Source organism: Ambystoma mexicanum, chromosome 11, assembly GCF_040938575.1.
Source record: "Ambystoma mexicanum isolate Mex_15411 chromosome 11, UKY_AmexF1_1, whole genome shotgun sequence".
In the NCBI taxonomy this organism is placed as follows: domain Eukaryota; kingdom Metazoa; phylum Chordata; class Amphibia; order Caudata; family Ambystomatidae; genus Ambystoma; species Ambystoma mexicanum.
This window is the reverse complement of record NC_090934.1, coordinates 7,123,701-7,412,058: the sequence shown is the minus strand read 5'-3', so window position 1 is coordinate 7,412,058 and position 288,358 is coordinate 7,123,701. Positions and strand designations below refer to the sequence as shown.

The 288,358-nt window shown below is 48.0% G+C and overlaps 1 protein-coding gene across 1 annotated transcript; it reads right to left on the bottom strand.

Annotated features, from left to right (window-relative positions):
* Positions 1-96,959: 96,959 nt before the first annotated feature.
* GALE (UDP-galactose-4-epimerase) lies at positions 96,960-261,443 on the bottom strand. The gene is made up of 11 exons (XM_069622385.1): positions 261,225-261,443; positions 224,340-224,462; positions 223,502-223,617; positions 177,524-177,637; positions 162,603-162,779; positions 160,458-160,571; positions 146,508-146,574; positions 121,266-121,351; positions 121,031-121,108; positions 120,398-120,512; positions 96,960-98,905 (listed from the first exon to the last, which is right to left on the bottom strand). The coding sequence occupies exons 2-11, from the start codon at positions 224,458-224,460 to the stop codon at positions 98,841-98,843; spliced, it is 1,053 nt and encodes a 350-aa protein (XP_069478486.1). The 5' UTR covers positions 224,461-224,462; positions 261,225-261,443; the 3' UTR covers positions 96,960-98,840.
* Positions 261,444-288,358: the final 26,915 nt, after the last annotated feature.

Sequence of the window (288,358 nt, the reverse complement as noted above, 5' to 3'; positions counted from 1 at the left end):
TTCATGTGACTGATTTACACAATGCCAGTCGTTGTAAGGCATTTCCCATGTTTGATAAAAGTTCTGTACATTGTATGCTACATGAACTAATGTGCTCCCTATGGCTTTAATAGAGGACACTGTGTACATTTGATCCTATCACTTCTAATAACTTGTTGGATTTGACAAATTAAAAATTCAAGAGTTAACTCTATAATTCAGGCTCTGATTTATATGTACATTTTCTACTGAAGTTTCTAAATGTCATGTCTGTTAACTAATGAGGTATTGCCATTTACCTTTTAATACTAAATGTTTGAATGCAACCAGGTACTCCAGTACCCAGAAATTCGCCTACACAGTGCTAAAACTATTAGTTACTTACCTTAATAGAGGGATTTTCTTCCCTGAAGAGTGCATTTGGGCCTGCTCTGTAGCAATACACAGCTCTGGTTCTGCCTGAAGGAAACGTCAGCCAAACTTGATCATCAATACATCAACTTCACCATTGAAAACACTGTCATCCCGGTCTTGCCAGCAGTAAAGACATTAGGAGTCTACTTAGACTCCATACAGTCTATGACATGCCAGGTCAGTGCTATTGCCTCTGCTGCTGCTCATACCACAAAACTAATAACTGCAGTAAAACCCTTCCTATCCATCCAGAATTGCCTATCTATTGCCAGAGTGACCATAGGGGCTAAACTCGATTACTGCAACGTTCTTCTAGAAGGCACATCGGCTAACAACCTAAACAGACTCCAAATGATACATAATAATGCTCATGGAGCAGCACTAAGCATCCCTAAAAGAGACGATATTGCCCAGCCCAGGAGAGCCGCTCACTGGCTCCCCATGAAGGCACGCATAACCTTCAAGACCCTCACTATCACACATAAATCCTTAACACTCACAGCGCCGCCCGACCTCTCGGAGACTATCTTCAGAGCCACCTCCGCATGCCCAATAAGAACCATCCACACCAACCAACTGCGCATTCCACTCATTAAGAGCTTGGGCAGGCGGCATTGGTTTCCCCTACTTAGCACCCAAACTTTGGAATGCTCGACCTTAACTCCCTCAGTGCAGAAACCTCCCTCTCAGCCTTCCTGAAAGTGTTAAAAACCAGTCTCTTCAACTAACTCCCCTTTCCCACCCACCCACTCTTCTCCCCCGTCCTTGTTGTTATCATCTTTGTTTCTGCCTTTCTGTATTCTAGCATGTTTTTTTCTCTTCTTTTTCTGTATTGTTGTAACTAAGTTTTATTCTGTAACGAGCGCCATGATGCCTCAGGGCTGACGTGCGCTCTACAAATGTTATCAAATAATAATAATAATGGCACCTTTTTTGAAGCATATTGGTTTGTGGATTGGACGCAGAGCACTTGCTCCTCGGCCAGCAATGCAGCTGGACCAGCATTGATGTGTTTGTGACATGGGAGGGGTGCTTACTATGTAAGCAGCCCCCCAGCCTCCAATGCATGGGGCTGCAGGTTTGGGCCTCCCTGGGGCAGATGGGTGCCAATCTGCCCCTCGGAAAGGGCCCAAATAAAAAAAAAATGAAAACATGGGTGGATTTTGGAGGCCTGCGGAGGGGGGCACTAGGCCACAAGGAGAATTCATAATGAAAGGGGGTGGCCTTCTTCCCCCCACCCCAAGTGAATGGGGGGCACCTTATGTAGCCCCTAGGAAGGGGTATCTGTCCCCTGGGAGGACTACATGAGATGCCCCCCCATCCATTTGGAGTGTGGGGGCGGAAGAGTGCCACCATAAAAGTGTGGACAGGCCCCCCAAAGGATGGGGCTGCAGGTTTGCCCCACCCCGGGGGCAGATGGGTGCCCATCTGCCCCCAGGGAAGTGCCAAAAAAAATGTAAACATGGCTGGATTTGAGGGTGTGGATGGGCCACCAGGAGATAATTTATAATTAAAGAGGGGTGGCACTCTTCCCCCACCCCACGTGGATAGGGGCACCTCGTGTAGCCCTCCCTGGGGGCAGATTTCTGCCCCTAGGAAGGGGTATCTGCCCCCTGGGAGGACTACATGAGATGGCCCCCCCATCCATTTGGGGGTGGGGTGGGGAGGAGAGGGCCACCAGAAAAGTTGGGACAGGCCCGCCAATGGATGGTGCAGTAGATTTTGGGCACCCTGGGGGCATTTTGGCACACTAATGTGCCCATCTGCCCCTAGGTAAGTGGCAAAATGAAAAAAATAAAAGATCACGAAATAGCTGTGCCTGTAGGGGGGTCACCCTAAACCGCCAGTCATGTATGTCCACCCCACCGAAAATGGAGGGGGGCATCTCATGTTGGGGGGAGGTATTGAGGTGGCCTAGGACACCCTTGCAGGGGCAGGCTACGAATTGCCCCCCAGACCAGCTGAACAGTGCTGTTCCCCTGGGAAGGCAGTTTGCTACTAAGCCATCTGTACAATGTTTACTTTGTGGTGGGGGTTTCCATACGCCCATTGGTTTTATTCCCATTTCCTATCAGTGTGCAGTTCACCCTTCTGTGGTGGTAGATGACTGGGATGTGCCATGTATCTGGTTGAAGGTATCGAAAGGTTTGCACATAGCAGCCTGAAAGTTTGGATGTGTTATTGGTGGGCTGAGTACAGATTGTAATTCTTTTTTGTTTCCTTTGCAGTTGTGGCTAGTCAAAAGCTTTCTGTGACTTATGGAAGTAGTACGCAATGTGCTTTTGTCATTATGTATTGCAATGTGGGTTGGATGGTTACCGTGGTGGGAGGGACTGTGGCTGGAGTGTCAGTGGTATGGGTGGGAACGGGTAGCAGGGAGGTAATGAGGGCAATGATGGGTGTGGTCTGAACAGAGGATGTTGGCTTCTTTATATGAAACAAACTTTAGTAAGCATAATCACTACCACTTTCTGAAATGTGTTTGCGCTGCTAATGCAGAGGTTCATTTCTTCTGAGCATGCAATGTGCACTTGGTATGGAGCTCTTTCATTTTATTATAATGGTCACCATTTGTGTTGTCCAAGTCCAGCAGTGGTCCCAGTGAGCCCCACCAGGGTCCCCATCCTTTCTCAGGCAGCACAGCTGTAATGCAGGCCACCCAGAGGTCCAGGGAAGTCGGGGTGATGTCCCTGCCCTGGGCGCCTGTCTCCCATGTGGGTCTTTCGTCCCCCAAGTTCAGCAGTGGTTGCAGGCTGCCCCGGCAGGATCTCCATTCTTTCCTGGAGGGGAAAGCTGTAGCGCTTGCCAGGTAGGTGATGCTTCGTTTGAAATTTCACTTTCATACCTACTTCCTGAAAATGAGCCAGCAAGAACTGGACTTGTTCTAATCCCAACAATTTCTACTATAGATTGTGTTTGAATTATTTCAGTTTTTGTCATTTGAAAATCAGAAAAGGGCCTCATCATCGACAAGAGTAGATGCGTTTGACTTTTCTACAAAACCTGGCATGTCATATGGACTGCAAGATGAGCAACCAGACCAGTCCGAATCAGAGGGGCAGCATGATTTTCATGGGTTACCATCTTCACAGTCCTGTTGCCCTCCAGTGTCATGCATAAGGGCTGAGGGTGCTGTGTTTCAATGCTGCAATTCATCCTCGAAACCAAAACCGGATTCATCTTGCTTTCCTTTACACACATGTCCATTCCTTATGCTGTTCTGGGTTCCAGGTAAGATAGAAGAAACTGCACAATATTCAGTAGGGCTACAAACCAAGGAACTCTGAGATGTAGCAGAATCTAAATTAACAGCTTGTCTGAAACTTGTATCACTTGTTTCAAAATCCTTTTGTCTTATATTGCTGACTTGTGCAGCGGATGCACCTACTTTTGTTACTTGAGTTTCCAAACAATGGTCATTGTTGCCAATTGTGAGACCACTTCGACTCATTTCTTTACCAGAATCGGTTGCAAATTACCTCTGTGAGGCAGGCATTTCTTTTTGAGACCAAAGAAGCATGCATCCGGTTTGCCAATTGAGGAACTAGGAGACGGCTCACAATTGTAAGTTACAACGTGAGTTGCAATCATGCAGTTGTCACTTCTTCCCTCTTCATCTGTGTTAACTACCGGTGGTTTCAAGAGTCTATCTTATAAACGACTCTCTGGTATGCCAAGTCTAACCGTATCCAGATCGTCTTTGGAAATAGTTGTTTCATTTTCATATTTCCTTTCGTAAGGCATTTTTTCATTCGGGATGACTATGGATCCACTCAAATCTTCGGTTGCTATCAGAGTCTCGTCTGTTTTGGTAGGGGTCAAACAAACAGAACTGGGGAAACCTAAAGAAATGACAGCTAGATTTCCATTTCAGCTTTTATCTTTGCAATGGTCCTCATTACTCTCGATGTCCATATAAATGGATGCATTTTCATTTCCAACCAAATCTTTCATGTTGACTTCTGTACTGTCTGTGTCAATGCCTAACAGATCTGTAACTGTATCAGAAACAACATTCTTATTGGTTTCATTAAGTGTCTTGGCATCATGCTTTATTTCTTTATATGTAGAAGAAACAGCCATGTACTTCACATTGTCTTGAGTTCTGCACTGGTTGAAATCTGATGTCTTGTAGCAGCTAATGTCACTGGTCAACAATGGGTGTAAGTCATCTATTAACTGGGATTCTGCAGAGGAACCCTCTTCTAACATCTGGACATTCATCTCCCTTTCATTCTTTTCAGAAATGTTCTCTAATTCAGCTTTTATCTCACATACACGGTGGTGACCATCTTCTGCGAGCCCGTGTGTGAACTCACTTTGCTCACTTACAGACCTACTCTCATGGTTGTGCTCTAAATATTCATTAGGTATTGCTTTTCCAGTCTGTGGGACTTATGTTGTATACCGTGCAGCTGCTCCACAAAACAACCTGTCATTTCTGAACTTTGAAAAATAAGTTGCAAAATTGCTGACCATTGTCCATGTAAACTCCCTCCTTTGCAGAGGTAGAAGATGTGGCCAGATTGAAAGGATGACACTTTGCTGATTATGTTCCTACCACAACCATGAAAACACAACCTTACAGAAAATGTAAGGTGTGTACAAAACAAGGAATGAGGAGGATTACTTGGGTGTATTTATTTATTTATTTATTCACATTTGTTGAGCGCACAGCAGACCGGAGACATCGTGGCACTAGTTACAGTGTTGCTTCTACTTAGTTGCATACTGTTCATGTCAGTACGTTTACATTGGTCGAGATCTAATTTTTATTACAGATATGCAAGAGCAGCCGGAGCACCTGAGAACGGGCTTAGTTGAATAGGGCAGTTTTGAGTTTTTTTCGGAAGGAGAAGAGAGATGCATCAGCTCTGAGGTCAGTAGGTAGGGAATTCCAGAGTTTAGGTGCGAGGAAGGGGAAGCCTATGCCCCCTGCTTTAGTTCTGTTGATGCGAGGTATTGCTAGTTGATTCGTGTATTGTGCTCTTCTTGGTCTCGTGGATTGATATCTACCTATCGTATCAGATAAATAAGAGGGAGCTGTGAGGTTGATGCATTTATGGGTGGTTGTGAGAATTTTGAAAGAGATACGGTCTTTGACTGGGAGCCAGTGAGCTGCCTTTCTGGCTTGTGTGATGTGTTCTCTTTTTGGTATGCGAAGAGCTGCTCTGAGAGCATTGTTTTGGGTTGTTTGGAGCCTAGATATGTTTTTATGGGAGTTGCCGGCTAGGAGCGCATTACAATAGTCTAGTTTGGCTACTATAGTTGCTCGGGCGATGGAGAGGCAGTTATCCTTGGTTAGGAATGGTTTTATTGCATTAATGAGTTTAGTACTCAATGCTGAGGCCGAGACTCTGGCGCTGACTTGTTTGTCCACGGATAGCGTGGCGTCTTTGTGAACCCCCAGAGTTTTGACTGAGGATAGGACTGGGATGATACAATTGTCTATGTTGAAATTAATGTACAGTGGATTGAGGTTGGAGAGGGTGGATTTCTGTCCTAGAATGAGGATTTCGGTCTTGTCCCCATTCAAGCAGAGGCCGTTGGTAGCCATCCATGCTTGTATGGTAGAGTAGATTTGCTGTAGGGTAGAGGCGTCTGGGTGGTAATTCCCTGTCAGGGGGAGGAGAACCTGGGTGTCGTCGGCGTAGTTTGTGTAGGTGATCCCCAGCGCGTCTAGTTTATCAAATAGTGGCTTGGTAAAAAGATTATAGAGCGTGGGGGCAGTACATGAGCCTTGTGGTACACCACAGTGGATGATGGAGGGTGCTGCATGTGCTGTGTTAGAGAACACTTTCATCGGTCTTCCCTCTAAGAATGATGTTTCCCAGGATGCTGCGTCATTTGAGAAGTGTGCAGCGTGTGTCAGGTGACTGGTAAGAGTAGTGTAGTCTACCAGATCAAACGCAGCTGAGTGGTCAAGGAGAAGGAGGAGGGCGGGTTTACCTTTATCTAGGATGTTGGTAATTTCGTTTTTTAAGTCTAGAAGGGCGGTTTCAGTTCCGTGTCCCTTGCGGAACCCCGATTGTCTTTTACCTAGGATTGCGTTCGATTCAAGGTAAAGTTGAATCTGTTTGTTGGCGGCCTTGTCAAGTAGTTTCAGGAGGAATAGGACTGTGGTAATGGGTTGGTAGTTGTTAGGGTTAGCAGGGTCTAGTGTCGTTTTTTTTAAGAGAGGGCGTACCCAGGCCTCTTTAAGGCTGTCTGGGACTATGCCCGTTTTGAAGGATGCATTGATGAAGGCAGTGAGAAGAGGGGCGAGTGGTTCTGCGCAGTCTTTGATGATTTTAGGGGGGCATACATCACCCTTGCATTGTGAAGGTTTGAGGTGTCTGAGGATGTCGGTGACCTCCGCTTCAGAGATTTCGGTAAATGCAAATTTGGGCACGTTTCTTACTTTTACATTAGGTTTTATCTGTGCATGTGCACTTTGCTTTGGTAAGGTATTGAAGTGGTGGGATATTTTGTTTTGGAGGAGGTTTATTTTTGTAAGCATGGCTGATTGAATGCCTGTACGCCATGCCTCGTCTTTGACGATCTCATCAGGGCATGTAGGTGGTACGGTTAGTTCTTTGAATATATTGAAAAGTTCTTTGGAGTGGGAGTTGGCATTGGAGATGCGATGGTTGTAGGCTTCAGATTTAGCAAGGAAGATTGCGTCTTTGTATTTTTTTGCTATAGATTTGAAGTTAGCTTTTGTGGTATCGCAGGGGTTTAGCTGCCAATTTTTGAGCACTAAACATTTGTCTTTGAGAAAGTCTGGAGTTCCTCTGTGAACCAAGAATTGGAGTGGAAGGGTTTATTTTCTTTTTTGTTTTCCAATGGGGCAACGGTGTTGACAGCCCTTGTGATGGTGTCTTTGAATATTTCTGCAAGGATGTTAGGGTCAGCGGAGAACGGAGGCGCTAGGCATGGCAGATTGAGGAGCGCACTGATGTTGTCAGCTGTGAGTTGTTTGCCACTTCTGGCTAGAGTCGCCGGTGCTTAAGTAGGCACTTTAGCGCTTAGTGAGACAGGGATGTCAAATAGGAAAAGGTTGTGGTCTGTCCATGGGAGGCTAGTATTGGAGGTGATGGCTGTGTTACAGTTGTGGTCTATAATCCAATCTAGGGTGCGTCCTGAGCATGCAAAGTGATCTTTTGAGAGAAGCCTAGGTCTTGGAGGTCTTTGGCTAGAGAGATAGCAGTTTTGTCCTTAGGGCCGTTGAATCCTAGGTTAAGGTCACCTATAAGTAGTGATTTTATAAGAGGTGATTGACTTGACCTATGAAATTGGTGGTTGGGCCGGGAGGACGGTGTACGGTATGAATATTTATTGTGCTATTTGGAGAGAGTGCTAATTTGACTGATAGGATGTCAATATTTTCTTCCTCTTAGTGGGCTACGGTTCTGATAGAGAGTGTTTCTTTGTGAATAATGGCTACCCCCCTCCTGTTCTGGCTATCTTATCTTGTCTAAGGATGGCATACCCTTGTGGTAGGGCTAGTGAGATGGCTGGGCTGGAAGCTTCGTTGAGCCAGGTCTCTGTGATCGCGAGTAAGTCTAGATTTTACTAGACTTATACTGTCCTCAATGCCCTTCCAAGCCAGCCCTCTGCTTACAGCCTTGAAATCGACTAATTTCCGGGAATGCACATCATTCCTTGAAAGGGACCCATAGGCTCTGAATTCGTGCATGCCTTACAAAGGAACGGCACTCCTGCTCCCTTGCACTGGAGGTGTACCTTCAATAAAAATGCAACAGCATTTCAACTGACTTCACGAGCATTGCCAGTCCTGCTCTCTCCACTTGAGGCCTGCCTTGGAAAGGCACACCACTCCCGTACCTTTCACTTGAGGCCTGCCTTCGAAAGAAACGACAGTCTAGCTCCCTCAGCTCGAGGCGTGATTTGCAAAGGTAAGTGATTCAGAATCCTTCCACCTGAGGCTTGCCTTGCAAAGAAACGCCAGTCGCGCTCTCACTGCTCGAGGGGTGCATTGGAGAAGACTGGAACACCATTCTGGTTACCTCCACTGAGAGGGTGTCTTTTGAAATTAGTACACACCACTTTGGCTCCCTCCCTTGAGGTCCAAGTGTCATGAAAATGGTACTTGGACACCATCTATATGGCGGTGGTGTATTGTGTATCTCGTACCACCCTGACTTTTTTATTGTTTTAACTGAACTAATGTCATGTTTGGTGTGACTGAAATGTCTTCTGTAGGAATGACTTGGATAGAATTGGTGTGCAAGTGAAGTAAAGCTACGGTAGTACATGCAGATGTGATTTCTGTGAACGTGCTTTCCCAGCACTGCAGAAATGATTAGCATGTTAGTGGATGTGTGTTTAGTGTGGGTAAGGCAGGAACGCAACCTAGGGACAATACTACTTCTTGTTTGAATATCAGCATAGCTCAGGTCAGCCTGTGAGCAAGTCCGAAGGCTGCAGCGCCTCCTTACTTCCATCTTTTCTCCACCTCTCATATATATAACAATAAGGAGGGCGCCATTACTGTCCAAAAGGCTGACCCTTTTTCCTTGAGTAAAGGTTGCAAATATGAATGTTTCAACATTACCAGCGAATGCAGGCACACTTGCTATGGGCGTACTTGAAGTTGGTGTGAAAGACAGCGCCTGTAGGCCAACGTAGCCAAGTGAGCCTATGTCCACTTGCTATCAGTGTGCAGATACGGTTGGAGCCACTTGACATTTGAATGCAGACACAGTTGATATGCAAGTACTGGAAAATGGTGTGAAAGATATTGCCTGGAGACACGGTTGCAATGTGTGCAGATGTCCACTTGCTGTGAGTGTGCAGATACGGTTGGAGCCACATGACATTTGAATGCAGACACAGTTGATATGCAAGTACTGGAAAATGGTGTGAAAGATATTGCCTGGAGACATGGTTGCATTGTGAGCAGATGTCCACATGGTATAAGTGTGCAGATAGTTGGTCTCACGCAAGTGACTTGGTAGAGGTGCAACTGCTGAAATGGATGCCTACTGACTGCAGATAAGAAAGGGGTACGAATGGCCAGTGATCCGGTGGGTGCCTTGACGTGGCTTCACTGCTCACAAGGACTTTCCTCCTTGTGCTAAATCCAACACTGCCTATCAGGAAACAGGAGGACAGTGGGTGCTACACAGTGATTCTTGTATTCCCCGAGCACTTAATGTACGAATGATTTACCCTTCTCACCCAGGTGACGACACCCACGCACACGAGGTCTGCCTCTCATTGGGACACCTGTGGGAAGGTAGGCCAGGTGTTGTTGGCGACGTGTTTTGGTCGGTTGGTGGTGGGAAATGTCTGAAAAATAGTTTTTTCCCCCAAATTTCGGACTTTGCTGAGACTTGTGGGTAATACATTCTGGGGTGATTCGCGCAAGGCAGACCTCTATGGATTCCCACAGGTGTCCTCTTTTCGGAAATGCATGGGGTTCCCGGTTATCCTTGGTGGCTGCAACACCCCAGGCCCAAATCTTTAGGTTGGCTCCCCAGTTACCAGTGTTTCAGCCTTTTCCCTTTGTGCCCTGGTAGGTGCACCCACACATGTGAGGTACCGTTTTCATCAAGACACTTGTTGGAACACGGGAAGGTATGACATTTGTTGTGTTTGCGTGGTTTTATAACATTTCGACCCATTGCTGCTGCACTTTGTCACACAACCCTTTCATTTCCCAAATGTGACCTACATTTAGTCACTGCTTTAGGCACTAATCACTTTTGTAACCTACACAAGTCAGCTACCCTGCAAAAGGTCTTCATGTGCTCTTTCAAAAAATGTGTGCTTGTCCTTCCTCACCACATTTGTTTTTCTTACTTACACATGCTAAGTACGTCGGTTTAGGCCGTAAGCACAACAATCCTGTGTACCATGGCTCCGTTTTTTGGCTTGTGGTATTGCTTGTTTTGTGAACCATTACAAAAATTACGAAACATTTGTGATTCCTAACTGGAAGAGTCGGGAAGGAATGTAGCAGAACATTGTTTTTCTCAAAATTCACAGAAGCCATTGGCTTCCCGGCCCAAACATGGCCACCACATACTTTTTTTCTCACTTTTTTCCCCAAACTATGGAATTTTTCCCTACATAGCTGTTGCCTGACCTGCGCAAATCACCCCTTCCTAAACTTGGAATTTTGTCTACCTTTCAGAAATGTATGCCTGTCTTCCCGTTCAGCTTTCTGTTCCATTCCGTCCACTCATGTCCTATTGGGAAAAAAAGGCCAAAATCGCCTACCTCTCACAAAACGGCTGGTAACCATATCAAAATATGTTTTTTTTAGTTTCCACTAAACCTGTTCTTGAAAGCCTGGAAAATTGGGAATTCAGCATAGCAAACCATTTGTTCCTAGCACTTACAAGGAAGGAAACCACAGGCTTCTTTGTACACCATTTTATTGTCATTTTCTGGAGAGAGAAAAACAAAATGTTCTCCCTTTTTGGTTATTTTCTCTCACATCCCTACAGCAAGCTAGGATTCCTTGAGGGCGTTATGACCGCCTATATGTGTGGGAAAGAAAGGGGCAAATGTGCCCGAGATATCTCATGTAACACAAAAGTTACAAGGGATTGAATGGCGACATACCAAAATCACCAAAAAAGGCCTTGGTACTGGGGGAGGGGGGCAAAACCCATGGCAGTTAAGGGGTTAAAAAGCAGCAATTAATTGTAACATTAATACCAAGTTCGGATTCATTTCAAAAGGTGAACAATAAAGCAGGTGAGTAATTCATTCATATGTTTCACATGTTCCAGCACCCAGAGGTGACGCCAGTTGAGGTCAGTATGACATGTATATTGGTATCACCTTTGCAGTATTGAGTTGTTTAAGGAAGGAGGGGTTAGGGTTAGATCGGAACAGACTGATAGGTTATAAGAACAGTTATAATATCCCAAAGGGATGCAGGGAGTCTATTTGCCCAGCATTAAATTGTTCAACATTTAAAAACTGTGATGGAACAAGCACTGCCAAAGCCAATAGGTTCAGAGGGGAGGCCTTTAGGGAGCCAGGACAGCCAAAGTCAAAGTTCTGATGTTCTTGTTAGAAAAATGTTCTTAAATAGTCAGTGTTCAAAAGAGAAATCACAGCAACTCAAGAGCAGTCACCTTTAGAAAGTACAAGCTGAAAGGCCAGTGCAGGTAAGTTGAGGTCAACTTAGTGTAGGGTTAAATTGCACTCCTAAAGATAGGAAGCACCCCAAATGGCAAACGGATAGTATACCCCAAACCCCACAGTACCTTGAAACCAAAGAAAGTGTTCCAGCTGGATGTCGTCATGATGCAATGCAGTAGACCCTTGTTCCCGTTCCTTAGTCGTAGTGACGAAAGGGAGGACGTCTGGAGGGCTCCTGCAGCAGCACTAGAGAGAGGGACTTGGCAGCAATGGATTTCCGTTGATTCTGCAGCTCTTTGTGGTTTTGGCGTCTCTTTCTCATGCCAATGAAGAACAAAAAGCTCTGGTTAGGATTTCCTTGATCCCTCAGTCCTGGACTCTGGTGAGGGGACTCTGGATGCGGATTTCTTGCTTCTGTGGGGTCCTCTGGATGCCCACGAAGATTTGGACAGATTCACCCTTCAGAAGACAATGCACTCAAACATAGTCGACGCACCATTGTGTTTTGGGCTTCTGCAGTCTTGGAAAGTCTCAGCAAGTCGGGGTTTGCGCCAAAATAGTTTGTCTTGAGGCTAGTTGGCCCCACCATCCTCGATTCGAAAACGAGGTCAGCACAACTGCAGGGCTTCACTAGGCACTTTGCGGTCCAGGAGTGTGCTGCTCTCTTCTCTCGTCTTCTGCTTCGGATATTGTCCTCCAGTGGTTCTCTCCCAGTCCCAAAAATCTCCCTTTTTATGCAAGTTCCCATTCATTCACAGCCCTAGGCTGTCAATCACACAGCAGGGTGGCTGTCCTCCAGGACAGCCTGCTGGCCAATAGGAACTGTTTTCACTTAGGCACACCTAGAGACAGAGGACAGGGACGTTTCAGGACCCTCCCTCACTTCCTGCCTTTCCAGACACACTGGAGCCTGGGCGGGTTTCACAGCTGAAGCCCGCCAAGGGCAAAACACACAAAGGTACTCAAACCTAATGAAAACAGAGTAAAAGATTAGAAGAAACTAACAAGAAATGGCGAAAAAAGAAGACGGGGCCATTTTGAGACAATGGCTTCCCTTGGGTGCAGCACTGCAGCAGAGGTAGCAGGTTGCAGATGCAGGTCACTAGGAAGTAAAAAAGAAACCACTGCCACCAGACATTCAAGTGAGTCAGTGTAACAAAATGGGATATGAGGAATGGTTAAATTAGTTGCTATGTTACCCCCCAGCACTCCACATAGGGTGGTGTGTGCTGTATCCATTAAGTAAAGGTAAGTAAGACAGGAGTCATCTTACTATTCCTGGGAACAGTAGTTCACCCAGGAAACTGTAGTTAAACATTAGAAGTCCAAGGGACTTCTCAGTGGCACTGCACACAAGGTGATGTGTGTCACAATGCAAAAGCAGATGACTATGGAGTTTATAAGACCCCATAAAACTGCACAGATGTGAAAATTCTCACTAACACTTCTTCCAACCCCCCCCCCCCCAGACTAAGGGACAGGAAAATGTACTACACACCTGGATGAATCTCTTGTTCCAGTTGCTCATACTTTCTGGAGAGACAATCTGCATTTTGGTGATTGCATCCTGACCTATGCTCAATGGTGAAATCAAACCCTTGAATGCCGATAGACCATCTAAGTAATTTCAGATTTTCCCCCTTCATTTGCATTAAGCATCTCAAGGGTTGGTAGTCTGTTTGAATAAAGAAAGTAGTATGGCCTAAACGTCTCCAAAGACAACACAATGGCAAAACACTCACGCTCTATAGTTGCCCACCTTATTTCACAGTCTTTTAGTTTCACACTGATGAAGCAACTAGGGTGTTCTCTGCCTTGCTCATCCAGTTGACTTAAGACGGCACCTATCCCTGTATTAGAACCATCTGTTTGTACTATACAGGCTTGGATGTAATCAGGAGCTCTTAACACTGGAGCTTTGCAGAGGGCCTGCTTCAGCCCCTGGAATGCCTTGGCACACTCCTCAGTCCATCTGACTTTTTTTTGGATGTTTTGGAAAGGAGATGGTATTCAGGGAAGAAGTTATCCTCTCAATGCAATTTCTGTAGTACTCAGTGAACCTAGAAAGGCTCTCACTTGGGTTTCTACCATTGGGGGTGGTCCAGTCCTGTACAGCTTGTACTTTACTAGTCAAGGGCCTAATCTCACCACCTCCTACCTCATGTCTAAGATATACCACCTTGCTCTGGCCAACTTGACATTTACTTGCCTTTATAGTCAAATGGGCCTGCTCAAGAGCCTACAAACATATCCAAGGTGATAAAGATGGTCTTCCCCAAGTATGGCTGAACACCCCAATGTCATCCAAGTATGCCATGCAGAAGTCTTCTAACACCTTCAGAACCTAGTTCACCATCCTTTGAAATGTAACAGGTGCATTTTTTCATCCAAAAAGCATAACCCTAAACTGGTATAAGCTTCCTGGGGTGGAAAATGCAGTTTTCTCATTGACATGGTCTGTCAGTGCTATTTGGCAATAGCCTGAGGTCAAGTCAAATGTACTGAGGAACTTGGCAGCTCCAGGTTTAACCACCAGCTTATGAGTCCTTGGTAAAGGTTGTGCATCAGTCTTTGTGACTGCATTTAGAGCCCTATAGTCCACACAGAATCGCAACTCCTTGGTTCCTGATTTTGGCAGTAGTACAACTGGACTAGCCCATGAATTGGTAGATGGCTCTATAACATCAAGGTCAAGCATCTCGTTAACTTCCTCCTTGATATGAGTTCTGACATGATCAGACACTCTGTAGCCCCTGCTTTTGACTTGGACTGTCACCAGTGAGTATATCGTGCTGGCCCCAAGGGGTCAAGCCTGGTACCAGAGAAGACAGGGAGGCAAACTGACTTAAGAGAGCTTTGTACTCCTCCTGTTGCTGCAGAGTCAGATTTGAAGTGGGTTTAACTCCTTCAATCTTCTCATCTGAAGGGGTTCCCCCTGGAGGAGATCAGGGAGAGGCTCATTCTCCTCTTCTTGATCAGAAGCTGGAAGCAAAGCTCCCAGTGTTCTGGTCTAGAGACATAGGCCGCCTTCGGATGGTTAGTGTGAAAGACCATAGGGGCCTCCTAGTGGTTGCCCAGGTCCACTACATAATTCACCTCTCCAAGTTTGTCAACAACCTTTAAGGGTCCTTTCCATTTGTCCTGTAGGGCCCTCTGCCTTGTAGGAACCATAACCAATACTAACTGGTCTGGAGTAAACTCCACCATGTTCGCCTTCTGATCATGCCAATGTTTGACCAGAGCCTGACTAGCTTTCAGTTTTTCTGTTGCTTCTGTCATCAAAGTACCTTCCCTCTCCTGAGGCTTAGCACATAGTAACACAGACTCGCTTTAGGGATGGAGGACTCTCTAAACACTTTTAAATCGGGGCCAACAGGCCTCTGACTGGATGACCATAGAGACGCTCAAAGGGGCTGAACCCCACTCCAGCTTGAGGCCCCTCTCTGTAAGCAAATAAAAGGCATGGCAGTAGAAGGTCCCCCTTTCTTCTCAGGGGTTCTTCTAAGGCACCTATCGTTCTCTTCATTGTTCTGTCAAACCTCTCTACCAACCCATTTGTTTGAGGGTGGTAGGCAGTTGAGAACTAGGAAGTTACTCCACAGTTCATCCACATGGTCTGCATATAGTGGGACATACAATTAGATTAAAAATACAAAGGAGTGCCTTAGCCACTGCTCAAGCAGTAACAGTTCTCATAGGTATGCCTCAGGGTATCTGGTAGCATGGTCTACCACAACCAATATAAATCGATTTCCTGAGGGAGTCGGTGCATCCTGGGGACCAACAATGTAAATCCCCACCCTCTCAAAAGGAACTCCCACCACTGGGAGGGGCACTAAAGGTGCTACATTCTTGGATCCACTTTTACCAGAGGTCTGGCATGTGTGGCAGATTCTACAATGTTTGTCAACATATGCACACATCCTGGGCCAGTGAAAGTACAGAGAAAGCCTCTTTGGTCTTCTTGGAGGTCAGGTGAGCAGCCAGAGGTATCTCATGTGCTCGTCATAGTTTGGATCTCAACTCCTGGGGTACTACCAGTTGCCTGAAGTCCCATGGAGCAGATTCTGTAGGCTCACTATAGAGGTGTCCGTCCTCCCAGTAGAGTCTATGCTTCCGTGGCTCTTGCCCTTTCAGCTGGGAAGCTGTCTGTTGCCTCAGAACTTCTAGAGAGGTACACTCTCTCTCTGTCCTCTTCTGAAATCTGCCATAGAGGGCCCACCGTCTGTAAGCAAATTCTGTAGCTCGGGATGGTCTCTAGGATCCAGATCTTCCAAGCAGTGAAGGATCTTCTCCAGTTCTGTTTCACCAATAGCTGGGTTTTCAGGAGTTGGTGCGTCCACCCACTCAGTCTCAGCTGGGGATGGGATCACTGCGGTGACCTGGGACTGTCCTCTCGGAGAAGTCCTAGTCTTCAGAGCAGGTTTGGGTTTGAGACCCTTCTTTCCAGAGACTCTGGATTTCTCCTAGGTCTCTTCTTTCTAGAAGTGGAAGGTTGGCCTGCCTACTGGTTTGAGGTGCTGGATTTCTCCCTGACCTCAAACTGAGTTTCTCTCAAGGTTGCCTCTGGCCAATCATGTCAGCTCCCATTTCATTTTGCTGGGAGTACTGGAGACTCCTCCAAATGGTTTCAAGTCATTACCCAACAGAACAGGTACTTCGGATTGCACACTCACAGCAATTCATACAGTCATGTTATTGCACTGGATGAGGGCTGGCAAAATAGGAACCATTTGGATAGGGCCTCCAGCAAGTTTAGTAGGATCTTTGGGTGCCTTAGCTACATCCTCAGGTTTGAAGAAACTCATCAACCACTGTAATGCTGGCCCAAGTGTGTCTGATGACAGGAGTCTCCTGGCCATCCTCAAGTGTACTGTCTTTATAATATTCTTTTGTGTTGTAAGGTATTGTGTAGTACACATCTATATTCTGTTGTTCCCACAGACCCAAGGACACTAATGAAACACTGGCTTGAACTCCAATGGGGTCATCGGCTAGTAAGTGAAAGTGAGCACCTGTCAATGGAGCGTCCACCTCAGGAGTGAAGTCTAAGGAGACAGTGTGGATCCCTGCAGGTTTACCCTTACATCTGGAATTCCCTTTCACATGGTCACTCTACCCACAAACCACACATTTAACATTTACCAAAGCTTTTCTGGAATGGGGTTTCTGGTAACGTCCCTCTGGTTTGGCTCCAGAGATTTCACTAGCCCTATAAGGTTTCCCATGAAATGCACCCTTATGGTTTTTGTGGCCCTCACTAGGTGGTGAAGGATTAGACTTTTCTTTACTATCTTTCTTGTGCTTTTCCCCCCCTCATCCTTTTTCTGTGTTGCCCCAGAATCCTTATGAGTGGCACTGTTGGCTACCCATAAGTCAGCAGCTTGAGCTAGTCTCTTGGGATCAAGTTTCTTAGAGTGAGCCAGGTGCTGTCGCTGCTCAGGAGACCAGGCATCACAAATATCTAGTAAAAACAACTTCCTCATTCCTTCAAAGGAATTTACTTTGTAACCCATAACCGAACCATCTAAGTTTTTCAGGAATTCACAAACCCAGGTAGCCCAAGAGGCACCATCTTTCTTTTTATTGTCTCTAAAAAATGTAAGGTATTGAGAAGGAGTCTTCCCAAATCTGGCAATAAGAGTCTATTTGACTAGTTCATAATCTTTTCTGTCATCAACACTCAATTCCATAATAGCGTCACAACCATTCTAAGGGAGCCAAGACCTGATCCATGCAACTAAATCATTCCCACAAATATTCTGCAAACCATAAGTGAATTCAAATGTACTCCACCAATCCAACACATCACATCGTGTTCAGGATCATACATACAGCATCTTGTGGTAATCGAGGTCTCTTGGGACTAGTGGATGAGAGGACCCTGTGAAGGAAACAGAATCAAGGGACATCTTTTTCACCTCATGCTGCATTTCCCTCTCTCTTCAGATTGTACTGCAAGTTTCTTGAATTCTAGTTTCAGTCTCGTTCTTTCAAGAGATAGATATTCTGGTCTTAGATTGTGACCCACAGGGATTGTGATAGAAGTCTGTTGAATTATAGGGGCAGGCCGAAGAGGGGAGGGCTCACTCCTCCTCACCTTCCGACCATTTGACCGATTGCAGCTAAGCTCTAAACTATCGGTTTCATCAATTTGTTCCATATCAATTCTGGGAGTAGGAGTTATGGGCTTACTCCCAGGGTTTTGGTGATTTAACAATTTTACAATCAACTCACTCTATCTACCCTTCAAACTCAGTCTGCTTGTCCTACATAAATCTTTCAACTGTTCAATTGTAAGTGCAATAAGAGACTGTTCATTAAAATGATCAGTTTCTGGCCTTAATTTCTGTTACAAGTTTCCTTTTCCTTTTTGGTGGAGCTAGACTTGTCCATGGTTTATTTGGGCACAAGTAAAACCAATAGGCCCTGTATCCAATCTACACCAATCCCACCGCTGCCACCAGTGTTAGGTAAGAATGAGTGCTGTCCAACTGGTGTGGGACTACACAAGACGCATCTCTTGGTAGTAGGTAACCCACCTCTTAATATAGGCCAGTACGACACAAGTTGGTAGTGTGACAGAGCAGCCAGGCTTATCTCAAGAGGGGTCCATGTGAGCTGTAGAGCTGTACAATGAAATCAGTAAATACAGGTATCCAAGTAAACACTTACACGATTAAAGTTTTAATAAATTCATTATTTATTTAAACACAAAGCTATTTAAAGCATTCTTTAAAAAGCAGCAATTAGTTGTAACCTTAATTCCAAATTGGGATTCGGTTCAAAGTGAACAATAAAAGCAGGTGAGTAATTCATTCAAATGTTCCACATGTTGCAGCACCTAGAGGTGAAGTCAGTGGAGGTCAGTATGACATGTATATTGGGATCAACTTTGCAGTATTCAGTTATTTAAAGAAGGAAAGGTTAGGGTTAGATCAGAACAGACTGATATGTTATAAGAACAGATAGATTGTCCCAAAGGGCTGCAGGCAGTCTATTATCCCAGCATTAAAGTGTTAAACCTTTAAAACCTGTGAGGAACAAACACTGCAAAATCCAATAGGTTCAGAGGGGAGGCCTTTAGGGAGCCACGACAGCCAAAGTCAATGGGCAATGTCAAAGTTCTGATACTTTATTAGAAAAATATTCTTAAATAGTCAGTGTTCAAAAGAGAAATCACAGCAACTCAAGAGGAGTCCACTTTGGAAAGCACAAGCTGTAAGGCCAATGCAGGTAAATTGCGGTCAACTTAGTGTAGGGTGAAATAGCACTCCCAAAGATAGGAAGCACCCAAATGGCAAACGGATAGTATCCCCCCAAGTGCCACAGTACCTTTTTGAAATGAAGACGTTGTTCCAGCCGGATACCTTCTGGAAGCAATGCTGCAGACCCTTGTTCCTCGTCCTTGGTCAGGGTGATGAAAGAAAGATGTCTGGAGGGCTCCTGCAGCCGCACTCGAGAGAGGGACTCGGCAGCAATGGATTTCCGTCGATTTGGCGGCTATTTGTGGTTTTGATGCCTTTTTCTCAGCACCAAAGAGGAATGAAAAGCTGTGTGTCTAGATGTGTCTTGATCCCTTGTTCCTGGACTCCGGTGAGTGGACTCTGGACGTGGATCTCTTACTTCTGTAAGGTCCTCTGGATGCCCACGAAGATTTGTCTGGATTCGGACTTTGGAAGACAATCCACTCACAGATTGTCAACGTACCCTGGGTATTGGGCTTCTGCAGCCTTGGAAAGTCGCCGTAAGTCAGCGGTTGCGGCAAAATAGTTTGGCATGAGGCTAGCTGGTCTCACCAGCCTAAGGGAGGAAGTCGTCATGCAAGGGTCTTCCCTGTCGATTCGAAAACATGGCCAGCACAGCTGCAGGGCTTCACCGGGCACTTCGCAGTCCAAGAGGGTGCTGATGGCTTCTTCTCTTGTCTTCTACTTCAAATGTTGTCCTCCAGTGGTAGACTCTCCTCCTAGTCTCAAAAACCTTGCTTTCTATGCAAGTTCCGATTCATTCACAGCCCTAGGCTGTCAATCACACAGGACAGCCAGCTGGCCAATAGCAACTGTTTTCATTCAGGCACACCTAGAGACAAAGGACAGGGAAGTGTCCGGACCCTCCCTCACTTCCTGCCTTTCCAGACTCACTGGAGCCTGGGCAGGCTTCAGGGCTGACGCCCGCCAAAGGCACAACACACAAACTACTCAAATCTGATGCACACAGAGTAAAAGCCCAGAAGAAACTAACTAACAAGAAATGGCGAAAAAAGAAGATGGGCTTATTTTGAGAATATGGTCACTCTTGGGTGCAGCACTGCACCTGAGTATCTGCAGATACATGTCACTAGGTAATAAAAAAAGAAACCACTGCCACCAGCCATTCAAGCGAGTTAGTGTAACAAAATGTTACATGAGGAATGTGTTAAAGCAGTTACTATGTAACCCCCCAGCACTCCACGTAGGGTGGTGTGTGCTGGATCCATTAAGTAAAGGTAAGTAACTGTGGAATTTATGGACAGACACCCGAATCAACTATCATCCCTTAGCGATGCCTCACAGCCAGGGGCCTCTAGCCAAAAAGCCTTGTCTTGAGCCACAGACTAGCACCCCTGCTCTAGGCACCCCGGCCTCGACCTACCAAGACCTCTCTCGGGACATGTACTATGACGAGCCCTCAGGGTCACAAGACCCAGGGTCTCAAGATGACCTTTATAGTCTGTACCGATTCTATGATGACTATGACGATATCTACGTAATCCAATCGCCAGACCACCAGGACCTGCCGGTAGCAGATTCTCCCGTTGATAACAAACTGCAATAAAATGAACTGCTACTAAAGGCTGCACAACACTTTAACATCGACACTGAGGAAGCACAAGTCAACAAAGAATTTGGTGAAGACATTTTGGGAGACAAAAGGTCTGCCACACAGTTTATTCTGCTCCAGGAGTCTGTACAAAGACGCATCCAGCCCTCCCTACTTGCACCTAGTCTCACAAGCGCGGTCAACCCCAGAATAGAAAGACTATTCAGGCCGGCTCCCACTGACCCTCTGTATATTAAGGGTCAGTTTAAACCTGATTCATTAGTGGTCACCACTACCAGAAAGAGGGCATGCACTCCCATGTCGTCGGCCGAGGCCCCGCCAAAGAAATCAAGAAAATCTATACTTTCGGGTGAAAAGGCGCCTGTTCAGCGGCATACCAAAGCAGAATCCCCAACCACACTACGCTTCTAGCTAGATAGGGCTGCCACAAATGAGATGACCTGGAAGGCCAAATCGAAGCGGTCCCGGAACGCCTGAAGTCTCAATTGTTAAATACTATTGCATAGGGCAAGCAGATTTCAAACTGCATCCTGACAAATGACCTTGATGCAGCAGATAATGCAGGACGCATCATAGCAGAGGGCACGCTCATCAAGCGCCACGCCAGGCTCAGACAATCAGGGTTTAAGTTAGAAACTCGTGCCTCCCTCCTAAACAAACTGGTGGAGCCCAACGTACTGGTCAGGAAGGCCTTCGAAGACTCCCTTAAGAATGCTAAGGAGGAATATGGCCCACTTAAATCCATTGGCCAGTTAACAAACACGCCCTATGTTAAATGGGGCTCCTCAAACTATAAAAGATTTCGGGTCAGGGTGCTCAATGTTCCTCAGGCTATATTCAGGGCGGACAATCCTCATTATAGGGCCCATCCCAAGGACACACTTCCTCTTCCAGTTTTCAAAGAGTCAATAAAAGGGCCAGAGAAAGAGGCAGAACCTCACATGGGAGAGGCTTCACCCCTCCCAAACAATGACGCACCGCTCCAGGTCCCCTCCAATGGCACTCCAGTATGAGGCCGAATTTCACACTTCATCCACATATGGGAGGGTATGAAGTCCAACAAGTGGGTGTTGTCCTCCGTGGCAGGTGGATATTGTATCGAGCTGTTACAAAAACCACCCTACCGGCTAACCAAGCCAGAGGAAAATGTCAACAGAAGAAAAACACATAATGATGGAAGAAGTAAAGGCTCTGCTGGAGAAGGACTCCATAGAGATCATCCCAGCAAATCAGGTAAACGAGGGTATTTATTCAAAGTGCTTCCTTATGCCAAAGAAAGACCTTTCCATGCGCCATGTACTAGATCTGCCCCCTTTGAACAAATAAGTCAAACCTCAAACGTTTTGCATGACCACGCTCCAAGAAATAAGGCCACTCCAAAAATGAGGGGAATACATGGCAACATTGGAAATGAAAGGTGCATACTTTCATATTTCAATGCTCCCTGTGCACAGAAAGTTCTGTTTCAAGATAGCGGGAGTTGACTACCAGTTCATGGTACGCTCCTTCAGCATCGCCTCAGCACCAAGAGTATTCAAAAAGGTACTCACAGTAGTGGCAGCACACCTACGCAGTAAGTCCATTCCAGAACACCCTTATCTGGACGACTGGCTAATTACTGGGGAATCTCCTCAAATTTGCAGACGAAATACTCAAGACAATAGAGCTTCTTTTCAGTCTGGGCTTCTCCATCAACGAAAAGCAATCAAGTCGAGTCCCCAGCCAAATAAAACAATGTCTAGGGGCTAATCTAAAAACAAAGGAGGAGCTGGCTTCCCCCTCAAAAGAGAGAGTACAAAACATGCTGTTACAAGTACCTCACTACAAGGTGGGTTGCCAGATAACTGTATGCAAAGCAATGCACTTGCTCAGGATGATGGCCTCATGTATTCACTTGGTTCTCACGCGCGCCTGCGCATGCACCCAATGCAGGAATGGTTAGCAAAACAATTGTCTCAGGCAAGCATCAGTGGAACGATATAGCGATCTAGTGGTTGTTTCTCTAACCCTGGTACAGACTCTTCGCTGGTGGTCCAGGGACAACCTGCTAAAAGGAAAACCAATCCGCGGTCCACCAGCACAAGCGATCCTGACTACAGACGTCTCACTCGCTGGATGGAGGGGGGGGGGGCTCACTTCTTCCACCACATAGCCCACGGCCAGTGGACATGCGCCACAGCCCAAAGACATATCGACTTCCTGGAACTATTGGCAGTCCTCAAGGCTCTTCAAGCCTTTCAGCAGCATCTTACAGGTCAAACAGTGCAAGTCATCACAGACAGCACCACTGCCATGTTTTACCTGAACAAACCGTAAGGCACACACTCTCAAAGTCTGTCCAAGCTATCACAAAAAATATGGAAGTGGGCCCTCAAGCACATGCTCCTAACATCCCAACATGTTCCAGGTGAACTCAATGCTCTGGCTGACACTCTAAGCAGATAGATTGCGCCTTGAAACACTTGTGTATAGGTGCGTTATAAATGCCATATCATATCAGACTATCAGAAGAACACGAGTGGAAACTCGACAGAGATATCCTAGACAGAATATTCTCACAATGGGGTCAACCCTGTTAGACTTGTTTGCCACAAGCCTAAACGCATAATGCCCAGACTTCGGGTCCAGGTTTCCCCAACCAGGGTCCAAGGGGAATGCCCCATGGATGAACTGGTCAGGGAAATTTGCTTACGCCCCCTCCACCCCCGACACCACTCCTGAGCAAAATAGTGCACAAGATTCACCAGGAACAAGTTACCCTTATCCTGTTTACTCCTATGTGGGCGAGACAACCTTGGTTTCTACATCTGCTCAAACTGGTGATGTGCGACCCTATCAAGCTCTTGTGCCCCTACAACATGTTGACACAATACAAAGGGGCATCCCTCCACCCTTGCCCACAATCTATGAACTTGGCAGCCTGGCTTCTGAAGTCATAGAATTTGGCCACTTGAATCTTCCACAAAGGTGTATGGATACGATGAATTGTATTTATATCGCGTCCATACACAAGTGTTTCAGGGCACGACGAGGCAAGGGAGGGGTGCAAAGATCTTACTAGGCCCCGTGACATTGAGAACGGGCAAGTGTAGAGGAGAGGGAAGGGGGAAAAGTGCAGGGGGCAGGGAGGAGTGGGAAGTGCTGAACACGAGATCAAAACAATGGGTAGTGCGGCCAGAAGGAGGAAAGTGCTAGAATTACAATGGGTGTCAATAGTGCGGGTAAGAGGACTGTAGGGTTGCAGATACAGACCCAAGTGCAGATGGTTGCCAGGAGGCAGTGTGGGTATGCAGCTGGGTGGGCAGGGATCTAGGACTGAATTCACAGGGTGGCCAGGTGCCCAGTGCAGAAACAGAAGAGATCAGCAGGGGGGGAAGAGAAGGCAGATGCAAAGAGAAAGGTCTTGAGGTGCTTCCGGAACCGAAGATGGTTCTCAAGTTTCAGAGAGGCAGGGAGGCTGTTCCAGAGGGAGGCCCCAGCCGCAGAGAGAGATCTACCGCAAACTCGTTGTTTGGAAAAAAGACTGACCCTGTGGGAGTTGGAGGCGGAAGAGCGAAGAGCTCGAGAAGGGAGATATTTAGGATGAGAGAGTTGAAGGTATTGAAGCCCCAGGCCTCAGAAGGCCTTGTGGACAATGCAGAGGGTTTTGAACTTAATACTTGCAGCCATTGGGAGCTATTGAAGGGATTTCAAGGCTGGAGTGATACGATCCCTTCCCTGGGCTTGAGGCCAAGGACAAGTCTTGCAGTCCTGTTCTGGATGAGTTGCAGAGGGTGAAGAGTGGTAGCAGGTACATTTAAGAAGAGACTGTTATAGCAGTCCAGCCTAGAGAGAACCAGAGCTCTAGAGACCGTGAGCTTCTGGGGGAAGGAGAGGAAAGGAAGAATACCCCTGAAAAGGTGCAGTTGGAAGTTTGACTTCTTAAAGACGTCAGAGATGTGTGGAGAAAAGGAAAGCGTGGAGTTGAAGATAACCCCAAGGTTCTTAGCCTCACAGGTGGGAGCAGGAAGAGGGCCAAGGGAGGCCAGCCACAGAGTGACAGGAAAGGAAGGTGCAGGAGTGCCGATGAGGAGGATCTCTGTTTTACTGGCATTAATGCGAGGTCGTTGGCGGCACACCACTCCTGGATTGCGGACAGTCAGAGATGAGAGAGGGAGAAGAGGAGCCTGAAAACGAGTTGAGTGTCCTCTGCATAGCACTGAAAGTTGGAGCAGAGAGCAGTAATGTGGTGAGCAAGGCGTGCCAGGTATTGGTTGAAGAGCTAGGCAGAGAGGTTAGACCCCTGGGGGACACCACAAGTAGAGAGTGAGATAGAGGAAAGGAAGGACCCAAGTTGGACCTGGGAGGGTTGATCAGAGAGGAAAGATGTCAGCCAGGCCAGGGCCTGGTCAGTGATAACCCCGGTTATCCTAAAAGAGGCATGAAAACCCAACATCAGACACTGCAATTTCAATAAGTGGAAGAGATTTGTGATCTGGTGCACGTCACAAACACTAAACTGTGAGCACAGAAATGAGAATTCTCCCTAATTCCCTTCAACCTTAGAGAGCCCCAGCCCTTTTGCTGGACTTTAGAACATTTTAATTTTAACCCTGAAGTGTGTGAGCTCTTTTTCTCACTCCCTCATGTGTTATGGCCTGATTTGGATTATGCGTTTCCTTTATTTTTTAGAGTTTGACAAACTTCATTGGCATCTACTTTGTGTAGGTGACGCACAGGACCTTCAGGGCAGTGTCACAGAGAAAGCCTTTAGATTTCTCATTAGGTTTAAATACCTTTTCTTGGGTAAACTACTGTTCCCAAGAATAGAAAATTGAACTTGACTTTACTTTACTTTTCTCTTTGTAGGTCCAGCTCACACCATCTTATGTGGGGTTGCTGGGGGGTTACTTAGTAGCCCCTTATCCTACCTACTCATGTAACATTTGTTTTGTTCCTCTCACTACTTTAAATGGCAAGTGCCAGTGGTTTAATTGTCCTACCATTGTGCATTTTTACCGAAGGCTGAATCCTCAGCTGCAGTATAGCACCCATGGGTGACCATTTTGTCAAAATGACCGTCTTCTTTTTTCACCAATTTCTGTTTGTGATGTCTTTCTTTGGTTTTACTCTGCACGCCAAGCCAGTTTTGAGCCCTTTGTTAGTTTTGCCTTTGGCGGGCTTCAGTACTGAAACCTGCCTCTGGCTCCAGTGTGCCTGGAAGGGCAGGAAGTGAGGGAGGTTCCCCAAACTCCCCTGTCCTTTGTTTTTAGGAATGCCTGAATGCACCGAGTCCTGAGATTGGCTGGCTGTCCTTTCAGAGCAGCCATCCTTCTGTTTGAGTGACAGCTAGACTGTGCATGAATGGGAGAAACCTGCTTAAAAGGCGAGGGTTTTGGGACTGGAGGTTGAGTCGACCACTGGGAAGAACAACCTGACAAAACCGTGAACGAAGCTTGCTGTATCCTCCTGGACCTTTGAATTGCCCGGTGAAGCCCTGCTGCTGTGCTGAAACTCCTTTTTCTGATCAACAAGAGAAGCTCGGAAGGGACGGCTTCTTCCCTTGGGTTAGTGGAACGAACTCCAGTGGACCATCTGCCCCAACTGGCTGTACTTCGTTGCTGCTGCAGCAACCAAGTGCCAGGGGTTCAGAAATCTGTAGTAGAGTGCAATGTCTGTGATCCGGCCAGAAGCTTCAGGAGTCTCCCGCAGACCGACCAGAGCTCGAGTCCCCTCACCAGAGTGCAGGACTCGAGGAGTGAATGGAGCCCAACCAGTGTCCAAGATCTGTGGTGGTGCGGTTTCCCGAGCGCTGAAACCACGAAGTGCTGCTGATCTGAAAAGAGCCTGTAGCTGCTGCCGACCTCTGAATTGCTTCCACAGGAGTTGCTGTCACGGAAGTCCTCCAGACGTCCTCCGTCTTGTCCACACGACTGAGGCCCAGGAACCCAGGATCTGCATCACTGCAACCAGACAGAAGCCAGTTGGACCACTCTTCTAATCAAAGGTACTGTTTGTCTGACTTGGGGTACTTGCCTCAGTGTCTTTAGCTTTGCTCTTCACAGTTGAGACTTGCAGTAGCTACCTTGCTATAGTTGATTTCAGCTCTACCCTTCACGAGTGTAACAGCTTGTGACCCTACAGTGGTTTTTCTTCAACAAACTATCTAACTTTATGCAAGACTTTGCTATCTAATAAGTTCCTCGGCTCCATAGACTGTGCTCTAATTGACTTTGGCTGTCCTTGCTCCCTGTAGACTCTTCTAGTCCATTTGACTTTGATACTTACTGTCCCTCATAGGTGATAACTTGGTTTTTAACTATTATTGATGGGAAAGGTTTTTATCTAGAATTCATTGGAAGATTTAAGTGCTCACATGCTCTGAGAACCTGCGTTAACCTTTTTCCTTCCCTTACCCTTCCTTTCTATGAACCTCAGAATCTACAAAGTGTACTAGTGATATATAAGTGCCATTTCAAATGGATTGTGTTCTCCAACGTACTCCTCACCTTTGAAATGCAATGGCCAGCTTCGGATGCTTCAAAAATAATCGGCACAGGGCGCCCTGCGTCTATGGCTTCAAGTCGATGTCCCTCGAAGGCCTAAGTAGCATGCATGGCGCCCGTTGGCCTCAGTTCCATTTTTCCACAAACATGTTTGCTTTGACTGTCTGTGGTGCCTGGGTGAGTACCACGAGACGGATACTTGTTCCAAATGTCAACCCATGAAGGGGAAGGCCTTGCAGAAACAAAAGGGGAAATTGCAGGTAGGCAAGGTATCTAATCCCTGTAAATCCCGAACAGCTGGGGCTTCAACAGATGAGTCGAGGGCGACTCTTCTCGTTGTAAGAAGTCCAAGCGCTCACAGTCCCGTAGTGGTTCCCCCACTCTTCGTCCTCATCAAAGCAGTCGAAGCTAAGGCACCACCAGTCGTCTTCGTCAGTCAGTACCCCCACGAGAGTGACATTCCCGTCCAAGTCCTCGACACTGGCGGAGTGGGAAGCTTTCCGGATGGAGATGCTTAAGATCTTTGAGAGACAGGGCAAGGCTCCGTCCGCGCCTTCTGTGGAAGCCGGCAAGGAGCAGTCTCGACCCGATACTCGCGTGCCCTTGAGCCCGGGTACTCGGCATGATCCCCATCGAGAGCCCTCAAGGCCTCGGGATAAGGGATCGAAGGAGCACTCGAAGCAGAGGGAGAGGTCACAGTCTCTGACTTCAAGGCCTTCGAAGCCCTCAAGGCCATCAATCCCGTTGTTGGTGCCAGTTGCATCTTCGATGCCTGTCAGGCCGTCAGCACCGTTGTCAGTGTCGACCCCGAACACGCCAAAGACGTCAACACCAGTGCCTGGTTTCCCGGCTCAGCCCCTGGAACCTGTTGACCCTCCAAGGAAGGTTTTGGCTAATTCCAAGTGGATGCCTTTGACGCATTCAAAGCCTCTGGGCTCTTTGCCAGATAAAACCTTACTCCTATGTCCCATCCCCATTCCTCCATACTTTTGGGACATTCCGTCCAGAGGGACGGGACCGGAGCACTTTTGTAAAAAAGCATCAAATTGAAAAATGTGTCGTCCTCCTTTTACGCGGGGTACTGCACATGGCCGTAAGCCTGCCCTCCTGAGCTCCACCCCATGCATCGCCCTTCAGTCCTTTCCTCTGAGCGGTCGGGGCTGGATGCACTTGCATCACCGGAAAGACATTTTTCTTCTTTCCGTTGTCCTTCTCTCCTGCTGCGGTTCTGCGGTAGCGTAGTCATCAGTCTATGCCGGATCGTTTGGGATTTGTCTCTTGTTCCTCTGGCGTACTTCGCTTCGCTAAGACGGATCCACATTCTCTCTGTTTGGAGTGTCTGGGACCGGATCGCCGTTGGGACTCGGGACTGGGTCGCCTTTGGAACTTGTGTTTCTACTGCGACTCCCTTTCGGTCCAGCACTTCAACATCGTCTTCGTCGGTGGGAGGAGGTCTTCCAGCACGTTCCTCCACTGCATTTTCAACTCTTCAGCAAAAGAGACGCCCGGTAAGTTCCTTACTTTTTAGGGCACCCTGGCCGGGGGACTCCTTCCCGGGGTCCTCCAGGTCCGGTAGGGGCTTCAACAGTTCTGCTACCAGGGTTTCCCCTGAGGTGCCTCGCAGCCCTAATAGGCGTACTGGGGGTTTTCTCCAAGGGTTCCCACAAGGGGCCTGCCGACACCAGACTACGATCCGAGGTTTACCAGTCAGGTGCTAGTAGTCATCCCAGTCTTGCTGAAGCTTTGGGTACCAGAGTTCACTCCGAGGTCTCCTTGTCTGGAACTTCCCATACAGACACCGGGGTGCGCCCTGAGGCCTCTGTTGAGGCTTTTCTGTACCGAACCATGGTTTGAGACCCCTCTCGGGGGAGCTGTACGTACTGGACGCTGTTCCGAGGTTCCTCTCTTTGAGGCTAGGGTGTGTACTGACAGAACTGAGAGACCTGCTAGGGTGTTGTCTGTGAGGTGGAGTCCTCAAAATTCCTGCGCTCGCGGCGATACCGGTTCTGTCGAGGGTCAAAGAGAGGTCTCTGACCGTGACTCCTCTGTTACCGGCTTTGCCGAGGTTCCTCTCTTGGAGGCTAATTCAAGGGGCCCCTTCAGGATGTCCTGTAAACATCTGAGGCCCCACAGTAACGGCTCTGCCGAGGATCCTTGTGTCAAGGCTAAAGTTTCGATCAAGTCCCCTGACCAACCTGCGGAGATACCTGCCTCATCCACACATGTGACACAGTTCTCTTCGGGTGTGGACAAAATGGTGGACCTTCCCTCGTGGTCTGCGGTGGCCATTTTGGATTCATCCCTTACACCCACGCTATCGACGACGGGTGCTGGCAACCTTCTTTTTGGTGAACAACCATTTCCGCGGGTCTGTGTGAATCCGTTCCGCCCTTCTTATGACTTCCGTGCTTGGATGCCACTACCGCATAAGGTTTCGCTTCCTGGCAGCCTTCCTAATTAGGTTAGTGGGGGTATGCCCCTTATGGGTGGCCTCTGCCCACCCAAGTGTCTAAATCTTCATCAGAGGACGCCTTTTCGGGAAGTTTCAGAGACCTATGCACTCTGACCCCATGAGGGAGTACTTTAAGGGCTTTTTCTTGTAGCTCTGTCAACCAGGGTTTCCCGTGAGGTGCCCCAAGGGCCTAACAGGTGTACCGGAGATTCCTCCGAGGGTTCTGACAGACCTGGTACTACCGGACATTGTTCCGGGGTTCACCATCACAGTGCTAAAGTTAAGCCCAGTTCGGCTGGGTGCTGGGATACCAGGGTTCACCATGAGGTCTCCGTTTCTGGAGCTTTCCCCACTGTAACCAGGTTGAAACCGGAGGTTCCTTTTGTGGAGGCTAAAGTCTGTGCTGAGTCCCGACTCGAGGCACTTTTTAAAAGGAGCTTTACGTACCAGGTTGAAACCTGAGGTTCCTCTTGTGGAGGCTAAAGTCTATATGAACAGATCCGAGAGGCCTTCTTAGAGGGTCTGGTCGGTGAGGTATTATCCTCAACCGTCCCATGCTCAGGGCCATGGTGGTACCGGTTCTGTCAAGGGGGGAAGAGGGGGGTCACGGTCCGCATTCCCTCCGGTACCGGCTTGTCCGAGGTTCCTCCGTTGGAGGCTAATTTTGAGACGGGTTTGAAGATGTCAACTAACATCCGAGACCACACAGTACCGGCTCTGTCGAGGATCCTTGTAAAGCTAACGTGTTACTTAAGTCCCCTGATGCTCCTGAGGAGGCAGTTGCCTCAGCTATGCATGTGACGCGGTTCTCTTCAGGTGGGGACAAAATGGTGGCCAAACCTGCGTGGCCTACGGTGGCCATTTTGGATACCTCCCTTATACCTACGTTCACAACATCTGGTGCTGGGAGCATTCCTTTCGGCAATAGTAACCCATTGCGCCCTTCTTTTGACCGGCATGCGTGGGCTCAGCTGCCTCATACTGTCTCGCTCCCTCCTGCTTTTACTCCACTGATCTATGTGGACCCGGCCGGTGGTGCACCCTCCTGGCAACCATCCTCCTTGTGTTTGGGGGGTAGGTCCCTGACAAGCAGTTTCTTCCTCTTCGACACCTAAGCCCTCGGGCTGAGGATGAGTTTTTGGGAAGTTTCAGATGCTCATGCACTCTGACCCTATGAGGATGTATTTCAAGCGTCTTTTCACTCCTGTTCCACCTCGGCTCTGGCTGCTCCGATTGTTTTCTTTTAAAACCTGAGGCGATAGGCGTGGAGGACCAGTCTTCTGTTCCCGCCTCTTTGGGATGAGCTTTAAGCGGATCAGGATGGCGAGGAGTAGCCCCGCTCGGTGAAAGCATTCCATGACTGGGAGGGGCTTGTCAAGCTCTGTTACCAGGGTTTTCCCTGAGATGCCTCAAAGGCCCTAACAGGTGCACCAGAGTGTTCTCTGAGGGTCCCTCAGAGGATCTGCCAAAACCGGACATGGTTGGAGGTTCACCATTTGGGTGCTAAGGTTCAGCTCAGTTTGTCTGTGGCTCTGGATACCGGGGTTTGCCCTGAGGTCTCCATTTCTGGAGCTTTCCACAATGATACCGGGGTACGCCCTGAGGTCTCAGTCTCTGGTGCTTGTCACACCGAGCCACGGCTCAAGGCCCCCGCTTGAGGGAGCTGTATATCCCGAGTTAAAACCCTAGGTTCCTCTAAATACAGTACCGACGGAGTCATGGGATCCTCTAAGGGTCCTGTCGGCAGGGTACATTCCTCAACCGTCCCACGCTCAGGGTTGTTGTGGTACCGATTCTGTCGAGGGGGCAAAGAAGGTGATCAGCAACAGGACTTCCTGTACCGGCTCTGCCGAGATTCCTCCATTGGAAGCTAATTCTGGGTCAGTTCCTAGGATGTCCACTAATCATCCTAGATCTGCCAGCACCGACTCGGCCGAGGATCCTTGTTTCAAGCCTAAGTGTTCCTTAAGTCTCCTGACTCCCCTGAGGGGACAGTTACCTCATTTTCTCCTATAACGCAGTTCTCTTCAGGTGTTGACTAAATTGAGGCCCAACCTCCTTGGTCCACGGCAGCCATTTTGGATAACTCCTTTACACCAACTTTCATGAGGACTGGTGCTGGGAGCGTTCCTTTTGGGGCTGAGCAGCTTTCCACGCTATGTGGACAACAAAGACCTGTTTGTTGGTCCTGGCGACAGCTTCAGCTAAGGCCCCTTGTACACAGAGGTCAGGGTCCCAGACTCCGTCCTTCTCTGGGATCAGGGGGTGTCAGGGCCGCCTTGGTAGGCTTAAGCGGCAGCGGCAGTTGGTTTTTCTCTCGGCCATCAGCCTCCTCTATAGGGACAGGTAATCTCCCTGCCGACAAATCACCAAATGATAATTTTTGTCAGTCACACTACACTTCGGTGGGAGGATGAATTTCGTCTCATCTGGAGACGTGGCAAACCATCATTGAAGACTGGTGGGGTTTGTCCATTGTTTAGGCAGGTTTTGCTTGCCTTTTCCTCCTACCCCACCCTTCAAACCTCTCTTCCAACAGATCGGGATGCCCTCCCTCAGAGCAGGGGTACAGAAATGTCTATACCTCAGAGCGCTGGAACCTGTTCGCCTCATGGAGCAAGGGAGGGGCTAGTACTGCTGTCCTTTCACAGTGCTCATCCAGGCTGGCCTGCATGCTATTTTCGATCTTTCCGAGAGAAAATCAAGTTGATCATGCCCTGCCATAGTCCTCTCTTCCGACTGATGATTAGCTCAGTGTGGTGGTTTTCCCAGGATGCATAAATGCACATTCTGACACGGAGGCCGCATAGGAAATATCTGCGGTTCTCCGTGGGAGCACAGCACTTCAGATTGTGGTACTCCTTTTGTTCTCGGCTCAGCGAGATGCACCGGAAACTCCTCCGACGGGCCCCGCAGCAGTCTTCCAATACCAGATCTTCTTCCAAGGTTCCCCATTTGGGGTTAAGGCTGGCCCCAGTTCTGCTGTGGCTTTGGATACCAAAGTTCGCTCTGAGGCTTCTCCATCTGGAGCTAACTGTACCGAGTCTTGGCTCGAGGCCCCTCTCGAGGTGGCTATAAGACCAGGGTTAAACCTGAGGTTCCCTGCTTGGGGCTAAATCGGTCACCAACAGAATTGAGTCCCTCATCGAGGGTCCCAGCTGTAAGGTCTATACCTAAGCCTTTTCCGTGCGTGGCCGTGGTGATACCAGTTCTGTTGAGGGGTGAAAGAAGGTGGTCACGCACCACTGACCTTCCAGTACAGGCTCTGCCGAGGATCCTCCACTAAAGGCTGGTTCGGGGGAAGCCCCTGACGTGTTGAGTAAACACCCTAGATCTGCCAGTACCGGCTCTGCCGAGGTTGCTTGTTTCAAAGCTAGGATGGCATGCAGGGCCCCTGACTCCCCTGGGGAGACTATTGCTCCACTTGCTCCTGTGACACAGTTCGCCCTTGGTGTGTGATAATGGCGGCCCAACCTCTGTGGGCCACGGTGGCCATTTTGAATACCTCCCCTAAAGCAAGGTTTTACATCACCAAGCAGGGCGACACACTCTCCTCTCCTTGTGGATCTTGCCATACAAATTTGGGCTGGGCCATCTGGTATATTGTTTGGCTCCAGGCTCCACACATCCTGGGTCACCTCAATGTGACCGCAGATTGATTCAGTCGCCAGTCGGCTTCGGTTATGAGATCAATATCATCTCCTACTTTTTCCAGCAATGGGGCACGCCAGAGGTGGTCCTCTTTGCAGCTTGTGAGTCAACATGAAAGCTTGTGCTTTCCCCTCATTGCCTCCTATCTATTGGTCACTCTGTAAGCACATCGAACCGTTGCCAAAGCAGCTATGTGGGCTTGCCCATCAGCTTTTGGTAAGCATTACTGCTTAGACCTGAGCTCCAGTGCCGTCGCTCAATACGGCCAGGCTGTTCTTAAAACCTTTTTCAGTAAGGAGGTTCCATCCACCCGTATTTCCTCTGAGGAGTGCTTGGTAATCACCCAAAAGTATGGAGGAAAGGGGACGGGACGTAGGAGTATATCAAAGTTACTCACTGTAGTGACTATTTTACTCCTAGTCCATAGTCCCCTTTCCTCCATACGCCCGCCGTCCCCTCTAATAAGTATCCTCTATTGCTTAAAAGGTCTCAGACCTGGCGATATAAATGAACTGAAGGGCAATGCGCGGGGCATAGCTCAGGAGGTCGGGATTACGGCGTAAAAAGAGAACGACACATTTTTCAATTTGATGCTTTTTTTTACAAAAATGCTCCGGTCTCGTCCCACTGGACGGAATGTCCCAAAAAGTATGGAGGAAAGGGGACTATGGACTAGGAGTAAGATAGTCACTACGGTGAGTAACTTTGTTATTGTCCCTCTTGCTAAAAAATGTTTTTTTAGGAACCTCACTTCTATTTTTGAGGAGGAGGCACATTCAGAGGAGAAGGAAGAGGTCCCCTTTGGGCTCCAGTATTGGACACCTAATGTGCCCGAGTGCCTCATTTTGGAAGAAAGCAGGATGCAAGACCTGTGTGACACCTTGCGTAACGCAAGTGGGATCGATACATCTCCTGAGTCGGAGTTTGGCAGGCCTGAACCTGGGGAGCATGCTGACTCTTCCTATAGGCACCTTATGTCTAAGGTGGTGGAGTACTTGGGCCGGTCCAGACATCTAGCCCCTTATGATCTTACTGATATTTTGGACCAGGGTCCACCTACGGATCCTGTGCTACTGTTCCATGTGGCTCTTCAGGAAAGGATGGCCAGGAATTGGAAGACCCTGGAGACTAATCTGGCAGTGGACAAATCTTTGACAAGAAAATACTGCCCCTCCAGTAGCGACCCCAGCTATCTGTCACAACACCCCACTCCCGAGAGTCTGGTGGTCCAGGCAGCTGCTACCTCCAGGCAGGCCACGTACCCTACCAACTATCCTGTTAGGGACGATAAGCACATAGATGGATGGGCACGGAATGTATTTTCGATGGGGAGTATGGCGTTGAAATCGGCCAACTCCACCTGTGCGCTTGCAAAATTTTCATACACTCTGTGGGAGTGCATCTCCATGGTGGTGGAGCATATTCCAGAAGGGGAAGAGAGGGATGGCTTCTTGGCTATTGTTAAGAATGGCAAGGAGGCCATGTGCGAGTCCTTCCAGTCTGGATTGGGTTCTGCAGATAGTATCAGCAGATCCATGGCCACGAGCACCGTGATACACAGATTTGTGTGGTTGCGGAAGTATGGGTTTGCACCCGGTGTGCAGGCTCATCACATCTTCTCAACATGCTATTTGACGGGTCTCACCTTTTTGGCAGAAAGGCTGATGAGAGCCTTGAGAAGCTGCAGACCTCTAAGGTGCCCACCAAATCTTTAGGTGCCGCCGTTAGGTAGCCTCAGCATTTTCGTGCTAGTGGACAACCATGGAGGGGTAGATCCTTTCGTTATTACCCCTCATTTGGAAAGGCGAGAGGAATGGGCAGTTAAAGGGGCCAACGTAAGTTCCCTCGTGGTACAGGAGGTAGAGGTGCCAAGTCAGCTCCAGCAGCAGCCTCTGTGCCAGCGGCCTCTGCAACAGCTGCTTCAAAACCACTCTGAAGGCTTCAGTCACAGTTCACCAGTGGGGGGCAGGCTGTCTCAGCATCTCGAAAAATGGCGAGCCATTACTTCATATGCGTGGGCTCTTGAAACAATAGCCCACGGCTACTGTCTTCCCTTTATCAAGAAGCCTCAGGTCAATTCACTGGGGAAATCCTCTTTGAGGATTCCGGATCCGTTCCTTGTGCAGGAAATTTTAACCTTGCTAGAGAAAGGCGCCATACAACCAGTGCCTGTAGCGGAGAGGAACAAGGGTTGGTATTCCCCATATTTCTTTATTCCCAAACCGACGGGGCACTGAGACCCATCTTGAATTTAAGTTCCTCAGGAAAGACAAATTCAAGGTGGTCACTCTTTCTCAGGTCCTTCAAGCCCTCCAACTTCAGGATTGGTTGGTGTCATTGGACCTTCAGGATGCTTATTTTCATGTGCCAATCCATCACCAGCCCAGGAAATACCTGAGGTTTGCCGTTGGTGGCCACACTCAGTTTTGAGTCCTACCATTCGGTTTGACCTCCGCCCGAGGGTCTTCACCAAGCTGATGGTGGTGGTGGCAGCACATCTCAGGAGAGGGGAGATTCAAGTCTACCCCTACCTGGACGATTGGCTGATCAGGGCACGTTCTCCCGAACAAGCCCTAGACCATTTCAACGTTATCTGCCACTCTCTTCACAGTCTGGGCTTCTCCCTCACTTTCGAGAAGTCCCATATGACGCCTTGCCAACTGCTCCTGTACATCGGGGTTGTTCTAGACATTTCCGTCGGAAAGTGCTCGCTGCCCAAGGTAAGGGCTCAAGACATTCTCCAGATGGTGACAAAATTCCAAAATGCCCGGATTCTTCCAGCCTTCGAGTTCTTGAGGTTGCTCGGCCTCATGGCATCCTGCATTTTCCTGGTGCCAGAGGCTCGCTTAAGGATGAGATCCCTTCAATGTGCTCTACGGTCACAATGGTCCCAGTTCTCAGGACAGATGATGGACCGCCTCCACATTCCGATCAGAGTCTCCCAGGATCTGCTGTGGTGGTCCTGCAAGGACAATGTTCTGAAGGGTGAACACTTTTGGCAACCATGGCCAGAGATCACTGTAGTGATGAACGCCTCACTCACGGGGTCGGGAGCTCACGCCAATGATTTGACTGTCAGCGGTTGTTGGTCTCCATCAGAGTCCAAACTACACATCCATTGTTTGGAGCTGAGGGCAATCAGACTAGCGCTGAAGGCCTTTCTGCCCCCTGTACAGCGAAAGAATGTCCTGATAATGATGGACAGTACAGTGACCATGCACTACCTCAACAAGAGGGGAGGGATAGGGTCACTACCACTGTGCAGAGAGGCAATGCAGCTCTGGTACTGGGCTATTCAAGAAAGAATCTCCCTGTCTGCGGTTCACCTGGCCGGGGAGGAGAACACAGCGGCTGATGCTTTGAGCAGGCAGAGCACAGTCTTCCACGAGCGGGAACTAGCTCAGTAAGTCCTTCAAGAGATCGTTGCCCTTTGGGGAACCCCTCAAGTGGATCTTTTTTTAAATTTTATTTTTTATTTATTTGTATTTGGTTATACAAATAACTTTTACAAAATGTTTCTATTTCCATCCACGACATTAAAAGAAATATCAAAGCACAATCTTGCTTCTCTAGTCCATTTCACATAACTAATCTAAAAAGGGGCAAGAGAAAAGAAGAATCTGAATTTTTACATTTGCATTCACTATAAAAAGTGTAATCCGGGGTGATACATTCCATTAAAACAATATCCAGAAGAAGGGAAAGCAAACAAAAGAAAAAGAAAGAAGAAGGAGAAGGGGAAGAAGGAGAGAGAGGACCTATGCAAACCATATTAACTAACAAACACAAGGATGCGTGGTTCCATCTCATTTACAACTTCACTTAGGATATAATTTTCATGAAAAAGGGATTTTCAAGGGGAGACCTTTGACCTCTTCTTGCTCATCACAATATAATGGTTTTCAAAGACTTTTACCACTGCCGTTGTCAGAGAACTCGAGTGTCCAGAAATGAGTCCATCCCAAAACGATTCAGCAATGTGATCCTCTCTGCCGACTCAAAGGCCCTCATTACGACCCAGGCGCTAAGTGGTTAACGGCGCCGTTAACCACTTAGCACCTTACTACAAGGTCCCTTTGGGGTACCCGACCTGAACGGCTGGTCTGGACCAGCCGTTAAAGTAGGGACCCGCAAAGGGACCTAGCAGGCAATTACGGTACCACAATTTGCGGTACCGTAATTGCCGCCTTCCCCATTCAGCCCTATCGGGCCATGGTGAAATGGGGACATACCGCCCCGCCAACCTTGGAATGGGGCGGTATTTCCCCATTTCACCATGGCGGACTCGTTACAACACCGGCACCAACCATGGTGCTAATAGCGCCCTGGTTTAGCGCCGGTGTTGTAATGAGGGCCCAAATCTCGCAAAGAAGGAAAGTCTTACAGGCCAGGTCCCCTCACATTCCATCAGTAGGTGTTTCAGGGTTTGGTTGGAGGGAATTTTTGCAGATGTTACATAGGACAATGGAGTTCTCCACTTTACCCCTTACTGACAGAATCCCCCCTGTATGTGCTATTTTGAGTCTTATTCTGAGAAAGTTCATCCTGATCCTCCAGTCCGGAAATTTCAAAAGGGTATTGGACTATGACCCCTTGTTTTTTTTTCTGCTTTTAAGGAAAGGTTTTCAGGGGTTTGGGAGCGCATTTTATCGATTGTGGTTATGCAGTCTGTTTCATCTAAGTTCTTTTTTGCCTTCAGAGGGTAGTGTATCAATGTCTCCAGATCTGTTCCTGCCTTTTCCAGACCCTCCATTGACCTTTCTTCAAGAATAGACCGTTTTGCTTCTAGATGGGCCTTGATATCAAAATACAAGGTATCCTCCTGTGCAGTAATGATTAAGCGTAGGAGGGAGTGGATCTGTTCGCGACCGGTGTCAACCGGAAGTGGGAGCTGTACTGCTCAAGGGAATTTCCTCCGAGAGGAGCTCTAGGAGACGCGTTTCTGGTGGATTGGGAATTCCCGTTACTGTACGCGTTTTCTCCAGTCCCCGTCATTCCTTAAGTAATCAAGAGGTTCGGGAAACGCATGATCCTCATTGCACTGGATTGGGCCAGGAGAACGTTGTACACAGACCTTCTGGATTTGTCCATCTGTCCTCCGATACATCTTCCGCTAAGGGAGAATCTTCTTCTCTTGCGAGAGGAGGTTTGGGTTCTCCAATCAGAGGTCAACACTCTCAACCTTTACGCTTGGTTTCCGAAATTTTGAGGTGCAAGGATTGGGACCTTCCGGATGACGTGACGGAGGTGTTGCTTTCGGCTAGAAGGCCAGGAATGAAGTCTCTGTACCGTTGACATTTGAATAGGTTTTTTGACTGGTACAGAGACCAGAATGTTGATCCTTTTCAGTGTACAACACCGGATGTTCTATCCTTTCTGCTTTCTTTAGCACATAAACGTTTACAGGTTGGTACCATAAATGGGTATCTGGCAGCGCTGTCCATGTTTAAGTGCTCTTCAGAGGAGTGTTCCTATTTTAAGATCCCTCTGGTCACTCCATTTCGAAAGGGGCTCACAAATGTGTTCCCCACCTTCTACATTTCAGGGACGGTATGGGACCTCAATCTGGTTTTAAAACTCCCGATGGGTGCTTCTTTTGAACCATTGCACTCATGTCCTTTGAGGTTGTTGACCTTGAAGACAATCCTGTTGGTTGCTCTTACATCTGCGAGAACAGTGAGCGAATTGCAAGCGCCATCTTCCAAGCCACCCTTTACTATCTTCCACAAGGACAGTGTTGTGTTGAGGGTAAAGCCCTCCTTTTTGCCTAAGGTTGTTGCGGAGTTTCACCTACGGCAGAAAATTGTGCTACCAACATTCTATCCTCCTGCACATCCTAGTAAGGACGAGGAAAGGCTACATTGGTTGGATCCTAGGAGAGCATTAAACTTTTATGTTTCCAGGATGTCCAAATTGAGATTGGACGATCAACTCTTTGTTGGGTATACAGGACACAGGCTTGGCCAGGCTGTTTCAAAACAGCTCTTGTCTAGGTGGATCATCCTAGCTATTTCAGAATGCTACAGACTTGCAGGAAAGGACCCTCCCGAGGGTTCATGTGCTCATTCCACCAGAAGCATGGCCACTTCGTCTGCCCTGCAGAGAGGTGTCCCTATTAAGAACATCATTGATGCTGCGACGTGGTCATCCATACACACGTTTACCAGGCATTACTCTCTGGATACTTCCCACGCTCAGGATGTCGCTTTTGGCAAGACAGTCCTTTATTCTGCCCTTTGAAAATTCTGCATGTCTAAATTCTTACCCTCCTCCTATCATGGATACTGCTTTGGGAGTCTGTCAAAGATGAGGAATACGTTGGAGGACACAATCCGTTCGAAGAACAAGTTACTTACCCCTGGTAACGTTCTTTTGACTGGATGTTCTTCCAACATATTCCTCATCGCCCTCCCAACCTACCCCTCTTTTGAATTTCCCATGCTATTACAGTTTTCGTTCCAGCAAGGCAGAGTACTGTCCTACCCATGCTTAAGGGCACTGCGGATACACGAAGAGAGGGGAAAAACAGAACTGAGGCCAACGGGCGCCGTGCGTGCTACTTATGACATCGGATGAGGTCACCCTCGACAGAGGCCTTCAAGGGACATCGACGCAGCCTCTGCCGAAAATCTTTTTCCGAAGCTAGACATTACATGTCAAAGATGAGCAATACGTTATAGGAACATCCAGTCGAAAGAACGTTACCAGGGGTAAGTCACTTGTTCTACTGTCATAGTTAGTGAAGTCGCCTCCGGGTGTAGGAAGAGTGTAAGAAGCATCTCTAAAGAGTATCTTCTAGCTTTGTGTTGATTCTGGAAAAGTATTTTAAAGTATATTTGATTGTTATGCATATTGCACCTTTTAAAGAATGCTTATTTAAAAACTACTGTTAAATAATAATTTATTCCAAAACCCTTGAGTGTAAGTGTTACTTGGCTACTTGTATTGGTGGATTTCATTACTAAAGCTCACATTTACCCCTCTTGAGATAGGCCTGGCTGCTCAGTCACAACACCAACTTGTGTAGTACAGGCCTATACCAAAAGGTGGGTTACCTAATACCAAGAGGACAAGTGTTGTGTAGTCTCCCTCAGGGTTACTACAACAATTCTTGCCTAACATAAACCCAACAGAATGTTCCTCAGCTAACGTTCTACACTACATGCTTTACCTCCTAGACTCCGCCTTAGCATTCAACTCCATCAAAGAGCATTTGGCAGCCCTATCAGCTTACACCACTTCACAGAACAAGGTGCCCTGGTGGAAAGTTCCTGTCATTAAGGCATTCATGGAAGGGGTAAAGAGGCTATATTTCCCAATTTCCGACCCTCCTCTGGGTTGAGATCTCAATGTTGTGCTCCCCAAGCTCATGGCTCCACCCTTTGAGCCTATGCACGAGGCCAGCCTAAAACATCTGATTTACAAAACTGCATTCCTACTATCGCCTCTATAAAACGAGTCAGTGAGCTACAGGCTTTGCCCGTACAAGACCCTTTTTTCATTATACACAAGTTGTCCACAGAACACATCCGAAAGTTATCACCCAAGTTCATTCCAAAGTTCGATGTTAACCAATCCATAGAACTCCCCACCTTCTTTCAAAATCCATCAAAGTCAGCAGAAAGAAGCCACCATACGCTTGATGTACGGAGGGCCGTCCTGTACTATGTGAACAAAACTAAACCTCTAAGCAAAACAGACCAACTCTTTGTTTCCATAGCACCTGGAAGAGAAGGTGATCACATTTCAAAGAATGCCAGCTCTGCTGTTCCCTATCCAAGAAAGTCTTACCTTTCAGCCCCAGGGCTCACTCTACCAGGGGTACAGGAACTACCTTAGCTTTCATTGCAAACATCCCTCCCTCTAGATGCCATTTGCAAAGCTGCTGCATGGAGTTCTATCCATACGTTCGCACAGTATTATTCAATTGATACACTCTAAAGCAGATTCACAGGTGGGACAAGCGGTCCTAAAACATCTCTTTGACGCTATACCTTCTCAATTCCCACCTCCTTCTCCAGATAATGCTCGCTAATCTATGCAGAGCATGCAGATCCACAAGCTCCAGAAGGGCTACATTAATCAGAGATTGATTAATACAGGTTGGTAATCAGAGATTGTATTTCTGGTGCTTGTATCTGCTTAGATTCACATGCGCCCACCCTTCCTCCCCTTCTGAAGTAGGAGGCACATAGATGTTTTATGGTTTACCACTGTTTCTGCTTTATCACATCTGTACTCACGCTACACTTCATACAACCTCATGTCAGAAACAAACAATCTGAGGGACCTTGACGCGTGAAAGACCATGGATACAGTACACGTCACACTAGGGGCGGTTTTACTAACACACGCTGTTGATGTCTGTTTGAGTTTCGAAAACAAATCTTGTAATACTCTGTAAGTACCACTAGATGTTGTACTATGCAGAGCATGTAAATCTAAACAGATATAAGCACCAGAAATATTATTATAGTGAGTAATGTATTCCATATATACACAAGGATAATTAGACAATCATTAAACAGCAGAAAACTAATAGTAACATTAATATCAAAGTTAGGATTCAGTTCAACAAGAGCAATAAAGGAGGTGAGTAAACTTTTCTTATGCTAAACATATTCCACACACTGAGTGACATCGTTTGAAGTCAGTATTAGCACTTATTTGTGGTCACCATTAAAATATTGAGTTTCAAGGAGGGAAAAGTTAGTCAGATCAGAACATACTTTGTAAGCGGTAAAACAGATTCTCACAGAGGGATGTAGGCAGTCTTTTATCCCAGCTATAAGTGTTCAACAATTAAGACCTATAAGGGACCAAGCACTGCCAAAGGCAATAGTTTCAGAAGAGGAGCCTTAAGGGAGCTAGGACAGCCAAAGTCAATGGGCCAGTACAAAGTTCTGATGCACTCTTCTTAGAACAATGTTTTAAAATATTCAGTAGAAAATCACAGAAGCTCAAAGGGAGCCATCTTGAAGAAGCACAAGCTGGGAGGAGAGTGGAGGTGAGTTGAGGTCAACTCAAAAGGGTTTTAAATAGTACTCCCCAAGCAAGGAAGCACCACAAATGGCCAAAGTTAGATGTACCCCAAAGCCCCACAGTACCTGAGAATTGACGAATTGGTTCCAGCTGGATACCTTCCTGCTGCAGTGTAGCAGACCCTTGTTCCTGGTCCTTGGTCATGGTGACGAAAGGGAGGACGTTGGGTGGGCTACTACGGCAGCGCTCGAGCGAGGGACTCTGCAGCAATGGATTCTCCTGCGCATTTTTCTCAGTGCCAAAGACGAACGAACAGCTTCAGTTGGAAGTTACTTGATCCCTCGGTCCTGGATTCTGGTTAGAGGACTCTGGATGACGATTTCCTGCTTCTGTAGGGTCCTCTTGATGACCACAAAGTTTTGCCTGGATTCGCACTTCCGAAGGCAATGCACTTGATGGTCTGGGGTCCCCGGGCATTGGAATTCTGCAGTCTTGGAAAGTCACAGCAAGTCGGGGTTGTGCCAAAATAAAGCTTGCCTCAAGGCTACTTGGTTCCACCAGCCCGAGGGAGGAAGTCGGCCTTTGCAGGTCTTCCCAGTCGAAACATAAACGGTGTCAGCACAGCTGCAGGGCTATACCGGGCACTTTGTGGTCCAGGAGAGTGTGTCTGGCATCTCTTCACATCTTCTTTGGATGTTGTCCTCCAGTGGTCGATTCAGCCTCTAGTCCCAAAAACCTTGCCTTTTAAGCAAGTTCTCATTCATTCACAGCCCTAGGGCTGTCAATCACCCAGCGGGGTGGCTGTCCTCCAGGACAGCCAGGCGGCCAATCAGAACTGGCTTCACTCAGGCACAACTGGAGACAAAGGAAAGGAAGTTTCAGGACCCTCCCACACTTCCTGCCTTTCCAGACACACTGTAGCCTGGGCAGGCGTCAGGGCTAAAGCCCACCAAAGGCAAACTGCACAAAGGACTCAAATCCAATTCAAACAGAGTAAAAGCCCAGAAAGAACTAACTGATAAGAAATGGCAAAAAAAGATGACCAGGCCATTTTGGGAAAATTGTCACCCTTGGGTGCTGTACTACAGCTGAGAAATCAGCTTGCAGATACATGGCACAAAGGTTGTAAAAAAAGAAACCACTGCCACCAACCATTCACATTAGTTAGTGTAACAAAAGTTACATGAGAAGTGGGAAAAGGAGTTCCTATGTAACCCCTCTCCCCCTCCAGCACTCCACATAGTGTGGTGGGTCCTTGACCCAGAAAAGAAAAAGTAAGACAAAAGTCATCTTACTATTCTTGGGGACAGTAGTTCGCCCAAGAAAATGTATTTAAAGATTAAGAGAAGTCCAAGGGACTTCTTAGTGGCACTGCACAAAAGGTGCTATGTGTCATCATTTAAACAGACTCCATTAAACAGTGAGAAACCAAAACTCCTAGTCAGAAAAACACATGAGCGAGTGGGGGAAAAAGTCACACTCACTAAGGAGTTAAAATTTAAAAAGCCATGAGTCCAGCAAAACAGCTGGGGGTCTGTCTCTAAGGTTAATGGGAATTAGCACAGAAATCAAAATTCTCCTGAACAACTATCCTAACCACTAGACCAGTAACAGGGTGTATAGATTCTCTCTCTAGCTATCCCTGTTAAATAGGTGACACATACCCTCGTGCCAGGGATTGCTTCCCACTCTACTAGGGACAGTTTTGTTCTTCTGGAGGTCTTACATTAGTAATAGTCTGCATTTGGATGTAAACCAAAGCAATATAAAGGTACCACCCCCTTTTGTGATTTACTTGCCCATAGGGTGACCCATCTGCTGAATGAGTTATTTAGCATTTTACCTTTTCTTTTGGGCCAAAGTTCCTTCAAACAGCATGAGCTGTAAGGTTCTGGTACATAGATTTCACCGTTTTTATGAATGTTCAGGTTTTTCGGCTGTTCGAGGGCTGTAGCAGCTCTGGAATGGCTGACCTTAATTATCTTACCTTTGCAGAAGAGCTTGTGGAAGGCATTCTAGCAAACCCTTCCATTTTAGGTAACACAGAGGCAATAAACATACATACATGGAAATGAATGAAACGAATTGGAGATTTTGAAAAAGAAGCTGATACATACTGAACTACATGGGGCCCATATGACCGAATGCCTGCGGTCACATACAGCACCTAGTGGGATGATCATACACATTGAACCACACATTCTCCTTGATCAGATACAATTCTGCGTAGACTTGCATTAAATAGCAAATAAAAGTACCAAAGATTGGCTGATCCTGATTATCAACACAGCTAAATGTGTATCGGAGAAAATAATGTGGGAAAATCCAGTGAAAAAGTTCAAACTAATGGCTAGCTCTATTTTAGAATGTTATTGTACAAAATTCAAAGATATGAAGTCACCATGAAAGAATGTAAAGAGTTTAACTTAAACAAAAAGATTTCCAAACTAAAAAAGGATATTACAGCTTTTAGCCTTGAAAGAATATACTCTTACACTACTACCGCATATTATTAAGAGACTCAGAGGCGTGCACCTAGGGTTCAAAAACAAATGTAAATGTTCTGACAAACAACAACAAAGCCCGCCCCAGACCCGAGGATTGGAATTGCTCCAATACCAGGTCAAAAGACTAGGGCAGAGTAAAACCATCCAACTCACGGGCGGAGCCACTAGAGTCTGAACATGCAGTTCAGTTTTAAGATGAGACCAACGCACAAGCCACAGCATCTTATTACGTGAATTGGGGGTTGGCAGGGGGGCGGTGGGGCAGAACAACTCATCCCTTACAGTAGGGGACGATATGCCCCACATACACACTAGTGATCAACGTGTCGATATCCATCTAGGTGAAGTTGAATCTGGAGTGTTCCAAAGACAGCTTACATTTGTCCCTGCTGCAGAATACAATGCATTTCAAACTTTATTGAACTGACCCAGCTGATTTGTAAAGCACATCTCAAACTGTTTTTTGGGCAAATAGAAGATCCAATACCAAGTGACATGACTGGATTCCATAATCAAATCACAATTTTATCTTCCCCCTGCCAAACTTTTCCCCTGAATCAATCACTTTTAATAAGGCCCTCTTTAAGAAACTTGAAGAAAAGAAAACATATACCTTAAAGAATTACAAAGCAATAAGAACATTGCCATAAAACCAGCTGATAAAGGAAGGGCCATCGTAGTACCCTTCTTAATGATCATGCTAGTTACAAAAGATTGGGTGCAGACCCCACTGAAAGTCTACAAACGATGAACAAGATGATTGTAGAAGAGGGCCTTTTAGTCATAAGGAGGCAGTGTTTCCTATGCTGGATTTCCCTAGAACACCTGTTCTTTATGTGCTACCAAACCTTCATAAATGCTTGACACCTTTGCTGGGACATCCAGTAGTCTCTGGGGTTGGCTCAGTCCTTGAACCTCTTTCTCAATATGTAGCTTTTGTCATTAAGGACCGGATACCTACCATGCAGTCATACATAAGGTTCCACCGCTATGCTGAATTTATTGAAACGTAATTCTTTCACCAAATATTGACAGATATTGGTCACGTCACTCTGTACCAAGATCTCCAACAAGAAACATTATTAGTAATTCCAATCTTTTTGCATGAACAATAACAGCACACATTTCAGGCACAGCAATGGGGGCTACTTTTGCTCCTATCTTTGCCAATTTGTATGTGGCAGAATTTGAGGAGACATACATCTAAGCAGAAACTAACCCCTAACGAATGAAGCTGAAGATGTGGAAAAGATATATTGATGACTTATTTGATATTTTCAATGGTAATCAAGAGTATGTTAACAGACTGGATACATGGCTCAATCAACCAAACCCTTTCTGAGATTCACACATGATTCCTACAGGAATAAGATAGATTTTGTAGACCTTGAGATTAGAGCACAAGGGGACGGTCTCTGTATGTCAGTATTTGAATAATGTACTGACTGGAATATGATATGATATTTTATTTGTATCGCGCTCGTACACAAGTGTTTCAGAGCGCGACTAGGCAAGGGAGGGGATCAAGGGAGAACACAGCACAACATAAAGACGATCTTACTAGGCCCAGTGACATTGAGAACGCGCAAGTGCATGGAAGGGGGAGAGTGGAAAGTGCAGAAGCCGAGGAGCGCAGATAAATAAAATAAATAGAAAATAAATAAATAGAAATTTGAGGCAAACTGTGGTAGTGCAGCCAGCAAGTGGCAAGTGCTGTGTTTAAGGCAGAAGACTGGGTAAATCTGAGTAAGTGCAGAAAAAGAAGAAAAATGGGGGGGGGGAGCTGTATGGCTACAGATACAGTCCCCAGTGCAAGGGGTGGCCAGGAGGCAGTGCAGGAAGGTGGCAGGGTGAGCAGGTACCTGGGCCCAGGGGACAGAGGGTGGCCAGGTGCACAGTGCCAAGAGAGCAAATCAGCAGGGGAGAAAAGGCAGAAGCAAAGAGGAAGGTTTTGAGGTGCTTCCGGAACCGGAGATGGTTCTCCTCAAGGTTTAGAGTGGCAGGGAGGCTGTTCCAGAGGGAGGCCCCAGCCGAAGATAGAGATCTACCCCCAGCTCGTTTCTTTGAAAAACGACTGACCCTGAGGGAGTTAGAGGTAGAGGAGCGAAGAGCTTGAGAGGGGAGGTATTTGCTGAGGGATAGCTGAAGGTATTTTGGACCCAGGCCCCAGAAAGCCTTGTGGACAATGCAGAGGGTTTTGAATTTAATCCTTGCATCCACTGGGAGCCAATGGAGAGATTTCAAAGCTGGAGGGATACGATCCCAGGGCTTGAGGCCAAGGACAAGTCTCGCAGTCCTGTTCTGGATAGGTTGTAGAGGCAGGTAGATTTAGAAAGAGGCCGTTACATTAGTCCAAGCTAGAGAGAACCAGAGCTTGGGATACCGTGAGCTTCTGGGGGAAGGAGAGGAAAGGCAGAATACCTCTGAGGAGGTGCAGTCGGAAGTTTGACTTTTTAGAGACATCAGAGATATGGGCCGAGAAGGAAAGTGTGGAGTCAAAGATGACACCAGGGTTCTTAGCCTCGCAGGTAGGGGTAGGAGGAGGGTCAAGGGAGGCCGGCCAGAGAGTGAGGGAAAAGGATGGAGATGGTGTGCCAATGAGGAGGATCTCCGTCTTGCTGGCATTCAGACAAAGATCATTGGCGGCACACCAATTTTGAATGGCAGTTAGGCAGTCAGAGATGAGAGAGGGAGAGGAGGTGACCGAGGGCAGCTGGAAAATTAGTTGAGTGTCATCAGCGTAGCACTGGAAATTTGAGCAGAAAATGGCAATGCAGTGAGCGAGAGTTGCCAGGTATTGGTTGAAAAGCCAGGGTGAGAGGTTAGACCCATGGGGAACCCCACAGAGGAAGATAGATGATAGGAAAGACCCCAGTTGGACCTGGGAGGGTCGATCAGAGAGGAAAGAGGTCAGCCAGGCCAGAGCCTGATCAGTGATACCCAGATTATCACGGAGACGGTTGAGCAGGGTGGTGTGGTTGACCGTGTCGAAGGCAGAAGAGAGATCAAGAAGGATGAGGACAGAGGGAATGTTAGAATCAAGGTTGGAGAGCAGGTCTTCACGGATATTGAGGAGAGCAGTTTCCGTGCTTCTGGCCTAGTCTTTTGATGTTTGACAGCTCCCACCCTAAAACAGTATGCAACAATATCTGAGATACAGACGTAATGGCTCAGACGCCCGTAAATTTAGACGACAACCTTACCAATTGGCTTGCTGCAAGAGGTTACCAAAGGAAAATCTTACAACAAGCATCCAAGAGAGCATTGAATATACCCACAGATATTGCACTTGCACAAAGCAATTCCAGCCTGCAGATGACCACAACACAATTACTGCTATTTTGAACTATTCACCCCATTCAATTGAATTAAGAAGGAGATCAAAAAGCTATGGCTTATTTTAAAGGTAGGTGAATTAAAACTGGTACCACTATTTCAGGATCATCTGGTCAATGCATATGAGACCACAGACGCTAATGGTACACTAGCTGCAATTCATCACTTAGCGTACACGCCTCATGTGGAGCTTGTTTGATATGCCACCAGACATATCAAAGCAAAACAATTGATATAGGGCTGACCTACCCTTAGTATAAAGCCAGCACGAAGCAGGACCCAACAGATTCAAAGTTCAAACATATATTTCAACAAAGGTAGCAGGCGGACCTCTCTAGAAAGAACATGGCACGATAACCTGTTCTGAGATGAGAGTTTGCAGCACACGCTTTTTGCTCATTGTAACTTTCACAGATGGGAAATATCAGTTTTTGTGCCGCCCACATGGGCAGTCCAGCACCGAAATGCTATGGCAATTCCTCTCTGAACAAGAGTACCAACAGCAACCCCATACATGTGTTTCAGCCTTGTTGGGCCTCATCAGTGAGGTGAAGCTGTGCCTCTCTGAGCACAGTGAGCAGGGAGTCCACGTCTGGTTGCCCCCAGGTAACTCAGGGTGACCAACCCCAAGTTCCTTGCAAATATTTCAACAATGGTAGCAGGCGCTCGTCTCTAGAAAGAACATGGCATATATGGTTTATTAACTCAAATCTCAGGATGGTTGAAGGCCTAACTTGCCCTATACTAAGGTGGGATCTTTCTACCAAAAGAAACTAAGGAAAGTCTGAGCCAGGAAGTTCAACTTAAAAGTGTCTGAAACGTACACTTGCCCTCACAACTAAAGCTAAAGAATGTGTAGCAATGCCAATAACATAAGAAATAGTGTTACAAATAAAGTTCTAAGCTTCTTACAGCTCCTGGCATACTTTTCAGCTCCCCTTCCCCAAGTTCAAGACAGTTCCACAATGTCTTGAGGTTCCCTTCCCCAAGTTCAAGACAATACAGTTCGAAAAAGGGTCTTGAGGTTCCCATCCTCAAGGCAGCACCTAAGTTCATAAAGTCTCGGGGTTCCCTTCCCCCAGACTTTAGCTTGCCAACTTGTATTTAATCTCAGTCTGTCAATATTCAAAAACCGTTCCAGACCAATTTTATACTTCTTCTGTTTTCTTAACAGTTCATTCAGATTGCTTTTTTCCAACCTCTTTGGATTTCACAAACAGGGTTTCCTTGGTCTAAGCACAGTTGTCGGACCACACGGTCCACCCATTACAGGTCACTCAACCAGGAACCTTAGGCTCTCCAGCCCACAACGGTTCTTCTGCATCTTTACCTGTGGGATAGTTCACACTCACTTGGCTTTTCCTTTGCCAGACTCTTGACTCTTCCACAATGTGTTTTCACATACAATATGCAGTATATGTCTTTCACTCAAATGGATCTCTTCATAGCTTTGCCAAAAGCCTTAATTTAGTTTGGTATTCAATAACTTTCTCGCATCGCAATTCTATTTCATGTTACAAAAATTGATTTTCAGGCTTCAAACAGTCATATTTGGATTGAATGAAGAAATTCAATGGCATTGTCTGGCTAACAGATATGTTATTTCCTCCATGCATGTCTGGCCAGCAACTCAGTGGCCGAAGTGTACGAAAAGAAGTAGTATAACTATGTACCTTGCTGGCCTCTTCCCCCATCCACCCCCTACACACCCCATCACCCTGCACCCTCCAACACGCAATCCAAACCCCTAAACAAACACACCTGCTGTTTAAGGGAATGTTCAGTGCAGTGCACTGAAGTGCACGTTTAAACTTCTTCCTACACTTTTATTTCAAAATTAAACCATTCAGGAATGGTTTCTTTTTAAAATGAAAGTATAAGAAACGTAAAGCTTTAAAAAAAAAAATGTTTAAAGTAGAGGAGCATTGCTCCTGACCGCTCCCGACCAGTTTGACCCCTGCACGAACTTCTTGGCTACTTTGTTTGAACTGTAGCTCTTTTTTGTTCAGACTTTAATTTGCACGGTTAACCACAGTACTGGTGCTCTATATAAACTGTAAAACACTCAGTGTCTTGATTTACCATGGTGGGATCATTATTGGCCTCTCAATACCAACCACATTCAAGATGGCGTACTTATTGAGGTTTTCTTCTACGGTTCATCGAGGATGATTGAATAAACCTATGAGGGCACTCGTGATCAAAACTTGTACAAAAAGAATACATACAATCATCGCCCTCATTTCAAGAATTGAGTAGGCAAACAGCCTCTACCTCAGAATGCCAAACACCCACTGAAGAAACTGCAACATATCCAAAATGCAGTGGCCAGACTCCTCCTCAAACTATCACGAAGAGACCACATCACCCCAGCCCTAAAAATGTTACACTGGCTTCCAGTTAAACAACTAATCACGTTCATAACAATGTGCATAACACACAGAGCAGTCCACGCCCAAGGACCAGAATTCCTACAAAAGAAAGTAACGATTTACCAACCAACCAGAACACTTGGATCATGCAACGATAACCGCCTTGAACCAAAACCATACACACAGAAAAAGCTAGGGGGATCCTCCTTCTCTCACCTGGCAGGAAAAACCTGGAACACCATGTTAGGCAAGATTGTATGTAGTAACCCTGTGGGAGACTGCACCAGCATTGTCCTCTTGGCAATAGATGCCCAACTATTGGTATAGGTCTGCACTACACAAGCTGGTAGAGTGACTGAGCAGCCAGACTTATCTCAAGAGGGGTCATTGTGAGCTGTAGAGATGTAACATAGAGGTTCACAAATACAAGTAGTCAAATAACACTTATACTCAAGGGTTTCTAGTAAAATCATTATTTAACAATCAGTTTTAAAATAAGCCTTCTTTAGAAAGGGCAATTGGCAACAATTAAATACACTTCCTCAGATTTAAGTTTAAGCAAGTAGATACCCTTTTGGGATGTCACACACACTTCCTACACCCCAAGGTGACTTCAATAGCTAGGACACCGTGGACATTGATATATCACTTTTAACACTTAAATACAATACCGAGGGGTGCAAAGGAAAAGGTCAGCAAATGAAAAATGTTAACAAGCTCTCTGAAGAGGTAAGTACTTTACAATCCCCCAATGAAGTATAGGTTAACCCTTTCCCAGCAATACAAGTAACTTATGTACCACCTATGGGGGACAGATAAACACAAAGACAATGTGTCAGAAGAGTCTACAGGGAGCCAGGAAAGCCAATGTCAGTTGAGCAAAGTCTAGGGGAGCTGAGCCACGTCTGGTAGATAGCACAAAAGCCTTTCACAATGTTATATAGGGCGTCTGTAGAAAAGAATCACTGCAGGGCCACAAGCTGTGAGGCTTGTGAAAGCAAAGCTGCAAGCAACTCTGCAGAAAAAAGCAGCTACTGTAAGTCTTCAGTGAGACAGACAAGCGACAGACCAAAAAGGGAAGTACCCCTTTACTCAATACAGTACTTTAGGATGGGAGAAGAGGATTCAGCTGGCTTCTGTTCCTGTTGCAATCCTGCAGTTCCTGGGTTTCTAGGCCTCAGTCGTGGAGACAAGAGGGAGGACGTCTGGAGGACTCCTGCACTGCAGTTAGAAGGTCGGCAGCAAAGGGCTCTTTCCAAATGGGCGGCACTTTGCGGTTTCAGCTACCGGTCAATAGTACCACTATGGTTCTTGGACACCTTGTGGGCTGCCCTTGCTTCTGGGAACCATCACTCTGTGGAGGTGGCTCAGGTTTGGGCTGTCCTGCTGTCCTGCTGGCCTGCTTCAGGAGGGTCATCAGGATCTTCCTGGAGCTCGGGTCCGGCTTGAAGACGATGCACTCGATTCTGGTGTTCCCGACCCCTGGCACTCGTTTTAAGCAGCAGCAATGAAGTACAGCCAGCAGCGAGAGGGTTTCCAGGCAAGTTTGTCTTGAGGTCGATTGGTCCCACCATCCCAAAGGGAGTAGTCATCTGTTCCGGGCTTCTCTAGTCTATATGAAATTTAGAGCTTCAACACTGCATCAGGGCTTCACCGGGCAAACTAATGGTCCAAGAGGGTGCAGCAAACTTCTCTTCCAGTTTCTTTCTTCGGTTCCTTTGTCCAGTGGTCGACTCTGCCTTCTGTTCAAGAGACCTCTCCTTTTATGCACATTTCTCCCATTCAGTCGCATCCTAGCTGTCACTCACACAGCACTGTGGCTTTCCTTCAAGGACAGCCAGCCAGCCAATCACCTTTGGGTGCATTCAAGTAACCACGAAGTCTAAGCACAAGGAGTTTCAGGAAACTCCCTCGCTTCCTGCCCTGCTAGACACGCTGGAGCCAGAGGCGGGTTTCAGCACGGAAGCTCGCCAAAGACAAAATTAACAAAGGGACCAAACCTGGTTTGGCGCACAGAGTAAAACCCAAGAAATACCCCACAAGCAAGAAATGGCGAAAAAAGAAGACTGCGTTCAGTATTGCACACATAGGTGCAGTACTGCAGCTGAGGATTCAGCCTGCGGTAAAAACGCACAATGGTAGAAAAATTAAACCACTGCCACCAGCCATTAATTGTAGTGAGGGTAACATAAAAAATGTAACAAGAGAAAGTAGGAAAGGGGGATACTAAGTAACCCCCCCCCAGTACTTCCACATAAGATGGGTTGTACTGGACATACATAGGAAAAACAGGTAAGTAAAGTCAATTTCACTTTACTACTCTTGGGAACAGTAGTTTACCCAAGAGAAGGTATTTAAACCTTAAGAGAAATCCAAAGGACTTCCCTGTGCCACTGCACTGAAGGTGCTGTGTGTCACAATACAAAAGGTGATGCCTCTGGAGTTTGTCAGACTCCAAAACCCAAAAAGAACACAGGGTCTAAATAAAATCAAAATACATGAGTGAGGAAAAGGTCACACTCAATCTAGTATAAAAATCAAAAGTCCCAAAGTCCAGCAAAAGGTTGAAGGGAATTAGCGCATAAATGAGAATTCTCCTTAACACACCCACCCGAAAGACGTCTGAAATACAAAGGACCACCTACAATTCAGGAAACTACTCAAAACCTGGCTCTTCGCCACAGAACCAAAATTAATCCGGTACCTCTAAAGCCAAGCCCTTTCACCAGGCTAAATCCAAGGGACGGGACTGCCGCAAGAGACAACGGATTAAACACTAACACCCAACAGGAAAGGGAGTGCTTAGAAGTCATAGGGAGGGCACCACCCCCTAGAAACAAAGGGAGACAATGCTAGACAGAGCACTCTCATGACCAAAAAACAGCTGATAACCGGAGCAATCTCCAACCTAGGTGGGGGGGGGGGGGAGTACCTCCCCTCCTGTCCCTCCCACGGAGCACTAGATAGCCTCAGACATAAGCCGCCGCCTCACGCAGATCCGGTTGAATGAACCACAGGAGAATGCTCCAACAGACAGCAAGACCATAGAAAGAAACACAAGACAGATGCCCGAAAGCATGAGATAACCCCACTAACCCAACCGCTAAAACCTCAACTCTTGGCACACGCCTCTCAATCACTAAACAAACACAACCACCCTCCTGCAGCCCCAACTGCAAGAACTTCACTGCAACAACAAAACAAATCACATATAGTATCCCACTACAGAACATGGAAGCCCACGGATCCAGAAAAAACTCCCAGGCACAGCGAATGGTACTAACCGAAATGAAGCTGTCAACCGAACACCTCTAATCTCGCTCTACCTTCATCCCGCTACACCCACCAACCAATCCTACCCTCTTAACTTTCATATCTGCCAGAGAGGCAGGGGACGGCTCCGGTGTTGATAGAGCACGGTATAAATATCCTTTAACATAACATAAAACATAAAATTGAGCCCAATTGTGCCAGATAACCTGACTGTACCAGACAGCCTGATTGTGCCAACATTTCACATTTAGCCTGATTGTGCCATATAGCGGGATTTCACATTTAGCCGGATTGTGCCAGATCAGATGGCAGTATTACACATTTAGTCTGATTGCGCCAGATAGCAGCATTTCGCATTTAACCTGTTTGTGCCAGATAGACTTGATTATGCCAGATCTCTCACATCAAAATAACTATTAGTGAGCAAAATGTCTCAACTAGGTAGACTATACTATGTGCTAGTTAGTCCACATAAAATTGCAGATATGAGCCAGCATCACAATTAGACAGAATTTTGAAGATTAGCATTACGTCATATCTAGACAGAACTGCAATACTAGCTTGCGTCATATCTAGACCAGATTGTGAAGACCAGCTTGCGTCATATCAAGAAAGAACTGTAATACTAGCATGCATCATTTCTAGACAGAATTGTGAAGATTAACTAGCATATCTAGACAAAACTATACCATCTTGCATCAAACCTAGACAGAATTGTGAATGTCAGCTTGCGTCATATCCAGACAGAATTGTGGAGATTAGCTTGCGTTATATCTTGACAGAGCTGTAATACTAGCTTGCATCAAACCAAGACAGAATCATAATGCCAGCTTGATTCACATCAAGACAGCATTATGAATGTCATCTTGCACCACACCTAGACAAGATTGTAAAGATTAGCTTGAGTCACATCTAGACAGAATTGTGATGATTATTATTGTGTCATATCTAGACAGAATTGTAACACTAGCTGGCGTAACATCCAGACAGAATTGCAAAAATTAGCATTGCATTACATCTTGACATACATGTAATAATAGCTTACGCCACATCCAAATAGAATTGTAAAGATTAGCTTGTATCCCATCTAGACAGAATTGTGAATGTCAGCTTGCATCAAGTAGATAGAATTGTAAAGATTAGCATTGCACCACATTCAGACAGGATTGTGAAGATTAGCATGCGTCGCCTTAAATAGTGATGCCACTAACCAACTGCACGAAACATTCTGCCCTCTGCATACAACTCTCACACTCTACACAAACACAGCCACACCTCCAAAGCACTACAAAACGCACACACTTCACTACATCGCAACAACAAAACATACCACACATAGCCTTGCATAACACATGATGACTACCAACCAAAAAACACACCCACGCTCAGCGTACTGTGTTAACCGAACTGAGGTTGCCAACAGCACATCACAGCTCTCTTGCTCTTTTCCTGCTCAACCTTACTAACCCTTCCCACCCTCTTCCCTTCTCAGATCCGCCAGGGGACGACTATGGTGGTGATAGTGTTTAGTATAACTTAACATAACATTAGTGGATGTCGTTGGTCGGTATTGGCCAAGAGGAATGCAAAACATACGTCAGTACGTAATGACAAAGTATGACAGCAAGACGCATCAATACACATCCATCATGGCGGATGTTGTTCAGATCGTTGTGCCTGCTCCTTCAGAACTATCAAGGACAGCATTGCCTCCATTGCGCTATCCATGGCTGATTTCTGTAATCACTCCTTTGCTACTGGCTCCTTCCTGCTACCCCTCAAGCACTCCCTTGTGCATCCTCTCCTCAAAAAGCCCTCTGCCAACCCCTCTTGCCCTGATAACTACCGCCATATCTCCATTACCCCCTTCCTGGGCAAACTCCTGCAGAAGCTGGTCATCTCCCAACTGATCCACCGCACTGAATCTGTTGTCACCATGACCACCAGTCTGGCTCAGAGCAGTCAGAGGCATGGAAACTGCTCTACTGAACACCCATGAAGACTTGCTCTCAATTCCAACTCTCCACCCGTTCTTATCTTTCTGGATCATTCCTCTGCCTTCGACACGGTCAATCATGCCACCCTGACAAATCGGCTCTGTGACACCCTTGGCATCACGGGGCTGGCACTGGACTGGTTGACTTCTTTCTTCTCTGACCGACCTTCCCAGGTTCGACTAGGCCCTTTTGTCTCCCCTATCGCACTCCACCCGTGTCATCCCTGAAGGCTATGTCCTCTCGCTGTGGCTCTTCAATATCTACCTTGCCCCCCTGATCTCCTTCTCACTTCCAGTGTTATGCAGACGACATGCTTCCCTGCTTCAGGTTTCCCTCCACTGCCTCCTCTACATCTTCTCTCATCCCTGACGGTCTGCCTGCTATTCAGGCATGGTGTGCTGCCAATGATCTCTGCCTTAATGCCAGTAAGACTCAGAGGCATACACTGCGTAGGGCCTGAGGGGCAAGGCCCACCCAGCAGTGCTCTGTGGGCATTTACAGATGTTAATGTCACTGCCTTGGGCCCAACTACATTAGCTTCTGTCCCCACGTGTTAGACAATCCTGGCTACGCCTCTGGTAAGACTGAGATCCTTCTCATTGGAACCCCTGCTCCCTCCTCCTCTCTGGCAGCCCTCTTTGGGTCCCCTCCCCTTACCCTCCCTTTTAAAACCTTGGTGCCATCTTTGACTCCTCTCCTCACATCACAGACTTTGCCAAGAAGGCCCACTATCAGTTGCACCTCCTCAGAGGCATTCTCCCTTTCCTCAGCTTGCCCCACAAACTCAATGTCTCCAGAGCTCTGGTCCTCGCTAGGCGGGACTGCTGCAACAGCCTCTTCCTCAATCGTCATCCATCTACCCTTTGCCCCCTCCAACTAATCCAGAATAGGACTGCAAGACTTATGCTTGCCCTCAAGCCCAGGGACTGCATATCTCCAGCCCTTAAATATCCCCTGGCTCCTGGTTGCCACTAGGATCAAGTTCAAAACCATCTGCATCACCCACAGCGCTTTCTGGGTCCTCGGATCCTGCTACATCCAGCTGTCTCTCCCTAAATACCTCCCTGCTACAGCCCTTTGGTCTTCTAGCTCCAACTCTCTACAGATCAGATGCTTCTTTAAGCAGAGAGTGTGGGGTCGATCTCTCTCCTCCGCAGGAGCCTCCCTCTGGAATGGTCTCTTTGCCCCTCTAAGGCTTGAGCCGGATGTCCTTAAGTTCCAGAAGCTCCTCAAGACCCTCATTTTCTTTTCTTCCTTCCCGCTCCCCTGCTAACACCCCCGTCTGGCACATTGACTGGCTGCCTGTTTCCGTCTGAGTTCTGCAGGCACCAGGCCATCCCGCCCAGTCTCCCCTCTTCCTCACACTTAGCATGTGGACCCCCATCCCATGTATTCCCTGGCATTTCCCCACCTGGCCTCCCCTTAGCACTCAACCAGCCCCTGTTGCCCTCTTCCCCAAACCCCCCTTTCTCTTGCACGCTCTCCTTTTTTTCCCCTGATCTTCCCTGCCCACTGTAGCACTTTACATTTGCGCTGATTGAAAGTCTTCACCCCCCCCTGCACTTCTTGTTACTGCACTTGCACGATCCAAATTTCACAAGGCCTAATAAGACCATTATTGTTATATTTCTGCCTTGTCCCCCATGCCCTTTTTGCCTTGTGGCGCTTTGAAACACCATTTGTTGTATAGGCGCCTTCTACATATCCAATCAAATTAAAATACATTAACATAGCAACATTCCATTTGGTCCTGATGAATGCAAGTCAAATGACTCTTGCAGAAACTGGTTGACCAGATTATTATGGGATATCTTGCCTAAATATATCGCTGATACCCAGCTGTGATTCAAATATTGTTGGTACAGTTTTCGTCATATTGGTGGAATCTAGTTTTAGCCACATATGGAGATGTGGGTCGAATACATGTTCACAAAATCCCAACCTTAATGTGGCTACATATGGATTAATTTTAACGATACACCCCAAAGTATGGTCAGTTTTGGGTAGTATATATTTTTATTATTTTGGTATAATGTCAGTCTACCATAACCACTAGCCCAGTGGAGGATGTATAGATTCTCTTGCTATCCTTGTTAGATAGGCTGCACATCACCTCCTGCCAGCGACTGCTTCCCAGCTACCACATCCAGTCGAATACCCAGAATAACACTTCTAACATTAATGGACTATTGACTACCACCTAGTACACGATTCAGTTGCCATTCTTGTCCTCATGAAGGCCGCCAGCAGTATTAAGCCCGATTTTTATGGCTAACGAGAACCGGCTGAAACACGTGTCGACAGAGAGTGGATGAAATGGACACATTATGCTATTGGTTCTATGTGGTTGTCAATAGTCCTTTGATGTTAGAAGTGTGTTATTCTGGGTATTCGACTGGATGTGGTATTGTAACCTGGAGGTTGTCTCTGGAAAAAGTAATGGATGTGTATGATTTGTTGGATATGCATGTATTCAGTAGAATGAATAGAGGTGACTGTGGATATTAAGTGCAGTTTTGTACATTCATGAATTATTAATTGTATTGGTTTTTAAAAATGAATAAAAAAAAGATATGGTTATGAAAGAAAAGGTGTGTAGACATTAATTTAGACATGTCTATTTCTGTCTGGTACTATTCGTCTTGATCAATGTTGTGTTTATATATGTTATGAGAGCCTGGAAGATCAAGATCAGATCAGGGACCCTTGTTTATTATAAACAATAGTATTGGCATACAATATATTGTAGGAGTTTGTGTTTATAATTCAGAGGCACTTCCATCGTGTAAAAGCTGTGACAAATTGCAGGTATTCGTCCCTTCTCCCCAAGGAGGAGCCCCTCCCCCACCTGTGAGGCTAGGGAGGTGAGCCCGCTCCAAAATATCCTCCCCAGGGGTCAAGGCAAGTGCGACTTCACCGGAAGAGACACCCCCTTTGGAGACAAGAACTCCCGTTCCTGTGAGGAACTTCCTAAGCCATTCCCAATGGTGGCCTACATGAGACTATCAGAGGTGAATAAAATCCATAGACTTGGTTGAAGACAAAATGTTAATGTTAAAGGGCATTAGTACCGCAAACTATCACCACTGGAGTGGTCCCCTGGCGCTCTGGTGGATCTGATAGTGTGGAGGGAGGTGGTTAGTAGACTATAGCGGCAATAGGTAAAGTGAGAGTTGTGTTGTCCTGTTGACGGCTTCAGTTCGGTTTGCACCGTTCGCTGAGCTTAGGTGCGATTTTCAGGTTGGTACAATTCTCATGTGCTGTTGTGCATGGCAATGTGTTGTTTGTTGTTGCAGTGTGGTGAAGTGCGTGCAGATTGCTGTGCAGAGATGTGGTTGTGTGTGTTTGCGTTAGAGAAGTGTGTGCGCAAAATAGAGGTTTTAGAGTTGGATTAGTGGGGATTTTCTTACCTCATTGCTTTGGACTTCTGTGCTCATCATCTCTGTCCGTCCTGTGTGCCAGATTTTATGTGGTCCTTTAATTAACAGGCACTGTGTAGGTAAGGTGGTGGCTTTCATCTGTAGATTTCTAGCTGTTTGTGGGTATGAGGGGTTGTGACGTCCTCCCCCTGCTCCAAGGTTAGAGATGATTAAGTTAGTTTATTTTTGGTCCCTCCTTGGGTTTCTTGTGCAGGGCCCCTACTACCGGGACCGGGTGCCCTGAGGCCTCTTGCGTGGCTGGGGGTCCTGTTTCCAGGCTATTGACTAGAGTGGGGTATTACAGGGAGTAGTTCTTTCTTCGACTTTCTCCCTGGCTTGTTCTTTCAATCTACGTTTGTTGAGGCGTTCTCTGTTCCCAGTAGAGTCTTTGTTTTCCTAGTCGTTCCCTTCTGATTCTGATGTGAAGAGCCAAGTTTTAAGTAGTTTTCTGAATTTCAGGTGATCCTTTGTATTGCGTATGTTTTTTGGGAGGCAATTCCAAGTTTTTGCTGCCAGGTGGGAGAATGACAACCCTCTGAATTTTCTTGTATTGTATGGTTTTGGTTCTGTGCGAATGTCGTTGCTTGATTTGAGTGGTCTTGCCAGAAGGCAGATGGTTATTTTCTTTTGTAGGAATTCTGCTCCTTGGCTGTGGATTGCTTTGTGCATTATGCACATTGTTTTGCACCTTATTTGTTGTTTGATGGGTAGCCAATGTAGCATTTTTAGCACTGGCGTGATGTGTTCCCTTCGTGGTAGTCTGAGCAGGAGTCTGGCTACTGCGTGTTGGATAAGTTGTAATTTCTTTAGTATGCATTCCGGCACTCCAAGGTATAGGCTGTTGACGTACCCTATTCTGGACATGAGGGAGATGATGGCAAGTGTTTTATGGGTGAAGGAAAGGAACGGTAGGATCCTTTTTACCGTGTGCAGGAGGAATAATCCTTTCTTGATTATTGCGTTTACTTGTGGCGCTAGTGCTAGTTTGTTGTCCATCTGGACTCCAAGAGTTTTTACTGTTGTCGGCGGTGTCAGTGCTGTTCCTAGTTCTTTTGGCCATGGGATGTATTGGTTGTTTTCCCCGTTTTTGGGTATAACCATTATTTCTGTTTTGCCTGGGTTGAGTTTGAGGCTGTTTGTGTTCATCCAACCGTAGAGTTTTGTAGACAGTCTTCCAGCGGTGTTTGTTTGTTTATTAATTTGTATTGCGCACCAGACCAGAAGGTATCAGGGCACAGAGGTTACAAGATGATTCAAGGCTTAGTTACAGGCAAAAGTACAAATATACATACAAATAATACAATGTTTTCTTCATGTGTGTCCTGTATTTTGTAGATGATTTGTGTGTCATCAACGTAATTGTAGCATGTGAAGCTGTGTCTTTTAATGCACTTGATTAGTGGAATCAGATAAATGTTGAAGAGCAGAAAAGCAGTGTAGATGAGGACGATCCTTGTGATACTCCACAGGTGGTTTCCCTTGGAGTAGATTTAAATGGTTTAATCCAGACAGTGATTCCCATTTCTTCCAGTCCCTTAATGAGGATGTCATGGTTGACTGTGTCGAATGCTTCTTAGAGGTCCAGAAGTATCAGAGCTGAGCTTGCGTCGGAGTCTGCATTTGTCTTTAGGTCATCCCAGATTGAGAGGAGTGCCGTTTCTGTTCCTCTCATAGGTCTGAAGCCGACTTGTGTCTTCTCCAGCAGTTGGTGTTTTTCTATTTGTTCTTGTGTTATTCTATAGACGTATGTTTCAAGTAGTTTTGCTGGGTAGGGGATATTTGAGATGCATCTGTAGTTGGAGAGGTCTTTCACGTTGCCTGATGTGTCCTTGAGTAGTTCGATGTATGCGGATTTGAAAGATTGCAGTGGTTTCCTGTTGAGAGTGATAGGTTGAGGTTTCTGTAGTATGCCAGAGGGGTGCATTATGTGAGGATTGATTTGTATATGTCTGGAGAGTAGGGTTCCATGGGGGAGCCTGTTTTGTTGCTATTTCATATCAGCTTGACTAATGTCTCTGCTGATATTTGGGGGAAACTTTGGAGTTTGTTCTGACGATCCTCTGTCGGAGGGTGGGTTGTGTATGTTTTGGCTGACCGGTCTGCTTTGTATGATTTGGTGGATGGCACTGATTTGGTTTCTGAAGTGGTCTGCAAGGTCATTGCATAGTGTGTTGTTGCAGCTAAGGGGGTTTCTCATTTCATTTATGATATTAAACAGTTCTTTTTGAGTGTTTGTGGCTTTGGTGATTCGGTTGTCGTAGTATTTCTTTTTTGCCTTATGGATTTCCTTTTTGTATGAACGGATTTGTTGTTGAAAATGGTGATTTTTGTTTATTATTATTTCTTTTTTTTTTCTTGCCTGGTCGTATCTTTTCCTTCATTCTAGTTCTGGCTTCTTCATTTTCCTTTTCATGGCGCTGAGGAGCAGAGTAAACCATTTTGCGTTGCTCTCTTGCATGATGGAGTGTAAGGTTTTTCCTTGGAGATAGTCGATTGTTCCGCTGATCCATTTATGAAGTACTTCTGTTTTCCTGTCGAGATCAACTTCGTTCAGGTTCGTGGTTGGTAGTTTTGTGATTTTGAGTTGTTCTACTAAGTTGTTAGCTTTGATGGTTCTCCAGTTTCTTTTAATGATTGTTGGCAGTTTGTTGGGTTGATTGGCTGCTTTCATTGGTAGCATGATCATATATGGAATGATGAGGTGAGGTGTGTGTTGCTCCTTAGACCAACTGATGTAGTTTCATTGTCTTCAGTTGTTTGGCTAGTGATTTGTGCGAGTTAGCAGTTTCTTCTTCAAACCAAATGTTGAAGTCCCAAGGATTATCAGGTGTTCCTTCTCAATGGCTAGGTCAGTGATGGCTTTTGTGAAGGTGTCCACGAAAGTCTCATTGTGTGTCAGCGGTCTGTAACCCAGAACGAATATCAGGTTTGTTTTGGGGTTTGCGGTCAGGTGTGAAGGATTAGGGATTCACAGTTTTTGATGTTTAGTGGTTCATCGGTTTTAATTTGTAGTTAGGTGTTCCTTGTCTGCTATTGCAAGTCCTCCTCTTCAGTCTTTCCTGTTTGCCAATAAGCACTTGAAGTTGTCAGGGAGGCAGTTGTGTAGTGTGATTTTGTAGTTGTCAACTAACCATGTTTCTGTTATGAAAAGGATGCAGATACCTCTGTTGCATACTAGGTTGTAAATCTCTGTGGCATTTTTGGACATTGAGCGTGCGTTGATTAGGCTTCAGTGGATCCTTTCGATGTGGTTTGGTCTATTTTCTTAATATTGGTTTTGTCGTGCAGTTATTCTGTTGGTCTGCTTCCATGTTACTGTCAGGATGTGATGGGTGTTGCGTGGGGTCTGCTTCGTTGTTGAAGTTGTCTGTTAAATTAATTATTGGGTTGCTGATTTCTTCTGTGTTTTGTTGTGGTTGGCGGTGCTGTCCTCATGTTTTCATGATATACAGAGTGAGGGCTTTGGTTTCGTTCTTTTCCCTTCTTGGAGTTTCTTTCCTTTTTTGGCATGGTTCCAGTATGTTCTTGGCACACCGAACCATGTCAGTGGCATTGAGGTGTTGTGGTGTGTGGTCAGTTTCAATGTACGGTTTTAGATATAGGGACTTTTCTCTTGTCATGATGTTTGTTATGTTGGCTGCCGTGTGTGTAGGAGTGTGTTCTGGGTTTGTTGCAGTTTCTACTGGAAGAGAGTGTGCTTCAATTCGGTTTGTTCCTTGTTCCATTTTTCTTTGTCGTCCTGTTCTGTGTCATGGCATGTTGTGGTCCTTAGTGGTAAATTGGTTTGGAGTTTGGGTCACGGGGGAAGTCGCCTTCCTGTGGGACCTCGCAGGGTTTGGTTTGTGTCGATTCCTATCTTCTTGCGTTGTGATTATAGGTATAATGGTGTACTCTCGGTGGCCATGCGACTTTGTATGTGGGTTATAATCTAGATGTGGTGGTGGTGAGGGGCTGCTATTTGGGGATTGACTAAGGTGTTTTTATTCTGTAGTAGGAATGAGTTTGGAAGTTATAGAGGGGTTCCAGGCTTGATATGATTCTAGGGGTGTGGGTGTTCCGCTGGGGGTCTCAGGGCGGCTGTCCAAGTTGTGGGTTAGCGTCTTGGTTCTCTTTCCTGTGGATGAAGGGTCTAAACTGGGTCTTGTCAGATTCTAAGCGTTGCAGAGAGAGCAATGAAGTTATTGATTGGTCGGTTGGGGGTGGGAGAGACGGCCTGAACAGGGATTCAGGTTAATTTGGGGCAATGGCACAGCTATAGTCAATTGTTTTCACTGGGTTTCTGACTGGAAGTTTCCTGGTTAGTGGAGAAAAGGCCTAGGTTTCACAACATGGCAGACAGGACAACCTAGAATCGAGTTTCCTGGATAGTGGGAAAAAGGACTAGGTTTCACAATACAGTAGTCAGTGAAATGAGATTGGATTTAGAATCACTTTCCAGAAGGATGTCTTGCGTGTTTGCAGGGAGATATTGGTGTTATTATTGCAAATGTGGGTGGTTTAGATGGAGGATGCCTTAGCTGTTAGTACTAGTGTTGTGCCTACCTTTTTAGTTGATGCCTTGTTCACGGCTGCCTGCTTCCTCCTCTGACACGTGCAGACCCTGTTAGGAGCCGCCTCTACAAGAGCCGTCCCCTGCATCGGGTTCTCCGCTGCAGGGGCCGCAACGGGCAGAGGTGTGCCCTATCACAATGAGTCTTGTAGGGGTTCTGGGCCAGTCTCAGGTGGGAGTGGGATTACGCCTTGGCAACTGCTGATTTGGGTAATGGGGGGAATGGGGAAGCACAGTGGGCTGTGGCTTGGAGAGGATTCAAATGGAGCGTGCCTCAGCAACAGGGGGTACTAGGTGCCAAAACGCCACTCACCTGTTCCTGGAGTTTGAAGTGGTGAGGAGGGACATCCACACAATCAGTAGAGGTGAAGTCTGGACTTTGAATTGGGGTTAATATATGTGAAGGAGAGGTAGTGGCCTAGTGTGGCAGTTGGGAAGGTTTGCTTGTGGACAGTGTTGGTTGTTGTTTAAATTGTTAGTTGGCGGCTGCCTACTTCCCCCTCTGACACCTGCAGACACGATCTGGAGCTGCTTCTGTGGGAGCTGCCCTTTGCCTCTGGGCCCTTAGCTAAGGGCTGCCCAGGGCATAGGCTGCCCTAGTGAGGTGCCTGAAATGGGTCAGGGGGGCCGGTCAGGTGGTAATGAGTGGGCTTAGGACCTCAGCTGCACAGGTGTACTTTAACCGGAGCTAGATTCCAGTTTTTCGCACAGACCAATCGGTGGGTGGAGGGTGGTATGGGAGAGAGGGGAGATGGCGAGAAAGGGGGAGCGGGAAAGACAACAAGCGCTTAGTACGCAGTGAGTCTCTGGGCAAAGCTGACACAAATTACTACCAGCAACCAAGACAAAAGAAACAAAAAATAAAACTAATTTTGTTTCAAACCAAACGAAAATGGGGTTGCTCAGGCATGATGATGGTGCTCACCTGACTCCGATTCCTCAAAACGAAAACATACTCTTACAAGCAAGAGATGATCTGTCTCTTTAAAGGCAAACCTCCATTTAACTGAGACAAGGAGCCTACAAAGAGAGCACATGCCGAGATGAGGTGAAGCAGAGAGACGCATAATCAAGCAGGGGAAGCCCCTTGATGGCATTGCACCTGAGAGAGGCAGAGCGAAGGAGAGCGCAGAGCCTGCAACTTTCAGAACCGCTCTGAGAGCAAGAGCGAAACGCTGGAAGCCCAGCAATGGTATGGAGAGAGAAACCGAGAAGAAGGGAACCTGGATTCCGGTGGTGGAGTGACCATGACTTGGTAGTGGGCAGGATGCCTATCCAATGATGCTGAAATCGGGAAACCGTCCGCTTACCTGCAGTCTTACTGGTTTGCACAGATAAGGAGGAATGCATACGCATGGAGTGTAGTAGCATGGATGCGTAAAACCTGACGAGGCGGAGCGAAAGATTGCCCTGGAGCCCACAATAAGCAGGCCAGCTCTGAATGTCAGGAGATGCTGGAAGCCCAGACTGTGCGAGAAGGGAGAAACAGGGGCGATGGGAGCCCAAACCTTGGTGTTAGCGTGACCACAAGGAGTTTGTGGTGGGTAGACTACCCATCCAACTACGCCCACACCACCAAGCATAAACCACAGCAAAAGGTCTGGTTATCCATGGAGGTACCGAGACCCAGTAAAGGAGAGAATTGCAAGAATAGTATGGTGGCAAAAACAAACCGGCCATGCAGAGGAACAAAAGAGAAGGTGGTAATGGGTGGGCCTAAGACAATATGGGCCCCAGAGAAGTTCCCCTGGAACAGTGAAGGTAACAGCAAGAACAGGAAGACTGGTAGGCCAAAAGGGACTTGTTATGTAATCAGAGATACTCGTCCCAGTATACGTGATGAAAACATGAAACGAAAGCTAATGAACTTGAACTGTATGAATGTCAGAAAGAGAATCACAGAAGACACAGAGGAAAACCAATAGTGCTTGGGGATCACTACAGTGGGAAGAGGGAAAACTCTCCCATTATTCAGCAAGGAAAGAGTGGAATATAACAGAGAAAACATTGTGAATTGAAAGACAGAGAAACCCCTAAGATAAATAATCGACAAAAGAGTCCAGGCTGGAAAGAGCTGAACTATAATTGTCCAGAGAGCAAGAGCCACACTGGGAAATACTTTCCAAAGTTACACAAAGCCCATTAACCCAGATCCAAAGGTTCAACTAAGGTTACAGCAAGACATTGTGAGGCCACCAGGGGGCGCATGGTTATCTGTTGCGTGAACATGTTCCTCTGTCTTCCAGAACCCGGAAAAGCGAGTGAGCCCCCACGTATGCCCCCCCCCCCCGGCAACAGAACCGCAGTGACCATTACAGGCAGACCCCAAAGGAGCATATCTGACTCCAAAAACAAACTGAATTGGTCAAACAGAACCAGAGATGCACTCCCTGAACACCACAGGAGAAAACGAAAGTGCTGCCTTGGTTGGACGGCCTTTCAGAGATCTTGGCCTGATGCGTTGGGGCACCGGAGGATACGCCTGGAGGACCCTGTGATCTCCGGGAGCCCAGACAATTCCCCCCCCTGCTCCATAAGAGAACTGGAGAGCTGATGTTGGTGGGCCTTGCTCCCCCCATACATCTAGAGGGTGGGGCAGATCGGAGCCATGAAGAAGCCGGCCCGCCAGATCCTGGGCTGTTGGGTCCCCGCAGTGCTGCAGTGCATGTAGTGGAGCTGGTGTGCCCCTCATGCTCTAGGCCTAGCTAGTGGAGTGAAGGGAACGTTCTCAAAGGGGTTGCCCTGATACGTGGAGTACCTAGTTCAGAGAGAGAAGAGTGGAGGATCACCAGGGGGACACTGGTAGGAGGGAACAGGGGATTCCTGAAGCCCAGAGAGGCCCAGTCCTGGAAAGTGAGCGATTCTACAGTTCCCCCTTTCATTGCACGTTTGGGGGACACTCTTGGCTGACAAGCGGCAGAGTGAAGAACTGGTCCTGTTTGGATCTCCATAGAACTTGGACCAAGACTAACAGGGTGACTTTCACTCAGAGGAGGAGAGTCTTTGACTGGGAGCTGTTCCTCTTGGACGCTTCACAACGGCCCAGTGTTGTATGGAGGGTACATTAAAATTGGCAGAAGTTGCATTCAGGGGGGCCTGACTCCGTAGCCAATAACACAGAGAAGGAAATGTCACCTGGAGGAGAAGACTCGATGGCAACCAAGGACGTTGCCTCGCTCCTTGAAGAGATCCAGGGCATGATGACAGACATTGGTGGCAAAGTTGATAAGATCAACACCAGACTGGATAAAATGTAGGAGAGACTGCAGAAAGTGGAATACAACCAATCCTCTTTAGAGACTCCAATCGATGTGAGGAGAGGGGGTGGAATAGAGAGGAGAGAAGTGGACATTGTCCTGAAGCTGGATGACTTTGAAAATCGCAAAAGGAGAAATAACCTCAGACTCTTTGGGATACCGGAGAATGAAGGTGAGTCCGAAAGGGACCTTAGAAGAGCTATACACAAAGTCACAAAACTCCTCCGATGATGCTGTCAACGAAGTGAAATTGAACAAGTCCATAGGGCCGGTGGCTCAGCCAGAGGCCTGAGGTCAGTCCTTGCGTTTTTCCACAACTATCCAGACAAGCTCAAGATTTTGGAGAAGGCTAGGACCAAGGGTCCGGTGATGTTGGGTACCTATGGGATGTGGCTCAGGGATTCACCTGGTTAGTTGGTCCGACCATGACATGGTATCAGTCGAGATTGGGTGGAGCGGTCTGTGCCCGAGGAACTCTAAATGGAGGTGCAGCAAATCCCTCTGGAAAGACCCTATGCTGGGTAAGAGATGGAGAATGGGATCACAGAATGTTTTGTTACTAATGACACAGGGAAGGTGCGAACAGGAAATGTCTGGGACGTTACAAAGGTCACTTGGAGAGGAATGTTGATCAAAGAAGGGGCCTGCAAAAAGAGACAACGCAGACTAATCGAGAATAGACTGTGGACTAAAATAGGAGCCCTGCAAAGGCTAGCAGTGTTGTCCAATAGCAAAAGGGAGGATCACATTCAAGAGGCGAGAGGCTTGAGTGAAGAGCTGAAGCTGGGATGAAGGTAAGGTAGTCCGTAACTTACAGTTTTTGAAACAGAAAAGGGAGATACAGCGGACGCTCTTCTTGCCACAAGGCTAGATGGACAATGGGTGGAGAGATGGGTCTCGGAAACAGAGGGACGTGACTACGGATGTTTCAGTAGAAGGGATCCAGGATGCATTTGCTTCATTTTATGAGGTGATATATAGGAGTGAAGGGGAAGCTGACGCAGGAGTGATTGAGAATTAATTGGAAGAGATGCACCTCCTATTGTTAATGACAGACTAGTCCGGGGCCTTCGACACTCCAATCACCGGGGAGGAGATAAAAAATGCAATAGGCTGTCTCCAATTGGGCAAAGCACCAGGTGAAGATGGTTTCACCTCTGGGTTTTACAAAACATTCCTGTCCGTCCTCCTCCCCTTCTTGATAAAATTGTTTAATGACATTATGGAAACAGGCAGAGCCCCGGGCTCATTTGTCCAGGCACTCATCACAGCAATACCAAAGGAGGGTAGGGACCCTGGGCTGTGTGGCTTTTACCACCCAATCTCTCTTCTGAACATAGACGCTAAGAGATACGCTAGGGTGCTGGCGGCCAGGTTGGCGTACACTGATCAAGGTGATAGGGGGCAGACACAATGTGGATATCCTAGCATTTATTTATTTATTTGAATTTGTAGAGAGCGCATCAGCCCAGAGGCATCGTGGCGCTTGTTACAGACAGTTTTCTTAGTTACAGATGATTTAAAAAACAAATGCAGTTTACAGTACAGGCAGGTGAGAAAGCAAAGGCAATGAAAGATTAGATAATGAGAGAGGTTTTGAGGTTTTTTTCAGAACGCAAGGAGCGAGCTTTCTGCTCTGATGTCAGTGGGTAATGCGTTCCATAATGTGGTTGCAATGTGGGGGAAGCCTAGCCCGCCAGCTTTAGACCTGTTGATGCGTGGGGTGTGAAGTTGGTTTGTGTAGTGTGTCCTGGTAGGTCATGTGGACGTAGTTTTAGATATCATCTCTGACAGGTAGGATGGTGCCGTGAGTGTGAGGCATTGGTGGGCGAGGGTGAGGCTTTTGAAAGTGATGCACTCTTTAACCGGGAGACCTTGAGCTGCTTGTCTGGCCTGGGACATATGTTCCCTTTTGGGGATGCTTAATGCTGCTCGTAGCGTGTTGTTCTGAGTGACTTGGAGTCGGTAGAAGTTTATTTCAGATGTACCCGCTAGAAGGGCGTTGCAATAGTATAGTTTAGCACCAATGGTTGCTCTAGCTATTGATAAGACAGTTGGGCTTGGATAGATATGGTTTTATGGCATTTATAAGCTTAGTGGTGTGCGAATCTATGTAGACCCCGAAGGTCTTCACAGATGTCGAGACAGGGATAATCGTATTATCAATGGTGAAGTTGGAGTAGAGCTTGTCGAATTTGGCTAATGTAGCTTTTTGACTTAATATGATAATTTCGGTCTTCTCCCCGTTGAGGCAAAGGCCATTAGTCGCCATCCATGCCTGGATAGTGGAGTATATTCAGTGAAGCGCTTTGGTGTCTTCGTTATACTGTCCGATGAGGTAGGAGTACCTGAGTATTATCAGCGTAGTTAGTATAGGCGATACCAAGTGCGTCAAGCTTGTCGAAGAGGGGCTTCGTGAACAGGTTGTACAATGTAGGTGCTGTGCAAGAGCCCTCTGGGACTCCGCAGTGGATGGTGGTGGGGGCTGCATTGGCTATGTTAGAGAATACCTTCATTGCCCTGCCTTCCAGGAAGGAGGTGATCCAGCGAGCTGCTCCTTTGAAGAAGTTAGCCGAATGGGTAAGGTGAGAGGCGAGAGTCTTGTGGTCCACTAAATCGAAAGCAGCTGAGAGGCCTAGGAGTAACAGTGGGGCTGGCTTTCCATTATCCATGATTTGGGTGATCTGGTTGTTTAGATCCACTAGGGCTGTTTCCGTGCCATGTCCTTTGCGGAAGCCAGATTGCCTGGATCCGAGGATGGAATGAGCTTCAAGGAAGTGTTGGATCTGGCTATGTGCGGCTTTATCCAAAATCTTAAGGAGGAAAGGCACCGTGGTTATGGGTCGGCAGTTATTGGGCTGTAAGGGGTCTAGAGTGTTTTTTTTTTGTTTTTTTTTTTAGAAGGGGGCGATCCCGGGCCTCTTACCTCTTTTAGGCTTGCAGGGATAGTACATGTTCTGAAGGAGGCATTGATGAAGGCTGTCAGAAGCGGTGCGAGAAGGTCGGCACATTTCTTGATGATTTTAGGAGGACGTATGTCCCCTTTGCACATGGAAGGTTTTAGGTTTTTGAGGAGGTTGATAACTTCTGTTTCAGTGATGTCACTGAAGGAGAAGAGGGGTTTGATGGAGTTGGTTGGAGAGGGAGTGGCGGCTGTTTGTTTGGGCCCAGGGTGATGAGATAGGGTTTTGCAGTGGTCCAGGATTTCTTTTTTAAGGAGTTCAATGTTATTTAGCATGGCAGATTCAATACTGTCACACTAGGCTTCGTCTTTGTTGATATCGTCTGGGGTGTTAGGAGGAGAGATGAGTTCATTGAAGATGGCAAAGATTTCCTTAGACTGCGAGTTGGCATTTGAAATGCGGACGTTAAAGGAGTTAGCTTTGGCTTCGGCAACGGCTGCTTTGTATTGGCGGGAGATTAAGTTGAAACTGTTTTTAGCAGTGTCGCTGGGGTTGGTTTGCCAGTTTTTTTGTGCCTCCCTTTTGCTGGAGCGAAGGGACTGCAGTTCTTCTGTAAACCAGGAGTTGGTGTGCAGGGACTTTTTTGATTTTTAACTTTCAAGTGGCGCTATTGGTTGATGGCTTTAGTGAGCGTATCTTTGTATATGTCTGCTACGGTGTTAGGATCATTGGAGAAAGGGGGGCTAGTGCAGGGATATTCAAGTATGGGTGGAGGTTCTCCTTGGTGAGTTTCTTGGAGCTTCTCACCTTCGCTGCAGGTGTAGGGGTAAGGGTTTTGGAGTTAGCGGCGATGGGAAGGGGGGAATTCAATACAGTTGTGGTCGGTCCATGGCAAAGCTGTAATGGAGGTGATGGAAGTGAGACTATTATGGCCTGCAACCCAGTCCAGAGTGCGGTCTTTGGAGCGCGTGGGGCTCGAGACTTTTTGTGTAAAACTTAGGTCATGGAGTTCCTTGGTGATGGAAGCAGCAGCTTTGTCTTTGGAGTCATTGAACTCTAGGTTAAAGTCTCCAAGTAGTAAGGTCTTGGTGGAGCTTTTTATGCTGTCACTGAGTAGATGGATCAAGTGTCCCTGAAAGTCTGAGGGGAGACCTGGGGGGCGGTATAGCACGTGAATGTTGATAGTGCTGTTGGGGGACAGCGTGAGCTTACAGACAGAATGTCTGAGTTGCTGGCCGGTGGGTGACTGATAAGTCTGAGAGGGAGGGTATCTTTCGAAATGAGGGCTACTCTGCCTCATAGGCGAGCTGTCTGTCTTGTCTGAGGATTGTAAAGCCTGGTGGGAGAGAAAGGGCGACAGCAGGGAATGCTTCATGTAACCAAGTTTCTGTGATGGCTAGTAGGTCGAGGTTGAGATTGTTTAGGAGATTGTGTATTTCTAAGGCATGGGCTGGGGGGGAGCGAACATTAAGGAGGGCACATTTAATAAGTGGTGCAAGTGTGGTTTTGGTGTCTATAGTAATGGGTATAGTGGCTGAGTCTGGAGTGGGGGTGTAGCTAGGATGAGAGGCCTATTTGGATGTGGGGGTGTAGGTTTAGGTACGATAAGGCATTTAGGGTGTAGGGAAGTGTACCTGTGGATGGACCGGGATCATAATCGTAGATTTCTGGATGCTGTGAGTGTAGAAAGACAGCTGCGTTCCAAAGGTTGAGTTCGGGCTCTGAGTCTGTTGAGTCTACCAGCTATAATGGGGCAGCGCAGTAGCCATGAAGTGGCTGCATGCGGGTGGTAAGGCTGTTGTGTGATGGTGAAGGTGGACATAGTGGCGTGTGGAGAGGGTGCTGAGGTGGTGTAATGAGGTGGTGGTGGCGCGCGGGTAGATTTGGTATTGGTTGTGATAGGAAAGAATGAGGAGAGAGTGAGAAAGAGAGCAAGCACAGTGGTCGTAATGGGGTGCCTGGGTCAATAGTGTGGACTAACAATGCGCTAGGTAGCACCATATAGTGGCGTCTAGATGGGCAGCAATCAATTTTCATATAGCAATCAGGGCTCTAGGCAACAAATATCACAGGCAGTAATAATGCATGGGTAAGGCGATGGTGACATATACAGGCGTGTAGATGGGCAACAAACAATTAGCAATCAATGAGCTGGGGTGCAGTTAACAGCTGCTATAACCATGATTAGCTGCTATAGGAATACTGTAGCATTGGTTGGGGTGGCAAGCTGAACGCAATGATCTTCCCAACAGGCAATTTGTCAGAATGAGCAACGCATAATATGTCTTTGTGAGAGTCTTAGTGGCACAAATGCGCGAGGTCTCAAATCAATGTGATGCCACTGACAGATAACAGTGTCAGTAGTGTGCGAGTCTGTGGCAGACAGAGTTGATCAGATGTCTCTGGGCAGAATACTATGTGGGGATCTGAACTTCAGAAGAAGTGTCTGTGGGAACCAGTAGCATTTTTAAAATATAAGGGTACTCATGGAGCGGCGGAAAGAGGCAGTGGTACAGTGCGACTGTCCGCGATCCGTCGCAGGCTTGCGCAGACAGGCCATTTTGTTGGCCCTTCGGTATGGGACTGCTAGGCAGAAACCTGTGCAGTTCCCTTAGGGACCACTGCAAAAGATTTAAGACTACAGATGTTGGCAGTAAACCCACTTGGTATCAGTCTGTACCACCCAGATTTACCTGGTAGCTGTGGCTGAGCAGTCAGACTTCCCTGAAGAAGAGTTAGACAGTATGTAAAGTATACACAATAGGCACCCCGATACAATAATATAAGCAAACACTGGCCAGAGCTTTGGTATCAAAGTATATAATTATTTATTTAAAAACACACAGTTTGAAACACTCCAGCACTCTTGTTGTAAAATATTCTAAACACAGTTATTGTAATATATACACCCCTTTTTCCTTATCAGATAACTCACAGTAAAACACCACTTATTTTCATACAGATAAGTTTGTGAGAAAGGGAGGGAAAAAGACAGAATATGGAAAGGTACACCACTCTAAGATTCAGGAACACTGTTAGCAAGGCAGAAGAGCAAAAAGTCACTGGTGAGCCAAAGTCCAAAGGCTGGGCCCACTCTTAGACAGAGCAGAGCACACATGCGCCCAAGATCACACAGTTACACTAGGCTTTGAAAGTCTTGCAGAGGGTTCAAAAAGAGTTGAGAGGCTTAGGAAAGTTTAGCCAGGGTGTCCCAGGCTAACCCAGGTTCGAAAGCCGGGGGCTAAATCTACCCCGTACAGTCGATAGCAAGGGAAGCCAGACGGGACACGGTACCTTAAGTGGGAAGGATCCTCCAGCGGTGGCAGTTGTTCCTGGTAGTGGGTGCAAGTTGCGTTGTCGTCCAGGGGAAGAGAAGATCTCGACTTGGAGGAAAGATGAAGGTCGTTGCCCTACCAGGGAAGAAACCAGCCGCAGAGTTTTCCGGTTAAAGATGGTTCCTTTGTTTCGCGGTCGTGGTAAAACGTGGTATCCCGGTTGCCGGGGTGCTTGGCATAGGCAAGGCGGCCACGAGGTACGTCGGGAAGGCGAAAAGACGGTGAAACTGGTTATCCCCACCAGTCAAAAGGAAGAAGACTCTCCAGCGGGAGATCTCCTCTGTCGTTGGGAAAAGTGGTGAGGCGGTCCAGCAGGGCTCCACCGGTGGTGGTGTCGTGGCAGGTCGGCTCAGCTTCTCCCTCATCAGATTCTTAGGTCCTGTCGCGACTTCTGAAGTTCCAGTCCCCAAAGCCCTGCTTTTATGCAGAAAACCCCCATTCACTCAGCCTAGCTGTCACTCAAACATGCTAAGTGGTGAGCCGGCCGGCTCACCACTTGGGCCAATCAGGGCGGAGTGCGACTTGAGTTGCCTAGGCAACTCAGTCCAGGGTGCCTAAATCCCTCTCCACCCCTCCTAAGTACCCCAGACAGAGTGGAATCACTTTGGAGGGCTTCTGTGGAGAAGCCCGCCAAAAAGTGGAACAAAGGGCTCGACTTGGGTTGGAGTCACAGAAGAGAACACAAACGCCATTTTAGAATCAAGTTTTGGCAAAAAATACCAACCGGAGAATTAATATTAATTAAATAAACCGACGGTATGTTCGAGGCTACCGTAAATAATGAAATAAAGATAGTAGCCTAAAACAATGGGAAATCCCATAGGAAAATATTCGCGGTTGAATATAAAAAGTAGTATCCACTGCCACCAGCCAAAACTCGATCAGGGGGAACGGAGACGTGCCCCCTCGACTAACAGACCCTGGGGCAATCGAATTTCCCCAGCCAGTACGTCCACAATATGATGGTTTGTACTGGTTCTGTTCAGAATTTAAGACTAGTTTACATGCCCTGGGAGACAGTAGTCAGTCTCAGGGTATGGAGTCTATACTGGGGGGTAATTATGACACCCCTGTGTCACTACACTGAGGGTGCTGTGTGACACACATCACAAAAACACATGAAGCCCTATGGAGTAAAACACCACATAGCCCATTAAACACATCTAGATTCAAAGAAACACACTCAAATCATGTCCAAGAGTGAGGGTAAAAGAGTCTCACTCTTGGCAGGAGAAAAAAAATAAACCCCAAAAATCCAGCAAAGCTGCTGGGGGACTCACTAGGTTAGGAAATTCAGCCTAAGCAGAGAATTCTCCCTAACAGGGACTTCCTGCTCACGGCTTCTGGTCTGGGCCGTGTGATGAAATGCTGGTGAGCAGCCAATCAGCGGCTGAGATCAGGGAGGCTGGGCAAGGCAAAGGGGGCGTTAGTCCCAAGCGACTAACGTGGCGGCCATTCCCGCGTTGATTTCAATGGCGGGCTATGCGATCCTCGGGTCGAATGGTGTCTGGCACCGTGCCCGGGCTGGTCGGAGCTCCGGGGTTGCTGAGAGGCCCTTGATCAGTCGATTTAGCGTTAGTGGCAGCAGTTGTCAGACGAGGGGCTGCGTAGGAGCATCGCTGCTGGCGAGGGTTTCTTACCCTTGTTAGGTGCTGGTCCGAGCAGGGAGTAGGGCTCCAGCCCTGGACTCGACGCAGGTGATCATAGATGATCATTTGATTGAGGCTCAAGGTTGACTAGGTGATCCCACTCTTCACTGTTGTTGCAGAAAAATCCTTTGATCGGGTAGTGTGGGGCTTCCTAGAGGCAGTGCTTACTAAAGTGGGGTTAGGCAGGAGTTTTTGTGGGGTATAAAGTCAATCTCCTCATCCCCTAGGGCATGCGTGGCAGTGAACAGAGTATACCCGCGTTGGTTTGGGCAGAGGGACGAGACAGGGATGGCCTCTTTCTCCGGCTCTTTGCTCTTTCTTTGGATCCCTGGCCCACAGGTTGAGAGTGCTGCCGGGTTGAAGGATTTGTGATGCGTGGGAAAGAAGACAAAATTGGACTATATGTGGATGACATGTTCCTGCATATAGTAAACCCACTGACATCCGTACTGGCGCTGGTTAGCTTGAGGGAACAATATGGTCAAATGGCAGGGTTTAAAATTAGCACAGGCAGGTCAATCCTTTTTGGCTTGGACTGGAACAGGGATGACGATATGGGTCGCTTCTTACCTCTAGGAATTAAAATGAACTTGGGAACACTACGCTACCTGGGCATTAACGTCACAAGAGACCTTAGGGGATTATATGAGGCAAACTTCCCCCCTTTGATGGCCGTATTAGACAAGGAACTGGAGAAGTGGGACACGTTAACGATATCCTGGTTGGTGCATCTGAATTCCCTGAAGATCGTGGTTCTCCCTAAGATCTTACACTTATTTTAGATGCTACCCATTCAGATTTCCGATTACTATTTTAAAGAAACAAGGGGGATCCCCCCCCCCCTACGATTTCTGTGGCAGGGGAAGAAGCCCCGGGTTTCAAAAGAGTTCCTGAGCCTCCCCAAAGCACATGGGGGTGTGGATCTGCCGGACATGCCCTGTACTAAAAGGCCACCCAGCTTTGAATTTTGATTAAGCAACTTGGAGCTCATGGAGGTGAACAATGGATGGGATTGGACAACCAGCATCTTCCACCGGCCACCATAGGAGAATGATTATGGGTTCCTAGGGAAAAGTTACCACGTAGGATACGGGAGCACCCCATCCGGGGAACCATTTAGTCCATTTGGCGGCAGGGAGCGGGATCGAGTCACGTAACAATGTGGCCTTCACCACTGGGACACCTTTGCGCACTAGGGGTTAGGGATGCAATTCCGACCACAGCGAGGTTCCACACCTGGTTTAAAGAGGGACTAGAGAGTGTTGGACAGATGTGGGGAGATGGTAGGTTTATTACAATGACGGAATTAGAAGAGGCCTTGGGCATAGGTTTATTCTCCATTTTCCCATTCCTACAATTGAAGGGGTTACCAACGAGCGAGGCATGGAGAGGAAAACTACAGAGGGAACTTACATCCTTCGAGAAGCTCTTAGATACCGTATCTGACTCCAAGGTGTTCATTGGGGCACTATACAGGGCTTTGGTTGAGACAAGAATGGACTGTACAGACAGGCTGAGAGAGAGGTGGGAGGAAGACCGAGGAATGGAGCTTGACCCTTTAAACATGGCAGAGTTATGCAAGGGGGCCTTCCAGTCGTCGATTTCATGTCTGTTCAAATTGCACGCCATTAAGCTTTGCACAGATGCCAGCATGACCCGGTTAGGCTCTCCAGAATGTATCAAAGTGTGAGCTTGATGTGCTGGCATAAATGTGGATCAAGGGCAGACTATTGGCACATGCAGTGGGGATGTAATGTAGTACAGGTTTACTGGGACAATGTTTTAAGCTGGATTAGAGACCTGGACCGGATTACGAGGGTGAAGACCCCAATGCTGGTTTTGTTTGACTTGCAGGAATCTGAAGGGGAATATATCGGGCTTCCAAAAATGGTCCACGGTTTCTACAGGCGGGCATCTTGCATGAGGGTTCGGCAATTGCTGCAGCAGGTTTTGTACCATGGCTGCTTTGTGACCTTGACTCCAGGCTTCTATCACATTTGGGGCTATTAGAGTCGTCAGAGTCAATAGAGTAAGTCGATAAATCACAAAGGTCCACAGAGCCTTCATCATCTTCTGTTTGTTGTACATCGGAGTCTAGGCGTGCCGCTTGTTAGGATTTTGTTTACGATTTGAAGAGTCTTTTTCACCTTTTCAATCGATCTTGAGATCGAGCACATTTGGCATAACTGGCTTACCCGACTGTTGGCCATGTGGCTTGCGCTCAAATAGGCCAAGCTTTTTAGGTGTTGACAGGTTTCTAACAAATTGCTTCACATTTGTAGAAGTCTTTTTTTGTAGATTTTTGACTGGTTTGCCTGGACCAGCTGCATCTTTTTTTTTTGGTTCAACTTGGCTGGCACCGAACTAAGTGAAGGCATATTCTTCGTTGGCCCCTAGAAGATGCCAAAAGTCAACTTCTTTCCATTAGCCGCTGGGTCTATTGGGACTATTGACTTACTTGACTTCTCTGGCACCTGTAATTGTTCGTTTACAGACTTGTTTTCCATAGCAATACAATCACAGGTTTTTTCAGCTGTTGACAGAGGTGGAGCTGAAAGGCCGATATTTAGAATGGCAGTGTTTGCGGGGACTATATCAATTGTCTTACTTGCACCTATTATAGGAGTGTTTTTGTGCTGGGAATCAGTTGATGATGATAGCACTGGTTCGGACACTAACTGAGCTTTTTGAAGGTGCACTGTTCTTTGTGCCAACGGCATCCCCAATTCGTTGGCCTAAATTCCATTTGCGACTCACATGTTTGTTGTGTCTTAGCCATTTCATGCATTCTAGAGTTGCAGACATAAGAGTGGAATTGTCAACCTGTGCTCTCGTTGCAAGATCACCAAGACGATATTGCCATTGTGAAGAGATGGCAGCTTCTCTTTCAAGTCTTTGTTGGAGGGCAACGTTTATTTGGTCCTTATTTTCCACTTTTGCAATTAGATTGCTGAGTTGCATGCCTTGATCTTTTAAGGAATCATTTAAGCTTTCATACAACTTTACAAAAGGGATGAGAGCTAAAGATATGGCTGCTAGTACATTGTTATGGATTTGAATCCCTGCAGCCAGAGAGAGATTTGTTTTGTTGATTTGGTCCTGTGCCAACTTTGAAGGTGATAGATGAAACGGCGAATCTTGTAAATGTGCTTCAACAGGGATCTGTGGCATACTGTGTTGCGGAGTAGCCTCAATCTCATTTGCTGACCTACTTTTTTGCTTATTCAACAGAATGGTTTGGTGGTTTGTCTCTTGAAGAAGGTTGGCTCATCTTTGGAGTGCTGCACTTGTCCGAGATCTGTGGATGAGTCATTGGTGAGGCCATAGAGTCACAATTGGCCAAAGGGTCAGCTGTTTTTAATGCACGAGTGGCTGAAGTTATGGATTTGTCAATAGACGTATTGACAAAACTATTTATTAGTTTTTCCTTGAATGCTTGGAAATCGGCAGTTAGTCTCTTAGTGAGGCGTGCCTCGCGTCCGGCGAGGTCAAGAACTCTTGGTTTAATAGCTGATGGTGTGTTCAACTTTTTTCCTGACTTTGGCAATTGCAACTGCTGTGAATCTTTGCTCGTTTGGTATTGAACTGTGCATGTATGGTTAAATGGAATGCTGCTGATTCCAGGATTTGTGCCTGGAGAGGGGCATTGTATGATTGCCCTGTCTGGTCTCCCTTTTGTGACTTCAAAGCTGTCAGTAAATGTTGCAGACGTAGCGTGCTGCTGTACAGTTGTTTTTTTCCTGGCACCCAGCCATAGATCAGGGTTGGGCACCACGTCTGACAGAGGACCTTTTTTTGTTGGCACGGAGTGATCTAGGCGATGCAAATTATATGATTTATTTGTGTCAAAAAGAGGATCAATTGCTATATTAGGGGGCACAAATACGAATTTAGACGAGCTAGAATCGTCTAGTGACACTTGAATTTGCAGTAACTCAGCATCAGTCACATCAAAAGGTGACTGAAATGATGATGTGTTCATCTTGATCTTTTCCACCAGGCGCTGCAGGTGAGCTGATCCATCGGAGGACCCTCCTGGGCCTCTGTTTGGACTAATTTCGGGCCTGGTTTGGGCCCCCTGCCCCTGCCTGCATCCCTCTTTCCCCACTGCTTCCCAGCTTGGCCTCCTCCTTCCTCCCGCCCCTCAGCCCATCCCCGGTCCCTTATTGGCCGATTTCAAAGAGCCATCCGAGGCTCGTATCGAGCCTGCTCACCGCTGCTGCCTTTTCCACCAGGCGCTGCAGGTGAGCTGATCCTTCGGAGGACCCTCCTGGGCCTCTGTTTGGACTAATTTCGGGCCTGGTTTGGGCCCCCTGCCCCTGCCTGCATCCCTCTTTCCCCACTGCTTCCCAGCTTGGCCTCCTCCTTCCTCCCGCCCCTCAGCCCATCCCCGGTCCCTTATTGGCTGATTTCAAAGAGCCATCCGAGGCTCGTATCGAGCCTGCTCACCGCTGCTGCCTTTTCCACCAGGCGCTGCAGGTGAGCTGATCCATCGGAGGACCCTCCTGGGACTCTGTTTGGACTAATTTCGGGCCTGGTTTGGGCCCCCTGCCCCTGCCTGCATCCCTCTTTCCCCACTGCTTCCCAGCTTGGCCTCCTCCTTCCTCCCGCCCCTCAGCCCATCCCCGGTCCCTTATTGGCTGATTTCAAAGAGCCATCCGAGGCTCGTATCGAGCCTGCTCACCGCTGCTGCCTTTTCCACCAGGCGCTGCAGGTGAGCTGATCCATCGGAGGACCCTCCTGGGCCTCTGTTTGGACTAATTTCGGGCCTGGTTTGGGCCCCCTGCCCCTGCCTGCATCCCTCTTTCCCCACTGCTTCCCAGCTTGGCCTCCTCCTTCCTCCCGCCCCTCAGCCCATCCCCGGTCCCTTATTGGCTGATTTCAAAGAGCCATCCGAGGCTCGTATCGAGCCTGCTCACCGCGGCCCTCGCGGGCTAAGAGTCAGCATTGCAGGCTTCCCCTGCTCAGTTCCGCCTCCCCCTCCATCCTCCGGGCCCTGATTGGTCCACCTCCCCTTTATCCTCGACTTTCCCAGGGCAGCCCTCTGCCCGGCAGCCCCTGCGGCGAAGGGCCGCAAGGCCAAGGGCGGCTCCAACAGAGGCGGCTCCAGGAAGTGTCAGCAGGTGTCCGCAGGGGAAGCCAAGGAAGCCACCAGACACCATCAAAACCGTAAGTGTTGGCTTGGGTGAAGGGTAGAGCAATTACTCTACTCCAGAAAGCTCCTGCCACTCTAACCTACATTTCAATGGCCTGCAGTATAATGTCAACCAGTGATTGTTGGCATACGCCACACCTAGATGGAATCTCTAATAACCTCTCTGTGAAAGTTGAAATTAGAAGTGTTCCCACTCTCATTTAGAAGTGTTCCAATTGCATTCTAGAAGTGTACCCATTGTCATTCAGAAGTATACCCAACCGCATTTAGAAGTGTACCCAATTGCATTTAGAAGCGTACCAAATTGCAGTTAGAAGTATACCCAATTGCTTAGAAGCACCAATTAGTTACTTGACTAGTTGAACGTAGAAGTGTGCCTAAAAGCGTGAGTCACCGATCCTAGAACTACAATCAGAAAACCCTCCTAAATCAACCCAAAGCTCACACCAACCATGAGCGCACCAACTCCACCAGTGCCCGTCAGAAACTACTCCCGTGGACCTCCTCCACTCTCCGATCTGCCCTCCTTCCCGCCCCCCGCCCTCCCAAGACAACCCACCCTCCTCCGCAATCCCTGCCAGCACCCTCTCTAAACACCAAGCCAGGGGGGCGCGATGGCGTGCCACCCACCCCATGACCACTCATCTCCTGAACCACACCGCCACTCACCCCAATACCTCTCATCCCCTGAACCACACCGCCGACCCGCCTGCACTGCCCATGCCCGCTCCCCTCACTACCACGCCCCACCCTGTAATCACCCACCCCCCGCCTTGCCATCTTACCCCTGCCACCTCCCCCCGCCCGACTGCACCCTTTCCCCTCCCTAAAAACTGCGCGCCTAGCCCTAGCGAGAACCGAAGCTGCCTCCCTCTCCCCCTCTGACCTCATGGAGTTGTGAATATTGGCCTGCGTCGCATCTAGATGGAATAATGCTAACCATACCACGAGTGAACCACAAAGACTAGCCTGCGCCAAATTTAGACAGAAATGTGACTGTTAGCATGTGCCACACCTAGATGGATTCTCGGGCCTGGCCTGCGCCAAATCTAGACAGAAATATGATCGTTACAATATGCCACACTTAGATAGATTCTCAAGTTTTATGAATCTTAGCATGTCCACACTTAGATAGAATTATGAATGTTAGCATGCCCACTCTTAGATGGAATTGTGAATACTGGCATGTCCAAACCTAGATAGAATTGTGAATGTTAGCATGTCCACTCTTAGAAAGAATTGTGAGTGTTAGCATGTCCGCGCGTAGATGGAGTTGTGAATGTTAGCATGTCCACACCTAGATAGAATTGTGAATGTTAGCATGTCCACGCTTAGATGGAGTTGTGAATGTTAGCATGTCCACTCTTAGATAGAATTGTGAATGTTAGCATGTCCACACTTGGATGGAATTGTGAATGTTGGCATGTCCACTCTTGGATAGAATTGTGAATGTTAGCATGTCCACACTTAGATGGAGTTGTGAATATTGGCCTACGTCGCATCTAGATGGAATTATGAATGTTAACATGTGAAAGATGCATTAAGAAAGTGTGCCCTATAGCCTCTCCATGAATTTAGAAATGTGCCCAATAGCCTCTCTGGTAAACTGAATTTAGAAGTGTACCCAAGATCCTCTGTGACCGTTGCATTTGGAAGTGTGCCCGGTAGACACTCTGGAAAGGTGCATCTAGAAGTGTGCTCAATAACCTAGCTGTGATTTTGGTAGGGTTCCCAATAGACACTCTGTGAAAGTTGCGTTAGAAGTATGTCCAATATCCCCTTAGTGAAATTTAGAAGTGTACCCATAGCCCCTCTGAGAGTTGCATTTAGAAGTGTGCCCAATAGTCTCTCTAGGAAATCGAATTTAGAAGTGTTCCCAACAGCCTCTCTGAAAATTGACTTAATAGTACGCCCAGTAGACTCTCCGTAGAAAATGGAATTTAGAAATGCGCCCAATGGCATCGCTGTGAAGGTTGCATTTAGAAGTGTAACCAATACCCTCTGTGAAAGTTGATTATAGAAGTGTATCCAATAGACGCTCTGTAAAGTTGAATTTAGAAGTGTTCCCAACAGACGCTCTATAAAGTCGAATTTAGATGTGTTCCCAATAGCATCTGTGAAAGTTGACTATAGAAATGTATCCTATAGACACTCTGGAAAGTTGCATTTAGAAGTGTGCCCAATAGCCTCTAGTAAACTGAATCTAGAAGTGTGCCCGGTGGCCTCTCTGTGGAAAACTGTATTTGGAAGTGCGCCCAGTACCCTCTCTGGGAAAGTTGCATTTAGAAGTGTGCTCACTGAAAGAGCATATAACCGATCATACCACACCACCATGCTTACTCTCTCCTTACATCACCATTCAACTAGAACACAGAGATACTATGACACCATTCGGTATAACTGTTCTCATACCAAAATTCCGCCGCTTACTCCACATCATTCTATGTAATCACTGCTGGTTCCACACCCCCAGCCAGGCGTTTTCCTCAGGCCTAACGCAGCCACATCCGTTCCGGATAAATCCTGCCAGAACGAACACATTCTCCTGATCTCTCAACCACCACACCTACCGCTAAGAAGCAGCTACTACACGAGTCCCGCACGAGCTGCACACATACCCGGTGCTCACACGCACCTTTTGACTCTCCCTACTCTCTCTACTGATCTGAACTTCGGTTCCCAAGGGCGTTCAACCTACAAGCGCCTTCAGACCATACCAATGGTATATAAGGCGCTATATAAGTGCAAAATAACAATAACAATAAACATTTGCCTCTGAATCCACTACAGTTGGTGGTTTGTGAGACTGTGCGCGTTTACTTTCACAGTTTTTACAGTTTGCATAGCTATCTGGTGCACATGTGCGTTGTGGCACTTGTGCCTTGAACCGAATGATTTGTTACAGCATCGGTTAACACGACGGGTAACATAGCATGTAACAATGATTCGGCAGGTCACGTGCACATAGACGATGAAAGATTATGTTCCAAACCTGACAAAGCCCTTTCTCGTTCTATGGTACTCTTTGCCAGAGACGCTAGCGCCGGCACACTACGCGACACAGGGAGTAATTGTTCAGTTGTAATGTTATGAGGTAAAGAGGTGATTGATTCAGCGCTTACCTCTATTCTCCCTCCTGGAAGCGCCATTGATACTGCCGGTTCAGGGTTAGGAGACGCTGCATGGAATGAAGTGCCTTGCCACTCGAGCTGGGTTCGCTGTTTGAGGCGCGTCTGTTACCCCATCGTGCAGCTACTGCTGCGTCCACTGAGATGTCTGAGAATAGGCAGCCAAAAAGTTTAGCCGTGGGACCGTAGGTCTAAAATGGACTTGAGTAGACAGGGACTCTCCTCGGGACTCCGCGCAGCGCTCTGCGCATGCGTATACCTTTTAAGGTGGAGTCAACCGCAGGTAGAGCTCAGTTAAAGGAACAGGCACACAACGTAGCTGCAGCTCCTCACTCGTGTAAGACTGGAGTAGACTGGGACTCTCCTCGGGACTCCGCAGTTTTGAAACTATGAATGTATTATCCAACAACTAGTGGAATTCTCACATCCACATTTTACGACGGTACATAGATGATATATTTGGGATGTGGATTGGTTCAAAAGACCAACTCATGGATTTCGTTACATTCCTCAATGACATTGAAGAGAGCGTGCATTTTACCATTCGCATCCCCGATCCCGAGATCCATTTTTGAGTTGTCAAACCAAGATATGCATATGACAAACAACGGTTTATAATCAGCATTTATTTTAAGCTAACAGATTAAAACTGTAGAGAGGTACTAGACCCCTGCCCCCTAAAACTGTATACAGATAACATAATAGGCTAATCAATGGCTCCAGTATTGCAAAAAATCTGAATTATAGTGCTTTTTGAAGATAAAGAGTGCATACAAGGGAACATATATTTTTGGGGTCAGAATGACTCAGGAAGTGATGTGCGCCTCGGGTATTACCCGCACATCATGAATATGTAAAAATATATCCTGGGAACTGGATAGAAAATGAGTTATGCTCAAAAGTGCATAACTCACAGACTGAGATAGATTCTAAAACGGATGCCAAAATACAAAATGGCTTCGGGATGAGGTGTGAAAAGAGCTGAATCATTCTGAGGGTGAACAATTCTTTGGTCAGCAGTTAACTGTAAGATAAAGTACGCCGGGGATGGTATATTTAGAAATGTTGGCAGAAAAAGCAAACATGATTGATATAAACTCAGATAAGTGCATGGGAAAGCTACCAATTAGACAGAACATCTGCTTACTTAGCAACAAATCAGAGGAGCTCATGAATTTTTTCACAGTATAAGCTGTCAAGTAAATTTGGCAGAACCTCGAAGTAAATAAACGGTGTTAGTTGGCAGGCGTTAAAGGATGTGTAATGGTGTCCAGCTGGGCCTAAAGCAAGCTTATCAGTTTGTGTGTCGGTTAGCTGGTGCTTGCTAACATGAGCTAATGTGGGCTTTGTGAGTGACAAATAACAAATAAGCCAACCAATCAAAGACAAGGAGGGCTTATATTAAAGCAATATGTTTTTGAAAAAAGCCTATAGAATCAAGCTGACTGAGGCAGCTCAGTGTGCCTTCCAGTGTGTCTTCTGAACTTGTATTAAAGATGACTGTGAACCGGTACCCAGGCGTCCATTCCTCCTTTAGCCTGTCTCCAGTGTCAGAGTCCACAGATGTCAAGGCTGATGAAGTAGAGGGTCCCCCTTTACAAAACAGTTAACTCAGAACTGATAGCTTTCAACTTCCAAGAGTTATTCAACATCTACCCTTCTCACAATTCATGAGATATAAAAGGATCCTATCAGATGACAATGTTTTGTCTGAGCAGTTACAAAATATTTCCAAAGAATTTTCAGATCGGGGTTATAAAAATACCATAATTGCATCTGCTTTCCAGAAAATTATCCAAAGTGGGAGATCCACACTACTAGAACCACAAATCAACACCCCAGACTTAATTTACATCTCCACCTACTCCCATCAATGTGCATCTTTAAGGAAATCAATAATGCAGCATTAGAAGATCATTGCGAGAGATCAGGCCATACATCCTCTATTTCCTGAAGCTATGTCTTACAGAGGTAGTGGCACTTACGCCAAAATGTAGTTATCACTGTGCGCAATAATCAGGAGGGTCAAACAATTCTTGTCCTGAAAAAGATGGGCACATTTCCATGCCTGAAATGTATGAGTCAAAAGATATATCTATGACACTTTGCCACCTGTGACTCTGTGGGAGTGATCTAGGGCATCAAATGCCCCATGTGGTAAATGGTATGTAGGCAAGACTAGCCGTTTGAAAAATCTCAGCTCCCCCGTAGAGAGGCATTACATAGAGAGTAACCACAACACAGCGCAGCTACAATTCTAGATCCTGGAAGTAGTCTGTAAACTTAAATGGGGTGGTCGTTATGACAGATTACTGTCACAACATGAAGCCTTTTGGATAGACTATTTGGACACGATTATGTCTGGGGTACTCAATGCTCACAATGAGTTTAATCATTTTCTGTGAAAGATATAATTTCACACTGTTCCTTTATTTACCAGTAGAACAGGGGGACTATTGGAATTAATTGGGTCATGTACTATTTGTGTCGTTCATGTATAAGATCGAGAAACAATGAGGCCAGAGATATTTGGTCCACATCCTACGCAAGAGGATGGAGAACTAGGCAAGCTAAATGCGTTATGACAGATAAACACATTCTGTTCTGCTCTCAATTGTCCAATGTCCATATGACATGGGCATAATAAGGATGTCAGCACTTTTTCAACCTTCTATGGAAGTATTCACTTCTATATGTTCAACTGGCAAACAAATTCACTTTCTGTGTTTCAACTCTGTGTGAATTAAGTATAACTTGAAAGTAGCAGTCTAGTTTTAAAATGGAAACAACTTCCGTAAACGCTGTGCAACATGAGGAGCGACTCTAACGTAATGACGTTAGAAAGCACATGACTGGAAGAACGTGATTGCTTGAACTGTTGATAAGGTGTAACATGTATGATACATTATAAAAGGTTTTTTAATTTATAGAGATGACGGATGGACGCCGATTAGATTGTGGGCAGGTAAGGAATGCGAAGGGATTAAGTCCTTAATTCTTACATGTTGGACCCCCGCTTTTTACTGTTTCCATGCCAACGTTAAGCTGATTAGTAAAGATACTCTCCTTTAGGACCCTTATTGTATTTGTTATTTATATTGCACCTTTTAACATAATTATATTCTCAATGCGCAGGTAGTTGGAACGACCTCTATTGGACCGAAGTCCAGAGTGTTTGGAGTCATGAAGTAACATTAGAATGCATGTGTGCATGTGTGCATTTGCGGTAAGGCATGTGGATGGGTGCTGAGAGGAGTCAGGAGATGGCATGAATACTAGAGACTCAATGTTTTCATCGTGCCCGAATTTGTCATAGGTCTTCATTGCATTCTGATGTCAGGTGTTGAGGCGTAATTTGGTGTAAGTAAGCAGAGAATTATGTGAACAGACCGACCACATTTTGTCATAGTGCTTACTGTATTCGGATGTGTGCGGGTAGCCATTTTATTTATCACATTTGTGTCCACTGGAATGGTGCGTTACACGCACCTAGCAGATTTGGTGGCGATTTATTGTTTGTGCATCTAATTAGGTATTTTCTTTTTCTGTCGATTCTTGCGGCTGCGATCAAACGGTTAGCGACAGTCTAGGCTTCAACTATTTGCAACAAGAGGAGCACGGGTTGTACTTCCAGGTTCTTCTAGGCAGATAGTGTGGCGAGTCTACCTAGATATTGTTCGCTTACTGAACCTTTCCAGTTGTTACCTTTACCATGGCAGCCCGCCCTATAGTTCATACAGGTGCAATACCTGCCCATCTCCACTGCGCTTCCGGGCCTAGTTCTTGATTGCCCTCCTCGAGTAATGCACGAGAGACCCTTTGCTTTACTTTATTTGTAATGCACGGCCATGAACACTTAGGCATTAGGGCAGAGACAAAGACAACACAGACAAAAAAACAGCAAGAGGAGACAGCTGAGAGGAGGGGATAAGCCTAGAGACCGGATCAATAGAAGGGCAGCGTCTTCAGTTCTTTCTTGAAGATCGCTAGAGAAGTCTGTCCTCAAAGTGCCAGTGGCAGCAAAATCCATGACTTGGGAGCAGCAATGAAGAAGGCTCCATTCTGTACCTTCTTCAATCTGCATCTAGGCAGAAAAAAAAGTTCTGGTTGCTGGACCTGAGGTTTCTGCAGTTAGCCTTCTCCATAATATGTTCTTGCAGGTAGACACAATCCCCAGTGTCAACAAGACAAAGAAACAAGTATGTCAAGAAGTGCTTTGGACAAAAAGTATGAAAATCAACAAATAGAACACATCTGCACTGAGAAGCAAGGTCACACTGCACGCTACATTAACATCTGCGATGATGCTCAGGAAAACACAGTGGTTAACGCACCAAATCCTGGAAGAAAAAACATTGGTGGCGACCAAAAGTTCAGTGAAGAAGGAACAACAAGGAACTTGTACTTATATAAGGCTAAACTGGTAAGCAAACCCTCAACAGTCAGCCGGGTTGTTGATCAACCGCCAACTGACGACCACTGCGTCAAATGCTGAATGAATCATTTGGAATCCAATAGCTAGCTCTCAAATAACGTCTGTAAGCCTGGCAAATGAGAGCCTAACAACTAGCCAGAGGGTAGACAAATTACCGTCTGAGGCATCAAACCTGAACACTGTAGGAGGGAGCAATGGCACTCCCATGGCATGGGAAACAAAGGGGGCAATTACATCTCAAAATTGCCAAGAAACCTATGCCACCTTTGACCAAACAAACGCAAAAGCTGTAAAACAGAAAGGCAACAAAATTACACAAGAAAGAAAATCTAACAAACAAACAAAATAAACTTGCATGTCAATAATTCGAGAACATTTCTACGTAATATATAAAATCATTAAATGTGACCATACAAACAGCAATGCCTCAAAGTAAAAAAAAATAAAAATAAATAAAATAAAAAACACACCTAAAATAACAACTATACTAAGTGGCACTGCTGAAATACAAGGAAGTTTAAAGAAAACTGACTTGGAAAACACTCATTCTCAAACAGTAAAAGATGATGAACTAACAAAGGAGATGCTAAACATGTCAACATATGAAACCGAAGAAGAAATTGAAGACGATGGCAAACTGGAATCAGTGGAAGAGATATGCCTAGACTCAGAGGATGAAACAGAACAGGAAGAATTGGAAATTGAAGAAAAAAAAAAAACAATGGCAAACTAAAAACAAGGATCTGCGAAATTGTACTCAATACAAGTCCAAGTGCGACACCTCAGGAGGAGAGAAAAAATGAAATCTTGCATTGCAAATTCATGACTATCACAGAGAAACGAGAGCAGATTATAGCTAAAAACCTAATAAAAGATCTGCTAACAATACAAGGGTGTGTTGTGACTCATAGTGGACCCGTCACAATGTCCAAGAACAGAAGCAGCGTGGAACCTACCGAGTGCTCATATGGAGTACAGGCGGAAAACTCCACGAGCCAAACAGAGGATACAGAATGAGGGGGGAGGAAACAAGAAATGCCCCTCATGAGCGAGTAACAACCAAAAAAGAACCAAAGAGGAAGAATTCCACAGCCTGTTATTGGAACATATCCTATCCATTAATGATGGGAACAGAAAAAACATCTTGGTTACTTCACCACATACCAAGTTTGATGACAATTGTATCTGAGGACATAAAAACAGTTGAATTCACAGAAGAAAGCATGACCGAGTGCGGCTGCATATTCAATCGCAGATGATCTGCAATATGCTAATAAATGCTGCGCCTCTCCTCAACTCCCGGGGATTTGATTTACTACGTGTTGAGTGAGGGAAATTAATCTGAGGTGAAACATGCTACCACCTTCACTGAAATGAAAGACCCCTCATAAACGGAGGTCAAGGATTGACATTCAGTCTAGATCACCAAGCCACCCCGCACAGATGCAAAAGGATGGACGTTCAAAATTATTGCCAGGTGTGCTCACGCCGCTCATCGACATACTCCCCCCCCCCTAACCAAGAATGATCAAATAAAAATCCCTTTTTCAGGTCTACATCAAGAGGGGAACACAAAAAAATAAGTGTCCAACACGGAAGATGATGACTGGTTGTGGATAGCTGATGCTTTAGGAGGCTATAAACAAAGCTAACGTTCACACCAGATTACAACCTCATTAATTGAACTAAGAACATGGAACACCAGGCGATTTAGTCATTTATTTAACAACATTGCAGGCGAGCTGACAAATCCAGACATCATTTGCCTTCAAGAAAATTGGCTAGCTGAGATACCCCTTGTGGAAGGCTATGAGATAAGCATAAACCCAGCAGTCAAAGGTATAAGAGGTCGTCCGATGGCTGGGCCGATAACCCTGATTAAGAAATCAAGTGCTTTCGGATTACGAAAATGAAAAATCATTCACCTTATTTACAAGTGACACAAAACATTGCAACCAATAAGTGACATGGGAAACCAGATACACATTATAAACATGAAATCCTAGAAATAATTGACAACATCATGGCCATAGAATTGTGCCAACATTTGATTCTTTGTAGAGATTTCAACCTTGAATGTATTCATTTAGATGGAATAAATAAACTGAAGGCAAAGGGGGCCAAAACAAAAATCCAGTTTGTGAAACAATGGCTACAGGAAATGGAGGCTAGAGATCTGGCATTAATGAATGGAAATACCACAGGAGATGTTCCAGCGCAAGCAACGTGGAGCAGAAATTGTCAAAAATCAGTATTGGACTACATATTTGTCTCCGAACAAATTAACAGAAAAACTAATTCATTGTTTGAAAGTCATAAAAATGTCCCAGAGTGACCATAACATGGTCAAAGTTACACTAGAAATCGCATCAAAGAAGAAGGATGTGATATGGGACACAGTGATCTTGGTGGAGCCAAATAGAACAAGAATACAAATAGACACAAACCAAGTGATCGCCATTACAAATGACCTTCAAATTTTGAGAAACATCCCTGCTCATAAAACGCAAGAATAGGACTCCCTGTTAGAAAAATACACGGTTAACAATGGGCACTCACAAAAAATGACTTCACATGACGCCACGCGTTTGATCTAGAGAAAACTTCTGAAAAGAAATTCGACTTCTAGTGCAGAACTGCGGTGTATTAATAGCCATTGAGGGAAAAAAGAAGGCAAAACAAATATAAAACTGGGTAATCGCACATAAGGGTGCGATGGGACAAAGTCGCAGAACGAATGATGAGATTGCTCACTCAAAAAACCTCCAAACACTTCTGGAGGACAATTAATGACCTTGAGGCACTGCAAAAAGCCATTATGTATAATATGGTGTCCTAAAAACAATGGATATCACATTACACAAAGCTGTACAAGAAGCAGGGGGTTTAAAGATCCGGCTCTGGCATCCACGCAACAATGGGATATCGTGATAAAACTTCAGGACATACCAAAAAAATATATCATGGAAATCAGCTTATCGCGAGCCCCCGGTCCAGACAGGCTAATCAACAAAATCCTCAAAGAAAATCCTGAGGAATGGACTGGTTTTTGTATTGTATTATTCACGAATATACTGAAACAACGGGCAATTCCAACCTCATTGAAGAGTGCAATTGTTGTCCCTATTTTAAAAAAAGAACAGAACCTAAACATTATCGACCAATTGCCTTCCTAAATGTGGTTGGAAACATTTTTGCCACCAAGATTAATCGGCATTGGCACAATGGGCGAGACTAACAACAGCATACGATCAAAGGCAAACTGGTTTAGTAAAAGGCGTTGGTTGTGGACTAAATCTCTTCCTGAGCAATGCTGTGAAAATGGAGGCAATCGGACAAGGAGGCAAAAATCTACCTCGCATTTATTGACCTTGCTCACGCATTTGACAGAGTGAGCCGAGAACTCTTATGGTCAAAAGTGAAACAAAGAAATTTCCCCGAAAGCTTGATCTTAGCAAACAAAGGCTTATACTCAAACACTGAGATAAGAATCAGACTAGATCAGCAAAGAATTCTATCTTCACTCATTAGAACTTACAGAGGGGTGAAGCAAGGATGCCCACTAGCCTCATTCCTGGTCAGCATGTTCATAGCTGACATAGGCGACACCTTGGGAAGCGTACATGCATTTTCACCCAAAATCAACGTATCCCATGTAGGGTGGATCCTATATGCAGACCTTGTTTTGCTAGTAGTCACTACCATTGGCCTACAACGTAAACTGATTGCCCTGGAGAAGTACGTGGAAGAAAAAGAAAACGGGTTAAGAGTAAACCCAGAAAAATCAGAAATCTTAATTCTACAAAACCTTATAGGAAAGAATCCTTGCGCACCAAAACATCAGCCATGGAAGCTAGGAGATCAAACTGTGAAATGTGTCAAACGGAATACCTGGGTATGGTCGTAAACATTTCTTAACACAACACCCATGGGGCGTCATTGATGTTACTAAGCCTAAGTGCAAGCAACTGGCGGCCCAAGGTGCCTTGCTAAACAAGAAATATGGCAAATTATCCCTCAAACCAGTGGTAGAATTTTAAAAAGCAAAAGCGGTGCCGGTGCTAACGTACGGAGCAGAATGTGCCTTGGGATGTCCAGCTTCTTGGTGGCCCTCGTTGGAAGAGTGTTACGCTCACCTGGTATCCACAGGGACGCCACCCAGCCAGGTCACTCGCTGGTATGCTTCTCAGCTTTGCCCTGATGTGGACGGCGGGGATGGTTCTGCCTTGTGGTAGAATTAGGCGTGCTCTCCGTCCTGCCTTCTTTGCAGGGGCGCGTTGTCTTTCATGGGCGAGTGCGGTCCAGTTACTTCACTGACGCCGGGCCGTTTGATATTGTTCAGGTAGGTCTTATTGCTGCTCTTTAGTTTGGCTGCTATCATGCATGCCTTTCTTTGTTTAAAATGTCTTTTTTTTCTCCCTTAGGTATGCGGAGCTTCAGCGCGGCGAACTGGCTTGGTTGAGCCCCGCTGGTAAATGATGGCGCATTAAGAGCGCTATGATGCGGTAAGTAAGAGCTATGCGCAGCGCTGCAAAGTCTTGCCTTTGCTAACCTGTGTTTTCCTTCCTTGTAGGTCGCAGTGTTCTTCAGCGTGAGTGGAATGTCCGGAGTGGTGCCAGCCGAGAGGCGACCAGCCAGGTAAGCCTTTTGAGCAGTTCGTAATTTGTAAATGTCTCTACTGCTTTCTTTAATGTTGCCTCTATCTTCCCCTTGCAGGTCGTTCTGTCCGGGAGGCGTGCAGATTCGAGGAAGTAGCTGCGAGTGTTTAAAGATGAAGACTGCAGGTAAGATTCTGCTGCTAATGATGTTCCTTTTGTCTCCTTGCAGGTTCTGCTTCTCCGAGGTTCGAGGGAATAGCTGGACACAGTGAGCGCCACGTTGCAAGCTGCAAAGTAACGCAAAGCATGTTGTCTTGCTCGGGTGTGGTTTAAATAGCCCCAACAAAATAGTCCAGGTAAAGTAGTCCCTAGGCTACCACACCCAAAACACTAGACCGCATAGCTTGGTTCTTAGGAACCAAGCTATGTGGATGCCTCCATGTTGGCTGACAATACAATAAAGTAGTTCCCAAGCACATTGTTTTTCATGATGTATGAGCCTGGCGCCATAGGCTCCAGGTTTGGCTCCATGAGGGCTTTTGAAGAGGATGCCAGGCTCTAGAGGCCAGAGTCCTGACTCCACCTGGCCAATGGGTTTGCCAGAGGGGGTTTTGGGCGAGGGTCGTGACAAAGAGCTTTTGGAGCAAAGTCTTGTGGCTGCCCAAAGGAACACCAACTGCTTGTATTAGATACGAGTTGGGACTTAATCTCAATTAACACGAAAGTCATATGGAACACTCTTGCTCTCTATCGTAAAATGAGCTCTGCAGACCCACTCCCAGTTTGAGATACCATCACAAAGAAAGAACACACCAAAAGGATCAGTCTTATCACGATGGTTCGAGCAATGTGAACACATCTTAAAACAACTAAACACAGACAATGACACCCTACAAATAAATCCTAATGCAGTGAAAAAGAAACTGTGGATCCAAGATTGGATTGACACCATCGAACGATGCTGCCTACACAGAGCAATGTACAACGTTGCTGCAGAAAGTAGAAAGTAAAACGTGTTACCGACCTACTTGGAAACATTTCCATCAAAACATCACAGAACGTTGTACATGAAATTTCGGCTAAACCTATTTAACACGAAAGAGAGGACTACAAAGTGTAAGGCAAATATCGAAGATGACGAAAGATGTAGATTCTCTAAAAAGACAAACGAATCTCTAAAACATCTGACATTGCTCTGCCCTGATGGAGGTCCTTGAGAACACACCTAGGTGAACTAATAACAAAACGTTCATCCTGGTGTGTGGAATGACTGGTGGTGCCGGTTCATGGTGGGCAATGACCAAACAAAAGTGACTTTTGCTCTAACATTTTTCTTAGACATTGTCCAAAAAATGCCAGTGAACTGAAGTCCAAGATGATTGATTGTGACAAATAACGATGAAATCAGTAAATTAATCAGAGACCTTTGGTCGAAATGTATTTTAAAAAGGTTTGTAACAAACTCTTAGAAATAAAAAAAATAATCCCCAATCTGCATTTAAAGGTGATGACCAGAGGTCTAAACCTAACACGTGCCTCAACTGGGAGCCAATGCAGGGATCGCCTGGCCTCCGAGACGTGGTCGCGGCAGGACAGGCCCACGACCGCTCTAACAGCTCCGTTTTGTACAACTTGGAGTCTATTTATGTCTGCTTTACAGGCTCTGAGAAGAACACTGCTACAGTAGTCAATCTTCGCCCCTAGTATTGTTCTTGCGATCGAGTCTGAGTTAGCTTGGGAAATATACGGTCTGAGGGGAGCCAGTAATTTAACATAGTAAACGACTGCTGAGACCCTGCTCCCCACGTGTGTTTTCATATTTAACAGCTGGCCCAGAATTACGACAAAGATTTTTACTTTAGGTTGCGGCGCTACGGTCTCCTCCCCCAATCGAAAGCTCTTGTAAACTGGGTCCAATTTTGCCAATATCGCTGATGTACCCACAATCATGAGCTCGGTTTTCCCTCTATTTAGGGCTAGGTTGTTACACATCATCCAATTCTTTATAATGGTGAAGACTCTATTGAGTTCATATTCATCCCTAGAGTGGAAGCCAGCTAGAGGGATGGCACACTGGGCGTCATTGGCATAGTTGGAGAACAGGACCCCTTCCTGTTCCAGATGTGCAAAGAAGGGGCCCATGAAGAGGTTATAAATGCAAGGGGAAGTGCTCGCTCCCTGCGGCACCCCATACTGCACCGGAATGGGGGAGGCCACTACCTCCTCAATGCATACCCTGTTTAACCTGTTTGCCATAAAGGAGCTGATCCATTGCACTTCAGGAGAGAAGTTGGCCACTTCTGCCATTCTGGCTACAAGAATAGAATGGTCAACCAAATCAAATGCGTCTGACTGGTCAAGAGAAATTGGGAGGTAAGACCTTTGTCAATGCGTCCCAATAGCCTGGACTTCAGCTCCAATAAGAATGTCTCGGTACCAAACCCTTGTCTAAATCTGGACTGGTAAGGGTCCAGAATAGGAAACTGATTGATGTGCTTCGATATCTGGATATACGCAACACAATCTAGAATTTTTTTAGAAGGAAGAAGGGTATGTTCGTTATAGGCCTATAATTTACTGGGTTATCCAGTACCAGGCCTAGTTTTTTCAAGATGGGAGTAATCTAGGCCTGCTTTAGGTCATCCGGAAAAATGGCCGAAAGTAAAGAGTAGTTGATAAATTTACATACAGCCTCCAGGAGAACTGGGGGGCATAACTTGATGATTAGGGAAGAGTAGGGGTCATCCTTACATTTATTTGCTTTAAGTTGCACAACCACCTTCTTCAGTTCATCCACTAGAATCGGGGTGAAGTTTAACACAGGGAAGGATTTCTTACAAAGGGTTAAACCCGCAAGTGCCAGTATTTAGTGCAAGAAGGTCTTTTTGTGAGTGTAATGCCATCTCTAATGTCAGTAAGTTTTTGGTGCATATCATTTTGGATTTGCGGACACCAATTAGAGTCCTTTATTAATGAGAGGGCCTGAGGCTGGGGAGGTCTCTTGTTCTTTGAAGATTTTGAAAAGTTATTTCGCCAACCTGGCCCTCTGCCGCGAGACATGGCCATGGCTCAATTCCTCACATGACAATTCCATGCAGTGCCTCCCATCTGAATGATTGCCATGGTGGTGATTAGATCACAACCACTTTGAAATTCGTGTTTTCCGGTACATGCCAGGTGCAGTGACTAATTCATTCTGCGCCATTTGATATATAAAGGGCTGTGTTTCAGCTAGTGGTGCTTGTGGGAAAGCAGGGTCATGATTGGTGTATGATAGTATTTGTGGTGTTGGGGTGGTCAGGAAGGGTCCCAAGGAGGAAGAGGGGGTTCACGTTGTGCATGCCTGTTAGAATGGATTTCTGAACTCTGTCAGGCCACCCCACAGTCTCTCGCTTACTACAGTCGGGCCACCCCACAGTGTCTCTCCCATACTACAGTCGGGCCGCCCCACAGTCTCTCCCTTACTACAGTCGGGCCACCCCACAGTCTCTCGCTTACTACAGTCGGGCCACCCCACAGTCTCTCGCTTACTACAGTCGGGCCACCCCACAGTCTCTCGCTTACTACAGTCGGGCCACCCCACAGTCTCTCCCATACTACAGTCGGGCCGCCCCACAGTCTCTCCCTTACTACTGTCGGGCCACCCCACAGTCTCTCGCTTACTACAGTCGGGCCACCCCACAGTCTCTCCCTTACTACAGTCGGGCCACCCCACAGTGTCTCTCCCTTACTACAGTCGGGCCACCCCACAGTGTCTCTCCCTTACTACAGTCGGGCTGCCCCACAGTCTCTCCCTTACTACAGTCGGGCTGCCCAAAAGTCTCTCAGTTTCTTCTCACTTCATCCAGACCTAGTACCTGTCTCTTCGCTTCTGCTCAGCAGTCTTACTTTACTGTGGGTCAGGGTACTCGCTCCTTCCCATTCCTTTGGTAATGGGATGGTAGCTTCCATACATTTCCTTCTTCTCAGTTCTGCATGTTGCAGCTGTATACCCTGTGACATATCCTGTCTGAGTATTTGGTGCTCTGTGCTCGCTGGGACAGCAGGAGTGGCAGCTCATCCTGCCTGCATGGAATCCACATGGCCAGGGATTAACTCCACTCCGCAAACTGTCCAGGACATTAGTCCCTTTCCAGTGTTTGAGGTTCCAGCAGTCTCAAACAGGAAAGTCAAATAGAACATCTTGGAGGGCGTGGCCGACACCAGAGGTTCCCACGCCATCCATCCTCTGGGAGAGGAATTAGGCAGTGCCCATCCCAGTAGCCTGTGGTTCAACCCCCACATAGCCGAGGATGAGGAGTATCTAACTCAACAGACAAAGGCTTATCAAAACGATAGCCCAATTAGTGCATAAAAGCCATCAGCGCAGGCACTCTTGCAGCCACCCCTTTACTCCTAATCAGGGGAGTGGCTGCCATATTGTGGTGGAATTGGACACTGCAGGCTGCTGGACCCATGCAAAGTTGTTACTGCACATAGTTGGGTTTCCAGGACTGGCCTCTTTGTAGTCAATGAATATCTGTCTTTGCATTCCAGGGGGGCGCAGGATGTCAAAAGTTCACCAATACCACTTAACTTGAGGGTCAGTGTTATCTGGAGAATGTGATCTGTGGTATAAAGCACGACATTATTTGAATGGTATCAAAACAGTTATGGACCAGGAGCGACAGGGGTGGTCGTTTTTAAGAATAAACGAAGCAGGGGATGGAGTGAAGGGATTCAGAGCGGGCTGTGGGTTGGTAAGAAGGCTTTCTCTTTAAAAGAGATGTACTGAGTTCAAAAGACCAAATTTCTAAACCAAAGTAAAATCATTAGCACAGAATTTGTTTGAAGCAATAAAAAAAATACAAATAGAAAGATCCATTGGATGAATGTTACCTTTCTTTATACAGTTACCGTTCGTGATCAATTAGTTGTTTATCTTTGCATTAAAGTGGGGGTCGTCTTTGGCTGCGCTGTTACTGCAAAGATGTTTCATTAACAGGCTGCAGCTAAGAACCACTGTGTCGCCCCCTGGTGCAAACAGACAGCCCTAACGCACACACTAACCCAATCTGTCTCCACTCTTCAGCTAGAAGAACCCCCCAACACCCTCCCCCAAAAGAACCCAACACTTCCGGACGGGCCTCGGAAGGCAGAGTACACATTGCAGACACAGAAGACGGAAAATAATTTATTTGTAACATCCATTCATGATGCAATTTCATCTAAATACAAGTTTGTATAAAAAGGGATGAAAAAAGACAAGATCACATGATACCTCATAAAAGTTCAACCGTCCGTAAACATTCAATTATTCAGAAAAAAGCTTATAAAAATAGAACCGATGACAAAAAAAACATACAAATTATTGTGATATTTTTCCCAAGCCCACCCGAAAGAAAAGCCATGATGAAAAGAGGAACACTTGCCGAGCCAACATCACAGAAAGAAGTTGCATAGTTCATCACACATGGATAACGAGGAGTGTGCTGGTCATGTATGGCACTACACAACAGAGATGCTGCAAAGTTCCCACCACACATGGGGCGCGGGGCGGGGAAGGGAAGGAAAGTTAGAGAGGAGTGGGGGTGGAGTAAAAGGAGAGATTGTTTTTACACCCATTCAATGGATGCAAACACATTTTGACCACTGCCGCCGAGTTGGGAGGGGTGGGGTGTGGCATGCAGTCGATGGAGGAAGGAGGATGTAAGCTGTGGAGGTTTTAGGGGGAGCTGCCAGTGGACACAGAGTTTGCAATGAGGAGCACGTTTGGTCTGCTGAGCTCCAAAGAAGTGTGCATTGTAGACAATATTGACTGGCGAGGTAAGAGCATCATGCAAGAGCCCATGTGCAGTCAAGGTGCCCTGCATGCGCACCACACACACAACATGTAAAGCCGGGACTGGACAGCTACACAAAATAATGACACATTGATGAATGTAAATAAATGAGCTAAATGTTGACATTAATATTCAGTCTGGGAGGGGGGGGGGGCGGTTGTGCATAAGGCAACTGGTCACAGAGGGAATGAATCGCTGGGTTGAATGCTTGGGTGACGCTGTAGAAAAGCCATGTCTGGTAGGTGGAGGGCGGTGGTGGCGGCGGCGCCAGGAAAGCGAAATCCAGCCTATTGCAGAAAAGGGGGTCATCTAGGAGCACTGCTCTCAATCCCATGATTCTGGCCAGAGAGCAACGGTGGGTCAAAGCCATCTTCATAAACACCGGAGAGGAGCAGTCAGAGAGTTGCGCGCATTTACCCAGGAATCTGAAGACTCCTAAGTGGGAAAGGGGGAGAATCCCCAGAGCCTCTCCACCAAGCAAAGGCCTCAAGGTTATCACTCTGAAGCATGGACAGGCCTGGAGACCCAAGGCAGGAAAGTGAGTAGGTTGGAGACTTGCAATGCCAAGGGCCAAGAGACTAGACTTTGCTGCGGCGCAAATCCCTCCACCCGAGATCAGGTCTGGATGACTGGAACCCCCCCTTTGGGCTTCTGAGGAGACCTCCGGCATCAAGTTCTCTGCAGACACTGAGGGAGAACATTTAGTAGACTAAGCCATGCAATAATGGCACTGTCCTGCACATGTACCAGTAAGACACCAATTACTTCACGCTACCTTTTCATGACTTAAGTTACATAGGAATGTTTTAGAAACAAGATGACGTCATTTGAATATCAACTGTCATGTTCTCTAAGCAGAAAGCGCACGCTCTTTGTTTGCTCAAATGCACCATAATTAGGCAAAAGCAGCTGGATAATGTGGAGGGGAGGTGGTCCCTTTTTGTTTCCCAAGGCACGGCTTAGGAACTGATCGACTACCCGTACCACCACTCTCTGCAAGTCCTGTCTACCCTGGTGCAGACAATACCTTACAGGAAGAATCGGCCAACAGTTGATGTTAGGACTGGCCTACAGTTGATGTTAGGACTGGCCTAAACTACAGGCTCCCAAGCCCATGCCAGAGAGCCCGCGGAGCACCGAATTGACAGAGAATAGTGTCTGAATGGCTGGCAAAAGTTAGGCCTAGGGGCACTTTCCAGCCTCAGTCACCCAACCCGCGCTAGATGGCGGCCGTCTTGCTGAATCCTGTAGGGTTCTGGGATTGCCATCTCCACAAGTCTTCACCTGAAATGAAATAAAAATTTTTTTAAAAAACACAAATGTTTATCCTTAACCTCTGAACAATTAAGTGTCACCCCCTTATGCAATACATTTGTAAAGTTGAAAACTCCAAATGAATTCCCATTTATTGCAACCTAGAAAAAGAGAAATTGGAAAGACATACTAAAACATTGGCAAGTTTGCCCAGTACAATGTTAACCCTGAGAGCTTGCAGGCCTCCAACAATCTACTGCTGCACTTCAAGCTTCCCCGAAATGATCTTAACATGTCCTAAGCTTGGTATAGATGTCACTGGGGTAATTGCACGTGTATAGAACTGAGCTCCAACTTGGTAGTTACAAGCGTTAGCGTCTCGAACAGGGGTCTGCAACACCTGCCTCCCCAGGTGTTTTGCAAAACTTTAATGGATCTATTTGAAGAACAGGGATGTCTATTTCACTCAGAAATGAGTTCCAATAGAAATGGCGGAAGCATTCCCACGAGTGGCGCCTGTACAATAACACAAAGATGAGAACAAGCAGCCCCTGCACAATAACACAAAGATGAGAACAAGCGACGCCTGCACAATAACACAAAGATGAGAACAGGCAGCACCTGCACAATAACACAAAGATGAGAACAAGCGGCGTCTGCACAATAACACAAAGATGAGAACAGGCAGCACCTGCACAATAACACAAGGATGAGAACAAGCGGCGCCTGTGCGACAAAACAAAGATGAGAACAAGCATCGCCTGTACAATAACACAAAGATAAGAACAAGCGACTCCTGCACAATAACAAAGATGAGAACAAGCAACGCCTGCACAATAACACAAAGATGAGAACAGGCAGCACCTGTACAATAACACAAAGATGAGAACAAGAGGCGCCGGCACAATAACACAAAGATGAGTACAAGCAGCTCCTGCACAATAACACAAAGATAAGAACGAGCAGCGCCTGAACGACAAAACAAAGATGAGAAAAAGCAGCGCCTGTACAATAACACAAAGGTGAGAACAAGCGACGCCTGTACAACACAAAGATGAGAACGAGCGGTGCCTTAACAATAACAGAAAGATGAGAACAAGCAGTGCCTGTACAATAACACAAAGATGAGAACAAGCGACGCCTGCACAATAACACAAAGATGAGAACGAGCAGCGCCTGTACGACAACACAAAGATGAGAACGAGCGGCGCCTTAACAATAACACAAAGATGAGAATAAGGGGCGCCTGTATTACAACACAAAGATGAGAACAAGCGGCGCCTTAACAATAACACAAAGATGAGAACAAGTGGTGCCTGTACAATAACACAAAGATGAAAACAAGCAACGCCTGCACAACACAAAGATGAGAACAAGCAACGCCTGCACAATAACACAAAGATGAGAACAAGCGGCGCATGCACAATAACACAAAGATGAGAACGAGCGGCGCCTGTTCAATAACACAAAGATGAGAACAAGCGGCGCCTGCACAATAACACAAAGATGAGAACAAGCAGCGCCTGCACAATAACACAAAGATGAGAACGAGCGGCGCCTGTTCAATAACACAAAGATGAGAACGAGCGGCACCTGCACAATAACACAAAGATGAGACCAAGCGGCCCCTGCACAATAACACAAAGATGAGAACGAGCGGCGCCTGCACAATAACACAAAGATGAGAACGAGCAGCGCCTGTACGAGAAAACAAAGATGAGAACAAGTAGCGCCTGTACAATAACACAAAGATGAAAACAAGCAGCGCCTGTACAATAACACAAAGATGAGAACAAGCAGCGCCTGTACAATAACGCAAAGATGAGACCAAGCGGCCCCTGCACAATAACACAAAGATGAGAACGAGCGGCGCCTGTACAATAACACAAAGATGAGAACAAGCAGCGCCTGCACAATAACACAAAGATGAGAACAAGCAGCGCCTGCACAATAACAAAGATGAGAACGAGCGGTGCCTCTACGAGAAAACAAAGATGAGCACGAGTGGCGCCTGTACGACAACACAAAGATGAGAACAAGCAGCCCCTGCACAATAACACAAAGATGAGACCAGCAGCGCCTGTACAATAACACAAAAAGGAGAACGAGTGGCACCTATACAACTACACAAAGATGAGAACAAGCAGCGCCTGCACAAAAACACAAAGATAAGAACATGCGGCCCATGCACAATAACAAAGATGAGAACGAGCGGCGCCTGTACAATAACAAAGATGAGAACAAGCGGTGCCTGCACAATAACACAAAGATGAGAACGAGCGGCGCCTGCACAATAACACAAAGAAGAGAACAAGCAGCCCCTGCACAATAACACAAAGATGAGAATGAGCGGCGCCTGCACAATAACACAAAGATGAGAACGAGCGGCGCCTGTACAATAACAAAGATGAGAACAAGCGGTGCCTGCACAATAACACAAAGATGAGAACGAGCGGCGCCTGCACAATAACACAAAGAAGAGAACAAGCAGCCCCTGCACAATAACACAAAGATGAGAACGAGCGGCGCCTGCACAATAACACAAAGAAGAGAACAAGCGGCCCCTGCACAATAACACAAAGATGAGAACGAGCAGCGTCTGTACAACAACACAAAGATGAGAATGAGCGGCACCTGTACGACGACACAAAGATGAGAACAAGCAACGCCTGCACAATAACAAAGATGAGAACAAGCGGCACCTGCACAATAACACAAATATGAGAACAAGAGACGCCTGCATAATAACAAAGATGAGAACAATAACACAAAGATGAGAACAAGCGGCACCTGAACAATAACACAAAGATGAGAACAAGCGGCGCCTGCACAATAACAAAGATGAGAACAATAACACAAAGATGAGAACAAGCAGCACCTGAACAATAAAACAAAGATAACAAGCGGCGCCTGCACAATAACAGATGAGAAAAAGCAGTGTCTGTACAACACAAAGATGAGAACAAGCGGCACCTGTACGACAACACAAAGATGAGAACGCGCAGCGCCTGAACAATAACACAAAGATGAGAACGAGCGCCGCCTGTATGACAAAACAAACATGAGAACAAGCAGCGCCTGTACAATAACACAAAGATGAGAACAAACAACGCCTGTACAACACAAAGATGAGAACGAGCGGCACCTGTATGACAACACAAAGATGAGAACGAGCGGCGCTTGAACAATAACACAAAGATGAGAACAAGCAGCGCCTGCACAATAACACAAAGATGAGAACAAGAGGCGCCTGCACAATAACACAAAGATGAGAACGAGCGGTGCCTGTACGACAAAACAAAGATGAGAACAAGCAGCGCCTGTACGACAACACAAAGATGAGAACGAGGGGCACCTGTACAATGACACAAAGATGAGAACAAGCAACGCCTGCACAATAACAATGAGAACAATAACACAAAGATGAGAACAAGCGACGCCTGCACAATAACAAAGATGAGAACAATAACACAAAGATGAGAACAAGCGGCACCTTAACAATAACACAAAGATGAGAACAAGCGGCGCCTGCACAATAACACAAAGATGAGAACAAGCGGTGCCTGCACAATAACACAAAGATGAGAACAAGCGGCACCTGCACAATAACACAAAGATGAGAACAAGCAGCGTCTGTACAACAACACAAAGATGAGAACAAGAGGTGAACCAGTTCATGTTTTATGAGGGTGTAAAAAAAAAAGTAGGAAATATTCCAGGGACAAAACCCCCAAAAAGATTAAAAGCCAGTTGGCTTCCATTAGCCCCACAGCAATGGTAGTGGGATTATTCTGCAAAAGCAGAAGATGTCAATTGTCCAAATGATCAAATTAGCACAAAAAAAAGAAAAAATACAACACTGCAGGTACTTCTTTTGACACTGCCCCTGCAGTCTGTTACAGTTCATTAGTCCACTTTTAATAGAAAGAGAATGTTAGAAGCATTCTTCTCATCTTTGTGCACATTCGCTCTTACTCATCCTCTACACGTGGTGCTGCTCAATGTCACTCATCCGGCGGTATAATGCTAATCTGTTTAAACAAATGAAAGATTCCCACTCTGCATAATCACTCATTTTGCATGAAGAATGGATTAGTGATACCATAGGTTGACAAACCTGCTATTGTAGCATTGAATGCAAAACTAACTTTTCCTTTAATTCAAATGATTTGTAATGTGGTCTTTAATTTATTTATCCTGAATAGAAAGTATAAGTTTTGCTCCCATGACTAATAACATCTTATTGAAATTTATGTTAAAATGCACATTCTGAGATGCAGGAAAGGTTCGAATACTCGTACCAAGATCCAGATGTAGATGTCAGTAGAGATTCCAAATGACAAGAATTACCTTCGCTAATTTGGAAAATATTCCAATGAATATAGTGGGCTCTGTCCTGCTAGTGTCTGCTTGTACACCGAAAAGCACGCGTTGGTAGAATCCAATAAGATTTCTATTTAATGCAAGGTCTATGTCGCCAACGCTCTACGCGATGACATTAAGACGAATACAGTCAATGATCCGACTGCTAGTACTGCCATAGTTAAAGGGGACATTCTTTATGGAGTATTGCACTTGTGAAGTTATCATATTATTTTCTACACGTTGCTATCAATGCAGTGATAAGAAATTGTGCCAATCAAAACATTTTAATTAGCAGTTAATTATCTAATGTAATTTCAATTAACAGTTTAATGAATATCACACATCTGGATATTCCATCCTGGTAGATTCATTGATTTGATATTTTATTTATAACGTGCTCGTATGCAAGCGTTTCAGAGTGCGAAAATCTGTTGTGATGTCTAGTTTTTGTGACATAAGTGATGTTTATTTTGTTAAAAGCATGAGATTAATATTCTCAAATAAATGAACAGTTCTTATCCCAAAAAGTTTTATTTTGCTGGAGGTCGCATCTCTAAGGTAATGAAAGGTTTGTAAAATGAAATGGGCTGTAATCAGAGTTCACCACCCATGCTCTGTGTGGTGAAGGTAATGTGCTCCCCAACCGGTGAGTGATGTGTCTGTTGTGACAATTGCTTGCACTGCAGGGTTGTGAAAAGGTTTTCCCTCTAACAGATTTTCCTTTGTCCACCAGTGTAGCTCTTGAACTAGGGTTAGGGTTAGTGAAACAACCACTAGATGGTCCCACTGACCGCTTGCCTGAGACCACTGTTTCGCTAACCACTCTTGCATAGTGCACATGCACAGCCATGCGTGGTGAACCAGGTAAATACATGAAGCCATCATCCCGAGCAAGCGCATTGCTTTGCGTACGGTCACCTGGCGACCGGCTGGATACTGAGGTATTTGCAGCAGTATGTTTTGCACTCTTTCCTTTGATGGAAAGACTAGACCCTCTTCTGCCTTTACGACAGCTCCTAAGAACTGTTTGCTTTAGCTGGGAAAGAGACTTGATTTTTTCTCGTTGATTGAGAATCCCAATTGTAACAGGAGATTGACTGTTCTCTCTATATTTTGCTTGCAGATTTGGGGGGGGTATTCCCAGCTTATCAGCCAGTCGTTCAGATATGGGTACACTGGGATTGAATCTCTGCGTAGGTGCGCTACCACTACCGCTAGTACCTAGTTTGTTTGTTTTATTATTTATAATGCGCAGATATACCCAGGGGTATCAGGGCACAGCATTTACAAGAATATGCGAAGCTTGGTTACAAAGTGAAGAATGTACATGATGGCAGAAGGGAGTATATACAAGGCAGAGCAGGAGAGAAGGCAAAATATACAGTATATACAAAGTTCTCCACTTGGTGACACAGTGTGCAAATAGCAAGAGGGTAGCCTTGGCACTTGGCTATCTTAGTGGTCCTTCAGTTTCAGCCATGAAACTACCTTGGAACGGAAGTTCAGGTAGGGCATGTCTACTCTCAGGTTAGGGGGAAAGGAGTTCCATAGTTTGGCTGCTTGAACCGGGAAACTGTTACCTCCTATGGTGGCGAGTTTGAAGTTTGGGACAGAGAGGCAGTCTTTGTGTGCAGTTCTAGAGGGTCTCAAGGAGGCTTGTCTGTGGAATATGTTAATCAAGTAGATCGGGGCAGCATTGTTGAGAGATTTGTGGGTGATTGAGGCTGTTTTTAGGAGAATTAGGTCTCTAGTAGGGAGCCAGTTGTTCAGTTGGCTAAGTCCTGAGATGTGCTCTCTTCTGGGGATGCCTAGGCTGCTCTCAGGGCATTGTGCTGGAGGGTTTGTAACTTGCTGGTAGTAGCCTTGGAGGTTCCCAGGTAAAGGGTGTAACAGTAGTCAAGGCAGGATAGTATGAGGGCTCTAGTGAGTGTAAGGCAGCTGGTGTCTGACAGAAATGGTTTGGCTGAGCTGATTAATTTGCACGTGTATGCCGATGATGATGCCAGGGAACTCGGTTTTCTTTTGAAGGAAAGGTTAGAATCCAGGTAGAATCCCAATGTTTTGACCTCCTGTCCAACTTTGATATTGTTCCCATCTATTGTGAAGGAGTTGTAGGCTGGACTAAGTTTCTTTAAACTGGATGTAGTGCCCAAGATGATAAGCTCCGTTTTCTCATCATTCAGGCATAGTCCATGTGTGGCCATCCATGCCTGGATGATGATGTACACTCTATTCACCAAATCCTTCCCATAATCTCCAGAAAGCGGAAGGAGGATCTGGGTATCATCTGCATAGTTAGTGTAGGTGATACCGAGATTATCCAAATCATCGAAAAGGGGCTTGGTGAATATGTTGTACAGTGTGGGGGAGACACAGGAGCCCTGTGGGACACCACAGGTGATGGGAATAGGGTCTGCTGCAGCAGTGGGAGAGAAGACACTCATAGTTCTTCCGTTAAGGAATGAGGTGATACAGGTAATGGCCTTGGGAGAGAAGTGTGCTGCTGTGTGGAGGTGTGAGCATAGGACAGAGTGGTCAACCAAGTCGTAAGCTGCAGATAGGTTAAGGAGGAGGAGCAGAGCAACTTGCCCTTACTCCCCGAGTGTATCAATCTGGGCTTTCAGGTCGATAAGTGCAGTTTCGGTCCCATGTTGAGGGCGGAACCCAGATTGTCTAGATCCTAAGAGGTGGTGTTCCTTCAGGTGCTTCTGTATTTGTACATAGGCGACCTTGTCTAGGATTTTTAGTAGGAAAGGAACAGTCGTTATGGGTCGGTAATTAGTGGGTATGGCGGGGTCAAGAGTAGGTTTTTTAAGTAATGGAAGTACCCAGGATTGTTTTAGGTTGGTGGGGATGGATCCAGTGGTAAAGGAGGCATTGATCAGTTTAGTGACGAAGGGTGAAAGGTCACGGGCAGCATCTTTGATGAGCTGTGCTGGGCACAAGTCTCCCTGGCAGTTGGAAGGTTTCAAAGACAAGATCATTTTTTCCACGTCAAGAATATTGACTTTGGAGAACTTGAAGCGGGTAGGATCTGTGGTTGTGCACTTATCCAGGCTTTTGGATGGGAGCGTGTCTTTTAGGGCAGCTTTTTTGCTAGAGATTTTACTTTGAAGTGTCACAATCTTGTTTGCCAAGGCATTATGAATTTCTGAGCACCAGTTTTTATCTTTGGTGCATGTATCAGGGGGTAGTATGGGGGTTTCAACTTCTTTAAGTACAGAGAAGAGTTCTTTCATATTAGATTTAGCTTGGGGTATGCGAGTGTCAAAGGAGGTTCGTTTAGCCATGTAGATTTCTTTTTTGTAAAGTGCGGCTATTTTGGAAAGTTTGAGTTTGTTTGCGACTGAAGGGGATTTTTTCCAGGTGGCCTCGCAGTTTCTCTTTCGCTGCCTTAAGTTTTTTAGCAATGGTGTGTACCATTTGTTGAGGTGCGTTTTCGGTTTACTAGGTCTGAGTTTAAGTGGGGCGATGACGTGCAACGAGGTAGCCATGGCCTTGTTGTATTCTTCAACACGGATCTCTGGATCCAAGTTGTCAGAGAGTGTGTTGAGTATGGGGAGTAAATTCGGGATGAGTCTTTCTGGTGTGATGTTCGTCTTGTTTCTGGTGAGAGTAGGTGGGGCTATGGTGATGGGTGGAGGTGGGGGCCTATCGGTAGATAACAAGAACGATACCATGTGGTGATCGGTCCAGACTAGTGGTGAGATATTTGTGATATTCGCTAGGCAGTTGTGGTCGGCCACCCAATCAAGTATTCTACCTTTCAAGTGAGTGGGTGCCAAGCTTCTTTGTACAAAGCCTAGTTCAGCAAGAGTGGTGACTATAGTGCTAGCTGTTTGGTCTGCCGGGTCATAAAAGCCCATGTTAAAGTCCCCCAAGGTGAGAACTTGAGAAGAGCTTTTGAGGTTGCTGGATAGAATGGCATTGAGGTCTTCATCGAAGGTGCCGATGGGGCCTGGTGGACGGTAAATCAAATGGATAGTGAGGGTTTGGTTGTTATTGAGTGGAACTTTGACTGATAGTGTTTCGCAGGACTGGACATTGGTGGGAGTTGCTATCATCATGGGTACGCTACATTTGTGTATAATGGCGACCCCCCCCTCCTCTGGAGTTGGGACGATCTTGCCTTAGGATGGAATAGTTATCTGGGACTACTAGCATGAGCATAGGGCCTGCTGCAGGGTGTAGCCAGGTCTCAGTAATTGCGAGGAAATCAAGATCGTCTTTAAGGATAAGGTCTGCGATTTCTGTGACATGAGCTACTAATGATCTGGCATTAATCAAGGCTCCCTTGATTTTAGTGGTGGTGGCTAAGTTTTTGGTAGTAGTAGTGTGACCTTTGTCCTGTGTTAATTCGAGAGTACCCTGACTGTGGAGGTTGTGCCGGGATCTGGGAATGATGTTATGGGGTGGATTAGAGGTTTTAGTGTAGGATCTAGATTGAGGCGGCTGCTCTTGGTGAATACCCTTGGAACGGAGGCTATGCCGAAGGGTAGTACCTTGAATTGGTTCGCTATCTTGAAGCGCAGGAATCATTTGTGCGCTTGGAACATTGAAATATGAAAGTATGCATCTTTCATGTCCAAGGTTGTCATTTAGTCTCCCCGTTTCAGCAGAGGGATTACTTCCTGTTGCGTTGTCATACAGAATTTTACTGGCTTGACATAGGTATTCGCAGGGTGCTGGTCTAGGACACCGCGCATTGTTAGGTCTTTTTTTCAGCACAAGGAAGTACGTTGAATAAATACCAGTTTACCTGGTTTGCCGGGACAAGTTCTATGGCGTCCTTTAGCAGCAGTACACCTTGACCTTCTCTAGCAGTATGCGTTGTTCTTCCTGTGAAGTCAGACTTTGTCTTGGCGGGTGGTTGGCTGGTGTTTGAATCAGCTCGATGCAATACCTCCCGCCACGGTGGAAAGTAACCACTTGTCCGACGTAATCCCCTCCCATGCGTGGGAAAAGTGTGAAATACGACCTCCTACTGGAGTGGCATGGAAGGGAACCTGTAGCGGGTGGTCATTGCTTAGGAGGGGTTGAGCCCCCCTCTTGCGGAGGAGGATCTGCCCCGACTTCTAGACCTTATTTGGCCTCTTTGAAAACCCTGCTGGGAGGACTGCCCTTGTGAAGAACCCCAGGACGAACTTTGCCCCACCCACCCTGGTTGTAGTTGGAGGACCGCTGGGAGTTCTGTCCTCTAAACCGGCACGAGTTAGAGCCTCCTCTCTGCCCAAAGAGTTTGTTAGTGAGATGCACCAGGGATTTGAGGGTACCATATTCCTCCATTGCGCTTTTAAGTGCATCCTCAACTACTTTTCCAGATAAAGCGTTGGGTTCAATGGGCATGTTTAGGAGGGTAGCCTGGAAGTGGAAAGTGTGGTGCAGCAGAGAAAAGAAATATAAATACTATAGATAATAGAAAATGGAGGCAATAAACAGTGGTAGTGCAGCCAGCAAGTGGCAAGTGCTGGGTCTACGGCAGTAGACTGGGTAGGTCTAAATAAGTGCAGAAAAGATGTAATGTATAAGGGGTGGGAGGGGGCTGGTTTGAACATCTTTTCAATGTGCGGGTTGATCGCCCGTGTCAGATTGGGGGATTAGACCTCTGAACCGATTGAAGTAAGGGGATAAACTGGTTTGCATATTTATCCCCAAGGATGTCCTCCACAGAGTCGTCATCGGCCTGGGCTTCTTGTGTATATATTTTGAAGCGCTCTGCAGCCTTTAGGAGCAGACCACTATATTGCAGTTGGCGGTCTACAGGGGAGTCACCCGCCGGTGGGTCGGTGTGGTCTGGGGGATTGGATGATGTGTACACCATCGTCTTCATCATCACAATATTGATCCAATTTTCCTGTGTCCCCTTGGTCCTCTGGGTCTTTATACGAGCCAGGGTCCTGTGAGTATTGGGTGTTATAATAATAAGTGTTCTGACCTAGTGTTAGGCAAGATTTGGAGCAGTACCCTTTAGGTGCACTACAACAACCCTGACCTCCTGGCAATAGGAACCCAACATGAAAGTTTGTCAGACACAACCAAAAGAACCAGAGTACAACATCACATTAAAACACATGAGAGAGTGGGGAAAAGGGTATCTCTCTCTCCAGGTTAAAAAAAATCAAGTCCTCAAAATCCAGCAAAGTTGCTGGGGGTCTCTAAGGTAGAGGGAATTAGCACATTTCTGAGAATTATCCCTAACGGTTTAAATATCTTCTATTGGATAAACTACCGTTTCCAAGAGCAGTGAAGTGAAATTGACTTTACTTACCTTTTGTAACTTTCTAGACCCAGCGCACCCTATCCTACCATCGGGTGCTGAAGGGGTTATTCAGTATCTCCTGTGTCTAGTTTCTCATGTAACATTTTTATGTTACTCTTTCCAGAATTTATGGCTCGTGGCAGTGGTTTACTTTTCACTACCATTGTGTGATTTTACCATGGGCTGCAATTGCAGCCTTCGTAAAGCACCCATGGGTGCCCATTTTGTCAAAATGGCCCGGTCGTCTTTTTTCACCATTTCTTGCTGGAAAGGTCCTTCTTGAGATTTACTCTGTGCGCCAAACCACGTTTGGTCCCTTTGTTCGTTTTTGTCTTTGGCGGGATTCACAAGTGCAGCCCGCCTCTGGTTCCAGCGTGTCTGGCAGGGGCAGGAAGTGAGGGAGGTGCCCGAAGCTCCCTGTGCTTAATCCCCTTGGTTACAGGAATGCACCCACAGGTCATTGGCTGGCTGTCCGGCAAAGACCGCCCCACTGCTGTGCGATTGACAGCTAGGCCGCAATGAAAGGGAGAAACCTGCATAAAAGGCGAGGTTTTTTGGCTTGGAAGGCAGAGTTGAATCCGAAGAACAACTTGTGCTAACTTTATAAATCCGTCACGTTCTATCCGACGCAAGGATTCCCAATTCTGGACTTTCGACCATTAGAACTGGGAGTCCATTTGTACGCATATGCAGTATGAATCTACGGAGGTTAGGATTGGGGCAAAGAAGCAAATAATTCTGTGGTTTGTGGAACACCTCGGCTACAGGTCTATAAAGCTTCAACGTGGCCATATGATCATGGCTATTGGCCCAATACCATTTTTCCACCTTCTGAACAAGTTGCTTCTTTAGTTCTAAATAACCTAGTTCCCAATCAGGGCACCAATCCATCTGTTCAAAGGTCTCACGTAGCAGTAGTGAGTAGCCATCAGTCCCATCCTTGGCATATGATTGACCCAATAATTTAAGTAAAGGGCATTTGGATGTGCTCATTGCTCCAATATATGATAGACCTCTTTATTTAAGTGCCATTGCAGGTAAGGACATCTATCCCAATGCCAAATCGGATTAGTTCAACTGGCACACTCGGATCCATCCCCAACATCCTATGCCAAAATGTACCCTCTATTGCTTTAAGCAACGCAAGTTCCCACATCAACAGTGTCTCCAAGCCGTAGATCATTACCGTACAGAAGCACTATTTGTATAATGTTAGGATACCCACTAGGCTAAAACCAGATGTTTCCAACACAAATTTGTAAATGAGGGACGTTAGGATGAATGCCTTCCTCCTTTTTCTACTATTGTTTCTGTACCGTTACCTTTGACGTTCAATACCAGGCCCATATATTTGTGCACCTACAACGCATTCCACGTTAGTCAATTCCTTTGAACTAAAGTGCACCATCTTGGTCTTCCCCAAACTGGCCACTAGGTTATTTTCTTGCACATATTTAGACACGCCCCGAACAAAGACCACTACGTTGTCTGCGTACATAGGAGAGCAACCTTTAGTGGTTAAGAGTTTGGGGAACAGTTATTAATTTCGCTAGGTTTTCTAGGCAGGTCAGACAGATAGATGCTGAATAGTCGTGCCAACACACACCGTTTTCACTCCCTTATTTATAGCGATTGAACCTGTGGTGGAACCCCTACAATGTTCTGTTATTGTTTATTTATACAGCACTTATACACAGGTGGAGTGCTTCAAAGCACTTCAAGGTGGGAATAGAATACAGTGATCGTTCTTAGGCCTTCAAGTTTCCGAACGATCTAACGGAAAAACTAGCATACTGGACCCGACGGCATTTCTCCTAGTGCAAGTGCATTTGTGTTACAGTTTCGACCAAGCTAGTGAGGGGGGACAGAAAAAAGGTGCGGGGTCTGGACAGAACAGACAAACTTACTAGTCCTAGTACATTTAGTTAATGCATGGAGTACAGAGAGGTGCAAGGAAGAGGGGGGCAACAAATGCGTCCAGTCCAACAGGGCCCTGGGTTAAGTGCAGAGAAGCTGCCTCACTGAGAGCGTAGGCAGAAAGTGCAGTAGTGCTGAGCCTAGTGCAGTGACCTGGAGGAAAGAGCAAAGACTGGCCAGTGGGCCTGGCACCTGTAAGGCTCTGGAGGTGAACCAGGCAACCAGTCATCAAAACTGAGCAGAGTTAGGGAGGAGAATGAGGATGGGGAAAAGAACGGAGATTAGCAGGGTAGAGGGAGAGAGAAGAAGGAGGTAGAGAAGAGGAAAGTCTTGAGGAGTTTCCGGAACTTAAGCTGCTCCGGTCCAAGACGGAGAGAGGCAGGGAGGCTGTCCCAGAGGGAGGCACCTGCAGAGGATAAAGATCATGAAAGCAGCTCACACGCAGAGAGTTGGAGGAGGATGAGTGGAGGACTCTAGAGGGAGAGTATTTAGGAAGAGAGCGTTGTAGAATGTGCGGGTCCTGGCCTCAGAAAGCCTTGTGGACTATGCAGAGGGTCTTGAACTTGATCTCTGCAGCCACGGAGAGTCAGTGGAGGTATTTCAGCACCTGAGAGATGCGGTCCCTAGACTTGAGCCCAAGGATAAGTCTCATGGTTCTGTGCTTGATGAGTTGAAGAGGACAGAGGGTAGAAGTAGAAAGGTTGAGAAAGAGGCTGTTGCAACAGTCCAGCCAAGAGAGAACCAGGGCTCTCGAGGTGGTGAGGCTCTGGGGGAAAGTGAGAAGAGGTAGAATACCTCCGAGGAGGTGCAGTTGGTAGTGGGACTTTTTGGAGTGGAGTCGAAGATGACTCAAAGATTTTTTTGCCTCATTGGTAGATGAGGGCGCAGGGCCAGGGGGGCTGGCCAGTGGGAAAGCAAGAGAAGGGGTCTTACTGGCGTTCAGGCAGAGAACGTTAGCAGTACACCAAGACTGAATTGCGGATAGACAGTTGGGGATGAGCGAAGAGGAGGAGGCTCAGTGTAGCCTGAAAGAGGTGCGAGTCATTCGCATAACAATGAAAGTTAGAGGTAAAGATAGAGATGCTCTGGGCCACGGGGCCATGTACATATTGTAGAACCAGGGGGACAAGTATCATTCTAGGGGACACCACAAGTCGAGAGAGTGAAAGAGGAGAGATAGTTCCACCTGGGTGGGGCGATCAGAAACAAAGGAGGCGAGCCACGCCAGGGCCGGATCTGTGATACCCAGGGTATCAAAGCCGGGTGATCAGGATGGTGTGGTTTACCGTATCGAAAGCAGAAGAGAGGTCAAGAAGAATGAGGACAGAGGGAGAGTTAGAGTCAAGATTTGAGAGCAGGTCTTCACAGGTGTTCCGAAGAGCAGTTTACGTGTCGCTGGATGCTCTAAAGCCAGATGGATAGTCATGAAGACAACCAACAGATTCAGTGTGGAGGGTAAGTTGGACAATAGCCAATTACAATCCAGTCCAACCCTGACACTTGTATTCGCATGCAGACACCCAACTGCATTCAGTATCGGCCCTGGGCAACCCCATAATTCCATTTTGTCCCAGAGTTTCCTCCGGTCTACAGTGACGAATGCTGCATGGAAATCTATCAGAGTAGTGTACAAGCCAGGACTACCTTTTTCCTAGCCCAGGTTACGAGTTTATCCATTAACCTTAGATTGTGATTTACCTCTGAAAACTGTTTGAAAACAATCCACAATCTGATTAGAGTCCACCCATTTTTGGTACTCATCTTACACAAAGTTGGCAAACAGTTTACCGGTGACATCGAGTAGTGAAAGTAATCTATAGTTCGCTGGATCTGTTACAATTACAATTTTAAAAATCGGGTTGTGCAATGCTTTTCTCCCAGAGGCCGGTATCATGCCATTTGCTGACACCTTGTTAAAAAATAGCACTAGGATAGAGGCCCAATGCTCAGGATATTTCTTTAATACCGCGTTGGCGAGACCGTTTTGACCAGGGGCTCTGGAATGTTTTAATTTTTACATCTTTCTCTCAATATCATCCTTTTCAGTTACAATATTAAAACCTGTGTGTTCATATTCCGACGGCTCCTTATATTCTACCGGGTTCACAAACTTCTTCATTAAGTGCTCATTCCACTGGGTAGAGCTAATGGGGTTTACTACTAAACTAGCTTCATTCATGCTTTTTTTATTTAATAAATTCCACATTTTCTTGTAGTTCCTCGCATCAGCTGTTGCCACTGAGCTTTCTTGTGCGATAAATGCCACCTTCTCGTCCACCTCTGATACTTGTCTTTAGATTGCCTTACCTCGAGGATTGATCTTATGGCACTGATATTTTTACACATTTCCCTCTTGGCATTTGGAACATCTTTATCTGAACTCGTGCAAGTGCCTTTTTGTATTGCCTTCACTCATCGCTCCAATTCATCCACTGACAGACTACAAAAATGGTCTAAGTTAATCGACCTGGGGTTCATAAGATATTTATGTACTTTCCTTAAATTACCATCTGAACAACTTACTCTGTTCCCCCTGCTATTTGTATTAAGATTGCAAACTCATCTTGTTTTGTGGTACCACATTCAGTGTGCTATGATCACTATAATTGTTATTAGATATTTTCAAACTTTTTACCAGTGACAACAGATTCTGATTCACAAAAAGGTTGTCACGGGTAGCTCTTTTCCTGTTTGCATGCCATGTGTACTGGCCTGGACAGCCGCCTTTCACTCTAACATTCAGCATCACAAATTCCCAAGTACCTAAATAATCTCCCCAGAGTCTTCCCTGATAATTAGCTGTACCGTCTGCCATTGTGCAGTTTGTGTTCACATTTTCCGTTTCATTACAGCCCTTGTGGCTAACACATCAAGCATTCAAGTCACCACCAATTATGACAAGGCCATTACTATATATAGGTTTTTCTATCAGTTAGTAGCTTATCAATGTATTCAAATATAGATTCCGTTCGGGGCCCCCCAGGCGGGTCAGATGTTCACCACCACTAACGGGCCCTTGTGCTGTGAACGCACACTGTTGTCATTCAGGTGGCTCAGCACTCGGCCACAGACCAGCTGTGTAGCCATTGTATTGTCCAGGTGGTAGCTTTCATACACAGATGTACAGCATGTACATAGACCAGTTACTCTGGAGGTATTTACAGTGACGCACAGGACTGGATAGGGATGGGTAATAACATTACATACAAAGGAGCAGAGACCCACCGGCCATCCCATCAACCCAGCTCAGGCCCCCAACTGACACGCTTCGAACATTCACTCACAGATCCACTCAACATTCTCCTGACCTGCATGCATACATCAACATTCTGATAGCAAACACTCCAGGCCAGTGACAGCACAAGACATACAATACAACATCTCCCTTTCATACCAAATCACAAGCACAATACCGGGGTATTGAATTATCACTCACAGCATCCGACTCTACATCCATGATGTTACAGTCACAGACCTATAGATGGCTTTGAATGCCTATAACTTAGCTCCTACTTGCTCTACCTCTCACCCCTATCCTAGCAGATTTCTGGTAGACCTGATAACCGTCTACATATAATCGCGTTGTTAACCAACATTCCTGAAGGATGAAAATATCCTATTTTCGTAATGTGCCCAGAGATCCTAATTTGTCAAGAAGGCGAGAGATGCCGCGAGTATTCCATGATAACAGACTCACATTTCACTTCTGTGGTTCACCTTTAGAGGTGAGAGTTTCAAGTAGTGATTTCAAAATTCGCTGAATGCCGTTCTGCGTTACATCACTGGCTTTGCCCCCCCGCCTCTGCACAATTGCTAAGGTACCCCTTTCTTCTTGCATCTTCACTTATAATAGAAACCTCCGTTACATCCAATTCATATTCCGAATTCACATAATTTTGCACTGCGATATTTATCATTTTTGACGTTTCAACAACTGCACAGTGGTTACGAGTTACACTCTTGTTGGTACATTTGAGAGGTTCCACAAACCCAAAAGCAGACGATTCCAGTGCTCATAATGGTGGTGTCATTCGGAGTCATTTCAATCGGTCAGATCTATTTATTCGGGTCTTTTTGTGCAGTACATTTTATAGTGAACACTCTCGACAGTGGTGGTGCTGCCCCGACAGTTTTTCTTTTTGATCAGCAACCGCCTTCCTATCACTCACTATACGTAATTCACTGTGTACCCAGCCACGTGCATCATTTCAGAGCCCAAAGTGAGCTCGAGCAGGTTATCGTTTGCCAATGTGTCAGTTGACAAGGTCTCATTTTGTCCCCTTTGGCTTCCTTCCACCGTTTTCACGTCGTCTACCTTTGCATGGATCAGCCAGTTCGTTAATAGTCCAGGCTAATCATTTCTGGCACAGCGTTCCCTATTTGCCTTTATTCCTGGCCCTTTTGGAGGGTTTTCTACCAACTGCCTCTGTAGTGTCCTCGCAACACACCACCTGTTCCTTTGTCGTTTTTTCCAGTTGCCTCTTTCTGTGCTCTTGTTGCATCTTAATTAGCCTCCTTTGTTTTCTCGTTAAGTAGATACCCGAGGACTCTGATAAGATGGGATATATTTTATTTATATCGCACGACCAGACAAAGGGAGGGGGAACAGGGGAGAGCAAAATAGCGATCTTATTAGGCCCAGTGACACTAAAAACGCACAAGTACATGGGAAAGGGAAAAGAGGGAATGTGCATGGAAGGGAGGAGAAGTGGAAAGTGCGGAACAGAGGAGAGAACAGAATAAATAATATGTGAAATAAATAAAGGGGATACACAGTGGTGGTGCAGCCAGCAAGTGGCAAGTGCTAGGTTAAGCGGATACTGTAAATTTGATAAGTTTAGAAGAAAAGTGGGTGGGAGCTGTATGGGTACAGATACAGACCCTGGTGCAAAAAGTGGGCCGGAGCAGGGCAGGAGGGTGGCAGGATGGGCCGGTACCTGGGCCCGAAGGACAGGGGGTGGCCAGGTGCACGGTGCCAGAGAGATAGAAAACAGATCAGCAGGAGAGAAGAGGGCAAAGGCAGAAGCGAAGAGGAAGGTCTTAAGGTGCTTCCGGAACCAGAGATGGTCTCAAATTTTATGGTGGCAGGAAGGCTGTTCCAAAGGGAGGCCCCAGCCGAAGACAGATCTACCCCCAGCTTGTTTCTTTGAAAAATGATTGACTCTGAGTGAGTTGGAAGTAGATGAACGAAGGGCTCGAGAGGGGAGGTATTTACGGAGGGATAGTTGAAGGAATTTTGGACCCAGGCCCCAGAAAGCCTTGTGGACAATATAGGGGCGAATGATGCACTCGCATTTGCCTCCTTGGCAATACTGTTCGTTACTTGATGAACCATATCGCCTTCCTGGTCTCTGATTGACAAAATTGCATTCATTGCAACGTCTACCTCCTCTTTCATTTGTTCCCCCCCTCCCACAGGGGACCTTTCTTCCATAACACTCTCCAAGATCTTACCGCAAAGTTTCAATAGGATTTCATTGCAAACTGTCTGGAGGCTAATGATGCCTGGAATTCACCACTCCTTGTTTCCTTGTCCGTACTAGTTCTAGAACGATTGATCGAATTTTCCACGTACATATTAGGAGATGCTGAGAGTTGAAATGCTTCCACTACAACTTTTGGGCCTTCACAATGATTTGCCTAAGCTGTTCCAACCAAATTAATGTGAGCCCCTGTCGCTTTTGAACATACTGCTATTTCTGAACCTCTCAGGAGGATTGCTCAGGGGCAACGCGCTCGCACTGGAAGCACAGGTTCAATCCCCGGGTACGCTCTTAGAAACCTCTAGGTATTAAGCACGTTATAAATAACCAATTATAACCACCAATGAGCTCTTGAAGCGAATCACATAGCTTAAGTAGGGAGTGGTCTATTGGTGGCAAGGTAAAGGTATTCTCCTCCTCCATATTGTTTTCAGGTCTGGATGAGCCAACCTCTCCAACCCCCAAACCCCCTTCCCCCCCTCCCCCAGTTTTGTTCTGCTTCATTTTCCAGCGGTGGAAAGAAAGCCGTAATGGTCCCGTTAGGCAAGCTAGTGGCCGGTTCATGTATTCCCGATGCAGAAGGTGCTTCCACTGCACTTTGCTGTATTTTTAGCAATCAGGCCCTTGTTCTTACTGTATGGAGGTTTATGTCTCAAATTATATCAGTTGGGTTTTGCACAAGCCTTTCCAGGCATTCTGCAGCCCACAGACGTTCCCAGATATGGGGAATTTAGAAGGCTAATCCAGCCCAAAAAACAGCCTTCTCTGCTTCTCAAAAGACACAGGGATGGAACTTCTACCCGTATTTTCCAATAGGACTTCATTAAAATCTGGCGGTTCAAAGGCCAGCACTACTTCTTACACACCCTTGTGTGTCACTTATGCCCGTGGCTTTTCTTAACAAGTCTCAGAGAGGTAATGGGTCAAAGTGCTCAATGCTTCCACCCGGAGGCAACAACTCAGTTCCTCTTGTTGGATCTCGTGTGGCTGCAGCTCACTACTGGTAAATACCGTCACCAGGGCAATGTACAATCTTAGCCCCTGCCGCCTCAACAGGAAGCCTCCACAGTCCCCAGGACTAAAAGCACTCTCTCCCGCCTTCTCTAACGGCAGCTCTGATAGCTCTAATTCACGGGGACTCTGTAGCCTACTGCACTAAGGCAAAAACACGTTTTCCCACTGGCGCTGCAGGAGCTGCACACCATTGCCACTAGCGACAGCAAAGTAAGGTGTCCCACTAGCAAGGCACCCTAAAAAAACAGCCAGGTGTAGTTTGCACTCACCGTCTGCCCTGCCCTGCCCACCTGTGCCGAGCTTTTCACGCCCACTTCATCACTATGGCATTCATTTAGGGAGCTATTCACTAGGGTCGAAACCTCAGCACCACAACTCCGGGTCGCCGTGTCATTGAGTCCTGGCCCACATGCGCCTCTTGCAGGTTTGCTTCGCTCTGGCTCCTGTCTCAGGCTTAGGTTATAAGAGGACCTTAAGTCCAGGATGAGTCAAGCCGCACTGCACAATGTACGCTACACCGCACGGTTCAAGTAGCAGCCGCTTCCGCCTCGCATCCTATTCTGCCCATCAGAAATATTGTATGTGTGACCTGTTACATTCCATGTATTTTTTAGTATACAAGTGTGGCGTATTCTTTTGTGGCGACTGTTGGGAAATGTACCTCTATGTTAGCCTTCATACCTCACAAAATTGAGGACAACAGAGGGTTGTGTAAAAATCTCCATAACAGCAGTTTATCCCGTTTCACCCTTCTATGTCCTGTTCCCTTCCCCTCACTTCGACAAGGATGGGACAGGGCACACGCCGGAGGGGTGGGGGGGGGAGAGGCTGGGCACACACAGGTGCCTGATGGGGCAGGGTAGTTTCTTGCCCTTTGAGAGACTGTGCTGGCCAGAGAACCAGCAGACTATTCTAGACCACCTTCCAATCCTAAACTAATTTTATTTTGTCCAAAAAAGATTGCTGGACAAAATAAGACCAGAAATGGCACCAAATGGTTTTGGGTCCTTGCAAGCCATCAGCCAGTTGCTGTCATTTTAGAATGTCCGGAATACTTCTTTCTAGGCTGGCAGAGGGGTCATGTGAACTGTAAGGCAGCCACCACGTGCTTATGTTGTATGACGGGGGATGAGGCACAGCAGCAGTAAAGAAACCTCTACTCCTGATCGCAAGGAGGGGTGGGAGGAAGGATGGTTGGGGTTTCCTTTCAGGCTCTGGTCGCTGGCTGAACTCTAGGCCTCGAGCCCACCACAGTCCAGCAATATAGGGGCACCTTCCTGGCCCAGAGCATCCACTTTCTGGTGCTCCTTTTGTCTGGATCGCTGTCTTCGCACTTGTTCTGTTCTCCCTCGTCTCCGTTGTGGCCCCTCCTCAGTGTTACTTTGAGCTTTTTCTTCCACTCACTCTATCCTTACCCCTCTCCACCTTCCCATCACCAGCTGTCTTTCACTTCTTGGTCTTTTGATGGTCTCCGCCTCAGGTCCTCGTAGGCCACTCTCCTTGGGTGCTCCGCTTCCTCGGGCGGTTGGCATCACTTCTCTACTTCCTCTTCTTTGGCCTCCTCCTCCCGGTCTCTATCCCCACTTGCGCCCTCTTAGCCCCTTTGAGGTACCTTTCCTTCTCCCCATGTTCCTTCGCCTCCCTCCCCATGTACTCCTCCACCTGTCTCAATGCCATTCTCTTTTCACTCCTTCTCCAATCCCCTCACTCTCTCTTCTTCCACACCAATCCCGCCCTCTCCCTCCCCTCTGGTTCACCTCTGTGTTCACAACTTGTCTCCCAACTCCCACAGCGCCTGTCTTACTAGCTCTCCTTTAATTTCCCTGCAGGGCAGGCGACTGTCCCAGTGAGTGGAATGCACAGGAGCCATGTACCTGATGGGAACAGGCTTGGTAAGTGATCTGCGCTGTTTTAACTTAAAGATCTCCACATGAGTTAGATTGTGCAGCAGAGGACTCCATTACTGGGTCTAGGTAATGGCCAACCCCCATCTTGGAATCAGCCGGCGCTGTCCACTCAGCCGACTGACTACATGACTGGTTTGATGTGGCATGCAGTGCCCTCCATCTCCTGTGCTATGGTTCTGGGACTTCGCTGGACAACCAAAAGCGGCGCCTCCTGTTTGCCATGGGTGGAGTTCTGCGAGAGGCTTGCGAGTCATGCTTGTGCAACCGGCCCTCAGTACCACTGTCATGCAGACTGCACAGGCCCGCAAGCAGAAGCCACTGCATTCGTCAAGTTTCTCCTCTTGGGATACCAAACTCATTTCTTAGGCCACAATTGGTTTCTTCGTATTCAAGATACTGGATATATGAAGGGGGAGGGGGTGGGTTGGCAATTGGATAACCCCAGTGGAATTGCCTGTAGATCGCCTCAGGGGCCCACCATGTGGAACGTGGGGTGTTGACTGGCCCCCAGCATCTCCCTCAGCTTATCACATGATGCAGACAAAGGTTTTTCACAGGATGGGCAGTTCATACTTACACATCCTGTCCAATCCAAACTCAGCTTTCCAGCCCAGCTCAGTCGCAGCCAGAGTTGGGTCGGCGAAGCAAGATGCAATGTCCCCTTCTCTCCTTGGAGCAATTTTATACCGGATCTGAAATAACAAACCGTTTCACAGGTCAAGAGATAAACTAGACCATCTGGAGCTGCGACAGTGTGCGGGAGGGTAGCCATGACCTCGGGAGATATGAATATAGAAGTTGCAACAGAAGGATGTGGCAGGGCAAGTGAATAGGAGGAGTGTGCCAATGATGTTGGAGCCATCGCACGGATACAACCATCACACAAAGGACACTGACCCCAGTCATATGACATGGACAGTGCACAAAGGATGCTAGGCCCAGTCATGTAAACAGGAAAGGAACATAAATGATGAAAGACCCAGAGTCATGAGTAGGAGCCCTGTGCGGAAGAGTGCAGTTACAAGAAGTCACATGGGCGAGTGCTGTGGGGCCGCAGGGACACCATGAAATAGAAGGCCGGGGAGATGTGGGCAGCACTAAGGTGGAACCCTTCCCCTTTCCCCCAGGCTGATGGTGGCAGCAAAGCACCCATCTAGACCTAAGTGTGATCTGTATTAAGTGCGTATTCAAAGCACATTCACATCTTTACCTCTTTCCCCGAGGCCTTCTCCATCGCCTTCACCATCTGCAGCACAGAGTATCCCGTGCCAGTGCCGAGGTTATAGATCTGTAACAAGAGAAGCATTGAATGTGAGATCAGCGTGGGTGCCAGGACGCTGCAGGGAGTGGCGGGCATTAGATGGTCCTGCAAAGGAGGGTTGTAGCGATTGAATATTTAAGAACCGAGATGAACACCAAAAACCAAACCCATCCTCACAACTCACTTTGCAGCCACAGTTTTCCTCCAACTTCTTCAGCGCAGCGATGTGACCTTTCGCCAAGTCCACAATGTGGATATAATCTCGGACCCCTGGAGAAAGAGTGCAAGTGTTCAGAAAACATGCTGAGCACCCAAAGAGCTATGAACAAAAGCTGCCTGCGGGGCAGATGCGGGCACACAAACGCTTTCTTTTACAGCTGCATCAGGGTTTATAACAGAAAGGATTCCACAGGCGGGATCTGGTGGCCCTACACTCCTACCGAAAAGTGAAAAATAAAATCAGAGTCTGGCACCACTCAAAGAGCAATTGCTTTGATCATGTCCAGAAAATATAACAGTCAATGCCCACAAACAGAGTTTAAAACAGAGAACACCTTTCCTTCTCAGGAGAGGCAGTCCAGCGCCTATCACAGGAAGTACAGCAAAGCGATGTCGGTATATCCAGAAGTCAGGTGTTCACCTACTAACAGTCTCTCGGGCAAATCTGCTGCAATGGTTCATCAGCTCTACACTTCAGTCAATTTCCACCTGCGCTTTGCTCACAGAGGTTTACATCGACTGGATGCTCACTTTCAGAAGCTTTACAAGTCTTTAAATCAAAGAGACCAACCACTGATGTACTAGGCGATCAGGTGACAAGAGCATGGCATCCCTTTTGAACTTCCTAGGGGCGTCCAGCAAGAGGCATTCCAGTGGAGGGCGGAACAATGAAGGGTGGAGACTAACTATTGACCAGTCTCTTTGACTTTCTCCCCGTTGCTCCTGCGAGTACCCGAAGCTTTCCAATTACTGTACTGTCTCTGCATACTGTGCTACTCACCTATATTGCATTCACTCCTGCTGTGCTTCCATCTAAATCCTCCCTATGCTTTCTCCAATAACGCTACGATGTCCTCCTTTCCACACCCTATAATAAAACTTGCAACATGAAAATCCCACTACTCCATTGCTCCTCCACCACCTTCCAACAAACAAAGCCGACGAGCTAACCAAATCTCCTCTAACATCTATCCACCTCGCCTCTCTTCCTCCGAGACCTCACCGACTGCACATTGCACTCTGGAATGCTGAGTCTGTATGCAACATAACTTCCTTTATCACCAACTACTTTCACTCCAGCTCTTCTCCCCTAGACCTTGTTGCCATTATTGAAACCTGGATTTCTCCAGCAAACACTGCTACTCTGGCGGCCCTACACGACTCCAAAATATCCTTCATTCACTCTCTTCGACCGACTGGCAGAAGTGGAGGCGTTCGATACCTACTCTCTTCCTGCCTCAACGCCTCACAAATCTCCAATGCCACATCCTCTCCTACCTCTTTTGAAATCACCATTGTTAGGGAGAATTCCGAGGAATGTGCCAATTCCCTCTACCTTAGAGACCCCCCCAGCACCTTTGCTGCATTTTGAGGACTTGAATTTTTAACCTGGAGAGAGTGAGACCATTTTTCCCCACTCTCTCGTGTAATTTTGCTATGACTTGAGCACTGTGTTTCTTTTGGTTTTGGAGTCTGACAAACTCCATAGGCATCATCTTTTTACATTGGGTCACACAGCATCTTCAGTGCAGGGGCACAGGGAAGTCTTTCAGATTTCCCAAAGGTTTAAATACCTTCTCTGGGATAAACTACTGTTTCCCAGAGCAGTGAAGTGAAATTTACTTTACTCACATTGTAACTTTCTAGACCCAGCACACACTATCTTACAACAGGGTACTGGAAGGATTACTTAGTATCCCCTTTGTCTAGCTTCTCATGTAACATTTTTATGTTACCCTTTCCTCGATGACTGGCTGGTGGCAGTGGTTTACTTTCAACTACCGTGGTGTGCTTTTTGTCAAAATGGCCCGTCTTCTTTTTTCCCCATTTCTTTGTGGAAAGGACCTTCTTGAGTTTTACTCTGCGCGCCAAACCAGGTTAGGTCCCTTTGTTCGTTTTGTCTTTGGCGGGATTCACGAGTGAAGCCCACCTCTGGCTCCAGTATGTCTGGCGGGGGCAGGAAGTGAAACTCCCTGTGCTTAATCCCCTTGGCTACAGGAATGCAACCAAAGGCGATTGGCCGGCTGGCTGTCCGGCAAGGACAGCCACCTTGCTGTTTGCCTGGCAGCTAGGCTGGAATGAATGGGTGAAACCTGCATAAAAGGTGAGGCTTTTTGGCTTGGAAGGCAGAGTCGACCACTGGACGAAGGAATCTGAAGAACTTGGAAGAGATGCCTGCTGCAACTCCTGGACCGTTGGTCTGCCCAGTGAAGCCCAGCTGCTGTGCTGAATCTCCGAATTAATCTCGACTAGAGAAGCGCTGCAACTCCAAAGTAAGCACGTCAGCACATCCTCTCGAAGCTGGTTGTATTTCCACTGCAGTTGCTGCTAGAACCGAAAAGCCAGGGAGAGGTACAGCAGATTGTGTGTGTTGCTTTTAAGTTGACCAAGAGCTCCAGGAAGATCCTGCGGACTCCAAGGAAGCAGGACTGACCGAGCCTGAGCCACCTCAACAGAGTGCTGGACCCCAGATGCAAGGAAAACCCATCTCAACAGCCAAGAGACCGCAGTGGTGCCATTTGCTGAGGCGCAAGGAGCTGAAACCGTAAAGTGGCACTTAATAGAAGTTTGTCGTTTTCTGTCGCCAACCGTCACGTTGCAGGAGTCCTCCAGACATCCTACAGATGTCCTCCCTCTTGTCCCCATGACTGAAGCCAAAGAACACGGGATCTGCAGAGCTGCACAGGAACAGAAGCCAGCTGGAACCATTTCTTCTAACCAAAGGTACTGTACAGTGTTGTGTAACCTCACTTGTTCTCTTGCTAACAGCTTCTTTACCTCACAAGCCTAATCAGCTTGTGGCCCTACTTTGATTTCTTCTTTTTTTACAAAGACCTCTAAACCACTGTGCAGGACTTTTACGTACCTGAAAGAATTGCTTCAGCTCACCTAGACATTTGCCCAATTGACTTTGGCCTGGACTGGCTCCCTGAATGAGTCTTCTTCCCTCTGTGCGTTTTGTCTTCCTTGCGGGAAGGGGTTAACTTACTTTGCATTGGGGGTTACCAAAAGTACTTACCTGCTTCAGAATATTTGTGAGATCTCTTGTTTTATTCTACTAACCCTTTTCTTTAACATACTCCCGAATATTGCCCTAAATGCAACAGTGATATATTAATGCCCACAGTGTCCTAACTATTGAAGTCCCCTGAGGGTGTAGGAAGTGTCTGTGTGCCGTCCCCAATGGGAACTTGCTGATTTAGAGAAACTAAGATTGTGTATTTTGGAGTGTATTTGTCCGTTGCTATTATATTGCCCCTTCTGAAGAAGGCTTATTCAAACTGACTGTTAAATAAATTAATAATTGTGTAATCAATAAACCTTGTGTGTAAGAGTTTATTTGAATACTTGGCACTGTTAATCTCTGTGTAACTCCCCTACAGCTCACATTGACCCCTCTTGAGATAAGCCTGGCTGCTCATCACGTTACCAACCTGTGTAGTACAGACTTATACCAAAGGTTGGGTTCCTATTGCCAGGAGGTCAGGGTTGTTCTAGTGCACCTAAAGGGTACTGCATACAATCTTGCCTAACAACCATCTCTACTATTGCGCTGCCTCACTCGGTTCACATCATCTCCATCTATCGCCCTCCTGGTCCCACTGGACCATCCTTTGATGAAATCGGGCAACTTCTTCATTCTCTTTCCACTAAACATCACCTCGTTCTTTTAGGTGACTTTAACCATCCCTCCCCAACCATTTCTCAGAAATCTAAAATTCAGTCTTTTCTTAGTGACCACTCTCTCCTCTCTATCCATAACCTACCTACCTACCCACACAGGGGGTAACTCTTTGGATCTCCTATTACTCTCCACCTCTCTTTCACCCACCAATACTATGGTTGCACCATTCATATCTGATCACTCAATTGCTTCCACCACCATCTTCTTTCCACCCTCTGACCTTTCCTCGCCACTTGCTTCACCTATTACTAAAAGGAGATTTAAAGCTTCTGCCATTCCCTCTTTGTCTGACCTACAGTTCATACTCTCCTCCTCCTTCACATCAGATGCCTCTTCCTTCTCCAGCATTCAATCCCTACCACTGCTTACTTTCACCTGTGAAGGGATCACGAAGCAGACACAGACAACAGAGTCAAGTTTTATCTTCAAAGTTTTATTTATCTCAAAATGCAGGGTGGAGTAAGGCCTAACTTGCCCTACACTAAGGTGGGATTGCCCTACCAGAAGAAAACTAAGGATGGTTAGTTGGCCTCTCATTCCAGCTCCTCGCGGGACTATGACCGCGTAGAGCGTCGGAGGCGGGCGTTCTAGGTGGTGCGGCTTGATGCTTGCTGGCCGTTTGTGACCTTTGATGTATTGTAAGGTCCTTTTCTCTAGTTCATATGGCTGGAGGCGCAGCGAACAGAGCGCATAGAACAAGGGGAGATTGCCGTTGTCGCTACTTATTCGCTCCTCGGATGACAGCTATCAAGGGCAGGAAGGTGTTGGAGCCCTCTGGAAACCATTTGTAGCCCTTTATGTCTGTGGGAGCCAGCGCTGTGTTTTTGTTGGGCTTACTGTGATTGTTTTCAGTGGCTCGCTGTATTCCTGGCAACCTCTGTTGCTCCTATAGTTACAGCAATACGGTGCTCCCTCTTGTCCACATCTAATAATTTTTTAGAACAATGCCAGTCACAAGGCAAAGTTCTGGGACTAATTTAGTCAATGATGCGGATCTGCTAACTGGGGAGGCACCTGGCACATTGCCTCATCTTAACCCCCCCTGTTTCTTTGGGCAGGGTGAAACCCTCCTTACAGCTTGCATCGCCGCCCCTTTGTGGGAGCGGTAGCCGGCTGTCTGAAGTAATGGCACTAAATGCTAAAAGAAGACAAAGACTTCAACAACGCTATTAAGGGAGATGATGCCAAAGGAGATGCTGATTCAGCTGGGCTTTCTTGCTCTACATACATGCAGCAAATGAACATGGTGACACCTTCCCATGTGAGGGTCATCAGTGACTTTTCAGATGCTAAGGGAACTGATAGTTCTGCAAGTTATGCGCCTGTGCCGGTACCAATAACTCCATCCCTGCTGGGAAAAACAGGGACAGTGGAAATTACCTCTGAAGGTCCTGCACAGGTGAATGGCGACCTAAATACTTCAGGAAATTGGTTGCTTTTTAAGGAGCATATTCTACGGGATCTTGATGCATGTTTAAGTGTTCAAGAATTTCATGCTTGGTGGGTTGTTTCTATGGCCTTCAGAATTCCTATGGTACACCTGCCATGCATTGATAAATCCTGTAAATTTGAGCCCACTGGAGAAAATAAGTCCTGCCAAACCCACTACACCCAGAATGGGGTTCATCAAGGATGCCAAACAAGCTCGGAAGAGTCTCCTTATAAAGGAACGAATCCTCAGGAACTTGTAGTCCAGTCTGTTGGTGAAACTCCTCCTGGCGGTATCTCTATACCCACCAAATCTGTTACCTTATCTCATTCTCCACCTTTAAAGGATATTGACTTAAAAAAGTCCTGTATGACAAGAATGGCTGACCCTATTTTAAAGGAGCTTCACCATGGATCCTAGAACATTCCTACCAAGGTTGACAAACCCAGGGAATACGAGTCCAGGGAGGCGCTTAAAAACAAAATCCTAGCCTGGCTTAATCTACGAGTGGGCTGTATCTGTGTTAGAACCCAAGATCGAAGAGTCCTTCAGAGGATACAGATTGATAACGGGTGCTCCCTAGATAATACAGACAGCATTGTTATTGGATGTGGATTAAGTAACTTGTCCTTGTTTCTGAACAAAAACACAAACTTGCAGAACATGTCCTCACATACCAAGCTAAGAATTGATCTCTTATGAAGCAGTTTGTATTTTTTTCCTTACTTGCTGCTTTTCATTGACTGATTATGTTATAACTTCTTCTATGTCATGTTTTTCTGTATTATTCATCTTTTGGTTTGTCAGCGCACTAAGGACTACGGGTGTGCTGGGTGTGTTACGCTATATAAGAAATAAACTAAACTATAGTCTGTGTCAGGTAGTACAACGCAACTGTCGGTCTGTGTCCAAAACCTACACTTGCCCTCACATCTACCTGTACACAATGTGCTGGGGAGGAGCTAGCGCTTTGGCTAGCGCCTTCCTGCATCCCTCAAGCGCTTAACAATTAGGCAAGACTTATCTAAGCACTATAGCACTGAGATAGCTTTAGTCATGCAAATATAATCACATACAGGCGTGGTCAGCCACTAAATGAAAATAGTATTAAATGTAAGGTGCAAACAACCATTGGTTTGTTTGTACTCTTCGGGCTTGAACGATCTGATGACAGATGGAGTGTTCCCTCACCACTAGTGCACTTCCTCCTCTTAGCTGCAAGAGCCTGCAGGGCTAGACATTGGAAGAGGGAACATCTCCTCACGGTGCAAGAGTGGTCTGCCACCGCTAAAGACCTATCTCATGGAGAAAATATTGGTAGCAATCTACAGTGGTAGCTCCTAAGGGGAAGCTGAATGGCTGCAGTTTCATAACCTGTTCCAGCAAGGCAAGGGGGCGGGGGTGATAGGTGAGTTCACGGGGGATGCCAACCCGGCCGGACGTTGTAAAAGGTGAAAAGTGAAAGCGGAGCGCTCGACACCCTGAGGGGAAAAAGACTATATTGCTACATCCCACTCTGCCTCAGACTTACCAGAGTATACGGCCTCACCTCGTAACCGCCTAAAAAAAGAACACTTGCTTGTAATGTGGAGGGAAGGGGGAAGGGGAACAAGAGTTTGCATTGTTAACGTTATTGTTGGAGGGTTTCTCCCTCATAACGTTTAACTCATTTACAGTATGGCCTTGTCAAAACCGAATAAAAAGAAATTTACCAAAAAAAAGAAATACGATTACAGTAAGTAATGTATCCTTTCTGAGACTTGTGGAATCTGCTTAGATTACATGCTATGCATAGATTAGCGAGCAGTGTTATGAGAAGGTGGTGGGTCGTGAGAAGGAGCGTCGGCAAACAGATGTTTTAGCACCGCTTGTCCCTCCTATGTATCTGCTTTGGAATGAGTGTCAATGCAGTAGTGCTGAGTAAAAGTGTGTACTGAGCTCCATGTAGCTGCTTTGCAAATGGCGTCCAGCGGGACGTTTGCAATAAAAGCCAGAGTAGCTCCTGTACCCCTTGTGGTGTGAAAGGTAGTGTCTTGCTTGATAGAGAGTAGCAGAGCTGTATGCATCCGACTATCCATCTGGAGACAGTGTTTTTGGAAATGCGGTCTCCTACCCTGCCTGAGGCCATGGAGACAAACAGTTGGTCTGTTTTCCTTATCGGTCTGGTCTTGTCTACATAGTAAAGACTGCGCTCCTACATCCAGTGTATGGAGTTCCTTCTCAGCTGAGCTTGTTGGGTTTTGAAAGAAAGCTGGTAGTTCAATGGCCTGATTGACATGGAACTTGGAAATTAACTTAGGTGAAAACCTAGGGTGTGTTCTTAAAACCAACTTGTCTTTGCGGATCATAAAGACAGGGTCTTGCACTGACAAGGCTTGCAGGTCACCGACTCTCCTCATGGAGGTGATGGCCACCAGTAAAGCTGTCTTATATGTGAGGTGTTTAAGGCTGGACTTATGCATAGGCTCGAAGGGGGGTCATATGAGCTTTGCAAGAACCACATTGAGGTCCGACCCCGGAGGCGGGTTAGAAATAGGAGGGTGGAGCCGCTTCACTCCCACCATGAATGCCTTAATGACAGGGATTTTCCACCACAACACCTTACTCTGAGAGGTGGTGTATGCGGATCGAGTCGCTAGGTGAACTTTAATGAAGGTGAATACTAGCCCTGAGCCTAGTAAGGGAAGCATGTAATGATGAATGTGGGCTGGAGTACATTCTATTGGGTTTATTTGTTAGGACTGGCACCAAATTACAAATCTTCTCCATTTGTTAAAATAACAGTGTCTAGTGTTTGGCTAACGTGCCTCTTTGAGCATTTCCATACACCTTTAAGGTAGATTTAGATGTCCAAACTCTGACTTCATGAGCCAAGCTCATAGACTGAGGTTGAGGGTGTACTGTCGTCCCCCGGTGTTGGGTGAGCATGTTGAACGGGCACGGTAGTTTGATCGGGACGCACATCGCCAGTTGGCGCAGATGTGGATACCAAGGTGGTCTTGTCCAAATAGGAGCAACCAGATTAATGTCACCTGTTCTTTGTGAAACTTGTTCACCACCTTGCTCATTATTGGCGTTGGGGGGGGGTGGGGAGCCTGGGCAAATTTCCCTGACTGACCAACTCATCCACAGGATGTTCCCCTTGGAGTCGTGTTGGGGAAACCTGACGCATTGTTTGTTTTCTCTTGTTGCGAACAAGTCTAGCGAGAGGTAGATCCACTGAGTGAAAATGTAATCTACAATTTTTCTGTTGAGCTGCCACTCATGCTCTTCTGGTGGTGGATCTCTGCTTAGTGAGACTGCTCGAGTATTGAGTTCCCCTGGACCATGTTGAGATGTTAGGAACATGCCCCGCTTGAGTGCCCACTTCCATATTTTCTGTGCTAGCCTGGACAGATTTGGAGAATGTGGCCCCCGACTTGTTTATATAGAACATTGAAGTGGTGCTGTCTGTGAGAATTTGTATCGATTGATTTGCCAGTTGTGCTTCGAAAGCTTAGAGAGCTTTGAGCACTGCTAGAAGTTCCAGCAGGTTGATGTGGTTCTGTGCAGTGAGTCCACAGACCATGTGCTGTGAGATGAAGGTGATGGGCCCTCCACCCGGTGAGAGATTCATCTGTTGTAACAACCGCTTACACCGCCAGGTCGTGGAAGGGTTTTCCCTTCAACAGATTCTCCTTTGTCCACCAGCGTAGAGTTTGTACTAGTGTTGGTGAAACGACCACTAGATCGCCCCATTGACCCCTTACCTGAGACCACCGTTTCACTAACCACTCTTGCATTGGATGCACGAGCAGCCGTGCGTGTGGGACCAGGTAAACGCAAGATGCCACTATTCCGAGCAACCGCATTGCTTTGCGTACTGTTATCTGGCGACCGGCTAGATACTGAGGTATTTGCAGCAGTATGTTTTGCACTCTTTCCTTTGATGGAAAGACTAGACCTTCTGTTTTTATGACAGCTCCTAAGAAATGTTTGGTCTTGTTTGGTACAAGGCTTGGCTTGTTCTCGTTGATCGAGAAACCCAATTGGAAAAGTAGATTGATCATTCTTTGGGTATTTTGCTTGCAAATCTGGGGGGGTTTCCCCTGTGATCAGCCAGTCGTCCAGGTGAGGGTACACTGGGATTGACTCCCTGCGTAGGTGCACCGCCACCACCACCGCCGCCAGTACCTTGGTGAATACCCTTGGAGCGGATGCTATGCCGAAGGGTAGCACCTTGAATCGGTAGTGCTGGTTTGCTATCTTGAAACGCAATAATCTTCTGTGCGCTGGGAACATTGAAATATGAAAGTATGCATCTGTCATATCCAAGATTGCCAATTAGTCCCCCCGCTTTAGCAGTGGGATTACTTCCTGTAGCGTTGTCATGCAGAATTTCTGTGGCTTGACATAGGTTTTTGCAGGGCGCAAGTCTAGGAAAGGGTGCATTGTTAGATCTTTTTTTTTTTCGGCACAAGGAAGTACATTGAATAAATACCCTTGTTTACCTAGTTTGCCAGGACGACTTCTACGGCGTCCTTTAATAGCAGCGCTGCCACCTCTTCCAGTAGGAAGCGCTGTTAATCTTTGGAGGTGGTTCTTTGTTTCAGGCGATGGTTGGCGGGTTGCTGTAGCAGTTGTATGCAATAACCGCCCACCACGGTTGAAAGCGGCCACTTGTCTGAGGTGGTTCTCTCCCATATGTGGGTAAAGTGTGATGTGCGTCCTACTGGAGTGGCATGGGAAGGAACCTGTGGCATGGTCATTGTTTTGGTGGGTTCAGCCACCTCTGGAAGAGGAGGACCTACCCCTGCCACAAGATCTTTTCTGGCCTCTCTGAAAACCTTGCGAGGACTGACCCTGTGGTGAGCCCCAGGACGAGCTCTGACCCTGGTTGCACCCTGACCCACGCTGGCAAATTTTGCCCACTAATGCAGTGATAATTATAACCCCCCCACCCCTTTGACCGGAGGGTTTATTAGTTAGTTGGCCCAGACACTTTAGGGTGTCATACTCTTTTTTGGGGCAAATGACGGCGTCTTCCACTGCCTTGCCGAATAAGACATTTGGTTCTATTGGCATGTGGCTTGGGCCTCGAGTTTAAACCCAGAATGGTGTAGCCAAGCGTGGCGTTTAATAAGTGTGCCCTCGGTTATTACCCTCCCTGAATTATCAGCTACATCTAGATTATTCTTGCGAATTCAGTTTCTAACAGTTTTCCCTTCTGCAATGGGGTGAGGGAGTTGTGATTTGAGGGGTTTTGGGGCTGAAGCTAACTGTTCAGCCAATTCGGCACATTTATGGCAGTTAAAGCTAGCGGGTAAGGTGGAGTCATTGGCAATGCTCGACTGGTAGGCTGCCCAGGGGGCGACTTTTCTGCCTAAAGTATGCATCTTTTTACTTTCTTTGTCTGGGAGGTGCTTCTGAAGAGGCTAGAGGTGTTCCTGCTCTCTTCCTGGTGGTAGTAACCACCAATGAATCCGGTTTTAATTGACCCCTATGTCAAGGAAGTCTGAGGGGGCTGGTCAGAAGACCTTTTCAATGTGCGGGTTTACTGTACGTGCTAACTTAGGGGTTACTAAGGAGGGTTGAATTCGGCTCTGTACAGACTGGAGGATTGGCATGAATTGGCTAGCAGACTATCTCCCAAGATGTCTTCAACAAAGTCCTCGTCTACCTGAGTCTCCCGAGTATTAATCTTGAAATGTTCTGCTGCTTTAAGGAGCATATCATTATGTTGAATCTGATTGTCGGCCGGTGAGTCTTCTACTGGTGGGTCTGCATGATCCAGTGACTGTATGACGTAGATGTCTTCATGAGTCGTCGTCATAAAACTGGTCTACTTCCCCTATGTCCCCAGTGCCCTGGAGGTCATGAGTGGAGTCGTAGTACGAAAGCTGCCCGGGGTCCTGCTGAGGGGAGGGGGCTTGTATGATGTCTATACAGGCTCTTTTGGCAGGGGTTGTGCAAGTGCAGTCCCCCTAGCTGGTTGAGTGCCCTGAAGGTTTACTAAAACCTCTGGGTGGTTGTCGAAGAAATTGGCTAATGATGACATACGGCTCATGACCCGATCAATCTCTTCAGCAGACCATTGGGCTAAACTCAGGACAGCAGAAGGGGCAGGAGTTGGCTCAGGTGTAGGGTGGTGGTTTTTTGACGTCCAACTCTTTACTAAAGTGTCCGTGAGGTGTTTTCTGATGAGCTCCGATATTTTCGAGCTGCAAGAAAATGTTGCAGGGGCCTTTGACACGTCTTTCGACTGGCGTTTATCGGCGATGTATTCTTGGGGGTTTTAGATACAGTGCCAGGGACGGACCTGTCAATTTCGGGGGGCTGTCTAGACGCGAGCGCGCTGGCCCAGAGGACAGGGGACTGTCGGACCTCCTCCTTGACGCCGCGTGAGGCCTTCCGGTCGGCGTTGAAGTTGACTTGTGGCCGTGGGTTGACAGCTTCGGCCTGCACTGCGTGGTGTGCCCACCGCTTGGTTTTACGGTCCTTGAGTTTTGGGCTTGAAGAGCTTGCAACATTTGCAGTGGCCTTCGTTATGGTCCCGTGGGAAACAGATTGCACACCCGGTGCAAGTCTTTCCAGGGACATTTTCGGTTGCAAGATGGACAAAATTTAAATGGTGTATTCACCATTGTGTATGGGGATGGCAGCCTGGCGAATAAAGTGAGTAGGGGACAAACTATGCATTCTCTTAGGGAAAACTAAGAAATGAACCACCCCCCACTCTCCCTACTGTGAGCGCCGAGGCCCAGAGCGGCCTTCTGATGAGTTTATCGAGCGAGTTGAATCAGCCGTCGATGAAGGTAGTAGTCCTTGAAGCTGTTGTCAAAGGTCTTGTATGGGAACGGCTAAGAAAGGACAGTAAAATAAACTAGATTTCATTGTATTTTGTAAATAATGGCGATAGCAAGAAGGAACTCCGCTTTAAGCGACCGACAACAATGGCGGAAAAAAACAATCTGAAGGACCTCGACACGTGATGCACCATGGGTACACTAAGACGTCACACTAGGTATAGAATTACGGACACGCCCTGTCGACGTCCCTTTGAGTTTCTAAAACAACTGTAATACTCTACAGCTTCCACTAGATGTCAGCCTATGCAGAGCATGTGATCCAAGCAGATTCCACAAGCTTCAGAAATACATATATATAAATCCTTTGCTCAACACCTAAACATTACTCCATTCTATCGAGTCCACAGCAGAGGCAGGTCATTCATGAAGCAGGCAGTGTGGCACACGACCTGGGAAATAGAAGACCACAGGTCACAAAAGCTGCTTCTATCATCCCATCCCTGCAGGACTCCTGGGGTACAAGCGATTGCATCACTTCCTGTGAAGAGGATTTCCAAAATCAACCATGGGAGGGTTGGGGGATTTTCACTGGCCAACCTTATGGTGAACAGGATGGACAGTGAAGTCAAGCCAAACCCAGTCTTCGATTCGGGAGGGGTGGGAGTGGTGAAGGGCAACAGTGAGATACACAGAAAAAGGCACACAAATATATCATGATTTATTGGGCCGTTAAAATATACACTAAGGCCAAGCAATGAAACCTCCAGGTAAGTATTTTCACACAACTTTTACAAAACACATATATCCATTCAGTCGTGTGAAAAGATAGAAAAGCATTTCATTCAAAACCAGTGCAAGGTAAGAGATCAGATTCAGAAAATACAGCAGAAACACTTCTGGAACAATTCTATTGTTGCTCTTAATATTTAGTAAGTCCAGCCCTGAGACGGACTGGGGCCTGGTGACTTAAGTCATCAGTTCCAAAAGACATACTTTTCAGGTAGGTTTACGAGTGGATTTGGACGATGCCAGTGATTGTGATACAGAGTTCCAAAGGTTAAGCAAAGTTCATGTGAGTAGCTACCTCAATCCCACTATAGTAGGGGAGGCCCAGGAGTGAAGCTTTGACTAAACCAAAGCTGATCTAAGTCAGGAAAGAGCCAGATAGGGACAGGACGTTACACCCATAAAACCCTATGTGGAGGAAAGGGTTGGAGTGGAACGAACAGGCATGTTAACCTACCCCTTCCCACCCTTACTTCGATGTCTCTAGAGACCACTTTGCTTGATCCGGTCGAAGGAGGCCCAGGCACCGTGGTTGCATCAGTCTCTTTCGGATGCTCACGGTACTAGTTTTATAGTTCCAGGCACTGTCTAGATGAACACCCTGATGGCAAGAGGAATAACAGGGTTCAGAATTAAGATGAAATTAACAGGAGCTAAAATAAGATACTGGGCGTCAGGCATTACTCAGTTGCAGGAGCTACCGCTGGGGAACCAGCGCACTCGCAATTCTCACTTCCACATAAGATGCAAACGTACGTTTTTGCCCCTTTTATAGGATTCATTATAATGGTGTGCTAGATGTGCCCCAATTCTTCTTCATAGCATTCTCAAATACTCAAAGTTAATGTCCCAGCTCCCCTCTCTTTCGAACCCTGGAAGAAACGCTGCATAGCAGGTTTCTCAAGAGACCTCCAGGGAGCGAATAAGATAGGTTGCAAAAGAAGTCACCACGATCTGGCAGCGACAGGAGTTCCTCTGTTGTCGAACAAAGGAGCGGGCCCTGCATGTCCTTTGTTGGGACTAGAAAACTGAAAATACAGTGGCAAGCGTTGTGAAGCACGAGTTGAAGATCCTTCAAGTTCCAATGATGCCCTCGGAATGGCAGAAGCGAGGTAGCCCAGGAGGGAGCTGGTCAGTCCAATGGGCGGTCCAGGGACACTTCTGAAGGCTCAGCAGGAGCGGGTCCTCGAGCAGGGGTTGCGACTAGTTTCCTCCTTTGGTCCAGGGGCAGAAGTACCGATGAAGGCCTTCTTAAGATCAGGATAGAGGAGCAGAGCTTCACAGGGACTTGGCTAGAAGCTGGTCAGCTGCAACAGTCGTCCTCGGATTGTCAGCAGGCTGTACTTCCTAGTAGGGGTCTTGGCTCCATGGATGATTTGTTAAATGGCTCTAGGAGTCCTCCTTTTATCCAAGATTTGGACTGGAATCAAGCCAAGGTCCATGGATGGTAGGGAACTGCCCCATTCAAAATGGCAGTGGCTATCCAGTCATAGATAGCCAATGGTCATACAATCTGACCAGCAAAAGACAACCAGGTGCAGAGAAGTGAAGCATAAGCCTTTACTCCGCCCCTAAGAGAGTGTGGTCAGAGCTCCAAACTAAGCAAAGAGAAAGGGTGTCCCGTAGAACTCTGTTACGCAAGATTGTATGCAGTACCCTTTGGGTGCACTACAACAACCCTGACCTCCTAGCAATAGGAACCCAACCTTGGCTATACTACACAGGTTGGTAGCGTGTTGAGCAGCCAGGCTTATCTCAAGAGGGGTCAATGTGAGCAGTAGGGGAGTAACAGAGATTCACAGTGACAAGTATTCAAATAAACTCTTACACACAAGGTTTCTTGAATAAACAATTATTAATTTATTTAACAGTCAGTTTGAGTAAGTCAGTTTGAGTAAGCCTTCTTTCAGAAGGGGCAATATAATAGTAACACACAAATACACTCCAAAATACATACTCTTAGTTTCTCTAAATCAGCAAGTACCCATTTGGGATGGCACACAGACACTTCCTACACCCTCAGGTGACAAACTGCTAGGACACTGTGGACATTAATAAATCACTGTTGCATTTAGAGTATGTAAAAAAAAGGGTTATTAGAATAAAACAAGAGATCTCACAAATATTCTGAAGCAGGTAAGTACTTTTGGTAACCGCCAATGCAAAGTAAGTTAACCCCTTCCTGCAAGGAAGACAAAACACACCAGTCGGAGGGAAGAAGTAATTCAGGGAGCCAGGCCACAGTCAATTTGACAGAAATCTAGGTGAGCTGAAGCAATTCTTGTAGGTAGGTAAAAGCCTTGCACAATGTTTTAGAGGTCTTTGTAGAAAAGAAGAAATCAAAGTAGGGCCACAAGCTGGTTAGGCTTGTGAGGTAAAGAAGCTGTTAGCAAGTCTACAGAAGCAACCAAGACAAGCCTCCACTGAGAAAAAGTGAGGCTACACAACACAAGGTAAGTTAACTTAGACTGTGCAGTACCTTTGGTTAGAAGAAATGGTTCCAGCTGGCTTCTGTTCCTGTGCAGCTATGCAGATCCCGTGTTCCTGGGCCTCAGTCGTGGGGACAGGAGGGAGGACTTCTAGAGGACTCCTGCACTGCAACGGGACAGTCAGCGACGGAAAAGGACCAACTTCTATTCAGTGGCACTTTGGGGTTTCAGCTTCTCACGTCTCAGGAAATAGCACCACCGCTGACTCTTGACTGTTGAGATGGGGTTTCCTTGCATCTGGGGTCCAGCACTCTGTTGAGGGGGCTCAGGCGCGGTCAGTCCTGCTTCCTGGGAGTCCGGAGGATCTTCCTGGAGCTCTTGGCCAACTTAAAAGCAAAGCACACGATCTGGTGTTCCTCGCCCTGGCTCTTCGGTTCCAGCAGCAACTGCAGTGGAAATACAACCAGCTTCGAGAGGATGTCCAGACGGGCTTACTTTGGAGTTGATTGGTCCCACCAACTCAAGCGGAGAATTCGTCCTTGCAGGGCTTCTCTAGTCGAGACGAATTTGGAGCTTCAGCACAGCAGCAGGGCTTCACCGGGCAACGGTCCAGGAGTTGCAGCCGGTGTCTCTTTCAAGTTCTTCTTTCGGATTCCTTCGTCCAAGCCAAAAAGCCCTGCCTTTTATGCAGGTTTCTCTCATTCATTCCGCCTAGCTGCCAGTCAAACAGCAAGGTGGCTGTCCTTGCCGGACAGCCAGCCGGCCCATCACCTTTGGGTGCATTCCTGTAACCAAGGGGATTAAGCACAGGGAGTTTCGGGCACCTCCCTCACTTCCTGCTCCCGCCAGACATACTGGGGCCAGAGGCAGGCTTCACTCTTGAATCTTGCCAAAGACAAAATGAACAAGGGACCAAACCTGGTTTGTTGCGCAGAGTAAATCTCAAGAAGGACCTTTCCACAAAGAAATGTCGAAAAAAGAAGACCCGGGCCATTTTGACAAAAATTGCACCCTTGGGTGTTTTACTGCAGATGTGAATGCAGTCTGCGGTAAAGGCACAAGGGTAGTTAAAAGTAAACCACTGCCACCACCCATTCAGTGATAGGCATCATCTTTTACATTGTGTCACACAGCACCTTCAGTGCAGTGGCCCAGGGAAGTCTTTCAGAATTCCCAAAGGTTTAAATACTTTCTCTGGGATAAGACATGCATTACTTACCGTAATAGCATTTCTGATGATTGTATCTGCTTAGATTCACATGCTGTGCATATGGTCCGACATCCAGTGGTAACCGCGGAGTATTGCATCTTGTCTTTCGGGGACTGAAAGGGGACGTCGGCATAGGCGTGTCTGTAACACTATCCCTATCGTGACATGTGTACTGCCCAAAATCCCTCACGCGCCGAAGTCCCTCCTATTGTATTTTTCTGCCATGAGGGAGCCCAAGGCTATAGTGAGGGAGTACATAAGAGAGAAAGTAGTAAGAAGTCTATGTTCCTTCCATCCCGAGTGGGGCGGTAGGGAGGGCGCATGTGAATCTAAGCAGATGCAATCATCAGAAATGCTATTACGGTGAGTAATGCATTGTCTTCTGATGCTTGTTAATCTGCTTAGAATCCCATGATGTGCATAGACTAGCGAGCAGTACCCGGAGTTGGAGGTGGGTTGTGAGAAGGAACAGTAGAGAAAAGATGTCTTAGTACTGCTTGTCCCACCTGAAAATCAGACCTAGAATGAGTGTCTAGGCAATAGTGTTTTGTAAAGGTGTGTACAGAACTCCAGGTTGCCGCTTTGCAAATGGACTCAAGAGGAACATTTGCAATGAATGCTATGGATGCCCCAGTGCCTCGAGTAGAATGTGCTCTAGGCTTGAAGGGCAGTTCTCTCTTTGCAAGAGTGTAACATAGTGTGATGCATTTGACAATCCACCTTGAGATAGCCGACTTAGAGACAGGGTCCCCTTCTCTACCAGCTGCCACTGAAACGAAGAATTGTTTAGTCTTTCTTAGTGGTTTAGTTTTCTCCAGGTAAAACATGACTGCCCTGCGCACGTCTATTGTGTGAAGGCTTCTTTCGCCCATGTAAGTAGGGTTCTGGAAGAAAGCGGGTAGTTCCATTGACTAGTTCACATGGAACTTCGAAATAAATTTAGGCGCAAACCTGGGATGTGTGCGCAGAACTACCTTGTCTTTGTGGACTGTAACAAAGGGGTCTAAAACAGAAAGAGACTGTAGTTCGCTAACCCTTCTGATAGAAGTGATAGCCACTAGGAAGGCTGTCTTTATAAGTCGGGTCTTTCAGACTTGCTTTATGCATAGGCTCGAAGGGAGCTCCCATGAGCCTGATTAAAACCACATTCAGATCCCATCTAGGGGCTGGGTGAGAGATGGGAGGATAAATCCTCTTAACTCCTTCCATAAAGGCTTTAATCACTGGTATCTTCCACCACAACACCTTTTGCTGTGATGTGGTGTAGGCTGACAAAGCAGCCAGATGAACTTTTAGGGAATTAAAGACTAACCCAGAGTCCAACAGGTGGGTTAGATACAACACAATGTGTGAGGGTGAGCAATCGATAGGATTGACACCCTTGGAATTGCACCAGATGACGAAACGTTTCCACTTGCTGGCATAGCAATACGTGTATTAGGATTCCTCGCTTCCCTGAGGATGTCCATGCACCTCTGAGGGAGTTGCAGGTGTCCAAACTCTATGATCTCAGGAGCCAGGCTGCTAAATTCAGGGTTTGGGGGCACGGGTGTAGGGTTTCCCCCTTGTCCTGAGACATGTTGTACGGGCAGGGCAGCTTGACTGGTGGGGAGAGGGACATTTCCATCAGGTGAGCGAACCAGAGTTGGCGGGCCAACATGGGGGGCACTAGTATCATGGTAACTGGTTCCTGGTGCATCTTGTGCACTATCTTGTTGAGAAGGGAAGTCGGGGGGAAAAGCGTAGACAAATTTCCCCCACCAAGTTATCCAGAGACCGTTCCCCTTGGACCGGTTCTGGGGGTACCTGGAGGCGTAGTCTTGGCATTGGGTGTTCTCCTGAGTCGCAAACAGGTCAATCTCTGGGAACCCCCATTCTGCGAAGACGTTGGATACAATGTATTCATGCAGTCGCCATTCGTACTCTTCTGGCAGAGGAAAATCTCTGCTGAGTACGTCTGCCAAAAGATTGAGGTCCCCTGGAACATGTTGGGACAACAAAAACATCTTGTGTTTGAGATCCCATATCCAGATGTTTTGGGACAGCTTGGATAGCCCTGGAGAGTGAGTGCCCCCCTGTTTGTTCAGGTAATACATTGCTGTAGTGCTGTCGGTTAGGATCAGCACTGTCTTCCCTTGCAGTTGCTCCTGAAAGGCTTTCAATGCTTTGAACACTGCTAATAGCTCCAGTAAGTTTATATGATTGGACGCTACTTGAGGGGACCACACTCCGTGTGCTGTCTGCCAAAGCAGGTGAGCCCCCCACCCCATGAGAGATGCGTCTGTCGTGAGAGTGGCTTCCACTGCAGGGGTGGTGAAGGTTTTCCCCTTCAGGAGGTTTTCCCTTGACCACCACTGCAGAGAGAGAACGAGGGCTGGCGAGACAACTCCCAGATCTTCCCATTGTCCGCTGGCTTGACACCACTGGCCGTTGAGCCCCTCTTGCATGGGATGCATGCGCAGCCGCGCGTGGGGAACCAAGTATATACATGACGCCATCATCCCTAGCAACCGCATGGCTTTGCATACCGTCACCTCTCGACTGGCTACATATTGAGGAATCAGAGAGTATGTTCTGAACCCTCTTGCTGGAGGGGAAGACAAGACCGTCTTCCGTCTGAATTAGTGCCCCCAGAAATTGTTTTACTTGGCTGGGGACTAGGCTGGACTTCTTTTCGTTGATTGAAAAGCCCAGGCTGAAAAGGACATCTACTGTTTTTTGGGTGTTCGAAAAACAAGCATCTAACGAGTCCCCCGTAATGAGCCAGTTGTCGAGGTAAGGGTAAACTGGGACTGAAAGTCTGCGCAGGTGTGCTGCTGCCACTTCCAGGACCTTGGTAAACACCCTTGGCGCCGAGGCGATGCCGAAGGGGAGTACCATGAACTGGTAGTGTTTGTCCTGGATCATGAACCTTAGGTATTTTCTGTGCGCTGGCAACATTGAAATATGAAAGTATGCATCTTTCATATCCAATGTTGCCATGAAGTCCCCCCGTTTCAGCAATGGGATCACTTCTTGTAGTGTTACCATGCAAAACTTCTGGGGTTTTATGAACTTGTTCGCTGGGCGCATATCTAGAACAGGACGCATGCTGAGATCCTTTTTGGGTACAAGGAAGTACACTGAATAAATACCCTTGTTTACCTGAAGAATAGGGACGGCTTCTATGGCGTCCTTTCCCAGCAGTGCTTCCACCTCTTGAATCAGGATGTTCAGATGGTCCGGTGAAAGGCGCCGTGAGCGCGGCGGTCCGAACTGTGGAGGTCGGGAGAATTCCACGCAATAACCGTGGGCGACCGTCTTTAAGACCCACTGTTCGGAAGTTATCCCCTCCCATGCCTTGAGGAAAGATGTTAATCGCCCCCCGACCGGGGAGGCATGGAAGGGGACCTGGACTTGGTGGTCATTTCTGACCCGAGGCCATGGCTCCTCTGGGATTGGGGCCTCTGCCTCTACCCTTGCCGCGCTTCTGACCCCTTGAGGGATAGTAAGCGGGGCTTCCAGCAGTTTGGTTATTGTTGAAGCTGCCCATGCCGTAGTTATTTTGACCGGCACAAGCTTGTCCTCGAAAGGACCGCTGAGAGTTATTACCTCTCTGGGACGAGGGTTTTTGTGCAATTTGCTGCAGAAACTTTAAGGTCTCATGCTGCTTCTTGGCGGTCTCCAACGCTTCATCTACTGCCTTCCCAAAGAGGTTAGACTCTTCAATGGGCATATTGATGAGAGAGGCCCGAGTTTCAGGTCTAAACCCTGATGTACGCAGCCATGCGTGTCTCTTCAGAAGAGTCCCTTGTGCAAGGGGTCTGCCAGAAGTTTCTGCAGTATCCAGGATGTTTTTTCACCACATTCTGGTTAACCAGTTTTCCTTCCGCCACAATGGCGAGAAGCTTGGTCCTGGCCGGCTCCGGGACCTCCTGAAGGCCTTCCTGGAGCAGTTTCCACTGGGCATCGGCATAGCTTGCTAATAGTGTAGTATTATTAGCAACCCGAATGGTATATGCCGCTGCCGACGTGATACGTTTGCCTAGGGTATACAATCTTTTAGACTCCTTGTCCGGAGGTGATTCTCCAGTGGCAATGGGGACCCCTGCCCTCTTACGAGTAGTGGTCACCACCAGCGAGTCCGGGATGGCATGCCCCTTGATATATAGGGGGTCAGAAGGAGAAGGCCGAAATAATTTTTCGACTCTCGGGTTCACGGCCCTTGTCTGGGCAGGTGTGACTAAAGATGGAGCTATCCGCCTCTTAACAGAGTTAAGGAGGGGAATGGACTGACTTGTGGGAGGTTTTTCCTTAATAATGTCTTCCACAAAATCCTGCTCAGGAAAAGCCTCTTGAGTGGTAATTTTGAAGAATTCTGCTGATTTTTTCAACATGATGTTGAAAGCTACCTGAGTGGAAGGAGGAGAATCGACGCACAAAATATCAGAGTCCTGATCTTGATGTGACCAAGGATCCTATCCTTCTTGTTGGGATTCCTCCCAGTTCTCCGTAGTCTCTTGTTGATCTTCTCCATAATTATCCAGAAAAGAGGATTCCTCTTCTTCAGTATAAATGTCCCTATATGTGTCCATGTGGGCCACGTCTTCCTGTTGGTAAGCCTGAGGCTGCACATCTTGTATTTGAAGGTTAGGGTCTACCCGAGTCTTTTTCGGCGAAGGCTGGTCAGCAGAACTGATAATCTGCTCCAGCCGGTCCATGCAACAAATTTTTCAGTAGTCCATTTCGAGGACCTAAAAGGGCCTAGGTGGGGAGAAACAACGTTCTCCGCCCTTTGGCGTCAAGAGGAGCTTCTCAGGGTGTCCCCGAGAGGCTCTCGACTATCCACGTAAGAGTCATCGGAATCGCGGCCCGGGTCCGTCGAAAGTTTTTCCGCGGCCTGGCCCATAACTTTCTGCGGCACCAGGATAATGCCCACCGCCGCTGTGATCCTACCGATGCTCTTCCTGATAGTAACCGAATCGTCGTGGGACAAAGCCTATGACGATGTAGCGGTAGCCGAAACGCTGTCCGCGGCACCAGAAGGCCCAGCGGTCGGATTGCCGGGTAGAGGCCTAGTCGTAACTTTTGGGCCTAAAGAGGCTTGTAAATGGTTGAAGTTTCGGAATCCAAAACTTCGGCACGTGTAGATTGGGGAGTAGCGCCCTTATTAATTTTAGTTTGCCCACTCGTCATGTGCTGCTGCGGATGCGGGGAAGGCTTTGGATCTATGCGATCCAAGGGAACCGTCAAATCTTTCCACTGACCCATTGGCACTTTCGCATTCTTCGACAAAGGCGTTGAAGATGGCATAGGGGTTGTATGTTTAGTATGATGTTTATGTACGCCCCTGTCGCCGGGTGTAGTCCATGTAACAAGACTACAGAGTCGAGTCTGAAAGGGTCTGGGACGGGCGTGGCGGACCTAGAAGTGTCCATCTCAAGGTCTATAACATCTGCATTAGACGTTTGGTCATCCGAAGTACCCCCGTCACTTTTGGCTGGTGTCGTGGTAGGGGAGGGAGGCTCCACGCGTGAGATACCGTACACGGCCCACCGTTTTACACGGTGATCCTTAAGTGTCTTAGGCTTAAGGAGCTTGCATGCCGAACACCGCTTCTCGTCGTGCTCTAGGGGGAGACGGGCATTACAAGGCCTGTGCTCGTCCTTCCAAGGATACCTGACCCTACACTTAGGGCAGAATCTAAAAGGAGTCCTTTCCATAGCCAAAGGGAAGGATGACCAGACTGAAAGGGAAAGAAGTGGAAAGGAGGAAAGACATAACAATATGGCCACCCTGAACCCACTCTCCCTACTGTATAGGTCGGCCAGAAGGCCCGACCACGTGGAAATCCAGCCGCCGGATTTTAGGCGCAGAGACACAGCCATAGACGATTCCTCCGTAGTCTTGGTCAAAGATGTTCTTATTAGGCGAAGTGACTTAACGGGGGATAAACCGAAACTTCGGTAAAGATAAACAATGTCTCTAGTAAGAGCTCCGCGGTAGGGCGACCAGTTATCTGGGCGGAAAAAAACAATCTGAGGGACCGCAGCGCGTAAGGGATTTTGGGTACTACACGTCACGATAGGGATAGCGTTACAGACACGCCTATGCCGACGTCCCCTTTCAGTCCCTGAAAGACAAGATGCAATACTCCACGGTTACCACTGATGTCGGACCATATGCACACCTTGTGATTCTAAGCAGATTAACAAGCATCAGAAACTACTGTTTCCCAGAGCAGTAAAGTGAAATTGACTTTACTTACATTTATAAACTTTCTAGACCCAGCACACACTATCTTACAATAAGTTGCTGGAGGGGTTACCTAGTATCCCCTTTGTCTAGCTTCTCAGGTAACAATTTTATGTTACCCTTTCCTCACTGAATGGCTGGTGGCAGTGGTTTCGTTTTAACTACTGTGGTGGACATTTACCGCAGGCTGCGTTCGCAGCTACAGTAAAGCACACAAGGGTGCCATTTTTGTCAAAAAAGCCCCAGTCTTCTTTTTTCGCCATTGCTTTGTGGAAAGGTCCTTCTTGAGATTTACTCTGCGCGCTAAACCAGGTTTGGTCCCATTGTTCACTTTGCATTTGGTGGGATTCACGTTTGAAGCCTGACCTCTGGCTCCAGGGTGTCTGGGGTGGGCAGGAAGTGAGTGAGGTGCCCGAAGCTCCCTGTGCTTAGTCTCCTAGGAGACCCAAATGCACTCTGTAGTGATTGGCCGGATGAGTGGCCAGCAAGGACAGCCACCCTGCTGGGTGACTGACATCTAGGCTGGAATGAATCGGACAGAACTGAATAAAAGGCCAGGCTTTTGGGTGGGAAGGAAGAGTCAACCACTGGACGAAGGAACCGAAGAGGAACTTGAAGAGAACGCCTGCTGCAACTCCTGGACCGTTGGATTGCCCAGTGAAGCCCTGCTGCTGTGCTGAAACTCCAAATTCGTATCGACAGAGAAGGTACGGAATGGACGACTTCTCCCCTTGAGTTGGTGGGACCAATCAACTCCAAAGTAAGCCACCTAGACATCCTTTTTGGAGCTGGTTGAATTTCCACAGAGTTGCTGCTGGACACCGTATAGCCAGGGAGAGGAACACCCGATTGTGTGCGTTGCTTTTCAATTGGCAAAGAGCTCCAGGAAGATCCTCCGGACTCCCAGGAAGCAGGACTGACCGAGCCTGAGCCCCTTCAGAGTGCGGGACCCCAGAAGCAAGGAAGCCCACCTCGACAGCCAGGAACCACAGTGTTGCTATTTGCGGTAGACAGGAGGAGCTGAAACACCAAACAGCCACTGATTTGAAGTTTGCCGGTTGCAAGTGGTGACCATCCCATTGCAGGGGTCGCCAGAAGTCCTCCCTCTTGTCCCCACGACTGAGGCCCAGCAACAGTGAGATCTGCAGAACTGCTCAGGAACAGCAGTCATCTACTGCACTTGTTCTTCAATATAAAGGTACTGTAAAATGTAGGACAGAACTCACCTCTCATTGTAGAGTTGCTTGCATCTTCTACTACTCACAAGTCTAATCAGCTTGTGGCCCTACATTGATTCTTCTTTTCTTCAAAGAATTCAAAAACATTGCGCAAAGACTTTTTCTACTTAGCTACCAGAGGTGCTTCATCCTATATAAGACTTTTGTCCATTGACTTTGGCTTAGCCTATTATACTGAATGACTCTGCTTAGGGGATCCAAAAGTATTTGCCTGCTTGAGAAGATTTGTGGTCTCTTGTCTGTTCTAATCACCTTTTACTTTTACCAACTTTTAAGAGTGTTCTAAATGCCAACAATAAGATGTTAATGTCCCCAGCACCCTAGCTACTGAAGTCACCTGTGGGTGTAGGTTGTGTCTGTGGGCCATCCCAAAAGGGTCTTTTCTGATTTAGAAACCAAGTGTGTACAGTATCGAAGTGTGTTTCTGTGTTACTATTATATTGCTCCCTTCCGAAGGTTTATTCTAACAGTCAGATAAATAAATTAATAATTGTTTACTCAAGAAACCCTGTGTGTAAGAGTTTATTTGAACACTTGTTACTGTGAATCTCTGTGTAACTCCCCTATAGCTTACAATGACCCCTCTTGAGATAAGCCTGGCTGCTCAACACGCTACCAAAACTGTGTAGTACAAGCTTATACCAAAGGTTGGGTTCCTATTACCAGGTGGACAGGGTTGATATAGTGTTCCCAAGGGTACTGCATACAATCTTTGCCTAACAGCCTGGTCTCGTGTGGAGTACCACAGGGATCGGGTGTTTCACCTACACTTTCTAACATCTTTACAATCCCGCTTTTTGAGATGTTGGATGCAGAGGGGGTGGTTCTTGCACACTACGCTGATGACAGGCTGTGTCTCATCCCGCTCTTGGTTGATCATGGAAAAGATTCCATCACTATTGACCTGGCTGCCGATCAGAGAGTTCTCCGATCTAATAACGCTTATCTACTGCAAATTCCCAAATCCAAACTTTCTATAGTTATTACGAGAGGGTCCTTTCCCCACTCTGCTCCCAGACGTTGCAATTCCCTGCCCCCAGATTTAAGAGTTTGTTCCAGTTTTGCGACATTCAAATGGAACTTAAAACTGTCCTATTTTACTAACTTGATAGGATGACTGTTTTTTAAACTAAGCCTCTATTTCCTCTGTTCTCTACGTTTTTCTCTCATTTCAGCGCTATCATGCCTACTGGTCTTGTTGCGGCACTTTACAAATAAAATAAAAAATAAATGAAGGGTTGCAACAGCAAGCACACCAAGAGGAGGAAACGCCACGATTCATACAATGAGATCAGAGGTCAAGACAAACTAAAATATGCGGATTGGTCAAAGCATAGACTACAAGATAAGGGGAAGTCACTGCATATACATTATACATTTGCCCCAACAGACAGCAACATGTTCTTACCGGTTCCATCGCATGTGTTGTAATCGTTTCCAAACACACTCAAAGACTCCCTGCGTCCGATCGCCACCTGGAGAACAAGATGAAAACAGTCAGTCAGTGGAGGCTGGGTTGGCTAAAGCGGTCTTGGAGAACAAGATGAGAACAGTAGTCAGTGGAGGCTGGGACGGGCTAAAGCGCTCTTGGAGAACAAGATGAGAACATGACTGTCAGTGGAGGCTGGGACTGGCTAAAGCGGTCCTGGAGAACAAGATGAGAGCAGTCAGTCAGTGGAGGCTGGGACTCGCTAAAGCGTTCCTGGAGAACAAGATGAGAGCAGTCAGTCACTGGAGGCTGGGACTGGCTAAAGCGGTCTTGGAGAACAAGATGAGAGCAGTCAGTCACTGGAGGCTGGGACTGGCTAAAGGGCTCCTGGAGAACAAGATGAGAACAGTAGTCAGTGGAGGCTGGGACTGGCTAAAGCGCTCTTGGAGAACAAGTTGAGAGCAGTCAGTCGGTGGAGGCTGGGACTGGCTAAAGTGGTCCTGGAGCACAAGATGAGAGCAGTCAGTCACTGGAGGCTGGGATTGGCTAAAGCGGTCTTGGAGAACAAGATGAGAGCAGTCAGTCACTGGAGGCTGGGACTGGCTAAAGGGCTCCTGGAGAACAAGTTGAGAGCAGTCAGTCGGTGGAGGCTGGGACTGGCTAAAGTGGTCCTGGAGAACAAGATGAGAACAGCCAGTGGAGGCTGAGACTAGCTAAAGTGTTTTATATTTCTTTTTCAAGGGATTGTAGTGTGTTAGCAAAGATTTCTCTTTTTGTAACTCTCCCTCCATAGTTCTATGGACCCCCAAATTGTGTTGCTTTGTTTTTGAACCAGTCCTGACTTACAGGGTAATGAAGCCTTCTGCTCATTTTGACTATCAGTGCTGGGAAACGGTTTCCCTTTTACATTTTTGTAACGTTTTAATATTGCACACAGCATCTTACAATACAGTGCAATGGGGATACTATTGTATCCCTCTTATCTTTTACACTTGGGATTTCTGGTTACTTTTGTGTGTGCCTGAAGACATGCTGGTGACAGCAACAGCATTTTGTACCATGTTTGTGTGATTTCTAGTGTGCACATTTGCGTTCATCTTGTGTGGCCATTAAACGTGGCTAGTGCCCTAAAATGGCCACGCCATGAGATTATAGCTGGTTCTTTGGCCACATTGGTGTTTGCCCTTCTGGCTGCCGCCTGTGCCAGGCCAGGAAATCCCATATAGGGTCAGGCACTTTCCCAGGAAAGCATGCGTGTGTGTGTCATCTGTGGTGCCAGAACTCTGCGTGTGGGACATATGTGAAACCAATAGTTGTCCCTGATTGGACAACCTCTGGCTGTTTGAATGGTGCTGATCCTTACAATTGGTGGGCTTGGACTTGCTTAAACGCTGGATTTTGGATAATAATGACTCCTGCAGCCATTGCTTCAGAGTAACGTTGAAGCCAACAATCCCCTTATAGAAGAGTGGTTCACCAAAGATCCTGAAGCCACCATCATCCCATCCTGCATCTCGCCGGGTGAAGCCCTGTTGGACTACCTGATCTGCGAAGGCCCTGTGCGGTGCTTAAACCCCTGGACTGGTGGGACCAACTAGTTACTACGTATCTGAGGATCCAGCCATGGAAGCGTCTCTGGGCCACCCGGTGGACTGTCCAGCTCTTCAGTGGGCTACCTCGCTAGAACCGCTGCTGTTGCGCATTTGCAGCTGGATATTTGGTGGTCTCCAGTTTGTGGCACAAGTCGCCTTCCTGCCGAATTTCAGATTCCTAGTTCAAGAGATCCCGTCTTGGAAAGACTTCTACAACCGCAACTGGAAGGACGCCTGCCGCCATCTGTGTGATGTGAGCATCGCTGGAACTCACCTTCCCCCGTCCTGTGAAGCATCGTGAACAGGGCTGCATTGGCGATTCTTGCATTTCTCCATCGCTAAGGGTTGCACTCTGCTGCTGGACCAGACTGGAAGAATCCTTGAAGCTGCAGCTCCTGGCCACCACCCATCTGAACCAGGGGCAGGAAATCCAACGTCCAGCAAGCCCAGGCGACCAATCCAGTCTCTTCTTTAGAACAATCACTAACACGATTAACGTACCTTCTACAGAGTGTTGGGGAGATTATCAGTTTTATGCTTAATCCCCTCCCCTAGTGAGACCTCCAGCACTTTTTGCTGGACTTCTGGACCAATGTCTTGCTCTGCTGAATGAGGGGGGCCTTGTTCCCCACCCTATGTGGAGTGCTAAGTGGATACATAGGACCCCCCTTCTCTCTGCTCCTGCAGCGTTTTGGTTCACAGAGAGAACCCTATAGATACGGCTGGTGGTAGTGGACGTGTTCTACCAACGTTTGTGCTATTTTCTACCACAGACTGTAGCCCCAGTCCTGGTTATGCACAAAAAGGTCACCTATGTCCTAACATGGTGGCTTTCTTTTTTGCCATTTCTAGTGGTTCTCTTTTGTTAGCCCTTCCACCACCATTCTGGGAGGGGGAGGTCTGAATGTGTGTTTTGCCTTTGGCGAGAACTCTTTGTGTAGCCCCCTTATGCTCCAGTGTGTGATGATAGGAAGTAGGGGAGGACCCGAGACTCCCGTCCTTTGTCTGCTGATGTGCCTGAATGGAACCAGTTCCCACCAATGGAGGTCTGCAGTCTTGATTGGACAGCCACCTGTCCCTTTATGCAAACTGCAGGCAGAGTTTGCAGAGGAGTGAATCGGAAATCCGAATAAAAGGTGTGTTTCCTGAGGCAGAAGGCAAGTCGATCACTGGAACAGAAGAACCAAAGCTGAAGACGACCAGAGACGCCAGCATACCCTTCCCAGAACAGTGAAGTGACCCCTATTGTCCTAACCCTGTTTTCTTATCGACAGAGGAGCACCGAAGAGGATGACTCCTTCCCTTTGGCTGGTGGGACCAACAGGCTCAAGACGAACTGCAGATCAGCCATCCCCCCGAGGTGCTGTGACCTTCTAGGGCTGAGAAACACAAAATACCAGGGGACCATTTGCAGTGCAACATCTTTGCATGAACAAATCCTCCCAGAACTTTGGTGAGCTCCAGTTGGCCCTACAGAGGCACGATCCCACTCCTCCAAGTCCCCTCACCAGAGTACAGGACTGCAGGATCAAGGTGGATCGACCTAGCAAGTAACTGTTCACTGTTGGAGCTGATAAAAAGGCGCAAAACCGCAGATTGACGTGGGAGACCGAAGAAATCCTTGCTGAGGGTCCTTTCTCGCGACTGCTGCTGTGGCATGCCATTCTGAGTCCTTCCTTTCGTCATCAGACTGAGGAATCAGGAGACCAGGTCTGTCACTGCTGCACAGGACAGGATCCAGCTGCATTTTCTTCAACCACCCTAAGGTAAGGTCGGTCTCAAGGTAGAATTTACCTCAAGCCGAATAGTCGCTCCAGTGTAACTGGAGTGCGAAACCAGGTGTTTGGGTTTCCACCCATACCTCCTGCCCAGGCTTAACAGCCTGTCCACCTTTAGGGAGTCCTTTGCAGGGTCCTTAATAATTGGGTTATCCTACTAAAGCATTTTATTTAAAGTAACTAAAGTGGGAACGTTGCCTTTCTGCTGCTGCACAAGACTTGGCTCCCATCCTACACGGACTCCGATAAACTCTTGAATAGTTAGGGACTGGGCTGCTAGAAGCCTGGAAGTGTTACCGAGAACTGAAGCGCTGCTACGTGTACTAAATAAAACCCTTTTTCTTTCCTACAGACTGAGTGACTTTGTAAATGAATGAAACTGTCATTTCACTGTAACAAATGTGGGTCGGAGCCACTGCTGTGGAACTTGTTACTGTCATTTTCTGTAACAATTGTAAGCGCGAGCAACTACTACTGATGCAGTCACCTATGAAAAGTATTGTTGATATTTCTCATGTCTATTGGTTAGTCTAAAATAGTATTTACCTATCTCACCTTGTGTGAACTACTGTTTGTAGGTCCATCCCATGTGGAGTTCTGGGGGGTTACTTGGTAGCCCCCTATCCTGCCTACTCTTGTAACATTTTTTATGATACCCTTCTGACTTTTAATGGCCGGTGGCAATGGTTTAATGTTCCTACCATTGTGCTTTTCTACCGCAAGCTGAATCCTCAGCTGCAGTATACCACCCACGGGTGACCATTTTGTCCAAATGCTTGGGTTTTACTCCGTGCACCAAGCCGGTTTTGAGCCCTTTGTTAGTTTTGCCTTTGGCTGGGCTTCAGTACTGAAACCCGCCTCTGGCTCCAGTGTGTCTGGAAGGCCAGGAAGTGAGGGAGGTTCCTGAAACTCTTTTTCTAAATCGACAAGAGAAGCTCTGGAAGGGACGACTTCTTCCCTTGGTTTAGTGAGACCAACTAACCCTGAGACGAACATCCACTGGACCACCTCATTAACTGGCTGTACTTCTTTGCTGCTGCAGGAGAAGAGTGCAAGGGGTCGAGAAATCCATAGTCCAGTGCAACGTCTGTGATCCGGCAAGAAGCTCCAGGAGTCTCCCAAGGACCCTCCAGAAGCAGGGCGCCCAGAGCTCGAGTCCCCTCACCAGAGTGCAGAACTCAAGGAGTGAAGGAAGCCCAACCGTATCCGAAATCTGCAGTGGTACAGTTTACCGAACACAAACTGCAAAGTGCCACCTATATAGTTACACACCATAAAAACATAAAAGAGGCATCAATTCTGCTTCATACAGCATTTCCGCTGAAAAAATCCCTTGAGGCAATTCTCCTAAAATCTCCATACATACAAAATTAAAATTGGCCATATGATATACACCACACACCGTGGGTAATAATAAGCAGCGCTCAGATACCGGAGGGTTCGTAGCGCTATATAAATGCCTAATTATTATTATTATTATACAAGATTACTATCCTTGCCCTGTAGCAACAAGGTCCACAACAAATTTGCATCATCACAATTTATCTTATTACAATAGGCGTTCATGTATGTGCTCCCAATAGCGTTTAAGCTGGCACGCTGGCACATTATATGTTCCGCAGATTCGATGACCATTTCCCCACAAAGGCGACACAAGTGCTCAGACCGTGGTATTCCCCTTTTTGCTTCCTCCATTTCCAGAACTTGAGTGCTGTTGAATTAAGCAGACGATACTGCCTTATTATAGCACTATTAATATAGGCATCAATTATTTTGGTACATCATTGCATTCCAACCAGTAACGGATAAAAAGGCGCACCATTAAACAGATGATGCAAAACATAAAAAGTCAGCTTCACTCCCACGCTGGTGTGTCGTTTCTTTTACCCGGCATTTCAACCCATTTTATATTGACCTCTCTAGCTGGCATTCATACCCTGCCGTCCAGAATTTGTGTTTGGCCAACAGACTTCAAAGCGTGCCAAATGTCTCGTGCTCCTATATTCTTTTATAGGCCTGGCACATCTCAACCAGGACTGTTCCATTATTTAGGTCCAGCAGATTCTCATAAACCAGAGTAAGGTTACTGTCGATATTCTCCGGATGTCAAATTCCAGAAGTAGGTTTTCAATTGGAAGTGATTTTGGCATTCTAAATAATATTAGAAGAACGTTACTTTCAAATTGTATTATCTCTGCCATAAGATGTGTCCCACATTCTTCAACACCATGTAAATCATAATTAAATATAAATATACTCTACTGCCAGGGCTCCTTGTTTTCACACACTTGCGACTGCCTGGTATACTCTCCTGCTAAGGCTTCTTGTTTTCACACTCTTGTGGCGGCCAGATATACAGACGCATAGCCGGGATGGTCTACCAAGCGGGGCCTGAAGCTAATGTAGTTGGGCCCACTGCAATGGCATTAATATCTGTAAATGCACACAGCGCTGCTGAGTGGGCATTTATAGATTTTGGGTGGGCCTTGCCCGCTCCGACCCTAACCCGTCTACATATTCACATGGGGCTTTTGCTTTCCCCCCAAAGTTGCATATATTCACATGGGGCTTGTGTCCTTTCCCAAAGTTGCATATATTCACATGGGGCTTGTGCCCTTTCCCAAATTTGCATATATTCACATGGGGCTTCTGCTTTCCCCCCAAAGTTGCATATATTCACATGGGGCTTCTGACCTTTCCCAAAGTTGCTTGTATTCACATGGGGCTTGTGCCCTTTCCCAAAGTTGCATATATTCACATGGGGCTTCTGCTTTCCACCCAAAGTTGCATATATTCACATGGGGTTTATGCCCTTTCCCAAAGTTGCATATATTCACATGGGGCTTGTGCCCTTTCCCAAAGTTGCATATATTCACATGGGGCTTCTGCTTTCCACCCAAAGTTGCATATATTCACATAGGGCTTATGCCCTTTCCCAAAGTTGCTTATATTCACATGAGGCTTCTGACCTTTCCCCCCAAAGTTGCATATATTCACATGGGGCTTGTGCCCTTTCCCAAGGTTGCATATATTCACATGGGGCTTCTGACCTTTCCCAAAGTTGCTTGTATTCACATGGGGCTTGTGCCCTTTCCCAAAGTTGCATATATTCACATGGGGCTTCTGCTTTCCCCCCAAAGTTGCACATATTCACACGGGGCTTCTGCTTTCCCCCCAAAGTTGCATATATTCACATGGGGCATCTGCCCTTTCCCAAAGTTGCTTGTATTCACATGGGGCTTGTGCCCTTTCCCAAAGTTGCATATATTCACATGGGGCTTGTGCCCTTTCCCAAAGTTGCATATATTCACATGGGGCTTGTGCCCTTTCCCAAAGTTGCATATATTCACATGGGGCTTGTGCCCTTTCCCCCCCAAAGTTGCATATATTCACATGGGGCTTGTGCCCTTTCCCAAGGTTGCAGATATTCACATGGGGCTTCTGACCTTTCCCAAAGTTGCTTGTATTCACATGGGGCTTGTGCCCTTTCCCAAAGTTGCATATATTCACACGGGGCTTGTGCCCTTTCCCAAAGTTGCATATATTCACACGGGGCTTCTGCTTTCCCCCCAAAGTTGCATATATTCACATGGGTCTTCTGACCTTTCCCAAAGTTGCATGTATTCACATGGGGCTTGTGCCCTTTCCCAAAGTTGCATATATTCACATGGGGCTTGTGCCTTTTCCCAAAGTTGCATATATTCACATGGGGCTTGTGCCCTTTCCCAAAGTTGCATATATTCACATGGGGCTTCTGCTTTCCCCCCAAAGTTGCATATATTCACATGGGGCTTCTGACCTTTCCCAAAGTTGCTTGTATTCACATGGGGCTTGTGCCCTTTCCCAAAGTTGCATATATTCACATGGGGCTTGTGCCTTTTCCCAAAGTTGCATATATTCACATGGGGCTTGTGCCCTTTCCCAAAGTTGCATATATTCACATGGGGCTTGTGCCCTTTCCCAAGGTTGCATATATTCACATGGGGCTTCTGACCTTTCCCAAAGTTGCATATATTCACATGGGGCTTCTGCTTTCCCCCCAAAGTTGCATATATTCACATGGGGCTTCTGCCCTTTCCCAAAGCTGCATATATTCACATGGGGCTTCTGCTTTCCCCCCAAAGTTGCATATATTCACATGGGGCTTCTGCTTTCCCCCCAAAGTTGCATATATTCACATGGGGCTTCTGCCCTTTCCCAAAGCTGCATATATTCACATGGGGCTTCTGCCCTTTCCCAAAGCTGCATATATTCACATGGGGCTTCTGCTTTCCCCCCAAAGTTGCATATATTCACATGGGGCTTCTGCCCTTTCCCAAAGTTGCATATATTCACACGGGGCTTCTGCTTTCCCCCCAAAGTTGCATATATTCACATGGGGCTTGTGCCCTTTCCCAAGGTTGCATATATTCACCTGGGGCTTCTGCTTTCCCCCCAAAGTTGCATATATTCACATGGGGCTTCTGCCCTTTCCCAAAGTTGCATATACACTTGGTTTGTCAATCTGTCCTTTGGATATACTATCTGGTTTGGGGTTTCCCCCATATGTTTATAACATCTGGGGTTTGTTCCTTGCTTAATCCCCTTATTACAATCAAGTTAATTTGCTCTCTCTTTCTTAGTTATTTGTGCGTTAACCACTTTGCGTTGCCGCTGACATGCCCCGAGGTCCCCACTGCCTCCGAGTGGCCTCACCAGCTCTTGTTCGTGTCTTCATTTCTCCTGCGGTCAACCAACGAAGCATCTCCGCCTGCTTCTTTCTTGTAACCATCTCTTCTTGATTTCTTCTTCTTCTCTCGCGGCTTCCACTTCATGCTACTCCCCGGGATCCATAAGTAAAGCGCTGCTCTCTCTGACCTGTGAATGCCCAGGAGTCTCTCATCGGCTTCTGGCGTTCCCGCAGAATGTCCTTCTCACCTCTTCTTCATTGATGAGCTGCTGGCTCCACCACGCCGGTAACTGCCTTAAGTTTCTTCACAGAGAGACGCGTCTCTCTCCTGCCAGCAGCAGTCCTCCATTCCCCACTACAGTTGCCTTTTAAAATTCCCCAACACAGGTCTTTGCGAGCAACCACTAGGACACTCGCTGGGGTTGTAGCTTCTCTCGCTCCATACGCGACCCAGAGTTTTGGTCATTCTGGGAGATGAAATTCACTTTTGAGAATTGATTTCAAAAACTTAAATAACCATTTCCAGTCGTATTAAATGGTGAACGAGTTCTGGATGATTCTGCACTACTGAATGCAAGGCCTTTAAACACGCATGCCTTAGACATACAGGGTTATATTCTCGACACTTAACTAAACCGGTTTTGTTTCACGGAAACTTGGTTACAAGAACCATGCGATTCCATTATGGAGATTGCAGTACCAGAGAATTATATAGCTCCCAATAACCGCACTAATTCTAAAGGCAGAGGTGGAGCCATTATTATGAGGAAAGAGTTAACTTTCTATCAGGTCTTTAGTACTTGCGATGGATGAAAGATGTTGCATCTAAAAATAAAATTTGATCCAGCAAATGGTCTTAATCCTTTGTTGCTGTACAGACCCCCTAATAATATACCACATTTTTATGAGGAGTTAACTCGCATTCTGCTGTCTTTAAACAAAAGGGAAGTACCCCAATACACCTGGGCTGATATCAACAGGTGGTATCAGGACCCCAAAGCACAAGAGGCACTGCAACCTGAGCACTTCCTGAATAGTGATGAATTTGATATTTTATACACAGAGCCCACTCATCTGAAAGGCAGAATTCTAGATTCGATCGCCGCAGGAGATATCCGAGGGGTGATCACAGAGACCAAGCCCTGTATATGGTCAGATCGATGTGATATTTTGTTTCAAACCTTTGGTAAACAAAAACTGGATATAGGCCATGTCCCACTAAAGAAAATGTATGAAATTATAAAAAGGTTTCTGAAATGGACCAGACAAATGTTTTAGCCTCAGTGATGGAATGTACATCGTATGGAGATAAAACAGAGCTCCTAATTAAAGTCTTTGAGAAATCTATGAACAAAATGTTAGACCAGGTTGCCCCTATGAAGAACCGGTTTGTGAGAAATACAAATTGCCATAGCGACCGGTTTACTATAGGATTTAAAAGAAATCAAGAGCAAAAAGCAAAAAGACAGGCTGAATTTCTTTGGATGAAGACAAAATCTGACCTTCGTAATAAAATTTGTATTGAACTAAAGGAAACCTATAAAAACGCCATATACAATGCAAAGAAAGCATATTATGAGAACCAAATTATTAAGGCAAATAATAAAACGAAATAACTATTTAGAATTTTAAAGAATATTGAAAACCCAAGACAACAGATCATTTCCACCTCCTAAAGAGGATTGTACTCGAACCCAAAAAGCCTTTACTGATAAAAAAAAAAGTGGGGACAGACCCTAATGGCATAACCAATCTTTGACCGATCACTCAACTTTTGTTCTTTCTGGAAATTCTTGATAAAGTTGCCAGGAAACAATTCCAAGAATTTCTGGAATCCCAGTGTTCTTCATCGAAAACAGTCTGGCTTTAGGACCCACTTTAGTACCGATAGTGCTCTTGTGGACCTAAAGTCAGACATGTTGAACATTGGGTTTGGACAAGTCGGTCATGTTCGGGGGAGAAAAGGCAGAAGATTTCAAATAAATAATCCTCTCTTTTCTCCCTCTAACATTTCTGCGATGGTAAAACAACCCCAAAAGTACCTTGCGGCGAACATATTACCTTGCATCGAAGGAATTTTCATTGGCTCCCTGTTAAAGCATTTACAATAGCGGTCCTCTCCCATAAAGCCGTATCTGGCCCTGCCTCAGAATGCATAAAGAATCGAAGTACTACCTACCAGCTAAAACCTTACAAACATACAAGACTATGCTGCTAAACTGTCCATGACCCAAATGGAAAAATGCAAGTGGGAAATCATTCCCGTATATTGCACCCTGCCTTTGGAACACAATTCCAATGAATCTATGCTTGGGCGGCAACCTGGCTTCATTTCGGATTGAAAACGCATCCGTTTGAATAGTTATTAACATACTCCCGCGGCTATACCACTCTAGGCTCAGTGTAACTTGTTTCGTTCTGTGTGTTTTATGTTTCTACGCCCTGATGCCGGTCTGGTTTTCGGCATGTAATAAAACTACATAACAGAACATGATTGATGAGTGGGATTAAAGAGGGCGAGTTCCCCATTCTTCATTGCAAAAGGACTGGATATATCACAAGAGGCCATGAGAGTGCTGGATATGGGAGGGTTAGTTTCAGGAGACATAGCCCAGACCCCCACCCTCCACTGGATCAGGTGGCAGCTGCCGTCCCCCGTCCCCCATCTACTGCAAATAGCAACACCACGGTTCCTGGCTGCCGAGATGGGCTTTCCTTGCATCTGGGGACCGCACTTCTTGAGAGGGCTCAAGCTCGGTCAGTCCGGCTTCCTGGGAGTCGGGAGGATCTTCCTAGAGCTCTTGGCCAGCTTAAAAGCAATACACACGATCTGGTGTTCCTCTCCCTGGCTATTCGGTTCCAGCAGCAACTGCAGTGGAATTTCAACCAGGATGTCCCTCTGGGTGGCTTACTTTGGAGTGGATTGGTCACACCACTCAAAAGGGAGAAGTCGTCCTTGCAGGGGCTTCTCTGTCAATACGAATTTGGAGTTTCAGCACAGCAGTAGGGCTTCACCGGGCAAACGAACGGTCCAGGAGTTGCAACAGGCGTCTTCTTCAAGTTCTTCTTTGGATTCCTTCGTCCACTGGTCAACTCTGACTTCCAAGCCAAAAAGACTCGCCTTTTATGCAGGTTTCTCCCATTCATTCCAACCTAGCTGTCAAGTCACCCAGCAGGGTGGCTGTCCTTGCCTGATAGCCAGCCGGACAATGACCTAAGAGTGCATTCCTATCCCCTAGGAGACTAAGAATCGGGTGTTTCGGGCCCCTCCCTCGCTTCCTGCCCCGCCAGAGACCCTGGAGCCAGAGGTGGGCTTCACTCGTGAATCCTGCTAAATGTAAAACGAACAAAGGGACCAAACCTGATTTGGCGCGCAGAGTAAATCTCAATAAGGATCTTTCCACAAAGAAATGGCAAAAAAAGAAGACGGGGTCATTTTGAGAAAAATAGCACCCATGGGTGCTTTACCGTGGCTGCGAACGCAGCCTGCGGTAAAAACACTCAATGGTAGTAAAAAGTAAACCACTGCCACCAGCCATTCATCGAGGAAAGGGTAACATAAAATGTTACATCAGAAGCTAGACAAAGGGGATACTAAGTAACCCCTCCAGCACCCTATGGTAAGATAGTGTGTGCTGGGTCTAGAAAGTTACACAAGGTAAGTAAAGTCATTTTCACTTTACTGCGCTGGGAAACAGTAGTTTATCCCAGAGAAGGTATTTAAACCTTGGGAAATCTAAAGGACTTCCCTGTGCCACTGCACTGAAGGTGCTGTGACACAATGTAAAAGATGATGCCTATGGAGTTTGTCAGACTCCATAACCAGAAGAAACATAGTGTACAAAATCACATTAAAACATATGAGAGAGTGGGGGGAAAAAGGGTCTCACTCTCTCCAGGTTAAAAAGTAAAGTCCTCAAAATCCAGCAAAGTTTCTGGGGGGTCTCTGAGGTGTAGAGGAATTAGCACATTTCTGAGAATTCTCCCCAACAACTTGTGACTGTGAATCTTTGTGTAACTCCCCTGCAGCTCGCATTGACCCCTCTTGAGATGAGCCTGGCTGCTCAACACGCTACCAACCGGTGTAGCACAGACTTATACCAAAGGTTGGGTTCCTTTTGCCAGGAGGTCAAGGTTGTTGTAGTGCACCCAAAGGGTACTGCATACAATCTTGCCTAACACTTGTTAAGGTTTTCATTCAGTTCAGTATTCAATAGGCCCGAGTTGCGCTCAAAACACACTTTCCCTTCAACCCGCTCAGTAATATTTCTTAAATTCACTTCAAATGAAATGCCCAATATTCAGAGACTTTAGAGAACATGGTTCCTCTAACAAGCGACCACTCTGATACCAAGTATTCCTAGTATTTCAATATTTGACAATGGATTAATTCAGAGCCCCACCAAAACAGAGTTTCCTCAAACACATGACCACTCCGATTCAAAGTATTCCTTGAACAAACAAGTTCAAATGCTTGGACGCTGGGTTTCCCAATGTTAAAAACGTACTGGTCGTGTTCACAGGCTGGCCAGCGGTGTGATTCATATGGCCTTCTGTTCTTCACATCAGGGGTCCAAATCCTGCCCCTCAGGTACTCCTGCGACACCTTCCCGACAGGGGAACGTGCATCTCGACCACAGGGGAAAGGGACAGCCTCTCCACACAGCTCCCTTCGGAAGGTTCAGTTTGTTCCACAGAGCCCCAGCTCCTACACCAAGCTTTCAGAGACCGCCTCTCTCAACGTTTCGGCGTGCTTTTCAATTAAGGTTCCCTGCTGCTTACACAAGCCTTCCTACTGCTTTAGCCATCGGCCTCGTCACTCTCTTAGCTGGTGGGCTCATCTCACTTTATAGGCCTGCAGCCCTTTTACAGGCTGCAGGTGTGAATGTCCATTCGGCCCCGACCTTCACTGCTCTCTACAAGCTTCTTTCTCGTCCCAGTACCAGAGTGGTAAAAGAGTGTAGCCTTCATTGCTCTAGGTGGTCTCTTCGTCTCAGTACTGTCTGAAAAACAAGGAGAACCGAATCACAATAACCTAGAAAGGCCAGGGAGGGGCTGGTCAGTATCACCCAAGGTCCCCCACTCCCAGAGGACCCTCCACCCAGGTGATCCTTCCTTGCTTCTCCACCCCCAGGATTAATATCCAAAAGCAATGGCCCTTCCCTGGCCACCTGCGCACATGATCCAAGGGGAATAGACGTGAGGGCACCCTCAGGTTTCTCACAATAGAAACTATGGAGGGAAAGTCCATATGGAGGGAAAGCGAATCATCCCGCTTCCTGCCCAGAAAAGAGGATGATGGTGAAAAGTGATGAGTGTCTTTACAGTAATTTGGGCCCTGTGAGCATTTTAAGTTACTTCAAGAAAGCATTAGCGATATTATAAGGAGCATTAAAAAGGCAAGATCAGGACAAATTAGCACTTCTGAAAACTGGTTGGTCATTTTGATTCCGCTTCTTTCTTTTTATTCCTCTAGTGATAAAAGGCTCTTCTTTGCTATAGTAGCGCAAAGTCAAGGCCACACACGTAAGCTTGATTTTAGATCTAGTCTTATCAACCTATTCAATTCCGTAAGATTGACCCAACAATACGCACAAACTCTACATGAAACTCATGTGTACCTTTCCCTCAAATATGGATTGTGAAGATCATAAAACCAGTCTGGAGCTGACAAGTCACAAGTGAAGTGGGCTCCCTACTTGGTTAATGCAAAATGGGTCACAAAATATAGAACACAAACTTTATAAAACGGATTTAAGTGTTAAGAACAGTACAGATACCCTCCGAAAACAGTGTGTTTCAAGACCCCATGTTGGGCCATGTACAGCTTAGCCGGAAAGTTTCAAATGCAAAACAAACTAGAAATGCAAAGAAATTGAAGGGCCGATACCTGAGCAACATAGGGCATGAGGTTGTTTGGGATTCCCTGAGGATCTTCTCCAATCTTTCCAGAAATGTGGGCTCCGATGGGATTAAAATATCTTAAAAGAATTGCATTCCAGCCCTGCAAAGTGTAAATAGAAGAAAATAAATGTAGATTAGTGCAAGCGCAGGTTTGGAGAAGCTTGATAAGAAAAGTGTAGTACATGATCGATCTATCACATCACATCTGCACAGAAATGTGCAGGAGAAAGAACCTGTACAGCAGCGAGTGCAGCGCATCTCTGTCGCTATGTTACATTATCTTGCATTTGTATAGCACCACCTGCCATAGTCTATGGCTTCGAAGCGCTTTGCCCGTCAGAGGCAAAGGACGAGTATGATGGAACATTCAATCGGGGTAGGGAGGAGTAAAGTAGGGTAGATAGTTGGAATGAGGGCGAGGGATAGCACAGGAGGGAAAAGGTTGGAGGAGAGATGTGTACAATTGGAACACATTTATCGTGGGACTCAATGGGGCGCAGCGCCAAGAGGAGAGATAACAAGGGGAGTATGTCTGGAAGTTACTCCCTGCCTGGTGAGCCTGGGCATGTTGAAGCCAGGCCAAGAAAACACATGCGGCAAAGCTTGTTTATTTACTTCCCTAGGGCCCCCAACATTTGGGATATGATATGGCATTTATAACGCGCCTATACGCAAGTGTTTCAAGGCGTGGGGCTGTATGTCAGAAATCCGAATTTACTACGTTTGAAAATGCCCTCTGAAAATCGAGCACAAAAGAAAAAAATGTTTTGGTTCCCTCAATGTCATGGTTACCAAAACCCTAGGCTTGTGCATGTGTGCCAAGTGCTTGCGGCTAGACTTTCAGCAGTTCCATGGGGAGCCAAGACATGTAGAAAACCAGGCCAAAGAAAACAGAGCACGAGAAGCCCCTCTACTTACTCCCCCACCGGTCAGATATTTATACATCAGCTCGGCCTTACATCCTTCCGAGGTCGATACATTGAGTACCACTCTGTGGGATAATAATGTCTTATGTAATTCCAGCGCTCTGAGACCTACCGGTGCGTAGCGCTGTATAAGAATTGTATAATTATGGGCAGGCTTTGAGCCTTCCACAGTGTCATGGTGAGTCAAGGCGTGTAGAAAACCATGCCCAAGAAAACAGCGTGCAAAGCCCCTCTGCTTTCTCCCCTAGGCCACGAACAGTCAGATGCTATATAAGGAAAAGCTGGAGGGAAGTATGGCCATATTTACCTGAGGGTGGGATTCCAACCATGCCCTCCTCGGGAACAGAAGCCCAGTCCAGCCTTCCTGCAGGTTCCCGATTCCTACTCTGGCCTTTAAGGTGACGCTTATATTGGTGCTTGGGCAGGAATCCTCTTAGGCTGAGGTTGGGCACTTAGGGGAGTTCATTCACACAACCCTGCCTTTGACTAGCCGTCTCACCCTGGGCTGCAGTTACTGTGTCCTCCCAATAGAGGGCATCATGCGAGCGTTGGGGTTGCTCCCTTGCGTCTTCCGGCTGCTTCAAAAGCGTATGCAAATTAGACATTTAAGTCAAAACATTAGAATGGAACCTGAACTGAATATAACCTGACCTAACTAGCGTAAAAAAGAACATCATATCCTTCCCGTCCCCCAAAAGGAGTCAACATGTACATACAGTAGCACTCAGGTAGAGTCTAGGTGACGTGCATTAGCTTTGGGAAAAGAGCACTTGGATCCCAGCAGAGCCAGACATTACCAACATGTTTCTACAGCTTAAAACATGGCATGGCGTAAACCAATTCAGTGCAGCACCACAAAATAGGGCCGGACACACACACGGACACACACACGGACACACACACACACACACTCACACTCACACTCACACTCACACCCCCCCACCCCCCCCAAGGTTTCTACGAGGCTAAGGGGGAATGGAGCGACAAAAAGGTGAAGTATATTAGACCAGACAAGGAATCCATGCAATGTGGGGGGAACCAGACTCACATGCCAACCACTCACTGTGTGCACTGCACATGGGCCAGAAAACCACCTAGGAGGAGTTTGTGCAAAGACACATCAAGAGATCTGGTCTTGGTCCCACGTGCAGAGCCATTAAGTGACCCTCTCCAGATTCCGAGTGCAGGACTCGACCCACCCTTACCTTTTCCGCCTTGCACAGGTCCTGGATGATCTCCTCAATGAAGTATTTGGTTTTCCCATACGGGTTGGTGCAGCCGCCCACTGGATGCTTCTCGTCAATTGGGAGGTAAGCGGGGTCTCCATACACAGTGGCCGAGCTGCTGAACACAATGTTCCTCACTCCGTGAGCATTCATGGTCTATGAAGAAGCAAGGCCAGAACATTAACCAAGAGAAAGGAACAGTCTAAAGGCACAAATGAACACCAGCTTCAGGGCACTATTCCCTCATGAACCCTGAAGACATTTTATCACAGGAGTGGCAGCACAGCTTTAGTTACTGCAACCTCCTGTACACACTGAGGCGCACCGGTGTTGTTCGTGAATAAAAAGGGACGCAGTCCCTTTAAGAAAAAGGACACACACCAAGGCGGGAGGAGGGCGGAAGGAGAGGGACAGGGGAAGGGAACGACAGGATGTAAAAGGGAAAAAAGAAGGTTAATGTGAGCAGAGGCTCTGCGTATCACTGGAATGAATGCGCGCGAATGAGTGAGGGAGAAGCCCGTAACAACTGGCGACAAGGCCGATACGAGCTCTCGCTCTGCTACAGTAATGGTGGGCCTGTGTGCCCAGCAAAGGTGGAGTCAGTAAGGGGGCCCGTGAGCCCGGCAGAGAAGGTACCGGGAGGGGACTCGTGCGCCCAACAAATAAAGTGGGCCTGTGTGCCCGACGGAATCCACAGGCCCACACGCCTGCCAGAAGTGGTGATCTGCTGCGTCAGTGCGGATGGTGTGGCAGCTCGCAGACCGCCGATCCAAAGACACCGCTACTGACCGCGAGGCTCCAGCATTGCAGGAGGACCAGCGACACGGACCGTCGTGTATCCTTCCGCCACCAGATCAGGAGCACCGGCGGGAGAAGGAAAGGCAAGAAACAGCCACAGACACGGAACCCCGTGTCTCCCATTAAGTGACATTACATTGATGCAAAGAAATTAATCAACAACCCAGTGGCGATCCTGCCCAAAGGGAACTATCCCCAATTTTCACACGGCATTCACGGGCAGAAGTAAGGAGCACCCTTCCCCCAACTAAAAGTGACAGGAAAATTTACCATCCAAAAGTGCACACACACGCATCTGTGCACTGCTTAATTTGCGCCACGGTGGCTGGGCCCCACGCTAAACACCCAGCACCACCCACCCACTCTTGGAGCCTTGATCCTGCTCATAAGTCAGCCCCCCACGACACCGCCTCATCGGCCACTGAGACCCAGGAGACGCTTAATCCCTGTACTCCAACCCACACCAAGGATATTTTGTCACAACCAGCGGCATCACCATGCCTGCTCCAGCAGACGCCGATGCCCCGCCACCACTGCCAGGAGGTCTCTCCTCACATGCCAGCCTAATGAGAAGGCCCATGCCATTCACGCTTAACCCACACCACGACCAGGGCCAGCGGTGGGAAGAATGGGTTTAAGAATTTGATGACTTTGTAGGTGCCATTGGCACGCAAGAACCCCCTAACATAATCAGTATCTTTACTAATGTCGCAGGGAGAGAAATCAAAAACATAATACGCACAATTCCTCCGCAGACCGTGCAACCTACCCAAAACTTCTAGAAGCCATCAACGAGAAGCTTGTCATAACACCCAATCGCGACCATGAGCGATACACTTTCAATAAATGTGCTCAACACCCTCACGAATCGATAGGGGAATTTGTCATCCGCCTTCAGAGAAAAATCACCAAATGCGACTTCGCCATCTTTAACGACAATGAAGCAATCAGACTGCGCATAATAGAAGGGTGCACATCCTCAATGTTCAGGAAACATCTTCTAAAAAAGCCTCTTTCCCTCAGAGAAGTACTGGACTTGGCCAGGGTGTACGAAAGAATTGACTTTCAGGGCGCGGCCATTGAAACCCACAAAAAGGGTGACATCATTGCAGAGGTAAACCACTACACCCGTTACCCAAACTCGCAAAACAGATCTGCTTCCAGGTACCCCTCACAACGGACAAACAGTGACCGCCAATGCTACCGCTGCGGGTTTGAGTACCCACACAGAGGACCATGCCCTGCTATTGGCCAACGATGCATACGATGTGGACAAGAAAACCACTTTCAAGCAATGTGCAAGGAACAGCTTCCCGAAGGGAACTCAAACCGCCAACAGACTGCCGGTTGCGCACCAGAGAACAACATGACCAGCGCCCCCTGGAAAGAGGGGTGGCCTACCCCATGAACATCTACCAATGCCCAAACACAGTGAGAGCGCTGGAAGGACTACAAATTGTACCCGACAGAAAAGGTCATGGGCTCTATGACATCCACCAACGTGACCCAATGCAAATACCAGCGCATGAGAGAATATATACGAGGGACCCCCGCCACCTCACAAGCAAGATAGTCACATCTTAGCCTTCCCTCTGGACATAGAGCCATATGCTAACTCCCTGCCAAGATATCAGCAGGAAGAGATTCAACAGCCCCAATACCTACACGACGGATACGACAGAGAATGTGTCGACATTGAGGGCACGCCAGCCCCCAGAGTCACTATATAGATGGGAGATGCAAGGAACCAATTCGTCGTTGACACCGGAGCGACGGTAAACGTCATGAACGAAGAACTATACCATGACATTGCCACCCTCTGTGGAAATCCAAAACGCACACCTTCCAGTGGGGAGCGGCCCTGCCCATGACATCCAAAGGACAATTCCAATGTGACTTGACACATCGCGACCTCACAGTAACCTCCACAATTCACGTCATAAGGAGTCCCTCTGTAGGCCGCTGCCTCCTCAGCTACCGAACTGCCAGAGCCCTAGCACTTATTGATCTACGATACGTTCTGAAATAAGGGGACACCCGTCAGAACGTGAAGCCATCATGTCAATAACATGCCGACCCCTCACAAATGAGGATGTCAAAGCTCAATTCCCCAAACTGTTTGAAGGGGTAGGTATGCTTAAAGACTCTGTTGTCAAACTGCACATTGACCCCGAGATCACGCCAGTGCCACAACACCCCCGCTAGGTGGGCTTCCACCTCCAGGCAAAAGTGTCAAAAGAGATCCAACTCCTCCTCCTCAATGACATCATTGAAAAAGCAGAAGGACCAACACCATGGGTATCCCCCATAGTAATAGTGCCCAAGGACAATGGATGCCTACGTATATGCGTCGACATGCGCATCCCCAACACCGCCATCCAAAGAGAGGCACCCAGGTCCAAGCCTAGAGGGCATGTTTATCAGGCTGAACCTAGCAATGCACTTTTCAAAACTAGATCTCAATCAGGGCTACCAACAGCTCGTTCTAGACCCAGCTTCAAGAGCCATCACCACCTTCGTGACACACGATGGGCTGTTTGGATATAAACGGCTCAATTTCGGCATATCTTCCACCGCAGAAATCTTTCAAGAGACAATCAGACGCCTAATATCATCCGAAGTGAACGCTTTAAACTACAGCGATGATATTCTGATCTTTGGGAGGGACCAAGAACAACACGATAGAGCCCTCACATCCGTATGCAAGGTCCTCCAAGAAGCGAGACTAACTCTGAATGGACCCAAATGTGACATCAACAAGACCAGCCTCAGATTCTTTGGACATATATTTTTAGACAGAGGCATAAAAGCCGACCCGGACAAGATAAAAGCGATAACTGATCTTCAGGCCCCCACGACAACGGCGGAACTGAGCTCCTCCCTAGGGATGACGGGATACTGTGCGCGCTACCTCCCAAATTACGCCACGATCACCGACCCACTTCGAATCCTCCTAAAAAAGGATCAACCATTTCTCTGTGACCTCCAGTATCAGGCGGCATTCACAACCATAAAGGAGAACCTCGCCAACCACCGCCAGCTAGCATACTTCCATCCAGAGTGGCACACCATCATCACAGTGGATGCCAGCCCAGTTGGTCTTGGAGCCATCCTAGCCCAGACCCACACCAAGGACAACACACGACATGCAGTTGTGGCCTACGCCAGCCGCGCCCTATCCCAAACCGAGAGAGCCTATTCTCAAGCCGAGCGGGAAAGCCTTGCAGCAGTATGGGCCTGCGAAAAGTTTCACCACTTTGTAATTGGCCGGAAATTCACCCTCGTAACGGACCATCAAGCACTCCTCTCAATATTTGGGAATCCCAAAACAAAAATGCCTCCCCGAATTGAGCGCTGGGGGATAAGGCTACAAGAATATGACTACGTGATCATCCACAAGCCTGGAGGAGAGGCCAACCCAGCAGCCTACCTGTCCAGGCACCCACTGATGAAAAGTGATGACGCCCTAGCCCATGAGGCCGAAGAATATATCTCTTACCTATCCACAACGCCATGCCACCAACGATATCAACAGCAATATTCGCAGAAAGAAGCAAGGCCGACCCGACAATCAAAGCCACCATAGGCCTCACCTGCTCCAACAAATGGAGAGAGTGCCAGGTAAGAAGGAACGGAGGGGGCGGACAAGAAAGACCTGGATTGACTAGCCAAAATACACAGGTAACTGGTAGCCACAGATCAAGGCATACTGCTACGTGGAGCAGGCTAGTGGCTCCAAAAGATCTACGGAAGACGCTAGTAACACTATCCCATGAGGGCCACAGGGGGATTGACAATACAAAAAAGATCCTAAGAAATCACATTTGGTTCTCCTACATGGACACCGCAGTGGAAGACATGCTGACACACTGCAGACCCTGCCAACTAGCAGCAAAGGGATCACCCCAGAACCCCTACAACCAACAACACTTCCAGCGAGGCCCTGGCAAGGGTTGCAATGGATTTCTTTGGACCCCTGGAAGAAGGAGGATACCTGCTTGTAATCATTGAATACTCAAGGTTTCCTTTCATCAAGCAAACACCGTCGACATCATTCTCTGAAACAGCACCCATCATAGATGAACTATTCAGTGAATGGGGCATCCCCAACATCGTCAAGACAGACAACGGATCCCCGTTCCAAGGATGTGAATTTGCCAAACTCGCAGACCACCTTGGCTTCCATCATAAGAAGGTTACACCACTCTGGCTCCAAGCCAACGGAATGGTGGAACGGTTCATGGCCACCATCTAGCTGAGCAAATTCCTCAAGTGCAAGCCATCTGCAGCATGCTCAGAAGCTACAGGAACACCCAGCATGATGCGACGGGAAAACCACCGGCTGAACTAATGGTGAGATACCGACCCCGAACACGCATCCCCCAGTGGGAAGACTACACACCGGAAGAAGAGGCGGCCATAAGGGAACGGGATGCCGAAAAGAAGAAGAAACCAAAGAATGGGCTGACAAAAAGAGGAAGGTAAGAAACCCCAGCTAGAAGTAGGACAAACCGTCCTAGTACGACAAATCCAGAGAAAGAAAACGGACACCCGCTACAACCCAGAACCTTGGATCATCACAGCCATAAAAGGACCAATGATCACTGCAACTGGAGAACCAGGGGATATCGCCAGGAATGCGTCATTCTTCAAAGGGCTGTATCTCGATGATCCAGAAGCACCAGAAATAGCCGCCGAGGACCTAGGAGATGAAGACGACGCAGACCCCCCAGAGTCTCTACAGGCAGACCCCACAGGACAGTGAGGAGACCGGTGAGACTCATTGAACAGATGTGACTGCGGCTTTCATGTTAAGCACGGGGGAGTTGTTGTATGTGAATAAAAAGGGACTCAGCCCCTTTAAGAAAAAGGACACACACCAAGGCAGGAGGAGGGCGGAAGGGGAGGGACAGGGGAAGGGAACAACAGGTAGGATGCAAAGGGAATAAAGAAGGTTAACGTTAGCAGAGGCTCTGCGTATCATTGGAATGAAGCCCGTCACAACCGGCCTCTGCTAAACACTTGCCTCTCAGCCCTGGAAGATTGTCTGATCATGCAGCCTGCAGTGGTCACCAACACTGAACTGCAATATAGTGAGCGCTGGCTACAAATGCATGTCTGCACAACATCAGATCATAAAGCATCTGCTGGTCACCAGCAAAGACGCTCACAGCATCCTCGCTAGTAGCCTCTGCGGACCACATACATAAGGTCGCCGGGAAAAGCCATTGGCGACATATATGGTGACATTATGCATGGGGACGAGTTGCAGAGATGTCCCCTGCTCCATTTAAAAACAGGGGTTGCGGGGGTGTCCCCTGCATGTTCCATGTAATAATGTCTCCGCAGAAAACAGAGGGGGACATTTTTGCAGGGACCTTAATACATGGAACCCCCTCTTTTGCCTTGTCGCACCTAGAAACACTAGCATACAGGCGTGTTATAAGATCCTGGCCACCAACACACGCCTGCACGGCATGGCAGCCACCTTACAGACTATGCAGGGGACCATCAGAGCTCTGCCCCCTATCTTGCCACCTATGCTGGCCACCAACACACGCCTGCACGGCATGGCAGCCACCTTACAGACTATGCAGGGGACCATAAGAGCTCTGCCCCCTATCTTGCCACCTATGCTGGCCACCAACACACGCCTGCACGGCATGGCAGCCACCTTACAGACTATGCAGGGGACCATCAGAGCTCTGCCCCCTACCTTGCCACCTATGCTGGCCACCAACACACGCCTGCACGGCATGGCAGCCACCTTACAGACTATGCAGGGGACCATCAGAGCTCTGCCCCCTATCTTGCCACCTATGCTGGCCACCAACACACGCCTGCACGGCATGGCAGCCACCTTACAGACTATGCAGGGGACCATCAGAGCTCTGCCCCCTATCTTGCCACCTATGCTGGCCACCAACACACGCCTGCACGGCATGGCAGCCACCTTACAGACTATGCAGGGGACCATCAGAGCTCTGCCCCCTATCTTGCCACCTATGCTGGCCACCAACACACGCCTGCACGGCATGGCAGCCACCTTACAGACTATGCAGGGGACCATCAGAGCTCTGCCCCCTACCTTGCCACCTATGCTGGCCACCAACACACGCCTGCACGGCATGGCAGCCACCTTACAGACTATGCAGGGGACCATCAGAGCTCTGCCCCCTATCTTGCCACCTATGCTGGCCACCAACACACGCCTGCACGGCATGGCAGCCACCTTACAGACTATGCAGGGGACCATCAGAGCTCTGCCCCCTATCTTGCCACCTATGCTGGCCACCAACACACGCCTGCACGGCATGGCAGCCACCTTACAGACTATGCAGGGGACATTCAGAGCTCTGCCCCTATCTTGCCACCTATGCTGGCCACCAACACACGCCTGCACGGCATGGCAGCCACCTTACAGACTATGCAGGGGACCATCAGAGCTCTGTCCCCTATCTTGCCACCTATGCTGGCCACCAACACACGCCTGCACGGCATGGCAGCCACCTTACAGACTATGCAGGGGACCATCAGAGCTCTGCCCCCTATCTTGCCACCTATGCTGGCCACCAACACACGCCTGCACGGCATGGCAGCCACCTTACAGACTATGCAGGGGACCATCAGAGCTCTGCCCCCTATCTTGCCACCTATGCTGGCCACCAACACACGCCTGCACGGCATGGCAGCCACCTTACAGACTATGCAGGGGACCATCAGAGCTCTGCCCCTATCTTGCCACCTATGCTGGCCACCAACACACGCCTGCACGGCATGGCAGCCACCTTACAGACTATGCAGGGGACCATCAGAGCTCTGCCCCTATCTTGCCACCTATGCTGGCCACCAACACACGCCTGCACGGCATGGCAGCCACCTTACAGACTATGCAGGGGACCATCAGAGCTCTGCCCCCTATCTTGCCACCTATGCTAGCCACCAACACACGCCTGCACGGCATGGCAGCCACCTTACAGACTATGCAGGGGACCATCAGAGCTCTGCCCCCTATCTTGCCACCTATGCTGGCCACCAACACACTCCTGCACGGCATGGCAGCCACCTTACAGACTATGCAGGGGACCATCAGAGCTCTGCCCCCTATGCTGGCCACCAACACATACCTGCACGGCCTGGCAGCCACCTTACAGACTATGCAGGGGACCATCAGAGCTCTGCCCCCATCTTGCCACCTATGCTGGCCACCAACACACGCCTGCACGGCATGGCAGCCACCTTACAGACTATGCAGGGGACCATCAGAGCTCTGCCCCCTACCTTGCCACCTATGCTAGCCACCAACACACGCCTGCACGGCATGGCAGCCACCTTATAGACTATGTAGGGGACCATCAGAGCTCTGCCCCCTACCTTGCCACCTATGCTGGCCACAAACACATGCGTGCACGGCATGGCAGCCATCTTACAGACTATGCAGGGGACCATCAGAGCTCTGCCCTCTACCTTGCCACCTATGCTAGCCACCAACACACGCCTGCACGGCATGGCAGCCACCTTATAGACTATGCAGGGGACCATCAGAGCTCTGCCCCCTACCTTGCCACCTATGCTGGCCACCAACACATGCGTGCACGGCATGGCAGCCACCTTGCAGACTATGCAGGCAACCCTCAAAGCGCTTCCCCCCCCTGCCTTGCAGCCTGTTCTGGCAACAAACTCTGGTCGGTCCATCAGCTCCAGGCTAGGTTCTTCGGTAAGCCTGTCTAATGCAGTGTTTTCCAGTAATTTCCTACCACCACGCCCCAATGCCTGAATGCTTTCAGCATATGTTTTAGTCTTGAAGATTGCACAAAGGACCTGCATGGAAGCTTGCAGGCTGCCACAATAGCATCCCTCCCTCCGATAGTCGCATCTTCAGGTTTTGGAGCAGAACACCAGCACCAGGAATACACATTTTTGGGACGAAATGTGTGAATGGGCAATTAATGCGTTTCAAAAGTTCCAGCTTTGTGAACACCAACACATTCAGGTGCAGCCCAACCCCACCAGGGGGCACTGCTGGCTAACATTCACTCGGCGAATTAACAAGTTCCACTCAAGCCACGCCCCCTCGCCCCCATCACGCTCCATGGAGCCAGGAACCGCTTTATGATATTTATCTGCAGGACCAGCGCTGTTCAGTGGGCCGGCTTCTGGCGGATCTGAGATCCGGCATCGGATGCACCCCACTACTTACCCCCCCCCCAAGAATGGCATTAGAACATCTGCACATCTTCTCTCCTCTTTCATTGCGTTTCGCCAACGCCACATTAATTAAGAACCATGTGCCAGCATTACTGAAAAGGGCGATGGTTAGCCCCCCACCCCCCGACCCCCACAGCCCCCTTCCCAAGAAATCCTTCACCCCAAACAATCGGGCTTTAGATCCTCCCACGGGACAGAGACTGCCCTCCTGGATTTAAAGTCAGATGCTGGATATTATTGATAGGAGTGGGGAAGGGCTGCTGATGCAAGGCGGGGCAAGGCGGGGCTGCTGATGCAAGGCGGGGCAAGGCGGGGCTGCTAATAGAAGGCGGGGCAGGGCTGCTGATGCAAGGCAGGGCAAGGCGGGGCTGCTGATGCAAGGCGGGGCAAGGCGGGGCTGCTGATGCAAGGCAGGGCAAGGCGGGGCTGCTGATGCAAGGCAGGGCAAGGCGGGGCTGCTGATGCGGGGCTGATGCAAGGCGGGGCAGGGCGGGGCTGCTAATGCAAGGTGGGGCGGGGCTGCTGATGCAAGGCGGGCCTGCTAATGCAAGGTGGGGCGGGGCAAGGCTGCTGATGCAAGGCGGGGCTGCTGATGCAAGGCGGGGCTGCTGATGCAAGGCGGGGCTGCTGATGCAAGGCGGGGCTGCTGATGCAAGGCGGGGCTGCTGATGCAAGGCGGGGCAAGGCGGGGCTGCTGATGCGGGGCTGATGCAAGGCGGGGCAGGGCAGGGCTGCTAATGCAAGGTGGGGCGGGGGTGCTGATGCAAGGCGGGCCTGCTAATGCAAGGTGGGGCGGGGCAAGGCTGCTGATGCAAGGCGGGGCTGCTGATGCAAGGCGGGGCAAGGCGGGGCTGCTGATGCGGGGCGGGGCTGATGCAAGGCGGGGCAGGGCAGGGCTGCTAATGCAAGGTGGGGCGGGGCTGCCGATGCAAGGCGGGCCTGCTAATGCAAGGTGGGGCGGGGCAAGGCTGCTGATGCAAGGCGGGGCAAGGCGGGGCTGCTGATGCAAGGCGGGGCTGCTGATGTGGGGCTGCTGATGCGGGGCGGGGCTGCTGATGCGGGGCGGGGCAGGGCAGGGCTGCTAATGCAAGGTGGGGCGGGGCTGCTGATGCAAGGTGGGCCTGCTAATGCAAGGTGGGGCGGGGCAGGGCTGCTGATGCAAGGCGGGGCTGCTGATGCAAGGCGGGGCAAGGCGGGGCTGCTGATGCGGGCGGGGCTGATGCAAGGCAGGGCAGGGCTGCTAATGCAAGGTGGGGCGGGGCTGCTGATGCAAGGCGGGCCTGCTAATGCAAGGTGGGGCGGGGCAAGGCTGCTGATGCAAGGCGGGGCTGCTGATGCAAGGCGGGGCAAGGCGGGGCTGCTGATGCGGGGCTGCTGATGCGGGGCGGGGCTGATGCAAGGCGGGGCAGGGCAGGGCTGCTAATGCAAGGTGGGGCGGGGCTGCTGATGCAAGGTGGGCCTGCTAATGCAAGGTGGGGCGGGGCAGGGCTGCTGATGCAAGGCGGGGCTGCTGATGCAAGGCGGGGCAAGGCGGGGCTGCTGATGCGGGGCGGGGCTGATGCAAGGCGGGGCAGGGCAGGGCTGCTAATGCAAGGTGGGGCGGGGCTGCTGATGCAAGGTGGGCCTGCTAATGCAAGGTGGGGCGGGGCAGGGCTGCTGATGCAAGGCGGGGCAAGGCGGGGCTGCTGATGCAAGGCAGGGCAAGGCGGGGCTGCTGATGCAAGGCGGGGCTGCTGATGAAGTTAGATTTATCAGCAGCCTTTGAGCTTGTAGATCAGGAAAAACTACCAGCCAAAGTCTTAGAGCTGTCGACTGGATCAGGTAATTTCTCTCAGAGAGGAAGTCCAGAATAGTCTGGGGCGAGGCGTGCTCTCAGAAGCGTGTCTCTCCCCGATTCTATTTAATTTATTCTGTCGCATGTTATGCGATGTTCTTGATGTACTGGGAGTGCGTCCCCCCCTCCCCCCCAACTACGCAGAGGACACCCAGTTAATCCTTGAATTGAGTGGTGACTACGAAAAAGATTTAGCGAGCATAGGAAAAGTTTATGAGGCCGTACAAGGTTGGATAATTACAAATGGACTATGTCTTAACACAAACAAGACAGAATTCCTTATTTTTGGTTCCACACAGATACGTGCCAAACTATCAAATATGTACGAGGGTTTTGCAATAGAAGGTCACCAAAGTGAGGACCCTGGCAATGCCCTTGGAATCATCTTTAGGTTCCGAAGCCCATGTTAGCAGCGTAGACCAGAAAGCCCCATACCATCTCAGGCACCTTCGACTCGTGAAGCCTCGTACATCTACAGATAACTGCGTAATACTCGCGAGAGCTGCGATCATGCCAAGCTCAGACTACTGCAATGCCCTCCTGGCCGGAGCAAGCAAGGGATGTAGAAAAAGGCTACAGATACTACAGAATGATGCAGTGCGGGTTATCAAAAAGGGACCAGGAGACAGGAGTCAGTCCCCATACACAGAAGAGAGTTACATTGGCTTCCAGCAGAAGCCAGAATACTCTTCAAAATAAACACGATTGTGCATAAATGTTTATATGGAAAAGCACCACAATACATAAAAGAAAGGCTGACCTTGGACAATAGGATCAAAGTTACTCGATCGAAGGACTCGATGAGCCCAACTCAACCAAGAAGCAAACGAGCGCGAGGTAACAAACGGGGCTTCGCCACACAGGCAGGTGTAATGTGGAATAAACTCCAGGTGGAAATGCGTTGGGAAGAAAATCTCTGTCTTCAGGAAAAGCCTTAAGACATTGCGGTGTTGCTTAGACTGTCTATTGTTGTCATTCTGTTCTTGTTCTGCGTTAGCGCCCTGATGCCTGCGGGCTCCGGTGCAATATAAATCAACATCTCGGGCCCGGCCAGCCGCAACACTGACCAGGCTATTGCCGGGCCCCTCGGCGACCTAGCCTGCGCCGTCCTCCTTTACCCAGCCATCACTCGCGCGTTTCCGGGCTCTATTTGCTCAGCCTGTTTTCTTTCTTCTGTCCTGAAAGGGACACCACAGGAATCAAAGGGCCACGAATATCACTGGGGGGGGGGGGCGGGGGCATCACTGTTGATAACAGGCAGTCTTCATGCTGGGCACACTATTGTTTTCCCAAATGTGAATTTTACACTTTCATAGAAAACAGTCATTTCCAAACTCAGAAATGCTGCTGCATTCACTAGTTCTCTGTGACATGTTTTTTGTCAGACTACCACACCAATACTCTGCAATTTGTGTGTCCCTTGCTTTGTGTTTTATCACAGGTTATATTTAAAAAGACGCTACACGGTTGTCAAACTGGTTCATCACAAATAAATGCTTCTGTTGTGCTGACAGCAGTCTTTAGGAAATGTAACTGTGGGTTCAGGGGGGCCCAACTTCTTTATTTCTTTCTTTCAATGCATCGGTAGAAATACCCTGCACTTCTGCCCCAAATATAAGAAACCTATCCCATGCCATGCCCAACCCCTCCCATGGCCAAACACATTTTATAATTGTATAGGACTTGTTTTTTTATAAGGAATTGCAAAATGTCACACGATTAACAATAGGTTTTGAATATATAACATCTCAGCAATAGTCTGTCAACCAGCTGAGCTACCCTGGTAGCCTTCTACTGTGCAGCGGGTCTATGGATCCCGTAATGTATTAGCAGCAGTATTGTGGGTGCAGCCATAGAAGAGATGTAAAGTGGAATTGATGTACAGTGTAGAGTTTGGAAAGAAGCAGCCTGAAAGAAATTGCATCATTTTTGAACATTTCCTTTAGCGGAGTCCAACTGTTAGCTCCGCCTCCTCAGCACTCCACCCCGGCTCTTGTGGGAACCCCCTCCCCCCCTTCTACCACTGTGCAGGACCCAGCAATAGCACCAGTGATAATGCGAGATTTAGACGAAAGGCTTGCCTGCCAGGTGCCTCGCAGACCAGGCAAGTAGACTTAGTTACAGAGCATTTCTCTGAGTCACTTGCAAAACAGCCCTGACCTATCAACCAGCCAATTAATCAACTACTGGAAGAGCTCCAAGAATCCCCCCAGAGCATCGTTTTTAAAGCCTTCCAAGCCATTGCAGAAGTGCTAAGACAATATATAAAAAAAGGCTTCACCCCATCCTGAAAGGGAGAGCCCAGCCACACTGCGTGGCGACATCCCCTCTGCATGCGACCACAAGCATCCCCAGACATGTTTCAGGCCCACTGGCCATCTTCAGGGAGGTATACATGGGTCTCTAGAAGGCTCCGTGCCACCCTGAAAGGGAGAGCCCAGCACCACTGCTTGGCGACATCCCTTCTGCATGCGACCACAAGCATCCCCAGACATGTTTCAGGCCCACTGGCCATCTTCAGGGAGGTATACCTGGGTCTCTAGAAGGCTCCATGCCACCCTGAAAGGGAGAGCCCAGCTGCACTGCTTGGCGACATCCCCTCTGCATGCGGCCACAAGCATCCCCAGACATGTTTCAGGCCCACTGGCCATCTTCAGGGAGGTGTAGCCTGGGTCTCTAGAAGGCTCCGTGCCACCCTGAAAGGGAGAGCCCAGCACCACTGCTTGGCGACATCCCTTCTGCATGCGACCACAAGCATCCCCAGACATGTTTCAGGCCCACTGGCCATCTTCAGGGAGGTGTAGCCTGGGTCTCTAGAAGGCTCCGTGCCACCCTGAAAGGGAGAGCCCAGCACCACTGCTTGGCGACATCCCTTCTGCATGCGACCACAAGCGTTCCCAGACATGTTTCAGGCCCACTGGCCATCTTCAGGGAGGTGTAGCCTGGGTCTCTAGAAGGCTCCGTGCCACCCTTAAAGGGAGAGCCCAGCACCACTGCGTGGCGACATCCCCTCTGCATGCGACCACAAGCGTTCCCAGACATGTTTCAGGCCCACTGGCCATCTTCAGGGAGGTGTAGCCTGGGTCTCTAGAAGGCTCCGTGCCACCCTTAAAGGGAGAGCCCAGCACCACTGCGTGGCGACATCCCCTCTGCATGCGACCACAAGCGTTCCCAGACATGTTTCAGGCCCACTGGCCATCTTCAGGGAGGTGTAGCCTGGGTCTCTAGAAGGCTCCGTGCCACCCTTAAAGGGAGAGCCCAGCACCACTGCGTGGCGACATCCCCTCTGCATGCGACCACAAGCGTTCCCAGACATGTTTCAGGCCCACTGGCCATCTTCAGGGAGGTGTAGCCTGGGTCTCTAGAAGGCTCCGTGCCACCCTGAAAGGGAGAGCCCAGCACCACTGCTTGGCGACATCCCTTCTGCATGCGACCACAAGCATCCCCAGACATGTTTCAGGCCCACTGGCCATCTTCAGGGAGGTGTAGCCTGGGTCTGCTTCGTCACACTCGCATGTCTAACGTGCCACGTACACTATTTTAACGGTCACTCTGATGCAGGTCCTTCCGGCCCATGGCAAGTGTCTGAGAAGAAGTTGGGGGCACTGCATCCGGTCAGGGGCACCCTCCTCTACACCGTCCACTTGTTACCTCTGTCATGACCTGACGTCACATATCGGGTGACAGGGGATGAAATGAAGAGAACACAAACAGACAGAAGCTACAACACAATCCGCAAGCAATGTCTTCGAAAGTGGCTTTCTGGGATGGCTGTGGGCTCTGCTGGTGCAGCTGTATGGAGACTGGCTACAGCTGCTCATTCCTTGCCTGGTTCTGCCATCTGGCGCCTACATGGGGAATTGGCCAAGAGTTATATGAAAGAAGCTTCCCACGTTCTGGTTGCTCCATTTGCCAATTGCTGTGGACACTAGATGGACCCTAAAACCTTCACACGCCCAGATCAGAGGTCTGTCTTGGAAACTAGTCATAGAATTGCAGTTGTATTTCTATTTATTTGCGCTGCGTCCGACACTTGAACAGTGCAGTTCTCATCACTCACCTCCAGGAGGCGCAGCGTCCCCGTCACATTCACCTTGTAGTATTCAAGGGGCTTCTGTACAGACTCCCCCACAGCCTTCAGTCCAGCGAAGTGCAGCACCGCTGCAAAGTTGTGCTGAGGAGATACAACAAATAGTCGGTTAGACACGTCTGCAAGCGAAGCACAGAATCTGCTCCAACACCCTCCGCATTGCTGGATCCTCCCCTCAAGCCCAATAGTGCAAGGTACCAACTCATCCAGACTGGACTGCTGCACCGTCCACAGTGCAACACTGCTGCACACCGCACAGCTGCCAGGCGTAGTGCCACTCACACAGTGCAATGCCGCACCGCAATACATTGCTGTACTGCCTTCTCTGAAGCAGCAAGTCCTGGCACCTTCTCAAACCCCAATAGAAATGAGAGAAATGACACCTAACGAAGAACAAGCCAACTCACACACACTACACTGCAGCCTACTTAGTGTACACTCCATGGCAAAGCACAATACAGAAATGTACGACCTCTTAAGCGAAGGAGGCACAGGCGGGTTCTTGCTCACAGGAACATGGCTATCTGACAACTACAAAGTAATTGCCCCCAAAGCCACACCCAACATCTTCAAACTGATACACTCTAACAAAGGAAAGCAAAGGGGAGGAGGAAGAGGAATGGCACTAGCACGCCATCACTCCTAATCCATCTCAAGCACAACCAATCCAACCCACTGTTCCTTTGGATCTACAAACCAACCTACAACTGGAACTTCACTACAAATCTCATGGATGCCATAGCCAACCCCTCTACAAACCATGACAACATATCTGCCATTGTGCTGGACACACTTTAGATGCAATCTTCTGCAGACATGGACTCTCGACCGCCGCCTGTCTGTTCCAATTATACCATTCACTGTCAAAATCACAAACCCCACAATGCCCACAAACATAAAACTCCCAGCGACAAACAAGAGAACCTGGAAAAGCCCTGACCTGGAAACACTAACAGAGCTACTGGAATCAAGCAAACCAAACACCTCTCAGCCAAATAGAATGACACCAGACACAGTGGAAGAGAATCTTGACACCTGGATCACAGACGTTCTAGACCAACCTGCAAAACTCTGCAAAATGGTGCACAGAAGAACTGAGATAACTAAAATTTAAAAAAAAACACAAACTTGAAAAACAAATGGAGAAAACAGTACAACCAATTGAACAAAAACAAATAGACTTAAAATTCGAATTTACAAATCATCAAACCTGAAAGCAAAAAAAAAAAAAAAAATGAAAAAAAGCATACTACACTGCAAGAATCCAATCTGCAACAAACACACACAAATAAGTCTTTAAAATCATCAAGGAAATCAAAGACCCAACCTCTTGTAACCATTGCGTCGTACCAACGCAATACATCTGTGACAACACCACCACCCATCGAAGAGCAAAAATAGAAGTAACATAACAGGCCATTGATACAGGAAGCACTACCATAAACACCCTCCCAGACACCAGCACCCCAATAACCAACAACAATCAATCGATTCGAACCTCTAAAGCTAGGAGACCTTTCAACAAACTAATAAAAGAATCCAACCTCGCCAAGAGATCCATGCCTACCGGGCATCTACAAGAATCGCCTCACCCACAGAACGCCGGCCGCATACTTACAACTACCAATGTATCGGCCCCTAAATACAGGAATAGCACCTGAATCTTTCTAATTGGCATACAAACACCGCCTGAAAGAAAATCAGGAAAGACCCTATCAACTACAGACATATATCGCATCTACCTTATCCAGTGAAAAGCCTTGCGAACCACATCTGCAAAGAACTGCTGGTCATATCAGCCGTCTTCGACACAATCAGACAATGCTAATGAAGAGACTGGAGGAATGCAGCATTAAAACCTCCACACTACAAAGGATGAAATCTTTCTCACCAACTGAGCAGAAAGAACACGCTAACTGCAAATTACATCAAACACCAAAAACCTCACCTGCGGCGTACCACAAGGATCTAGCCTCTCCCTGCTTCTTTTCAACGTCTACACGTCCCTCCTAATGAAACTCATAGAAACCCATGGACTGACTGCCTATAACTAGGCAGAGGACACCAAACATTTTCAAGACCACTTACAGACAACACCCTCAACAAATGCCTCACGACATAAACACCTGGATGACAAGCGACAATCTCAAGCTTAATCCGACCAAAGCAGAAATAATGATCTCTCCTCCAGAAGACAATACAACACGGACATGCCTGAGCTGCCATGCCAGGGTACATGGGAACGCAACCAGAGACATCGTCAGTGATAAAAGACCTGGGACCCCTCATGGAAAAAGGACTCTCCAGAACCTACCTCCTGCAACTATTAAGAGGGATCCTCCCTTACCTCAACTTCCCACACAGAACCCTTGTGATCATCTCCTTGGTACTATCAGTACTTAGACTATGCAATCCACGTACAACTACAATGCATCCAAAATACTGCAGCAAGACTATTCCCGAGACTAAATACAAGACCACCTCACACCAGCTCTGAGGAGTCTACAATGACTACCAGTAAAAAGAACGCATCAACTTTAAAGCCTCTGCATTGCCCACAGATCATTACATGGACAAGGAGACACATTTCTCAAACTAAAATCAATCGCTATGAACCAGGAAGAAACCCAAGACTGAGCAACGACATCCAAATTGAAACAAAACACTACGAGAAAAAGGAAATTTGGAGGAACCGCTTTTTCCTCTCTGATAGCCAAACTATGGAACTCGATACTGAAGGAAATGAGAACGATGCCAGACCATCTAACATTCTGGAAACTAATGAAAACCTGGGTATTCAATTCACAGAGACAAGCATAGATGCGCACCTCCACAAACCATAGGGGACAAAAGCAAACCAGGCTCTATATGGAACAAAGAACCAACAACAAAACTACCCCAGAGCCCAACAGAAACCAACCAGCCACCCACCTCCTCTTTCCCACACCCTCACACCGTACACATTCCCAAAAGGGCTAGTGAAACTACACACCAAAAAAAGCACACAAGGGTCTGTACAGATCGAAGAAACAACAATAAAACTACCCCCAGACCCAGAGCCCAACAGAAACCCAGCAGCCACCGACCTCCTCTTTTCCACACCCTCACACCTCACATTCCCAAAAGGGCTAGCGAAACTACACACCATAAAACACACAAAGCACACACCCATCACTAATCATGATATAAAAATAAACGGTTGCAAACAGCAAACAACTTAGACATTGGATGCTACCCTTCCGGACACCACAAGCCGAATGCACACAACAAAGCCTTTCAGAAAGCCACCATGCACAGACGCAAGCTTCTCCTGGTTCTGCAAGCATCCACACAAGAAGAGAACAATCTCCATCCTATCCCTCTTCCTTCACTAACCCACCCGCCCTCTTTCACACAGATCTAGACAAGTGCCTGGGGAGCATGCAGACGGCAGGGCTGTGCAGTATACATCATGATAACATCACAGTAGCCAGGAAGTGGGAGGGTCCTCTGGCTGTGTGCAGCATGTGGGCAGGGTATGTAATTGCACCGAGAACATTCTGTGTGCTTCAACACTACCATGGATTCTGGCCCCAGGCCTGATTGCTCGACAAACATGGGAAATGCTTGCCAGATGCGACGGATCTCCCCAGTGCAATATTTCCCTGTAGTCAATAGTCCCATGTACAATCCTACATGCTATTCTATGTCTCAAAGGTCTGCAGAAGTCCAACTACGACCCAGAAGACGATAAGGGGACTCAAGGAGAGACCCCCGGCCACCGATCTGAAGATTGCAGAGTCAGTAAGTGAAGACCTTGGCCCTCAAAGAAACAAACAAGGCCCCTAGGTAAGTATGGGGAACCCACAAGAAGACACTGAGCCAAAGAAGCCACCTTGGAGTAGAACAAACTAGCTGCAGAGAGAGGTACCTCAGAAGAGCAGCTGGAGAGGCCACGTTTCTTCCCTGGACATGACTGCCGAGAGAGGTACCTCAGAAGAGCAGCTGGAGAGGTTTCACTGGACGTGGCTGCAGAGAGAGGTACCTCAGAAGAGCAGCTGGAGAGGCCACGTTTCTTCCCTGGACATGACTGCAGAGAGAGGTACCTCAGCAGAGCAGCTGGAGAGGTCACGTTTCTTCCCTGGACGTGACTGCAGAGAGAGGTACCTCAGAAGAGCAGCTGGAGAGGTCACGTTTCTTCCCTGGACGTGACTGAAGAGAGAGGTACCGCAGAAGAGCAGCTGGAGAGGTTTCACTGGACGTGACTGCAGAGAGAGGTACCTCAGAAGAGCAGCTGGAGAGGTCACGTTTCTTCCCTGGACGTGACTGCAGAGAGAGGTACCGCAGAAGAGCAGCTGGAGGGGTCACGTTTCTTCCATGGACGTGACTGCAGAGAGAGGTACCACAGAAGAGCAGCTGGAGAGGTTTCACTGGACGTGACTGCAGAGAGGTACCTCAGAAGAGCAGCTGGAGAGGTCACGTTTCTTCCCTGGACCTGACTGCAGAGAGAGGTACCGTAGAAGAGCAGTTGGAGAGGTTTCACTGGACGTGACTGCAGAGAGGTACCGCGGAAGAGCAGCTGGAGAGGTCACGTTTCTTCCCTGGACGTGACTGCAGAGAGAGGTACCGCAGAAGAGCAGCTGGAGAGGTCACGTTTCTTCCCTGGACATGACTGCAGAGAGAGGTACCACAGAAGAGCAGCTGGAGAGGTCCGTTTCTTCCCTGGATGTGACAGCAGAGAGAGGTACCGCAGAATAGCAGCTGGAGAGGTTTCACTGGACGTGACTGCAGAGAGGGGTACCGCAGAAGAGCAGCTGGAGAGGTCACATTTCTTCCTTGGACATGACTGCAGAGAGAGAGGTACCGCAGAAGAGCAGCTGGAGAGGCCACGTTTCTTCCCTGGACCTGACTGCAGAGAGAGGTACCGTAGAAGAGCAGTTGGAGAGGTTTCACTGGACGTGACTGCAGAGAGGTACCGCGGAAGAGCAGCTGGAGAGGCCACGTTTCTTCCCTGGATGTGACAGCAGAGAGAGGTACCGCAGAATAGCAGCTGGAGAGGTTTCACTGGACGTGACTGCAGAGAGGGGTACCGCAGAAGAGCAGCTGGAGAGGTCACATTTCTTCCTTGGACATGACTGCAGAGAGAGAGGTACCGCAGAAGAGCAGCTGGAGAGGCCACGTTTCTTCCCTGGACGGGACTGCAGAGAGAGGTACTGCAGAAGAGCAGCTGGAGAGGTTTCACTGGACGTGACTGCAGAGAGAGGTACCTCAGAAGAGCAGCTGGAGAGGTCACGTTTCTTCCCTGGACGTGAATGCAGAGAGAGGTACCGCAGAAGAGCAGCTGGAGAGTTTTCACTGGACGTGACTGCATAGAGAGGTACCTCAGAAGAGCAGCTGGAGAGGTCACGTTTCTTCCCTGGACATGACTGCAGAGAGAGGTACCTCAGAAGAGCAGCTGGAGAGGCCACGTTTCCTCCCTGGACGTGACTGCAGAGAGAGGTACCTCAGAAGAGCAGCTGGAGAGGTCACGTTTCTTCCCTGGACGTGACTGCAGAGAGAGGTACCGCAGAAGAGCAGCTGGAGAGGTTTCACTGGACGTGACTGCAGAGAGAGGTACCACGGAAGAGCAGCTGGAGAGGTCACGTTTCTTCCCTGGATGTGACTGCAGAGAGAGGTACCGCAGAAGAGCAGCTGGAGAGGTCACGTTTCTTCCCTGGACGGGACACTGCAGAGAGAGGTACCTCAGAAGAGCAGCTGGAGAGGCCACATTTCTTCCCTGGACGTGACTGCAGAGAAAGGTACCGCAGAAGAGCAGCTGGAGAGGTCACGTTTCTTCCCTGGACGTGACTGCAGAGAGAGGTACCGCAGAATAGCAGCTGGAGAGGTCACGTTTCTTCCCTGGACGTGACTGCAGAGGGAGGTACCGCAGAAGAGCACCTGGAGAGGTCACGTTTCTTCCCTGGACGTGACTGCAGAGAGAGGTACCGCAGAAGAGCAGCTGGAGAGGTTTCACTGGACGTGACTGCAGAGAGAGGTACCTCAGAAGAGCAGCTGGAGAGGTCACTTTTCTTCCCTGGACGTGACTGAAGAGAGAGGTACCGCAGAAGAGCAGCTGGAGAGGTTTCACTGGACGTGACTGCAGAGAGAGGTACCTCAGAAGAGCAGCTGGAGAGGTCACGTTTCTTCCCTGGACGTGACAGCAGAGAGAGGTACCGCAGAAGAGCAGCTGGAGGGGTCACGTTTCTTCCATGGACGTGACTGCAGAGAGAGGTACCGCAGAAGAGCAGCTGGAGAGGTTTCACTGGACGTGACTGCAGAGAGAGAGGTACCTCAGAAGAGCAGCTGGAGAGGTCACGTTTCTTCCCTGGACCTGACTGCAGAGAGAGGTACCGTAGAAGAGCAGTTGGAGAGGTTTCACTGGACGTGACTGCAGAGAGGTACCGCGGAAGAGCAGCTGGAGAGGTCACGTTTCTTCCCTGGACGTGACTGCAGAGAGAGGTACCGCAGAAGAGCAGCTGGAGAGGTCACGTTTCTTCCCTGGACATGACTGCAGAGAGGTACCTCAGAAGAGCAGCTGGAGAGGTCACGTTTCTTCCCTGGACATGACTGCAGAGAGAGGTACCACAGAAGAGCAGCTGGAGAGGTCACGTTTCTTCCCTGGATGTGACAGCAGAGAGAGGTACCGCAGAATAACAGCTGGAGAGGTTTCACTGGACGTGACTGCAGAGAGGGGTACCGCAGAAGAGCCGCTGGAGAGGTCACATTTCTTCCTTGGACATGACTGCAGAGAGAGAGGTACCGCAGAAGAGCAGCTGGAGAGGCCATGTTTCTTCCCTGGACGTGACTGCAGAGAGAGGTACCGCAGAAGAGCAGCTGGAGAGGTTTCACTGGAGGTGACTGCAGAGAGAGGTACCTCAGAAGAGCAGCTGGAGAGGTCACGTTTCTTCCCTGGACGTGACTGCAGAGAGAGGTACCGCAGAAGAGCAGCTGGAGAGGTTTCACTGGAGGTGACTGCAGAGAGAGGTACCTCAGAAGAGCAGCTGGAGAGGCCACGTTTCTTCCCTGGACGTGACTGCAGAGAGAGGTACCTCAGAAGAGCAGCTGGAGAGGTCACTTTTCTTCACTGGATGTGCAAGGTTAGCACTGTAGAACCCTGCAGCAGCCGAGCAGAAGAGGCCTGGCACCAAAGACAAAGCAAACCTACAAAAGGCAGTCACAGCTGCTTCATTGATACGATAGCTTATTTATAACGCGCTTAATACCCAGAGGTTTCTAAGCGCGGACCCGCGGATCGAACCTGTGTTGCTCCGTGTCGTCTTGCTTCCAAGGCAAGCACATTGCCCCTGAGCTATCCTATAATTCTACTGAAGCGGGTCACTGGTCGTGGTTGAACAAAGTGCACCAGAACATGCTTCTTTCATGTATGTGTAAGTGTCAACTGATGAGAGCTTCTAGAGAGCAACCTGTAGGGTTCCCCCAAGTTACTTCCGACCCTCACAGAGGAAGCTTTGGCACAGAAGGTCATAGTTCACTCTTAGGAGGGGAGTGAAGTGGTGATAAAGCCCAGCCAATCAACCCTAGAGCACACAAAGGAACAAGCATCTACTCAGCTCCAGTAAAGCATCAATGCAGAAGCACATTTCAAGGTAAGTAAGGCAAGACATTAAAAAAAAATAAAGTTAAATGTCCCCAGAAATACTACATTTTCCAAACAAATACACATCACAATTTTACAGACGAGGTTAGAAGTTGGGAAAAGTTGATTGATTGAAATGTCTGGGACAAATCCAAAGAGCGGCCATCAGTTAGACTGAAAACTTGAGGTCTGTGTTCTCGGAAGCTGTAGGGAGACAACCTTCAGATGGAGGAGCCCGTGAGAAGTTCCACTCCTACACCGACGAGCAAAGCCAGAACTATTGCAGAGGCTCGCGGTCAAGATTGGCATGGAGCAGGATGGCAGGCAAAGCCCAATGACCCAAGACAAAGAGACTACTGGAAAGTCAGACTAACAGAAGGGGCTGAGGGAGACCAGGAATTAGGGGTGCAGGAGACGGTGTCCGTGCCTGTAGCAGAGGCACTGGAGACGTCTGGGTAACGGAAACAGGCTAGACAACGTTGCAAGACCCCTGCAACGTGCCCCATTAGGAGTTGGCTCCACAGAAGAGGGGGCGCACCAGTCAGAGCCCACATCAGCGGCCCTTAGAAGGAAGAGCCAGGTTATTCCAGGATGTGGGCGAATGTAGGAGAAAGGACGCCATTCAATCCCAGCTGGAACAGGAGGGGTAAGAGCCTGGAGCCGGATACTTTTGGGGGGAGAAGCAGTGTTCCGCGCTCTGGAGTCAGCAGCACAGTCAGAAACTAGGATCTGGAGTCATTTGTGATCGATCGCGATAGAAGTAAAATATCAACTAATATCTCAGCTTCTAGAGTTACTTGCACTCATTTACAAGCAAGTTCCTGCAGAATGGCTAAGGGTGCCCATAGATGTACCCATAAAGCCCTCCTCCTATCAACATCCGTGCATGTCTCAAAGTGACGGCCTCCCCCCACCCAAGACTAGACCGCCATGGTTTCCAGACCCGCCGGTGGGGGTGTGGGTAGAGGCGTCTCTCCGAGAACGGGGGGCTCCCCCCATCCATATCTCTCGTCGCTGGCGGGGATGAAGCTCCGGTAGGAGTGCCCAGCATGTACGGGGCATTGGGGTGCGAGTGGCGCCCAGCGGGGCCAAAGCAGATCTGGAGAAGGTCACGGCTCCAAGCAAACAAACAGCACTCACTGCGGGATCGATAGCGCCAGCCATTGGCCTCCTCCTCGGAGGATGAGGAGGGAACGCAGGGCTCAGACCAGACGCCCGCTATCCCAGCAGCCCCCTCCACCAAGCAGCCACGCATCACCCCCTTAACATCAGCAATAAACCACATGAAAAAGCTCCATGGACCTGCATGACAGCAACAGCACGCCAAAGAAAATGGAGGTCAAACCAGGAACGAATGAAGTCCAGCCTTCGGATGATGGGGGGTAGGGAAACCAGGTGGGTAGAATCGGACCAGATTTTGGGGCTTGGGGGGGAAATGGGCCAGGGAGCTGAAAACTGGGCTGGGAGTTACGCTTCTCGTCGTTGCAGCAAGAAGAGGGCGAGGAAGCAGAGACAGTGGGGTACGTATTGGCCTACTAAAAGAGAGCAGAAAAACCAAGAGAGCAAGAACCAGGGACCAGGCTGCTGCTGGGAGCTGGAAGAAACTACAATGCTGTCAAGTGTGGCCATCCAGTCTACCGAATAAACAGACATACTTTACCAAGAGAGGTGTGCCCTGATCATTACTGCCCCAAAGCTTTGCAGACAGCCTCATCCAGTCAGGATCGGATGCCCCTCATGCCAAGGACCCCGAGTGGGCTCTTGAGACATCTTACAAGTCAAAAAGCAGCAAGAGACCGCTCTTTGTGCTAGCGCGCACACGCACACACACACCACACACCACACACCACACACCCCCACCCCCACCCCCACCCCCACCCTTAAAACGCCTTGGGTAACTATTCTGCTCCAGTTCAGGCAGTAAGTGGTTACCATCACAGTAAAAACACAGCAGATAAAAGTAGAAAGATGTCACCAGCCTGTGACTAACACATGGTCGGGTTCAGCGCACGTGGCACTGCCCCTGCCTTCCAAGCAATATGGCATAGTTAGGGCAGCACATCAAACACGGGTACATCTTTCAGGGGTACTTCTGAACCACTCTCCCGGTCAGAGTCACCAAAAACGACAAGGGGAATGCTAGGGTGAGAAAAGAGAGCCCAAGGGGGCTTTCTAGCCCAATGCCATGGAAGGTTTCCAGGCTGGGAAGCTTGTACAAGCGAGGCGCTACACACAGCTGAATCGCATCAAAAGTAAAAGCTCTCGCAGCAGTGACAGTCGCGTCAATCCGGGTTTCGTCCATAAACAGCAGAGGAGGGCCCTGGAATTTGAAAGGCCACAAAGTTGCCTTCAGAAGAGCGAACCCAGCTACTGCCAACAGGTGAATGGGAAAGAGCAGCGTACATGGTTCCCGCTAATGGAGCCAGAGCTTTACCGCCAGGTTTCCTCAAGTACAAAAGATACAGAGCTTCCATCTCTCTCAGGCAAGTTGCACTTCAAGCTGCTTCTTCATCCAATCTCAGCAGCTGACAAAGTGCTGGAGTAATGGTCAACTTAAATCCCTAACCCAGAGTTAAAGAATCATTCTAAAGCTCCAATCAAGCACTCCTCCACCATTCACGGTCCAATCACGCACTCCTCCACCATTCACGGTCCAATCACGCCCTCCTCCACCATTCACGGTCCAATCACGCCCTCCTCCACCATTCACGGTCCAATCACGCACTCCTCCACCATTCACGGTCCAATCAAGCACTCCTCCACCATTCACGGTCCAATCAAGCACTCCTCCACCATTCACGGTCCAATCACACCCTCCTCCACCATTCACGGTCCAATCAAGCACTCCTCCACCATTCACGGTCCAATCAAGCACTCCTCCACCATTCACGGTCCAATCAAGCACTCCTCCACCATTCACGGTCCAATCACGCCTTCCTCCACCATTCACGGTCCAATCACGCCCTCCTCCACCATTCACGGTCCAATCAAGCACTCCTCCACCATTCCCGGTCCAATCAAGCACTCCTCCACCATTCCCGGTCCAATCAAGCACTCCTCCACCATTCACGGTCCAATCAAGCACTCCTCCACCATTCACGGTCAAATCACGCCCTCCTCCACCATTCACGGTCCAATCACGCCCTCCTCCACCATTCACGGTCCAATCACGCCCTCCTCCACCATTCACGGTCCAATCAAGCACTCCTCCACCATTCACGGTCCAATCACGCCCTCCTCCACCATTCACGGTCCAATCACGCCCTCCTCCACCATTCACGGTCCAATCAAGCACTCCTCCACCATTCACGGTCCAATCACGCCCTCCTCCACCATTCACGGTCCAATCACGCCCTCCTCCACCATTCACGGTCCAATCACGCCCTCCTCCACCATTCACGGTCCAATCAAGCCCTCCTCCACCATTCACGGTCCAATCAAGCACTCCTCCACCATTCACGGTCCAATCAAGCACTCCTCCACCATTCACGGTCCAATCACGCACTCCTCCACCATTCAAGGGCCAATCAAGCACTCCTCCACCATTCACGGTCCAATCACGCACTCCTCCACCATTCACGGGCTAATCAAGCACTCCTCCACCATTCACGGTCCAATCAAGCACTCCTCCACCATTCACGGTCCAATCAAGCACTCCTCCACCATTCACGGTCCAATCAAGCACTCCTCCACCATTCACGGTCCAATCAAGCACTCCTCCACCATTCACGGGCTAATCAAGCACTCCTCCACCATTCACGGGCCAATCAAGCACTCCTCCACCATTCACGGTCCAATCAAGCACTCCTCCACCATTCACGGTCCAATCAAGCACTCCTCCACCATTCACGGTCCAATCAAGCACTCCTCCACCATTCACGGGCCAATCAAGCACTCCTCCACCATTCACCGTCCAATCACGCCCTCCTCCACCATTCACGGTCCAATCAAGCACTCCTCCACCATTCACGGGCCAATGACGCACTCCTCCACCATTCACGGGCCAATCAAGCACTCCTCCACCATTCACGGTCCAATCACGCCCTCCTCCACCATTCACGGTCCAATCAAGCACTCCTCCACCATTCACGGTCCAATCACGCCCTCCTCCACCATTCACGGTCCAATCACGCCCTCCTCCACCATTCACGGTCCAATCAAGCACTCCTCCACCATTCACGGTCCAATCACGCCCTCCTCCACCATTCACGGTCCAATCACGCCCTCCTCCACCATTCACGGTCCAATCACGCCCTCCTCCACCATTCACGGTCCAATCAAGCCCTCCTCCACCATTCACGGTCCAATCAAGCACTCCTCCACCATTCACGGTCCAATCAAGCACTCCTCCACCATTCACGGTCCAATCACGCACTCCTCCACCATTCAAGGGCCAATCAAGCACTCCTCCACCATTCACGGTCCAATCACGCACTCCTCCACCATTCACGGTCCAATCAAGCACTCCTCCACCATTCACGGTCCAATCAAGCACTCCTCCACCATTCACGGTCCAATCAAGCACTCCTCCACCATTCACGGGCTAATCAAGCACTCCTCCACCATTCACGGGCCAATCAAGCACTCCTCCACCATTCACGGTCCAATCAAGCACTCCTCCACCATTCACGGTCCAATCAAGCACTCCTCCACCATTCACGGTCCAATCAAGCACCCCTCCACCATTCACGGGCCAATCAAGCACTCCTCCACCATTCACCGTCCAATCACGCCCTCCTCCACCATTCACGGTCCAATCAAGCACTCCTCCACCATTCACGGGCCAATGACGCACTCCTCCACCATTCACGGGCCAATCAAGCACTCCTCCACCATTCACGGTCCAATCAAGCACTCCTCCACCATTCACGGGCCAATCAAGCACTCCTCCACCATTCACGGTCCAATCACGCCCTCCTCCACCATTCACGGTCCAATCAAGCACTCCTCCACCATTCACGGTCCAATCAAGCACTCCTCCACCATTCACGGTCCAATCAAGCACTCCTCCACCATTCACGGTCCAATCAAGCACTCCTCCACCATTCACGGTCCAATCAAGCACTCCTCCACCATTCACGGTCCAATGACGCACTCCTCCACCATTCACGGGCCAATCAAGCACTCCTCCACCATTCACGGGCCAATCAAGCACTCCTCCACCATTCACGGTCCAATCAAGCACTCCTCCACCATTCACGGTCCAATCAAGCACTCCTCCACCATTCACGGTCCAATCAAGCACTCCTCCACCATTCACGGGCCAATCAAGCACTCCTCCACCATTCACGGGCCAATCACGCCCTCCTCCACCATTCACGGTCCAATCAAGCACTCCTCCACCATTCACGGTCCAATCAAGCACTCCTCCACCATTCACGGTCCAATCAAGCACTCCTCCACCATTCACGGTCCAATCAAGCACTCCTCCACCATTCACGGTCCAATCAAGCACTCCTCCACCATTCACGGTCCAATCACGCACTCCTCCACCATTCAAGGGCCAATCAAGCACTCCTCCACCATTCACGGTCCAATCACGCACACTTCCACCATTCACGGGCTAATCAAGCACTCCTCCACCATTCACGGTCCAATCAAGCACTCCTCCACCATTCACGGGCCAATGACGCACTCCTCCACCATTCACGGGCCAATCAAGCACTCCTCCACCATTCACGGTCCAATCAAGCACTCCTCCACCATTCACGGTCCAATCAAGCACTCCTCCACCATTCACGGTCCAATCACGCACTCCTCCACCATTCAAGGGCCAATCAAGCACTCCTCCACCATTCACGGTCCAATCACGCACACTTCCACCATTCACGGGCTAATCAAGCACTCCTCCACCATTCACGGTCCAATCAAGCACTCCTCCACCATTCACGGTCCAATCAAGAACTCCTCCACCATTCACGGTCCAATCAAGCACTCCTCCACCATTCACGGTCCAATCAAGCACTCCTCCACCATTCACGGTCCAATCAAGCACTCCTCCACCATTCACGGTCCAATCACGCCCTCCTCCACCATTCACGGGCTAATCAAGCACTCCTCCACCATTCACGGTCCAATCAAGCACTCCTCCACCATTCACGGTCCAATCAAGCACTCCTCCACCATTCACGGGCCAATGACGCACTCCTCCACCATTCACGGGCCAATGACGCACTCCTCCACCATTCACGGGCCAATGACGCACTCCTCCACCATTCACGGGCCAATGACGCACTCCTCCACCATTCACGGGCCAATCAAGCACTCCTCCACCATTCACGGGCCAATCAAGCACTCCTCCACCATTCACGGGCCAATCAAGCACTCCTCCACCATTCCCGGTCCAATCAAGCACTCCTCCACCATTCCCGGTCCAATCAAGCACTCCTCCACCATTCCCGGTCCACATCACGCCCTCCTCCACCATTCACGGTCCAATCACGCCCTCCTCCACCATTCACGGTCCAATCAAGCACTCCTCCACCATTCACGGTCCAATCAAGCACTCCTCCACCATTCACGGTCCAATCAAGCACTCCTCCACCATTCACGGTCCAATCAAGCACTCCTCCACCATTCACGGTCCAATCACGCACTCCTCCACCATTCAAGGGCCAATCAAGCACTCCTCCACCATTCACGGTCCAATCACGCACTCCTCCACCATTCAAGGGCCAATCAAGCACTCCTCCACCATTCAAGGGCCAATCAAGCACTCCTCCACCATTCACGGTCCAATCACGCACTCCTCCACCATTCACGGGCTAATCAAGCACTCCTCCACCATTCACGGTCCAATCAAGCACTCCTCCACCATTCACGGTCCAATCAAGCACTCCTCCACCATTCACGGTCCAATCAAGCACTCCTCCACCATTCACGGTCCAATCAAGCACTCCTCCACCATTCACGGTCCAATCAAGCACTCCTCCACCATTCACGGTCCAATCAAGCACTCCTCCACCATTCACGGTCCAATCACGCACTCCTCCACCATTCACGGTCCAATCACGCACTCCTCCACCATTCACGGTCCAATCAAGCACTCCTCCACCATTCACGGTCCAATCAAGCACTCCTCCACCATTCACGGTCCAATCAAGCACTCCTCCACCATTCACGGTCCAATCAAGCACTCCTCCACCATTCACGGGCCAATGACGCACTCCTCCACCATTCACGGGCCAATGACGCACTCCTCCACCATTCACGGTCCAATCAAGCACTCCTCCACCATTCACGGTCCAATCAAGCACTCCTCCACCATTCACGGTCCAATCAAGCACTCCTCCACCATTCACGGTCCAATCAAGCACTCCTCCACCATTCCCGGGCCAATCAAGCACTCCTCCACCATTCACGGTCCAATCACGCCCTCCTCCACCATTCACGGTCCAATCAAGCACTCCTCCACCATTCACGGTCCAATCACGCACTCCTCCACCATTCACGGGCCAATCAAGCACTCCTCCACCATTCACGGTCCAATCAAGCACTCCTCCACCATTCACGGTCCAATCAAGCACTCCTCCACCATTCACGGTCCAATCACGCACTCCTCCACCATTCAAGGGCCAATCAAGCACTCCTCCACCATTCACGGTCCAATCACGCACTCCTCCACCATTCACGGCTAATCAAGCACTCCTCCACCATTCACGGTCCAATCAAGCACTCCTCCACCATTCACGGTCCAATCAAGCACTCCTCCACCATTCACGGTCCAATCAAGCACTCCTCCACCATTCACGGTCCAATCAAGCACTCCTCCACCATTCACGGTCCAATCACGCACTCCTCCACCATTCACGGGCCAATCAAGCACTCCTCCACCATTCACGGTCCAATCAAGCACTCCTCCACCATTCACGGTCCAATCAAGCACTCCTCCACCATTCACGGTCCAATCACGCACTCCTGCACCATTCAGGCTTGCGCAGCCAGCTGATCTGTGCCGGTTGCAGGAATCTTCCTGGGCTAATGCAGGGGATGCGGATTCCATGAGAATTCCAGACATGCCCGTCACCAGTCAAGCTCCAGTCAGGCTCCAGTCAGGCTCTGAGCCCCGGGCTGTAAGCAAGCACACATGGCCATTCCCGGTCTACTTCCAATAACACAAGGGCAGCAAAGTACAGGTGACTGGGTAAAGACACGTGACCAAGGAGATTACGGGGCACATTGGCGGAATCCCCACCATTGGGGGCTACACCGGTCTCCAAAGGGCCAGATACATACAAGAGTTACATCCCCAGGGAGAGATGGATGAACTGTGTCATGAACTGTGCCCCGTGACCCCCCTGGCTAGGGTCAGTATTGCTGAAACTATGATCTCAAGCTGCTTAACCTTAATGGTTATGTCTTCAGGGGGTCCTCTGACATCAGCTGGTTTAGTGGTCCACTCTCCCGGGGTAAGGGTGTTCGGTTGGTGATCATGCCTATCCAGTGGACAACTGCAACCCTTCCTACTGCAGGCACCCCCGGTTAGGCAGAAACCGGTGCAGTTCCCTCTGGGACCACTGCAAAAGATTTAGGACTACAGGTGTTTGGCAGTAAACCCACTTGGTAGCAGTCTGTACCACACAGATTCACTTGGTAGCTGAGGCTGAGCAGACTTCCCTCAAGAAGAGTTGGGCAGTATACAGAGTATTCACAATAGGTCAAGAGCACACAATAGAACAAGTAAACACTGACCAGGGCTTGGTGTAAAAGAGATTTAATTATTTATTTAAAACCACATCTAGAAAAACACACAGGCACTAATAGTAAGCAATTCAAAAACACGGTCACTAAAAGATATACACTCCCTTAAAAGAATATTAGACAAGTCGTAAGTAAAGCCCCACTTATTTTCAGACAGCGGTGAGCGCTTAATGTAGATGGCACTCTAGTACTTCATTTTAAAAAGGGAGAGAAAAGCAGAGAACAAGTTGAAACAGATCCCAACGCTTTTACGAGAACATAAGAGAGGAGGCAAAGTAAAACCGTGAATTCAGAGTCAGTAGGCTGGATCCGCTTTAAGAGGATCGAAACAAAATGTGTCCAAGGTCACACGGTTGCAGTGCACAAAAGTCTTGAAAGGGTTCAAAAAGGAGTTGGACCAAAGAAAGGGACCAGTTAGAGGGTCAAGGCGGCCAGCCCAGTCCAGAAGGTTAAGGAGTTATTACCTTGTAGCAATCTTTAGAAAGGGAGGCCTGGCGGACGCGGTACCTTAAAGTGGCGAGAACGCTCCAGCGGTGTTCCTGGCAGCGGGTGCAAGTCGGTGCTTCGTCCGGGGGAAGAGAGGATCTCGTCGTGGAGGAAGACAGGGGCCCGTTGCACTGCCAGGGAAGAAACCAGCCGCAGAGTTTCTCAGGTACAAGGAGCGGTCCGTTGATTCGCGGGTTCAGTGGTGAGTGGCTATCCGGCTGCCGGAGTGCTTGGCACGGTCAGTTCGACCACAAACCGGGCTGGGGTGCGAAGAAAGAGAGGAAAACTGGTTGTGCCCACCAGTCAGGGGAAGAAGCCTCTCCAGCCGGGAGAATCTTCTCTGTCGTCGGGAAGTGGTGAGTCGGTTCTGCAGGGCTCCACCGGTGGTGTCGTCGTGGTAGGTCGGCTCAGCTTCTCCCTCGTCAGATTCTCAGGTCATGTGGCGACTTCTGAAGTTCCAGTCCCCTGCTTTTATGCAGAAAACCCCAATTCACTCAGCCTAGCTGTCACTCAAACATGCTGCAATCACACAAGAGTGCGACCTGAGTTACCAAGGTAACTCGGTCCAGGGTGCCTAAACCCCCTCCCACACTCCCTGTGGTACCCAGACAGAGTGGCACCACTTTTGGAGGCTTCTGTGGAGAAGCCCGCCAAAAAGTGGAACAAAGGGCTCGACTTGGGTTGGAGTCACAGAAGAGAACACAAACGCCATTTTAGAATAGAGTCTTGGTAAAAAATACCAACCGGAGAATTAATATTAATTAAATAAACCAGCAGTATGTTTGAGGCTATGAGAATTAAATAATTAAAGTTGGTAGCCTCGAACAATGGGAAAATCCCATAGGAAAATATTCGCGGTCGAATATAAAAAGTAGTTTCCACTGCCACCAGCCAAAACTCGATCAGGGGGGACAGAGACGTGCCCCCTCGACTAACAGACCCCGGGGCAATCGAATTGCCCCAACCAGTACGTCCACAATATGATGGTTTGTACTGGTTTCTGTTAATAATTTGGGACTAGTAAAGCCAATGGTGACTTTACATGCCCTGGGAGACAGTAGTCAGTCCCAGGGTATGGAGTCTATGGTGGGGTGTCACTATGACACCCCTGTGTCACTGCACGGAGGGTGCTGTGTAACACACATAGGAAAAACACATGAGACCCTATGGAGTAAAGGACCCCATAGCCCATAAAACACATTAACAGTCAAAGGAACACCATATCATGTCCAAGAGTTGGAGAAAAAGAGTCTCACTCTTGGCAGGAGGAAAAAAACAAACCCCAGAAATCCAGCAAAGCTGCTGGGGGACTCACTAGGTTAGGAAATTCAGCCTAAAGAGAGAATTCTTCCTAACACCCCCCTCTTTAGGCACCCCAAAGTTGGGGCGCAACTTCTGTTCTTCATCTCGGCGGTCCCCGGGCTCTTCTGGGAGTGCCAGCTCCATTCTTCCAGTGTTGATGGGCTGCTTTGCAGACCCCCTAATCACGCAGTAAATAACAGCAGCTGTCTGTGTCTCCTACCCTGAACTTTTGGGAGGGCACTGCTCCCCTCTACAATCTCTCACCCTGGCGGGGGTGTAGCAGGACATTTAGATGCCACCATTCCAGCTGGAGCCCTGAAGCAACTTCTTCAGGGACAAGTTGTACATGGAGCCCCGGAGCACAGCTTTCTTATTTAAATCAGTTACACTGGGCTAGTGATTACCATTGGGAGCCGTAGGAAAATACTTTCTTTGGGCATTTGAAGGGCTTGTTGGGGCCTGTGAGCCCTCCCCTCCTGTCCCCAAAGTCCTGTTGGACTTTGTGAACAGTTCTGTGAGCTCACTTTTCTGTATTATTGTCATATTAAAAAAGTTTATTTTTCATTAAGCTGTAAATATGTTGTAGTTACTTCCTATGTACAACTTTATTATAAATAAAATACCTTTACAGATAGTGGGTGGGCCTGCCCTTACAGTGCGATGACTGCACCTTTAAACCATCTCCTAGCTTCTAGAGTTGCCCTGACTGCTCTGGCCATTGGAGTCAGGAACTCGCGGGAAACATGTTTTAAAATCAAAGAAGCGGATATACCTCAACTCTAAAGACAAGGCCCAAGAAACCTTACAAACCCCCTCTCTCTCCAACTCAGATTGTTCACAGTGCACCGGATAACTCACTACTTTCCAATATTTTAATCAGTGGCAGAGCCAAGGGTTGATCATGGGGACGGACGACCACCCCCCCCCCCCCATCGCTCCCACCTGGTGCCCATTGAGACCCCCAGCCTACGGCTGGCATGCCGTTATCCACCCCCCACCCTCTCCCACCCACCCGGCACCAAAATCTGCCTCCGACACAGATTTTATTCCCCAGCTTCCTTGCCCCTTCAGGCTAGGACTAATGCCTACCACCTCCTACTTGCTCTTTTCCTCATCAGTTGTGAGTGCTTCCACTTTTCCTCATGTTAGGGTTAATGTTAAAGGACATTTGTACCGCACACTATCACCACCGTAGTGGTCCCTTGGCGCTCTGGCGGCTCTGAAATGGGAGGGGAGGTTGAGTTAGTGGGAGGAAGCAGGAAAAGTGCACAAGGGCAGTGATGTGCTGTTGGCGGCCTCAGCCCGGTGGGTCCGTTGGCTGGGCCTGGGGTGTTTGCGGCCGGTAGTCGTTGTGTACTGTTGTGCAAGGCTATGTGTGTTTTTGTTTTGTTGTTGCCATGTAGTGAAGTTTGTGCGGTTTGTTGAGTTGTAGGTTTTGGTTGTGTTTGGTTTGGAGTTTGAGAGGTGTATGCAGAAAGGGAAATTGTTAGTAGGGTTGGTTAGTTCGCGTCTATATCCTGAATTGAAGCGCTCGGCTTGCGTAGTCTCCCGTTGCGGCTCTGTCCTGATCTGGGTCTGACTGGCATGCAGGTTCCATACTCCTCTAGTCCCTGCCTCTAATATGCTCTCTGATAGCTCCCCTTATCCTCCATTTAGACTCTAGTGGGCCTGCCAATGACATCCTCTCGGGTAGTGGGGGAGGTTGCCAGTGTCTCAATAATTCCACACCAATGTGGTACCTGGCGGTAACTTAAATTAAGGGGCAGGCGAAAGTGTTGGTGAGATTGTCGGGGTTAGTCGGCTCAGTCTCCGTGCGTGCCGCCTGTGTTCCTGTCTATCCGATGTCGCCCGTCCAGCTGCCGTGGGCTTTACTCTCCCCGGTCAGGGATGTCCGTGTCTTTCCAGTTTAGTTATCCTTTTTTTCCAGTTTTGGTTTCCTGGTTTAATCTGTGGTGTTGTAGAGCCAGGTTTTTAGTGATTTCCTGAATTTTAGGTGGTCTTCAGTGTTTCTTATTTCCTTTGGGATGTTGTTCCAGGTTTTTGCGGCTAAGTGGTAGAAGGAGGTGCCTCCAAGTTTTTTTCTTGAGGTATGGTTTGAGTTCCAGGCGTATTTCGTTGCTCGATCGGAGGGATCTCGTTGGTTTGTAGACTGTTATTTTCTTTTGTAGGAATTCTGCTCCTTGTCCGCTGATTGCCCTGTGCGTTATGCACATTGTTTTGAAGGTGATGCGATGTTTAACTGGGAGCCAGTGTAGGGTTTTTAGGGCTGGAGTGATGCGATCTCTTTTGGATAGTTTGAGGAGTAGTCTTGCTGCAGCATTTTGGATCTGTTGCAGTTTCTTCAAGAGGTATTCAGGTGTTCCGAGGTAGAGGCTGTTTGCATAGTCTACTTTAGACATGAATAGAGCGACGATAGTGAGTGTGTTGCGCGCGAAGGAGAGGAAAGGTAGAATTCTTCTTGCTGTCCGGAGGAGGAAAAAGCATTTCTTCCCTGTTGCATTTATTTGTGGCTCCAGGGTTAGGTTGTTGTCCATTAGGACTCCCAGATTTTTTACTACCTTCGATGGTGTTGGTGTGTTCCCCATTTCCGTTGGCCACGGGATGGTGGTTTTGTTCTCATGGTCTTTGGATACGATCATGTCTTTCCTGGGTTGATTTTCAGGTTGTTGGCATCCATCCAGTCGAAGACTTCTTTTAGACAGTCAGTAAATAATGGTATTTGGTGCATGCTTGAGGGCAACTGTTGGTTTGTTTTATTTAACTTAAAAGTCAGGATGGACTTTTTTTCAGTTTTCCTCTGGCTCTTTCCAACACAGGTTTCCCCTTAAGCTAAAACGCTTGACTGTGGCTTGTTGGCCACCATACACTTATACACAGTTTCTCGTTTCATACCCTTTTTGGTATTCCTTTGGCTTTGCCACCACTTGTGTCTCACACAATCCATTCCATGATATTTGTTATTTGCACCACCCTGCTTCTACTTTATTCGTAAGTGCTCATGACTTGCTTTTTGTTCTGTGCGGTATTCATTATGCTTACAATGTCTTTCAGTTCGATCAGTATTCAAAACTACTGTTTCAGCTTTCAAAAAGTGTTAACAATATTCACCATGTTCAATATTCAAAGGCACTTGCTTTGTCCTTTCAACGTGCTTATTATAACTATTTTGTTTGTTCGTCATTCACACGTGCTTGTTTTCCAGTCCCCGGAGGCCCCCGCTATGAGTGTTCGCCCTGTTTTCAGTTTTCACTCACTGGTTGTATACAGCAACATAACCAACCCCTTGTTAAACACTACTAAACACTACTTACTGTCCTAAACCATGAACCTTTCACCACTACTGGCATGCTAATGATTGGTGCATCTAGGAAATAGGCATGGTTTGCTACTACATTGCCTGTCTTTGTACTCTGTTGTTAGCTATACCTTTGACGTTGTGGGTCTGAATGCATCGCTCGGCTTTAGATTATACCGGGCACTTATGCTCAGTTTGTATTGCATCCATTTTTAAAACAGCATCTGCTGAATTACCCCTGTGTATACTGGATTAGGCCTTCTAACACTAGTTGCACAGATGGGAAATTTGAACGATCTATTTCATGAACTGCATACCAACCTGCATGCCATGTATGTACACTTCTTGATACCATGAGTAATTGCGCCAACTAGGCTACCAAACTCATGCAACCTATTTTTACTAAGTCAGTTGACATTCACTCTAATCCATGCTACACTATGACTAATAGAATGATACTAAATCATACCAGGAACGTCTCTCCTACAAGCTTACACTTCAAACTGCTTCACTACCCAAATTCAAGCAGACGTACCGATACCTAACATACTGACCGCACCCTGCCCCCGCATGGCAAGAAACCACAAACTCCCCGCTAGATTACCGCGCATTCATGATATACCACTTAACCACCAATCTAACCACAGCCAACCTCCTAATAACAACCGTTCCATAATGAACACGCCTCACTACTCCATTAAGACATCCACCCAAACTATACAGAAACAAACCAATGAAATACCGTCCAAAATTAAACCCATAACGTCTGTATGTACAAACACACAGACCTTAGACAAATCTCTGATAATCAAGACTGCATTGATAAATGCGAGATCCCTTGTGGCACATGCCTTAGAAATAGCAGATAATTACCATGAATAACCTCGACATCCTAGCAGTCACCGAGACTTGGTTACACCTGCAGCGGGACCAGCATTCTCGCTAGCAGTCCCTGAAAACCTCCAAATTATTAGAGCGGAAAGATCTGACGCAAGAGGAGGCGGCATCGCCTTCGTTGCCAAATCCCATGTAACAGTTCGGCTACTACCCTCACCGCTAATCTCATCATGTGAAATCCTCACAGCTAAAGTACCCATCTCCAACTCTAGTACCTTAACAATTCATCTAGTATACAGACCTCCAGGTCCGATTGGTTCATTAGAGGACGACATATCTAGTATTTTATCCAATAATACTAAAGAGACTTCATATGTACTCCTCCTGAGGGATTTCAACCTCGGCTTTAATGACCCAATGGACAAAGATGCCAAGGCAATCAACAACAAGCTTTCAACATGCTTCCGGAACCACCTCAAGACCTTCCTCTTTTCTTCTGCCTTCGCTCCCCCTCTCCCCTGCTGATCTGTTCTCTCTTGGCACCGTGCACATGGCCACCCTCTGTCTTTTGGGCCCAGGTACCTGCTCATTCTGTCACCCACCCGCACTGCCTCCGGGTCACCCCTTGCACTGGGGTCAGTATCTGTACCCATACAGCCCCCCCCCCTTTTTCTTGCTGACCTACCCTGTCTGCTGCCTTAAACCTAGCACTTGCAAATTGCTGGCTGCATTACCACTGTGTGTTGCCTTTATTATTTATTTATTGTTAATTATCTGTTTCTCCTCTGCTTCGCACTTTCCACCTCTCCCCCCTTCCATGCACTTTTCCCCTCCCCCTCTCCCATGCACTTGCGCGTTCTCAATGTCACTGGGCCTAGTAAGATCGCCGTTTTGTTCTCCCCTGTTCCCCTCCCTTGCCTTGTCGTGCTCTGAAACACTTGTGTACGAGCGTGATAGAAATAAAATATCAATCAATCAAGAACAGGGACTCTCCCAAAAAGTGACCCAGCCAACACACTGCAAAGGCAGGACCCTTGATTGGGTGGGACGCCAACCTAAACTGCACATTATCCATTAGTGATTCAATGCCATTACCATGGACGGACCACCACCTGATAACTTTCACTATGGCAATAAACAAACAGCCACTACCTAACCGAGTCATAGCGCCACCTCAGTGACAAGAAATAAAAAAAAATATCACTAGTGAGACTACTACCTCTCATTCTCCCTTCACTGAACACTCTCCCATCCTTAACTAAGCCTGACATCCTAGTAGAAGTATGCAACAATACCATGTCTAAAGCTTTAGACCACATCGCACCTCTCAAGTTACGCAAAAGTAAACCGCGGGCACACCTGAATGCATGGTTCACACCACATTTAAAAGCCCTTAGACAGGAAAAGAGAAGACTGGAAGCCATATGGCGCCACACTCCTACTGAGGAAAACAAAATTACCTTAAAGTTTGCTGACAAACACAAAAAAGAAATAATACGTACAAAGAAAGATATGTATAATGACAGGATTTCCAAAGCTAGTTCTAACACAAAGGAGCTATTCACTACTTTACGAGAAATGGAGGCTCCTATCCCACCAGTTGACAATATAGTTAAAGATAAAATCTGGTGCACCAGCATACAGGTTGCACAAGCTAACAAAATAGTACTCCTTAAAGACAAGATAGCTAAGAAAAAATCCTCAGTACCTAAACTGATCACTCAAACTCCAAGCGCTAAGGCCCCTACCAAAACACTCGACCATTTAAAATTTTCGAAAGTCCCCACCCTAGAAGTAGAGAAGATTATCTCCTCATTGAAACCCTCAAGATGCCGGGGCGACATTTGTCCAGCACAAAAAATTAAAGATGCAGTCAGTGACCTGGCTCCATTCATCTCCAAACTCATTAATTCATCATCCTCCACCAACACCGTCCCTAGCAATCTGAAAGAGTCATGGGTATTACCCGTACTCAAAAAGCAAACATTAGACCCTTCCATTCCAACTAATTATAGGCCTGGACAAAGTTGCATATCTCCAGATTCAGCAATATCTTGAAACCAACCTCCTGTTAGGCGACCGCCAATCAGGCTTCAGACCATTACATGGAACTGAAACGGCACTTATTGACTTAAAGACCCAAATCGAGGAACTAAAGGACAAAGGGAAAACAGCTATGCTACTTCTCTTTGACCGGTCAGCAGCCTTTAATAATTTAATAATAATAATAATAATAATAATTTGGCATTTATATAGCGCTACGAACCCTCAGGTATCTGAGCGCTGCTTATTATTACCCACGGTGTGTGGTGCTCATTTATCGACCTCAGAAGGATGAAACGCTGAGTTTGGCGTTGCCGGGATTCGAACCTGCGTTCGCAGGCTCTGTACTGATGTCAAAGCGAGCGCTCTACTCGCTGTGCCACTTGACCGGCTTGACCTGGTGGATCATGAAGTCTTATGTAACCACCTCGCCGTGGCGGCTCCCTTAGGAATGCAGTAGCCTGGGTCCAATCGTTCCTCAATAACAGAACTATGCAAGTCTTCTCCCCTTCAGACTCAGCAGATCCAATCCCTATAATATGTTGTGTACCACAAGGCTCTTGTGTCTTGCTTACCATGTACAACATCTTCACAAAGCCGTTGCTTGATTAATTGGACACTCTGGGCCTCATTACGAGTCCGGCGTTAACCGAGGCGGTAAAACCGCCTGGTTAACGCCGGACTCGTATTACCATTCCGCCTCCGTGATTCCCGGAATTACCGGGGCATCACAACCCCGGCTTTCCGGGAATCACGGAGGCGGAATGGTGTAAATCCCCATTCCCATTGAGTCCTATGGGACTCAATGGGAATCGGGATCATGGAAACACCGGCAGCATCTTGTAATGCTGCCGGTGTTTCCTCGTCCGCCTGCAGGCGGGCGGTGTTAAACCCGCCAGGACAGACCTGGCGGGAACATCACCTCCCGCCTGCAGGGGTCGTGATCAGGCGGTCCGGAAACAACGGTGGCGGCGGGTTTACCGCCACCGCTATTTCCGGACCGCCATGGTCGTAATGAGGCCCTCTGTGTGTCTCCTGCACTAATTATGCAGACAACACCCAGATCCTCATGCCCCTTTTGGGCAACTATCTTAGTGACACAGCTCTTGTGAACAAGATCTATCTCCTCATTCAGACATGGATGGCCAACCATGGCCTCTGCCAGAATGACGACAAGACTGAGTTATTGATCATGGGAACCCAGACCAACCTTAAAAAACCCAACAGCGACTACTCCTCGTTTGATATTGACAGCAGCAACACTATCAAGGTGGCAAAAGAGGTCAAAACTCTTGGTTTTTACCTCGTTTCCACTTTGACCAAACAAGTCAACTCACTGGCGTGCTAATCAGGGCCTGTAGGCCGTACTTATCAGCACCCAGCTGCATTACACTAGCTAACGCCCTTATACTCAAGATTAGACTACTGTAACGCGCTCTATCTGGGTGCCAATAAGTATATCTTAAACAAGATCCAGACACTGCAGAATAATGCCTTAAGAACAGCCCTAAACATCCCAAACAAAGATCATATTTCTGAATACAGGAGACAAAATCACTGGTTAACTTTTAAGGACAGAATCTTGCTCAAAATGAAATCTTTGACATCCAAATGCCTGAACAACGCCGCCCCAATCTATCTCACCAACCGCATTTTCAGGAAAAAGTCCAATCGCTCGTCCAGGACCACCAATGCCTTCTGCCTAAATGTATCTCACCTTAACCTAACTAAATCTGGAGGCAGAAGCTTCCCAGTTTTGGCAGCTCAAACATGGGACTCACTCCTCCTTACACCAACGATAATCTCTTGGGGTCCAAACCCTAAGAACATCGTACAACATAATGCCTGTTTCAACACTCATTGGTGTATAAATGACCAGCTGATTCATTTTTCTGTAAGTTGATACACTTTGCAAGTATTGTACATTTCTGATCTCAATGTATAGACACATGTTACTGTACCTGCATTATGTAGATTTTGTATATCATATTGTGAAACTTTGTTAAGACCATATACTGCATCCTAAGCTTAACGTTGTCTTGTATTGCTTGCACCCAGGTACCTACGGGTTTTGGGCGCTATTCAAACAAACAAAACAAACAAGCTCCCTCTGGTTTCTGCCCCATCTTTCCAGCTTCTATTCAGTGCACTCGTCTCAGGCGGTAGCCACTGCAAGCAACGCTCGCTCTCATGCAGCAGCTACATAAAGCACCACTTGCTCTCAGAGTCCTACGGCGACCAGAAGGCTTTGGCACCCCACAATTCCTGCTGCGTGCACCCGACAGCAGGAGTCTCTCCCTCTCCATTGAAACGGTTAAATGACTGCAGGCGCCGGTCATACACCTCAATTGCCTGAACATGGTGACACCTATTAGCTGGACAAGCCTGACTATTCCAACTGAAATCCTCCATTGCCCTCTTCCTCATCCCAGTACCAGAGTGGTGTTTGGGGAGGCTTGAATAAAAGGAAGTGTGTTGTCTCCTGCCTGTCTTGGTACTTCACTGTTGTGGGTCTGGATTAGCAACGCAAGACTGCTTTGTCTTGGTCATACCCAAATGAAGGGGTGTCCTCTTAGTTGGTCTCATCCTCATCCCAGTATAAAGGTGAGGATTCTGTGGGACAATTTAGGGGGAAGGAAGCCTTCAAAGTAGCCTGACTGTAGCCTACAAAGGCTCGAGGAATTGAGGGTTCATTTTTAAAAGAAAAAGGGGGATACCATGTCTCACCTAACAACGTCCTCTCCCCACTCCCAAAGGTCTCTCCACCCAGGTGATCCTCCCTCACATAACCACCCCCAGGACCAGGATCCAAAAGCGATGGCCTTTCACTGGCCACCTGCATAGAGGGTCCAAAGGGAAAAGAAGTGAAGACGCCCTCAGGTTCCTCACAATGACCTCAGGCGGTGTTACAATAGGATAGGATATGATATGGCATTTATAACACGCCTTTACACAAGTGTTTAAAGGCGCGACAAGGCAGGGAGGGGAACAGAAAGAAGACGGAGACAATGATCGTACTAGGCCAGGTGACATTGAGATTGTGCAAGTGCAGGGGAGGGGGGGAAGGGAAAGTGCAGTACATAGGATAACAGTAAATAAATAAAAACCATAAATAAGAATAGAAAATAAAGAAGTGTGGCCAGCTGGTGGCAAGTGCAAGAGTAAGTGCAGATATACGTGTCAGTGCTGATAGGGGACTGTAGGGATACAGAAACAGCCCCAGAGTGCAAGGGTTGCCAGGGGGGCAGTGCAGGTGTGCCACTGGCAGGGAGGGAACCTAGACCAGAGAACAAAGGGTGGCCAGGTGACCAGTGCAGTTTCAGTTAGGAGTTCAGCAGGGGAGAGGAGGAGAGCAAGCGGAAGCAAAGAGGAAGGTCTTGAGGTGCTTCCAGAACCAGAGATGCTCTCCTCAGTTCTTAGAGAGGCTGGGAGGCTGTTCCAGAGGGAGGCCCCAGCCGAAGAAAGATCTACCACCAACTCATTGCTTGGAGAAGCGAGGGACCCTGAGGCAGTTGGAGGCGGCTGAGCGAAGAGCTCGAGAAGGAAGATATTTACGAAGAGAAAGTTGAAGGTATTGAGGCCCCAGAAGGCCTTGTGGACAATGCAGAGGGTTTTTAACTTAATCCTTGTAGTCACTCGGAGCCAGTGACGAGATTTCAGACCTGGAGAGATACAATCCCTGGGCTTGAGGCCAAGGACTAGTCTTGCAGTCCTGTTCTGGATGAGTTGCAGAGGGCAGAGAGTAGAGGCAGGCCGATTTAGAAAGAGGCTGTTGCAGTAGTCCAGCCTAGAGAACCAGAGCTCTGGAGACAGTGAGCTTCTGGGAGAAGGAGAGGAACGGAAGAATACCTCTGAGGAGGTGCAGCCGATAGTGCGACTTCTTAGAGACGTCAGAGATGTGATGAGAGAAGGAGAGTGTGAGAGGAGGACCCCAAGGTTTATAGCCTAACAGGTGGGAGCAGGGAAAGGGCCAAGAGAGGCCGGCCAGAGACTAACAAGAAAGGAGGGAGCGGGTGTGCCGATGAGGAGGATTTCAGTTTTACTGGCATTAAGTTAGAGATCATTGGCGGCACAGCACTAGTGGATAGCACACAGGCAGTCAGAGATGAGAGAAGGAGAAGAGGTGGCTGAAGGGAGCCTGAAAATGAGCAGTGTCATCTGCATAGCACTGAGAGCAGCAATGTAGTGGGCAAGAAGTGCCAGGTATTGGTTGAACAGCCAGGGAGAGAGGTTAGACCCCTGGGGAACATCACAGGTAGAGCTATAGATAGAGGAGAAGAAGGACCCAAGTTGGACCTGGGAGGATCGATCGGAGAGGAAAGAAGTCAGCCAAGCTAGGGCCTGACTGGCGACACCCAGGTTATCACGGAGACGGTTGAGCAGGATGGCATGGTTGACTGTGTCAAAGGCAGAAGAGAGATATGATATGATATTGTATTAGTATTGTGCTCGTACACAAGTGTTTCAGAGCAAGACAAGGCAAGGGAGGGGAGGGGAACAAACAATGATCTTACTAGGCCCAGTGACATTGAGAACGTGCAAGGGCATGGGAAAGCGAAAGGGGAAATGTGCATGGAAGGGGGGGGGGGGATTGGAAAGTGCAGAGTAGAACAGGTTAATAATAAATACAGCTAAATAGATAGAGGCAATAAACAGTGGTAGGGCAGCCAGCAAGTGGCAAGTGCTGTGTTTAAGGCAGCAGACTGGGTAGGTCTGAATAAGTGCAGAAAAAGAAGAAAATGGAGGGGGGCGGGGCCTATAGGGGTACAGATACAGTTCCCGGTGCAGAGGCAGAGCAGGAGAGTGGCAGGGTGAGCAGGTACCTGGGCCCACGGGACAGAGGGTGGCCAAGTGCACAGTGCCAAGAGAGAGTAGATCAGCAGGGGAGAGGGGGAGCAAAGGCAGAAGCAAAGAGGAAGGTCTTGAGGTGCTTCTGAAACTGGAGATGGTTCTCCTCGAGTTTTAGAGTGGCAGGGAGGCTGTTCCAGAGGGAGACCCTAGCCGATGACAGATCTACCCCGAGCTCGTTTCTTTGAAAAAAGACTGACCATGAGGGAGTTAGATGTGGAGGAGCGAAGAACTCGAGAGGGGTGGTATTTGCAAAGGGACAGCTGAAGGGATTTTGGACCCAGGCCCCAGAAAGCCTTGTGAATAATGCAGAGGGTTTTTAATTTAATCCTTGCATCCACTGTGAGCCAATTGAGAGATTTCAGAGCTGGAGAGATACCATCCCAGGGCTTGAGGCCAAGGACAAGTCTCGCAGTCCTGTTCTGGATTAGTTGGAGAGGGCAGAAAATAGGAGGCAGGTAGATTTAGAAAGAGGCTGTTACAATAGTCCAACCTAGAGAGAACCAGAGCTTGGGAGACGGGGAGCTTCTGGGGTAAGGAGAGGAAAGGCAGAGTACCTCTGAGGCGGTGTAGTAGTAAATTTGACTTTTTAGAGACCTCCAAGATAAGAAGGAAGGTGTGGCGTCAAAGATGACCCCCAAAGGTTCTTAGACTCACAGGTGGGGGTAGGAGGAGGGCCATGGGAGGCCAGCCAGGGAGTGAGGTGAAAAGGATGGTGAAGGTGTGCCGATGAGGAGGATCTCTGCCTTGCTGGCATTCCAACAAAGATCATTGGCGGCGCATCAAACCTGAATGGCACTTAGACAATCAGGGATGAGAGAGGAGGGAGAGAAGGTGGCCGAGGGAAGCCTGAAAATGAGTCGAGTGTCATCAGCGTCGCACTGGAAATTTGAGCAGAAAATGGCAATGTAGTTGGCGAGAGTTGCCAGGTATTGGTTGAAGAGCCAGGGCGAGAGGTTAGACCCCTGGGGAACACAGGGAGTGTTGGAATCAAGGTTGGAGAGCAGGCCTTCACAGATGTTCAGGAGAGCAGTTTATGTGCTTCTGGCAGCTCTGAAGCCAGACTGATGGTCATGGAGACAACCAACAGATTCAGTGTGAAGATTAAGCTGGGAGATGGCCAGCTTTTCCAGGAGTTTGCCCAAGAAAGGAGTGATGGAAATTGGGCGATAGTTAGACGGGAAGGAAGGTCGGCAGAGGGTTTCTTAAGAAGAGGGTGCACAAACAAGGAAGGGCTTCAGGGGGGAAAGGGAAGACTCTAGTAGCGAAGGAGTGGTTGCAGAAGTCAGCCAGAGTGGGAGCAAGGGTGTCACTGTGGTCCTGGATGGTCTTGGAGGAACAGGGGTGAACCTGCTTTGACGAGACTTTCATAGATCAGACTTGTCTGGAAACTTTGTCAGGGAAGAACAGGGGAAAGGCAGAGAAGGAGGACAGAGGAACAGCAGGGAATAAAGGGAGGAGGGGGAGAGGAAGAGAGAGAGGACAGGATGTCCTGAGTTTTAGAGATGAAATGAGAAGCTATAGCCGTGCAGAGGGCCTGGGAAGGGACAGGAGAGGTAGAGACTGCAGCAGGATTTGCCAGTTCCTTGCAGATTTTAAAGAGTTCGGCTGAGTTTTTAGAAGCCACAGAGACGTGGGCTTGGATATGAGCTCTCTTCTTGGTGCGGACAGAGAGCCGGTATTGCCTTTGAAACAGGCGGCAGGCCAGTTTGTCAAAGGATGTCCCGGAAGCACACCATTTCCTCTCAGCCACCCTGCACTCTCGTTTGAGGGTGATGAGCTCTGAGTCGTACCAGGTGTTGCACTTGGCTTTGGACTTCAAGTGGATCCTCATGACAGGGGCAAGAGCATCAAGAGTATCGGATATAGCAGAGTAGAGCATGGAAAGGGCTGTGTCAGGGTGCGAGTCAGCCAGAGGAGAAGGAGGGGGTGGGAAGGTGGCAGCAAAAGCCTCTACTGACTCACACGCTTAATGGGTCGGATGACTGAGAAGGTGGGTGGCAGTGCTGGAGTTGGCTTAACCTGGGCGGAGGAAAGGGGGAGCTGGGAGAAAAGGAGAAAGTGGTCACTCCAGGCGAGAGGAGTGGTGAGAGGGGTAGAAAGGGGAAGGTCTGAAGAGATCAGAACATCCAGAGTGTGACCTGCAGAGCGAGTCGGGCCAGAGGGGAGAATAGAGAGTGAGAGAGAGTTGCTGAGGTCACGAAAGAGTCCTGAGGAAGGACAGGAAGCATCCAGGTGGATGTTAAAGTCTCCAAAAAGGAGTTGAGTGGTTGAGACCAGGAGCGAAGAGGAGAGTTCCACCCACTCAGAGAGGAAGGAGGAGATCTGACCAGGTGGCCGATAGATGGTAGCCATGGCCAGGGAAAAGAAAGAGAGAGAGAAAGAGAAAGAGAAAAAGAGAGAAAGAGAGAAAGAGAGAAAGAGAGAAAGAGAGAAAGAGAGAAAGAGAGAAAGAGAGAAAGAGAGAAAGAGAGAAAGAGAGAAAGAGAGAGAGAGAGAGAGAGAGAGAGAGAGAGAGAGAGAGAGACTGCAGACGAGGCATTCGAAAGAGGAGTAGGCCTGCGTAGGAATGACAGAGGCAGGAAGCCACCCGGGGAAGATCAGGGCTACAACCCCACCGAACGGTTAGATCCCCGGGAGGAGAGTGTCAAAGCCCGTTACAGAGTTGGCCATAAACCACGTCTCGATAAGACCAAGGACATCAAGGTCAAGTTCTTCCAGGAGACGGCAGATGTTAGAGGAGTGTGACAGCAGAGCGAGAGTGGAGTGTGGCAATATGGAGAAGGTTGCTATCCTTGAAGGACTTCTGGAGAGGGGTACAAATCAGAGGTACACCCTGCAGAGGTGTAGAGGAAGCCCAAAGGGGTCGGGGGGGGGGGGGCAGATGAGGAAGGAAGAGAATGCAAGGTAGCCAAGAAGGAGACAGCAGGGGGAGGCATGGAAGCTGTGGCGGGAAGACAAGGGACAGCAGTAGAGGAAAGCAAATTGATGACGCGCGGGAAGCGTCTATCAAAGAGGAGAAGGTTGGCCCGAGGGCCTTGGACCAAGGCGGTACCATTCAGGTAAACATTAAAGATGAAGTTAGAGGAGTGGAAGGGGGCCAGGAGGGCCTCCCACAGGGTGCTACCATTAATGGGCGATAAAGAGAAAGGAGAAAGCACAGAGACCATATGAAGAGTCCATAGGTCTGGCGAGGGAACGACAAAAAGGATGTTGGTGAGGGTTTGCCTGGAGGAGGCGCTGGTATAGGCGTCAGCGATAGGGAGGACTGGGTTAGAGACCAGGAAGTACTTTTTAAACTTCTTCCTACCAGATTAAGTGAGGAAAGCAGGATAGACAATAGAGAAGCAGTTAGAAAAGATAGGAGAAACAGAGAGCATCATAGAGTAGGTAGGGAAAGGAGAGAAAAGGGGAAGGCAGGGGGGAGAGAATTAGGGAAGGAGACAGGGAGGGGTACAAGCAGGCAAGACAATGTTGGACAAGACGACAGGAGCGCAGATAATAGGTAGAAAGGTTTGCTAGATGGATGTTTTGTCAAGAAGGCAAAAACCACAGAACATTATTACTTTCACAATGCAATTTAACACCGGAGAAAAACACACCCAAGACTGAGAATCCTGAATAGTGGGAAAAGGCCTAGGTTTCACAATGCAATTTTAAATACTGGGGAAAAACGCAATGCAATTTTTAAATACTTCACAATTAATTTTAAATACTGGAGAAAACACACCTCCTAAATCTGAGAGTCCTGTATAATGGGAAAAGGCCTAGGTTTCAAAATGCAATTTTAAATACTGTAGAAAAACCCCATCTTAATCTCTGAAGGACTGTCTCCCTCATTCTCCCATGCACAGGACTATTGGGGAAATATTGGGCACATTCCACATTTCTTGAGAGAGATTCGAGGACATCATCCTGTGGCACTTGCACTGCTTGCAGACTGACCAAAAAAATGACCTAATTTCTTGTAGACAGTAAAGAATGGCATCCGAGACACTTTCCCAATTGTAAAACATCCAACGTTATTTATGTCGTCGAGTGCCCGTGTGGCCTACGCTACATTGGCCAGACGAAAAGACAAATCAATAAAAGAATTGGAGAGCATAGGTCTAGAATCCGCTGTGGAACACGCACAGCCCCATTAGTATCCCACTTCCTTGAATTCCAGCACGGCCCAGAAGATTTTGTGTGGTGGGTGGTAGACAAAGTGCTGAATACAACCAACGCTACTAGCGCTTTTAATTACAAAGAGTCATGGTGGATCTTTAAGCTTACATCCGCCACCAAGGGGCTCAATGAGGCACAACCAGGTGGTCTATATACATGATCACATGGGGGATCCCCAGCCCTTCTAAATCCAGCCCCTTGCATGCCCAAGTTATTTCTCCAATTGCCCTCCGCCATGACCCCCAGCACACTCCCTTTCAGTGTGCCATCCGACTTACGATGATTTAGGTCAGACATTTGGCTTGGGTTGGCCCTTCCCTGCTAGCCAGTTCCTTATTCATTGGATATGGGTCTGTAACGTCCATACATTTAGGTGTCTCAGGACCCCCCCCCGCCCTCTTTTGGGTTCACTACAGTCTCCACTAGAATTCCGCGAGCCTACACAGTTTATGCTTGCACTTCCACTTGTTACTCTTACCCTTTAGGGCGGCCCTACATTAGTCCTGGCACCATTTTGACTCCGCGACTGACCCGTGCCTATTACACAGGGCATTACGGGTATGGGCGAATGATATGATAAGATATGATATGGCATTTGTAACGCGCCTATACACAGGTGTTTCAAGGCGCGACGAGGCAGGGAGGGGAGGAACAAGGGGAGACAACAACGATCCTACTAGGCCAGGTGTCATTCAGATCGCGCAAGTGCAGGGGTGGGGGAGGGGGAAAAGTGCAAGGGGAAGGGGAGGGGGGGGAAGTGCAGTACAAGGTAAGTGGCGTAAAGTAATAAATAAATAGGGCCAGCTGGTGGCAAGTGCAAGGTAAGTGCAGAACAAGTGCTGGAAAAGGGGGGGGGCTGTAGGGATACAGAGACAGTCCCGCAGTGCAGAGGGGTTCCAGGGCATCAGTGCAAGTGGAGAGTGGCTGGGCCCAGGACCGAGGCCGTTAAGAGTGGTCCAGTTGCAGAATCAGTGCAGTTTCAGTGAAGAATATTAGCTGTTCAGCAGGGGAGAGGGAGAGAGAAAGCAGAAGCAAAGAGGAAGGTTTTGAGGTGCTTCCGGAACCGGAGATGGTTCTCCTCAAGTTTCAGGGAGGCAGGAAGGCTGTTCCAGAGGGAGGCCCCTGCCGCGGAGAGAGATCTACCCCCAGCTCGTTTCTTCGAGAAGCGGCTGACCCTGAGGGAGTTGGAGGCGGATAAGCAAAGGGCTCGGGAAGGAAGATATTTGGGAAGAGAGAGTTGAAGGTATTTAGGACCAAGGCCCCAGAAGGCCTTGTGGACAATGCAGAGGGTTTTGAACTTTATCCTCGCAGCCACTGGGAGCCAGTGTAGAGATTTCAGTCCTGGAGAGATACGGTCCCTGGGCTTGAGGCCAAGGACAAGTCTCGCAGTTCTGTTCTGGATGAGTTGCAGAGGGCGGAGAGTGGAGGCAGGCAGATTAAGATAGAGGCTGTTACAGTAATCCAGCTTCGAGAGAACCAGGGCTCGGGAGACAGTGAGCTTCTGGGGGAAGGAGAGGAAGGGAAGAATACCTCTGAGGAGGTGCAGCTGGTAGTGTGACTTCTTAGCGACGTCAGAAATATGAGGAGAGAAGGAGAGTGTGGAGTCGAAGATGACCCCAAGGTTTTTTGCATTGCAGGTAGGAGCAGGGAGGTGGCCAAGGGAGGCAGGCCAGAGAGCTGCAGGGAAGGAGGGAGTGGGTGTACCGATGAGTAGAATCTCAGTCTTACTGGCATTAAGGCAGAGTTCATTGGCGGCACACCATTCCTGGATAGCAGACAGACAGTCAGAGATGAGGGAAGGAGAGGGGGAGGCTGAGGGTAGGCTGAAAATGAGCTGGGTATCGTCCGCATAGCACTGGAAATTAGGGCAGAGAGCGGCGATGCGGTGGGCAAGGAGTGCCAGATACTGGTTGAACAGCCAGGGAGAGAGATTAGATCCCTGGGGGACACCACAGGTGGAGAAAAGATGTCGGAGAGGAAGGACCCCAGTTGGACCTGGGAGGGTCGATTTGAAAGGAAAGAGGTCAGCCACGCCAGAGCCTGACCAGTGATACCCAGGTTTTCACGGAGACGGTTGAGCAGGATGGCATGGTTGACAGTGTCAAAGGCAGAGGAGAGATCGAGCAGAATGAGAACACACAGAGTGTTGGAATCGAGGTTCAAGAGCAGGTCTTCACGGATGTTCAGGAGAGCAGTTTCCGTGCTTCTGGCAGCTCTGAAACCAGATTGATGGTCATGAAGACTACCAACAGATTCAGCATGGAGGTTAAGCTGGGAGATGGCCAGTTTCTCCAGGAGCTTGCCCAGGAAGGGAGTGATGGAGATAGGGCGATAGTTAGCCGGGCAGGAGGGGTCGGAAGAGGGTTTCTTGAGAAGAGGGTGCCCAAGGGAGTGCTTGAGGGGGGAAGGGAAGACTCCAGAGGCGAAGGAGTGGTTGCAAAAGTCAGCCAGGGCAGGAGCCAGGGAGTCGATGTGGTCCTTGATAGTTTTGGAGGAACATGGGTGAACCTGTTTAGACGAGACTTTCATAGATCGGACTTGTCTGGAAACCTCGTCAGCAGAGAAAAGTGGAAAGGCAGAGAAAGAGGGAGGAGGGGTGACTGCAGAAGGGCCAGAGGAAGAGCCGGGAAGGGAAGGAGGGAGGTGAAAGGAGGAGAGCGAGGACAGGATGTCCTGAGTTTTAGAGATGAAGTGAGAGGCCAATGCAGTGCAGAGGGCCTGGGAGGGGACAGGAGAGGTAGAGACTGCAACAGGGTTGGCCAGCTCCTTGCAGATTTTAAAGAGTTCGGCGGAGTTGTTAGATGCCGCAGAGATGCGGGCTTGGATAAGGGCTCTCTTCTTGGTGAGAACGGAGAGCCGATACTGCCTTTGGAGCAGGCGGCAGGCCAGTTTGTCAGAGGATGAACATGAAGCACGCCATTTCCTCTCTGCCACCCTGCACTTGCGTTTTAGGGTGGCGAGATCCGAGTCATACCAGGAGTTACATTTGGCTTTGGGCTTCAGGCGGATTCTCATGACGGGGGCAAGGATATCAAGAGTAACAGATATAGCAGAGTGGAGCATGGAGAGGGCTGTGAAGCGCCAGCCTTCTTCGAGCCTTCTCCGACCGTTCCCATGACTACAGAACGCTGCTCCCTCTGCGCACACGCCCTGCCAGAGAACACTGAACACTGCTCTCCCGGGCATGCACAGCCTTAATGGCCACACAGCTCCAGTCCTCCACAGGCTATCCGTTGCAGCGGCTTCACTTTCCACTGCAGAGAGTCCCGGGAGCACTCAGTTTTGAAGCCATTAAAAGGTAAAAGCATCTGCTTACACAGCAAGCGTGCAGGCTAACATGCTACACTCAGGTCCACTGCACGCATGCCACAGTCTAACAGGGCCTTTCCTTTTGCCTTTAGGAGTAGGCTTCATTCTTCCACTCCCATTTTTTTTTATCACAGAAGCCCTGTCCATTTCAATGCATCTGGTTCTCCATGTGAGCAGGACCAGTACCTTGCTCACCCCATTATATGCCTACATAGTCCAAATTCAGCATGCTTCCAGACATTTAGCTGTTTGACACTGAACCACTCGGTTTCCTTTGTCCAGCAGCTTCCTCCTCCTCTTACACTGTTTGGGATACTCCATTTACCCAATCTATGTGGTTCTAAACCCACTACCCTCCCCTCCTAGAGGGAGCAGACCCGGAGAAACACATTCAAGGTCAGTGCCGTACAGGGGTGTGTGCAAACCCCACGCAATTGTATAAGGTTTTATCCTTTGTTCCTGAGTCTATATGTATTCACTACTATGAACCTTAGCGTTTCTTTAGTACATTCCACTAATTCATCATCCTTTATATGTCCCTCATACAGTGAGACCATGTCCTGCTGGCCCTAGAAGAAGGAACGTCATTGGACCCCGCACCCTGGGTGCCCTCAAAGTCCGTAGCAAGAACATTGACCCTCGATTTACAATCTAGACATCGACCTACCACTAGGTCACCCTTCTGCCTGGCATTGGTAGACCTCTATAAGGTTTACACAAAGGAGTGCGACACCCCACACACCCCTTGGGACTTTCCATACGCATGCGATTCTGTGGCTCTACTAGGGCTCGGCCTTGTTTCCAAGGCCAGTTCTGTCCAGCTTTGAGGATTGTGCCTGCACTGTACTATTAATGTATGCTTAACAATGGAGAAGTTTCCTAGATACGAAATCAATGTATGTACAGTGTCAAGCCACTAACCACCCTTTGTTGAAATAATCATCAATTGCACTATCATTGTTTGTGATTGTTGGGTTTTGTTTGCACATTGTATTTTGTTGAAAGAGTCACATAGTACCTTTCTTTGGACCCTAAAAAAGTCCTTTCTAATGGAGTATGTACAATAACAAATGTAAAAATACCAGCAGCAAAACGATTACAGCTGTCTGTAAAAAAGAAACAAAAAAAGTAGCTAAATAATAAAAGCCGTTTGAAAACTGCTTAGTTCTAATGCGTTTCTCAATGTTACGCTTCGGTTATTAGAGAGACAAAGATGTTCTTATCTTAGTGATACAAGATAAAGGAAAAATAGGTTTGCATAATAATGGTTGCAATTATCTAAAATTTGATGGTAGGACGCCCCTTTGTTCCAATTCATTCCTAGCCCACAGTGCTGCCAGTTCCAGGGCTGTCCCTTCAGTAACCGCTGTTCTGGATGAGATGCAGAGGGCAGATGTTAGTGGAGTTTTCCTAGAGTCCCACCTGGAGGTAAGACTTTAGTAAACTATCCCTGCAGTTTCAGTCTGTACTACTGCTGGAACCTTGGTAGAGTGGCAGAGCAGTCAGGCTGATCTTAACAGGAAGATGTGAGCTGTAGGTAAGTACACTGAACCCGGTGGATTTCTTCAAGTCTCCAGTCTTTTAGAAGCAGCAAGTTAACAACTAATGATTGAGACCCGGTTAAGGGCTCAATAAAAAGGGACACAAGAAGCAGCTTGGGTCTGAAGTAAGAGGGTGAGGGGGCTCCCTGGACACCTCTGGATGCACTTCAACGCACATGGGGAGACTTCATGGATCAAGGTAAGCAATACTTTTCCCCCCCCAGTAACTTGGGTATGAAGAAGACATCGTGGCTGGATTCTCTTTGATATGGTTGTGCTGGACCCAACCTCCGGATTCCTTAGTCTGATGACAAAAGACAGGACAATGGACTGGATCTCTCAGAAGCAGGGTGGGAGGACCTCTGGCATGGCTTCCATCAACTTCTATGCTCACTCTGTGGATTTGGCGCCTTTTCTGCAGCACCAACAAAGGCGACGTTTTACCCAGTCAATCTTCTTCGCTTGCTGCAGTCCCACACTCTGGCAAGGGGTCTGGGCGAGTTGGATCGGATCTCTGGAGTGTCCTTGAGGGCTTAGCAAAGATTTGGAAGAGTTCGGCCTTTCCTCGACGATGCACTCAGAACGGGCAGCAGGTCTCCTGGCATTTGGGTTTCTCAGCTCTGGAAACTCGCAGGACCTCGGGCTCATAAGAAAGTTTGTCTTAGGACTGGTTGTTCCCACCAGTCAAAGGGAAGGAGTCGTCCTCTTCGGAGCGCCTCTGACGCACAGAAAACTGGGTCAGGACAGCAGTGGTCAATTCACGATGGTGCAAAGGGTCTGCAGGCGTCTCTGGTCTTCTACTTCCATTACTTCAGCTTTCAGTGGTCGACTTGCTTTTCACTCCAGAAGCCTCACCTTTTATACAGTTCAGCACTCACTCTTCTGCAATGTCAGCATTTTACAGAAAGTGGCGTTTGGCTGTCCAATCAGCACAGCCAGACCTCCTGTGGGAGCTGGTCCCAATCAGACACTCTGGTAGAAAAAGGACAGATAGGGCGGAAGACTCCTCCCCCACTTCCTGCCTGCCCAGACACTCTGGAGCCTAATCATGGACACACACACACACGGACACACACTTCCTAACCCCATAATGATAGTAGGGCTGACAAAGAACAACCACCCTAGTAATGGGGAAAAAAAGAATGTAGCCTCCATGTTGGCCTTATTTTACAATTCCTGCGGTGCGTGTGCCCCATGATTACTTACTTTGCATCTATGTAAGATCAGGACAAGTTGAACGCTGCATGTGAGAACTTTGGATCCTTATAATAAACAAGGGTCAGTATAAATAATACACTCCTGTTGGTGACAGGTTTAGATGACTGCCGTGGTAGCCGTGTAGTTAGAGTGAACGCGACGAGGGCAGCAACTAGTTACCTAGAAAGGAGAGTAACAAAAACCATTCCCGAGCTGAGTTGCAGCCACGAGGGATAGCGCGAGCACCAGGAGGGTGAGGCAGCCGTAGATGCGAAGTAAGTAATCATGGGGCACACGCACCTCAGTAATTGTAAAATAAGGCGGTGGGGTTGCAGAGAAGTTAATAAGGATGTGTACCAATCGTTTTTCCATTCTACAGTAACCTACTGAAATAACGACAAGGAAAAAACGAGTATGTAAAGGTTTTTGCCTACTAACTCAAGATTGTGAACATTGAGAGATATACAAGTTGGTGGTAGTAAAAGTTTGTTATACATATTATTTACGCAATGAAATGACAGAAGACCTGCACCGCTAAGCAAGGGTGTTGGGGAGAATTCTCAGTTCTGTGCTAATTCCCTTCAACCTTCGAGACCCCCAGCTCTTTTGCTGGACTTAAGAACTTCTTAATTTTAACCCCAGAGTGAGACATTTTTCTCACTCTCTGTTGTACTTTGGTTCATGGGTTTCCTGTTTTTGTTGTCTCCATAGGCATCTACTTTTTGTATGTTGACACACAGCACCTTTAGTGCAGTGTCACAGAGAAATCCTTTAGAGTTCTCATAAGGGTTAAATTCCTTTTCTTGTGTGAACTACCGTTCCCAAAAATAGTAAAGTGAAATTGACTTCACTTACGTTTTCTCTTCGTAGGTCCAGCACACCCCATCTTATGAGGAGTGCTGGGGGGATACCTAGTAGCCCCTTATCCTAAATCCTCATGTAACATGTTATGTTACCCTCACTACTTTAAATGGCTGGTGGCAGTGGTTTAATTTTCCTACCATTGTGCTTTTCTACTGCAGGCTGAATCCTCAGCTGCAGTACAGCAACCATGGGTGACCATTTCTGTCAAAATGGCCCCAGTTTTTTTTGTCTTGCAATTTACTGTATGTGAGGTCTTTCTTGGGTTTTACTCTGTGTGTTGAGCCAGGTTTGAGCCCTTTGTTAGTTTAACCTTTGACAAGCTTCAGCTCTGAAGTTCGCCTCTGGTTCCAGTGTGTATGGAAAGGCAGGATGTGAGGGAGGTTTCCGAAACTCCTGTCCTTTGCCTCTAGGAATGCCTGAATGCAACTAGTCCTGATTGGCTGTCGGGCTGTCCCTTTCAGGACAGCCACCCTGCTGTGATTGACAGCCTAGGCTATGCATGAATGGGAGAAACCTGCTTAAAAAGGTGAGTGTTTTGGGACTGGAGGCAGAGTTGACCACTGGTAGAAACAACCAACTAAGAAACAGTGAACCAAGCTTGCTGCATCCTCCTGGACCTTTGAATTGCCCAGCGAAACCCTGCTGCTGTGCTGAAACTCCTTTTTCTAAATCGGCAAGAGAAGCTCTGGAAGGGACGACTTCATCCCTTGGGTTAGTGGGACCAATTAATCCAGAGACAAACTCCACTGGACAATCTTCCCCGACAGGCTTTACTTCTTTGCTGCTGCAGGAACTGAGTGCCAGGGACCAAGAAATCCGTAGTCTAGTGCAACGTCTGAAATCCGTCCAGAAGCTCCAGGAGTCTCCGAAGGACCCTACAGAAGCAAGATGACCAGAGTTTGAATCCCCTCACCAGAGTGCAGGACCCAAGGAGTGAAGAAAGCCCAACTGGTATCCAAGATCCACGGTGGTGCTGTTTACCGACTGCTGAACCAAAAAGGCCATAGCTGCCGCCGACTGCCAAATTGCTGCTGCAGGAGCCCTCTAGACGTCCTCCCTCTTGTCGCCACGACTGAGGCTCAGGAAGCCAGGGTCTGCACCGCTGCAACAGGATAAAATCCAGCTGGACCGCTCTTCAAACCAAAAGGTACTGTTGAGACTTGGCGTACTTAACTCATTGTCTCATTAGCTGTGCCCTTCTCAGTTGAGACTTGCATTGGCTTACTTTTTAGAGTTGGTTCTAAATCTGCTTTTCACAGGCTTCACAGCTTGTGACCCTACCAGTGATTTCTACAAACTCTCTAACTTTGTGCAAGACTTATTATCCAACGAGTGCCTCAGCTCCATAGACGGTGCTCCAAATGACTTTGGCTGTCCTGGCTCCATACAGACTCTTATAGTCCATTGACCTTCATATTTCTGTCCCTCATAGGTGGTAACTTGTTATAGACTTTTATTGCTGGGAAAGGCTTGTCTAGAATTCATTGGAAGATTTAAGTATACTCACATGCCCCGAGAACCTGTTTAACCTTTTTCCTTCCTTTAACCTTTCCTTTCTGCAAGCTTAGAATCTGCAAAGTATCTAGTCACATAAGCAAATGGATTAACAAATGCTTACTGGTGGCTGTCAAACAGGTGTTAAGGGTCTGGAAAACGAGGAAGAAACCTCTTGTCGAGGGTTGGTTGTGTGATATGAAGATTCTTTCAAGGTATGAGAAATGCTTATTTTCTAGGCAGCAAAAAGTTCCAGTATATGAAGACATTTGGGGACCCTTCCATGATTTTTATGGGAGTGGATGATTCTATGTCATAGTATGAGATTAATGGCTTTAATTTTTCTTTTAAGTAAGGGGGGGTTGGGATGGGGGAGTGTGTTTTATGTATTGTCCTTTGTCCTGATTTGTCTTGTTCTCTTGTTGATCTGTATTGTTCGATGATACTTTAGTGAATCTAAGCTTGGTATTTATATGCGATTTCAAATTGATATGTTGGATCTTTACTTTGCTTTGTTGTTGCATGTGTTTTGTTTTCTTTTTGTATTTTTACTGTAATCATTCATTCTTCGGAATAAATGCATGGTTGATATATATTTTGTGGAAATTATAAATAAAGTGTTTAAAAAAATAAAATATAAAAAAAAGAATCTGCCAAGTATAACTAGTGATGTATAAATGCCATTATTGTCCTTGTGAATGAAGTCATCTCGGAGTGTAAGAATTGTGCATGAAGCATATCCAAAGAGTATCCACTAACTTGTGCTGATCCTGAAAAGTATTTTAAAGTATATTTCATTGTTACATATATTTCCCTTTTTAAAGAATGCTCACATAAAAACTGCTGTTAAATAACTATTTACAACAGAAACCTTGAGTGTAAGTGTTACTGGTCTACTTTGTATTTGTGGATTTCATTGCTACAGCTCACATTTACCCCTCCTGAGATAGGTCTGGCTGCTCAGTCACACTACTAACTTAGGTAGTACAGGCCTATACCAAAAGGTGGGTTACCCAATACCAAGCAGATGTGTTGTGTAGTCTCACCAAAGCGTTATTACGTCAATTCTTACCCAAGAGAGGCGTCGCCCGTGGTTGTTGGGCTGATCAAGAGAGCCCTGTGTTAAGGAAGAATTGTACTAGTGTATCGAGGACAGTCCTTCGGGCAGAAATGCGTATGGAGGGTGATTTATTAGACTCCTAATAGAGAATTTGGAAGTGGTGGTCATTTTGAAGTGTTGCTTTTAAGGAAAACTGTACAAGATTGTAAGGCACCTAACAGCATTGCCAACACCACATGGAGAGTGGGTTAGAAGGTTGTCGTATAAACATTAGCCCCTGAAGAAGTTCTATGGATATGTGCCAATGACAAAGAACAAAATATGTTAGGCAATTTTGAGATATAAATCGACGCAATGAAACACGATTGGGATTAGTGCGTTATACCCATGTAAATAACTCTTCATGCTATTTGCTTTTTAGAAGTATGTGAACTGTTTAACTTCGAGCCGTAGACTGTAGCACACTGCACATTGAGTATTGTTTTTAGGAGTGACTTTTTATGATTGAATTTGTCCTGTATGATTAAATGAATTGATGTATGCTGTTTGAATACACCTCAACATACGGTTATGTTTTTGTAAAATATGAAGTATTGGATATATTAATAAATGATGTACTGTTTGATGGGACTACCGGGTTCTTCTGTAGCAGTCCATTCAGGTCCCTGGTATCTCCTTTAGTAGTGAGGCCTGCAGGGTGGCCACAGTCAGAGAGAGACTGCAGACCAGATATTCAAAAGGAGAAGTAGGCCTGCGTAGGAATGACAGAACCAGGGACCCACTCCAGAAAGATCAGAGCTACTCCACCTCCGGGATGGTTGGTTCTGGGTTCGGAGAGGATCTTGTAGCCATCAGGGAGGAGAGTGTCAAAACTCGTGACAGAGCTGGCCGTGAACCATTTCGATGTGAAAGTGAGGACATCCAGCTCAAGATCTTCAAGGAGGTGGCATATGTTAGTGGAGTGTTTGGCAGCTGAGAGAGAGTTGAGTAGCGATGTGGAGCAGGTTCCCACATTTGAAAGACTTCTGGGTTGGTGGTACAGGCAAGAGGTATGGCCTGCGGAAGTGGTAGAGGGGCCCCTGCGTGGTGGTAGAAGGAGGTGGCACAGTAGCCAGAGAGGAGGAGGGTGCCAGAGAGCCGACAGAAGAAGGAGGTGGCAGAGTAGCCAGAGATGTGCTAACTGGAGTAGCAGGAGAAGGAAGGAAGTTCATAAGATGCGGGTAGCGTCTATCAAAAAGGAGGAGATTGGGCTGAGGACCCTGGACCAAGACAGTGCCGTTCAGATAGACATTAATGATGGTCTTGGAGGAGTGGAAGGAGGAAAATTGGACCTCCCACCAAGTGAAACCATTAATAGAACAGAGACCATATGAAGGGTCCATAGGTCAGGTGAGGGAATGACAAAGAGGATGCCGGTGAGAGTCTGTCTGGAGGAAGCACTGATGAGGTTTCAGTAATAGGTAGACCTGGGTTGGAGACCAGGATGTCCCTCTTGAACTTCTTCCTTCCCGACTTAGTGCGAGGGATAGGAAAGGAGACAGGGTAGCAGTTGGAGAAGATGTGAGAAACGGAAAGCACCATAGAGGGTACGAGGGGAAGGAGGATGAGGAGGGAGCGAAAGAGAGGAGGGACACACACAACTCAGGAGGGGTGTCACACAGTAAGGAGGACACAGAACGAAGGAGCAGACAGTTACACCCAACAGTACAAGGCACTCACAGCGGGCTGGGGACCCAGGGAGTGGTAAGAGCCTAATGAGACACAGTTAACAGTAGCGCAGGTATTGCAAAGCAAAACTAGGCTCGACTTTCCTAAAAAGAGGGGAAAAGGCCCTGTTTTTAAACACAGCAGCAATGCAAAGAATGAGACTTTCCTGGGGAAATGGGGCGGGGGGAGACTTAAACAATACAATTTACTGGAATGATTTGAGGGGGGGGCAGTGGGTCAGTTTACTGGAGTGCAGTAAGTGCTGCCCCTCCTGACCACCTACCTGACTGGTCACAGCAGGTTGACGGCTGCAGGCTACTTGCTTCCCCGGCAATCACCACCTGAGGCTGCTTCCACTGGAGCGGCCCTTTGCCTTGGGGTACTTTGTGAAGGGGCTGCCTGGAAGGATGTCAAGATAAGGGCCAGTTCACCAATGGGGGATGGGGGAGAGCGGGAGACCAGGCGCTACAGCGCTGAGAGCCAACTGATTTAAGAAATATTTTAAGCAAAGGGAAGTGCCTGGAGCCAGGCGTTGCGGCGCTAGGAGGCTGACTTAAGTAGGTTGGAGCCTTGTGTCTCGGCAGCACGAGCGACTCACCCCAGGCAGGATTCCAGCGAGAGAAATGGTCAAGACGTGATGAGCGGGCACCTAACACAAAGCATTCCTTTGCCATTCAAGGAGCCAAGGGAAGGACTTGGTGGCATTGCTGTCCTCTTCCAGCAGAACTGTAGCTCAGGAAGAGAGGCTGGGAACATCTTGGATAAGCTAATAATCACGATAAGAAAGGGGGGTGGGAACTTTCCACAGTGCAAAAGCCAAATCCAGAACGCTTCTAGCAGGACTCAAGCGTTGGCAAATTCAAGATATTGCACCCAGAAAACAGACCAGGGACGACCCTCTTTCAGGTGTTCAAAGTCCCAGGCATGTATAACTCGGATGTACGGAGGCTGAGAAGCAGGAGGGTGGAGGCGAAATCTACTATTAGATGCTGGTACCACTGCCCGAGTGGGTCTTGTTCGTGTAGACCAGAGAACAGTGGACATTCCCCCAAAGGCCCAGACCATACACTATCCTGATGATATAGGCATTAAAAGGGTTGCAGCAAATCCTTTCGAGGCAAGACCGCCTCCAAAAGTAGATCTGATAGAAAGACTATCCAACACGGCAGACCATTGCCTGCCACTTCTCCGACATAAGCATTGGCCAATCAGAGTATCATGAAGTCTAATCGACCGGGGATTCAAACTTCGACCTTTACAGCATTTCTCAGATAGCTCCGTGAGTGATGCGCTTGCTTCAGATGTGGGACTGGCCTGCAGTCCCTGGTTTAAATCCTGGTAGGGCAGAGTAGGCTCCTCATCCTTCCGACATGGATGCAAGTATTACCATTAACTTGGGCAACATTTACAACTATTACCCTTAAGTTGCTGCATCAGTCGGTAGAACACCACAATAATAAATAATAAACACGCCCCCCCTTACCTTCTGAAAGAGTTGGTCCAGAGCTGCAGCATCAAGCACATCCACTCGCTCAAAATCTATCTTCTTCCCAGCAATCTCCTCCACCCGCCGCAAGCTCTCCGGGACTCCAGCCTCCCCTAGAAGAGAAAGTCAGGGTCAGGTGGAACAGAGAAGGTGCATTCTCAAGGACCCCAGCAGATCCTAGAGGAGAAAGTCAGGGTCAGGTAGAGAAGATGCAGTCTCAGGGTTCCCAGTCTCCCCCTAGAGGAGAAAGTCAGGGTCTGGTGTAATAGAGACCATGTACAGTCTCAGGGTTCCCAGCCGCCCCTAGAGGAGAAAGTCAGGGTCAGGTTTAACAGAAGGTAAACTGTCTCTTGCAGGGGTTAGGCTGAACTTCCTTTCCATAGATCCCCTTCAATGGGACACTCCTCCCCAGCAGCTCCGCCCCTTTATCCAGGGGACTGAGAAGCACAATACCAATCACATATCCCTAACTGTGCCCCCCTCCCCGCCCCTTCTGACCCGACTTCCCTGCCGCAGGCTCCTTCACCTCAGGGATGGGCCTTTGCTTCCCAATGGCCATTGCGCATCCAGTGGCCTTAGGACACCCCCCTTTCACCCACACACCATATCCAGAGCCCCCAAGGTCTGGCTTTGCAATTTAGCCTAACCTTCACCAACCCTTGCAGGGCAGACATTCTTCCAAATGTGCTTCTGATGTCACCCGCCCAGTCCTCAGTCCTGATCATCCTAAGTACTAAGGGGGTCCCACAGAACCTAGACCTTCCCCCACAGGGCAGAGCCATACTACTCCCGCCCCCGACGGTGGACACCAAGGCTGAAGGCCACCTCTTCTCACCTTGAATGGCATTATGGAAGTTATCGATGACCACCGGATGGTAGCCAATCTCCAGCAGCTCCAGGACGCAGTGGCTTCCGATGTAGCCTGCTCCTCCCGCAACCAGAACCTTCTTTGCCATTTCTGCAGAGAAAACAAGAGAACAGCATATGTAAACAGGATGTGCACTGAAGTCATCAGCCAAGTGAGGAAACAGGAAGGAGGGAGTTTAATCATATGTGCACGAGGACCCTTTACAGATAAGCAGCAGCCGCGTGGCGCGCACAGGGCCAGAAGCGCTCCTGAAAGCACAGAATGGGCCCAGCTTCAAGGCAACCCAAGTGAGCGGGGCATGAACAGTCTGGAGGAGGAGACAATACCCTACAAAGACACGTTTAGAGTCACGGCAGCGCCATGGCCCAGTCTGCAGGGGAAGCGGATGAGCAAGATTAGGTTAGCACATCGGAAACAGTGCTGGGGGAGGGGCGGTTCTATTCTTCCAATCTCCTTAGAATCCCTTCTGTATGCCTGCATGGACAGTGCTAGTGGTATTCCGGATCCCTGCATGCATGTATGTATGATGCTACAAGTGTCCTGAATGCTTGTATGATGCTAGGAGTGCTCCAGATGCCTGCATACATGCATGTATGTATGATGCCAGGAGTGTTCCAGATGCATGCATGTATTTATTGTAACATTAGTTTATTACAAGCCTTTCTTTCCACTTGCAAATCCTTACAACAATTCAGATGTCCACCAATTCCACACACAATCCATAAAATTGATTTACATAAAAACATACAATTTCCAAAATATCCTGGAATCAAATGTCTACATGATTCATCCTAAATCCACACCAGTTTTCAAAATGAAGTGATTTCCACACTCCATAAAAGCGAGCACCATTCATATGGAGATTAAGTGCTTAATGAGTCCAAAAAGGTTTTACAATGAGTGCTTCTCCGTGTGGTCGATGTGGGTTTGAGGTTTCACATTCTGCCACTCTTGGATCTCAGACAATATTTCTTTTGTTGGCATTAAGTTTAAACAAATCTTCATAAACTGGGTTCTAAAATGGCTATTTAGAAAGGTTCGCAAATATGTTGGCGTTGAGCCAAAGGCCTTGGTTTGTGACCTAGTTGATGAGCCAAAGGCCTTGGTTCTAGACCTAGTTGATGAGCCAAAGGCCTTGGTTCTAGACCTAGTTGATAAGCCAAAGGCTGTGGTTCGGGACCTAGTTGATGAGCCAAAGGCTGATGTTCGGGACCTAGTTGATGAGCCAAAGGCTGATGTTCGGGACCTAGTTGATGAGCCAAAAAGGCAGTGGTGCATGACCTAGTTGATGACCCAAAAAGGCAGTGGTTCATGACCTAGTTGATGTAAGAGTTTGAACCGATTTACTTCCTCAGAGGTGAGACTCCAGTTCAACTTCCACGGGTTTGATTCACCTCATCTGGATTTGTCCCAACTTCCTCTTCGGAGGGGCAAGCTCTTTCAAGCAGGTTTTTGCATTGTTTTCCACAATGCTGCAGAATTCTGCCATGAACATGGTTTATTTCACTCTTAAAAATTGCAAAAATCGGTGAAGGAACCTCTCGAATACATTTCCTATATAATGCCAAATAGATCCACTCAACCATCGCCTTCAACGATTACTTGAATTGGAGTAGCTGTGGGAAGATTTAAAACCCTCTTCCAAAATATATCTTCTGCCAACGGCCACAAAGATAATTCTGTGTTATTTTCTGCACAGGAGTCCATGTGGGACTCCTGCATGTGGGACTCCTGGCAATGCAGCTCTTCCTCTTTTTGGTTTGGTTAACAGACCCTTGGGATACCCTTATGGCACCCATGGGTTGGGGTACAACCCTGTACCCATAGTGTATATTTTTAGGCACATGTGTGTGGCCCACAGAGCAGAGTATGGGCTGGTAGCAGCTCCATGCTGAATTTGACAGGTGCTCTAAGTATCCTCCATTTTGGGATACCCAGGCCCTGCCATTGGAATCAGCCGATTCCTGATAGGAGACAAGATGGCCCCTGTGGCCTCTTGCTTTCTATTGCCGGTTACCTTTTCCCAAATTCCTGGGAAGCCCAGACTGTCGTTTCCCCTGACTGGCTGTTGGGTGGAAGTTCCATATATAGTATTGTGGGGGGGGGGGGGGGTGGCTGTATGTTGTGGGTACACCCTTGGGTTGGGACCAAGATGAATGGAGTGTGTGACCAATATACATTTCATGTTATGGGTGTCTGGTTTCTAGAGTGGGACAAAATGAATGGGACAGCCCTGAACTGGTATGAATGCAATGCGGAGTGCTGAAAGGCTGGGTACTTGTCCCAAACCACATTGCTTGTTGCGAGTATCTAGATGGAGAAGATTGGCCTGAATGCACTGTGCGCCCGATTGGCTGCTAGCCTGCTGTATGCCCTTCTGAACGACTGGCTGCCTGGGCCACGCTCAGCAGTGTGAATGAGAGAGAACAGTATATCTGGGGATCTCTCACTAACTGGAATTGTTCAGAAGCTGAAGTCGAAACTTGATGCTTGCTCTCAAGCCGAGCCGGAAGAAGAAATATTGCTGCTGCTTTCCTTCAATGTAATCTGAAAGCTGTCGTGCCTTCGAGGACCGATCAAATAGAGGCCCTGGCTAGGAAACATCTTGCTGAGCTACGAGGGAACATTGTGCACCAGCTAACCTTCACCAAGGGTCCCTGGAAGTCAGTCATCGAAAGGCTGCCGAGCGGAGATGGGGACTGAGGAGGAATCTGAAGCGAAGCGCCAGGACCTCGAGGCCATCGACGACCATCACCATCGACCGAGGTTCGGAGGACCGCTGTAACCTCGTCGACCGGAGCCGCAACGCTCCATTGCCTAAGACACTTTGATATCAAGGACTCCCTTGCTCACCACCGTTGACCGCTTCATCCCGCCGGAGAAAGTCATGGTCGCCGATGAACCGAGGAGAATCTGCCGGTGGGTATCCCGCCACCTGAAGTTCATAAAGACGCCGACGAAGATCCCAAAGCCAGCCGAGGTCAAGTCCTGATCGCTGACGCCAAACGTTGACGACCCGGCACCCTTGCTGTGTCTACGTTCTTCATTGACTCTTTGCGGCAATTAACTATCGTCGTCGAGGTGCACCGCACGTCTCACCTTCACAGGATGTCCACGACTGATCGTTGACGAGCACCGCAAGGACCGAAGCTGCCGCCTCGTCCACATCATTGACCCTCTTCTTCGAGGGATCTCGATGATCTGTGGCTCCTGCCTTAAAGGGAGTTCACTCAAGAAGGATCCGTCGACAACCCGACGGCAAACTCTGCTAAATCAGGTACATTGCTGTAGTGAAACCTTTTTAAAAGGAACCAAGACTATATTAAACGATATATGGACTGGGCTTGTTGATCCACTTTATTTCCAGGTTGTCCAGGTTTGGGAGGAGGATCCTCACACAGAACTGTGTCTAGTGGTAGGGACCCAGTACTCTGCCAGTTGTTTAACCCAACTTGTCTTCCCTCTTCTTGATTCACTTCACTATTTGATTTTTATGCCATTGAGACTATATGCAGTTGGTGTATTTTAATGGAATCAAGAGTGAACTGTGGTACCACATAGACATTGTACATATTAATCATATTAATATTGCCAAAGCATAAAGTGTGTTATTGTGAATGTATATATCCTGAACCTTATTTATATAAAGTTCTTCTTCTTCTTCTTCTTCTTCTTCTTCTTCTTCTACTCCCAGAAGCCAGGAGCCGGCGATTTGCATCCAAATAGATGATGTTCGCCAAAACTTCCCACAAATGCCGCTACAGACCTACCACTACAGCAAAGCAACACCACCAATAAACCCACACCAAAATATATCCACCACACCTCATACATTCCCCTTACACAACACCTCATTCAAATACTCCCTCGTAAAGCCAACAATACCCAAAGACTTCTCAGCCGCCCTAACTATAATCATCATTTTCTCAGTCTTACTCTAAGTCTGAAAAGAACAATTAATAACCTCAATCATGAACAACAAAAACGTCTCCTTCGTCAACACAAATAAATCACCCACCACTGATGGCTGCACAACATCATCCACAGGAACAACCAAAGGGAGCAAGAGCCCATCCCCAGTTAAACAAACCTTCTCAGACTGATCCACAACAGCAGCTGGCAACGCGCAACAGCCTCTGCATAAAACAAATTGTGAGACACTCTCACGGACTGTACTTGAACTTCTCAAACATACACAGGACACCCCTTGAACATAACAGAGTGATCCCCACCACAGTTCCTACATACAGGTACCGTCTCACTTAAACACTCCTTGATATCATGTCTACTGCCACACTTCGCACAACACTGCTCCCCCCTACAAACACCGGCTACATGACCAAACTTCTGACACCGAAAACAACGCAAAGGAGGGGGGCACATATGTTGCCACCTGGAACCTCTCAAATCCAATCCACAAAAACCGGGGCACCTCCACAGACTGAAACAACACCAAAACAGTAGTCGAAACCCCATCCCCATTCCTATGACCCAACCTACGTACCCCAACCACACCAACACCCTTAAGCTCGGACATCAAAAAGTCTAATTCAGTACTAGCCGGAACACCATAGACCACCCCCTTACCACTAACCACACAAACAGGCAGAACAGAACACACCACCGGAATCCCCACCACCTTACACAAATGCAACACAATCTCCTGCTGCTCAAAAGGCACACAGCAAACTAAAACCTTACCTCCACTCGCTTTACGGATAGATCGAGGTGAATGAGCCCATTCCTCCACTGAAATCGCAATCTCCATCGGGCATACCTGCCTGAAATCCCGACCCTCCACAGTACTGGCCACAAGAACCACAAAAGCCCTCTCCTCCAAAGCACCAACCCCCTTACTCGGCACACAAGACCCAACATCTGACACCGCACCACCACCCGCAACTCCCACCACCTCAGAACAAAGAGGCTCTGCCTCCTCCTGCTCCAACACAGAGAACCTTGAAGACACAGCGACACCATTGCCAACCCCCACCCGATCCACAGGAGACCGACTTCTAGACACATCCTACGACTTACCCCGCTTCCTAGCAGGGACTGACTGCCACTCAGAACCAGAATCACTAGACCCTGAGTCCTCCATCAACAAAAATGAGAATCCAACCCGAACTCTGCTGTGCCCATCAAACTCCTCTCACATGCCCCACCTGAAACTACCACTTGCCCAGTCAGGCCATTCCAATTACCACTCACATACTGTGGTACATCGATTCCTGCCACAAAACAGGCATTCCTCCATAACTCCCTCTCACGGTGACTGCCGATTGCCCCTTTTGAGACTTCTGCTGTACAGAGTTGGGCATGTGTAGGCAACCCAGTGGAGAAGCAGGCCGTCCACTTTCGACTCAGAATGGGTGCCCCATCTTCGCATGAACCTGTGTGTGCATCGTCCCAGCTAGCCGTGGACATTCCTTTGTGGGGGCTTGTGGGACTGTACTTAAGAACCAGCCTGCATCGCCTCCTAAGAGCTTAAGGCTCGATTGCTCGTCCAATGGCTGGGGTGCTCTGTGCTTCTACTCTGCCATACAGAGGGCAGGAGAACAGATACCCCCACCCCTCCAGTCTTTACAGTATGCTCGCTTAGAATATCCCCCGCGGTGTGTCCATTCAAGAGATGTAAATCCCTTGAATCCAGGGCGATATTCCATGCAAGCCCTCTTTTTCTGATGGAGTTAGGTGCAGGACCATTCCCAAATAATTTTCCCATTCCCTTTTAAATATGTACAATCAAATATCCACTAATTATTACGGCTCTCTTGCCCTCATCACTTAGTTCCTCATCAATCAAGTCTAAAACGTGCTCAATAAGAACCTCATCACCCTCTGCTGTGGATTCCAATACAGATTCAGGATCACCAACAGCGATTCAGGATCACCAACAGCGATTCAGGATCACCCAAAATGAGTTTTGACTTCTAAGCCTCTTTGTTATTAGCAATTTCCTCTGCCGCTCTGCCATTTGTATATAAGGAAGCTCCACTCCTAACCAAAGCCTCTAGGCCCAAGGACAAAATACATGAGTTTTTTGGCTGAGGAACTCCTCGAACAGAAAAGACTCAAAAGAAAAAGGGAAAATGAGTGGAAAAAAGAACCCACATCGGACAAGAAAACACTTTGGAAAATCAGTGCGAAAACCTAAAAAGAAATGATAAATGAGGCAAAAAAGAACTACTATGACAAACAGATATCAGTGGCAGCCAACTCCACCAGCAAACTCTTCAATATATTGAACCAAAAGGCATCACCCCCACATTCTCGCCCACCCAAGAAGAATGTGACGCAACTCAGATAGCATTTTTTAACAAAATTGATGAGGCCAGGAATATTATAGCCAAATCCCAAGCGGCTACTAAGTCACCCATTCAAGACTTACCAAAGGAACTTACTCACCAGACGACCCAATTTAGGTTCAAGCCCATCACTGCCAACGACATAATAAAAGCCCTGGCATCCATGAAACCCACCACTTGCGCCGAAAACATACTCCCGGCCAGCATCATCCTAGACCACCCTGACATCTTTGCACCAGCCTTAACCAAAGTGATAAACTCATCTTTCCGCGATCAAATCGTGCCTAAAAGTATTAAAAGGGTAACAGTCACCCTCCTTGTTAAAAAACTGAATCTAGACCAAAGGGACCCAAACAACCTAAGGCCCATAACCAATTGCAACTTTATACTTAAAATCATGGATAAGACTGCCACCACACAGCTCCAAGAACACGTAGAAAGCTCAGACCTCCTCCACCACCAACAGTCTGACTTTCGAACAGCGCATAGCACAAAAACAGCTATGCTGGATATACAGACCAAGATGCTCAACATCATTGATCAGGGGAAAGCTGGCTTGCTCGTTCTCTTGGACCTGAGCGCTGCTTTCGACCTATTAGATCACAACCTACTCAAGACAGCGCTAAAAAAAACAGCAAACTGCTCAGATGAAGCAATAAGCTGGATCATGTCTTTCCTACAAAACAGAACATCTAGAGTTCATTGGGGAAATCTATTCTCAATAGAAAAGGAAATCCCCTGTGGAGTCCCACAGGGTGCCAGCATGTCCCCACTACCGTTTAACCTCTACTTTAGGTTTCTCTGCATAGTCCTTGACAACATCAACACGTTCTTTACCAATTATGTTGACGACACTCAGCTGGTAATTGAACTAAGCAGAGACCATCAAAAGGACAACAAAAAGCTAAGCATAGTTTACAATGCGGTAGAGCAATGGATGGACCAAAATTGGATGTGCCTAAACGGCAACAAAACAGAGCTTATGGTCTTTGGCTCCAATCTTGTCAGATCTAAGCTCCATCCTGCATACAACACCTTCACCATCAGAAACACCCAAATTAAGGTCCTAAACAAGGTTAAAACCTTGGGGATGATGCTAGAAGCATCCCTGGGATCAGATACCCAAACCCTTTACGTTAAAAAAACATGCTCATACCACCTGCGCCTACTAAAAGCCATAAGACCCTACTTATCTGAGGAAAATAGCGCCACGGTCGCAAGAGCTACCATCTTATCTCACCTCAACTATGGCAATGCCCTAATTCTAGGAGCTAATAAAAACTGCTACCACAGCTACCAAGTTCTGCAAAACAATGCATTGAGAATCATTAAGCAAAAAGCCAGGAATCAGCACATCAGCGAAGCCAGGAAGGAACTTCACTGGCTAAAAATTGAAGAGAGTCCAATTTAAATCCCTCACGCTCACGCATAGATGTATTTTTGGCAAAGCCCCTGCATACCTGAAAACTAAAATCATTCCATACAAACCTACGAGAGAGCGAAGATCAGCCGAACAAGGTCTGATAGTGGTAGCTCCCTTCAGACTTAAAACCGGGGCAGGTAAATCCTTCCCTATAACCACAGCAGGCCTTTGGAACAACCTCCCCGGCCAGTTAAGGATGGAAGCCAATTACCAACGCTTTCGCAAACAACTGAAAACGCACATCTTCAAGTAATACATATAACTACAACCTGCCCACCTACCTATGCTGCCCTAATGTCTCGTGCTACGGGTCTTATTGTCTTACTATTTGTCTTTGTGTTCTTGTCTCTGCGCCCAGAAGCTCGAGAGCTACCGGCGCAATACAAATAAATAAATAAAAAGGAGCAGAGTTAAAGGATTTTTTCCATGTCCAAGCCTATACCAGTAGGAACGGCCACAAGTAGACCTGATTTTGGTCTTCCACTCTGGCTGCCAACAGCAGGATTGAGAAGAATAGCCATTCAAGCTTGGCTTAGCTCGTAGCCATGCCTCCCGAAGTCAGATCAGATCAAAGTCACCCAGGTTCACCTCCCCCTTCCCCAAGAGGTGAGTGTGACACGGTGTGTTCCATGAGGCCATGGAGTATAATTTCCACACTCTCTCTGCCTTCAGCTAATTTGAGGTCTGGCCCATCAGGGCACCCGCCAGCCATGCCCAAGCATCCCTCTCACCCAAAACTGGGTCTGCCCCCCATGTTATTACCACATTTCTCGCAGAGCTAGCGCCTCCTTTGCAACCTATAGTCATACTAAATGTGTGCTTCCATGGCAACACCTTCTCTCTCCCATTGAAAACCCGGGTGAATTAAGGTTGCCCAACTGCAGGGCAGATCTTCTTACTGCAGCTCTGTTCTCTTTTGCTCAATGATTTTGGGAAAAATAGCAAACCGCATTTCTAAGTCAGCACAAACTTTTTTTTCCTCCCTTTGTTGGTCCCATACAGAAGATCTCAAAACCCAGTAGTCTTAACCTCACGCTCGCTTCCATAAGCGAGTATTTCACAAATCGTGAGTCAAGGGGAGATTACACGATGTCCAGTGAAAGTACCGAATTCAAAAGGATCGAACGCCAAAAGGTGAGAGTCAATTTGACCTAAAACAAAAAGGGTCGATTTTTGGGATTTTTTGTTTGTTTTAATTTTTTTTGGGGGGGGGGGTCCGTTTTGGAGAACAAAGTAGTTTTTACCACACAAAAAAGGATATGGGGGGGGGACCCCAGCCAAATTTTTTTTATTTTTATTTTTTTTAAATAAAAAAAAAAAAAAATGTGATCCTTTGGTTTTCGGTCCTTTTGATTCGACCCTTTGGTCATTCGATCCTTTGCATTCGAAACTTTGACCTAGAACCGAGATACACTGCATCTGCCCAACCGAACATAGTCTACTAATTTAATTAGTGCAAAGTTGTCAGAACGAATTTTCCTTAGGTCTGGCACAGTACATTCCGTCTATTCAGAATTAGTTTCATCTCTCTGTCAACCAACCTTTCCAATTTCAGACTCCTTGTATCAAATCTATTGGGGGGGGGGCTTTACCTGCCCCCACCCTCTCTACTTTAGTTGACCATAAAACCCATCATTCACGTTCGGGATCAAGTCTTCCTTTTTGATAGGGACTTTAGCATCACCCTGTGACAAATAATTCTCCATCAGAGGACGAGAGTCCTCATTTAAGCATACTGGTTTCTGAGTTACTGTAAATCTCTTATCAGCTTCAGCTCTTTTCTCTGCCAAAGTCTGAAACAGCCAAATCCTTTTTACAAATGGATACTTGGGAGGTCGAACATCCGCTCTGATTTTAGGGTTGATAGATAAAGATGCAGTCTCAAGTTCATTGTTGGCAATCGAATAAACCAACAAATCCAGCAGTGAGGTCAAGGCCGCCAAAGGCGCATCGGGCTCCAAGTCCCCACTCAATGAATTTGAGGTTTAATCCACAAATGCTCTTTTTACCTTTGGAGTAGCTTTAATGTTAAGGACAGTACTAGGGCCCTTCGTCACCACTGGGTATGATAAATTCCTAAGATTTTTCCTGAGTCATTGGATCTCACTAGTGACTGAGGTTTTCATTTATTTGGCACTTGCGTTATTCTTCCCAGTCTTTTTCTCCTTCTATGGCCAAAGATAGAGTAAGGTCTAGATAACTTGCAGTCGGACAACTTTCCACCTGTTGTGTTCACTTGCCCCCGATTTAGTACAGTAAGGGATTTAGTAAAGTAAGGATCCTTCCAGTTTTTCAACTGCCTCAGATTTTAGATACTAGTATTTCCAGAGGTGCAGTCGTAATCGTCTTAACCGTGGGCTCTCTTTCTGTCACCTCCCAATCATTATGCAATTACCCACTTCCGTATCAAATACGTCTCGTGAAACTTGCATTATTGGTGGCTCAAAAGTCACCTCCTTTTGCCGAGTAGGCTTGATAAGGGAGTGCCTTACTGAACCGTTTCCTTACACAGGTGCCCGCACGTCCGTTTCATTACTTGCAGTTATGCAACCCTCAATAAACAGTACTTTTGACTGCAGCATAGCTATTAAGGTTGCCTGGTCGGGGGGGCGTGGCTACGAGGGCCATGTAGGAGGACGTGATCTGGAGGAGCTCCCGAGATCCTGAAATGATCCAGGCGTAAAAGTGCGCAACGATGGGCAGATGACTACTGAAAATATACATGTCGGTGTGTGAATGAGTGGTCCATGCTTGGTGAACTTTTGGAAGGTGTAGGAGGAACGGCGGCAGAGTTCTGTGCAGAAAAGACAAGGAGCGCTGGAGACAAAAGACGACACAAAATGGCCGACCAATGTCCGGAACAAAGGAAGGAGCAGGCCGCACGGTGATAGAGCGAAAGAGGCGTACTGGGTGCGCATTTGTCACTTGTGCAGAACACAGGTCCTCTGGGTCATGTCTAATAGAACGATGAGGCCGAAGGCGAAGCAGCCCACCCTGGACGACTTCGCTAAGTCATCCCGTGGTCAAGAAAATACCAAGAGCAAGGATACGTCGCCTGCAGGCAGCATGACTGCAACGGGCACCAACCAAGAAGTCCTAGCTGCGATTGCAGACATAAAGGCGGCCTGGGAAGCCAAACTCGAACTAGCCGTCACTGAGCTGAAAACGGCACTGGACCATAAGGTCGGAGAGGTGCAGGAGGAAGTTAATCTACTCCGGCAGGACGTCAGGGCCTTGGCGGAGCGTACGGAGACCCTTGAGAAGGAAGTGAGCCCTAATACCGCGGATTGTGCCTCCCATAAGGCCGAATTGCATGCCCTGATACAGAGAGTGGGCAACTTGGAGAGCAGAGCGGAGGAGGCGGAAGGACGCGCCCGACGAAACAACATCTGCATCATGGGCCTGCCGGAGGGATTGGAGGGCCACGATCCCACGGAGTTCATTGAGTCCATGCTACTGCAGGAGATACCCGGAGGTGCCCTATCTCAAGGATTTGCGGTAGAGCGGGCACATAGGGCTCTAACAAGGAGGCCGCCACCAGGAAACCCGCCTAGGCCGGTAATAGCCAAAATTCTTAATTACCGAGACCGTGAGAGGATATTGGAACACTTCCGCAAGGGAGGAACGATTATAAGAGGAGCAGCAAACATCACGGCTTACCCGGTCTATACCCTGTCGGTGCAGCGTAGCCGCATGAACTTTGGGACGGTAAGGCGGAGACTGAGAGAGGCGGGCCACAAATACATGTTGCTGTATCCGGCAAAATTGAAAGTTATACATAAACACAAAACTTTGTTTTTTGAGGCCCCGGAGGATGCTATGGGATGGCTCGATGTGCAGGGATGTCCCCAGGAGTCTGGAGTTCGGACGGAGAAAGAGCACGAAAGAGATAAGTAATGCACAAGGAGATGCCACAAGATGGCGCGGCATGGATCCATGGGACTTGAATATAGTCATTTCTGCAACCTTCAGCAAAGGAGGTCAGACTGTTACACTAAATGTTATGAGCACTGTAATTATTATTGAATTAATGGGAGCCTTGCAGAGCGGATCTCTCTACCCCACAGTATTTTTAGTTAAGTGGCCATAGGGCGACTTCACCCTACTGGGCTCTGGGCATTGTTTGGTGCTTTCAGGACTAGATGTGGGGGTGCCCGAGTTCCGTGAACGGAGCTGGGCAACAGTTGGGGTGTGTGGAGTGGGGGAAGGGTGGGGAGGAGGGTTGGGAGGAAAGTTGGGAAGTTGTTGTGTACATAGTTAAGGGTAGTTTGAGCTTGTACAAGAGGCTACAAGTAAACGTGGAGAGCTGTATCTGTATCACGTGGGCGAAGGGGATTTGGTACACGGAAGGGAAGAGGACACTCATGAGCTATGGGGGACCTTAAGATCGTAACATGGAATGTCAGGGGACTCAACAGTTACTTAAAGAGAAACAAAGTCATGATGTACTTGAAAAGACAGAAGATTGATATTGCGTTGTTGCAGGAAACACATCTGACCCAGCAAAAACTGGAACTAGTGGGGAAGAAGTGGAGAGGTACTGTAGTACGAGACTTGATTTTTTTTGCCACGCCGGTAGTGGTGATAGAGACCACCTAAATAGACTACAGAGCGAGGGTCCTGTCGGACCACTCGCCTCTGGTTCTGAGCTGGCAGCACTGCCGCCCCAGGGCGCGGATACCGACGTGGCGCCTCCGGGCAGAGGCGCTCCGGGACCCGGTCTTCAGGGAAGATATCAGGGATGCGATCACACAGTACTTTGAGGAAAACACAGGTAGTGTGGACTCAGCGTGCACGCTCTGGGAAGCCTTTAAGGTGGTGTTGCGGGGTGCTGCTATTGCTAAATCAAAAGGCCAACAGGGTGGGGTCCTAACGGAATTAGAGAAAGCGGAAGTGAACTGGAACAGGAGAGCAACAGGGCAGGAGGGGATGCAGAACTTGTACTCGAACTACAGCAGCGGTGTGCAGAGCTTTGGGAAAGGCTCTGCAACCTTAATTATAAGAAGTATGTTGAGAGGCAACATGCAGGTGGGGATAAAACTGGCCGCTTGCTGGCGTGGTTATATAAGAGCGAAACCCCCAGGCCCCCGATTAGGACGATAACTAGAGAAGACGGGGACGTAGTTGACACCCAAGAGGGAGTCAACGAGGCATTCTTAGACTATTATAGGACATTGTATGAGGACAGAAAAGGGGACAACCGAGAGGAGATAAGAGAAACTCTAAAAGACATGGAATTACCTAAGATTAGTGCTGAAGAAAGGGAGGAGCTGGACGCACCGATTACCTTATAGGAATTGGATGAGGTGGTGAAGCAGCTGCCCACCTGTAAGACCCTGGGCGCGGACGGATTCCCTAGCGAGTTTTATAAAACATATAGAGAGGAAGTACTCCCCCCCCCCTATGCTAGAGATGCTCAACAAGTCTTTTGAGATGAGCCGGCTGCCAGAATCGCTTAGAGAAGCATTAATTGTGCCGCTTCCTAAGCCCAACAAGCCAGGGCATAGCTGCAGCTCCTATAGGACTTTGTCAATGTTGAACCAGGATAGCAAGATATTGACGGCGGTCCTAGCCAATAGGCTGCATAGAGTTATTAGCAAACTGATACACCCGGACCAGACAGGTTATGTCCCCAGCAAAAATATAACCCACAACCATAGGCGACTCCACCGGGTGATTGAAGAGGGGAACAGGAGCGAGGGGGAAACGGTGGTTGTGTCCCTAGACACAGTCAAAGCTTTTGACTCAGTGAGGTGGCCATGGTTGTTGGAGGCCCTGAGGGAATACGGGATGGGGCTGGGCTATGTTAGGTGGGAAAATTGCTATATAGTGAACCACTGGCCAGGGCGCGCACAGGATCGTGATATCTGAGAGATGGCAACTTAGCAGGGGCACCAGACAAGGGTGCCCCTGGTCCCCGATGTTATACATTCTAGCCCTGGAGCCCCAGGCAGTGTACCTCAGACAACAATATGACATGATAAGTATTGAGGTAAGGGGAGAGAAACATCTAATATCCTTGTATGCTGATGATTTGCTACTATATCTGAAATATCCGGAGGAAAATCTTCAATATATCCTAGAGGTTATGGAAAGGTATGTAGAACTGTCCGGCATAGCTGTGAACCCCCAAAAATCGAGCATGTTCCCATTGGGGAGCTACAGAGGAGCCCCTCTGGAGCGGTTGCCAGTGTTGTCCGTACCATGGGCGGTTGATTCCTTCCGCTACCTCGGAATAGATGTGTATCACATGGTAGAGAAGGAACACTTGCATAATACCGAGGTGGCTGTGGGAAAAGTCCGAACAAGTATGAAGTTTTGGGAGAAGTTGCCGCTGGCGATGATGGGACGGGGGGCGATGCTCAAAATGGTGGTCCTGCCCAGGCTGTTGCATTTCTTCAGTAATATACCGTACTTGATACCCAAAAAGTTTTTTGTCAAGCTGAATAGCATGTGCAGAGACTTCCTATGGCATGGCACTCGGAATAGAGTGGCGCTATGGAAGCTGCAGAACTTCCATGATAGAGGAGGCATTAAGCTGCCAAACTTTGAGGCCTATTATGTAGCTGGTCAGTTGCAATATGTAACCAAATGGCTTTCTGATGAGGTAACTCCTGAACTTAGGCTGTTTGGACAGGACTGCACTCCGTTTTACTTAAAGGAGATTATTTGGTTGCCTAGACCTGAAATGAAAGAACGCCTGGGTATGCTGTTGCTTGGGTGGAAGATGTGGTGTAGAGTATGCCGACTGATGGAGAACTCGTACCCGTGTTCCCCACAGGTGCCGCTAGTGGCCTTAGCAGGGGAAGACAACCAACTAAGAATGATTATCAGGACCTATTGGGAATCGGTCGGGCTGGTCACATTGGGAGATGTGTGGCAAGAGGGGACCATTAAAGATTTCGAAGAACTGGGGGAAGAGGCAGGCTTGCACAGAGGCCAATATGTCACGTATTTTAGGCTAGTCCAGATTATTCATAAAACTTGGCCAGAGACTGTACTGGCGGAGGAGCCAGACGCCATTATGGGGACAATATATTACACATCAGAAGGAGGTCACGAGATCTCTAGATTATATGAGATGGTGATGACCCGGGTGGGGAAGGATTTGACGCATTTGAGGCTGGACTGGGAAGCGGAGGTGGGAGCACAGATGACCGATGGGATGTGGGAGCATGCTATGGGATACCACAAGAAAGTGTCCAGAAACGCCAGATTGCAACAAATACAGTTATACATAACGCATAGAGCCTATATGACCCCGAAGAGAATATCCAAGTTTGTAAATGCAGGAAGACAAGCATGTCCAAAATGCGATAAAGAAGACGCTGATATGAAACATATGTTCTGGTCCTGCCCAGTGATTGAAAGTTTTTGGGGGGGAAGTGGCACGAAAATTAGCGGATAAAGGGGTCACGCTCAACATAGATACAGCCTGGGCCTGCCTGTTGGGAGGGTTTCCCAGACCACGGAATACTAAACATGCTGGGAAACTGAGGGACCTGGCATATGTGCTTGCAAAAAGAAGGATTGCCATGGGCTGGAAGCAGTGCCACAAGCCACGGGTTGAGGTATGGTGACGGGATTTGCAAAAATGGGCAGAGGCTGAAACGGTAGTATGGCAGGAGGCATGTAGCAAGAGCGGGGAAGAAGAGGTGGGTAGCCTGATGGCATGGAGAGTGTTAGTAACAGGACTGTTTGGCACAGTAATGGATTCCGCAGCTTCGGAAGAAAGTGATACCCGGCCGCGTGCAGCAGATACAGAATGAGAAACGCAAACAAGCTCTTGAGGGGGGAGGGATTGGGGAGCAGTAGTGCGCATTAATTGATGTTCATGTGTCTGTCGCAAATAATACTGCTAGTTTGGTTTGTATTGTTTATTTGTTTCTAAAATAATAAAAACTGTTTTTTTTAAAAAAAAAAGGTTGCCTGGTCCTTCATAGTCCAAGCTCATTTCTGCCTGGAGACCATTCTTATCACCCAACAGTTGCATTACCCTAGCTAGAGACCTCCTACTGACTAGACTATTGCAATGCTCTGTATGCGGGCACCAAGGTCCAGAATATCAATAAGCTTCAGGTGATCCAAAAACGCGCAGAGTGCAGGACTGAATATACCTAAAAAGTCCCACATTTCAGCGACAAGAAGGAACACTCATTGGCTACCTAGCCACTCGCGCATCTTATTTAAAACACTTGCCATGACACAGAAATGCCTACACAAACTAGCACCGACATATCCCACAAATATATTCACACCTAATCACTCCACCAGGCCCATGCGCTCGGCCTACTCACACTGCCTCGCCACACCACGATTCAAGTATCAGAACGCCGGTGGTAGCGGCATCCCTGTGGTGGCTGCCAAGCAATGGAACAACCTACCAGCAACATTAAGATCCGGAAGTTCCTACTGAGCCTTCCGTAAGCACCTCAAAACACGGCTCTTCACTCAGGAACTACCAAAATAACCTCTAGGTTCACCCACTCAATCTCACAGGATCCTGTACCACAGACTATTGTATTGTATTCTACCTCCAATGACTAGAATCTACCTGTTGCACCGAAGCAACCTGTAATGAGTAACTTGAGCTAGCATAATCTCTAAGCACTGTACCGTATCAACTACTCCTGACTTGTATTATATATCTATAATGACTAGAATCTACCTGTTGCACCGAAGCAACCTGTAACGAGTAACTTGACCTAGCATAATCACTAAGCACTGTACCGTATCAACTACTCCTGACTTGTATTATATATCTATAATGACTAGAATCTACCTGTTGCACCGAAGCAACCTGTAACGAGTAACTTGACCTAGCATAATCTCTAAGCACTGTATCGTATCAACTACTCCTGACTTGTATTATATATCTATAATGACTAGAATCTACCTGTTGCACCGAAGCAACCTGTAACGAGTAACTTGACCTAGCATAATCACTAAGCACTGTACCGTATCAACTACTCCTGACTTGTCTTATATATCTATAATGACTAGAATCTACCTGTTGCACCGAAGCAACCTGTAACGAGTAACTTGAGCTAGCATAATCACTAAGCACTGTACCGTATCAACTACTCCTGACTTGTATTATATATCTATAATGACTAGAATCTACCTGTTGCACCGAAGCAACCTGTAACGAGTAACTTGACCTAGCATAATCTCTAAGCACTGTACCGTATCAACTACTCCTGACTTGTATTATATATCTATGACTAGAATCTACCTGTTGCACCGAAGCAACCTGTAACGAGTAACTTGAGCTAGCATAATCACTAAGCACTGTACCGTATCAACTACTCCTGACTTGTATTATATATCTATGACTAGAATCTACCTGTTGCACCGAAGCAACCTGTAACGAGTAACTTGAGCTAGCATAATCACTAAGCACTGTACCGTATCAACTACTCCTGACTTGTATTATATATCTATAATGACTAGAATCTACCTGTTGCACCGAAGCAACCTGTAACGAGTAACTTGAGCTAGCATAATCACTAAGCACTGTACCGTATCAACTACTCCTGACTTGTATTATATATCTATGACTAGAATCTACCTGTTGAACCGAAGCAACCTGTAACGAGTAACTTGAGCTAGCATAATCACTAAGCACTGTACCGTATCAACTACTCCTGACTTGTATTATATATCTATAATGACTAGAATCTACCTGTTGCACCGAAGCAACCTGTAACGAGTAACTTGACCTAGCATAATCTCTAAGCACTGTACCGTATCAACTACTCCTGACTTGTATTATATATCTATAATGACTAGAATCTACCTGTTGCTCCGAAGCAACCTGTAACGAGTAACTTGACCTAGCATAATCTCCAAGCACTGTACCGTATCAACTACTCCTGACTTGTATTATATATCTATAATGACTAGAATCTACCTGTTGCACCGAAGCAACCTGTAACGAGTAACTTGAGCTAGCATAATCACTAAGCACTGTACCGTATCAACTACTCCTGACTTGTATTAGATATCTATGACTAGAATCTACCTGTTGCACCGAAGCAACCTGTAACGAGTAACTTGAGCTAGCATAATCACTAAGCACTGTACCGTATCAACTACTCCTGACTTGTATTATATATCTATAATGACTAGAATCTACCTGCTGCACCGAAGCAACCTGTAACGAGTAACTTGAGCTAGCATAATCACTAAGCACTGTACCGTATCAACTACTCCTGACTTGTATTATATATCTATGACTAGAATCTACCTGTTGACCGAAGCAACCTGTAACGAGTAACTTGAGCTAGCATAATCACTAAGCACTGTACCGTATCAACTACTCCTGACTTGTATTATATATCTATAATGACTAGAATCTACCTGTTGCACCGAAGCAACCTGTAACGAGTAACTTGACCTAGCATAATCTCTAAGCACTGTACCGTATCAACTACTCCTGACTTGTATTATATATCTATAATGACTAGAATCTACCTGTTGCACCGAAGCAACCTGTAACGAGTACCTTGACTTAGCATAATCACTAAGCACTGTAACGTATCAACTACTCCTGACTTGTATTATATATCTATAATGACTAGAATCTACCTGTTGCACCGAAGCAACCTGTAACAAGTAACTTGACCTAGCATAATCTCTAAGCACTGTATCGTATCAACTACTCCTGACTTGTATTATATATCTATAATGACTAGAATCTACCTGTTGCACCGAAGCAACCTGTAACGAGTAACTTGAGCTAGCATAATCACTAAGCACTGTACCGTATCAACTACTCCTGACTTGTATTATATATCTATAATGACTAGAATCTACCTGTTGCACCGAAGCAACCTGTAACGAGTAACTTGACCTAGCATAATCTCTAAGCACTGTACCGTATCAACTACTCCTGACTTGTATTATATATCTATAATGACTAGAATCTACCTGTTGCACCGAAGCAACCTGTAACGAGTAACTTGACCTAGCATAATCTCTAAGCACTGTACCGTATCAACTACTCCTGACTTGTATTACATATCTATAATGACTAGAATCTACCTGTTGCACCGAAGCAACCTGTAACGAGTAACTTGAGCTAGCATAATCACTAAGCACTGTACCGTATCAACTACTCCTGACTTGTATTATATATCTATGACTAGAATCTACCTGTTGCACCGAAGCAACCTGTAACGAGTAACTTGAGCTAGCATAATCACTAAGCACTGTACCGTATCAACTACTCCTGACTTGTATTATATATCTATAATGACTAGAATCTACCTGTTGCACCGAAGCAACCTGTAACAAGTAACTTGACCTAGCATAATCTCTAAGCACTGTACCCTATCAACTACTCCTGACTTGTATTATATATCTATAATGACTAGAATCTACCTGTTGCACCGAAGCAACCTGTAACGAGTAACTTGACCTAGCATAATCTCTAAGCACTGTACCGTATCAACTACTCCTGACTTGTATTATATATCTATAATGACTAGAATCTACCTGTTGCACCGAAGCAACCTGTAACGAGTAACTTGACTTAGCATAATCACTAAGCACTGTAACGTATCAACTACTCCTGACTTGTATTATATATCTATAATGACTAGAATCTACCTGTTGCACCGAAGCAACCTGTAACGAGTAACTTGACCTAGCATAATCTCTAAGCACTGTATCGTATCAACTACTCCTGACTTGTATTATATATCTATAATGACTAGAATCTACCTGTTGCACCGAAGCAACCTGTAACGAGTAACTTGACCTAGCATAATCACTAAGCACTTTTTTGTGCCCACTATACTCGACTTGTCAGGTTCATTAAGTATTGTATTAATAATAATAATAATAATAATAATAATATTGTGCCGCATTAATGACTGTAGCACTCATGCAACCTTTGTAACCTTTGCAACTCGCTATCTATAGATGCCCTTGGGCTTTGTGCGCTATATAAATAACTAAATAAATAGTATTGTTGATGGATTGTTATAGTTTCAACAAAGGGGGCAGGGCAATAGTTAGCATAGACATCACGCTCTGCAAGTCTACCATTGTAAACCTCTCCCTAGTTGGGGACTGGGGAGGGGGGCTTTTGTTAAACTTCTGACACCACCAGTGTCTTGTGTTACACAAGAAGAATCTGAAGAGGTCGCTGAGGAATCACATACCAAGGAAGCCTCTTCCTCCCTCCCCCACCTCCGGTCCTCCCTGAGGTCCTGCAGTGCTTTTAAAACATGGCGCGTGTGTGCTGTGCGTTTGGGGTACTCCCAGAATTATAATGGACATTTGCTCCAGGCCGCACTGCGATCTGCAGAGAGTTAGGCTTCAGTGGGAGCTGCGCAGCTCCAGGCCTCACTGTGATGTGCAGAGAGTTAGGCCTCAGTGGGAGCTGCGCAGCTCCAGGCCTCACTGCGATCTGCAGAGAGTTAGGCCTCAGTGGAAGCTGCACAGCTCCAGGCCGCACTGTGATCTGCAGAGAGTTAGGCCTCAGTGGGAGCTGCGCAGCTCCAGGCCGCACTGTAATCTGCAGAGAGTTAGGCCTCACTGTAATCTGCACAGCTCCAGGCCTAACTGTGATCTGCAGAGAGTTAGGCCTCAGTGGGAGCTGCGCAGCTCCAGGCCGCACTGTGATCTGCAGAGAGTTAGGCTTCAGTGGGCGCTGCGCAGCTCCAGGCCTCACTGTGATCTGCAGAGAGTTAGGCCTCAGTGGGAGCTGCACAGCTCCAGGCCGCACTGTGATCTGCAGAGAGTTAGGCCTCAGTGGGAGCTGCGCAGCTCCAGGCCGCACTGTTATCTGCAGAGAGTTAGGCCTCACTGTAATCTGCACAGCTCCAGGCCTCACTGTGATCTGCAGAGAGTTAGGCCTCAGTGGGAGCTGCGCAGCTCAAGGCCTCACTGTGATCTGCAGAGAGTTAGGCCTCAGTGGGAGCTGCGCAGCTCCAGGCCTCACTGTGATCTGCAGAGAGTTAGGCATCAGTGGGAGCTGCGCAGCTCCAGGCCGCACTGTGATCTGCAGAGAGTTAGGCCTCAGTGGGAGCTGCGCAGCTCCAGGCCGCACTGTAATCTGCAGAGAGTTAGGCCTCACTGTAATCTGCACAGCTCCAGGCCTCACTGTGATCTGCAGAGAGTTAGGCATCAGTGGGAGCTGCGCAGCTCAAGGCCTCACTTTGATCTGCAGAGAGTTAGGCCTCAGTGGGAGCTGCGCAGCTCCAGGCCTCACTGTGATCTGCAGAGAGTTAGGCATCAGTGGGAGCTGCGCAGCTCCAGGCCGCACTGTGATCTGCAGAGAGTTAAGCCTCAGTGGGAGCTGCGCAGCTCCAGGCCTCACTGTGATCTGCAGAGAGTTAGGCCTCAGTGGGAGCTGCACAGCTCCAGGCCGCACTGTGATCTGCAGAGAGTTAGGCCTCAGTGGGAGCTGCGCAGCTCCAGGCCGCACTGTAATCTGCAGAGAGTTAGGCCTCACTGTAATCTGCACAGCTCCAGGCCTCGCTGTGATCTGCAGAGAGTTAGGCCTCAGTGGGAGCTGCGCAGCTCCAGGCCGCACTGTGATCTGCAGAGAGTTAGGCCTCAGTGGGAGCTGCGCAGCTCCAGCCCTCACTGTGATCTGCAGAGCGTTAGGCCTCAGTGGGAGCTGCACAGCTCCAGGCCGCACTGTGATCTGCAGAGAGTTAGGCCTCAGTGGGAGCTGCACAGCTCCAGGCCGCACTGTGATCTGCAGAGAGTTAGGCCTCAGTGGGAGCTGCACAGCTCCAGGCCGCACTGTAATCTGCAGAGAGTTAGGCCTCACTGTAATCTGCGCAGCTCCAGGCCTCACTGTGATCTGCAGAGAGTTAGGCCTCAGTGGGAGCTGCGCAGCTCCAGGCCGCACTGTGATCTGCAGAGAGTTAGGCCTCAGTGGGAGCTGCGCAGCTCCAGGCCGCACTGTGATCTGCAGAGAGTTAGGCCTCAGTGGGAGCTGCGCAGCTCCAGGCCTCACTGTGATCTGCAGAGAGTTAGGCCTCAGTGGGAGCTGCACAGCTCCTGGCCGCACTGTGATCTGCAGAGAGTTAGGCCTCAGTGGGAGCTGCGCAGCTCCAGGCCGCACTGTAATCTGCAGAGAGTTAGGCCTCAGTGGGAGCTGCGCAGCTCCAGGCCGCACTGTGATCTGCAGAGAGTTAGGCCTCAGTGGGAGCTGCGCAGCTCCAGGCCGCACTGTGATCTGCAGAGAGTTAGGCCTCAGTGGGAGCTGCGCAGCTCCAGGCCTCACTGTGATCTGCAGAGAGTTAGGCCTCAGTGGGAGCTGCACAGCTCCAGGCCGCACTGTGATCTGCAGAGAGTTAGGCCTCACTGTAATCTGCACAGCTCCAGGCCTCACTGTGATCTGCAGAGAGTTAGGCCTCAGTGGGAGCTACGCAGCTCCAGGCCTCACTGTGATCTGCAGAGAGTTAGGCCTCAGTGGGAGCTGCGCAGCTCCAGGCCTCACTGTGATCTGCAGAGAGTTAGGCCTCACTGTAATCTGCACAGCTCCAGGCCTCACTGTGATCTGCAGAGAGTTAGGCCTCAGTGGGAGCTGCGCAGCTCCAGGCCTCACTGTGATCTGCAGAGAGTTAGGCCTCAGTGGGAGCTGCGCAGCTCCAGGCCTCACTGTGATCTGCAGAGAGTTAGGCCTCACTGGGAGCTGCGCAGCTCCAGGCCGCACTGTGATCTGCAGAGAGTTAGGCCTCAGTGGGAGCTGCGCAGCTCCAGGCCGCACTGTGATCTGCAGAGAGTTAAGCCTCAGTGGGAACTGCGCAGCTCCAGGGTCACTGTGATCTGCAGAGAGTTAGGCCTCACTGTAATCTGCACAGCTCCAGGCCGCACTGTGATCTGCAGAGAGTTAGGCCTCAGTGGGAGATGCGCAGCTCCAGGCCGCACTGATCTGCAGAGAGTTAGGCCTCAGTGGGAGCTGCGCAGCTCCAGGCCGCACTGTGATATGCAGAGAGTTAGGCCTCAGTGGAGCTGCGCAGCTCCAGGCCTCACTGTGATCTGCAGAGAGTTAAGCCTCAGTGGGAGCTGCGAAGCTCCAGGCCACACTGTGATCTGCAGAGAGTTAGGCCTCAGTGGGAGCTGCGCAGCTCCAGGCCGCACTGTAATCTGCAGAGTTAGGCCTCACTGTAATCTGCACAGCTCCAGGCCTCACTGTGATCTGCAGAGAGTTAGGCCTCAGTGGGAGCTGCGCAGCTCCAGGCCTCACTGTGATCTGCAGAGAGTTAGGCCTCACTGTAATCTGCACAGCTCCAGGCCTCACTGTGATCTGCAGAGAGTTAGGCCTCAGTGGGAGCTGCACAGCTCCAGGCCTCACTGTGATCTGCAGAGAGTTAGGCCTCAGTGGGAGCTGCGAAGCTCCAGGCCACACTGTGATCTGCAGAGAGTTAGGCCTCAGTGGGAGCTGCGCAGCTCCAGGCCGCACTGTAATCTGCAGAGTTAGGCCTCACTGTAATCTGCACAGCTCCAGGCCTCACTGTGATCTGCAGAGAGTTAGGCCTCAGTGGGAGCTGCGCAGCTCCGAGCCTCACTGTGATCTGCAGAGAGTTAGGCCTCAGTGGGAGCTGCGCAGCTCCGGGCCTCACTGTGATCTGCAGAGAGTTAGGCCTCAGTTGGAGCTGCGCAGCTCCGGGCCGCACTGTGATCTGCAGAGAGTTAGGCCTCAGTGGGAACTGCGCAGCTCCGGGCCTCACTGTGATCTGCAGAGAGTTAGGCCTCAGTGGGAGCTGCGCAGCTCCAGACCGCACTGTGATCTGCAGAGAGTTAGGCCTCAGTGGGAGCTGCGCAGCTCCAGGCCGCACTGTGATCTGCAGAGAGTTAGGCCTCAGTGGGAGCTGCGCAGCTCCAGGCCTCACTGTGATCTGCAGAGTTTTAGGCCTCAGTGGGAGCTGCGCAGCTCCAGGCCGCACTGTGATCTGCAGAGAGTTAGGCCTCAGTGGGAGCTGCGCAGCTCCAGGCCGCACTGTGATCTGCAGAGAGTTAGGCCTCAGTGGGAGCTGCGCAGCTCCAGGCCGCACTGTGATCTGCAGAGAGTTAGGCCTCAGTTGGAGCTGCGCAGCTCCAGGCCGCACTGTGATCTGCAGAGAGTTAGGCCTCAGTGGGAGCTGCGCAGCTCCGGGCCTCACTGTGATCTGCAGAGAGTTAGGCCTCAGTGGGAGCTGCGCAGCTCCAGGCCTCACGGGAGCTGCACAGCTCCAGGCCTCACTGTGATCTGCAGAGAGTTAGGCCTCAGTGGGAGCTGCGCAGCTCCGGGCCTCACTGTGATCTGCAGAGAGTTAGGCCTCAGTGGGAGCTGCGCAGCTCCAGGCCTCACGGGAGCTGCGCAGCTCCAGGCCTCAGTGGGAGCTGCACTCCATGTGAACATGTTTTCAGTGCTGCATAGTGCTCATGTTATTCTGCATTGCTCCAAGGACACGCTAGAGAGAAGATGCACGCATAGGCTGAGCCCGGTGCCGGCGGCATAGGCTGAGCCCGGTGCCGGCGGACATTTGATAACACGGTTCATGAGAAAGGGGAAAGCTTTGCCTTTTTGGGGTTGCTATGGGTCACTCCGGCTAGGAGCTCATGGGAACGTTTAATCAGCAGAGACTTGGAAAAAGCCTGAAAGTTTTGGAAAATGCCATCATATATTTGAAATGTCATGAAAGGGGGGGCACCCAAGTAGTCAGACCGAGAAAGCGTTGCTGGTAGATGGACGCATCATTCCAGGCCCGTTGATATCAAGATCCTCTGCCTGCCTGAGGGGGGGCGTTCCAGTGCAGTTTTTCTGGCAAGATGGGGGCATTTTTTCAAGCTGTGTCAACAGTGATGTATTTTCCTTGGACTTCTTTTCATGTACCCATTTATTATTCATGTTGCATTTATTCGGTTGTGTGGGTTTTTGGTGAATAAAAGCCGTTTTATAATTTAGCTAAGTACGTGTGAATATTTGCCCTTCAGCATGCCAAGCTTTTCATTCAGTGTATTGGGGAGGAAAATAGAAATATATCACTGCACTTAATGTTGGAAAAGCAAAACAGGTCCCCAGTGTTATTTCTAAATTGCTGAGGGTTTTTCTAACTGCCTCTGGCCACCATGGCAGCGCGCTAGTGTGGCCCTGGTCGGGCCCCTCTCAGCCTTCGGTATTCGGGCCCTTCAGCAGCCGGAACCCAACAGCTCCTTGCGATAGCCTTCCTCAGTGAGGCCTCCAGGAGTTGGGAATGCTGTTTGACCCAGCCCATGCCTTCACTGCTTTGTGTGTTGGTACACAAAGGACATTCTTTTCTCCTGCCCCCCCCCTACACCACCCCCATTAAAGGTTGGTCTTCTGATCTTACTTGTGAAGAGAGGATCACAGCCTATGCACTGGGGGTCAGGGTAAACACCCCCCGCCTCCCTCACCCCTAGGTGAGGAGGGCAGAAGCACTGCGGAGGACTCTACTAACCCTTCTAATCGTTCTGCATCTGCAACATCCCACATCATGTTTCGATGAGCAGCTGGTCTAGTTAGCTTCTTCAGGAATGGGGCGATGCCCCCGCTTCCGAGTTTTGCAGCCGTTAGTTTTCCTGCTTCGTCCTCTCGCTGTACTGTTGAGTCCTGTCCATGAGGCAGCAATGGGGGACCATTCCTCCAGCGGGGCATGTACTGTGATTGCGCCCTCCCCCCCACCCCACCCCACCCCAACCCCCGGCTCCGCAAGGTGGTGGGCGCCGGCTCTCTTGAATCTTGATAAAATCTCCGTCCTCCCCGCATGCACGAGGCAACAGGTCCGCAGAGCACGCAGTTACACTTGCCACCACGTATGTTGAACATACCTACTGCAGTTGGTGTGCAGGGGGGTGGGGGCAGCAAATCCTAAACAGGCATTTCGGGGTCGGGCCGTCTACGAGAACACAACTTCTTCCCCTATCCCTGGGGGGCCGGGACTGGACTCCCACCGGCGCAACCACCAACGGTCCAAGGCACAACATACTTGCATGTATGCAGCATGCTAGGAGTGTTCCAGATGCCTGCCTGCATGTATGATGCTATGAGTGTCCTGAATGCTTGCATGACGCTAGGAGTGCTCTGCGAGTGGCACGCTGCAGGGGTGACCTGGTTAAAGGCTGGTTTGGAGAGAGGAGGCGTAGGGGGGTGACCCCTCGATTCCTACCTTCTAATGGGGGCGAGGTGAAAGCTTCCCTGCGGTTACTGCTGGTGCTTCTTGCCTCGGTGGGTCATTCTGAGCCCTAGGCATGTGAAAGGGGGTGCACATGTGTGGGGCGCACAGAGCGCATCGGGGGCAGTGTGCCCAGTGCCCGTGGTACTCACGAAGCGAAGCTCACCTAGGGCTTGGCATATAATGGGAGTATTAAAGCCAGCTGGAAATTCTGCTCTGGGCAAACCTGTGCCCAGCAGGCCGCACAAAGCCTGCACTGTAACCTGTGCTGAAGGAGGGTCCTAAACAAGGAAGGCAGTGTTCCTTGAGGCCAGGCCCCCCTCACCCGTTACCACCAGCGCAGGCGCACTGTCCAGGTGGACATGCTGTTCTCTCCACCCTTCCTGTCCCTCCCCAGGGAGAAGGACAAGTGGCATGGAAACAGCCACTCCCGATCCCTGAACACACCCGCTTTACTCACACCACGGGTGTGGTGCCCAAGAACACGTCAGCCAAAAATACCACTGCCAGTCATTCACCCCTCTCACTTCCAGCCACCGCGCTGGGGCTCTGTGGGAGTACCACTGCGAGTCTGCCACCCTCTTACTGCAAGCCACCACACTGGGGCTGCCACCGCTCTTGCTGCAAGCCACCACACTGGGGCTCTGTGGGAGTACCACTGCGGGTCTGCCACCCTCTTACTGCAAGCCACCACACTGGGGCTGCCACCCCTCTTGCTGCAAGCCACCACACTGGGGCTGCCACCCCTCTGGGGCTCTGTGGGAGTACCACTGCGAGTCTGCCACCCTCTTACTGCAAGCCACCACACTGGGGCTGCCACCCCTCTTGCTGCAAGGCACCACACTGGGGCTGCCACCCCTCTTGCTGCAAGGCACCACACTGGGGCTGCCACCCCTCTTGCTGCAAGGCACCACACTGGGGCTGCCACCCCTCTTGCTGCAAGCCACCACACTGGGGCTCTGTGGGAGTACCACTGCGAGTCTGCCACCCTCTTACTGCAAGCCACCACACTGGGGCTGCCACCCCTCTTGCTGCAAGGCACCACACTGGGGCTCTGTGGGAGTACCACTGCGAGTCTGCCACCCTCTTACGGCAAGCCACCACACTGGGGCTGCCACCCCTCTTGCTGCAAGGCACCACACTGGGGCTCTGTGGGAGTACCACTGCGAGTCTGCCACCCTCTTACTGCAAGGCACCACACTGGGGCTGCCACCCCTCTTGCTGCAAGCCACCGCGCTGGGGCTCTGTGGGAGTACCACTGCGGGTCTGCCACCCTCTTACTGCAAGCCACCACACTGGGGCTGCCACCCCTCTCACTTCCAGCCACCACACTGGGGCTCTGTGGGAGTACCACTGCGAGTCTGCCACCCTCTTACTGCAAGGCACCACACTGGGGCTGCCACCCCTCTTGCTGCAAGGCACCACACTGGGGCTGCCACCCCTCTTGCTGCAAGCCACCACACTGGGGCTCTGTGGGAGTACCACTGCGAGTCTGCCACCCTCTTACTGCAAGGCACCACACTGGGGCTGCCACCCCTCTTGCTGCAAGGCACCACACTGGGGCTGCCACCCCTCTTGCTGCAAGGCACCACACTGGGGCTCTGTGGGAGTACCACTGCGAGTCTGCCACCCTCTTACTGCAAGCCACCACACTGGGGCTGCCACCCCTCTTGCTGCAAGCCACCACACTGGGGCTCTGTGGGAGTACTACTGTGAGTCTGCCACCCCACTTCCTGCAAGCCACCACACTGGGGCTGCCACCCTCTTGCTGCAAGCCACAACACCGAAGCTCTGTGGGAGTACTACTGCGAGTCTGCCACCCTCTTACTGCAAGGCACCACACTGGGGCTGCCACCCCTCTTGCTGCAAGCCACCACACTGGGGCTCTGTGGGAGTACTACTGTGAGTCTGCCACCCCTCTTACTGCAATCCACCACACTGGGGCTGCCACCCCTCTTGCTGCAAGCCACCACACTGGGGCTCTGTGGGAGTACCACTGCGAGTCTGCCACCCTCTTACTGCAAGGCACCACACTGGGGCTGCCACCCCTCTTGCTGCAAGCCACCACACTGGGGCTCTGTGGGAGTAGTACTGTGAGTCTGCCACCCCTCTTCCTGCAAGCCACCACACTGGGGCTGCCACCCCTCTTGCTGCAAGCCACCACACCTGGGCTCTGTGGGAGTACTACTGCGAGTCTGGCATCCCTCTTACTTCCTGCCACCACACTGGGGCTATGTGAGAGTACCACTGCGAGTCTGCCACCCCTCTTACTTCCAGCCACCACAATGGGGCTCTGTGGGAGTACTACTGTGAGTCTGCCACCCCTCTTCCTGCAAGCCACCACCCTGGGGCTGCCACCCCTCTTGCTGCAAGCCCCCACACTGGGGCTCTGTGAGAGTACCACTGCGAGTCAGCCACCCTTCTTACTTCCAGCCACCACACTGGGGCTACCACCCCCTTACTTCCAGCCACCACACTGGGGGGTGGGGGCTGCCACCCCTCTCGCTTCCACCCACCACGCTGGGGCTCTGTGGGAGTACCACTACGAGTCAGCCACCCCTCTTACTTCCTGCCACCGCACTGGGGCTGCCACCCCTCTTCCTTCCAGCCACCGCACTGGGGCTGCCACCCCTCTTCCTTCCAGCCACGCCACTTGGGCTGCCACCCCCCCTTACTTCCAGCCACCACACCGGGGCTCTGTGGGAGAGTGGTCGGAATGGTTGGGTTACAGCCACTTATACTATCATATTGCAAAGCTGGAAGGAGAACCTGCAGCACACCCACGGGTTGATAGTCCAGAAAAAGGAGGCGGTTGGTAAGTCCACCAGCAGCAGTTTCTTGGCGCTCACAGGGTCCGGGTTTGGTGAAATAAGGTCTGCTGTCTCTTCCTCAATGATATCAGGCAAATACACACTACTGGAGCCACCCACCTCCCCTGAACAACGTCACCCCAAACGCGTGCCCCCGCGCTCCCCTTCTTGATGCTTTCAAATCCAGACAACAAAAGAAAAAACAAGCATTGGCAATGCCAACAGCTACTGGACAGGCACTGCCGTAGTGGTATTAACTGATGCAAGTACCTAGGCATATAAAAGCAGTGCCTGGCAAATGCCCAGTACTTATACACAAACCAAAACGAGTGGCTTTGCCAATGCTTGTTTTTAACATGGGTTCAATGAAGGACACGCATAGTGCTTATATATTGAGTGGCTGACGGCAAGCCGGTAGAGTGCAAAGTCTGATGGCAAGGCTTCATTAAAGGCAGTCCAGAGAGACCCCATGAGCAGGAGTTTTTGGAGGGGAGAGGCAGGAATGGGTTGGAGTGGCCATGTCAATGGGCGAGCTCATACCCAAACACCTCCAGGCTGTGTGTCCCTCCTCATATGCCATTCCTGCCCGCCTGGACTCTACTGCAATAGTTAGGCTTATTGCTGTCACAAGCGACATGGAATAGCCCAAGCTAAAAACAGGAGCCAAGAGGCCAAAGCCCCCAACAGACAGGGGCAGGGGAAAACCAGCTAATACGGCCTGGAGGGAGGGGTCCGGGCGTAGTGGCTCAGGGGAAAACTGGCTACTAGGACCTGGGGGTGGCGACAATGGCTCTGGGGCAGGGGAAAACCAGCTACTAAGACCTGGGGTGAGGGGTAATGGGTTCAGGGACTGCACGTGATTGGCAACATGGTCAGGTGCATTCTGCTTTGTGAACGACTAGACATGTTAAGGGTGCAGGGACACTGGTGCCTTGTGGTAAGGAGGCGTTTAGCAGAAGCTACATTTGTTCAGCTACTGTGGTAAAGCTAACGAGGATTTATAGAGTTAAAAGCATCAGGTCTGCAAGAGATCTAGAACACATACTGGCCGAAACGAGGAGACTGGAAGCAGGTTGGAGTGTTTCAAGGTGAGTGTGTGAGTCTTGGCACACAAAGTAAAGGGCTGCTGCACATGACTGGCCAAGCAGAGGAGGCGCTATGTGGACTCACGTGCTATGTCCCTGTATACTTGACTGTGGACTCACGTCAACCTTTCCTTGGCATCGCAGCATTGCTGGTGTTGGGATGTACGTCCAGCTCCCACGCCCGCCCAAACGGATCAGGCTCAGGAACATCTACTAGCGGACACGAAAGCCACCATGCATGGCTGCAGGGGAAATCACAAATATAGATGGTTTGTAGCAGTTATGGAAATATAGGTAGGCCCAGGTATTGGGCACGAGTGATGGTGAAGTATATTAGTCAAATTATAGTGGACACGGATGCTGACGCAGCCCTGTCCCCAGGCGCGAGAGGTACTGAAGCGCCGCTATATTGGAAGAGAGGCCTAGTATTTTGCACGTCCTGTTGGAAGAAGCAGTGTAGCGCAGTAAAGAGTTGGAAGCTCCATCAGAGAAACCGAACAGAGACCTTCAGGCCGAGTAGATAGTAATTGTATTGAGCTGTAGGCCTTCGATGCCAGAAAGCAATGTCAATGGCCTAGCAGGGGCAGAGCTGCGCCCATCCTGAAGGACACATCCATGGGAGTCCGGGTAGAGGTCTTGAGCTGCCAAAATGTTCAGTCTAGATTTAGGGCACTACTGTCACCCAGGAGAATAGGCATCCCATTTGAACAGCCATGCGCCCATAAAACAGAATACCTAAATCCATCCAGGTTTGAGGGATTAGTGTGGTCTTCGAAAGGCCCAGGTGAAGCTCCAGGGAGTGGCAGTTGATAAGGGGGAGCCAGGAGTGAAGCCTCCCATGATTTGTGATACAAGGCGCAAGAGGTGATGCAAACAAATGTAGTCCCACGACAGGGAGGCATGCTGGGGACGCCCACATGTCGGGCATCAAAAGAAGCGTGCCATTATTGTAAGGAGCCAATTTGACCTGGACACCACATGACTAAGCCGATGTGGAGGGTTAACATTCCAGGTACCTCGCCAATACAGTAGCTGGGAACTGAGATGACGGAGTAGAGGGGACCACGTGCCAGAGGGTAGGGGTGGCATAGGATGTGGACAATCCATCAAGCGTCTAGTAGATGTATATAGGCGGTAGCCAATGAAGGTGGGGGTTAACAATGTATACTGCTTATGTCAAGAGTGACGACGTTGTCTCTTAAAACCTTGCATTTGCTTTGAACTAACAGAGTTCCGTGGTGGTTTGGTTCTATGGGACGTCCGGTCAGCTTTTTCCTTTTTGTATACAAAATAAATCTTGTTTTCCTTGCAAAGAGGTGCACCAAGCTTTTTTTCCCTTAGAGGAGTGTTTTTTACTGTCTGGTTCTCTGCCTTACACTGGTTAGCAGAACACTTTGCCACAGTGCCCTCCCCACATCACACCCAAGTGCTATTGCCCTCACATTAACTGATCTGCCACTCACCCTTTCACACTGATGCACCAACACGTCATGCAAACAGATTGGCGTTTCACTCCCAACGTCAGCAGGCCTCTCTGCCACACCCACCGGGATGAAGTGCAAGCCACCCAGACAGATATCGGACTCAGAGGGCCGCAAAGAGCTCAGGCATTGGGTAAAAAAACACTGGTTAACATCCTGTATTTGTACTTTGATAGTAATAAGAAAAGCTTGCGCCCTAGGCCAAATGTTGACACAGGAAGGGAGAGGCAAGTGGCCCAAGTGTTCACACAGGACGGGGAGAGGCAAGCAGACCAAATGTTCATATAGGATAGGACTGCAGGCCAAGACCAAATGTTAACATGGGATGGTGCGGGCAAGCAGTTGAAATGTTCACATAAGATATGATGATATGATAGTCTATTTATATAGCGCCTATACACAATGTGTTTCAAAGCGCTTCAAGGAAAGGGAGATACAAATGACATTATTACAGGCCGTGAACAGTAAGGATGTGAAATTAACTATCGCACTCGGCCTGACGACATTCAGATAGTGCAAGAGCTAAGACATAGATAAGGAAGGGAGGGGGAGAGTGGGAAGGAAATGGAAACAGACAGGCAACTACCGTACTAGGCCTGACGACATTTCAGATAGTGCAAGAGCCAAGTCATAGGTAAGGAAGGGAGGGGGACAGTGGGAAGAAAATGGAAACAGACAGGCGACTACCGTACTAGGCCTGACGACATTTCAGATAGTGCAGGAGCCAAGTCATAGATAAGGAAGGGAAGGGGAGAGTGGGAAGAAAATGGAAACAGACAGGCGACTAACGTACTAGGCCTGACAACATTTCTGGTAGAGCCAGAGAAGACAAAAAGGTGAGAGAGGGAGAGAGGGGGGTGCAGAAAGGGAAGGGAGGAACAAAACAAGCGACTACCGTACTAGGCCTGACGACATTTCAGATAGTGCTGGTGGGGGAGACAGACGAGGTTGCTATCATACTAGGTCCAGGGACAATTCTGATAGAGAGGGGACAGACAAGCAGCCCTAGACCAAATGTTCACATGGGATCAGTGCTGGTCTTTGGGATGGATTTTGCTGGGTCACCCGGATCTGGGAAGAGCCATTTGTACCCATTTTTATTTTTGGACTACTGCGATGCTTGAACCTGTGCTGCTGCCCAAGCTAGGATTCGAACCGAGACCACTAAGCACTTTACCACACGACCACTCCAGAATACGACCAGGCACTCACACGACCACTCCAGGATACGACCAGGCACTCACACGACCACTCCAGGATACGACCAGGCACTCACACGACCACTCCAGGATACGACCAGGCTCTCTGTGAAATTGCTTGGTTCAGATTATCCTCTGCAGGAAGTCTGCACTATTCAGGTTAAGCCTTATATGCGGTTCTTTTAACAATCTAGGAAACGCTTCTCCTTTGGGCTATTTTTTAGGTGTTCATAATTAACCTTCTGGTGGGCAAACGTCGAAGTGTGGTAGGGAGTGGGGTGAGAAAAATACCTCATTGACTGACCACCCCCCATTTCTGACCTCTGCACAATCCAGCTGCCCACACCCGTGCACACGGTGGAATCTGTGCGGGTCACAGCAAGACAAAAGATGTGATGGCTAGAAGGTTTTGAATTCATCGTAAACTCTGGCATTGCTCTGGGCAACCCTCCAGACCATTGTTTTTTACCTGCCATGCCATTACAAAAGGGGATAGACCATATGCAAATCAGATTTGGTCCCACCTCAGAAGCAGCAGTCAAGCCCGAACTGCTAGGTCACATCCCTTCTGTACGGGACCACAAGCATTCCCAGACATGTTTCAGCCTTGTTGGGCCTCATCAGCGAGGAGTAGCTTGGGTTTCTAGGCTCAGCCGGCACGGGACCCACGTCTGGGCATACCCGTCCCACTCAGGGTGACAAAGGAAAAACAAAGAGGTGATGGCTGGAAGGTTTAGAATTAATCTTAACTTCTGGTAAAAGTATCTCGTGGGTGCTGTTTGAGTCAAGCTACCAGGCTCTTCTAAGCTACAAGCAGGAGTTAAACAGCCCCCAGCAATTTCAAACTCTGTTAAAGTACAACCGAGCAGGCAACCGTTAAAAGTAAATCCCATTGTGCGAAAGGGGTGGAGGGACCAGTCCAGGGTGACACAGGGAGGAAGTGGGGGTGACCCCAAAATGTAGCACTATGGAAGCAGAGCTATATAGCTCTTGTGTCCAAGTGGAACTCGTCATCCAACAGGGAGCCATTAGTATCATGGTACTGTCCAAGCATTTACAAGAAGGTACAGATTGGTGTGCCATCATCAGCCACAGCCTGTGGGATATCCTGGAGAGAGGGGCGAGGAAGAGGACAGGTGCCATGAAGAAGCCAGTCTTGGTGCCTATAGGCTGAGTAGAGGAGGACTGCAGGGAGAGCGATGGACGTCCGATCTGTGGGATGTGAGCAGAGAGAGAGGGAAGGAACACGAATTCCCTTTCTGCCCTCGCCGCGCCTTTGCCGCTTCCTGGTGGATGCTGCTACCTGAGAGGCCTCGAGGTAAAGTAACCGAGAGGGAACTGCACATCCCACACTTAGAGGCACAAGCAGCAGGGTTTAAAGGAGGTGGCCCTCCCCCGGGTACAGCGGGACAGCCTGTGAGGTCACATCCCTGGCATGTTTTGTTTTGTGTAGTGCTGCTCTTCAGCTGTTTTAGTGACTCAATATGTATGTGATGTCACACGGATGACCAAGCAACAGCCCCTACCCATGTATGCATTTATTTCTGCCAACAGATGGGAGTGGTGCGACTTACAAGCGCCCAAGCCGGCTCCTCCAACAAACCCAATACTGTTATAAGACTGAGGGGGGTTTCTAAACCCTCCCCCCCATGCCAGGAGCAGTGCCTCACACGCCCAGACTGGAATGTGTTGGGGTGGGCTGCTCGGCTCAAGGCACCAGCCAGGGGAGACAGAGGCACCATGATCTAGCGCCCTGTTCGGATCCCTCGACTCAGTAGCCACCAACATACAGCGAGACATGTAGCCACAGGTCACCCCGCCCTGACACACATGCTCAGGAACATGCTGGGTGGCCACTGACGGTCCTGCAAGGAGCGGTGAGGGGGATGGGGGGGGGGGGGGCAGGACCCCAGGCAGAAGTCGCATAGAGAATATCACAGGGCTCTATTTAGCTCCTGCTTGTGGCCTGGAGGAGCTTGGTTAGCTGCCACCAGCAGCTACTTTGAATTTCCCAGGCCACCTGGTACATGATCATGTGAACTCTGCATCTGAAGGAGAATAAAGGATAGGACACATTAAAAGCATAAGGGATTATTTATTAGGTAGAAATGTGCATATTACCTGCAAATAGTATTTGCACTGTGCCACGTGGTAACTCTTGGTTACCCAAACGTAGAACCAGGTGGTGTGTGGCACCCAGGAGCTGCTTCTAGTTCCTTCTAATCATGCCTTACTCTCAATAATGGCTGCATCACCTGCACACGCCTGGACGGCAATGCGGGGGGCCAATAGGTTTCTGAAGCCACACCAGGACCATCCACCCACCTTTCACCCAGCATAAGGGCCACGAGCTGTGCACATCTTGTAGCTCTGTGATGCATCTCCCATGCGTGAACGATCAGATCACTTGCATACGTGTGATCTAGAAATACACGCAGACCGTCTAACACAACATGCCCTACCCATGACATCCCCATCTCATGTAGGCATCGTGACACTGAGGGCCAGTCCCTGCTTTGTGGAAATGTTATGTAATTTGGTATTTATATAGCGCTCTATATACCATTGGTATGACCTCAAAGCGCTGGTTGGTTGAACACCCAGGTCAGTAGAGAGAGTAGGGTGTTGTAGGGTGCACCAGTTATGTGTGCAGCTGATGTAATTGCTTGATGGTAGCTGCATCCTAGCATTGGGCGTGGTGGTAATGATATTGGTTCGATGTGTGCAGCTAGGCCGGAATGTCATGGGATATAGCGCTCTATATACCATTGGTATGACCTCACAGCGCTGGTTGGTTGAACACCCAGGTCAGTAGAGAGAGTAGGGTGTTGTAGGGTGCACCAGTTATGTGTGCAGCTGATGTAATTGCTTGATGGTAGCTGCATCCTAGCATTGGGCGTGGTGGTAATGATATCGGTTCGATGTGTGCAGCTAGGCCGGAATGTCATGGGATATAGTGCTCTATATACCATTGGTATGACCTCACAGCGCTGGTTGGTTGAACACCCAGGTCAGTAGAGAGAGTAGGGTGTCGTAGGGTGCACCAGTTATGTGTGCAGCTGATGTAATTGCTTGATGGTAGCTGCATCCTAGCATTGGGCGTGGTGGTAATGATATTGGTTCGATGTGTGCAGCTAGGCCGGAATGTCATGGGATATAGCGCTCTATATACCATTGGTATGACCTCACAGCGCTGGTTGGTTGAACACCCAGGTCAGTAGAGAGAGTAGGGTGTTGTAGGGTGCACCAGTTATGTGTGCAGCTGATGTAATTGCTTGATGGTAGCTGCATCCTAGCATTGGGCGTGGTGGTAATGATATCGGTTCGATGCGTGCAGCTAGGCCGGAATGTCATGGGATATAGTGCTCTATATACCATTGGTATGACCTCACAGCGCTGGTTGGTTGAACACCCAGGTCAGTAGAGAGAGTAGGGTGTCGTAGGGTGCACCAGTTATGTGTGCAGCTGATGTAATTGCTTGATGGTAGCTGCATCCTAGCATTGGGCGTGGTGGTAATGATATTGGTTCGATGTGTGCAGCTAGGCCGGAATGTCATGGGATATAGCGCTCTATATACCATTGGTATGACCTCACAGCGCTGGTTGGTTGAACACCCAGGTCAGTAGAGAGAGTAGGGTGTCGTAGGGTGCACCAGTTATGTGTGCAGCTGATGTAATTGCTTGATGGTAGCTGCATCCTAGCATTGGGTGTGGTGGTATTGGTATTGATATTGGTATAATGTGTGCAGTCTGGCGGATGGACACCAGGACTGGGTTCTGGCTGCGTTGGGCCTGTAGGACGCGTGTGTGCAGCTAGGCCGGTTTGCCATGGGATATAGCAGCGTTTTATTAGAATGATGAGGTGTTCACATGTGAGCAGCTCGGCTGTATTGATGGAGGGGTGTAGCTGCCCTCTAATTGTGTGATGGTGCAGAGAGTGAACATAGTGATCACTGGGAGGAGTTATGATCTGAGGAGTTCACTATTCCACAGGAGTATTCAGTGCTCTCATTGCTCAGGCTCTCATTCAGCATTGCCAGCATTCAGCTCCTGGTGTCATGGGGGGGGGTGGTGCATATATGACCTGGTGCCACGTGGCAGGAATGAGTCAGTGCACTTATCCCCACCCCCTCCCCCAGCTAGAGCTGCTCATGCGAGGCTTTCCTATGTCCCCATTTCTAATTTAAGAAAGATACGTTTCCCAGGTGAAGGCAGGAGTCTCACCGCTGCCCAAGGGAAAGGGCGGGGGGCGCTGGCATAAGCATGGGGGGGTGGGGGCTCCTTCAAGGCTGGCATTACCCGGGAAAGGGAAAACTACAAGTCCCAGCATGCATCAGGCAAGACAGGACGCCCCCCTCTAGCCCCCGGCGCGCCCAGCCGGCCGCCCTTCACTCACTCCTTACCTGCCGCTGCCGGCTCCCGCTCTCAGTGCAGCTCCCTCGGCCCCTCTCCGGCTGGCAGTGCCCAGTGCCGAGTGCCCGCTCCTGAAGGCAACGTCACCAGGGCGGCCAGAAAAGGAAAGCCACTCCTAGCCCAAGTGGAGCTTGGAACGAGCCCAAAAGTAGCCCAACCTGCACGGGCCGGGCAGCCCTGCCGCCCTAGGGTGGCAGGGCTCAGCGCCCGCTGCCATTGGCGGAGCCAGCGAGCCTTCCCATTGGCGGAGCGAGCCAGTCTTCCCATTGGCTGAGCGAGCCAGCCTTCCCATTGGCGGAGCGGGCTAGCCTTCCCATTGGCTCTCGCTCTGGGAGCCGGCGCGGAAGTGACGTTGGTATGGGCGGGTGCAAGGGACAGGAAGTAGCTGCCTGGCGGGCATGTCTTTATTTGACTGCTGCACTTTTCGAGGCAGGCGCTTTAAGGGGAACCTGCGTTGTTTTCCGCATGAAGCAGCATTTTCATGGGAACCATTGCACGCGCTCATAGTCTGCGGGGAATCACTTGGGTTTTGCAGTCAGGAAGAGTGAGTGTGCCTTAGCTTTGGCTGCCAGATGGATGGCGCCCCCTGAAGCTGAAAGGAGTGCACTGCAGTGCAGCCAGGGAGAGACATTTGTATGATGATGATGTGGCATTCATAACGTGCCTATACACAACAAGTGTTTCAAGGTGCGACTAGGCAGGGGTGGGGGGGACACAGGGAGGACAGACAACGATCCTACTAGGCCAGGTGTCATTCAGATCACACAAGTGCAAGGATAGAGGGGAAAGGGAAAAGTGCAGGGGGAGAGGGGAAAGGGAAAAGTGCAGGGGGGAAAGGGAAAAGTGCAGGGGGAGAGGGGAAAGGGAAAAGTGCAGGGGGTAGAGGGGAAAGGGAAAAGTGCAGGGGGAGAGGGGAAAGGGAAAAGTGCAGGGGGGAAAGGGAAAGTGCAGGGGGAGAGGGGAAAGGGAAAAGTGCAGGGGGGAGAGGGGAAATGGAAAAGTGCAGGGGGGAAGAGGGGAAAGTGCAGTACAGGGTTAATAGCATACAGGAAAACAAGGGCCAGCTAGTGGCAAGTGCTAGGAACGGGGGGCTGTAGGGATACAGACACAGTCCCGTAGTGCAGGGGGTGCCAGGGAGGCAGTGCAGGGGAAAGTGGCTGGGCCAAGGACCGAGAACGGTGAGTGGCCCAGTTGCAGATTCAGTGCAGTTTCAGTAAATTTAGCAGGGGATAGGGGGGGAGAAAGAGGAGGCGAAGAGAAAAGTTTTGAGGTGCTTCCGCAACTGGAGATGGTTCTCAAGTTTCAGGGAGGCAGGAAGGCTGTTCCAGAAGGAGGCCCCGGCAGCGCAGATAGATCTGCCTCCAACTCGTTGTTTGGAGAAGCGGCTGATCATGAGGCAGTTGGAGGCGAATGAGCGAAGAGCTCGAGAAGGAAGATATTTAGGAAGAGAGAGTTGAAAGTATTTTGGCCCAAGGCCCCAGAAGGCCTTGTGTACAATGCAGAGGGTTTTGAACTTGATCCTCGCAGTCACTGGGAGCCAGTGTAGAGATTTCAGTCCTGGAGAAATACGGTCCCTGGGCTTGAGGCCAAGAACAAGTCTCGCAGTCCTGTTCTGGATGAGTTGCAAAGGGCAGAGAGTAGAGGCAGGCAGATTTAGATAGAGGCTGTTACAGTAGTCCAGCTTCGAGAGAACTAGGGCTCTAGAGACAGTGAGCTTCTGGGGGAAGGAGAGGAAAGGAAGGATACCTCTAAGGAGGTGTAGCTGGTAGTGTGACTTCTTAGAGACGTCAGATATGTGAGGAGAGAAAGAGAGTGTGGAGTCGAAGATGACCGTGAGGTTTTTTGCCTTGCAGTTAGGAGCAGGAAGAGGGCCAAGGGAGGCCGGCCAGAGAGCTGCAGGGAAGGAGGGAGCAGGTGTGCCGATGAGTAGAATCTCAGTCTTACTGGCATTAAGGCAGAGGTCGTTGGCGGCACACCATTCATGGATAGCAGAAAGACAGTCAGAGATGAGGGAAGGGGAAGAGGAGGCCGAGGGTAGCCTGAAAATGAGTTGGGTATCATCCGCATAACACTGAAAGTTGGGACAGAGAGCGATGATGCGGTGAGCAAGAAGTGCCAGATACTGGTTGAACAGCCAGGGGGAGAGGTTAGATCCCTGGGGGACACCACAGGTAGAGAAAAAGATGTCAGAGAGGAAAGACCCCAGTGGGACCTGGGAGGGTCCATTGGAGAGAAAAGAGGTCAGCCACGCCAGAGCCTGACCAGTGATACCCAGGTTATCACGGAGACGGTTGAGCAGGATGGTATGTTTGACAGTATCAAAGGCAGAAGAGGACATGAGGGGGTGCTATGCTTCTCCCACCTACTGACTACCCCCGGCATTATTTATTTACTTGAACTTTTGCCAATCTTACATACAGATCCAACAACAAGTCCCGTTAATCCAATAAAATCATGATGCGCGCACGATATTGATGCACACGAGCCATATATCATCAGGCATGTGTCCCAAGCACATGTAAAAAGGGAGAAGAGGAAGCAAGGGCAACAGGACGACGGAGAGAAGGAGGGGAGAAATGCTTCACTCATCAAGCTCTCCCAATCCCCAAGTATCTCACAAGAGCAAAGTTGAGTTTCACACCCGTCACCCCACACAAGACCTCCTACCGAGCTGCATCAGTCCCGCGGTGGCCGCTCACACGTGCGTAAAGAAGAGCAAGTGCTCTGGGCTCTCCTATGCTCCACTGGGCTCCACTGAGCTCTCCTGGGCTCCACTGGGCTCTCCTAGGTGACGTTGCCCAGGAGGCAGAACCGATCGTCCTGCACCTATCCTCCATATCTGAAAAGGGTTACCTCTGTGAGTCGAATGTTTAAACGGAATCTAAGAAATAAGTCTCTTTCTTTCACGTTGGGAGATCTCTTCAGATAATGGGGTGTCACATTCTATGAGGCCATTGGTGTCCCTGAAAGCGTATGCACTTTTGAATTAGATCTTTTTTGTTCTCTTTCACGCCAGGCATCCCTCAACAGAACCTTTCTTGCCAATAGAGCGTTTTTACAAAGCGTTTCCACAAACACGCCCACATTTCATAGGATCTTTTGGGATTGGGTCAACCATGCGTTCAGTATTGGGTCGTACATTCCAGATTGTTTTACCATCAATACTCCAAATTGCGGTGGGCAAGTAGGGACATTTAACTTTCTGAATAGTAGGAGCAAGTTCCAAACCACTCTTTCATAGGGTGGAAGAAGGCCCACTTCGTGCCTTTTTATCGCCAAAGGCACACACGATAGAAGTCTCAAAACCTTTTTCCAGAAGTAGCCCTCCAGGGCTTTCCAGGTTTCCCAGGGGAGCCCTAGACAGGCCTCTCCGCTGCATAGGCAAGTGATGATGCTACCTTTAGATTGTAAAACTTTGTCATTGGAACAAGCGAGAACTTGCAGTACTTACGTCCAATCACCAGGGCCTGTGCAGTTAAGTTTTTTTGTTTTTTCCCTTAAGCATTTTACCCATGGGGCATCGCAGGTACTAGCGCTTGTTGTTAGTCCCAGATATTTTGTGCAATCAACAGGTATAATCCAGTTTTCATTGAACAACGGAGGATAGCACAGGGACAACGCGCAGGTCTTGGAAGCAAGACCACACAAAGCAACAGAGGTACGAATCCCGGATCCCTGCTTAGAAACCAAACTTGGGTACGGTATTAGGTGTGTTATAAAAAACTATTAAAATTAAATAAACAACCAGCTTCTGATTTTTCTTTTCCTCCCGTTCAGGTTTTCTGGAATTATGATTTCCGACTTTCTTGCGTTGATCTTTAAATCATTTTGAAAGACATAGTTTTGCAGAAGGTCAAGTTTTCTCAGGAGGCCGATTGGTGTGACATCTTGCTGATCTGGAAAAACTGAATACCATCTATAATCCCATCCATCTTTGGATGGCAGCCAGTTCTCTTGCTTTAAACCCAAGCAAAACTGAGCTGCTCATTGTCACTTCCGGTCAAAAGCTGAAATCATTCCCAGCAGAGTATGCAAACTTTCAAATCTTGGACACGTCTATTGCAGTAAAAAAAAAAGTCAAAACCCTTGGTGTGTTCTTGGATGCGGAACTCTCTATAAGTCAACATGTGGCCTCTCAGATCTATAAGCTCTTATGTAACACTGAGCCTTTTCTCACACAAGAGAACTTGCCCATGTTATCTTCAGTCCTTATCAACATTCATCTCGACTACTGTAATAGCTTGCTTAGTGGCTGTGCTAATTCTGTCATAGCTGCTCTACAGGTTACACAGAATGGTGCAGTACGGGCTGTTACAGGTCTGGTCAGACATTCTCGTACCACTGCAGCTAGAAGGGACGTAAACTGGCTACCAATGAAACTCTGCATTACACCCAAAATTCTCACCTCAACACATACATGTGTGGTGAATGCTGCTCCAGAATATCTTAAAGCGTATTTCCATCTATATGTTCTGACGCATCTGCTTAGATCACAACACCATTTTAGGCTAGTCCAACCTAGGTTCAAGCTGGTGAAGGCTGGAGGGTGCCGTTTCAATGCCCAAGGTCCCAGCGCATGGAATGCGCTACCTCTCAGTATCAGAGCTGTTGTTCCTTTTCAACCTCTCACCTGATGTACCTTATCTTATCGGGGATTCCCTCCCTTGACCTCTGAGTTTCTGTTTTTCTGGCTTTCTCCCTAGCATTGTTTTGACCTTTTTGTTTTGGTTGTTAGTCTTCTTCTTGTTTGCGTGCCCTGAGGCCTGCGGGCATGTGGCGCGATGATACACAAATTAATAATAAATAAATAAATCTAATAACACCAAGTCGTCCGCGTACAGGAGCCACTCCTCAGCTGTTTCCAGGCCTCCAGATAAGGTGGGTACTCGGCCTTTTGACGCATGAAAATCTTGCAAATACGACAGCTTTATTATTTTCCTGGGTACATTTACACACAGGTTTAGAGCAGAGGGCAGTGCAAAGGTCAGGTTACTTGATAGAAACTTGGAGGCGTCTTTTGATTTTTATCTACATGGATGTAATTGCAAGCCACCTCTGAAACTGAAGACTTTCAAAAAAAGAAACTGCACACTGTGATAAAAGGAATGGTTTCTTTCCATTCAGCTTTAGAAGCACTGTGCATAATTTCCTAGAATTTTAGGATTGTATAATTAATAAGATTGAAAAGTAAGTTGCAATTGAGAGTTATTATTTTGTAAGAAATTATGCTTTTTTCCCAGTGAAAACAAACCAGTATTGCACAATTGTATTTTTCAGAGTTCTGGTGCTGTGTGCATAATCACACGGAGGCTGGTCATTTTTACACTGATATTTTAATTTACATTCTTATTATAAGTGTGTAAAATGATGACTATGCACAGTCTAGATTACATCCATTCAACCTTACAGTCAATGGGGTAGATTACTATAAATAGTCAGTGGCAGCAGAGTCTGTTAGGGTTGGCTCTTATGCTTGCATGTGTGCTGTGCCAGGATCAATGTCAAACTCACCCGGAGGAAGCAACCCCAACAGAGTCTTTACTCAAGGGTGTGTGGTTGTCATTACACCAATCACAGGTGGTCTGGCCTCTCAAATCTTCAAGACTACAATTAAAACATCCAAAACCTGACTCTCCAGGAAGTGCAAGCGCTGTTCAAAAACAAACAAATGAAAGTTACATTTGTAATTGAAATAGAAACTCAGCAAAACCTGTCCCTGTGATAATCACATAGGTATTTAAATTCATGTAGTGCTTCATAAATGGTTCGTCCAACATCTAGGTACTGTGATTATTATATCTCAGTCAATACTCAGTTAACCAACCTCTGAAGGATGTTAGCCAATAAGATAGCTCAGCCAGTTGAGCGCTCATTGCTGAAATCTGTACGTGATCTGTAGGTTGCAGGCTGGAATCCTGGCAAGTCCAACTCAGCCTTTCATCCTTTCGAGGTTAATAAAGGAGTACCGACTTTGGTTTTGTGATAATTGTGATAAATATATTCTATGTACAGCGCTTTGCCAAAAGCGCTATATAAATAACCATTTGACCATTAGATAAGATGTAGAATTTAGCATGGAGTCATTGCCTCTCTGCACTGTTGTATCTTAACATTGGCATACCATTAGGTAGTAATAGCTCCAGGAAATGAGGACTCATTAAACATCAAATGACAATTCTGCTATCGAACCTTAAAACACACAATACAATTCATGTTTGCTTTACTATGTAAATGGCTAGGTTTTTGTGATTTCAACATTTAAAAATATACAGGAGAGATCAAATGGCCAGACCTTAGAGAAATAATGAAAGGTGTATTCTGTCACAATGCAGAAAGCTGCCGTAAGGTAATGATTTTCATACAGTTTGTGTATGCGTCGCTGGATGTCACATACATTTTACTCTCTTGCAAAGGAGAAAAGTCATTTTTACTCTCTTAAAATCACATTTACTATCAAAGTTTAAAAACAGGGAGTAAAATACTCCCACCTCAAAATCTTATCTGGAGCACTGGCTGTTTCATTTATTCTTGGTGGAAAGGAACAGCCATGGCATAGTACTTCTTTCAGATCTTCGATGAAGAACTTAAATAAGGCTGGCACAATAGGGCAGCCCTGCTTCAAGCGTTTGAATGTGGGTATCATTTTAGTTAATGTGCCAGTTTGATTGAGCCTTATTTGCATGGATGTACTGCTGTATAGACCTTTTATTGCCGAAAGCAGGTCCTTTGGGCACACTCTTGTTTCCAGATTAGCCCACACAGTCTCTCGGTCTATGCTATCAAAAGCATGTTCCAGGTCAATGCAGGCTAAGTATATTTTGTAGGACCCCTTGCTTGCTCTCATCTTCAGCAGGTTGATTAATAAAAGGTTCAGGTTGTAGCCTACTTCTTTAACAAAACCCGTCTTGACGGCAGTCGTAGCATCTTAATCGTGTAGTCCAATCATTCAGACATTTGAGTAAAAGGGAGGCGGATAGTTTCCCCAAAACATCGAGTAGCGCAGTAGGCTGATAGTTTTTTGGGGTCACTTCTGACTCCCTTTTTAAATATCGTCACCACCACAACAGTTTTCCATGACTGTGGCACTTGGCCTCTTGACAAGATTCTCGAACAGTACCACGCAGAAATCAGCCCAAGCTTCCGGAGCAGATCCCAGCATCTCAATGGCCAAGCCGTCGGGGCCAGGGGCATGTGATCTGCTCACCTTCTTTATTTAGGCTAAAATGTCCTCTCTGTCGAGCACAATGTTCAATTTCTGCCTCAGCGTAAAGGGTAAAACTTCCTCATGCTGATTGTACGATGCATATAGCTTCCCAAAGTAAATCAACTAGCTATTTTCTGGTATCAGGTTTAACTGACAGCGAATGGTTTAATTGGAGCAGAAAATGCAATACGGATGTAGTTTATTTTATTTATTTATTGTTTGCTTGTTAGGCGCTTATACAGGAAATACATTCTGTTTCAAAGCGCCCACAGGGCAGCAGGGAGGGAACATGAGATAGCAGCACAATTAAATACAAAATAAATACAGTGGGGAAGGGATGGCCGAACCTACTATGCCTTGTGAGTATTCAAAACCTGCAAGTGGTGTCTATGCTCAAGGGTGAGCCACAGATGAAGTGCAAGGTATGGTAAGGGCTATGTGGCCAGGAGTTGCGTTGGGTGGAAAGTGCAAATCTCCAGGGTGGAGGGTGTGTAAGTGCTGAAGGAAAACAAAAGCTGCAGAGTTTGGATGTGAGTGGTCAGAGGCCCTGAGGATGCATAAGGGTCCAAGGCACCAATCACAGCAACTGTGAGATTAGCAGAGGAAGGAAGAAGGGAAAGAGGAGGAAACAAGGGGAGTTTTAAGGTGCTTTCAGACCTTAAGAAGGTACTGCTCAAGACGCAGAGGGAGGAGGAGGCGTGTTCCAAAGGAGGGATCCAGCTGAGGAAAGCAAGCAGCCTCCTGCTCTCTGTTTAGCGAAACGCTTTACACACAGAGAGTTGGTGCCAGAGGAGCATAGCAGTCCAGAAGGAGAGTATTTGGCACGAGAGAGTTGCACATAGTGTGGTCCCTGGCCCCAGACAGCGTTGTGGATAACGCAGAGGGATTTTAATTTGATCCTGGCAGCAACTGGGAGCCAGTGGAGGCTTCTTATGGCAGGAGAGATGCAGTCCCTGGTCTTAAGGCCAAGGATAAATCTTGCTGCTCTATTCCGGATTAGCTGAAGGGGTCGGAGGTGGAAGAAGGCAGATTGATGAGGAGGCTGTTGCAATAGTCAAGCCTAGAGAGAACCAGTGCTCTGTAAATATTGAGCTTCTGGGGGAAAAGTGAGAAATAAGAGAAAGCGTTGGAAGTGGGACTTCTTGGCAATGTCCTGCATGTGAGGGAGGAAGTATAGAGAAAAGTCAAAGATGACTCCAAGGTTTCTGGCTCCAGAAGAAGGAGTTGGGGGAGAGCCCAAGGTGGGAGAGAAAGAAAAAAGAAGGAGGGAGCCGGGGTCGCAATTGGAAGGATCTCAGTTTTGCTGGCATTGGGGCAGAGATCGTTGGAAGTGCACCAAGCCTGGATGGCAGACAGTGAGGGATGAAGGAAGGTGGGAGTGAGTCAGCAGGAAGTCTGAAAAAGAGTTGAGCCTAGTCTGCATAACACTGGAGGTTGGGGGAGAAGAAGGAGATGAGGCGTGCCAGCTGAGCAAGGTAGATGCTAAAGAACCAGGGGGAAGAGGATAGATCCCCGGGGAACACCACAGAGGGTGAAGGAAGTAAGAGGAGAAGGTGTTACACCATTCTTGCGATGGCAGATTAGGCGCCATTGGTCTCTGTGTGGAGGCATGTTGCAAAGAATCCCCAATAGGGCAAGAGAGAACTGTTTCAGCAGTCTAGTTGTTCCACGCTGCCGGCAGAGGCACGTGACTGATCACCTGACTCCTCTTAAGGAACACGGAACGCCGCTTCGATGCGTCGCTTCTGTTGAATGTGATGCTCCGTAAGTTTGCACAGGATTCTTCCCTTATATTCTAATCTATTGAAAGCAATCTCTCTCTCCCTTCTGACTAACTTTCTTTCTCTCTTAGAATTGTGTCCCGTGTCGGCCTCCCTGCTCCCGCTCCCTCTTTGCTTCTCTGGGTTTCTCCCGTTCATTCGAGCTGGGCTCTCGATTCCAAATTCCGACCCGATCCAGAGAGAAAGTCCGCCTTGCGGAAGTAAGTTCCGTGCGTACGTTGACTCGTACTTTTCCTTCTCAGTTGTGCCTTTATTAACCATTCTTACTTTGTCAGTTATTCCCCTCCCCTTCGGGTTACAACACTCCCAGCCAACAGGATTGAACAACTCGAAGGACCTAATTCCAGTCACGTCAGTTATTAGTAAGCACACTCACTGCTACAGATTACCATTCTTCCCTTCCACTCGTTCTATTACTTACCTGTCATTCTCTCGTCCTGTAGGACTCTTTCCCACTTTCACCACCTTGAGAAGAGTCATCAATCTGAGAAAGCCAGTCCAGGACGTCCCGAGTCGTCAATTCAAGATGGCTGAGCCCAGACATCCAGGGTTTTTTCCCCTCATAGGGTTTCCCTGGGGTTCATGTTTCCCTTCGCTGGTACTCTGATCTCCATTGATTGAGGGAGGCAGGGACTCCCGGGTGATCCTTTATTTCTGCAGTTGTTGCTCCAGACAAGTTGGTGCTCGATCAGGTTAGTGTCTACTCCTGTCTGATCTCCTTTTGGAATTTGGCTATACCATACTGTGTTGTAATAATTTCACCGGTATCAGTAACAGTAACAGAAGGTGCCCAAGATGACATGAGAAGAGCAGTCAGTTAGGAAAGAGGTCAGCCATTCCAGTGCCGTTCCGAGATACTAAGGGTATCGTGGAGCCTTTGTATGAGGATGGAATGGTTGACAGTATCAAAGGCAGAACACAGATCAAGAAGAATGAGGACAGCTGGGGAGTTGGAGTCCAGGGATGCGAGCAGTTCTTCACAGGTGTTCAGAAGAGCAGTTTCCATGCCTCTGGATGCTCAGAATCTAGACTGATGATCGTGGAGACCACTGACAAGTTCAGTGTGCGAGTTGAGTTGGGGCAAGGCCAGCTTCTCCAGCCATTTCCCAAGGAAGGAGGTGATAGAAATAGGGCGGTAGTTGTAAAAAATTTCTTAACCATGTCTGTCTTCAGCCACTCGATTTATAAGCACTATGCGTGTACTTAACTGAAGTCCTGTTAAAACAACCATTGGAAAAGCCAACAATTTTGTCTTGTGCAAAGGTTTTAGATAGTGTGATGAATCCTGCAGAGTCCTCACTGAATTAAATGCTATTATCCTGACAAACTGTTGTATAACAAAAGACATTTGTTTTGTTGTGCTATCCTGATAAAGGTATTCATTGGAAGGACATTGTGGTATCCTTATATCTGCTTGCCTCTTGGGAGGAACACCTTTGTGGAGGAAACAGTTGCTTTGATTTTGAACAAGTGAAAAAGTGTTTTGTGAAAGAGACATTTACTTTGCCAAGTGGAGGAACATATTGAATGGAAAAGATCTTTTGTGATGAACTGAAGATAACTTTGTTGAATCAGACTCTTTGCAAAGGACTTCCTGAATGTATCCAGGGGAAGGGAACCAAACCCTGGTCACAAAAAGTACTTTTGGGAAATTATTAGTTTATATGTTCACGCTGTTTTGTTGAACTGAAGTCAGACATACTTTCCTTGTATATTTTGGTTATATGTATTAGTGTGAGGGTTAGATTCATTTGGACACTACGTCATCTTTTCTTATGTTTTAGTTTGCTTGGTAGGAACATTCTCGTTATGATAGGGACAGATAGGCGTTTATCTTACCCCTCTTCAATTTTAATACATGGCAAACATTGAGACAACTACAGCAGTGTGTCTGTCTCGCATTTCTGACCCCTCACTACGTGTTTTGAGCCAATTAATATGGCAACTCTTGTAGCCTCTTGTGAGGGGTCAGAAATGTGAGGTGGACAACTCTGTGAAGTTTTCTCAATAAATGCTGTTTTATTAAATTAAAATGTTGGATAAACACCTCACTTATCCATAGCCTGACAAGGATTTCCCTGCCTAAAATAAACTTAAGGAAAATCTCTAAGAAGGGATATCTGTCCCTCACACTTATACATACAATAAATAAATAAGGAAATGCATGGCAGCTCAACAATAATATGTGAATTTGTATTGCAACAAGAGTCTCTTCTCAGAACCTGGGTAACTTCCCCTTCCCCATATTTTAAGTGGAATTCTACTTCACAGTTCAAGAAAACAAAATAAGGAAATCCAGGTTTGCAATAAAGTTCCAATACAGTTATGTGCAACTTCAAATGGCCAACCGAAAGTTCCAATACTCCAATGATTCAACAAAGAAAAGACAAGGTGGTCTTCCTTGTACGATTGACCCTCCTTAGATAAAGGACAACTTCGCAGTTCATCAATAGTAACAATAATTATCTTGGTCAGGATGATTTACCACAACGGATACGTTCTAAAGAAATACAACTTCTTGGTAAGCGCTTTACGCAGCTATTCCCTCTGCAACATATTCACATACATTATCTCTGTTAGGACCACTTAGTAGCAATTCTTCAACTTCCACATGGTTTACTCCCATGCCAGGCCTATTCCTATAAAGGTTTGCCATCCAGGTATACTCCCCTGCCCGAACTGCGTTTCACAAGTGCTCTTGTGGTTAAGGTCAACTGACAAAAGATTCACAACAGATTCACAGTATTCAACAGTTTGTAGCTTCAAAACTTTGAACAATTCTTTAGGGAAACCAAGATTCACATAAGTGCTCTTTAATACTCTTGTGTAAATAATGCTCCTCTCCTTCTGAATATCCTTTTCCAGAAGGGCAGCCTTTTTGACACACTTGTTTCCTGTGAGGAAGGCATGGTATCAACAGTAAGACAGGCACAAGTGAACATAGTTCAAGGGTGTTTATTATAGACTTTGTTGCTCTTGACACCTTAAATTCTGTGTTTGAAATCCTAAACACCCTCTCCATCTTGGTCAGCAGAAGTGCCGTACACACCCCAACTGCAAATCTTCTAAGAAGCACATAGCAAACATAGGGTAACCCACATAGCACGGCGAAACCCCATGAGCCACACCAATGTTTTCTCACAGCAGTCGCCAGATTGCCTCAGCAACTAGTAGTTTCATTCATGTCAGGCACACCAGTACTTATCTTTAGTCCGGGAGCCCCGAGGGACTACCCGGATGAAGAATGCAGTGTGTAATGGTAAACCCTGCGAAATTACCGCCTCCCAGGCCCGTGGTTCTCTTTCCTGTTGTCTGTTGGGATACTGCATCGAGCGGCGTGCAGGGAACTCTGTTTTCTTCTGACCGAATGTCAAAACTCACAACCACACCGTTATCTTCACCCAGCTCCTCCTCACCTGAGTCTTCAATTGAGCTAGTTCGGATCACCTTCTCTTGTCTCCTTCGGTCTCTCTTTGTCTCCTTCTCCTTCTTACTCTTCTTTTGATGTAAATAAGAACGTGGCTCCCTGGAGGCCGCCGTGACCGGATGGGTCCCAAATCCGAGATGCCCCCCAGGAGACAGTCCCAAATTCCAGGGAAAAAGCCGTTAGGCTGAAAAAACCCTGCGTAGTCGGTGTAGTCCTTGAACTTGCCGAATTGGTAATGGAAGGTAACACTGCACAGTCTATGATGATAGATGCGGCTTCCGTTAGGATTCCTGCTTGATAGGAGTCAACAGATGCCTGAAAGAGGCGGAAACTCCAGAGAACAGCTGAAGACACCTGTGGCCTGCTGATTGGAATCGCTGAGAGGGAAGCAGATAGACTCGGAAGGCAAGTGTCGTCTGAGAGATACGAGTGGAACTGCAGGTTTCAGCATGCACCGTAAAACAGACGGTGAGATGCTTGGCCAGAAAGAAAATAAACAAGCCTTAACAAAGGGGTTCTCGGCCAACAACAGAATGGAAAGAGGAGAAAGCCGAAGCAGAAGAAAAGGTAAGAGGAGTCGAGGTAAGAGAAGGGTGAAGGTACCGGAAAGATAGGGTAGAAGCAAATAGAACTAAGACAAGGAAATAGGGAAGCTACCGGAAAAGAAGGCTTACCTCACCGTGAATTTTAACAGAGAAATACCCCTAAAACAAAAGTAAACCTGTAAGCGTAACGGCACTGCGAGTGTCAGAAATTCAGAAAGGCAACAGAAAGATAGCTGGTAAGGCTTCTGGAGAGTTGAATTCGAACAGTTGAGCAGCGTTGAAGGTTCTGGGTAAAGTGACGATACAACGCACTAAAGTAGCGGTGCGTATGATGTATATACGTTTCGGACGCCATCTTGGAAGAATGCATAGACCGTTAAAACAGGCTAATGGCATCCATGCTAGGTGTACTTCCATCGATTCCATATCTTCCATGGTTGATGCATGACAGTATGCCCCCTTCGATGCCTGGAACCTCGTGGTTTACTGGGAAAAAATCTGTGAAATCTTCGAACTTGATCAGGAGCATGTAAATGTGTCTTGGGCTCCCAAGTCCTTTCAGAAATAGTGTAACCCTTCCAATGTACCAGATATTGCAGAGTCCCTTGTTTGTACCGAGAACCTATCAATCTGGCTACCTCATACTCCTCTGGGTCTGGAGAAGTCTTGCTGCCCTTCTTCTTGACTCTTCTGTGGAACGGGTCTTCAGTATGGGCCTTCAATAAAGAGGCATGACATACAGGGTGTATTCTTTTGAATCGGGCAGGCAGCTTTAGCTTGTACGCTACAGAATTGATCTTAGCCTCTATCCGATAAGGACCAATGAATCTTGGGGTGAACTTGCCTAATTGCGACCACCTGGCCAAGTATCTAGTGGATAACCAGACTTGGACCCTGGACCCCATTGTGGAACTGGTCTTCTCTTGGTGTCAGCATATTTCTTGTAGTTTCTTCGACTCTTCTCCAAGGTGTGCAGAGCAGAATGGTGTATCTGTTGAAGTTCAGCCAATACCTTATCCACTGATGGAGCTTTAGTATTGCCTAAACCGACTTGAGGCAAAAAGTGGGGATGGTAACCATAAGTGCACTGAAAAGGACTATTGCTGTGTGGAAGGTATTATTATATACAAACTCTGCCATAGGAATCAAAGATTCCCAATTGTCCTGTTCCTTGTTGCAGAAACAACAGAGATATTCTTCAAGAGTAGTGTTGAGTCTCTCCATCTGGCCATTTGACTGTGGGTGGTAACCCGATGACAATGCTCTATGGATTCCTAGCACGTTGCAAAGTATGGACCAGAACTTTGAGGTGAATTGAACACCCCTATCAGAAATTATTACTCGAGGTAATCCGTGAAGTCTTACTATGTCTCTGAGAAAGACTGAAGCTGTTTCATCTGCCGAAGGTACTCTACTTAAAGAAGAAAAATGGGCTTGTTTGGAAAAGGAATCACCCGTGACCATTATGTCCATCCTTCCTTGAGAGGGAGGTAAGTCCACAATAAAATCCATGGAAATGTTTTCCCAAGGACGAGTGGGTAGGTCTTGTTGCTGTAGCAGTCCAATAGGCCTTTGTCTAGATACCTTGGCTCCGGCACAAACCGGACAGGTCCTGACATATGAATTTACGTAGGAGCGTACCGAACGCCACCAAAAGCTTCTGGTTAGTAATACATAAGTGGCCTTCTGACACCTATGTCCAGCCAACGGAAGATCATGACAAAGGTGTAGAGCTTGTTCTTGGAGTTCTGGAGTTGGTAGAAAAAGAGGTGAACCGTGGAACCATAGTCCTTCTTTCTCTTGTAGATTCTTAGTCACAGGTCTTTGTTTCATCCATGACTTGTACTCCTCCTGTACCTTCTGGAGATACCGGTTGATCTCTGCAATTAATCTTTTTTTGGCCAAAATCTTCTCTTCTTTGATAACAACCGCCTTCTCCTGGCCTTCCTCAGACCAACCTCTGGAAAGCGCATCCGCTACCCCATTCTGCGCACCTGGAATATAAGTGAACAGAAAATTGAAATTGGAAAAGTAGTAGGCCCATCTGGCATGGCGGGAATTGCGGCATTCCATCTGCTGGAGTACTCGTAGGTTCCTATGGTCTGTGCGAATGAGAAATGGATTGGTTGCTCCTTGTAGTAGATGCCTCCACTCCTCACATGCCATCCTCATGGCTAGCAACTCTCTCTCGAGTACAGAATAATTCCGTTCACTGATGGCGGATGGTAAGGGTTCGTGAGTAATAGGCTATGGGATGCTCCTGGCCTGCTCTGTCCTCTTGCAAAAGTACTTCTCCCAAGGCGCCACCTGAGGCATCAGTCTCAACTATGAAAGGCTTTGATTGGTCTGGTTGGATAAGAACTGGTGCCGTGGTGAATAACTCTTTGAGTGTAGTAAATGCTTTCTGAGCCGCCAGATTCCAGGTAAAGGAACTTCCCTTCTTAAGGAGAGAGGTTAAGGGCAAAACAATCTCTGAAAAATGGGGAATGAAGCAGCGATAAAAATTCGCCAGTCCAAGAAATCGTTGTACTTCCTTGACAGAAGAGAGTTCTGGCCATCTGAGAATGGCCTTGACCTTGTCTGGATCCATCCGTATTCCAATGGATGACATTATGTATCCAAGATATGGTATCTCAGTAACTTCGAAAGAACACTTCTCAGGTTTGGCAAACAGATTGTTTTCCCTTAACCTTCGAAGAACCTCCTTAACCTGGGTACGATGTTCATGGAGGGAGTTGGAATATATCAAGATATCATCAAGATACATTACAACAGAGATGTTGAGCATATCGGCGAAAACACAGTCCATGAATCTTTGGAACACCGCTGGGGCATTAACTAAACCAAAAGGCATTACACAGTACTCGAAAAGCCCCAACGGTGTCCGAAAGGCGATCCTCCATTCATCGCCCTGTTGTATCCTTAGCAGATGAAAGGCACCACGTAGGTCAATCTTTGAGAAGATCTGTGCGTCCTTAACTGCTTCTAGGATAGCCCTGATGAGGGGCATTGGGTATCTGTCTCGAACTGTAATATTGTTCAAACCCCGGTAGTCGATACAGTGGCGCAGTTCTTTAGTACCCTTTTTTGCTACAAAGAACAGGGAGGCTCCTCCAGAAGATGTTGATCTTCTTATAAGTCTGTTGCTGAGGTTGGAGTCCAGATACTCCTTAAGTGCAAACCGTTCTTGCTGAGACAATGGATACATTCGCCCAAACGGCAAGGGTACATCTTCCTTCAGTTCTATGCAGCAGTCTTCAGGACGGTGAGGTGGGAGGAGTTTGGGTTGAACATCTTCGAATACGTCTTCGAATTCCTTGTACTGTGCCGGAATTGCTGAAATAGTTACACGTGGTTGAACTACCAGGTAGGCTGACTGCACCTCAGACTGTGCTATCCTAATGTAGTTCTTTCCGCAGAATTCTGAATTGAAACTCAATCGTTTGACACTCCAATCGATACACGGGTTGTGGAGCCTCAGCCAAGATATCCACAGTATAAGGGGAAAATGTGCCGCTCTGATCACATCGAATATGATCTCTTTGGTATGGTTCCCCATCGATAGTTGCAGGGGTAAAGTCTCCACAGTGATAGGTCCAGAAGATAAAGGACGTCCATCGACTCTCTACCGGTATCATCCTCTTCTTAGATTGAAGAAGGATCTGCTTGTCTTGAGCCCAGGAGATATCAATAAAGTTACCTGCTGCTCCGCAGTCCAACATAGCTAGTACTGGAATCGCGATTCCTGTTGCTGTGGACAATGAAACCTGAAAGACCATTAATCTATTATCCTCTACTCCTTCTCCTGATCTGGTGGTGTTGCAAGGACTTGTGCCACTCTCCCCGTTACCTCCCTTGCAGAAGTACGAGGTTGGGGGCTTCCCGAACACCGGGAAGGGATCTCAGTACAATCCTTCAATTGGTGTTTGGAGGATCAACAATACATACACAAGTTTAGATCTCTTCTGCGCTTCCTTTCTTCCGACGTCAGAGGACCATGGGTAGCACCAATCTGCATTGGTTCTTCAGTTGAGGATCGGTCCTTAGGGATCGAAGGAGGGTTGTAGCTCGTCTGACCTCCTCAACCTCTTCTCCTCTCATAGCGTCTCTCATTAAGTCTGAATTCGATTCGTAGAACCAAAGTTACTAGTTCAGCGAAAGTCTCAGGTCTAGCTACTCGTGCTAATTCGTCTTTTATCTCCTCATGGAGTCCTCTGCGAAATATGGTCTGTTGGGCTGTATCTGGCCATCCTGCCAATGCATCCAAACCTTGGAATTGAGACACGTAGGTTTGAACATCTTGATTCCCCTGCTTGACGTCCAATAGTGCCTCATATGTAGAGGACTGAACCTCTGGCCTCTCGAACTGTGCCTGGAGGTTGCGAACAAACAAGTCGTAATCATTTACTGAAGGATCATCGGCCGTTACTAGAGGTGTAGCCCATTTCAAAGCATTACCTGTCAGGTTGGAAATCAAGAACCCTACACGTGCTCTTCCGGATTCAAACGTCTTCTTTCTGAATGAAAAATAAACAGAGCAAGCATCTAGGAACTCCTTCATACCCTTGGGGTTACCATCGTACTTGGGCAAGGAAAAAGGCATTGATGGTAATTTGCCTCTTCCTTCATCTCTAACCGAGATCTGGTGATGTAGATTCTGGTTCTCAGCCTGGAGTGCTTGCATATCCACTCGTAGACCCTGGATAGTGTTACACATCTCTTGTAACTGTCCAGGAGTAGCCATTGTGTTCTCTTTTGGCATTGTATACTGTCAAAACTCACAACCACACCGTTATCTTCACCCAACTCCCCCTCACCTGAGTCTTCAATTGAGCTAGTTCGGATCACCTTCTCTTGTCTCCTTCGTTCTCTCTTTGTCTCCTTCTCCTTCTTACTCTTCTTTTGGTGTAGATAAGGACGTGGCTCCCCAGAGGCCACCGTGACCGGATGGGTACCAAATCCGGGAGGCCCACTAGGAGCCAGTCCCAAATTCCAAGGAAAAAGCTGTTAGGCTGAACAAAACCCTGCGTAGTCGGTGTAGTCCTTGAACTTGCCGAATTGGTGATGGAAGGTAACACTGCACAGTCTATGATGATAGATGCGGCTTTCGTTAGGGTTGCTGCTTGATACGAGTCAACAGATGCCAGAAAGCGTCGGAAACTCCGGAGAACAGCTGAAGACACCTGTGGCCTGCTGATTGGAATCGCTGAGAGGGAAGCAGATAGACTCGGAAGGAAAGTGTCGTCTGAGAGATACGAGTGGAACTGCAGGTTCCAGCATGCACCGTAAGACAGACGGTGAGATGCTTGGCCAGAAAGAAAATAAACAAGCCTTAACAAAGGGGTTCTCGGCCAACAACAGAATGGGAAGAGGAGAAAGCCGAAGCGGAAGAAAAGGTAAGAGGAGTCGAGGTAAGAGAAGGGTGAAGATACCGGAAAGATAGGCTAGAAGCAAATAGAACTAAGACAAGGAAATAGGGAAGCTACCGAAGAAGAAGGCTTACCTCACCGTGAATTTTAACAGAGAAATACTGCTAAAACAAAAGAAAACCTGTAAGCGTAACAGAAAGATAGCTGGTAAGGCTTCTGGACAGTTGAATTCGAACAGCTGAGCAGCATTGAAGGTTCTGGGTAAAGCGACGATACAACGCACCGACGTAGCGGTGCGTATGATGTATATACATTTCGGACGCCATCTTGGAAGAATGCATAGACCGTTAAAACAGGCTAATGGCATCCATTCTAGGTCTACTTCCATCGATGCCATATCTTCCATGGTTGATGCATGACACCGAACCTCACATAGCATCTAAAAATAATCTGTACCTGCACCACGCTGTTGCCTGCTGATAAGCTGTCCCAAATCACGGTCAGCTGGTAACGTGCGCATAGTCTGAGAACTACATTTGTACCCAAGGGCTGCTGGGAGTTGTAGTTCCAAACTCCTGTTAGCCCACAATCACTTCTAACGAGCAAACTGCAACACCCCACGTCTGCCCCAGCCCCTATTCCTGACAGTAGTGTTCACAAAATGATAAATCAGGATGTTCGGGCAGTTGGCCTCCCCATGTCTTCAGCATAGGATAAGGCGGTTCGTTCTAGCAAAGCACACACTCTGGCTTCTGCGGCACAAGGATACAGTTCTATTTTCGCAGTTCAAGACCTCCTGTGTCCAAGTCTCTTTGATTCTTGCAAGTCTCTTGACTCATAGGGCCTGGTGTACACAAAACAACACGAAAACACTATTTTTCCCTTATCAATATTCAATTTGGGTATTCGCCCTGGATCCCCCTCAGCCAGGCTCAGATCCCTTTTAAAACAAAAAGTTCAAAGTTGGTTCGCCCTCTTCCGGGTTCAGATCCTTTTCAAAATATGTTCAATTAATTCTTTGTCTGTGACTCATGGCTCACCCCAGTGTTACGGTTCCCATGCCAGCCGTCGCCGTGTTTATACACACAGCAGACACGTGACCGCAGGATGCTTCTGGCGGTTGTCATGGCGCCTTCGTGATCTTTGCGCTCTGAAGCTCTCTGATCCCCTGAAGTCGTCACGCCCCCATCCCGCCCAGAATTGGTTCCCACGAAGAGACAGTCATCCGCGAATTGTGCCATGATGCACGTCATCAATGAAGGCGCCAGCCTGACACGCTTCAGTACGCATGCTTTACCGTTGGCTGGTGCTTCTGATTGAAGTTTCTTTGTGTCCTTGTTTCCTTGACCCTCAGCGTTCTACTCTGGTTCCCGAATTCGGCTCTGCTGAATTGCTTCCTGAAACCTATCGACCTTGGGTCCGGTAATTCCACTCTGCCTTCTTTTTGGAATTCCTCTTGTTTTGCCTTTGCTGGTTACCTGGCTTTTGGCCTATTTTGTACCACGGATTTGTTACTGGATTTGTACCTGTTTCTTTGCTGTTAACCTGGTTATTGACCTATTCTGCTTCCACTGACTTTTTACGGATTATCGATTATTTACTCAGAGTGCTTTGAACTGTGGATGCTCTGCTGGTATCATTGCCTCTTTGCTTTCCCTTAGCGTGCCCCTGTCCCATCCGGGAAATAGGGTCCTTACTAACCAAATTAACTACCCTTACCTTTTGTCCTACTGCCCTAAAACCTTTTGGAAGCTTGGCTACCATCCCAATCCAGACATACTATGAAGGAATATTTTCCATAAAGAGTTTTTTTTTTTACCACCGTCTCCCTTTAACATCTATTCACTGCACCCTCAGGTTAGTCTGTCATCCATTACTCTATCATATATTCGTATGCCTTACTTGGTTTCTGAACTAACCTTCATTTCTTTTCAGGCTGGTGAATACCTTGTGGTATTTTTAGCTCTTCCAGGTGAACCACCATCCTGTCCATATCCGATTGGCTCGAACACGGTGGTGTTTCATAGGCAAGGTCACCCTCTTTGAGGAGGCCCGTACTGGACTATCTATTTTTGATCCAGACCTGACAATCTGGCCTATGGAGAACTCTCAAGTATTACGGCTTATGTGAGTACCTCACAGAATCAGAAGCCTTTAATAAAATTGATGTGGTGGATACTTTAGTTAGCTTACTACAGCTGGTTGCTGATCTGTGAGACGACATGACTATGGCGCAGTGGATCTGCATCGTAGAATGGAAGCACTCCAAGAATTGTTGTGTCCCTCTGCTCGGGATGCAGATTATCCGGGTGCGTCTAACACAACAAAATCCTGTCCCCGTATTGATGTCTACCCAATTTCCTTTAGCTCCTCCTGAGAGGTTCCAGGGTGATCCAAAGTTGTACCATACTTTCATTAATAAGTGCAAATTGCATTTTCTTTGTCATAAGGCCTCGTTCCCGGAGAGAACAACCAAGGCAGCCTTTGTTCTCTCCTACATGGGTGGCACAGAAACAGCCTGGGCCAACCCGATGCTAGAATCTAACAGTTATATTTTATACGACTGCGACGCTCTTATTGATGCCATGAATCGGTTTTTGATATCCACTATAAATTTCAGACTAATGATTTGGAGTTTTTGGAATTAAAACAAGGCAGTGTCTCCTTAGCAGCCGAAACCAGTTGTCCAGAAGAGAAGAAGGCGGCGGTCTTTTATAAAGGGCTATCTGACGACCTGAAGGACATCATCACCACTATCCTCATAGTCCCTGTACAATATCCGGGACTACTAGATTTAGTACTTCAGATTGAACGCAGGGCCGAACGCAGAGGCGAAAAGAAAATAGTACAAATACCTCCCACCAGGCTAGAGACACCGGCCACAGCATCATTGGCGAGCGAACCTATGCCAATCGGTGCTATTTGCGGGCCCCTTGTCATCCTCTGAAAGAGAACGTAGGCGCTCCTCCAACCTTTATATGTATTGCGGTTCTGCAGAACATTTCCTACGGAATTGCCCAAAAACGCCAATTCGAAGGCCACGAAGTTCCAAAACTCGACCACAGTAAGAGTCTCTGAGTCGAGTAGTGATCCTTTGGACTCCTTTTTTCTACGGTCTTGTTACCGGTTGTCCTGTCTGTCTCTCTATCCTTGTCTGATAACCAGATAACCCAGACTCAAGTGGTCATAGATTCTGGGGCCACTGGTAATTACATGGATATTTCCTATGCTCGACAGATAGGTATATTGACTGTGTGCAAGACACAACCTGAGGTCGTTAACGCTGTGGATGGTACTGCCCTAATTTTTGGATTAGTGGTTGAACAAACCCCCGTTATCTCTATGACCACCGATTCTGGCCACCAGGAGCACTTGTCTTTTGACCTTATTGCTGCACCCCAGTACAAGGTGATATTGGGTATACCATGGTTACAGTTCCATGGTTACAGTTACACAACCCACAAAGTGATTGGAGTACTCATGCAGTCTCCTTTTTATCTGAGTTTTGTCGAGATTCCTGTTTCCAGTGTGATGCCGTTTTTCATAGTTCTCCTTTTCTTTTCTGGAGGTGGTGTCGTACAATGGGACTGTCACTAAATGACCTGAGACCGCAATGCCGTTTCAGTACAGGGATTATTTGGCCGTATTTGATAAAGGCGAGGCAGAGCAACTACCTCCTCACAGACTATATGATTGTCCTATTGATCTGCTTCCTGGTTCCAAGATTCCCTCTGGTCAAGTATATTGTCTTGATCTGGGCAAAATCTTCCTCGGGGCCAGCCCTTTGAGAGCAAAAAATACCCAATTCAGCCCAAAATACAGGTTCTATTGTGCTGAGCAGTGATCTCATGCTAGTGACAAATGACACCTTTCAATAAGTTTTAGTATTTTATTCTAAACAGTGAATTTCATATACATTTGGGATTCAAGTTAGAGATGATTACAAAGCATAAAACTTAGAGAAATGCAAAATATAGAGAAACATGGAACTTAGATAAACATAGAGAAACATAGAGAAATATAGAGAAACACAGTCTTACGCCCCTTTAATCAGCACTAGGAGACCTTGGCCCTCACAAGCTAGCTGTCAAGCCCCGCTCAGAGGACAGAGCTGAAGGAGTGCCGTCAGAGCCAATTCCGGGCACTTGACCTTGCACGAACCAAGTCCACAGGACGATCTCCCCCCGAGTCATGGGAGCATGGATATTTTATAATCTCGTGCTGCCCGTCCATGACGCACAGTTCCAGAACTTTCCCTGTGCAAAATATAGGCTGGCTCATGGAAAAAACCCAACTCTGTTAATTTCCACTGCTCCGTCTGAGCCCCACCCTGGCTCCCATCTGCGAAAGCTCAGGAATGTCTTATCAGTGCCTTCCCAGAGAAAAGGAAGATTAGCTTGGGGCCAGGCAGGGCTACCGTTAGTGAGGCAGAATATTCTAAGGGAAGCAGGGATGTATTAACCCCATCTGCAAGCTCTAAAAGGCATGCACTCATAGCTTAGTGTTTATAGCGCTTAAGACTGGCTATCTAAGCGCTATATATGTGCCATAATGTTCCAAACACTCCAAAAATGTCCATTAGCTACAGAGCTAGGGCCCTCTCCCTGCCTGTCTATCAACAATGCATAATGTGACCTATCACTCATACTAGGCCTGCATATTCCTTGTAGCTCACTACTGCATAATGGAAGTGCTACAACAGACTACTGTCAGCATTTTTAGCACATACTTTGAATACACTATTGGCTTTCAGCGGCTAATGCTGTCATCTAAAGCCCTGATTGGCAAAGTTGCAATTTTGTGTATCACTACATATATAAGCACACTATATAGGAGTACAAGGTCCTCAAGGAGTATCTTGACTCTGCCCTGGCTAACGGATTCATACACCCTTCCAGATCCCCGCTGCCTCTCCCTTACTCTTCGTCCCCAAGAAGGAAGGAGACCTCAGAGCCTCCATTGATTACAGGGCCTTGAATGCTATCACAGTAAAAAACCAATACCCACTGGCCCTTGTCAGGACTCAGGGCTGGCAAAGACGAGGAGTGTTTAGATATGCCTCTTAAGCTGGCAAGGTCTAGAAACTACAATTCCCAGCATTCTCTGGGTCTGCGTGTAGTTCAACACGCGCGCGCTTGGCCAGCTGTCTGGGATTAAGGACAGCATATTAACTGGTAACGGCAGCGTGCAGGTGTGGCTTATTCTGATTCAGCGTGGAGGCAGGCAGGCCGCGTGCGGAGAGGAACGATGGAGAGCAGGACTGCATGAACTACAGACGGCCGCATTTCGGAAGGAGCAGGAGAGTGCAGATAAGGATCACAGCTTTACGGTCATTGTCTGGGAAGTCCCGTGGAGCTCCCCAGACCAAAGATAAGTACGGGGAAATGCACAGTGATTGCTTACATTGTTGGGAGTGATTTACAGCGGGTTGCATTTTGTCTGGGAAGTCCCGAGGGGCTCCCAGACATAAGATAAGTAGCGGCGAACGTTTTTGGAATGTTGTGAACACAGTGTATGCGCCCAGGGTGTTCACTCATTGACGGTTGTGTTGGGCAAACCAAGTGTGTATCAAGAAATAGTGAATCTGCATCTTTAATGAGTGTCTATGAGTAATGAACTATTTACTGACAAAATAATAAATATAATACATGGACATTACATTTATCAAGTTCAACAAATCTTCACTGGTGCAGTAAATTAGTGTAGGAGGGAAATCATTATGTTATATGTTGCTTTGCTGCCCAAAGGGCAATGTGTCTTGTCTATCATGATGGGAAGTTCTCCTAATGTTTGTTTTCATCATGTTGCTTGCTTATGTGTTTTCTTGTGAACCAACAGGGGTTAGTACATGTAGTAAGGTGTACTAGGTAGGAAGTCAGGTTATATACGTGGTCAGTGTTATATGCTGGACAGAGTAGGGTTCTTTCCTGGTGTTTCCCCTGTCCCATCCAAAGTAGGAGTTCCTTACTCTTTTTCCGGTGTTCCTAAATTCCCCATCCTATCTACAACCTCTCCCTAACCCCTCTTCCCCCCATTGGCTGCCACGTGGCGACCTGTTTTATATATCAGGCGTCTGTGCCAACCATGGTGGGAGGGTCCAGTTCATTCGGCTTCCGTGGTTCGGGGGAGAGTGTCGATCTCTCTTCCTTTCCTGTAAAGTGTGATTGTGACATAATAAGCCACCCCCAGATTGGGATACTCACAATCACCCAAGCCAAACGGACACGACACCTCCACCTTTAGCCGACGTGCTAAAGGCACTACAAGATATCCAAATGGAATTAGCGCATGCTCGGCAGGAAACTACCACTTTGAAATCACAAGTACAAGGATTGGTGGCCCGAGGTACCCCTTTGGAGGGCCCTAGTACAGCCAATACTGGGAGTGTTTCCACTAGTAGAAATCCCACTGTCATTGTGCAACCTCCTAGTAACGTACCCCTGGCAGCACCAGAGCGTTTTTCAGGGGATCCTAGAAAATATATGACCTTTCTTACCCAATGTAGACTTCATTTTTTGTGCAAGCCTGCGGCATTTGAAACTATCCAAGCCAGAACTGCCTTTGTAATATCATATTTCACAGGCGATGCCGCAGCATGGGCGATGCCTCTGGTACAGAAAGATGATCCTTTGTTATATAATTGGGATAATTTCTTATCAGAGTTTGGCAGACTGTTTGATAGACGGGAAGTCTCACTGGCACAAGACAAAGATTTGTTAGGTTTAAGACAGGGGTCACGAGATCTGGTAAAACATGTGACACAGTTTAATAGACTAGTGATTGAAACAGAATGGCCAGTGGCTAAACAGACCGTATTGTTTTATCAAGGTTTATGGGAAGAACTAAAAGATGCAATTACGCAGGTAGAACCGCAACCAAGCACTTGTACGGCCATGATATATCTGGCCCTTAGGCTGGATCACCGGATGAATGAGAGAAAAGGAGATAAAAAAAAACCAGAAAATGTCCCATTTGTGAGATTAGATAGGATGAAGGGAGGAAGGAGTAGTGAGGTAGACCCAATGCAGATTGGTAGTGTGAGAGGACCATTATCAGAGGCAGAAAAAGAACAGAGGAAGCTTAACAAATTGTGTTTGTACTGTGGACAGGCAGGCCATTTTATATGCACTTGTCCTAATACTCCCCAGAGGAGTATAGGAGGGGAACAGAGCAAAAAGGAGGTGGGAAAAGAACTGGGCCAACCTTAGGGGGAACTCAGGTGACATGCCCGAAGGAATTAAAGTTCCCCAAATTGGTGGCAAATACAGTTGGGAGTAAGACATCTCATTTGTATATATTAGTGACGTTATGTTGGGCAATATCCAAGCAGACAGTACTGGCTATGATAGACTCAGGGGCCACAGGTAATTTTGTGGACATTACATTGGCCAAAAAAGTGGGCCTTCCTTTACAAGACAAACAAAGAGTGGAAGGGGTGCAGTCGGTGGATGGGTCTCCTTTAGTGTCAGGACCTATAAGACAACAAACACAAAAGTTGCGGATGACATTTACATCAGGTCACAATGAAGACGTTACTTTTGATTTGATAGCCGCACCACAGTTTGGTTTCATTTTGGGATGATTGGGAAAAACAGACAGTAGAGTTTGATGAACAGAGGTGTAAAGAACACGTGTTATCAGAAGTGGGACCCACGGCGTGATTAGTTAAACAGGAAAGCAGAGAGCAATTGGTGGGAGCTGTGGAAGCAGAACCTCCCCTGCAATACTGAGAGTTCACCAAGGTATTTGACAAAAGAGGGGCAGAACAATTACCTCCCCATCGACCTTATGATTGTGTCATTGAATTGGAGGAGGGGGCGAAGCTACCCTGCAGTAGAATCTATGCCCTTACAGAGACAGAAAATAAACATTTAAGAGAGTATTTGGATGAAATGTTAGAGAAGGGGTTCATTAGACATTCCACGTCCCCGGTCTCATCTCCTTTGTTTTTTATTCCAAAAAAAGAGGGGACATTACGCACTTGTATTGACTATCGCGCCTTGAACAAGGTAACCATTAAGAATAGGTTTCCATTGCCTCTAATCTCAGTGTTACTGGATCAGGTGCGGGCGGCAAAGGTTTACACTAAATTGGATTTAAGAGGAGCATACCACTTGATAAGAGTAAAAGAGGGGGATGAGTGGAAGACGGCATTTCGGACAAAATTTGGATTGTTTGAATACTTGGTTATGCCGTTTGGATTATGCAATGCTTCTGCAGCATTTCAATTCTTTATGCAAGAAGTGTTGAGGGACTTTATTGATGTATTTGTTATAGTGTACATTGATGATATTTTGATTTATTCCGTTTCAGAGGAACAGAATGTTCAACATGTGAGGGCAGTGCTTCAGAGGCTGCAGGAGTATCAGCTTTGTGTAAAACTGGAGAAATGTGCTTTTCACACTAGGCAAGTGGAATTTCTGGAGTTCATACTAACTCCAGAGGGTGTAGTGATGCATGCCAAGAAGGTACATGCTGTGACAGATTGGCCATCACCACAATGCATCAAGGATATCCAATCATTGTTAGGATTTGCAAATTTTTATCAGCGTTTTATTACTAATTTCTCTTAGTAACGCCGATTACTAGACTTTCCAAGAAAGCAACACCATTCATTTGGGGTCCTGATCAGAAAGGGCTTTTCAGGAATTAAAGATCGCTTTTACTACTGCACCTGTGTTGAAACTCCCAGAGACAAATGAAGCTTTTCAAGTGGAGACAGATGCTAGTAATCTGGCGATAGGGGCGATTTTGTCACAGAAGGATAAGGAGGGGGTATGGTACCCAGTGGCCTTCTA

Excerpts from the sequence above, each read along its gene's own strand:
- GALE (XM_069622385.1), bottom strand. The coding sequence starts at position 224,460 with ATGGCAAAGAAGGTTCTGGTTGCGGGAGGAGCAGGCTACATCGGAAGC. Across the intron at positions 121,352-146,507 it reads CAACACATGCGATGGAACCG|GGGTCCGAGATTATATCCAC; the intron begins GTAAGAACATGT and ends CTCTTTCTCCAG. Across the intron at positions 121,109-121,265 it reads AGGAAAACTGTGGCTGCAAA|ATCTATAACCTCGGCACTGG; the intron begins GTGAGTTGTGAG and ends CTCTTGTTACAG.